The sequence below is a fragment of the Dermacentor variabilis genome, chromosome 7, assembly GCF_050947875.1.
Source record: "Dermacentor variabilis isolate Ectoservices chromosome 7, ASM5094787v1, whole genome shotgun sequence".
NCBI classification, from domain to species: domain Eukaryota; kingdom Metazoa; phylum Arthropoda; class Arachnida; order Ixodida; family Ixodidae; genus Dermacentor; species Dermacentor variabilis.
This window is the reverse complement of record NC_134574.1, coordinates 90,630,754-90,919,111: the sequence shown is the minus strand read 5'-3', so window position 1 is coordinate 90,919,111 and position 288,358 is coordinate 90,630,754. Positions and strand designations below refer to the sequence as shown.

The following is a 288,358-nucleotide window of genomic DNA, read 5'->3' as shown; positions in this document are numbered from 1 at the left end:
CGACTCCCGGGTGGCCGATTCGACTCGTGCTAATGAAAAAGTAGGTAGATAGAAAAAAAAAATTACCTGAGGGTTCCTGCAGCCAGCTAGCTTGGAATCGTCTGTAGTATCCTTGCATTTCAGTGCTGCTACGTGCAGGTGTGTCAGTGCTCGTTCCCTTGGCGCTATGTGACCAGCAATGACCATCGCTTAACCTAGAGAAAACCAGGAAGCAACGCTCAATGCGAATGAGCACTCATATCATCACATTTCGGTAGTTCTTTTTTGTTGTCTGTTTTTCTACTTACCTTTCACCCTCATTGTTATTAGGTACTTTTCGAATAGCAGGCAAAAATGGCGGCTGTGGAAGCTTGGAAGTTGATGTTACGCGGATTAGTAGTATTCGTGTTCTTTTTCTTGCATTGTGTTAATGGGAAGCCAGTCAAATGTTTACAGATTGTTCATATCCCAAAATTCAGCTTAACAGGGTTCTACTAAACTAAAGTCTATTGTATCCATTGTAGTTAAACTCAAATAAATACAACTGAATTTATTATTTTTAGAAAAAATAACATTTACAGAGGAGGTGGCGACAATAAGGCATTATGTTGCCCTTATAGCCCCCGCCCCACTTTATGCAGTATCAGCAACATATCGCAAAAAACGTTTTCGTAGCTTTCGCAATTGTCTTTTGAATGCAATAAAAGAAAAATAAAAGAAGAAAACAGCTGTTACCTAGTGCATCATCATCTTTGTGTGATCGTATTTCTTCATGTGTGTCGTTACAAACATGCGGCGCAACTTTACATTCACGTCTTCACATTCATGTCTGGTTCTGCACGGCCGTGTGGAGATCGCTACTTACCTTGCTGACATTGCTAATGTAATAAGATTGCTATCGCCTAAGCTATAGGTCCATGACGCCGAGTGTTTTCGAAGAAAAAGAGAGTGTGTGGGAAGCTAAACTATACCTAGAGTTTGAAGAGCAGAGGTATGACAATCTGAAAGTACTGCATTGTAACAGCGCAAAACTTAAATAAAGGAAAAAAAAAAAGAAAACATTACTTGGGAGTTGGCCATCTGCGATGTAGTAAAGACTATCGCTCGTCGCTTTGCGAAGCACTGGAAAAGATGTCAGATGCTCGCCGTAAATGATCACTTCTAAACTCACGCATATTGTATGCTTCAATAAGAGATATTACACGTGCTATACATTACCTATGCTTGAGTGCCACTTGTGGAGTTAGTAATATGTATTTGTGTTGGTACAGTCGTCGTCGAGGAAGCTTGTCAATACTTGTTCTCGAACTCTCTTTTCGCACTTTGCTTTTGATGGTTTAGCGCAATTCTAATGCCTGTGTGTGTTGACTGCTGTGATTCCCTTTGGTATCTTTCAGTATTTTCTGTAGCTTTAGTTACTTATTCGCTTTGTGACCAAGAAAAACCTGTGGCATCTGTTAGTACCAACATTATGATGCCACATAGTATGAAAACAAACAAGGGCACTGTGGCCGAGGCGTATCACTGTAGAGTTGGGACAGCTGAGATTTTACTTGAGCTGTCGGGAGACTGCAACTGTGAATGTCTTGAAGTTCTTTAGACTTGTATGATATTTGCATGTCTTAAGTGCCACTTCGATGTCGTCTGATTGTACTCACAAATCTCTGCCATTTAGCGGCTGTGGCGTATCTGTGCACAAGGCCGCAAACTTAATTTTTGGCCATTGCTCGCGCAAGACGGAGACGTATTGCAATTGAAAACGCTGCTAATTGGAGATTTCAGCCGTCCTCTGAAGTGCGCAGGTGGGCATATAATAGGGTAGCCCTTGGATTGTTGGCATTAGCTACTCAAAATGACTGATTGCGATACTGAAAGCCGTCAATCAGTACATCTGCTTAACCTGATAACATAACGTAACACATCCGATCTTAACAGGACAAGTATTGTAACGGGGACATTTACTTCGGCTTTCTTGGTAGCTTCTCGAGACACGTACTACTGATGTGCCGATGATGTTATGGGTTTCCTCCAGACCAAATGTTTCGTCATTACATGTTCGGGAGCTCTCAGAAAAGTGCATTGACAAAATTGGGAACAAGGTATGAAAATGTGCGTATTTTAAATGTATTTTACGTTGTCCTTTTCTACAGTGGCGAGTTCCATCTGGGTTACCAAAAGTCCAGCCTTCAGAGCATCTCCTGGTATGAGCTGGTACACTGGGAGCACCTGAGGGAAGCACAGTCAAAGCACCGCCTCAGTGAGTATCGTGTTTTGACATGCCAGTACGAAGGTATTCAAAATACCATTAGGTACTAAACAAGTAATAACATCGGATGGCGATTCGTACACAGCCAGTAATAAATAGACTGATATCGACCCATTGTCGGTGAGAGGCCATTGCTTAGAACGGGTAGGAGTCGCTCTTTCATAACGCTGTCATTGGTTGATTACACGGAGAATGTCGATATGTACCCGCTGTCTAGAATTTGACTCGCAGTGTTTCTATTTAATCAAGGATGTAATTGGGAACGGGTTGCGGTCGTTATTGATGCAGCATGTCGACAAGAGCTTACGGTTTACAATTTGACTTACATGTCCTGTTTCATCACGGATGTAATTAAGCTCACGTACTTTCGTGAAAGCAAATAAATATGCACATGTAGGTTTGAAGCTGCCTCAAGAGCCTCAAAGCAAATAGGCACATCAATCCGCCTGGCAGCAACATCGAGATACGAAATTGCCAGGGAGGGAGAAGAGAGACGGGAGGCTAAATTAAACACTCGGACTCGACCAGCTACAAGACGAATCTGGCTCTGGCAGCAGCAGAGACAGGCTCAAAGAAAACAACAGAAAAACAGTGCCAAGGACCGCGCATCTCGTAAGATCCGCCCTGGAGATCCGCCCGCCTCCTTCTTTTAAAAGAGGAGGGCAGGGGGGTTCCTTATTAAGTGACCATAGTGGCCAGCCGAACGCCTCTCCTATTGGCCACACCGGTCGACCCCGACGAGAACGAAGGGCTCGTCCAGCAGGGCTCACTCTCTTGCACGCGCAAGCACGCCGCGTGCAAATTTAGGCGAGGAAAATCGGGGGGAAGGATAAACGAAGCGGCTACCAAAGCAACGAGACTGCAGGAAAAGCAGGAACAAGAGGACCGGAGAAGCAAAAACGTAAAGATAAAAGAAAGACACAGACAGGAATACACACGAAGGGGGTGCACGTTGGCTAAGAGAAGAAGAAGCCATGGGCGTGACGCGATCTAAGCGAGAAATTATACGCACGATCCCAATCTTTCCCACCCTCGCTCTCCTCGGTATTTTCTCCGCTTCTCTCTCTCTCTCTCTCTCTCTCTCTCTCTCTCTCCGTTTCTGGTTCTGAACGAACGACTGTTCCTCCCCGCCCTCCACGGTGCATAGAGCCCCGTGCGCGGAGCAATCTTTAGGCCGAGCTATGTATCCGTACAGCCAAAAGCCAGCCATTTGCCTCGCTGCTATATAGCAAGCGGTGGCGAACTTGCTGCGGCAAGCACAGACAAACGGCAATATGCACGAGTAACCGGTTTCCTTCTTTCCCACGTTCAGGCTTCCCAGCCTTTTCCTTCTCTTTTTTTTTTTTTTGCTTGCTTTCTTTGATTTCCCCCTTCTCATCTCAGGGAGCTGGCCTCTTAGATGCAGGGCCGTATCACGAATCCGGCGCGATGCGAGAAAGAGACCAAGAAAAAGAGGTTGCCGCCTCGGAGGCAGGAACTCGGTGTACGTACGCGCTGGCGCTGCCGCTGTGTGGAAGTAGGCGTACGAAGGCGCACGCGAGGAGCAGACCTACAAAAAGAAGGAACACGCGGAGAGGAAGGTGGTGAGGGAGTGGGTGGTCGCACGTGCTGCTGTTGCCTTAGCATAGTAAAGAAAAAAAAGAAAAAAAAGAAAGGGGTCCTTATGGGGGGCGTCTTATGCGCGCATAAGTAGTCGCTGCCTCGCCCCGCGGTTTGCGTGCGAGTGCTCGGGTCAACAGCAGCAGCGGGTCAACTGTGACTGCCAACGCAAGCCCGCTGGTGGGGCGGCCGACACGTGCAAAGCGATGCGGCATCACGTTATAGTTCTCGTGGCGCGCGCTGCTCTGCTCAGACCACCAGATGTTTCAGCTAAACACGAGAACTCGCAATGAAATGTTGCTTGGACAGAGAATTTGGCAGTAGGTATTGTCCTATAGTACTTGTAGATGGAACGATTGTCCCCGAGCGCTTATCGGACTCATGAATACGTTTCGCTGCAGCATATGAAACCAGCGAGCATGCGCTCGGACCTTACGTAGAATGTAGAGCATTCTCTTCAAGCTGCTACTACCGCCCTTGATCGTGCCACTTTCTTTATGTGCACGTATGCCAAGTAATGATGAGTTCAATCATTTTTAGTCGTTTTGCAAATGAACTAGAAGTACACATATTTCAGATGGGTGTTAGGTTCGCGAATGAGACCTATCCTTCCTCCGTAGGCTAAGAGGTGGACATCGGGCGGAGTAGATTTAACGGCGCACTGCTTAATAATGCGTTGACTGTGTCGTAGACATCAGCGGCTTTGTACGTTGCCATCGAAGTAAAACGCCGAAAGTTGGCTTTGCTTAAACCACCTATGTTCTCTTGGACAATTGCAGTAACACAGTCGGAGCAAGAACGATCGTGCATCCTGCTGGTGCGGCTGCAGACGAGTCGTTCGGGCTGGCTGTGGGTGCACGCCGTGCTACAGGTGAAGGATGGCTCCGACAGCTCCCAGCAGCCCGTCATCGTGTGTACCAACCAAGTTCTTAGGTGAGATATCAAACTATTCCCGCTAGTGTTCCTTCACTAGCTCGTGCGTACAGCATTGTGACATTACTGTGCCCCCGAAAAAGAATAAAGAAAGGGACCTTAAGTGTTCGTCGTCAAGCTCATACTTGTGAAGAAAAAGAAGGCACTTGATGTACGCATCTCTTGTCTTAGGGTGCTCGACCATCTCTAAGACTGGCGAGCTTGGTTAAATGAAGGCAACACCGCACGTCTTGATAAAAAACAGCTTCTTGCTATACTGCCGCAGTGAAAATTCGTACCATACCACACACACAGGTTTCACGGAATTGATGCGTACTGAAAAATGAATGCATGTAACAAAAACACCACGTCAGGGTTAATGTGAGTAGTGATTGCAACTAAACGTCGCACTTAACAAAATGAAATGCTTGCAACAAACCATGATGCCTTACAAGACCTCTTCGGCAAGAACAACAGGCTGAATTGAAAAATAAGAGTGGGAACAAGACTTGAGCGAAACGCTAATTCACAAAGTGCTCTGCTGTTAGGTGTTTAGTCTGTAACTGAAATATAATAGCCGCCTTCCTTCTTGCAGCGAACGGGAAGCAGCCGTGATGCGGGCGAACTCTTGGCTCTACCAGTACTACTCCCTGCACTCGAAGATGCACTACGGCCTTGCGTACGAAGCCACGCGCCTGCCGGCCTACTACCCTACGCCGGTGATGCCCTACCCACCGCCTCCGCCACCTCCGCCACCGCGGGAAGTGCCGCAAGCACCGTTGCCTCACTCACCTTACGCTTTGCCCCACCACCTCAACGGAGCGCCGGTGCCTCATCATCCCCAGCACCACCCCGGTGTGCTCCAGTACGGCGGCCCCTCACACCACAGTGGTCTTCCTTACAGCAGCGTTGCAACTAGTGCTGCAGCCGCGACAGCTTCCGCAAGCGCAAGCACCAACAGTCCGATCCCTTCGCCCGATCACCGGAAGTGGATGTCACCGTCTTCCTCGTCTTCCGGTGGACTCAAAAGACCGGCGTCTCCCGGTCACAGCATCAGCGTAAGCAGTGGCGGAAGCGTGAGCGGCAGCAGCAGTGTCAGCACCAACAGTCCGACCCTCCCCAAGGCCCCAAGGCCAAGCTACGGCGCGTTCACGGAACTTGCTCCGCTGCTTCCTTCCGGTTACTACGGTGGTCCCGGACAGGTCCTGGCAGCGACGGCTCCCGTTCCCGCGGCCTTTCGTGCCCCCACCAAGCTACCCGACGACAGGCTGGCCGACGTGGAACAGTCACTGACGCCCACCAACACGGAAGACGTGTCCCAACTGATCTCTGGCGGCGGATCCGGTTACCTGCGGCCTACGTACATGTCCTTGGACGACCCCGAGGTGGCGAAGGCCGCTCGGAGCGTGGCACAGTACCCGACGCCTCTCGAACCGCCTGCATACTATCCTCGTTACCTGGAGCTAAGCCTAACGCTCGAACTCGCCGACGGCAAGGAACCGTACGCAGCGGCGGCCGCGGCAGCTGCGGCAGCGGCTGCAGCGCAGAGCTCGGCGGACCTCAGAGAAGGATTCCTTTACCACCGGGGCGCCTTCGCTCCACCGCGGTTATCGGCGCCGTGCGGAGCTGGCAGCGAAGAGGAAGCTGCGGCCGCTCTCGACGCATCGGCTGCGGCGCACGCTGCAGCTGTTGCGGCCGCGGCTCATCACCACCATCCGCATCCCTACTGGCACCGGCCGGTGGGCGGCGCCGGCCCCCCTGGTTTAGGTGGGACGGGCGGCGGCATTGACGCGGCAACTGGAGCGTGCCTTCCGCAGCCCCAGCCGGGACACCGGGCAATTCCTGAGGAACCTGCTTCCGTCGAGTCCTGACCGGGTGAGGCGCCCTTTGCTGCTGACAGATAATTGAAGCTCTTTAACACTGAGCTCGAGTGAGCGGGTATATGTAGGCGTTACGTATAGCCACAAGTAATTTGTTTCGTTCTGCACGCCATCTTTCAAACGTTCTTTAATTTTGTAAATGATTGTCAGCCACCTGACTATTGGCGTATGCTCTCTGGTGAGTTCATTTCTGCGGCATGTGTGAGTCGCCAGCTCTCCTTGCTGCTTAGTTCGCGGCATGATCGGGCGGCACAAGCTGGTTTGTTGCAGCTTTTGCCTATCTTCCTTACCACGTCTTGTATTTTACAACCCTGTAATGCGCATACAAACGGGAACTTCCAGAAAAATTGCAACAAATTGTGACCCTGTTTCTCCTCGACATGGCTAGTACAACTGCACAAAAATAATGGAATTTGATCAGTCAAAGCCTCATTTCTACCGTAATTACCAAGTACAATTTCGGTTGTTCACTTATGCATAGTTTACATTTCACTCCAGTTTATTGCAAACTCAACTATGCGTTTTGCGCTGTTTCCCATGCTGATATTACCATTTTGATGTAACTCAGCGTAATATATGTGATACGTTGGGCCTTTGAAATATATCTTCTGAAAAATAGCGTAACCCATAATTTACATGTCATGTCAGTGCACATAAGGAAATGGAATGGCAGTTGAATTCATAATCCATAATGATGAAGGAGCGGTACGTGTACATTTCCTATGACAACCTTTGGTTGGCCGAATGTTTCCAACACGGGACAGGCTCAACAGTAAGCCGAAATTGTACTCTTTGATTGCGCTTGGATCTCACAACAGTGATGACGCTATCTGCGATTCTGAGGAATATATTTTTGCTTAGTTCTTTTTCCACTGAAAAATAGAGTGTACCATGCAGAGCAGCAGGTGCTCATTCGGAAGAAACTGATCCGTGTTAGTAAAGTAAGTGCAGGTGTGACTCGTGTAGACAACGGGTAAACAACATAAGGTGCACCAAGAGAGTGTAGTTGTTTTAGAGGGTCAGACATATTTATACTTCAAAATGCATAATTAGCAAGCCAGTGGTGTAGTCTGTCTCGGTCACGCTGTGACGACATTTACTATTGCTAACAGCAGTCAGTTTTGTACGTTGTCTGTTCTAGTGATAACGATGACCGCGGTCTTCTCAGTTAAGGCAGTTGCCCTTGAAGCGGCTACAATGCTTCTTGGGGAAAGTTCTGACACTGTCTCAACAACACATTTATCAACAAAAATATTCTGCAAGTTTTACAATGCCAGAAACATGAAAATTAGGGAACATGAAGTAGAACATGTTAAAATACGATCGTAGAGATACAAAAACAACAGAATGGGAACGAAGGTATAGACGATATCTTTTATAGAAATGAGGCAGGCATGGGTACACTAGGGCTGTAATGCGTAGAGATAACATCCTGTTGTCTATTTCAGGAACCTGAAATACCTGACATAGCAAGAATAAAGAAGGCAAAGCAGCCGAGGTTGTGATGGAGAAACTTGCGCGCACAGGGGAGTAGTGGGTTGACCGACGACAACTGGCGCAGAAAATTAGATGTCTTGAGGGAGGCCTTCGTCCGCAGAGCGTACAGTTAGCAGACTAAATATAGAGGAAAAGCTCGGCAATAGAAGTGGCAGCCGCAGGGGCGTCGACATATTGCTACCTCTCATTATTGTAACGCTGAAAGATATTCAAAACGTGATGCGAAAACAATCATTTAAACGTAGAACGCACGTATGGAGAATCTGTGCACACATGTATGCTTGAGAATGTGAAGGAACGCAGTTTATGTCATGTTGGTGTTTTTTTTTTCACTGCAGTGCTTGGTGCCGGCCAGGTCACGGTTGTGTGACACCCGCAACACCTTCTCCGTCCAGCTTCGGCTTTCCACGCCCGAGGCAGAGAGAGAGAGAGATAGCCACCGTATGGCATATTGCCAATACAGAGAGCACGAGTACCCGGCTTGGATGAAGGAGCTCTGGACTATTACGCTCCTGCAGCACACACGGCAAACTAAAGCCACCTGCACTACCAACCGTGGCAGCGCACCAGCTACATAGGCCATTGCTTTCGAGAAGAACTGTGGGACGCCGTCTTCCTTCGGAAACGATCGAGAGCCGAGGACAGCTCGCCACGAAGCCTGTGTTTGCATTATTTATTTCGAACATTCGATTGGGCAGTGTAAGGAATGGTGCATGTGCTTTCGTGCGTATCCTAGCGGTTAATGGCGCGTAGTGATCGCAGCCGCAGATGACGACACCTAGAACTGGCAGTTTCGACAAGCAATGCCTCGAGAAGCCGGCATCACCTTTCCAAGCACCGGTATGCGACGAGAAAAAGAGCAGTGACAAGAGGTGCTCCTCCTTCACCGCAACACCAAAGAGTGGAAAACTGGACTCAATTCGAAATGTTTTTTTTTTTTACAACTGATAAGTACCACGTCCTGGTTACATCATATTGCCCATAAGTGTCGTAGCAACGCCATGACGTGATTGCGTGGGTGATGTTGACGTTGATCGTTACGAACGTTCACATGACTACCTTGGTCAGTGGGCAAAAATATACAATAATTGTGTTGCTGCTCTAAAGAATGTATGTACAAAGAGCGAGCAGGGCAGTTAAACAATAATAGACAGCGGGGCCTTAAAAAAGTTTAGTGAGTGCGATGAATGCAATTAACTGTTGTGCCTTACACTTACGGTATTCGTTTTGATCTTGACTGAGACGTTCGTGAAAACGAGTTATATTGTGCACCACTCACGATTCGCTGAAGGCCGCGAGCCTTACAGAAAACTGTGCGGCCATTCCGCGCTCCTTACCTTTTAGGAGAGCCGATATAGTGAACAATTTCATTTCACAAGGTGTCTTAATTCTCAAGTTTGTTTATAACTTCTTGTGAGAAGCCATGGATGTTAAAACTTGGTAGAACCTGGAGAACTAGCAAATGACTTGCATGCATCGTTTTCTGTAGTACACGAAGTCACTTATTCAATGTGTACATGCAAACCTGGAACGGCTGTGCTGCTCCTGAAGTACACTATCGAGTGGCCTATGGCTTGTTTTTCTTCTTTTTGTTTTTGTTTGCAATGTGCGCTGAGGTTAAGGTGTCTGGATTACTCAATCGACTTCAAGCATGCAAAGTGTCTAAGTGTCCAAAAACGAATGTCATAGCACGGCTGAAAACTACAACGATGTATGAAGAGTGTTGGCCCTCCGTACATTAGGGTAGGCATTGCGCTGTGACGTATCTCAGTTTCCTCGTCTGTCAAAAACACCTCTACCTAAATGAACAAGTGGCAAGCACGTGAATATCAAACACATCAGAGTATGCATTTTACCATCATTCAGTGTAATGTGCGCAGTGGCCTGGATGTCTGTCAGTCACCTGTATTACAAGATGCCAACTTTGACGGCTATTACGAGCGTATAGCCTGCCTATTTGGTGCGACGGTTATCAGCTTGCATGTGCGGTATTGATGAGGCAAATATTACTCTTTTCGCCACTCGGCAACGATCTCCATCACGAGCATCTTGCATGCATGTTTGATACACATGACAGCTGTCACTTATATTGAGTGGTGAACTCATACCACGGCATTCTTTTTATTATAGCTGCAGCAGTGCTTTAACAAAATGAGTCAACTTACCTTGAAATGGATAAATTTAAAGTAGACTATCTGCCACCAAAAGCACCTTATGCCACATTTCTGCAGAAATGATCAAAGCGAAGTGTTTCGTGCCTGTTTAGGGCTGATGTGAGCCAGTGTTTTGTAGAACTACATGAGAGCTCACTTAAAGAACGCTTTCATCCTCGGATACAAGTAAGGTCGTAGCAGGAAGTTGTGCCACTAAGTGCCTGAGGGAGCCGGCGTTGCTTTTCCTCGTAGGACTTATTGACGACTCACCAATTTAATTGAGGTCGGATGAGTTCAACCCAAGGCGCCTCTCCGTGGAGGGTATTTTTGTAATCATGATATCTAAAACAATATTTGCGTGATTATTGCTGCAATCATGTGCAAGATTTACACTTGCTTTGAACAGCAGGATCTTGAGCAGCACATAAGCGGCAAGATATTATATATTCTCACCTAATACGCACTACGCACAGTCAAGGTGACTCCCGCAAATCTGATTAGCACAAAAGGCATGAGGCACCCTGTATTGATGTAACGCGATTTTCCGTCCAACCGATTGCTTCTGACAGGTGTGGCGGTTTCATTAAACGCGCTCACTGTTTTTGTACAAAACTAATGTTTTGGGCACACGGAATGACTGTCAACACCTCCTTGAAATTGACTCAGGATGCCAATTGAAAAAAAGCGCGCATTTCGATATCAAATTGAACTTGCCTGTTTGTTCTGGCTTGAGAATTGCTTTTCCATGGTAATAAGTCGGTCCGTCATTTGAGAAGATGTGTGCTGCTTTATAGTAAACAGTTTTGCTCTCTAGCGCCTACCAAAACAAATCGAATTTATCCGTGGCTTATCCTATAATAAGCGGGTGCTCCCTGACGAAGTTCAGGCCCCTTTTTTTGCAAGCAAGCTGAGACGGCCCGAAAGTCATGTTCTCCGTCTACCGATCGAATGCCACGTTTGATAAGCTTAGATCGAAAGCACCGCTTTACACCTATGACACACAAAGTATTTACGATGCATGTTCATCGCTGCTCCCCAGTGCCTTATTTACAGACCATGATGTCATTTCATGTCATGTGTTTTTGAGGAACGTTAGTCCTTGTAAATACAAGTGTATGGTTTCTGTTTCTTCAACCTTAAGATATCGAGTGAGCTGTCATACCATAGTTATTCCTGTCGCGAAACCTTCTTGATCAAAGATATAATTACCATATTTCACTCAAGTATATGTAAATAAATGGAGAAAGATGTGTGCACACTCTGCAATCTTTAGGTGAGAACAAATGTTCATCTTGCTTCTTTCGAACATGCTCTATTGTGCCACGAAGCATCCGCTTATGTGGAGTGTTTGTTTCCTTTGTGATTTCTTCCGAAAAGTAGGAAGGAAGGAACACATTTTATTGTTCTTACTGGTGTGCGTGTGTTTTCTGTTCTTATTGTGTTGTGAATGTGCAAAATGCACGCCTATACAGATCTCACCGCTACGGATAATCCCTGTGAATTTTATTTACCATCTCTCCCGCTTTCTTTTCCATAACTTTCTTTTCATAGTGGAAGACGTACACTACTCGGGACAGTACATATTTATTTCAAACTGCTTCGCACGACGCTCTGCCTCTGAGAGTGCGTTGTTGCCTGCACTTTTGTCCTGTTGCGAATGCCGGCTTGGGTCATACCTGGCTTCAAATTTTGGACTGCTGCCGCATCCACAGCACTGCTTATCCCTAAGGAGGTGAAATCGCACTAGTCTGAATAAGCAGCCTCATAAAACGGTGGCTTGTCCATCTCCATGGAAACCATGAAAAGGTTCATGCGTTTGCTGAAAGTAAAAATTATTAAGCCGATACCGCCAAAAATGTGTGTCGAACCGAAGCATTCTTGATGGTCGGTGTGGGGCAGAGGAAATTGTTCTCTGGATTATTTAAATCAATGACGAAGGGGCCTCGAAAATTCATTCGAAATGCTACCTTAGGAAACAATTTTTAGTATCGTTTGAGAAATTCTGAATAAGGTCATCGGCCAGATGTATTACAGATGGTATGCTCACTTGAAATTTATACAAAGTTTAGGTTGTAAAGATAGTGAGGCGCATATATAAAACATTGTGCTACAAGCCCACAGGGTTAGCGTGTGTGCGAACAACGGTACTGAACTATCGTATTTTCTTTCACCTACGTCATCATAAACTCCGGAAGATTGTTTTCGCTGCGTTTGCTGAAAATCTGAATTCATCGCTAACTCGACACAGAGCTGCAGCAGCGCCTCGTACGCCTGAAGGGTGCGCTGTGCCTGCAATAGTTCCGTTGCACTTTCCGATCTATTCCTTGCTTTTCTCTCTCCTTTTTTGCTGTTTTCTTTTTGTTTTTACGAGCGGTGTGGACATTACGCGTGTACGAGTCCTTGCTTTGTTTGGAGCACTGTCACGTTGCGTTTCCTGTGTCACGTCACCGCGCTTGAGTGAGCGCAAAAACACTGTGTACAGAGACTTGTCTATTATGTGGCAATGGATGCAATTAAAGAAACAAAAGAAGTTATTGTTTCGTAGAAGAAAAATATGCTTGTCATTGCGTCCTTCCTTTAGACGATGCAGGCGCGAACACAAGGGGCCTCCTTTAAGAAAAGCCCGTCGGTGGAGAACACTGTCGTCGTGTACAATAAGGAATCGAGTATTTCCCATTGGGACCCATCGTTCCGGCGCAGTTGAAATAACACGCAGAAATGCGAATGCAATGGAACCAGGCGACGTCTCGTGACTTTTGTACGTGCTCTCTTTCGCCCTGGAAACATGGATGCATGCAAAGAAACTCACACATGTATTTGAACACGGGCCACTTAGGTGCTGTAAGGATCTGTGTTTGGTCTTCATAGTGGGAGGACGCCAAGCATCGGTGAGACCCTCGATACTGTGAAGTGGTCGGTGTCCAACGGGGCGCTGCTAGTCGTATTGTCGTATTGAAGACATAGGGAAAGGGAAGCGTCATCACCTGTCAGGGAAGCGTTGCGGTAGGGTTGACGTCAATAAAACATCAACATTTCCCGTTACGCGGTCAGCCCGAAGAGAGCTAGCTGGTTCATTTGTAATATAACATAAAACAGCGGAACTTACGAAAGATCCCCAAAAAGCGAACATGTTGGACAAGACAGCGCTTGTCCGTTGTGTTCGTCTCTTTCACCTTCTTTAGTTCCCGTATTTTAGCTTACCCAGAACAATTATCACATTTTTTTCTAAACAGTGTATATATCGATGAAATGTCGGGGATAGCTATCGGGTCACATTGAGTTATATAATTTTTAGGAATTTATTGTGGAACACTTAGTGTTTCCCACCACCCATAGGCAATGCTACACATGAGCAATTGCACCCGCAACAAAAGGAGGAGAGCTTGAAATCACAGAAACTGCCGCAACACCCTGGCACGTCTGGCAAATAGGTTTCACGCTTGTGAACACACTTATAAGCATAGAACATCTGGCCGTGTGTTTCATAGCAATGACCTCTTAACTTACGACACCGAACCTACCCCAGAAGCAGGGGTATATTGTGAAGCGAAAACGAAAGCTTACGCAAAGTTAAGACTCGGACAAACGCATTTCATTTACAAAGAACACCATCCGTTGAATGTATTATTTGTAGTGAAAGATCTACAAGACGGTTGACGGCCATTACTTGTCTATGAACGGCCTGGGCGCGATCGGGGATCGTTGTTCGGGGCGCGCATTCGGTTGCGCCGCGCGCGATTGGCCCAGGCTGCGCCGACTTGGTCAGCCGCACCAAGTGGGCACGGCATAGCCAATCGTGCGCTCTGAACAACGACCCCGATCGCGCCCCCGGTTCTTGCTGTGAATTGTTACGTAGTGCGATGACGAACAGGTTTATGCGCAAACGAAATTCAAAATTACGAGCACTAAATAATGTACCGTGTACAAGGTGTCTAGCAATTACGCACTCAAGATGGCAAAAGTAAAAGGAGTAGCACAATAAAGCCTCAGCTGGAAAGTGTTCAATCTAAGAAGCTTCCCAAGCAGTCGTGAAATAATAACGAGAAATATCCGTGTACTTAGTGGCACTGACACCTCGCACCGCATCTATAAAGGATAAAGAAATAATGCCATATATATATATATATATATATATATATATATATATATATATAGCAGTTTCATATTGTCAGACCACCATCATAGCATCCAGTGTTTCTTTGCCCAGAAAAAGGTAAAGTAACGGCGTCGCTCTCCAAAAGGACTGTCGCTTGCGGCCTCTGCTTCTGTTAGGAGGATAAAAAGACGTGCTTTCGCCGAAGTACACACATTTGTATTACTCGGCACCTGTCATTAAGCTGCGTTGCTGGATTCGATCTGACGCCTAAGTGCCTCTCGATTGGGACGCCATGGATAAAAGGAGTTCTCAGTGCACTTCACCAACATAGCCACTGTTTTGTTTTCTTTTTCATTCGTACAGAGGAATGACGCTTGATCACACAAAATTAAGCTTGAAAATGGAGCTGTGAAACTGCTCTCGTTCTGTCGCTGTTTCGCTCGAAACCTACACCTTCAGATTCAATATTTTTCTTGGGCAGTAGCTTCAATGTTTTCTGATTAGGCTGTCTAAAGGGGTGAACATCAATCGCAACTAAAAGGCGGTGAACAGAGCTGTGCATGGAGGCAATGACTGAATATGAGTCACTCCGACTTACACCTACTCAGGCACAGGTAGGCTCACTCAGACAGATAACTTCGGCGACATACCTACAATCAATGTGATATTTCTTAGCACTCAAACTGGCTCAAAGATGCTCGGATTAACACTTAATCTAGCACTTACTAACGCCTTTTATTGCAACCATTGACTCACGCGGATTGCGCCAGTCACGCCTATAATTATGTAAAATCTCTCAGACTCAAATCCAGGAGGACTATCACAGGCTCACTGAGGCTCACACTCGCACTGATTTGGACTCACTGAAACTCAGCCCCACTCAGAATCACGGTCCGGTTTATGTATGATTACTCACCTTCCTATGGATAGCTAGCTTGTAAACGGAAGAGAGGGAGGTTTTCTTTGGTCAACGGAATAGCCTTTTTTTATGTGTGTGTTTGCTTGCCTAATGGGTATGTTCTCGAGACAAGCCGTCGCGGTTAATGAGTCCTCGCTTCGTAAAGAGCGGATATTCCCTCTTCAACAAGGTAAACGCATGTAGCGTGCGATGAAAAAGAATGATTTGAATAGATTTGTAGGCTGTCGTTGGAAAATTGAGAAGAGTTGGACGGTGGTGCCACTGGCATCGATGCGGGAAACCGCGCATAGATCTCAAAAGGGTCCAAAAGGAAAAGTGACCGATGAGGAAAGAGGAAATGTGCAAATTTCTTTCCTAACTTTAGGAGTTATTAGTGCTTGTGAGCATTTAGGAATCAATTGAGAACGTTGTCGAATAGGTGAAAGAGACTATGCTATGAATATGCACCTATGTATTTCGTATCAAACAGCATCTTTCGTTTGACTGACCGCTTGTGAGCGTTTCTGTCCTGCACTCTTTCCAATGGTCTGCAGTGTGTGCACTCTTTGCGATTTGCTTCGGCAACTTGTTTTCTTTGCTGCCTAAAACGACGCGCAAAGCATCCCGTAGAGCACGACGGACGCAAGATAACGAGACCTTGGTAAAAGCAAGATATTTCAATCTGCTTTCGTTCCAATCTCCCGTCGTCCAATTTACATGACCCCTGACGCAAGCATCGGGCGGTAACCTGCAGCGTTGTTTGAACCGCCCAATCAATGGGTCTCTTTGCTCACAGGAGACGAAAAGCACGCAGAAGTGGAGAGGGATTTAGTGAAGTCCAGCTGGCGCAGTGATAGTACATAACCGGTTATGCGGGTCGTACCGACGTCTGGGATTGATTCGTTTCCCCTTGCGTAGTTTGCTGTTGCTCATCGAAAATCGCGACGGTTTGCAATGGAAGGTTAAAAATGCCGCCAAAACAGAACTTCAGTGAAAAAGAGGTGGCAGAGTGATATCTCATACGTGCCGAAAGGGCTCGAAAACGTTATAGTTCCACATGAATTTTTTGTTATGCGTAAATAAATTCGTTCTACCATGCACCTCCAAGTAGCCAGTGCCAGAGCAATCGGAAGGCAGACGTCTTCTATTCCTTTTGGAACGGGGCAAACTGCGGCTATTCAAAAATTAAGTTCAGCTTTGTTCGGCATAATAATGCATCTTTAATGCTTACACGACACTTTTACGAGGTGTCTTTTCGCGGTTTTGTGACGTCGCGTGACAGAAAAGCGAAGTGGGCACCGCCCGAGAACCCTTGACTAATAGCGGAGAGCTTAAGGCAATGAAGGTCTCTAGTCAGAAATAGGTATATTTCTTTGGTTCAGTCTAGTCATGCATAGGAACTGGTGTCCCTCATAAATGGACTGATTGAGAACGTTTTTACCCTGATGACGTCACATGCATGACTCCGTAGGAACCACGAAGTGCGAGGGAGGGAACGAAAGGGCCCAGAGAGAAGCGCATTAATGTCTTAATGCGAAGCATTCCTTGCCTCATTATATGCACTTTGCGTTAGGTCGGTAGTTAGCTAGGTGTATTTTCTGTGTCGCCACACGTAGGACCTCTGTAATGAAAGTAAACCTGACCGACAGTGGAATTGAACCTCTGCCTTTCAGAACAGGAGCCCAATTGTCTGACCACTAGGCCACACCGGCACGAATTTTCTTCGCCTGGCAAAGCTGACGAGCTCTTTGGTAGGTTTGACGCGTGTTTGGCGTGTCAGTTCCTCGTGTTCTATTTACGTGACAGTGCGCGCTTTGGGAAAATCTGTTAGAATGTACTATCTCCGAGACGGGGCCGCATTCCCCAAATCGTTCCTCGTAGCAGCTAACGCTACGTAGAAATTGTGCGACGCTGTACCACCTTCAGGATCGGCTCAGGTCGAACATAAGCTTGATAAAGAAGCGACAAAAGGCGAAATTTTCTAACTCCGAAAATCAGATACCGTCGGCTAAACTATTGAAGTCAATAAGCAAGAATAAAATAAGTGATATTGAGATTATAACATAGAAAATATCGAGGAAAGATTTAAAAAATGAGAGCAGTATTATATCAGCAAAAAGGAAACTTGGCATTAAAAGGAAGATTCGCACGACGGAAGAGTAACATCATCATCAACAATCTTTATATTTTTAATTAAGAGCAGCGAATTCCACAGTAAGTGGCCACGCAACAGGAAATCGTGACAAACAGAAAACATATTTCCGTGAGTAACTATGTTGAGGTTAGAATGACTACGCAAAACATGTCCTGAAGGAAAGCGGAAGGAGAGGACGAAATGACATTCGATTTCACCAAAGATGGAGTAGACATTATGCTGACAAAGCTTGTGGTCCTTTATACGCAAAGCCTCACGACTTGAAGTGTGCCAGAGTGTTGGAAGAATGCCACCATTATACCGATCAACAGCAAGGGCGACACCGATGAATTTAATATTTACAGACTCTTCGGCTTGCTTTCGATGTCGTACAAAATATTCACCAAGTTTTTTTTCTATTAAACTCAGGGTCGCACATTGCTTCAGTCAGCCCACTGAACTGGCTGACTTCAAGAAGGGGCACTTAGCAATTTATCACATCTACGTCATTATTGAGGTGGTTTAGAAATTTACGGAGTAGAACCAACATTTCTTTGATGGATCTCATAGATTTCGAAAAAGCGTTTGTCAGTAGAGATAAGAGCAATCATTGATGTATTACGTCGGCAAGGAGCGCAGAAAGCATGCGTAAATATCTACAAATATCATGAAGTTTTCACAGCTGCTACAATTCTTCACAGGAAAAGAGCAAGAATAACGGTCAATAAGAGGGCCAGAAAAGAAGGCATAGTCTCTCCAATGATATACATAGCATGTTTAGAAGAATTATTCAAGTTTAGACTAGGTAAGTTTAGGATGAAGGATCGACTGGAAACATCTCAGAAATCAGTGTTTTCCAGATTACAATGTCCTATTCAGCAATGATGGGGATGACTTGCAATAACTGGTTGAGGTCCTTTGCCGAATAGTGTGAGTAGACCTGAAGATTACTACGCAGAAGACAAATGTAATGTTCACTAGCTTGGCAAGCGAACAACAATTCATGTTTGGCTGTCAGCATATGAAATCTGTGCAAAAGTACGTTTATCTAGCCTATTAGAAATCAGATACTAGAGGAAAGAACTTTACAGAATGGGCGGAGCGACAACTGATGCGGAAGAAGGACGACAGATCCTTGAAGACGACCTTCAATAGGCTTAACTCTGCCATTCGACGCCATACGAACAAGCTCTGTAGGTCACAGTCGGCGTCCTTCTGCGCTAGCTTGACGGTTTTCTCACCGATGACGAGAATTTGGCGAGTCATTGGCAGTCTTGCTGGAGATTCTCGTCCTAGTAAACATTTCGAAACGCTTGCACTGCGCAAGCAGAAACCTCTCGTGTGCTTGGCAGAGGAATTTGCAGATGCATTTGTAAGTGTAAGTTCAGGAATTCATCCCTGCGCTCTGCCTGCAACATCTACGTCTGTGGTGGACGCCCCGTTTACACTTCGAGAGCTACAGACAGCACTCAGCAGCCTGCGGCGTCGATGTGCACCAGGTCCTGACGGCATCACCAACCAGATGATGCAGAACCTACCTCTGGAACACCGGAAGATGCTCCTAAGCTATCTCAATCGAGTGTGGGAGACTGGCGACGTTCCTCCTTCATGGAAGGTGGCTCACGTTGTCCCAGTGCTGAAGCCCGGCAAAGAAATGACAGACTTGGCCTCGTATCGTCCTGTATCACTGACGTCGTGCGTGGCTAAGCTCATGGAGAAGCTGGCAAGTAAGCGTTTATCTTGGTGGCTCGAAGATAGAAGGGCTCTGCCAACATGCATGACTGGATTCCGAACAGGTTTAAGCGCGCAAGATAGCGTCTTGGACTTGATAAGCCATATTGAACACCGTAGAGCTTTCGGCCTTTCAACACTAGTTATTTTCCTAGACGTATCAAAGGCTTATGATAAGGTCCTGCAGGCATGTCCATATGTCGATATACGCGGACGACATTTGTCTTTGGTTAACCGGATATCAACACAAGCGTTTAGCTCTGATAGCTCGACAGGCATTACTTTCAGTTCAAAATTACCTTCAAGGTGTTGGGTAGGTGTTGGGTTGGGTCTCTCGGTAGAAAAATCTGGCTTCATCATGTTTCCAGGTAGAGGAAGAAGGTATGCGCGGCTGAAGATAGACCTTAATCAATCTTGTCTTCGACAATTGAAACACAAGCGCTTTTTGGGCGTCATTATTGCCTACCGCCTACAGTGGCGACGAGCTGTGGACTCGGTTGTGACATCGATATCTTCGCGTCTCAATGTGATCCGTAGAGTTGCAAGTGAGCAATGGGGAAATCACCCTTCTTGAATGATCAGGTTTCACCATGAACTAGTGACGAGTCGAATAATGTATCAGCTCCCTTTAATTTCGCCATCGATATCACAGCTGGAACGACTTGAGGTTCTGCACAGAAAGGGCCTAAGAAGGGCTCTTGGCGTTCCGCAGACTGCTCCTAACAATGCAGTACTTTACGAATCTCTATCGAGACCTCTTACCTTAGTCGCTTCACAAAGGTTATTGATGCAAATTGGCCGCCTCAAACAGACGGCAGCCGGCCGAGCCCTTCTACAGCGCCTTCGAAAGAGATCCGAGTCCCGAGCGTACTTGGCCCTTCATACTCTTGGTTACCTGGGTCTTGACGCTAGAGGTCGAACTAAGAGGTTGAAACCACCTTGGTCTTTTGTGAGCCTCGATTGTTCGTTGGCAGTTCCTCACGTTCGTGCTAAGCGGAGTTCTCCTTTGGCGGCAACGCGTTCGCTCGTACTGGAACAGCTTGAAACTGAAGATGCACGTCATCTTCAAATTTTTACTGATGGCTCTGTGGACAAGGTCAGAGGATCTAGTGCAGCTGCTTTTCACATTCCCTCTTTGAAGTATGATTGGTCCGTTCGCTTCACTGCAGTCGTGTCCTCCACAACGGCAGAAAGCGTTGCCATTGAGGCAGCTCTCAAAAAGCTATGGTTTTGTACGCCTTAACCTGTTGTCATTCTTACAGATTCGAAATCCGCCCTTCAAAAGTTAGAGCACGGGTTCGCTACTGATGCCTTATCTCTAAGCTCCCTACGTTCGGTGCAAAATCTCCGTGTCAAAGGCTTCTCCATACGATTCCAATGGTTGCCATCACACATAGGTATCATAGGCCACGAGATGGCGGACAGCCTCGCCCATAGAGCGCTGTCTGGGAATCCTTTGAGAAAAGTGCCTCAAGAAGATAAGAGACTCTTCAGAGAAGCGGTGTCGTGCCACTTCAGTTCTTTGTGGAGCTCACCTCACAAGCCATGTGTGATCAAGGGTCTCAAAAGAAACCAAGCCACCTTACTGCTCCGCATTCGCACGGGCTCTGCTCGTACCCCTGCGTGGAAGTATAAGACTGGCCTGGCGTTATCACCGTTATGTTCAACGTGTGGTGTGTGCAGTGACATAGAACATTACCTAATGTGCTGTATTGTGTATAACGCGGAAAGGAGGGTGTTCTTCGGGTCCCTCAAGAACACAGGACTTTCTCACAGCTCTCTTCAGGACATTGTTTTCCCGCGCGGGAACCGATTGTGTAGGAAGGAGGTTTCTCGCCTTCTGTTAAATTACCTACAGGACACTGATTTGGCTTCCACATGGTGAACTGAGGAGTGACCATTTGTAATTGGGAGGTCTGTGTCTGATTATGTGATTTATTTATTTTAAGTGTCGCTACGGTGGAGCAATCGCCGGCAGCAACTGCAAGGCTAATCCCACCAGTAGCCTACAACAACTCAACTCAACTCAACTCAACTTTACAGAATGAAAGAAAAAATGGATTGAGGCGGACACGGCAAGCATTATGGACTCGTGCCCTGCAGCCTACCCGTAAGTGAAAAGAAAAGTGCACAGTCATTGCATTCTACCGGTGCTAACAAAGGGGGCAGGAACTTGGACGTGAACAACGAAGCTTGAAAAGGCGTTACGCAATACACAACGATCGATGGAACAAAAAATATAGGCAGAACATTAAGAAAAACGAAGACAATTGTGCGGACTAGAGAGAAAACCGGCGTAGCCGATATGACGTATGCTAGCTGTCATTAGCAGAAAGAGGTGTAGTTGGTCAGCGCATGCATGTATTATTTATGGTGTGTAACCGGTGATCTATAGAGTTAATTATTGGGTGTCCAGAGAAGGCAAGAACAAGGTGGTGTGATGAAATTGGCAGATTTGCAGGCATACGATGATGCAAGCTTGCACAAGGCAGCGGTAATTGGGGATCGCTGGTAGAAGGCTTCATCCTGCAGTACTTATAAAATAAGCTGCTGCTGATAATTGAATAATTAGAAATTAGGAAACGTAGTTTCAAGAACGGTGCAGTCAAGTTCCAGATCTCGTGCGCCTTTGGCATGGATGACTTTTTTTACCTGCTATCGTTCTACATGGGCAGCACTTTAGCTTGACACCAGGATAACTTGTACATCCAGCGGCAACGCGTTTGCATTGGCTCATGCCTCGCACTTATACTCAGCGATATACTTTTAGCAAGGTATGACCGGAGCCCAATGCCTAACCTTGTTGATTTGCCAGTGACAAGGGTTTATCGCTATGTAGAACGTTTCGCAGTGATATTTTAGGCACGACCAAAATGACGGACATTCATTGCTTGACAAATTTTTAGAAGTTTTTTCGCGCAGAATTTATTTCCGACTCCAACTAAATGCTCGCCTCCTAGTGGCCGCACCGAGAACCAGCCGATCCAGGTTCAGAAGCAGCTTCTCACATTACAGCGTGTGCTGCAACGTTTTCTCGTTGTTCTCAAATCGTCATGATGACTCCGTGCCCAAGCCGCCCCCCCCCCAAAGAAAATTAATGAATGTCGAAGAAATTTTGCTGTGTACCATCATGGGCGTGTCATCGCGGTCGAAATACAACAATTCGTCATTTCATCGTTTCCCGAAAGTAGTAGACGACGCGCAACGCAGAGCGACAAGGATAAGAAACTTGCGCATAGCGAGGAAGTCGCCGGTGCAACCGAAAGGCAAATCACTGATTGCGATAGCACATTATTGTACACCTAAAAGAAGTAAGGATAGTAATTTTATCCACCGTATAAGCTTGTAAACATTAGATTACTACCTATATCAAAATGCGTGATGTCCTGCGCGCACAAGCCAACATCTCACTCGATCACCGCTGACACTGGCTGTCAAAACGCTGGCGGGAAGAAGCGCGGCAGCAGTAGCGAGTAAATTGATCTGCGTGCTGTCTCTCGCTTCAGCGCGAACTAAGCGGCGAGAACACAGGGCACCGGTGGCGTAGCCAGAAATTTCCTTCGTGGGGGGAGGGGGGAGGGGGGGGAGGCTGACGTTGAAGCTCGGCCTCCTCCTTATGGAATTTGTCAAGGGATCAAGTACATTAATAACAACTGCATTGCCATTGCCAAATAAGCTGCAAACGAATTCTTGAACGCTACGCCTGTCAAGACTAATACATGGTGTATTTTTTCATAAAATAATATACTCGTATGCCTCCAAAATTGTCCCCAAAATAATTTATTTGTTTCTGTCTATTCAATGAGTAAAGAAAATATCACACGAACTTTACAACTATATCACTTTCAAACCAGCAAAGAAGTTCATGCCGCTTGAAGGCCATGAAATGAACAAGTTGAGGATAAATATTTTAATGAAACTTTGTCATTCAAGAACTTTGTTTACAATCTTGTACATATGCAACGACCAGGGAAAAATCTCAGTGACGCTGTCCTTTGTTACAATATATTGCACAGGAGCAGCTGTCACCGGTCGTGTATTGTGAGTAATCGCACCGAAATTATAGTATCAAAACAGAGCCCTTATAAAAAGTAGGAGTGCTGCAGAATATACGAGGGCGAATCAAATGAAAGTGAGCTAATGCGAATATATGAAAAATGGGGTATTAAAAATAGTCTTCATGATCATTTAGACATTTGTCCCACTGACTAATGAGTCGCGTGATTCCCGTCTCATGAAACTTTTTGGGTTGCTGCTTCAAAAAGTCTGTAACTGAATCTTTCACGACATCGTCCGACACGAATCTCTTTCCCTTGAGCTGTTTATTCAAAGGCTCCAAAATGTGGAAGTCGCAAGGCGACAGTTCTGTGCTGTATGGCGGACGTTGCAGCATCTCTCACTTGAACTTTGCCAGTTTTCTAGTAACCACGTCAGCAACGTGGGGACAGGCATGGTCGTGGAGCAAGATGACCCCATTCCTCAATTTTCCACGTCGTTTATTCTTGATTGCGACACGCAGCCGATCCAGCGCTTCACAATATCGGAAACGATTGATAGTCTCTCCAGGTTTAGCGAATTCGATCAATAACGGCCCCTGACGATCGAAAAAAAAAGTCTACAACACCTTTCCGGCAGAAATGACGGCCTTTGCCCTCTTTTGGAGTAGTGAATTCAAATGTATCCACTGTAAGTTTTGCCGTCCTGTTTCAGGCTCGTAGTAGTGGCACCATGATTCGTCCCCGGTCATAATAGCAGACAGAAAGTCGTTACCCTCATTGTGATACAGATTAGATGAGCCAAGGCAGCGCCGAACCGCTCCGTTTTCTGGCGGTGGCTCAAAATCTTGGACATCCATTGCGCGCACAAGATCCCATAGGCGAGATGTTCATGAATTATGGGTGTGACCGGAAATGTGACTGATGTTCACATGCCCTGCCAATTCATCGATGCTTATCCTTCCGTTCTTGTCTAATGAGCCCATCAGTCTTTGCAATTGTGTTAGGGGTGATTGCACGGTGGCTTTGGCGCGGTCTTGGATCGCTTTTGCAACTTTCGCGTCCTTCTTTGTACCGTTTGCTCCAACGCTTCACATTGACCAATGAAATGCAAGGTTCAACGTACACGGCAGCCTTACGGCGACCAGTTTATTTTTGGGAAACTCCTTCAGGGGTCAAAGACCACAAGACAGTACGCTGTTCCACATTTGTAGTGTCCATTATGTCACGCAGCCACGTTCAACCCAGTGAATGAGAGCATTAAAGAACCTTTATCCTTACACCTCCTGTCACTTTTGTAAATGAGAGATGCCTGTGTGCTACGCGCATGCCTCGCGCATAACGAACCGAACCATTATTGCGCGGGGTGGGTTAGCTCACTTCCATTTGACTCGCCCTCGTACATTAGAAATGCGAACATTAGACATGTGGAATATACAAACGCGAAAGTACAGCTTGATAAAGGGCAAAAAAGTGTAATTGGAAACAAAGTTCACTGCACGTATACAAAGAACCTAGCAACAAGATATTTAACTATACGTATAAGTCTCGAATAAATCTACGTAACTAAGAAAAACTCACTGCATATAATGCGCCAAACAAGGCAAATAAACATATTGCGCAACCACAGTGTCACAGATCACAGCCCCCTTCCCCCTCCCTCCACTCTCCCTAATGCATCGCGCGCCACAGGAGGCAGCGCGCTTGCTCCCCGCTTTTCTCCCTTGCGCACACAAGACTGTGTCACTATCGTCGGTTCAACCATGTGGGGCGTCGTGGGGCGGGGGGGGGGGGGGCACCGTTATGAAAAAAAGAAACACGCAAAAGAAAGTATGTTGGCCACAATCGAATGCATACTTCGGGCACCTAATGCGGCTATCGAAGGAATATAAAAGAAAAACGTGAGAAGGTTAGTCCACAAAGATCCATATGCATGCTGCTCGTTATCTTACACTGGCGAGACAAAAGACTTTCCGGACATGTTGCGATAACATCGAAATGAAGGTGATGCCCTCAAGCCAACACATTGCAATCCGTCGAGTCCCCAGAGTGGTGGCAGCGAGCGACCATTGATCCTTTTTCTCGTCCGCTAGCCAGAAAGCGCCCAAAACTCTGAGAACGAAATCTCCTTGGCCAGAGAAAAACGAACGCGCACCGAAGTGCGCCGCGCGGTTGTTAGGGCAACACGTGAAAAACGCATGACCTCTAGCTGGCTCTGGCAGACCGCGGGATAGTGAGAACAAGAAAATCGAAGAGGCTCAATGCGTCCTCTCGAATAAACGTCCAAGTAGAAAAGAATGAATAAGAACGTAGTTACCTTAGTCTCTTGACATGGATGCTTTGGAGCAGGCGAAAAATAATGTTATATTTTTTTTCTGTGACATGACGGCGCAAATGAAGCACCACAACACTTCGCCTCATCGGACCTGGCTGCGTGCTTTGTCAACTTGTGTGATAGTGTGTTGATTTGGCCTGTCTCGTTGTATGGTCTGATGTAAGGCTTTGGAAAAGTCAACGCCCCTTTGGCGTGAAATGTTTATAACAACATTAAACTCACAAAGTTCTGGAATTGAAAATCTAAAGAACGAATTTGGATAAGTCGATGCACATTTCGCATCAAAAGTATATGAGAACTTTATACACACAAAGTTTCGGAATTGAAATCTATGTGCTCCGTACATTCCGCGGTCTCCGCGAGATGCCGCGACGAGCCCGCTCGCCATCAAAACGCCTTTGAAACTTCGTGCTCGGATGCGGCTCCTTGCGTTTTGCGACTCCAGGTGCATAGGCGTTGCCGCGAAATCCAGCCACATTGCTCTATGTTCGCGCTGAAATGTCGTTTCGAGCGCGAAAAAGACATTCTAGACAAAATCCAGCATGATTTCCGGCGTCGAGGGGTTGTTTGGTTGGCGGCGCATGACAGCACGAAAAAATTTCGAGGGGGGGATGAAGCTCCATAAGCCCCCCTCCCCTGGCTACGCCCCTGCAGCGCACACGAAGCTATCAGCACTGCGCACTATGTCCCCATCGTGCCTCGCTTTAAACCTAGGGCCCGCACCGCTGCGCTCGACCGCGCCATACGCAGCAACCACAAGAGTTGCTTATCACGCGGATTAGGTAACTATAAAGCGAAAGGTGCCGCCCGACGCACAAACGGAGCTCTAATTTCTTTTTATCCCAGGACACACTGGCCAGGTAACTTAAGTGGTGAGTTTTCTTATATCCGTGCTCAATATCCTTATGTATCTCTTAAAGATACGACAGAAGTTACTGCCTATATTGCGCGCGAAGACTTACGCAGTCGCCATCTATCGGAAGCACCTCCTTTGCGTAATATGAGGGATAACGCGGCGCGCTCCTCATGGGTTTGGTTGTCGGCGCCCAATAAAAAGGCCACGCGGGAGCCCTCCTGGACGATTCTGTAAATACTATCGAAAGAAAGGAAGTTTTACAGTTAAAATAATAATCTTGGGCAAATAGAAAGCACAGAATGGTTTACAAACACTACATCTTTGCCGAATACGTAAAGTGAACGCCCGCTGCACGCGGTCGCCGCGATGGAGTCCCCTGAACCGACTTCTTGCGCGTCGCACTGTTTATCGGTCTTCCCAGCGAGCGATCACCCGCCGTTTCTTTTCCTTAATCCAGTACATTAGTCATTGTTTGGATTTACACGAGCACATGCGGTTGCCTTCATTTTATGTGTTTTTTACCGTTCCCTTTCCATTGCAGGGAACTTGCCAGCATCTAACACCGATTAGTTCACAGACCAAATGTTCGTGACATTAGCGGGGCAGCGCGCGCGGGCGAGCGTCACAGTGCGCGCTTTCTGCTATTCAGAGAACTTCGCAACCCCCACGGCGTATCAGAAATCTTCCTCGCGGAAGCGCTTGGTGCGCACGCGCGTTGTAGCAGATGACTATTTGCCGGATCTAAGTTTCGCGATCCAAGCGTCGTGCAGCTTCATGCCCTGTGGATATGTGTGAAGGCTGACGCCAGGCTCTGTTGTGTACGTCCAGCATTGCGGCACCGAGCACCTATCGTATTGGAGGCCTTCAAAGGCAGCCACGGCCTATTATAGTAATTTTCAGTGTTAGGCACGCGCCCAAATCGGGAAAACCTCCCCACCGAATCAGAACCGTAGTGCGGGTGGGACTTAAAGCTTTCGTTTCCCGCTCGCTTCTGTGCTTCCGAAGCAGCCGACGCGGCCGCTGTGTCCACCTGATCCCTCATATCACGTCACAGCGACGGTGGCGCCAGATTTTTTAGTGGTAGAACTCGCCTCCAATGTTGCGGTATGCTATGTGATATACTTCAACACGGGTTACAGTGCGGAGTTCCCTACGAAGATCGTAAACAGTCAAGTATCGTACCTCTAGTTATGAAACAACCCCGCCAAGTGGTTGCACCTTTCGGAGGCGCGCTACGGACAGATTTCCCTTTTCTAAACTTCGGCTCGCTTGAAAGCCTCTTTGTCTTTAAAAACAACTTATGCCGCTCGCTAGGCAGGCCGGACGTTCGCATGCACCGCGTAACGATTTCCGCGGTTTCGTCGCTAAAATCCTTGAGACCGATCAAACTAAGGAAATCAGCAGCAAATACCCTTTCGGCATCGACGAAACGCCTTCATTCTACGCCACCAAAAGAAATTTGAGTACAGCTACAAGCGAAAAAGCTGCCTTCAACCTGGACATCGTAGCCATGTTTGTTTATTTGGACAATGTCGCCAGCACAATTTAACTGAATCTAGTTGTATAGTACAAGAATTAAAATACGAGATTCATGTGCATAATATGCTGAGATTTTAAATGCGTGCGCATTTCTATGCCTACAAAGTAAATTAATTCACACCCATAAAGGTGAAAAAGGCTGTAAATGCGTCTTTAACTCACACCTTAGGGTGCGATTTATGCAACTGATATGCTAAGGGTGTGAATTATAGACACATTTAGACCATTTTTCGCTTTTATGGGCGTAAATTATTTTACAGCGTACCCAACGAGGAAACCAATCCGTCCGTGCGTCTGCCACGTAAAACGATCGTTTTCAAAACAGGGCCTGCAGCAGCCAGCGAATGAACCTTCGTGCTTCCTCTCGCTTTAACACGAACCAAGCGGCGAACACACGGCACGCACGAAGCTATCAGCAGACGACGCACTCCGGCTCCAACGCAGATCGCTTTCAACGATAGGGCCTACGTGGCCGCGCCATGCGCAGGCTCCGCCGGAGCACGGTTGAGAGAGAGAGAGTGTGATTTTGAAGAGGAAGTGGCGCTATTTGAGTACTGTTGAACGCGGTTGATATGGGTTCGCATCGAGAGGAGGCAGCCTCATCGACCGCGTCTAGATACGAGGTCTACCAAACGTGACGCTGTTAAATTACGTCATGCACTACAGCACTCATCTCATCATCAGCACTCATCAGTGCTCATCTTCCACGAAGGGGCGGCCCCATCCAAACGCCCCATCGTATAACATGAGTGAACATTGCTACTACTCACCTCTTTTTCGTCGTCTCACGCTGGTATTGTTTAACATTTCGGTGTCGCAACCGGGCTTCTCCTTTTCGCTATTCTTTCGCGGTGTTTTCTCGCAATTATACCAAACACAGCAGCGTACAACGACGAAACCGCCGGTGATTAGTAGCGAATGCTTGCGCATTAGCCGTGGTTGAGATGTACTCGTGTGTTTACGTGCTAAGCGCCGTCATCGTGCAAAAAAAGAAGGACGTTCCACATCATCCTACCATCGCTTTGCGGGACGCTTGCTAACACTCCACGGCTAGACCTAGTAAACATATATACCTAAGTTAGTGGACGGATTCATAGCCGGCGCTGTGGCACAATTGGTAGTGCAAGGAACGCGTAATGAGGAGGTTGAGGGTTCGTTTCGCACCGGCGACAATTTATCTTGTCGTCCACTTTCGTTTCCGTTTTCATTATTGTTTTCTACGTTCCCATTATAACAAAAGCTAATTTCCTGATGCTTTCCTTGGCTACATTCTCTGCTGGCATTATACGGTCAAGATCACATAATCGAGCACATCTTCTCTCGTGTATATATATATATATATATATATATATATATCAGCAACATCACAGCAAGGTTGACGACGGAACTTCGCCTGCAATGTCCATATAATTGCTTTCGTAATTAAAGCTACTCAGAGGTAACTTCAAGCTTGATTCAAAATCAGCTCTACAGTATACTACATCACAATTTGCGGGTTGCATGGGCACGCTGTATGGTGCTTCTGACGCATGTATAAATGGTTTGGTAGGTGGCTGGACACCAGTTGCAGATGGATATGATATTCCAACAGTCAAGTGTTGTTTCAATAAGGCTTCTTTTCAGCGTTATTTCTTCCGCACAGAAGTGACAAACTCGAGGTGTGGCAAACTCAACTTAGGTTGCAACGCGCAGCAAACTTTAACTGACCGTTCTAGGCGTAGCAAACTCGAACTCAACCGCTAGAATCTGTAAATTGCAATGTGTGTTGTAGAGTAATACACCAAAGAACATTATTGCAAGAATTTCATTATTTGACGAGTGATGTTGGCCTTTTCGAGTAGTCCAACTGAATGACTGACATTGTGCTGCCTCCCACAGGGAATTTGTACGCAGGAAATTTGTACAAAATATCTACATCATAAAAAAAGAAAGAAAAGGCATTTCATATGTTTAAGCTATACCACGTTGTTTAGATAAAGTTGCTTTCCTGATGTGGTTCGCAGTATTTTCACGCACACAAGTGACATTCTAGGCGTTGCATAGTACATTCCTATCTTATATGCGCGCGCAATGCAAGCTCCACCTACAACCGATATTAGGATACGTGTGTCTTAAAGCTGCATTTGTTATCCCATATTTAGATGTTCTACAAGTTTGCCTATTTTTATCTCATAGGTGAAAGTGCTCGTTGAACAATTTAAGCGACAATGTTAAGCCGCGCTTTTGCATCGATTTTTAGATGGTACAGGTATTGCGTTTTTCTTTCTTTTAGCAACCGTTGTTTCCAGTAGCTTCTACGACAGCAAATCGTATCGGTCAACAAGACCATTGCGCAAGAGACCAAGGACAGCTCTGATTACGCCAGCCTATAGACCTCAGCAACGGTCCCACACAAATCATTCGATCTGCGACACGACCAGCAGCCGTGTGCGAAGACCGCGTCATCAGGGGGCCCCCCAAAAAAGTGCGCGCATTACGCGGCAGAGGTCGCTCGGCTACACTCGGCGGTACGTAGGAGAACGAGAGACGCACACAGACACACACACACCGCGGCTTATTAGAGGTGTCAAAACGTGTAATCAGCCGAGGGCTTTGCACACCGCGTGTGAGTCTGTGCTGGAATTGGCACCTGCGGAACAAGCGCTTAATTTTCTCTCCTCCTCCTCCTCCTCCTCCTCCTCTTCTCGCCCACACCCTCTCCCTTCCGGCGCGGACATCGAGGTCCCTAACGACGGCGTACTTCCTGGCGCCGCTTTCCGCACGGGTTGCCTTTGGCATTCCTACACCATTGTGGCGCCGCCGGCCGTCTACATTATTTCTGGAGACATCGCCATCGCGGACTACGGCGATGGCGATGTCTCTTCAAAGTAGAGGTTACTTTAAAGCAGTGCACAGTATTGTCACTTAGCGAGAAACTCGCCAAATTTAGCCATTTTTTTTTGTCACCTTAACGACTAACATTGCCGTTAATGGAGTCTTCACGATATTTTAAAGGCATAAACAGCCATCATATTGTCCTCGAAAAACAAGTGTCAAGCAAATTTGCCTAATTTTAATACCCGGACCGCATTTTGTCCCAACGAGTGTAAGCGCACGTATATTAGTCGCTATTACTTAAATACACACAGAATAGCATATTAGAGCGCCATGGGGGCTGGGTGCTCCAAAGCCATTTTTATTCGTAAAGCACAACATTGAGATATGATACTGTTTGATAAAATCGAAGATAATTTTTCTGTTTTTCGCACATGTGCCTTTGATTCAACAACGCTGGTTGTAATTTAAGGTTATACCTGTAAAAGTGTTAACAAAGGCAAGTTGAAAAAATTCCGGGCAAGTCAACATCATTATGAGTATTTGGCAATCTTTCTCATAAGGTTGAGTGTTTCCATCCCTAACCCGGAGACCTTCATAAAAAAAAAAAGTGCTACTGGCACTGTTTTTCCACCACGGTCCTCTGTTGCCCGGGAGAAAATAAATCACGACGACTCGCAAAATGGGCTTAAGCGTTATAAAACAGTCAGAGCCACTCTAAATCCAAGTCAACGTCTTAGAATCTGGTTCCTATATTTCAACCACCGCAGCAGTGTCGTTAACCTCGTCATTCATCAAGCTCCTGGCCTAAACTACGTCAGGCACCACGAACATTCGGCTGCATAAAAAGAAATCAAAATGTTTTTTTTGTTTGCGCTTCCACCACACTGAATACTTAATATTCAATGAGTTTAGCGTTGAAAACTTAGCTAACGAAAAGTCGGGTCCCTCGGCTCGTTCTTTCCCTTCTTTTGGTTCCGCGCACATGGCGAGCGCGTCGAGTATGAAAGACTGCAGCCTTCAGGTATAGCCTTATGGCTTAAGTGGTCGGTTGAGCGCACCTAAGGTCAGATAATACGCCATGCTTGCGGGTTAAAATGATGTACCATCAGCCACTGCGGTCTAAGACCTCGAGGACTAGATATAGTAAACCTACAAAAAATATCAACGCTAGAGGGCGGGAGAACAGCCGTCACTGTAGATCAATTGATCTACAGCAATTGATATAACGCAAGCTTGACGCGGAGGATGTCGGTTCGCCACCCACCGGCTGCAATTTGCTTTTTCGTCCTCTTTCTTTAAAAAAAAAAAGCCCTTTCGTCCACGTATTTTTCTTTTTGGGGGTGCCTAAAGAAAAAAAAATCAATCTTCTTGGTTGGGCCTTGTTTTGTTTCCTTTCAATATAGACTGATATTTTAGTGAATCAAGTTCAATCTGTCCCATCGGTGCTACACCATATACGCAACCTAGCACTCACTGGAGATACGGCTTTAATGTGGCGAGCCGTCGAAGCTGCCCGCGTTCGGTCTCTCACAGAACAAGTGAGCGGTTCAGCGAAGCGAGGAAACACCAACCGTGAATATGCTTCTTCGGGTATCTGGAGGGGGGGGAGGGGGATGTTTAAGCTTTCTCAGAGACGCAGAACATGGACCTGTCCAGTAATGCAACCACATTGTAATGGAGCCCGTTTGTCGACCATGCACAGGAGAAAGGGCACCAAATGGTTGCGCCAAAGCTGTGAACAGAGACAGCACAGAAGATTTTGCTTTAGCTGCTGTTAAGAGCTGACGCTGTAAAACTATAGCGTCCCATAAAGTGCTTGCGTGTGGAGGCTGTACTCTAAGATGGTAAATTTCTTTTTATATAAAAGTGCATATCCTTACATTTTTTTTTTGCGTACGCTACAGACTGCAATGTATATAACGGCAAGAACTGATCAGGCTAGACTATCCGGATTAATTCGGTTTGATAATAGCATCTCTGTTATTTAAAATTATAATGGGAGAAATGTACGGAATGTTCCCTCCGTCAGATGTTGTAGATTCTACGACTGCAGTAGTCTATCAACCTATGGAAGCAAAATACAACCTGAGCATTCTGAGATGTATCTGCATATTTTTCTTTTTTGCAGAGAACGTAAAATGCAACGAGAACATGCTGGATTATAGCTCGTCGCGAGTTAACGACTGCGAATAGACATGTGCGAATGGACATGAGACAAGTGCGAGTGAACTAGGGGAGCTCATATTTTTCAGTTGTCAGGGCTCACAGTCTCTCCAACGGAGCAATAACACAAATTGTAATGCACTAGCGCCAAACGCGATACGCACGGGAGAACCGAAGCGCCCATGTCATCAGGGTCTAATCATTAACTAACGATTACGATAGGCAAGCTATAAAAGACGTTGGTAGGCGATAAGACCCAATTTTCCTGAAATAAAAGAATGATATTGACACGCTAGCAATGTACGTCGACGTCGAGCTCAAGATGTGGGACGCGGTCCTGCCGTATGTAACCTTCGCTTACAACACGGCAGTGCAAGAAACAACACAGATCACGCCGTTTAAGCTGGTTTACGGCAGGATCCCGACAACGACGCTCGACGCCATGCTGCCCCACGTCACTGACGAAGAGAATGTCGACGTCGCTAGCTATCTGCAGCGCGCCGTAGAAGCCCGACAGCTCGCCCGCCTACGGATCAGGAACCAACAGAGGACCGACAGCCGACACTACAACCTCCGACGACACTTCGTCGAGTACCAGCCCGGCGACCGTGTTTGGGTTTGGACACCGATACGCCGACGAGGTCTGAGTGAGAATCTATTGCGCCGCTATTTCGGACCCTACAAAGTCATTCGACGTATTGGCGCACTGGACTATGAGGTCGTGCCAGACGGAATTTCGCATTCACAGTGGCGCCGCGCACGATCTGAAGTGGTCCACGTGGTGCGTCTGAAACCCTTTTACGGACGCTGACGAACTTCCTTATTTTATTGTTTTCTTTGCTACGGGTGTTTTTCTTTATTACTTTCGTTTGTATGCAGCATCGGGTCGATGCTTTTTAAGAGGGGGGTATTGACACGTGTGCTTATCTTTATCGGGCGACCACGTTTCGCCGCTTGACAACTGTAATCGCACAGCGACGGACGCGCCTGCATGTATCCGACGTTTCTGGAAAGTTATCGATGCTTCTACCCGGCTGTCTGTTGTCGCCGAACCTTGTGTTATCTGATTTCATCGCGTAACGCGAATGGTGTAGAACTTTGTGGAAGGCACGCGGGTCCAAACGATTAGTCTGGAACATTCGACGACTGCTCTATAAAAGCCGACGCGCTTGACCCGCTGATCAGTTTTCCGACGATCGCCGACCGTGTTCGCCGCTATCGTTGTGCTATAAGTGTAGCCTGTTTTTGTGGGCACAGGTTCGCCCAATAAAAGCTAGTTTTGTATTCCACCGTATTGCTTCTTTCTTCACCGTCACTACCACGTGACAATATACAGGTAGGCGTTTCCTTGCAACCCAGGCGTATTGTTAGATTTCGTGGGTGGAATAGTACAGGGTGGCCGTTCAGCGCTGTTTGACCTCATTGGAGTGGAAGCCGTCCCTCAAATAATGCATGTGTAATAATACAAAGGTAAGTTAAGGGCCACGATGGCGCTTCGTTGTGAGCGCTGGAGCTGCACTTCATGTCAACGCAAAAAAAAAAAGAAGAAGAAACCAAAATCATCAATGTGGTGCTCGAGTGCCGCAATAAAAATTGAAATGTGCATTTTAATGGAAACTAGGTGATGGGGTGGCACCATTTCTCACTAGAAGGTATCAGTTAAGGGCCCAGTAAGAGAGCCCATATATGAGATGATGGTAGGCGCCTGCGAATGCCTTACGTTTACGCAATAAAAGAATGCACCGTTTCCGATCACACAGAAAAGCGCTTACTGGGTAGCCAACCCACGTCCTCCGCACCAAGCTCACTTCGAGTTCCTCTCAACAAATCATCTCCGGGAAGCTGCATGCCGCAGTCGGCGTAACGAAACGCGCACATTAATGCGCCCGTCGCTCGACAGCGCACAGGGCCGCCGCGAGAGATCTGAGGGAAGGAGAAGCAGGGGGACCCCCCGAAGACAGACAGACGACAACGAAACGCTTCGGCTCGTTCGCAGATGTAAACACGCAATCAAGAAACGGCGTTAGCCTCTCCCGAAGAAGAATTGGCGTTTAGCCGTTGCGGGGCGCCCCGCTTCATCGCTCCACAGCGGCCGGGCGGAGGGACAAACGCGAGGGAGTCGCACTGGCCCGGCCAAGCGGCGCACTTGGCCACCGGGGGCAACTTGAAGTAGCCGCGTCTTTTACCGCCGCCACCGCCACCAAAGAGCTTCTGCTTCCACGGCTGATCGGAGGCTCCGGAGCCGGACAACGAGACGGCCGGGAGCTGCTCAACTCGGCGCGTACGCAAGGCGAGAGACCACAGCTGGAAAGCCAGGTAGCGCGAGCGGGAGGAGGAAGAAAACACAGCGAGAGAAAGTGCGGGCGTCTGTGCGTTAGTGCACGGTGAGAACGTAAGTTTGGGGGGGGGGGGAGGGTTGATGCGCGGCTTGTATAGTAACTCCCCGCGTGGGCTCGCGGGAAAGCGTCCCCCTCTTCTTTTGCCAGCCGGCTACAACAACCGATTATTGACCCCTCGTTGTCGAAAGACGCGCATCCATGTACGAGGGAAGTGTGTGTGTATGTTGGAGCGGGGTGGCTTGGACGAGGGAACACCGGTGAGGGTTGGCTGGAGGGGGGGGGGGGGGGGTTACGACAACGTCGATGAGGCGCGATGCTGGCGGCGGCGGGCGTCTTTGGCGCCGCAGTTCCGGGGAGTCAAGGACGTTGTGTGTTGCCGTAGCTGCAGGGCCCCAGCGGCGGATTGGGCAGGGAGGTCGGTCGGTGCTGCCGCGGCAGAGGCGAGCAAGGCAGTAGCTAGTCGGTGAGCGCGTCGTCGCCGCGGACAAGATCCGGGTCGTCGGTGGCGCGCGTCTCTTTCCTCCTCTGGAAAGAGCCACCACCACCGCCGGAGACGCTGCCGCTGCGGTGTCCGCCTCGGGCGTTCCGGAGGGCTCGACGTCGCCGCCGTCGATGCCACTACTGGCACCAGTCGGTGAGGGTAAGGGGTGTGTGTGTGGTACGCGCCGCGAAGTGGTCGCGATGTTTTGGTCTGCCTGTGGCTGGCATGGGAGAGGACGCCGAGAGACGTCGGCTTGGACGAAGAAGCTACCGTGCCCCCTGCTTTCCACCTTCTTCATCTGACTCCGGAGAACGGCTGCTGGTTAATTGTTCCTGCTGTCCTTCTCCCTCGCCGAGTCGACTTGCGTAACGACAGCGGGCCCTCATCTCTCGAGGGAAAGTTTGGGGCGGCTGCTAGCGGCGAAAGTGTAGCCGTGAGCTTCGGATCGACTCACAAAAGAAGCGACGGGATGCCACGCGAAGAGCTGTGCGCAATGACGACACTGTCGCTGCACGAAATGAAGTGAGACGAATCACACTGTTGGAAGCGGCAGTGATTAACGGGCGTTTCTAATGTGCAGTCAGTTTTCATTGTTGACCGGCATGTTGTAAACGCGAAATACCAACTTTTTGTTTAGATATCATGGTCGGATGAAGATGTCAGCTATTTCATGCACGTGCGGCAAAACACTTCGTCACATGCTTAAAAAGACTCATGTTCGCCTCTTGTTCTTGGCCTTAAACATCGCTTTTCCTTGTTTAATATCACATGTTGAATCGGCGGCACCTAACTAAGTACAAGGAAACAGAAAAATAATTTTTCTCGGGAACTAGTTTTTATGACGTATGTTTCATTAAAAAAAATTACCGAGAATAGAAACTATAGTTTTGTACAAGCCTTCAATGTTTAAAGAAATATTGTTGACAATTGCAAAATTTTAATAAGGTCATCATTACGTTTAAAATTGTCTAACTCAGCAATGAGAAATGATATCATAATTATGCAAGCTGCACTGAATAATAAGTCTAAAGGAAACAAAATTGATTTATTTTTCAGCGCTCTAAGATATATTTATTACTTTATGCTTTATGCTCAGTTACAAATTTGTAAGCTTCATGCTTCTTTCCTTTAAATAAAAAGAAAAGCTTTGAGCTTTATTGCAATAGAAAAAAAGAAATTTCGAGGTCAACCTTTCATCGCAAAATGAGTGGTGCAGTAAAAAGCGGATGCTATAATGCGATGTTTGATCGCTGAGAAAAGCAGATGTATAACATAATGTTTCGGAAAGCCGTTTCCGCAAAAACACACACACGTGTAATGTATATCCACCAAAGTTACGTTTTTTTTTTCATCGAACAACGGGAACATAAGTGATTAGCGAAGTAAACCTGCTCTTTCCTTTTATGCTTTGTTCGTATTAGCTGGTGATCTTGTACAGCCAACGGCCACGCAGGTTCAGGAGTCATGGTGTTCTGCTGCGATATTATATGGAGTGGTAGATTTGACGCCATCGCCACGGTGGCCGCTTTCTGATTAGGTTCGCATCGACGCACAAAAGACAAAAGGAACATCTAAAATTATGAGCTCAATCAAGACCCTTTTAAAGAGAGTTTAAAAGTTTAAAAGAGAGAGAGAGGGACCAAAAAGTTACAGCAATCTGCAAGCGCCCGCAAACTGCACACGTGCTATATGGGACTCGGGAAGCGAGTTTCGTTGCAGGACGCCGCAGCCTCTCAGGCAAGTGTTACGAGTCATCGCACGCCCCACGGGCACTGAAAACATGCGCCACCCGTTTGATGATAATCCGAACGCATGTAGAGAGAACGTTATCCGCTGGTGCTAGAGCATCAACATATGCAGTTGCATGCTCCTCAAAATACACGAGTTTAGGCTTCTTATAGCGCTTCCGAATCACGATAAAAGCTGATACAGCGGGCTGTGCCGACTGTAAACAGAGACTTTCGCTCGCAGGGAATAGCCGCATTACCATTCTATCGAAATCCACCTCAAATTCGCAGCGCTGCAAGCTTCACCTCTGGCTCTGCGAAGTTGAGATTTGTAACGCAGGGTTTCAACCGTGGCGCCAACACTCCGACGACCCCATGATGTGAAAATGCGCGTGTAATGAGATTGCAGTACAAGCTAGATAACCACAGCTGCTGGAAACTGCGTCCGCTTTGTTTCAATACTCTTCTCGATTGCAGTAAACGCGCGTACAATAGGAAGTTTGAAAATGGCTGCACCCACGCCGAGGGAGCCCCAAGCAGTCACTGTTTTGCGTTCCCGCGTTAACAAGCGGCCGCAGAGGGTGGGACTCTGGAAATTAGGACCACCTCGGGGTTCTCTAATGTGCACCTAAATCTAATTACACTGGTGTTTTCGCATTTCGCCCCCCGCCTGAAAACATGCCAGCCTGAAACCTGCGGCTTCATTAAGCCTGCGAGCTGCCTGTTGACTAACCATCTCGAACACAACGGCCATGTATCGTTCAATCTTCTTAATCAAGGTGAGATGCCTGAAAAGGATATCGTTTATCAGTGATTGTTTTTCACGAAGCCTGCGAGGTATTGAGAAATAATTTTATGTTTAGTGCTAGGCGGCAGCTGTTGCTTCGATTGGTGATCCATGTTTGTTTGCGCAACTTTAGGGACAGCTGAGTGTAAATCTATACACAATAAAGTGGTTAACGTTCAGTGCATGTACAGTGGGGAAACCCTCTTTGTTAGGTGCACTCTATAGTTACGCGACAACATTTTGTGACAATGAAGGAAAAGCTGCGGAGGCAGAATGAGTGAGTGAGTAAAAACTTTATGCAAAACAAGGTAATGACGGGTGACCTTGTGGTTGGGCAGCCTCGAGCCCCTGGGCTCAGCCGGCTTCTTCAGCTCTCTCTCGATGACCTTGGCGTGCACGTCAGGTTCGGAGCTGGTCAATACGGCCTCCCAGTGCTCAGTATTAGTTATTTCATGATTCGGGTGATATTCAGCTCGGCACTACCACGCAATATAGAACAGACCAGCTTTTTTCTTACAATGGCTACATGTATTAGGGTATTGGTCTGGGTAGTAGTAGTGATAGGCTACGGGGTTAGGGCAGGTGTTTGTCTGAGGCCGCCTCCAAGCCACTTCTTGCCGCTTGGTAAGTGATTTCTGTGCTGGCGACCGGAGGCAAAAAGGTGCTGGAGGCGAAAAAAGAAAACTGCACGTGTTTATAAATTATTCTAAATTCGAAGTTATTCCTTCACTCAACTGAGTTGAGACGAGGACCACGCCTTGGCTGAACATGATGTGCACCTCTAAACAATTTGCACAGAGTGTCAATAAAGCCTGAAAAATTATGTGTTCTTACGTGCCAAAACCACGATCTCATTATGAGGCATGCCGTAGTGGGGGACTCGGGAATTTTCGACCACCTGGGCTTCTCTAGCGCCCACTGTTAGATACGGGACCGTTTCCTGAGCCTACTTCGAGTTCACCAGACCACATCGAATCGTACCACAGCTAATTAAGGAGCGCAGAAGCACGGATACCACATTCCTGAGGCGCGGCATGTGCAAACAAGTTGGCGGCCCCCCCTTCGTGTGCCGCCGGAGGAGCTATTCACTGCTTGACTCTTCCTGAAAGTGAAGCGAGAGCCTGGCACTGTTGCGGGTAAAGTGGGTCCCGAAGCAAGACGGCTGTAATGCAGCGTGAAAACATGGCATCGTCGCCCCCCATCCGCCTATTGTGACCGCGCATTGCAAATCAGCAAGGCAAGACCGCAGGGAGAAGTAAGCCCTCGGACAATTGAGGACCAAACAGCGACCCTCTCCGCCGGGTGTGACACCATCGCACGGGCGCCTACCATTGGCCGAAAATGGCGTCCCCTGAGCGGGCTCGCCCATTGGCCGAACGTGACGTGTCTTCGAGACACCGAAGGGCTTAAAAGACGCAGACCGGGAGCAGCAGAGGAGCATTCCTAGAGCATTCCTTGATTCATCTCTTTCGAGCTTCTTGCTACGGGCCGCAGCGTCCGAGTTGCTGCCTGCCCGTAATGATTTGAATACTGTTAATTGACGCTCACTGTACATAATGTAAATAAACCTCCCAAGTGTTTCATCTCAAAGTCCTCCTCAACTCTTACAACACCTAAATCTCAGTACACGGGTGTTCTCGCATTTCGCACCCATCGAAATGCAATAAAGCGTTGTGAGTCGGATGGCGGCGCTGCGACGAACTTCCTTGTGTCGAGGAGGAGTCCTGGAGGGAAGTTCTATAGTACAAAGGGGGAAATTGTGCCCCTTTAGCAGCGCTCCTCAAAAACGCTCCATATTTTCATCCGCGTTCGCTGCAGCTGTGGAAGGGGGAATCATGAACATCCTATATACTGTAAAGAAAAAAAGGAGGAAAGAAAGAAGAAAAGAAACAGGCAGAAAACAACAACAACAACAAAATTAGACAACTAAATTTTATGTGCCACTTATTGCTATCCGGTCACTCCAGGCACATTCGTGCCAACGGCACCACCTTCACCGCTACGCTGAGAGCGCTATTCCCGGCTCACGCGTGGAAGTTTAGAGGATCTCCAGGGACGCTGAGTGCGTTTGGCTGCGATAACAACGAAGCGAAGCGGGCGCAATGTGAACGCTATAGGCTCAGTCGCCTCAGTTATAATCGAGCAAGGGCAACCTTCTTCCTTTCGCCGTTGGCATTAGCGGTGTGCGTACAAAGACTGGGAGCGCCCTAGCGTTGCTGACGAGCATGTGCATGCATGCATGCTCCGGTCTGAGCAGTAAACACTAGGCTACCGCCACGTTCAATTTCGCGCGGTGCTGCCTAACGCTGACCGTTTTACGCCGGTCTCACTCGTGCATAATCGAAGTGCGGCCCACGCAGTGAATCTTTTTTATTGTCAATATAGCGATGAAAGCCAGAGAAATGGCATAGTATTACGTCGCACCTGTTGGGGGTCGCGGGTCCGTGATGTAAACCGTTTTCAATACGTTACAAAGATTTGTTCAGGAGCTCACTCGACAGACGTCCTGCTCTTTTGTCGAGGGAAGTGCAACTGACCGCGGTCCGGAGCAGACCCCCTTGAACCACCATCCATTCCATGCACTATTGCGCGCGCGCGCGCGCGCGCGCACACACACACACACACACACACACACACACACACACACACACACACACACACACACACACACACACACACACACACACACACACACACACACACACACACACACACACACACACACACACACACACACACACACACACACACACACACACACACACACACACACACACACACACACACACACACACACACACACACACACACACACACACGCACACACGCACGCGCACGCACTCTTATAGGCTTTCCTATCTCACCTCTGCTACGTAACGGGCTTCCCACACTTAACACAGATATTTTTTTCAACTTTGACACTCCTAAAGCGGACGTCTTAATATCTTAGCGCTCATCACACCAGTGGGCGGTTCGTTCTCCCCAGCAGGATTTGGAAACGTTGCGTTAACATGTCACATCGTGTAGAGTAAGAACAATGCATCCGAGAATTTCACGGGCAACGCTATATCTTGCTGCCGATGTCAGTGCAATTCGTCCTTTGGATGAAACTGCTGATTGTCTCTTTTTGTCTTGCGCGTTTGGGCAAACGGCAAGTTTTGTAGAACAGCGTTGCTCTAACATCTGTTCTAACAAACCAAAGCGCTTTCGAGCACTACCGTAATAGTTCGGGCACACAAGCAGAAGCACCGCCTTAGCTTTCCTTTTTTTTTTTAATAAGTCTTTATTTCTGCGTTTAATAGGCCAAGCCTTACGGCAGAAAAGGGGTGCTCTCTGGGGGAGGGGGAGGGGGACCCGTGCTCTCTTCTTCCTCGAGGTGGAGTGGTCCCGAGGTCGGCTCTGCAAAGAGGCGGCCAGGCCCTTCCTTGTCACTGAAAAAGTCCAAAAAAGCACTCCAAAGGTGGACTAAGTCCTTGAGCCCGATGTGCGATGGCGGGTCGAGCCACTCCTGCAGGGCGCCAGGTCGGTTCCCGCCCAGGGAGCGTAGTGCCCTTTCTCGGACCGTGTCAAAGTCAGAGCAGCTCCACAGAAGATGTTCGGCCGTACCTCTGGCCGGGCATGCCGGGCACTTAGGGCTCGGGTATGAGTGCGGGTTGATGAGGTGTAGCCTTGCTGGTGACAGAAGCTGGCCGGTCTGGGCTCGGCGAAGAAGAACCGCCTCTATCCTGCGTAATGTGCTGGTTGGGCGGCGATATAGTTTCTCAGGGTTGGCCAAATACTGGAGAATGTTGCGGCGGTAGCTCTGTGCGCGGTGCCATGTCTCGGCCCTATCCATAGGGGGCGACGTCGGGTGTGTAAAGGCGGCAGGGGCCCAGGAAGCGGAAACGACAGTGGGTCCAGGCAAAAGTGTGGAAAGAGCTGCAGCGCGCGCGGCCTGGTGTGCCTTTTCGTTTCCAGTGATTCCTTCATGTGCAGGAATCCATTTGATAATTGTCGTGTAGCCTTCCCCTCGCAGGCGACGGACTTCAGCACGAATGGCCTTAAGGACGGCATAGTCTGCTCCCCCTGAGCGACAGGCGGTGTAGGCTGCTTGCGAGTCAGTATAAACATAATAGGTACAAGGAGCCGGATCCTGTCTTTCTACTATGCGAATGATGGCAAGGCGTATGGCTATGAGTTCAAGATTAGTGACAGTATGTTCCTCGGGAAGGCGTTGGACTGCGGTGGTATCCAACTCGGAATCATGACAAGCCACGCCGGCACCATTTGGAGACTGAGTGGCGTCTGTGTAAAGTTGCATGGTCCCATCTTGGGCTAGCTCGCATGACATCTTCGCGTGGCGTTTTGCGGCAGCTTTACGCTTTTGTGGATTAGCGAAACTCATGTTTTTTGGTAGTGGCATACCATCTACAAGATCGATAAGTTCCCATGGTGGGGCAAGAGATGAGAGCGGCTCTAGATTATCGACATTGTAGCCTAATGTCCGTAGGATCTGACGGCCAGCCGCCGTTGTGGATAGACGGACACGCTGGGCGTGCAATTGCTGTTCGGCCAGATCCTGCAGGGCATTGATTATACTACATACGTGTAGGTCGGCAATAGGGGAGTACTGTGGCAAGCCGGTAACCAGGCTCATCGCCTTGCGGTTGATGCGCTCAAGCTGAAGGCATTGGGTCGCGTGAAGTCGCATGTAAGGACATGCGTATAGTACTTTGGGTGCCCAAAATCTCCAACTATCGCTGTTACACGATACAGAGTCTTCTGCAGATATCTCAAGGCTAGTGATCTGAAAACGACTTCCTCTATTGCGGACACTGTTTCTATGTATAGTTACATTACCTGCATACTCTTTCTCGGCATCTCGAGTAGGCTTTACTGTATATACTGTTAAAGTAAAAAGATAACCAGGCACTTTCTTCAGAAGTGAAACCGCTTCTGAAAGCTGCCAATAGTCTTTAATTTAAATTTGGGACTTACTTTATATTACGTCAATTTTCTTACAAATATTGGTCCAGATTTTAGAAAGAAACTAACGTGCTGTAGTCGCCCACAATTCTCAGAAGGACGCTTCATTCGGAAGTTAGAGCGAACAGAACAAAGCTGTGGACACTGAACGGCAGTGAAGGGAAAGTACGGGGGGCGTAGCTTCTGCACATGTGTGGGCGTGTGCCATGTGTGGGCGCACATGGGAGTAGCTTCTGCACATCGCCAAGTACTCCGGCAGCATTTAGCGCCTTTTGGCGCAGCACTTCGGGTTTCTCGGAACGGACGCTGGAACCGACGCAGCTCCCACGGGCGACGGTTTCACGTTTGCGCATACGCGGAAGGGAAAAGCCGCAAAATTACCTCATGCGCTCAGTCGTGTATTCTCTCTTATGAACCTGTTGTAAATGAGGTGTTTATGTTTTCCTTTCCCCACCTTAAGCTAACGCGGATGAAAGTGCGGGAGGCACTGTTTTCAGAAGTGCTCCCGCTTGTGCGTGGTCTGCCTGACGCAGCTTCCTCTTCATTGCCACGGAAAGTTGTCCGCGAGTACATATCGCCAATTCAAGAGCGGCTTTCAGTCAGAGGCGGTGATTCCGTGTGACGGCGCGGTCGGTATGGAACGCCGGCCAGAGAAGACCCAGTTACGTGGCCTGCGTCACAGCCCTCAAGCGACCGCATGATCAAGGTGTCAGTGAAGGAAGTTCAGTGTTTGACGGAAGCCCGTTTGGTTGGGATGAAACATGGTGAAAAGCTGAACGGCGGGAACTATTAGCCTGTAGTTACCCGTGTTTTCCGTAAATAAAGAACGGTTATTTCCGCAGAACGGACAGCCGTAGAAGAGACACTGTAATACAAAATACGACTGCTTTCTTATACAGAAAACGGAAGAGTGTGTGCTGAATTGGTACTGTAACCGTTTAAGTACAGGTGCTTCTCGTATTCAGAAAACGGAACACACGGTATCCTGAATCGGTACTATATCCGTTAAAGGACAGGTGCTTTCCGTATTTCGTCTTACAGAGCATATTCATTGTTTGGAGAATGTACTATCCGTCACAAAATTATCCGAGACGCGCAAGCGCTGACCGAACTTTATTGGTGCGCCATCTGCTGGGATCCGCTGCGCTAACATCTGCGCTCAGAATGTGCATACGTGACCCACTGTTTCCAGCAGTCTTGAACGTCGAGATGCACTATTGTCGACGCTCGCACTTCCAGGGTACTTTTGTCCATGACAATACATATCATTTAAAGCAAATGTCATTACGAGAGCTCATGGCCTAAGCAGCAGGTCACCATTGAGAAAATTGTCTTGCCAACACACAGACATAGCTGAAAAGATAAAACATTTTGCACTTTGTGATATGAATGCATTGCAAAGCATATATACAAATAGGTGCAGCATTTCAGTCCTCAAGTTCTTTAGATCACAGAAGCAACTTTATTTTCTTCAATCACTCGTCTTGCACTCTTTCCTGATGAAAGTTGTTCTTGACTCCAAACGCCTTGCAACGATAAACTTGCTGCTGTTAGGAGAAACAAATAGTATTCGTGAATTTCCATCCTGAAGAAAGCGGCATAAAATGATAATCACAGAACAAAATAAAGCAGCAACTTATGCGTTAGAAAAACATCTACGTAGACCAAAAGTGTTGGGACAAGCGATGTTGCTGTAGCCGACATTTCAGCAAAGGTGCTTGTCATCAGGGTAACAACTGTTTTCCTTTGCATCGTTCTTTTATGCATAGTTCACTGGCTCCTAGCCTTATTGGGGGAGGAGGATTTGATGCATATTATAGGGCGAGAGAAGCCGAAATGTTAAAGGCAGGAAGGGTGTGCAGCAGTGGTGATCGGGATGGAGCGGCAGAACACTGCTGTCAGTTCTTGAAAAGAGTAGGGGTGACAAAAACAGAAAACGATGTACTTATGAAACAAATCATTAAACCAGTAGACTTAGTCTTCCCAGAAGTCAAAATAAGAATTACGATAAACTGCTTGCACATTTGGAAAGAAAGCAACGAAGAATTAAGCAAAATAAATTTTGTATCAAGATGCATCTGGTTAAGATCAGAGAGAGAGAGAGAGAGAGAGAGAGGAATATAGGAAGGCAGGGATGTTAACCAGGCAAGGGCCTGGTTGTCTATCCTACACGGGGGGAAGGGAGAAGGGGGTTAAGGTCAGTGTAAATGGTAAATGAAGGCACATTATGAATACGCATTTTGTTGAGAGCCGAAGACGAAAAAAATAATAATGAATAAGGACATAATAATAATGAATAAGGACATAAAGATTTCACCGGGTATGACCATAAAACAGTCAAGAAAAGCCTGTAAAGAAAAAAAAATTGGATGGGCAATATTGTAGCAGTCTTCAATGAAGCACACTAAACAAACTGGTTTACTGTGGGCGAACTTGTGCCCGAAAACTCAATACTAAGCATTCACACAATTTAAATGAAGAGTTAACACGAGCCTATTCCACAGTCAACCGCGTCTCCACGCCGAACACACTTTTCACGCGCCCCGAAGGCCAGGAGCCGCGCCGTGGCTTTTCATTGGACGGGAGACTAGTGCGCTGCTGTGTGCGCGTGCACGGGAGACACGCGCAGTAGCGCCATGCGCGAGGCGTTGCTGGCGCTCTTCTAATGGCGATGCGATGAGTAATGCCACACGAGAGTGCTCGTAGCTGGCATGTGGAGAGCTCTCTGCGGTGGTGGTGGTGATAACTTACTTGCACCCAGGGGAGTTGCAGACACGCAGGTCCTTGGGCCCCCGCACGGCCCCACTGCACTGAAACGTTCATGTCCCGGAGGCTCATGACGGGACATGAACGTTTGAGTGCAGTGGGGCTCTGCGGCAATATGATAACCAGGTTCAAGATTGCGAAACGTTGAGCACTGTTTGTATTCATGCCACTGTTGATGGCTTCAAGATTCAGTCTTCCTGTGGAACCCTTGTGTTACTTGAACAAGGAAACGGGTAATTTTAAACAAGTCTTAAGTTCAAACGCTGTTCAAAGCTTTAGCGTTATTATAGTGGAATAAAATGTTATGGGCAGTCCTCCTGGTTGGGCATTCATTGAGCAGTAATAGCCACAGGTGTAAGCTCAAAATTTGATGGTCTAAATGGATCTTAGCTCCTAGCAAACCGTTAGCTGGCCTTTTTTAAACACAGATGCCTATATATTATGTGTGTTGGCAGGACCGCTAGCAAACTACATTACACTCGTTGCCACAACCAAAGTGAAGTTTGGTAACAATGAGTGAAAGAAACAAACAGTATTCCACAATGCTGATTCAAGCCTTCCTGAAAGGTTGCTAAAATTATTGTACTACCCCACAACATACACAGTATTATAGAACACACTGAATCTCATAGTGTTGATCATTCTATTATAACACTATGCATCAGTGGGGAGAATCAGGGAATCAGAGGGCACAATTTTTTTTGTGAGAACATCAAATGTGCTTCACATTTATTTTGCGCAACGAAACAACGTTTCAAGCGTCCACGAATGTAATGGCATGGAACGGCCGGCCCGGACTCAGCAGGCGCTGCCGCCAGTTACGTTGATTTAATATGGTCCGCCGTGTTTTGTTTTGGGTTGCGCAAATATTTCACCAAGTGAAACAAAATCTGAGCAAATATGCTGCGTTTTCATGTGCACAAACAGTTACTGAAACATGACTGAACTTGGTTTGGCCATTCACTGTAATCGTTTTTCATCGCGACCTCCCCAGATAGAACGGTGGAAATACTGAGTACGCGCGGTCTCTAGGCAACAGCACGTACGGTGCTCGGCAATTGAAACGCGATACTCGAAGCGCATGGTCGCCGGCACTTTTTGCACCGACTGTAAGCGCTGGGGACGCCGAGCTGATGCATCTTGGTATAAAGTGAAAGCGCAAACCATTGTGGCGCATTGTGACTGCATTTGGTCCCACGGCGATCCCCTAGTGCTCACCTGTGGCGCAAAAAAAGAAATAAAGAATGCGGCGGCAGCCGCACGCTTCGCGTATTGCATTTCCATCGCAGAGCAAGTACATTTCCGACGCCGCTTTGCTATGGTCTAGTAGTTCTAACACGACTAAGGGACCCGTTCATACGCGATAGCTTCGTGTCCCATGGGAATTGCCCGTCTTCGCCTGCGTAGCTGCAACCGCTCCGGAGCTTGGGCCACGAAGGCGAACACTCAGGTTTGTAATCACCATTTTGTCGTCTTATCAGTGCATCAGTCTTCCTTTCAGGGCATATTTTCCTTCCTCGCGCTTCCCAATTCTAGTTGCGTCCGGCATATGACTGTTTGCTGTGCATCGACGGCGAGCTCAAACTCACCGGCGTGCTTGCACTTGCAGCACCGACGGCTCTGGTCGCGCTATGCTGTGTGAAATGAATCATGACTGAAGATGGGGATTGTTTCTAAGACATTAAGAATGGCGAAGTACTGCAAAGATAAAGGTACTTACAATGTACAGAGAACGTGAACTGCCCGACACACTGGCCACCGGCCGAGCAGCTCAAGAGACAAAAAGAAACAGATACCAATGCCTCCTTTTTTTTCCATCTTAGAGTGCGGCTCTTAGGCGTAAGCGAGCGAATGAGCCCAGCGAATGATGAAAGGGCGAACGTGGAGTGCAGCGGGGCATAAAGATGGCGGTAGCTAAGAGAGCGCTAGGAGGAAAGCGGAGAAGGGCATGGCGAAAGCGTGAGAAGAAAAGCGTAGTGGCGCGCAAGACAGGCTCTGCGGCGGCGACCGCTATGAGAGGGCGCCATAGTAGCGCACATCGTCTGTTCACCGACACTCGGACAGCAGGTCTATTGATACCATATGTGGAAACAAAGCGCTGAATAAGCGGAGGTCTGTCTGCGGCGGCTGCTGTGAATCTCCGCTACGGGCCACCCACGTGGTGCCTCTCGCGATATACCGATTAGCGAGGTAGTTGCGCCACATTTCGCTCCCTTTGCAACGTGTCACCCGAGACACATTGTCTGTGCCAGCCAATATATCGCGAAATGCAAACACGTACAGATTTCGGATTACGAAGTATTGTAATCGTCGTTAAATTTTTTACTCCAGAAAGAAACGGTACAACCTGGGTCAAGTCAGAAGGCGGTAGAATGTCTCACAGCGCCTTGCAGTGTTCTGCTACTACTAAAGGACTGGAGAATGAGAGCCCAGCCCGAAGGTGGGGTAACACAGCCTCCTAAAGCGTTAGCTGCCACGAGACAGGAATGGGACAACCTGACATGCTCCCACTTGTTACGCAAGGAAGAAAGCCATTAATTCTTGTGGCGGAATAGAAGCTAGAGCGCACACCAGTGCTTTAGCTCGCGCTATATGAAGCGTACGTGTCCGCGGTGCCAAAGAAATGTAGCACAGTCGAACACATTTATGACGAAGTGCTTGAGGGCTCCGGAGTCCTTCGTTATACAGGTTCCTTCATTGTATCGCGGAGCTTGCACAAGGACAGGGACAGAGTTATATTTTCGTTATACAGGCCATTCCATTCTAGAAGCGTCCGCTGCAGAGGGGCTCGACTTCACTGCGCACGGTTTGAACCATAGAGTTTCACACAATAATTACTAGCGGGAACTCTGGCGCTAGTGCCTACGGGAGCTGCAATGATAGCTGTTGTACCAGCATGGGAATTACGGGAAGTACATGAATTTGCCTAAACTTCGTTTTTTTTGGCTTCAAACAGCTTTGTGACTTTGTAAACTCGTCATTTTCAACAATGTACTGCGTCATAAATAAATAAACATCATTAAGATTGTCCGACGGCAGGATTCGAATACAGGAACTCTAGCGCAGAAGCCTTATATTGAAAGGGAATACATCTACTTAGGACAGGTATTGACTGCGGATCCGGATCATGAGACAGAAATAATCAGAAGAATAAGAATGAGCTGGGGTGCGTTTGGCAGGCATTCTCAGATCATGAACAGTAGGTTGCCATTATCCCTCAAGAGAAAAGTTTATAACAGTTGTGTCTTACCCGTACTCACGTACGGGGCAGAAACCTGGAGGCTTACGAAAAGGGTTCTTCTTAAACTAAGGACGACGCAACGAGCTACGGAAAGAATAATGATAGGTGTAACGTTAAGGGATAAGAAAAGAACAGATTGGGTGAGGGAACAAACGCGAGTTAATGATGTCTTAGTTGAAATCAAGAAAAAGAAATGGGGCATGGGCAGGACACGTAATGAGGAGGCAAGATAACCGATTGTCATTAAGAGTTACGGAATGGATTCCAAGGGAAGGGAAGCATAGCAGAGGGCGGCAGAAGGTTAGGTGGGCGGATGAGATTAAGAAGTTTGCGGGGACAACATGGCCACAATTAGTACATGACCGGGGTAGTTGGAGAAGTGTGGGAGAGGCCTTTGCCCTGCAGTGGGCGTAACCTGGCTGATGACGTTGATGATGAAACCGTTAAGCCACGGACGCTTTTTTTCTTCTTTATTACCTTCATTACAACACCACTCAAACGGCTACAAAGTATGTCACTTTGTGCAGAAAAATTATATCACATCATTTCGAGAGACTGTACATATTTAAAAGGCCCTCAAAGAGGATATCACAGACACCAAAGTGTCAAGCTCCTGTCGACAAGCGAATGAAACTCCCTTATGAATTTCTCGCGGGCATGACAGTGCCTTGAGACGCTTGGCGCGTTTCGATTTGGCCACCCTGAACAAGCTCAATAATTGCAATTAATAGCAATTGTGCGTGTTCGCGGCGTCTTCTGCACTTCGAAGAGCATAGATTGCGCTGAAATTTACGACACTAAGATTTATATGGCGTAATATACAAAGCCACAAGAACGTTTGAATCCACAAGGACGAAGATCAGGCAAATCCATGTACTTCCCACCATTCCCAGGGTGGTACAAAGACTGCAGCGCCAGGATTTCCTCTAGTACGTATTGTAGGAAACTGTACAGTTACGATCCCATCGTCAATCTACAGAAAACTTCTCGGTGATACATTGGTATTGGAGCCGAATATTAAACGCAGAAACATATTGTTATCGTTCATAGCCACTGAAGTCGCTCTGGTAATCTTTGCAGTCTTCTGACAAACACTTCGTCATTGGATGATTAACGAGAAAATTGGAATAGTTTTCAAAACTGCTTCAGTCGCAGCGAAAGCCTCTTAGCTCAATATCTCCCATGCAAAGCCCTTAAAGAGCACATATGCGATGTTGAAGGCCATCTTTGGCAAGAACGTGCTTTTATGAAAACCGAAAAAAGAAATTGGAGGACGCTTAAGCTTCGCCTTCAAGAGTGGAACGCGATAGCGTTATCGCACCCCGTACGCACCGCCCACTCATTCGCTCGGCATGCTCTTGACGAGACGAAGGGAAGAAGCAGGCGAGTGGCGCGCCACTTGTCGGGGCAGCGCCGTACATTGCGAGGAGGGAGTCTTCTGTGTTTGCCGCAAGATGGCTCTGCGTGTGCGCCAAGCGCAGAAGAAATGTAGCGCAAACGTACTTCGCTATGCGTTTAACTGCGACTTCTGTAATTTACATGCTCATAATAACGGATATACACCGCAGCATAATTCTCTACGGCACGTTTGTAAGGCAACATCGCATTTACTAGAGGCGCTTTTGTCGCGCTTTGAACCATCGAACTTATGGCTGAGTGGTAGCTCTCCGTCTCACACTCCAGAGACCCTGGTTCGATTCCCACCCAGCCAATCTTGCAAGTTGTTGTTATTTATGAATTGTCCTCCAGGCGGTGTCGTCGGCCAACGCCGACGACACCGGCTTTTCTGCGGCACGAGCTCCTTAGCGCTATCGCGTTAAAAACAAGCAATGTCGACGCCGACCCTCATTCGCAAGGAAAATCGCATTCTGCAAATATCGCCGTGTAGGTGTGATGTTGTTTATACTTTCAGCGAGCCAAAATGACGTGAAAGAAAGGTTTATCGAAGAATGGCAGATGCCTTTGGGACACATACCCAGTGGCACACACCCAGCAGCCACATGGCTGCATACCAAGGCATGAATTTTATACATTTTTCCTACATCGTCAGTGATTTGTCTTGCTCTTCCCCTATTTACACGATTAAGTACGCGAAAATGTTAAGGTGCACAGAAAAGTGATATCTAATATAAACGCTGGTGCTAAAGTTATCTTACCGCGGTGAGCTCTGTTGAAGGGGTGCGTTTGCATCGCAATTTGCACTGATTTTCTGCTTTATACATTATACTGGTGCCGTAAATGTGGCCCGCCTCGTACAAGTGGCGACTTTTCTCAAAAGCAAACACACGCAAATGCCTTTCCCGGTGCGGCAGGCCTTAAAACCCGCAGTGCGAAATCACTGGAAGCACCGTGAACGCCTTCGCCCGTCGTCTGCTTGACATGCCAGTGCTCTGACTTCTGCCGTTCGCGGCGCTGTTCACCAGCCCGTCGCTGTGCAGTTGGCGCCTTACGACGGGTCGGTTCCCCTAGTCCAGGGCTCCACTGAGGGTAGCTGACCTGCGTGCACGCCTTACTAGTCCTAGTTGGACTTTCAGGATGTCGCTGGATAGTATCCTCTCCCACTGTTCCGCACTCGGGTTTTTTATTATGACTAGCCCTTCTGTTTTCTGGCAAGCCCATGTGGTATGGTATAGGGTTGGTTTGTCTCCGCACCATGGGCAGTTGCTCTCGTACTGCGTGGGGTAGATCTTGCTTAGCATGTTTAGGCACGGGAATGTTCCCGTTTGTAGCTGTCGCCATGCTACGGCGTCTTCTCTATTTAGTTGTTTGTGAGGGGGCGGGTATTTTCGTCTGATGCCTCTGTAGTAGTTCAGTATCTCTGAATAGCTTTGGGCTACTGGCTCGGTTTCCTCAGCGGGGTCGGGATTGTTGGATGCTCGGTTTGTTGCGTGCCCTCGAGCTATCCTATCGGCCTCCTGATTTACCGTAATGTCGGTATGTCCCGGCCCCCTAACTATTGTGTGTTTCACCTAGGAACGCTGAGAAACGCCAGGAAAGTAACATCAGCAGTTGTCTTGAGCCAAGTACAAACCAGGCCAAAAAAAAAGGAAATAAACATCGAAAGGCAGGAGAGGCGCACAAAAAAAAAAGCTACTCAAATAACGCAACCATCCCGAGACCATAATCATCCTACTCTCTAAATATTGCTTCGGTCTTGAACCCTCGATAAGACCATATAACCAACTACTCGACATAAAAACAAAGTAATATGTAAGTGGAATATAAAAAAAATGATATATAAGGAAACTAAGGATAGCTCTTTGACAGAGATACGTCATCTTTACTAAGTCATCGCTAAACCTACTGATGTCGCGAGTCGTTTTGCTCGCTTCGTTTACCGATTGCGCGGCTTTGATCAAATCGTACTTTACGCGGACAGGTGTTTCTATAGCGCGACGCCTGTCGGGTCGCACGACCTTATCGCACACGTAATGGAGCAGAAGCACCGCGCGTACGTACACACTGATGCCGGATCTCGGTCCGGCGGCGTCTCCTTGTCTGCATGCTCAGCCGATCGGGGGGGGGGGGGAGTAGGCGAGGAGGAGGGCGCAACAGATTCGCCAGAAAACGAGCTGCCGGCGACCGAGCGACCCGGCGGCGGAGGTAGCCAGTTGCGGCGCTGGGGCTGATTGGATGATTAGGCGGGCCCTGATTGCCCCGACGGGCGCCCGGATGACTCGATGCCTCCGCGGCGACGATGCTTCTTTCCTTCTTTCTTTCTTTCTTTCGTTCGCGTTCACTTCCTTCGCGCTGGAGGAAGGCGCTGGTATTACGCCCCAGTGCCAGCCCGCCAGCGCAGTGAGGATACCGTCGCCCAAAAGACTACCGTGGTGGATTAGCGGAAGAAAAAAAAAAAAAAGCTTCTGTGCGGTGGGTGGTTGGCTGCGCAAGCTATAATTGGGTTTTGGTAGAAACAGAAACCACAGGCTTTTTCTTTCGAGGTAAACGTATGGTTAAGTGCTGTGCTATAGACTAAGCAGAACCTGATGACGAGTTTTTTTGAAACAACCAGCAAACAATGCACAATGTACACGCGCTCGTTGAAGGGGAAACGTGACTTGCGAGTCTTGACGTTTCATGTCGAAGCCGCTCCCGCTTAGTGTAAACCAGAGAAAAGCGCCGCAAACCTTCGTATATAGGAACGCATTTTCGTTAAGGAATCGACACTTTTTCGAGTGCAACGCTGTGTTGTTTGCAAGCTTTAAGGGAGTTCCATGTATTTTCCGAAGCTAACAAAATGTATATTCGTACAAAGCTTGCCGTATGCCCCACTATGCTGAAGTGTTGTGTCGCATGATCTTAAAGATTTCGCAATAAAAGCAAATTTAGCATTGACGAGACATCTTAGGGGAGTTGCGAAATTTTGACAAGAATGTGTAACTTAGAAAACAATCACGCCAAGAAGAAGTTTGCGCCTTCTTGGCGTTGTGAGGCACATAAGTCGGTTGGGAAGTGGATGAGGCCCATGCAGCGATGTCTTGGGAACGATTGAGGTGTTAAGGAGCTCCTTTCGATTCAGCACAGCTTATTTTCGTCTAAGCACAAAACAATATACGAAGAGGCAAACTGATCAATGTGCCGAAGTTGACACAGTTGACGCAGTTGACGCATCTTATGTCGGAAGATTGAAAGGGTGTGTACTGGGGGGGGGGGGGAGTGAACAGAACTAAAAGAGCATGCCCCCCGGATGTAGATTGATTTAGAAATATTCATGGCTTCGTTTTGTCCAATTATTAGTGTATCGTATTTCCACTCTTATCAAAGACGAACACGAGCGGTAAGCTTTGAATTCCGAATGGCCAAGTGCGCCTTTGAAGTCAGATTGCACGCTCGACGGGATGAATATGACAGATTGCATCATGGACACGCCGGTCAAGTTTCGATCGAGCATTTGTTACATGGCAGCATATAAGGACTGTGTTTGATTCGACTATGGTATGCTTTGCAATGAGCATCCCCTTGCCCTATGTGTTGAACGACCACTGCTTCATGCTGTGGTAATTGAATATGAAGTGAGCCCTACACGGTATGACTTAGACGCTTCATGCATCTAAGTTTTCGAACTTTTCCAGCAGAATAATTCTGCGCCGTCCTTAACTGTGTTTTCCTTGCTTTCATAGCTTTTCTGCTTACTGAATACACTACTGATTACCTAATCTGCACATTTGTTTCACGCTTGTTGCTTTGTGTTGTTATATGTGTTCAGCGATTGATGGGGGCAAGCAGACCGCTCCGGCTACTTCTTCTAATTAAGAGGTGGTCAGAAAACAGTCCGTACACCTTAAGCAATAACAGAATAAACAAAAAGTAGTGACAACATATCTAAGGTTCACATAAACATTGAGCACATGGTCATACACAAGCGCCAAACTAGTCTTCCTGAGCAGTTAATCTTATAGGAATATTCTCTTGCAATTATTGTCCCTCGTTTTGTTAGCGTTCTAATTGCAGCAGTGATATCCGCAAACATTTGAAAGAGAACACAGAAACACAAATAAGTGCCATTTAAAAAATCAATAACATTACATCCTCGAACATGATGTTTCAGCGTAATGAAAGTTGGACTATTATTTAGTAAGCTATAGTTATTCCGTATTCAGGTTGCATATTTTATGTCTACTGCAGGACCTAGGCCTCCACTATTGATATTAAATTAATTCTCTCTTGCGTCAGCTGACATCACGCTACGTGTGCAATTTTTTAAAATCTCATCACGCTACGTGGCTCTCCGCCTTCTTCGACTACGTTTCCCTTTACTTGGTACCCATGTTCGCTGATGTCAGCGATGATTGCACAGTTTCAGTTTCAAAGACAGCATTAAGGGGCCGGCCTTCCGTATGTCATTGAACCCATTTTTCTTGTGGATTTTTTATCATCATCTGGCTCCCCTGCGACTAATCGACCCAAGAGACAAATCTCTGAGACATAACGCAGATCACGAATTATCGGTTTCTAGCTTGGCTATAAAGCATTGCTTAGTTTTCTGCACGTTAATCAGAAGACTTCTAATACGTTTTATCAGCTAACGTGTTCAATCGTTTCATTGAATATCATCGGTAGCATTGTTTCCAACGACAGCGAAACCTAGGCGAGATGTGCCCCATCGATCCTCGCTCAGAATGTTTCCCAGTCAAGCAACCTGAGTATTTCTTCTAAGCATGTAATTAATTTGAGTGCAGAGCTTGTGTCCCTTTGATAATGGTCCTTAAACAGTGATAGCGTAGGAATGTAGCCTACCGCTGAAGAAGATAAGTTGCCGGACGTTTATGCCATAACGACGAGTGGCAGCTGTCACTGAAGCTACTTCCATCTCTATTGCCGATCCACGAACGGGTTATTTTTTTGCCATCCGCATGTGTTTTATTTCTTCCTTGCAACGTTTACCTGTAATCAGGATAACCGCCCGATTCATCTCATGAAACGTTTATAGCAAATTGAATGCCCTCCCTTGTCAGTATCCTTCACGTACGAAACCACTTCACCACGCGTAGGAAACAACGTTAGGGATTCGCTCTGTTTTCTTTTAATAGTTGCGCGCTCCCTCGCAGCCGAAGCAGAAGCAGTAGCAGGACTACCGCTTCGTTCTTGCGGTCATAGCAAGCGAACGGACTACTGAGAACGCCCGCCGGTAATTTTCGGTAATGGAGATCTGGGTGGGACAGCTGCCGTGGCGCCTGTGTCGGTAGCCGCCGCGAACATGCGGCTGTCGCCGGCGCCACTCCTGCCCGCTCCGCCTCTCCCCCCTCCGTCATCCTTTTATCTCCTCCGGCATATCGGTCTCCTCCAAAACAGAACGTTTTTTCGGTACCTGCTTACATGTTGTTGCCATTTAAGTAAACTTGCGCTGATGTTTTTCGCGCCAACCAGGATTTCACTCCTCCCACTATTTTTTCGTTTGTTCTTTCCTTTGTTCTTTCAAGTGTGACGTTTAAGTGATACTCCTTTCCTTCATTCCTTTGTTCATTCCCTTTTGCTCTTTCTGGCTTAATTTTCCTCTCCTCTCCCTTCTTTCACATTCGTCTTTTGTCCTTGTTCTCTCCCGTCTCTCTTCGCAAGCTTTCGTCTATTCGCTTCGTCATAATTAATTTGTCTTTTACTGTTTGTATTCCTACGCATTATTCGATTTGGGCGAATTTCGTCACTCCCTCTGGTTCGTTTTCTTTTTGTCGTCTATTATGTGTCTGTGCTGTGATAACTTCTAGCTCACACGAGATTGCGAGCTTCCTGGTAGCGGCCTCCGGCCAGAGTCCAGGAGGAGGTTGGCGCCTAGAAGACCCGGGAGTTGGCGAAAAAGAAAGATAGGGGAGCGATCCGCTTTTTTTTCCCAGTAGCGGTTTATGTTTGCCCGCTGACCTCGCCACCGCGTCCCTCCTGCTTCAGAAACTGGAGCCCGGGCCAGAGGGACAGGCCATAGCGCGAAGCGAGCGAGCGAGCGAGATGAACCGTAACGCCCCCCTGTTGTCCGCCTCTGGAGTGCAGCCATTAAAGAAAACGCGCAAACGAAAGGCGAGAAGAAAGCTGTTCGCGATGGCCGCAGGCAAAGCAATCTCGGCTTTCACCTCCCAGTCTGCTGTCTCACCGGCAAGAAGTGCACCGTCCCCCATTTTGGCGCCAGGAGTGAGTATCGGCCAGATGGGGTGTATGTAACGCAGCGGTGAAAAATTAGACGTCATATGACCACCTACAAGCGCCGAGCGCAAGAGGGAGTCCATGTCAGTGGCTCTTGCGTTTCGCCGCCTTAATTGCGGTAGCTCCTGTCTTGCTGCTGCATAAAGCCGCAGCCACTAAACGCACAGTGCACGCAGTATCAGTGTCAAGGACTTCGGCTGGTGGTGTATCATTTGTGATCAGCGCCTAAATGACCCTGTTTTGACCGGGATTGGGCGAAATATACATTGCGCGGCGATCCTTGGTGACAGGTGTTTTATCCCCCAGATGAAACACTAGACAACACTGGAGACAAAAAAGAAACGGGAAACGCCACGATATGAGCGGTAAGTAAATAATTAGTTGAATGGAATGAATAAGTCATTAGGTGTCCCGCCAACAATAGCTGTTCTTATTGTGAACGCAAAACTCGTAGCCTATGTGGGTTATGACGAGCTACTTTATTTTAGTTAAGTTTTGGGATTTTACGCGCCCAAACCACAATATAGTTTTGATGAACGCGTTGTCCTGGGGAACTTCGGAAGAATTTTATCAATGTGGAGTATTTTATAAAGTGAACCTAAATTTTGGTACAGGAGCATTTTTAAAATTTTGCTCCCTTCGAAATGTGGACGCCGCATCCGGGAATCGAACCCGTAACCTTGCATTTACCAGCGTAACAGCATCGCCGCTAAGCAACCGCGGTGAGTTATGAAGACCTGGAGTAGTAATTAGAGAGGAACATCGAAAGAATTGGCACCACCTCTTTCTCTGGTGTTAGGCTGCTGAGTACGTGGTCGCGGGATCGAATCCCGGCCACGGCGGCCGCATTTCGATGGGGGCGAAATGCGAAAACACCCGCGTACTTAGATTTAGGTGCACGTTAAAGAACCCTAGGTGGTCGAAATTTCCGGAGTCCTCCACTACGGCGTGCCTCATAATCAGAAAGTGGTTTTTGCACGTAAAACACCATGATTTAATTTTTTTAACCACTTTCTCACAATGAAGAAAAATCGTGGCATTCTGCCCACAAACAGCACCGTGACTCCCACAGTACGTTCAGCCTTTGTGCTCCGGGTAGGGAAGCTCAGTAATATAAGAACATACAATGATGGTACAAGAAATATGTCATTGCGCATGTATATCACTTGGCAAATTTCTTGCTCTCTTTCACATCAGCGTCCAGCAGTTATGATGCCTCAGTGTCCGAAAAAAAATTTGAATAGATATGCAGTGCACAACACCTTGATTTAAGGGTAAGATTGAAGAGCAAAGAAGAATGTTTCAAAAACGGAAATACAATCAGAGGTACAATTCTAAGCGGAAGTAGAGAGAATTTCAGTGGCATGAAGATTCAAATTCGTTTGGTTACACCAGTCGGGCAAGCCAGCGAGGAAGTCCCGCTTTCCGGCTGTCGCTCCATTGGAAAGTGCCGCTGTCATGACAATTCATCCAAGGCCAGTTACTGTTCTTTGTAAAAGCGTCGTCACACTCAATGACCAATCAGTAGGCGCGATTGGTCAACGCCACTGTGGATGCGGACTATAGTAGCTGAAGCGGCCAATGCTAATTGAGCTACGCCAATACGTCATGAACACACTTACACCCGCTGCGCTACACACTAAACATTTTAACACCCTTAAGGGTGTAAATCAGTTTGTCGCCAGACGAACACCCTAAGGGTGCTGTTGTTTACACCCTACAGTTGGGGTGCAATTATAGCACCCTAGTAGAAGGGTGTCCAGCAAAATAAATTTAGGGTGTAAGGGTGTAAGTCCACATTAACACCCATCTATGTGAATGTTGGAAAGGTGTATACCCTTTTATTTCTAGTGTATATGGAAGGAAGGTTCGGCAGCACACGCCTTCAATTACTACTATGTACAGCGATCCACACGTAACTCTCGCGTGTGCCAAAAGGTTCAAGTTCGGCTACCAAACGCGCCGTCGAACAGCCCGCGTTGAAGCTTCGATGGGCATACACAACACCTATACGTGTGGATCACAATACATATTAGTAATGCAAGGTGTATATTGCAAAACCTGTCTTCGCTGCACAAATACAACCTAGCAAATGACACCTTTGAGCATATATATCAACACAAACGGTTATCACGATTTCCAGATCCACATAACATGCAACACAGACTGGTAAGATATATGCTGCATTTTCAAGAAAAATGTAAATATATTTATTGCATGCTGCAATACAGAGTACAAGATATACATAGATCACATGAAGTATAAACATGCACAATCACGAAACACATCCGTAAGTATAAGAACATGTACATTTCCCACAAAGGTATCTAAAATATATGTATTAATCAAATCTGTTATTAGAGAAGAAACTATGTATAGCGGCACCGAAAGAGCCTAAGTTGACCTCGCAGTGCTTTGGGCCACATAAAGGAATAAATTTTCAGTATTAGGCTTCAATGAACGAAAATTCATTTTCGTTCATGAAGCCTAATATGAAAATACAATTCAATTCAGGAGGATTATTGCTAATTTTCTCTTTCCAACAAGATTACTTGAGCACGAAAAATATGTAGGATTTCTTAGTGCCTACATAGTTCGTCTCTTTTGTGAAACGAGAGTTCTCTGGGCTAAAGGTGCTGTGTAGCAGATTTTCTAACTACATTCCTGTTTCTATAAATTTTTGTTTTGTAACCCGAAGCCACTGGTACATATACAATATGTAGTTTGAAAATAAGTGCGTTTCTTACTATAAACCAAGAGTGAATATTCCACATTTACTACTCTGTGGGTGCAAAGTGCAGTAAGAGGCCTGATAAAAGCAAACCATTGTTGATTAAACGATTTTGCTGAGCACAAAAGCTGGACAATGTTTTAAAATACATATTAAATTTCTAAATTATTTGCACTTAAATGCACTAATATAAGATCAGGGCTTGCTGTAGCATGTGAGTATGCAAATTAGCAAATATGGTTTAATAAATTAGCCATACTATGGTTACTAAATGAACACAGGCACAGGCAGTCATGCAAAACTTCAAGTTAAATATCACACTGTTAACATTTGCCAGCAAATGGTAGTATCAAACATCATAAATATACTGAACAAAGGTGCTCTCTTGGGATAGTTGGCAATTAATGAGAAAAAATGGCGTACAGCGTGAATGACCAGGACTGCGAGACGACATAGACTGCGCTGACTTCCAACAATATTTTATTGCGTTGCCACATCGTGTGTATATATACAAGAGCGGGCATGCGCAGAAAATGAGTCACAAGAAACGTCTAACAGCAAGTCATTGTATTAAGAACGTGGTCCCTTGAAAATAAAAAAAACTATTCCTATCTGTTGAGATACAAGACTTCACTAGGGGTCAGCGCGATAGAGGGGGCACTAACGCACACACTACCCAGTTTTTTGGCGAAATTTGCTTCTACAATTTCCCGGATGACCTGTGAGCTGTGTCTCGCTAAAACTTCCGTATTTTCAAAGAGGGGCACGCAGCCGCAGTCCCGGCAATGGATGCCCAGGTGGCCTTGAACACTTATGGACGTTGCTATAGTGCTCTCTTAAACGATCGTTTAGGCACCTGCCTGTCTGTCCAACAAAATTACTGCCGCGAAACAGTTTGATGAACCACATTCTTTGCACATATCGCAAAACGTTTTCTGTTCCCGACAGAGCAACAACACTGACGTGATTTAGGCGCGTTTACACGCTTACAAAGCCTTGCCTCCTTTTCCGGTGCTGAGAAAACGACTGATTCCTGCAGGTTGCCTAATCTTTTTTATCCTATGGGAGACATCATGCACATACGGTAGCACTGCGAATCTGTCTTCCAACCGGCTGGTTGCTTGACTGAGCGGGCTCATCACGCTTTGTGCACCTCAGAAGCTGTTCCGCTATTGTTGAAATTAAGGGCAAAGGGTCGCCAACCCAAGAAAGGCGATCAACCTGTGCAGCAAGACTATGTTGCATCTCGTGTGAGCAAGATTTATTGAGGCTGTCAACGAGGCAAAGCCTTTAATACCTCATTTAGCGAGCTTTGAGTGAGCAGAGTTAAAGGGCAAGAATGACTGAAGCACCAGCCTGAGATCTACAAAGCTCAAGGAATTATCAATGGGGACCTCATGCGTTAGTTCTAGAGGCTTTCTTAAAGATCTCCAAGCCTGCCGAAGCAGCAGGCTCGAAAGCGTGATCAGTGCAATCAATAAATACGAGGTAGTCATCCACAAACCTACACACTTTGACAGGAGACGCATCTAGGTGACCTTCAATATTGCAATCATGATGAGCTAGATAAATATCACTTAGTGGCGGCGCCAGGCATGACCCTATACAAACAGCATTCCTTTGTATATTGTATAGGATCATGCCTGCCGTTGCCACTAAGTGATATTTATCTAGCTAATCATGATTGCAATATTCAGGGTCATCTAGACGCGTCTCCCGTTGTCAAAGTGTACAGGTTTGTGGACGACTACCTGGTATTTATTGATTGCACTGATCACGCTTTTGAGCCTGCTGATTTGGGAGTCTTGGAGATCTTTAATAGCTGCAGTCTCTAGAACTAACAATTGAGGTCCCCATTGATGATTCTTTGCGCTTTCTAGATCTCCAGGCAGTGCCTTGCAAACAAACAGGTGTGCTAGTGTTTCGAACCGAGAAGTCACTCTTGCCCTTTAACTCTGCACATTCAAAGCTTGTTAAACGAGGTATTGTAAAGTTTTGCCTCCTTAACAGCCTGAATAAATCTTGCTCACATGAAATGCAAGACAGTCTTGCTGCACAGGTTGACCGCCTTTCCTGGATTGGCTACCCTTTGGCCTTAATTTCAGCCATAGCGGAACAGCTTCTGAAAGTCACAGGTTAGCAAAGACACGCAGTGCTACCGTATGTGCATGATGTCTCCCATAGGCTAAATAAGATTAGGCAACCTGCAGGAATCACAGTCCCTTTCTCAGCCCCAGAAAAGCTGGCAAAGCTCTGTATGCGTGTAAACGCGCCTAAATCGCGTCAGAGTTGTTGCTCTGTCGAGCACAGAAAACGTTTTGCGATATGTGCAACGAATGTGGTTTACCATATTTCCCTGTTTTGTGGCAGTAAATATGTTGGACGGACAGGCAGGTGCCTAAATGATCGTTTAAGAGAGCACTATAACCACGTCCATAACACTGTTCAAGGCCACTTGGGCATTCATTTCCGGGACTGCCGCTGCATGCCCCTCTTCGAAGATACGGAAGTTTTAGCGAGACACAGCTCACCCGGTAAATTATTGAAGCTGATTTTTCCAGAAAACTGGGTAGTGTGTGCGTTAGTGCCCCCTCTATCAGGCTGACCCCTAGTGAAGTCTTTTATCTCAACAGATATAAACTGTGATGTTTGTTTTGTCAAGTGACCATGTTATTAGAACAATAACTTGCTATTAGAACACCCCTTGAGACTGCCTCTCATTTTCTGCGCATGACCCCGCTTGTGTATATACACACGATGTGGCAACGTAATAAAAATATTGTTGGAAGTCAGCGCAGTGCATGTCGTCTCTCGCAGTCCTTGTCCTTCACGCTGTACGTCATTTTTTATACTGAAAAGTGAATATTAATTGATTCAAAATTAGAAAAAATATAGTACACATTTGAGCTGTAAAAATGCAATTGATGCAGCAAGTGGCGTTTAGCTTTAGCTTTCACGGTTAACCGCTATATGCAGGGACTCCATTCTCTAAGCATCTTGACCAATAAATGCAGCGCATGGCATTGCTGGAATCTTGCATCCTGCATAAGCAAAATAAGAAGAGAATCATGAGAGTTCAGTCTGTGCAATTACACATGTACACTGCGGAAAATTTGATAAGGCAACAAGCTCCTGAAAGTAACAAACCTAATTAATGTGACTGGGCACAATGCACAGCTCAGGCATCCTTGCAAGACAAGTGAAAGGTAGGAGAAATTTCCATTTTGAAAATTTAGGAATTGCGTGTTACTGTGAACACTAAACCACTATGTCACTGTGAATACAACAAGGCACATGCAGCAGCAAAAGCAAATAAATTTACAGTAGCCTTTTAACCATAGAAAATAAGAGTGAATAAAATTTACAGACACTACCAATGACATCTCTCAACAACAGACATTTGTCCAAGAGTGTGTATGTGACCTTAACATAAAATTGACGTTATGAAATCTGCAATATATCTCTGCATTACACTTTACAAGTACTGCAGATGAGAACCTTACGGGATATGGCACATTAAGACTGAGATGCAAAAGACATTAAGAAATGACTGTTTTTAGACAACATTACTACACAAGGAGACAAAGAGTACTGTTTCACAGAAATTTCACACAATATGAAAATGAGGGAACCCCCACTGGCATTCTCATTTGCCCTGCAATACATGCATCCAGCCCAACAATCTCCAACTCTCCAATGCTGTTTATTAGACCCTTTCTGTATCCTAAAATTTATTGTGTATTTCTTACTAATTTAGTAAGAATTGGCATTTCGACATACTTTCTTCGAAAATTTAGCATGTGTTGACAACTATTTTCCTTAGAGCACGCCCCCTTCTTTCAATGGGTTAGCTTGGCAATACGCTGACAAGTAGGATTCCCTTATTTAAACTTAAGATCCTTCCTCATGCTCCCACTTTCTACTTCATGCACTAAACTGTGATGCCGCTCCTACGCAGTTTATATTAATCTTCGACAATTTACATGGTCCTTCTTTCTGTAGCCTCTCAACTAAAGCGTAAATTTCTTGTCTCCTAAAACAATCATCTTTACCGCCCAAAACATATTGCACAGTTACCCCTCACTGGGAGGGGGGATTGTATATAAGTGTTCACATATTCAATGAACCTCAGAGTCACAACCATTTCTCATCCTGTGTTGCCACTACCCGCATGAGTCGCAATGGTAATTTGGCTACCCGCCCTGTCCCGCTTAAAAGTACATTTTGCCACATGGAAAATGACCACAAGCATTGCATTTTATTGAATGGGTGCTCCTGTGCATGTTTTTTTCTCGTCTCGTAATGGCTAGGTTCAACATGGTCAAGTTGTCCGAAAACTGTCAAGCCTCAACCAATACTTTGTGTAGTTTCAAATTTATGAAACATTCACTTTTCAAGACTTGTCCCAAATTAAGCATGATCAAGATTTTCATGATGCAAATGAGGAAAGGTTGTGCTCAGAGACAATGATAGGCCTGCTATATCCTGCAACGCTGTGTGAAATGAAATATGCTTGCAATTTTCATGAGCAGCTAGCTCAGTACAAGAAATAGGCACATTGCCCGCGGAAACGTTTCTTTAACGCCCCCGAAAGGTCCTGGTTTCTTGTAAGTTCTTCAAATCCCTTGCCGTCTAGATTGCAATCCGGCGCATTTTGATTTTGATATTGTATTCAAAATAAAAACAGCTCAAATTTTAAGGTTCTGAGAATTATATGGGAATAAATGAAAGGTAGAAGAGTGTAATGCAACGAGCAAATAACAAGCTCATTGGAGAGAGTAAACAAATATTCCTTTCCTGCAAATAAATTGGTAGCAGGAAGGTGACACAAAATTAGCAGTGAATGCACAATAAGGAATATGAGGCTGGAATGCCACATTCTGTGAATATTCTTGCACAAAGAAAATCCTCATTATTAAAGGCCATCAAGAAAATGCAAGTGTATACTTTGGATCAGGAGTCATACCTGCAGTATGCACTGTACCATCGGCAATATTTACAACCACACATAACTGCACATGGTATCAAGCTTAGGCGGCCAAGGAGCCTCAGAGTTTTAAATTATAACTTGACTTATTATATTACACTACACACCTATATCTACTTACAATGTTGTCTTCCCAACTGCTTTCAAGAAGACACCATCTGCCTGAAGGCGAACGCAAGTGGCTTGCTTTTGATGGAGGGCACCAAGGCTGGACATTGTGAAACTGCTGCTATCATCTGCATGACCTGCGAGAAACGACGCTCTAAGTGCACGATAAACAAATGCTATTAGAACAAAAGACAAAATCACTGGCAATGAGCCTCGTCTTGGTTTGCACGAGAAAAGCCAAAAATATGGACTTTGTGCTGCTTACTGAAGAAGCAAGCCTCCTTCCAGACGTTGCAGTCATGCATTAAGATTGTCACACAGCTGCATGTTTGTATGCTCATAGGCTGCTGTCACTACTGTGCCAGCATGCTTTGCGTAGTTCATTATTTCAATTTATATTGATTATTGTGGTTTCTTGACAATTCTTGGCAAACAGCACCAGCAAGGAAGCAGCTCATTTACAAACATACTCCCTTTTGAGGAGCGAATTCACACACACACACACACACACACACACACACACACACACACACACACACACACACACACACACACACACACACACACACACACACACACACACACACACACACACACGCACGCACCCACGTACACACGCACACAAGCTTCTACCACATGAGCAGCTTCCCACGCTTGACACACTGCACTTCTTTTTATCCTTTGACACTCCTACTGCTAAGGCATTAAAAAGCCTTTGTGTGACCAACCCCAAACTTCTCAACCTACACTTCCAGCTTAAACACTTCCTCGAGAGCCAGGACAAGCCTTCTAGCTTCCACAGTGTTCTAAACTGTAGTTGCGAATTTCAATAGGGCTATAGCCGACAGCTCTCGAAGGGCATGCAAACTACCCGGAGAGACTTAAAGCTTGTACATGATACCTCTAAAGCACAACACTTCAAATTTTCAAATTTCATTAAAGCTCCTGAAGACAATTGCTATATACGTAGAACGTCTCGAATACCTACCATTCACAATTTCAGCGGTTGTCTGCATCAACGGAAATGTGGGCTAATGGAAAATCCACGTCTTTAAGACCAGAATTAGTGTAATGGCGAAACACGCTACCTGATTTCTTAATCATTTATTTATGCTCTGGATGTAACGTTCCTTTCACAATAGCAATCAATGATATAGATTCATTAGGGCAGAGGAGGGAAAAAGGAGAAAGCGTATACCTGACAATTTCCCACTGGTCCTCCCGAGAAACGGCGCCTCATACAGCAGTTGTCCAGGTTGGCTTGAAACCAAACTCGGCTTTCTGGCGGGAACACTCGCTGCATCAAATTTGAAGAGTTTTATTGCAAGTAAAGCTCTACCGACCTTACGCAATACATACGCACGCGCACAAAACGCACTCGCACACAAATGTATGCACTCTCAAAGCGCAGACACAAAAGCGCGCACGCGCACATTGACAAACACAAACAAGCACACATACATGCAGGCAGACAGGCTAACACGTACACGCACACACACGACTCACACAGAAACATGCGCGCGCACGCACGTATACACAAACACGCTCACAAAACATGTAGTACGCAGTAGACACTCAAACACGCCAGCACATACAAACCGGCATGTACGCGCGTGCGTGCGCGCGCGCACACACACACAACACACACACACACACACACACACACACACAGCAAGCCGAGCGCGCGCGCACACACACACAAAGGGAGCCGACAACATGCTGAAGGCGTCCGGCAAGCAGCAACAGCAGCACGGGACCGCGTCAGGGGAACCAATACCGCGCCGATTCATTCGAAACGTGGCAAAGGCAGTCGTCCTTTTTCTACGCGACGGTACAATGGCCGACCACATTTCACTTAAGTGTGAACGACCGTATTACAAGCCGCGCTGAACATACAAGAGAATCACATCTACGAACGTTCAAGCGCTGAGAAGCAAAGCGGAACTATGAAGGCGCACCACGCCCGTTGTAGGTTTGACAAACATTAGTCACACGGGGCGTGACCGAGGTAAGCTTGCCCTACTACGAGCGCAGCTGCTCTTGCCCTCACATTAGTGAATTATGCTACGAGATCACAGTAAGGTACTTCTAGAGCGAACAAAAACACGTAACCCACCAAAGCAATACCAAATAAATGGGCACTTGCCTGAAAATTTCCATTATGGCAGTACTAACGACTGCCGACACCGGGCACGTTGGAACTACTTATCTCGGCTTTCGTGGATCCATCTTCCAGTGCGTACGAACGCTTTGCTTTGAAGTGGGGCACGAGTAACACACAAAACACGGGCCACATTTTTTTTACACCGCATACAAAACTAATCACACGTTTAGAATTATTTCGCACAGCGCGAGACGCGAACACAGGCGAAATAGAGACAATGCATTTAATGTAGCAACTAGCAATAGCAGCGATTGCAATGGCGCAGCTTCCGCCTTCCCGTCCTGCCGCGCGCCTGTAGCTGTCCGTGACGCTACAGCGCCGTCGCGTCACCTCTTCCGGTCGCTTTTCATTGGGCCGGGGCCGGCCGCGTAGATTGCGCTGCGCTGAAGTCAGTCGAATTATAAAAAAAAAAAACGCCTGCTGAGAGGTTTCGTCGTTCGCATGGCCGCCTGTTTGCTGCTGTTTCGTTGTGGTCGCTAACTAGGACGGTGAGCTGGTAGTCGCTACTACGTTTCGTTCCGAGCATTCCTTGGGGGGGGGGGGGGAGGAGGGCGCTGTGGGTACAGCACACAAATCGTGACCGTGAGGGAGACGATCGGCGCTCTTCTCTGCTGGTGGGATTAGATTACTCGCTGCGTCCGAACCAAGCAACCTTGCGAGGACACAGCGTAGTTTCAGCGTGATTGTAGCTCGATAAAGGCGCTCACAACTTGGTCGTGCGACGGCGAAGTGTAAGCATTCATTAGGCGACTGAAGAATGCGTTTGTAAGAGCGTATGCTGTGTATAAGCAATTACAGCTTTCACGACACCAGCCCCTAATATATAGGCTGAGCCTTACAAACTGCGTCCGAGGTTGCGCTTAGAAAGCAGATCAGTAGCTTTGGAAAACTCTGAATAGCTTAGGCAAGGTACGTGGAGATTCGGGTTTGAGAACTTCCAGCGTCATCTCGGCGCTATAAATGTCTTCGTTGTGACTTCACCAAGCAAATTGTACGTTGATGCCATTGTACAGCAGAGGCTCGTCTAACAGCACGTCCCTGTTCGTTCAGAATTGTATCCAGACAGCTTCTTTAATTTCGCCACGTTTTGTTAGGCTTTTAAGGGCACCGAAATATTCGTGCAAAATTGTGCAAGTTGCTCGCTCGTTTTCATTCTGCTACTGCAGTTCGTCGTAGAAGTGTTTAATTGCATGATAATATTACTGTGAGCACAAAATGTAGTGATAATTAAATTGTAAGGGAAAGTGCGTACTTTTCTCGTTGATACATTTTGGAGTGGCCGTCACGCCAGTAACATCAGAATCCTAGAAAAAGATCGACAGTCATTTAGGAATGCGAAAACTTAATGACTTCACGGATGTACACTTGCAATTATCACGTGACCGTGATACGTCAGTGCATACATTGTCACGTGTCCTTCACTATTCCACCTTCATCTGCCATAATCCATCTTGGTACAGTTTGTACGAACCTTAATCCAATTTATTCCACCCTAATTCACATTATTTCACATTATTTACCCAAAATTGCTCATAATTAACGTTGTTCTATTTACTACCTTCTGTATCCCTACTGACGTCATACAAGACGCTGATGATGTCACATTTTATTGATTCATTATACATAATTTCAAGGCCTAGTAGGCACAACAGAAAGAATGGGTGAAAGTAGACAATATTTGCAGTGTAGGGCAAGAATAGAAAATCAAATTGTAAGACACTTTGAACAGCGATCTTGAATTAGTGGTGTCACAAATTGAGACTGTGGAGGTGGCAAGGCGGTTCCATTCAGTGGCTGTTCTTGGCAAAAAGGAAGAATGGCACATCAATGTTGCGGTGATGGTCGATGCGAGACGAGATATAACTTGGTGTGGTGAAAATATTTTCTTTAAGAGGAGGGTTAAAGTATAATATACTATGAAAAATACAGACGAAAGTACCTACGACATGACCAAAGGACAGGTTGACCTAGTGTTCTTTTCATGGACGTGACGCTAGAATGACGTGAATAATTTGAGAGAATAAAACGGGCGGCGCGGTTCTGAATGCTTTCTGAATGCTTTCAGAATGCTTTCAAGGGCAATGACAAGATTCCCATGAGCAGGGTCTCGTATGGATTGTTGTTGCGGAGAACGCCAGCTTTCCTACCTGAGAGACCATAAAATGCTTTCGCTATAAAAATGCAATAAATACACACATTTCTCAATGCGTGGACGTGTACACGTTACTCAGATTTATGCATCAATGAGTTCAACACCCTTCAGTCGTTTCTTTAACACCCTTTCTCGAGTAAAGTCACACCTTATGTGTAGTATACACCCTTGTGATTGGGTGTTTTGGCCGTAAAGGTTGGTAAATGGTGTGGGCATGGGTTTAAATGCAGAAAGCACCCATTTTAACACCCATAAGGGTGTAAAATGTTTAGTGTGTACATACAAATTACCTACAAGGCTGGTATCTGCACAAGTAGCGTGATGTTCAAAATGTGAATGATCAAGAAAATTCTGTGCCATTGCTCTCTGTGAAGGCGGATGACCAGCGAAGCTGTGTGTCTTGAGCCCTTAATGGCGAACTGTCCATTGCCGTGCCCCAATCGCCACGTGCACATAAATGGAAGGCGAGGCGCGATCAGTCGCGCTCCTCCGCGATGTTGAGCCTCGGGAAATGATGAGGCACGGTCGGGGCATACATACCCATGTATTGTTGTAAAACGCGGCACGACACCTTTTACCAACGAATCCTGGCACGTCGAAGAGACACGCACCTCACCGCACTCTGAGGGCACACACTGCTTCACCGTACAGCAAAGACGATCGTGTGTTGGTCGACGTCGCGCAGTGCAGTAATGGTTGTGAGGGCACTCGAAAACCACAAGCGGTCACACACAACACAGGCAACACAAAATTGGTTCCCTTCAAACTCTGCCTGAAACTTGGCCGTTGCTCCGGTGATACGCTCCAAGTTTGCGTGATCGGGATACTTAGACGATTCGCATTTCATTCGGGCTCGCGGTCCTAGTGGGCAGCTGGCTTACGAGACCACAATTTCGGGAGCACGGAAGGAAAAAAGATACGCAAGCGCTTGGAACGCCGACAAAGAGAGGGCGGTGCGAACGTAGACATGGCCGACGTGGGTCAAAGTGTAGTATCTGTTATCAGCTTAATATCTGATGCCGATTGCATTTGTACAAATGATATTAAGCTTATTTTTGCAAGTTGGCAGAGTGCTTAAAGCCTGCTTCACCTTCGCCGCCAGTCGGCCCGGTATTGCACCATCTTCGGGATCGGCTCACGTATGGATGAGAAATTCTCGATCTACACTGCTCGATAAACGCACGATATTTTTTCCAGAACCTAGCCATATACAACTTCGTTGTAAAGCAGTCGGCGGGCTATACCGATCGGCCGCCGGAGTGATAGCCCAACAATGGAGTTTAATTTTGATAGAAGTAGTTGAATATTAACGAATATATTGTCACACTTTAGAGGCATTGCTGCGGATGATTGGACGTGACCTGTAGTGCAGAGGAGCAGAATTCTTAGCTACTGACTTTTTTGCTACATATACTTGTTTGCGTTCCGCGTTTCAGCTACAACCATCTAGACTAAGGGGCGTCCAGCCAATTGTTAGAAATCCATTCGACGGCAAAATAAAGGTAATGAAAGAATTACCGATATTGCTAGCACATCTGCTTCTTCTGGCTTATCGTCGCGATTTCCGATGCACGAGACATAATTACGGGAACTGATAGAACTGATAACGGCAAAAGAGTCACAGGCATGCGTGGTACACGCTGCGCAGTCAGACCGTAAGCTGGAGGCGCGGCCCCATTGGAGCTCCATTTTTTTTCGGCACCACGCACTACAGAGCCCTCGCAGCGAAGTCTCTTCGTCTCGTTCTTACGAGGAGAATGTGAACAGGCCGCCCTGCGTCGACGGTGAACTGCGGCTTGTGCTGCTGCTTGTCAAGCTGTCTGCACAGCGGTCTGTTGAGCCCGATGTTGCCTGCTTGCAGCCGCGCGCGTAGCTCGACGATTCACTTCTTCAGCTGTCGTTCGTACGTTGCGTGGAGGCGCCATAACGTGTACCGGAGAGTAAACACAGCTATCGAGACTAAGCGGCGCACGTGTCACATCTCTTGACCCGTCGCGCTATATAATGCTGTTGTTGGTATTATTGTTGATGATGATGGTGATTCATTGGCATCGCCTTGGAAGTTGGGCGGTGACAAAAAGTCAGCTATAGCGCGTTTGATTTACTCAGGTTAACTATAGCCCGCTTGATTTATTCAGGTATGGTATACGTGTTTTTCATTACAGCATTTTTTGTATAACCACCTTAACATTCTTTTAGCCCTCAAGACTTCTCTGTCTTCCTTGTACCGCTACCTATGCAACTGCTGCGTGACGTGCCATCTTGTGTGATATTATGTAATTGCAATGCAAAGTGCGCGCGCATCGAAGCTACGCGGCGGGCATCTCACATCGCGTGACAGGTGTCACGATACGATGTTAATGATGATGATTATTATTGATATCGCCTTTGAAACGGGGTACTGACGAATAGTCACCGAGCCAGCTTAACTTATTAGGGTATACTAATGTAGTTTTTCATTCTAGCATTATTGTTATGCATCCCCTTAATGTCCTTTCTTTTCTTCCCAAGCTTAATCTTTCTACTTCGTACCGCTACATATAAAGTGCTATGAGGTGTGCAACCAGGTGTAATAATATGCAACTTGCGCTTCCGTGCCTAGCAGTAAAAAAAACACATTTTTGCACTATTAGCAACGTAACAAATAATGTCACGTACTACTTCTCGCGCAAGAACAAAGAAGCTTTGTGGCCTCGTATCTTTTATGGGCGTTGTTGCCTGTAATCTCTCAAATTACTAGCCATCGTGCAAACCAAAGTAAAAATAATCTTACACCGTTTCTCCTGTTGTAGGTGAGCGCAATCATTTGACAAGAAAGCACGCAAGGGATATTACAATTGTGGTCTTCAAGGAGAATGGTGCTGTCGCAGCAAAACTGTTCAATGACGCAGAGATCGCTGAAGTCTGCGGCCTTTTACCACCTTCGCTGGCCTAATAACGTGCACCATTGTTTAACGCGCCTCTCCCACCACCTTCCGCTTTCCCGCCAGCGTGAGAAAAAACGCGGCGTGCTTTTCTAATCGCCGTGGACTTGCGGTACGCGGCAGTTTGCGACGTGGCCCTACTTGGCCTTCTACCATTTATCCTTAGTCAAGCATGTTGTGGCTAAATAAAAAAAAATGTTTAAAGCTTATCTTTTAACTCAGTATTAAGGGGTTCACTAGAACTAAGGAGTTAATAACCTTAAACCATTAGCTAAAGGTTCTGGACTTAACTGTAATTAAAGCTTGCCGTCTTCAAGTGGAGTTTAACGTTCTAACAAAGAAATGTTTCCCGGTCATCAGAAGGCTATATATGATGTGTAGAACGTAGTGTTGCTTTTAATTGCCCTGGCAAGGGCGGCAATGTCAATTATAGGTAGACAAAAGAGCTCTATTGAGTAAAAATAAGAAAAATATTATTTTGACCAACTCTCTATAAGTATAGTTGCCAAATTCACCAGTCTCGTTCGTTCACCTAAATTCACCACTTAGAGCAATGGTATTTTATTTCTATTCTCTTTAAGCTCCGTTTCGGTATCTTGGGCTCCAATTTTATTCTCACTCCATCTGCCAGGCTGGTACCGTGATTTCATTCCTATTTTATTCCATGTGCCTGGAAATGTGGAATGATTCCGGAATAATCCTAACACTGGAGATTCAATGCAATGCATGTCAACCAACCAAGTACAGTTATAACCTTTGGTATAAGGTTGCCACGATGACATACGCCTGCGTTTGCGCACATGCAACTTAGAATATTCTGGAAAAATATACGTCCTAAATATGCCACCATAGTAGAGCATGCTGCTGTCTGCGGTGTGGACAGGGCAGACTTGACTCGTAACGCCCGTCATACCCATTCGATAAGAGCAACTGTCCTCCGTAAAAATCAACACAAAACTTGCACTTCGTAGAAAAGGCACAGAAACTTGTTTCACTGTCGAGAACATTTAAGTTGATATTCTCGTTCCTCATTTGATTTGTGTGATATTTTGTACGTTTCTCTATGTCTATGCATGCCGCTTCTGCTGGAGCCAATTAATTGTCCTGCAGTTTGTATAATTAAATAAGTAAGTCGATCAATAAATAATAGTTCAATCATAAATTGACATGAAAAATGATCTTGATGCTCAGAACTATGACAATGTCGCTTTTAAGGACTATAATAAAGAAAAGGTGCCAATATTGTTCCTAATTTTACGGATGAGATGAATTATTAAGAAACTTAAAATTCGAATTTCTTTGCAACGTTGATTAAAGTAAATATATAACAACAAACGCTCGTGTTTCGGTAACCTAGTGCCAACAGAAATTGTGGAGTAGCATCTCCAATGTTAGAATGATTCCGGTATCATTTCACATTTCCAAGCACATGGAATAAAATACGAAGGAAATCATTGTACCAGCCTGGCAGATGGAGTGAGAATAGAACTGGAACCCAAGATACCGAATCGGAGCTGAAAGAGAATAGGAATAAAATACCTTAGCTCTAAGTGGTGAGTTTAGGTGAAAGAACGAGACTGGCGAATTTGGAAACTATACTTAATGAGAGTAGGTCCAAATATTATTTTTCTTGTGTTTACTCCATACGGTTCTTTAAACGTCTACCTATGATTGATATTACCGCCCTTGCCGGGGCAGTTATGAACAACACTACGTTCTACACATTGTACCTTTCTGATGAGACGCAAACATTTCCTCGTTACAACATTATGTTCCAGTTGAAGCCAGCAAGTATCATTCACAATTATTTCCTGAACCTTTAGTTAATGGTTTAAGGTTATTAACTCCTTAGTTCTAGTGAACCCCTTAATACTGAGTTAAAAGGTAAGCTTTAAAATTTTTTTTTTATTTAGCCAGAACAAGCTTGACTAACGACGAATAGTAGAAGGCCAAGTACGGCCATGTCACAAACTACCACGTGCGCAAGTCCACGGTGATCAGAAAGGCGTTCGTGTTGTCCACTTCTCTAGTCTTGTGTCCTGTCTGCACGCCTCACCTCTTTTTTTGCACTACGAATCCTTAACAACTAGCTCAGCTTTCTGTCGTTCTAGAAAAGCACGCCTTGTTTTTTCTCAGGCTGGCGGGAATGTAGAAGGCGGTGAGAGAGGCGTGCTGAAAAATGGTGCACGTTATCGGGCCAGCGAATGCGGTAAAAGGCCGCTGACTTCGGTGATCTCTTTGTCACTGAATTGTTCTGCTGCGACAGCACCATTCTCCTTGAAGACCACAATTTTAATATTGCTTGCGTGCTTTCTTGTCAAATACTTGCGCTCACCTACCGAAGCACGGACGGTGTAAAGTTATTTTCTACTTTTGTTTGCTGGATGGCTAGTAATTGGAGCGATTACTGACAACAGCGCCCTTAAGAGTTACGAGGCCACGAAGCTTGTTTGTTCTTGCGCGAGAAATAGTACGTGACATCATTGGTTACGTTGTTAATGCTGTAAAAATATGTTTTTGCTACTGCTAGGCACACAAGCACAAGTGAAAAGAACTATTCCTTTAGCATAGTTGAAAGAGCGGAGTGGACCAGCTCAGCCATTCCAGGAGTAGGAATGGCCCTGCTCTCACCACTGAGAGGAGTTGAAAGGAGTGGAATTACGAGGATTTCAGATCTCCGGAATGGAGCTGGAATGGAGTGGGACACTCCATTCCGCGACTTTGCGGCCAACACTCGATCAGAGTATCACAAAGAGTATCTCAGTATCAGAGTATCAGAGTATCACAAAAAGAGTAAGGCCACGCCTAGGGCAGCGTGAACCACCCGATTTTGATTCCTGGTTTCACATGCCTGTGGCACACGTGGCTTTCTTTCTGTCCGTCGCATTTCGACTTACTCCTCCTGGTCGTTGTTTTATTTTTAATCAAATTTTATCAGGGATGCGTGTTTTCGGTGCACGTTTCTTTGTTTTTCTCATTTCCTTCTATTCGGCCACCTTCGGCATATTGTGTCCTTGCTTGTTCTATGCCCATCGCAGTCACCAAATGAGATGGTTCGGAATCTCACAGTGCCAAGATGAGTGATAAAGAACGAAGGTCTTGCTGACACTTCCTCTTGGGTTATAGGCCACTGTCTTCTTTCTCAAGGCTGGTAAGAAGAGGAGGCAGAACCCTGTGGACAGTAGTAGTGCAGCAGTTTTAGTTGATAACTAGTGGCTATGCGGATCTCTGGGGACAAAATAATGCTTCGGTTTCTCAAGTTCACTGAAGACACTCTGTAGGTAAATGTGTCTTTCGGCGTCATGTCCCCTGGAACTTTTGGGTCGTCAGAGTTGGTTGAGTGAAGTTATAACCTTTGGTAGACGGTTGCCACGATGACATACGCTTGCGTTTGCGCGCATGCAACCTTCGAGTTTTCTGTAAAACTATACGTCTGAGATACGACCCCGTAAATGAGCATATTGCTGTCTGCAGTGTGGACAGTCCAGACTTGACTCGTAACGCCCGTCATATACATTCGATAAGAGCAACTGTTCTCCGCAAAAATCAACACAGAGCGTGCACTTAGTAGAAAAGGCACAGAAACTAGTTTCACTGTCGCAAACATATAAGTTGATATTGTTGTTCCTTTTTTGTTTTTTATTAGTTCTTACTTTATTTCTTTCAAGCTTCCAAGAAGAGGACGTCAGCTATGCACTGCAGGCCTTCGTATCACCGTGCATGAAGGTGACGCACGAACTGCTCTTTGCTTTGCTCAAGATCATTCTGCTTGCCGAGCGCCCGATCTACGCATATGTAGTCAGTGCTTTTGAATAGCAACATCCACTTAATTCAGTCATTCACCCATCCCTTCATGAGCTTGCTGCCGTCAGTAATTTTGCGCACGTGTACATCACTTCTTCTAAGGTTCCCATTATCTTCTGTTGTGCGTATGAAAAGAGCATTTCGTGTATAAGGATGGCACTTTTGAGAGATGTTGCGCTCCGACAAACGGCCATACCCTTCTTGAACGTAGCCTACTTAAACAGCTTCCTTCGCTTAATTTCAAGCAGTAACAGAGGAGGTGAGAACGAAATAAAGCGGAGGGTCACAAATAACGAAAACTGAAAACAACATTTTCATTAAAAATGAACAAAAAAAAAACGAGCAGCAAAATTTGTAAATTTTGACTTGGAAGATGCCTCCTGAGAGACAAAGACGCTGGGAATTATTAACAAATGAATAAACGTAGTCGACGCTGTTGTATTCGCTTTAGCTTATTTTGCTTTTATATTGACACCGACAGAAACCAAACTTTTACAGGAATTAGCGTTAGAATTAGATGAAAGTATGAGCGTGCTATAAGGACACTTGAATTATCCAAAATAACATATTGGGCTCCACATTACAATTATAATGGTCCATAAAGCGTTAAAAGTTGGCGCGTGGTCACTCATGTTTGAACTATATAGGTGAAGTGCGTTGAACATTGTTGTTGCTCGCAATTATTACATAAAAGCATATCATTATTGTAAAAATATACCATTTTCGCGGAAAAATAGAATCGCCCTAAAGTATACTACAACGTTGCTAGTACAGTTCACATTCCGGCAAGGAAGAGAATTCTAAAATTCTCACGTCACCCAACACTGCATGTTCTGTTGGCCCTAGAATGCGCATAATATTACAATGAATAATTATGGTGCCTTACATTCTTTACTTTCCCGAGGCTTGGACCTTTGCACATCGTACCCATATGTGAAGTTTGCGCCATAACTTGGGTTATACGTATTTAGTTGAATGCTTTGACAATGCACTGCTTCTTGTGGCCTTCGAAATACATGCATAGAGACCAAACTCTCAGAGTCTTGACGGAGCTTAAAACTTCTGCTAAAAAACTATAAGCCAGCGAAAACGAATATCAAGGCCTGAAATCTGTCTTTCGTATAGGATGAAGGTTACAGGGCACATTGAACATATTTCCGCTGTCCAGGTTGTCTGACGGACATTTTGATCGCAAAATGTTACTTGAGAATTTCGGCACGTCGCCAGCAATGACAGACTGCATCTGTTCCTGATACGATAGAATATCACATCCATCATTTTGAAATTTTCTGTTAGCGCGAAGGATGACCGAAAAGCATGCACGGAGAGAACATTTTCAAATTGTTTGAAGACGAACCAGGACTAACTATTCCTAATTTCAGTCCTTTTGTCGCCTGAATGGTCTTTTTATTTTAACTTATCAATGCGGAAAAGTTTGAACTAATGTGTACAGTAGATGACATCTTATGTCGAATGTTATGTCACGCGAAAACAAAAGAGGTCTGCTGACCGGACGTTTAGTAAACACAATATAAACGCACTATAAGCATAAAATCGTACTCCAGACTTATTAGCTTTTGATACGCTGTTAAATGCTACTGCTATATGAGTATGCTGAAAAACAATAAGAAATGGCTGAGCTGACTGGAGGTTTCTTTCACTTATCTAGGTGCTAAGGGAATCCATATTCTTTTCATGCATGAGAGATAATATTCGCTAATGATCACCAGCTTGTTCCCCAAGGGAGTATTTCGTATAAAAGCGGATGGCTTAATTCATGGAATTACCGTATCAAAACGCCAGTTCCTTTGCAATGTTTCCGGGTAATTGTAGAAAGGTACGAAAAATTGACGGTTTTTCTAATAGCAGGTAACACAGTTTTAAATAGAATTCGCGGCATTCTAACAAATTTTCGAAGTGATATGGACTGACGCCCAAAGGGCACCGCTCGAAAGCGCAAGCGACATTTAGTTCGCGAGGGTACACTAGATAATTAGGAACGTCCTGTATCGCCTCTTCCACAAATTCCTTTGTGACGCAGAGCTGCAGTGGCAATGGTGAACGGCGTCGAACGACGTAGGCTGCATGACGTGGAGCCCCTGTTGCGCCTACGGTTTATATCCGTCCTCGCCGCTTGTCTTCCCTTGTGTTACCCGATACCGCTGTGTTCCAGAAGGCATGTCCAGAAGGCAGCTTACCGCACTTAAGAACTGTTGCTCTAGTGAAACAACTCCATCAGCGTTACTAAAGCTATGTCCACTTAAAGCAACCAATAAGCACAACAAGCGCACATAAATCTGTAGCCCTGTTCATCGATAGAAAAGTCGCTTATACGATGAATTACCTTGCCATCTAAGAAGAGGCTATCGGATTCTGTAGCCGTATGTTTCTCCAGTTGCGGAGCTGCTTGAGCTTTGAGTGGCTCATGAGTGTCCGGGCGCAGTCCGTGGTGGACGCAAGCGGTGATCACCGGCGACGGGAGCAAGGAGAGGAGGCGCCATGCCGGTTGCGCTGTGGGAGTGGGCGCGTGGGAGAGCGCGGATATGCGCGCTCTCCCACGCTCACATAGGCGACAAACTTTGCAGCCCTATGGCTGTGATTGCATCCCATACTCGCGGCCACGGCGGCGTCCGTTCGCAGAACAGTTCATACAACAGCAACAGAGGCAGTCATATATAGGCTTTCGCCTAACGCAGTTTAGCTCACCAAAGTGCACATAGACTTTTGCTCATTAAGCTACCCAATCCCCGCATGATAACGCGCAATCTTTCCTCATACAGTCATGAGGAATAGACGCAGCGAAGAAAATTTTCTTTTTCTTGACAGCTCGCACTATCGAGCAATGTGTACGAGCGCACAATCTGCGGGCCTGGCCCACATTGCACAGTACTTTTGTCCCAGCAGCCCACGCCTCGTAGAAACTGTGCACTGTTGTACAGACTTCACGATCGGCCATGTTAATGAAGATTTAAATGCACCGGCTACGCTCGGAATATGTATTTGGATTACGATGAAAATGAGAAGATTTTTCGTGATACCGACGGATACGAGCGTGCTTTTATCCCTTCAAAATGCCATTATATTCTTAATTTTGCTTTGAAACTGGTGCACGATTAACCTGTAGGGACGCTCGACGGTGAAACGAAATCTTGGGTTTTACGGGACAAAACTACGATACGATTATAAGTCCCTCCAAGGGGGTTTGGGAGGATTAATTAATCTGGATTAGTTTCGATCACATGAGGGTCTTTAATGGGCACCTAATGCACGGTACTCGGACATTTTTGCATATCACCGCCCATGATGTGCGGCCGCCAAGGCAGGGATTCGATCTTTCAACCTCTTGCTTAGGAGCGCAACTCAAGCCACTAGGCAGCCACGGCAGGTCCCAACGGTGAAACAGCGTAATCAACACGTTTGTCGTTATGAAACCAAAAAGCCATCCTATAAGGGTTAGTTTACTTTGGTACAATATAATATTGCAGAAAATTGTATTTTGTACACTTTTGCTAACTTCTATTTGCCGGAGGAAATAATGTATTTCATGTCTCTAGCAAGCGCATTGGAATGTGGCGCCGCCTTGTGCAATTCAACGAAGTCACGGTGAGCGGAGTGGTGCATTGGTGTATCGCTTCCGAGATGGGCATTGTATCCAGCAATCAGTGTTGTCCGTCTCTTTACACAGCTTTTCACAGCCGATCTACAAAGGCTGTTTCAAAATGTATTCTCGCTTTTCAGAAAATCACTGCGCCTTTAGACACTTCCAATGGCGGGCTGACAATTGCGCTACAAAATTGAAGGTTCATTATAAACGGTGCACAGTACCATTTGCATTTCTTCACCCAAGTACAAATGCCCTCGTCGTTTGAACATACACCACATGGTATAGCCATATGCACGCACGATTGTATAACTAGTGATCACTGATGACATCAGAATAGATGTTTTTCTAGCTTACGCTCGTCCAGTACCTGTGTATAACACAGCCATACTTCGGCTCGCATTGAACGGCTGGCATAGAAATCATGGCATTACCGTCATACGATCGTCTGCAGCGTGGATGTCGTCTTGCTGCTGGCGTCACAGACACGTACGCTCTACAAAAAACACACACAACTACTTGGGACACGTTGTGTCCACCTGGTGTCGTTTAGCGGAGCCCTAAACAATTCGTGGTAGCCACGTGCCTGCAAGATACTTCGCTTCGCGTAACAATGACTCGCACAGTGAGTGGTATCTGCGAAAATGTTCTCGATTTCTTCGTTCTGCTTGTGGTTTTCATGAGGTGCATTCAAACTGCAAATTACTATATAACGCGGTGGTCCCCTTTGGCTGTGGAGTAAAAAAATATATATATACGGATACCACATTTGTTGGTTGATGTAAAGAAGTCAAAGATCACTTTAGAAGCGCAAATAAACCAAATGGACTATACAAATCACAACTTCACGTGATTTGTCATCTGCGCCTGGCACAGTGAACGACAACATGATTGGAGCTAATGGAGTGGGGTTATCACAAAACGAGTGAAAAGTAGAAAGTAGGAATTCAAGTCAGTTAGTAAGATGTCTTAGCGCTCTGAGTATTTGTTTGCCAATTACCTTGTGCCCTCTTTACCTTTCTTTCGTCCCGAAATGTCATATTTTTATGTTCTTCCCCTGACTCGATTTTCGTTGATGAACGATTATACGAATGGTATGCAGGCGGAAGTTTCCCGCAAGATTGAAGTCCATCGTTCCTCGTAAGGATATGTTTCGTATGTTCATGGAGTAAGTTCAACATGAACCAAAAGCTCAGGCACATTAGTAATGGATGCCCATGCTTCCATGCATAGCGAGTCTGAAGCGTCGCATAGTATAACAGTACTTGCGATAGTACTGAAGTCATGCCTCTTTGATGGGTGTCAGATATGGTGGCATGATGACTAAAAGCGGTAATCGAATAATTGACGATGGTGACAATGGTTGCGGTCGTTGTCGGCGTAAAGGAAACGACGGATGGACGAAGGAAGCTATTCCAACCTTAGCTTTCATCTGCAGTCAGAATAAGAGGAGCCCATTGGCTTTGCATTCCTAACTATGCTATAAACACAGAGTTTACAGCTCTCGGAGTTGTATGGATCCCATATAGAGTACTTAACGCGGAAAAAATCAATATCTGAAAGTATATTAAGTGAAAGTGTTACAATCTCTACGAAATATTCGCAAAATTCTACTAAAAGAAGAATCGTATGTACATTTCAGAGCTACGCACCGCCGTGGCTTAGCGGCTGTGGTGTTCCAGTGCTGAGCACGACGTCGCGGGATAAGATCGCAGCCGTGGCGGCCGCCTTTAGATGGGTGTAAAGAAGAAAAACATCTGCGTCCATTGTATTGGGAGAAAGTTAAATGTCCCCTGGTGTACAGCAAAATTAATTCGAAGTCCCCTACTACGACGAGCCTCATAATTATACGGTGGTTTTGGCACGTAAAACTACACAATTCAATTCAACATTTCAGAGTTAGGCATTATACATCAACTTTGTACGTTTTAGATGTGTTGTGAACTGCATTTTACCGAATCTGGGATGTTCAATACTGAGTGCGCACTTAAAAAGTTGTGCAGTTTATGCGTCAGTATATTATTTTGCATGTTTGCAATATTCCAGGATTTTGGCTGAACAATTTACAGCCTAGCTCAATATTTCTTTCATTGAAGTCAGTAGATTTAACTTTTTCTTTTTATTGACAGCTAACACTCTCAAATTTAGTGCAATTGATGCCGACCAAATCGATTTTCAGTTGCGATGTATATAAATATGACATCCTTAAATAATCGTTATCTCCATATATATGTGACGTTCGTGATTGACACAGATATAAAAGAAGTTGTGGGGGTGAATATCACCTGTGGACGCTCGTCGCGGCAATGAGGGAGAGCCTTTGATGCCGCAAAGGCAGCTTGCCTGCTTTTACGTGTTGTCATGTAGTAGTGACGGTGAATATTACAGCGGCAAATCTGTGAATGACGAAACTAACTTTTATGGGGCGAACTTGTGCCCACAAGAGCAAGTTACACTCAAAGCACAGCGATAGCGGCGAACGCGATCGGCAATCGTCGAAATCTGATGTGCGGTGCAAGCACGTGGGCTTTCATACGTGATTCATCGAAGGATGCAGAATAATCGCTGGCGCCCACGTGTATTCCAGAAATTTCTACACAATTCGCGTCTTGCATACGAGCAATGAGATTACGCAAGGTTCAGGGACAACAGGCAGCGGATAGAACCCTCGATAACATTCCAGAAACTTCCAATACACGCAGACGCGTCCTGCACTGAGTGATAACATTTCTTAGACGGAGAAACTCGTTCACCTAATAAAGATAAACAAGTACACGTGTCAATGCCCCCCTTTAAAAAAAACATCGCTTATTAAGGAAGAAATTAACAAAACTACAAAGGCAGAAAGTCCAAAGTAATAAAGTCTAAAAAAAGAAAGAAAGAAAGAAAGAAAGTCCGAAGTTCAGTTATGCAAAGTCCAAAAGTTCGTTAGCGCGGGTAGAACGGCTTAAGTTGCACAACACGGACTACTGCAAGTCGCGAACGGCTGCGCAGTGATTTCGAAATACCGTCTGGCACGACCTCATGGTACAGTGCGGCAGTGCGTCGGATAATGTTGTAGGGTGCGAAATAGCGTCGCAATAGTTTTTCACTAAGTCCTCGTTGGCGTATTTAGGTCGTAACCCAAACACGGTCGTCGGGGTGGTGTTTCACGTAGCGTCATCGAAGATTGCAGTTCCGGCAGTCAGTCCTCTGCTCGTTCTTGATGCGCAGGTGGGCCAGCTGTCGAGCTTCTTCGGCGCGCTGGCGATACGCGGCGACGTCGACATTTTCTTCGTCGGTGACGTGTGGCAGCATGACGTCGAGTCGTCGTCAGATTGCTCCCGTAAGCAAGATTGAACGGCGTGATCTGTGCTGTTTCTTCGACTGCCCTGTTTTAAGCAAATATGACAGACGGGACCACGGTATCCCACGTCTTGTGTTTGATGTGGGATGCCAAAGCGCTCATCAAAGCCAAAGCTTTGATAAGTGCGAACATAATCAGAACACAAAAGATGATTAGGGTCAAGTATATTGATGTTAATGTCACCGCATATGATGATATATTTATTTTCAAAAACAAGTAGGTTTAAGATGGATTCAAGTTGTGAGCAAAAATAAGTAATCAATGATGAGGGCGAGCGGTAGATCAACGCAATGATCGTGCTTCTGCTGTTGAACGAAAAAAACCTTCATGTCAAATTCTAGCCGCGCCGGTTCGCAGTTCAAGTTATTGAAGACATGGTCGGGACGGCGCCTATATGATGGCGATGAATCGGTAAAGATGGCGGAACCGCCACCATGTGTGGAGTCAGGGTTACAGATTTCGGAAGCATAATTAGGTAAGCCGTATAAATTTCCATTATTCTCCATTAACCATGTTTCGGAGAGCCATATGACGGAAAACGTGTGATCGATCACAGATAGGAAGTGTGCAAGGTCGTCATGATGCTTTCTTAGGCAACGTACGTTAAACTGAATCAGCGATAAAGCTGATGTGTTACCTTCAGAAAAGTTTCATTCTCCTGATAGGAAAGAACAGATCAATCCATAGTTATGTATCAAAGCTTTGCTAGCGGCAACAACCTATTAAAACATAGACAGGTTGCCTGCAACACATATACGATGCACGCGGCTGTCATCACTTTTCCTGGCCTTTATTATGTAGTTATCTCTCCAGAGATACTTCCAATTCTTAGCCTTCTTTAGTTTCAAAGCCTGAAAAAAGGGCCTCTTTTTCTCTGGCATTAAATGATCATTGACAAATACGAAGCTGTCCGTCCCATTATGAAAGCCAATGGCTACAGTCGTGAAGCGTGCTTTCCGTGCCTCGGAAGCAACCTCGGCTTGCTTTCCTCTAGAGCAAAGTCGCGTGACAATGTTCGATCCGATGTTCTTAAGCTCAACGAGACATCCAACCTTCACACCGATTACCTGCACCACGGCGAGACAACTCTCATCTTCTGCGTTAGGAATGCCTTTTATCTGGACAGTGTTCAAGCGCGAGTATTGCTCCAGGGCAGCTAGTCAATGACCTAGTTTTCTATGCTCGTCCTTGAGCGTTTTGTTTCCTTTTGACAGTCCTTCATTTCTGCTCTTAACGGACTCGTAGACATAGGTATGCGTTTGTAAGCTCTCCCTAATTTCCGTGAGATCAGCGCGAAGTAGCTCGACTTCTTTAGACAACTCGGTCGTTGTCTGCATGATGCAATATTGAAGTACAGTGCAAAAATCACTAAAACACTAAAGCAACTGGCAGCGGTGGAAGCGACAAGGATTACAAGAAAGAAAAATAAATAAAGCACCAACCTGAGTGGCGCAAAACAGAATCAGTACGTTGTCCATTAGTCACAACCACTGCTGCGAAGTGATGAGTCTGGACTGGAAGGATGTTCACGACTGAACATGAGTCTCCCATGTTGGTATCCAAGGGGTTCATTGAAGAGTTGCACATACTCAGCGGAACGTGACCCAAGTTCACCTAAATTCACGTGACGCAGTGACCAAAGTTGGTGTGAAAGAGGGTCATTGAAGACCGGCACAGACCTGCAGGGACCCAATTTAGTCCAGCGGTTTGTTTCGAACCCCGTTTCATAAGCACGCAAGTCTGATTCTCTACCCCTTTGTGACATCGTTCTCTCGTGGACAATAAAATGTATTTGCATTTACTACTTCTTCGTTTATTTTGGCTCTATTACGCTCAGTATAAGCTACAACGCGCCCTCGCATTGCTACACGGTTTCGCATTGTAGCTGGCAGTGAGCACGACGGTACATCACGCGATATTTGACATTTTAGCAAGGCCTTCAGTAGAGGAATAATTGCATTTAGTGAATATGTGGTGGTCTATTCTGTTGAATTCTTCTCATACTATTTTATTGACATGAAACGGATCAGACGATGCAGTATTTGTCCATGACAAAGGCTTGTCACACTACAGATCCCGTGCCTCACTAAAAAAAAGGCTGTGTACCTGTTCATTTTACTATATGCCTGAGATCATGGAAAATTCGTCCATACGAAAGGTGTTAGATGATGCAGTATTTGGCGAAGGCAAAAGCATTGGGTCAGGCTCCTGTGTTCAGCCCGCAAAATAAAAAGAAGTTGCGATGTCGTCAGACATGCGGCCCCCGCTACTTCGTGAAGCCTCCTACAATGTAACATTTGGGACATGTAGAAATAATATTAACATTACACCTTTCACATTTACTTCATGATGGACGTGTTCACTGCCGTCGTCACAGTTTCATTTTGAAAGGCGCACTTGAAGCAAGGCTCATTGCGATGACAAAGAAAAGTTCATTACGAAATAGCACATAAAAGTGCTGGAACGTGGCTCGTTTGCCGAAAGATATTAAGGTGCGCAGTGAGCATCTTCACAGCTTTCTCGCTAAGAATCCACAAATACGAACCCTAGAAAAATGCGAACCCTGTTCGTAATTTTTGTTTTAATGGTGAGCATTATTTTTGCGCGTGGAAATAACGATGAAGATGACATGCAACAAAGGCGCGTCGAATGGGAGTCACCCTTCGCCAACCCAAGGGTCCGCCGCCACCCCCGTGTAAGTGGTCTACTTATTTACTTGCGCGAATCTTCGTTAAAATGCTAAGTAGAGGATCGGACACTGACAGTTTTGTCGTGGCTTATCGCGTTTTTTTTATACATTCGTTGCCATTGTTTGCAACCATATCGAATAGGTCCAGCTACGTTATCTAACTAATATACATTTTTTCCCTCCGAGTGGTACTTGAACACTGTTTTCTCTAGGGGATAATTGCATATCAAATCGGCGCTCTCTTGTCATCATTAAGTTCTCCGGCGCTTCATTCCATTCAGTTTTCCTTGCAATTTTCCTGAATGCTACTGGAAGAGTGCTTACCACGATTGTTCTTGTAGTTGAAATATAGGGTTGAATTCGCCGTTTATCCTAACCTTCGCATGGTGACAGAGGGATGGGAACGTCAGTTGTGGTTTATGTGCACGCGCTTCTAGTTTAGACATGGTATTGCTTTGTTCTAAATAACGCCGGAAAGAACAATATTCGTGTGAATTATTCATTGCTGCTTGTGGAATACTTACAACTGCACAAGAACGAAAGTATTATGGGGACTAAATCGCCGATCATAGCAGTACATACGTGATGTATACGTGTACTACATATATTGTATTGGTATTGTAAAGGCTACATTTATGTTAACTTTTCATGCCGATTGCACTTCAGTGCACGCCACAATTGGCAGAAAATTCACGTGAAATACAGTATAGAATCAGCTGCTCTTTTTTTTTCGTTCTAAACAAAGGTACTATAATAATTACACAAATAAAATGTGAGCGCTAAAATTATCAATTGAATATTTTATGAGTTATATTGCAAAATATATTTTATACACTCGGGCACTCAAGCACACTGCTATCACAGTTGAGAATGTTCACTGGCTCCTGAAGCATTATGTAATCCATGAGGTGAAACATTCTTAAACATATATTCTTTTCAATAGTATGCAGTGCCACAAAAATAGTAACTTTTTTCTGACGGAACACATATTGGTTAGGCCTACTTTTGCTTACGCCTGTTTTATGTTTCTCAAACTTACATCGCGAGCGAAATGACTACTCTGCCGTCCGTTGTTGCTTTGCGTATTACCCTTTTTCGCCAAATAATATGTTGTGAGGCTTAGGGAGCAACGTCCTCCCAACTCCCAGTGAACACGGTTATACGCAAAATGACTGCCACACTGCCCTGCAGGAGGAAACGGAGCAATGTGTTGTAGATATTTATGAAATTTGATTAAAGGAGGAATTAAAAATATCCAGAGATTCCTACATCACTTGTTATTATTTGCTTCCAACATTGAACGATGACATTTCCTGTTCTAGGCACGCGCACATTACTTTTGTGCTCAATGTGCTTATTTTTAATATTAAATTGTGTTTTAGAGGTTTTAGGATGAAAAGTTACAGTCGGCTTGCCAGTGCTGTTGTGCTGTTCTTTCGTTGTAAGAAAGTCGCACAGTTTCTTCGCGCTGAGAAGGAAAATAAAGAAATTATTGAATTATTTGATTCCCTGCTCCTACTAGCCGAAAGTTTTGCAGAAAACGTTAACAGCGATTGTTGCGCAATAATGCCGATGTGTGCAGATACGGCTCTCTTGTGCCCATCGCTGGGCTCAGATGGTTGAAAATGAGTTCGAGTCTCACTGCTGGCGGTGCGAAGTTTTGTTTCAGACGCGTAACAGGGTTATTGGGTATATCAGCACGGCTTGCCAATTTTCGTAGGAATTGACCAAAGCACTCTAACAAATTAGATGTTAGACCTTCATAACGAAGCAGTCTGTTATTATGCGCTCTTCTGTTAACATGTATGTACACATAGAGATGTCGTTGAGCCGACTTCATATATACAGGTAATGTACTTGACACGTGTGCAGTGTTTGTTTTTCCGTTAATCGCTTACCATTAAGGAACGACTATTACTAGCTATTCCTCGGTGCAAAGCACATATTGCATATTCATGTATCAGAACTTTCTAGAGTGTTATTGCTGATTCTGTAGGGAGATGCGTGTGTATGTGATAACTTTATTTGGAATCCAGCGATTGGGAGGCCCGGGCCTGGGGCCGCCTAGATGGTCACTGGGAGCTGCTGCTCCCGTGTGGCTTCCTTGGCTCGCTGCACGGCCCAAAGTTGGTCTTGGAGTTCTGAGATGAGCAGCACGGCCGACCACTGGCCTGTAGATTTTGTGGGGAGACTGCCATTTTATTTTGGCATATTTCACATCCCCACAACATTTGTTGAAGGGTGGCTCTGACAGGCTTGCATAGCTTGCACACGAGTCTTCCTACATTGCAGCACCACCCCTAGCGCTCACGCAGATTCTAGTATGTACACCACTATTTGCGTCGCGCATGCAATCTGAATACAGACAAGATTCTCTACCAATCTTGTCTGTATTCAGATTGCATGCGCGACGCAAATAGTGGTGCACATACTAGAATCTGCGCGAGCGCTAGCGATTGTGCTGCAATGTAGGAAGACTCGTGCATAAATATCCTGATGTTATTTCGACGACCAAGGAGTGTGCCCGTCGCTATTGTTTTGCTCCCAGTGTTACTTGTTTTGCTGGCCACAAGTTCGCCCAATGATTAGTTTCGTGACTCTCAGTGTTGCCACTGTCCAATTCTTCACCGCCACTACAACGTGAACATATCGGTATTTACTGTTTTATAACACTCAAGACAGGAGCGCTCAATGGCGCTTTTTTGTGGCTCAGAATGCCGATCCGGTTAACTGCTTAATTCAGCGTATGCGGCGTCGGCAATGCAATGGTGGTGTTGCAGGAGTTTAGTTTTTTATCGTCATTAACGAAGCTGAAGATACCGATGATGGGCGGGCCGAACGACGAAGTAAGAAACACCACTACTTAGCGATGACGACGATGGCCATCAAGGTCCTCATCGGATTGACGGAAAGGACCAACAAATAAAACAAGCACAGTTTCAGCCTGTTAAATGTTGCGTGAATTAATCTAGCATTGAATAGGATGTTTTACAGCTTTTAGTTGTGGTGACAACAAACTTTGCAGCAGAAAATAGAAGAGCGAAGCACTCATACAAAAGTTACCGTGGGAAGTGTTCAGCTACATTCGAGCGCCGTGTACTGCGCGGCTCTGTTGTGGATAATATAACAGGAGAGCACAGTGTTACCAACACTAATTGGACGGGTCAAGAAAGACAGCACGCCCGGAAGACATTCCTTTTAATAGTGCTTTATTGGGCGACAAGAAAACGTTACACACTTCCCAGTATAACTGCGGCTATAACACAACCTCAGCGAATCAGAATCAGATGTCACTGGGATGCTCTTGGCTTTTGTAAAGGCTTTGCCATCGTCACCTCAATGTTGCCTGCTTGTAATTTAACGCGTAGTTTAACATGTGCGGCATGGAGGAAAGAAGTAAAATAGGGGAAACCCCGACGTCACGTGCCATGTGACGTCAAATGTAGCCATATTGGTGTGTCATCTCCCTTTTCGCCTCCATACAGCCCTCCGGTGCAGATGGGCGCGAGCTTTGAACTTGCCCTGTTACCAGCCGCCGGCAGTGTGTGCTGCCGTTGCAGGTCATAACAAGGCCTACGAAACTTCTGTAACAGTTTTACTTAAAGGGACACTAATATGAAAAATGATTTCATCTGTATCTCTAAATTACCGCTCTACAACACCAAAAATACCACTCTTACAACGATAAGACGTTTGGTAAGCCAGAAAAAGCGCAAGAACGAAATATGGGTGGCGGCGCCTACTTAAGTTTCCGCCCCTGGGGGTTGTGACGTCTCGAATTTTGATGGCATCTTCAAGGGCCTACTAACTACATATAGCGGTACACATCGACTACATTGTGTTCTAAAGGAACCAGATATTAAACATGGCAAGTTTTGCGAACATTTACTCAGCCAATGCGGCCCAAATGCGAAAACTTACTTTGGAATCCCCGACGTCACGCTGACGTACCGGCGTTCGGGTTTCGGCGCGAAATTCAAATACTGATACTTGGACCTTCATTTCCTCATCTAATAATCAAACTATTTTTTTAATGACTGCCTGCAGGGTTCTCAAACAATGCTTCATTAGTCTTAACTGATTTATTGTTTCGCTTTAGTGTCCATTTAAACAGACGTGCTCCTTGCTTTTCCGTGACGCGTTGAAGAAGACGGCGAATACCTACGCCGTAATTACTTGAGTGTGTCTGTTGCTGGCTGACACTCACACTCCATAGACCTTAAACACAACTTTCAAGCTTACACACCACGCTCGAAAGTCAGCTTGTCTCGTGAAGAGAATGTGCTGCGAAAATGACACGGGCTGGAAAATCTTCCCTCACTTTTCAGACGCCGACAGCAGCAGCGAGAGCTTCAGGAGCGCGGTTGCTATGGCAACGTTGACGTTTGGGGTACCAGTCCCAGTGCTCCTTTGTGAAAAACAGCACGTGACTTTTGCCACGATTTCTCCAACACTTTCTGGGAGGGCTTCTACTACGCTTTCCTTCTTCCATGATATACAGCTTAATACTTTCAAAGGAAGCCCAGCTCACATGGAAGATCACATTTTGGGGTTCTCAGAAACAGAATGAAGAGAAATATTGCTGCAGGTAAGGTATTGAACCTGCAACGTCTAAATTCAAAATTGCACGTTTTAATGCACCGTGCACAGTACTTTTTAGCGCATTCATTTAGCGTATTCAAGAAGAGAGAGATCAAAGTAAAGCTGGGAAGTCAACCAGACGTGCGTCCGGTTTGTAGGCTACAGAGAGGGAAAAGGCTTAAGGAATGAAAAGAGAAAACAGAGAGAGAACACCGAGAGTGCTGCTTCATCTGGAGATGCTAGCTGCCACGGCAGTTGCTAAAATCTGTAGACGTCAAGAGCTGTAGTAATTCGCATCACTATATTTCACTTTGACATATTGGTTCTCCTGATAGGAGGGACCGACATACTCAAGAGTAGCTGCTCAAAACAAAGAACCAACAAACAGGAGACGTAGGAAAGGAAACAAACACAGCGCAAACCTCAAATCAGCCACAGCAAACATCAAAACTCTGCTTCACCGAAGAATGACCATACTCAAACTGAAACTCACTCATGAAATTGAGTTTACAATTTTTGATCTCGCTCACAAACTTTCAGAACTGGCAAACCTAACTTCAACCTCTCCTCATTTCTTGACCTTGACGTCGACTTAAAGATCTGAAAAACACAGGATGTTATCCTGTCTTAGTTTTGTGTTCCCGGGCCAGTATGTACTTACCTTTGTGGTTTGAAATGCAGGAAGGTGGCGTTGGAGACCCTTGTCGAGACAGCAATGACTGCAAAGTTAGGATGTGCTGCAGACAGGAGAAGGGCGGAGCCAGCTGTCAAACACTTTCTTATCCTGGACAGCAATGTTCCAATTACCAGGTTAAAGGAGGACAATACATAGGACACTGCCCTTGTGTGCACGGAGAGGGTAAGGCTGCGCTTCAGGCCCATTTCATTATATTGCGTATTCTGGCACTGCCCTTTCGGGAAACAGTCGCACTACTTAACGACAACTCTATAGATGCCCGAATAATTCAGCGAAATTGCTCTACCGACAACATCATAGCGCGATAAGATTAATCTACAATATATATTACCGTTACACTTCTCCATCCGGACTTCTAGCTAAGGCTAGAAACCCAACGATCAGTAAAGGTGTTAAATCCTGACGCCTCAAATTTATCTTTCTGGTGTTAAATAACCTAGTGAATATAGATCGCCACAAATATGTATCAGCCGCACAAGCTAGATTAACTAGAAATAAATACAACAAGCGCTTGACAGTGGGCAGATTCCACACAAACCTTCATACGCACTGTTCTCGTCATTGTGTTCAACTCTGCAGCGCTGCTTTTTAAATGTAAGTATGATATTCCAACTAGCCCCAACGCAAGCCTTAATCCACATAAACACTTAGGGCTGTCCTTTGTTTTCCTGCACAAACCGAGGCTGAAACCTTTCGCCATAGGAGATCGCCGACTGCATGGGTTGTGAATTGTGTTCAAGAAAGTGGTCCGAGTTTGTTTTGTAATCTAGAAGCAGCGGCAGCCTAGTGTACACTACCTGCCTTTATGATACCTATGTATTTACAATTGTGAATATCTTTTGTGAGTATTCTTGGGTGCTGCATGCAATTATTTTTAAATTTGTTTACAAATACTGCCATTGCCTCAGAACGTGAGGCTAGCGGTACATGTAAATAAATAAATAAATAAATAAATAAATAAATAAATAAATAAATAAATAAATAAATAAATAAATAAACGTGCTTACAATTTGCAGTGGTGCTAAGCGCTATGTGCCGCACATATAATGTGTAATTGCAGGCTTCCGCGTTTTAGGTTTCTACACTGGCAAAAACAAGTTTACTTTCTGACTTTCTTTCCAACATGAAGATATTTTACTTGCTTTGGCAAAAATATAAGCCGAAATGAATTGTTACTATCATGTTTGGTGGTTATGTTTCTCTGTCGGGCATTTCAGAATTCCCTATCTGCTTTTTTTCAATGAGTATCTCGTCCAGTAACATTGTTGCCCCTGAAGTGTGCATTGTCCTGGCTTCCACGCAGGAAGCTCCGATAGTTCAACGCAAAAAAGGCCAAATGAATGTTGTGCGGAGTCCTATCGAGAAACTGTCAATAAGTGACGGACATCATCTTAGGTAAAGAAAAAGTCGCAGTTTGGCCTGAAAGGCGAAACACCGCTTGTGATAGCAAATTAGTGGCTAGCTGTGTGAAGTAAGGATAGTTGCTATAGCGGCCGTATACACTTGTAGCCATTCGCTTACTAGCTAAATTAATAGTGATGGACAGAATATGTAAGCGTGTTTGAACGGGGACGTAAAAAGAAACAGACACACAAAGACAGGACTGTCTTTGTGTGTCTGCTTATTTGTACGTCCCCGTTCAGTCGCGCTTACACATTCTATCATAGATTCAAATAATTAACCCGCCAACGTGTTTTAACTAAATTTACAAGCACAGTGTCACGTGCGCACAAGTAAACGTAAGCACATCTCGCTCGATGACAGCGGAAACTGTCTGTAAAAATGCTGGGGTGAGGAATTGCAGCAGCAACAAGCGAATTGACCGACGTGCATCGCTTGCTTCAACGCGAACGAAACGTCGAAAGCACAGCGCATATGAAGCTACCGGTACTACGCGCACTCTGGAAACATCGCAGATCGCTTCGAAGATGACGCCTGTGCGGGCGCGCACTTGGGCACGTCGCAGATCACTTTCGAGACACACGAGCGTCGGCAACACGTCCCTATGGCGTCCGCCAAAGGCGTCTACTACGGCGGCCGCCAATTGCGTGCTCAACGCCCTAGTAGAGGCCGCGGTTGCCTCCACTCTGTACGGAGTGGTAGGCGAGGAGGATTAGAAGCACACTGGCAGCTGCCGGAGAAGAACGCCCCTCCTCCATCGCCTGACCCCCCTGAGAGGGCACGCTTCCAGACCGCGTTCCTCGCTCACGCTCGCGAGATCGAAGCGGATTCGCTGGCTCACCCTCGCACGCTTTCACTCGCACACACAGCATACGTCGGGGACATCGATTTTATCAACCTCGGATTTTATACGAAACCTCACGGCGACGCCGACGGCGAAAGTACACCTAGTTGTCCATATAATTGCTATCGCAATAAAAATAATACCCAACTGAATCCTAGGAAGAAAAGCGAGTGAGAAACGCTATCCTTGATGTACGCAATAATCGCCGGGAGCAATTCGCGCGTCGTAGAAAGAACACTATAGCTGTTATCGTTACCACTCGGCTGAGTAACGAGAACACGCTGCTTTGAAATAGAAGGATTAGCGACGCTGCTATCCCGTGTACGCGGGTGCTCCGTTACGTGTAATTTTTCATACTTCGCTGAACTCTTCCGCGCACCGCAAAACTAATGTCCTCTGGGCCATGCCGGATACACTTCATTCTGGCCTTTCTTATTCTTTACAACTGCCTAATTTACATCTTTGCAATGAAAGCTGCAATCAAGTTTATCCAATTGCTTTTAATTAGGTGTCGGCGACTGAAATTTCGGGAACTTCGTTAAAACACGCACTTGATCTTATTCGCGCTGAATGATCCGTGTTTTACGAAACTTGTGCGTAATGACTCCAACACTCTGTATATGACTGTAGATTCCTGTTCTCAACACTGCAGAAGCATGCAATAGACATAATAACATATTTACAGCAAATAGTCTAGCAAGGGAGCACTGCCGTACGGCGATGTCTCTATGCAGAAATTAAGAGAGGGCACTAGATAAACACGAATAAAATGACAACCGGCGGTAGAAATATCTAATGAATAGTTCTGAAACATAATCAAGTCCGCCTTACTATCAGCGAACGTAATCATTTTTTTTTCAGTGCATTGACCGCTACAGTAGGGATGCTAGATGCCCAGCCATTCAATGTGCACTACCCCCTCTCCCCTCTTGCTTTCGCGCAACCAAGGGCACAGCGCACACAAATGAAAAAAAAATTGAAACAAAATTGCAAGCACTACTTGGGCTATGAATGACGCGTAGGCTTGACATGGCCAGGCTGTTTGCGTCAGAGTGCATGTGGGCTTCCAGCATCCTACCCATCCGAACTCTATGGCACATTTGCCCCCTGACAGCCCCAAACACGTGGTACTTGTGGCTGTGAATCAAGAATCGCATTGATAGGCCATGCATCTACTGGATGTATCGCTTGGCTTCATGTTATTCCCCAGGCTGCGAAAAGAAAAAAAAACAATAGAAACATCTTTAGAATACAACAGAAGCACAACGTGGTTGAGTGGCCTATGGTTGAGTAAAATACTGACTGTTAAAAAGGCGGCACACATTAACAAAGCAATTTACAAGAAATTTACAAAGTAATTGATTTAGCAGTTTGCTTAATAAGATAATAAAGGCTGGCACGTGAATTAATTTCACAATTGATGGTCGCACCTTGTTTCCTCGATCGACGTAAGGAGACAGACGACACTGACTGAAATTGGCGCCCGGTATGTGCTCCACGCTCATGTATTTTGATGGATTAACCAAACTTCTACGTCGTGCAAGGTGCCAACCATCACGCACGACGTTGCAGTATACCAAACTGCTCTGGACTGTATTCACCTGAACTTGAAGGCATTCACAACATGCACAATTCTTTCTCTTTCACCAGATCAGTGCGTAAGGGGTTATTGCAAGAAAAACGAATGGTGGCGGACGTACGGATGATCATGTGGGCAATCTTCCTCAGCATCCTGTTCTCGGAAAATTTGGTTTCCAGCGTGTGTACATCAGTCAGTGCCCTATTCAATAAACTGTACATTCTGTATATCAAATGAAAATTATTGGCCCATAAAAAATCATATTTGGACGTGCTGTGTCTGTGTTGAAGTTCTTTATTTTTGGTAGGTTTCCTCTTATATTATGTTAGAATTCTTAGCAGAGCCGTTACTGTTCTGAATTACGAGTACCATGCCACAAATGGTGCGAAGGATCTAAACGCTCACTGCTGATTTGACCTCAGCGAATTTCGTTTTTGAATGTGTACTGTTTATTGCATATTGAAATGAAAGTGCTTTCAGGAGTAGCTTACCGACTTATAGTGGTTAGAATCAATGATGTAAAATCATGAAGATCAAATAAGTTTTGAAGCCTCTTTATCAAAGCTCCATTTATAGTAGTTAATCAATTGTCCCACAGATAAACTAATCAAGAAATACCTTCCATGTCCGACTCGACTCGCAACTTCTTTAGTCGTACCAGGCACACCTCTACTGAACACTCAAGGATCACTTAAATCGATCTCAGTAACAGACGGCTTACGTAGAATAGAACTACACGTACACAAGTGTACATAAGGGTTGTTCCACATCCTTTATACGTCCTTACAAGCGTGTGAGAGCAGTCTGTTTGCCGCATGACGCCTATCTCAGCGTTCGCACGCACCGATACGCCGTGTATCTTGGAGGCCACGCGAAATGGTGCCGAGCGCTCGCCGCGAGGCGTATTTCCAACTGCTCGTAGGTACAGCGGGGCGTGGAACTTGCGGAGACGACAGACGTTTGCGCGCATGCGCGAGTGAGAGCGGGTGCGAGAGAGGAAATACGGGGAGTTTTGCTCCTTGAAAATACGACTCTGCCTAGGTACTACGGAGGAGTTCCTTGGTGCGCGGTGTCTGCGCTTGTCATTAGGCGTGCCGGCAGAAGTCGCGGGGCGCGGTTGTGCTGAACTTAGCATCGCAAGTTGGCGGCTCGACGCAATCATATTTAATCGATCATGTTTTTACTAATGAAAACAACGCGTCATTATTTTGCATTATTGGCGGCGCCTCCAGGACACCAAAGCGGCAACGGGGATATCAAAGCTAGAAGCCGGACTCGTCCGTGGGTTGGGGCTCGCAGAGGCCTGCGCGTGGCAGGAAAGTATAAAATCGGCTGTCCGCTATCGCGGACAGCCAATGCTTTATGCGAACACTCCCAGGCACGCTTAGGCCTCTGCAGCCCCAACCCACGGGCCGCCCGGCTTCCAGCTTTGATCCCCCCGCTACCGCTTGGGTGCCCCGGAGATCCTGCGCCGCCTGCTTTAATATAACCTCAGGTGCTCTCCTGAGGCCTCCGTTTGCCGGTTACATGTGCCCTCCTGCAGCAGTGCTTGTAAAAAGTCTATCTATCGTCGCGATGAAAAAAGCGGCCCGCGACTTATAAAACACCAGTCAGAACATTGTCCCTTCAGACACAGCGATCACCAAGCGGCGTCCGCGCCCACTGCCTCACCGCGCGGGCAGCCAGCGGCGGAGCGTACAAACCAGACTCGACCGAACTCCGCAATGCCGGCATGTCTAGGGGACAAACGAATACAACGCGCTCTAAGAAACCTCCTCCGTAGTGCCGAGGCTGAGTCATATATTCAAGGAGCAAAAGCCCCCAGATTTTCTCTCTCGCGCCCGCTCTTACTCGCGCCTGCGCAGAAACGTCGAGCTCCGTCAAAAGTGCCACGCCCCGCTGTATCTACGAGCAATTCTAAATACGCCTCCGTAAGGCGCGAAAGAAGACTCACGGTAAAGTATACGCGTCATATGTAACTCGTTTCGACTGTGGCAATACGTTGTGCCGGTAAATTAGAGAGCTTTAGCAGTGCCAAGTTACCGTACGGTAAGTGCGGTAACACCGTACTGGCCGAGGACTGCGCATCCGCGAAAGTTACCGCACGGGAAGACTTCCCGTACGGCATACTAGGCGGTAAGGAGTCGGTAAGGCTCGGCTCGCACCAAGCCAAAACACAGCGAGCAAGTGGTGCGGCCACCGAGTCCATGCCGTGCATGTCCGCGCCTCGCGTGCGTTTTTCACCATGGTAGAACCAAGGCACGAGTTAACTTTTAATTCACCTTCTGAAACGCGACGAAATAACTGCGTGCGTGACAGCCCTTTTTACAAGAAGCATAGCCACTGAAGTTGCGCTTTTCGTAGCAGTCGAGTAACAGCTCGAATGAGAAAAGAAAGACTATAGAATAAAAGCGAAAATCAAGTAAAACAAAAACAGAAAATAGAACGTGGAAAAGAATGAAACACTTAGGGTTGGTGGCGCCATCTATTGGCGCAGTGTTTATTTAGAGGGGACGCAGAGTTTATTACAGTGATTAAGTGTGTTCTACTTGCCTGATGGTGTAAAGTGTCGGCAGCGGCGCTATTTACAATCGTCTTTTTTTCCATATTGCTTAAGACAAAGAGCCGGCTGATCGCACGGCTTGTGGGAATCGATGTTATGCGAAATAGTGTGCGGCGAGACTACCAAGTTAAACAAATGACCATGACAGCACCAACACGTAGGCGGCTGTTTCATGGCCTACATGGCACATATGTCTTGACATTCACGTTATGACATATCATTTATGTTCGTCGTACGCTATGTAACAACCTATGTAGCCTATGTAACAAAAAGATTAATGTGGTGCATGAAAAAGTGTCACAAGATGCTGCTACTGGCTTTCTGACAGCCATCCACGTTTGCCGTAACCAGGCAGTTTCGTAAATAATGATGTGCATGGACAAGCTAAAGCGTTCTAGTATTCGCAAAATGAATATTTCGCGCTTAGCGCCGCACAAAGTTCTTGTATTCTGCAAAGCTCGAGTGTTACACCCTGTCATCATTATTACGTTACTGTAGGCATCGAGCCATACAGACAGCTAAGACGTCTTCGATCGCAGGTTAGTACAGAACGGTAATACCATACCGCATACCGCACTTTCCGTACGGTAACTTGGCACTGCTAATAGGGACTTTTAACGGTGCTACGGAAAGTACGGTATACGGTACGGTAAGTGCGTAATACCGTACCGGTCGAGCACTGCGCATGCGCGAACTTTACCGTACGGAATGACTTTCCGTACGGCATACTAGGCGGTAAGGAGTCGGTGAGGCTCGGCTAGCACCGTGTGTCGCGAGCCGAGCTGCACCAAGCCAAAACAGTGAGAAGCTGATGTCGGCCACAGAGTCCACGTCTCGCGTGCTTTTTTTACCATGATAATACCAAGGCAAGAGGTTACTTTAAACCACCTTCAGCGGGGCGACGAAGTGGCAACAAGTAAACAGTGGCATAAAAAAAAACCAGGTAGGTGGCGCCATCTAGTGACGAAGAGTTTACTTAGAGGGGAGGCAGAGTTTTTATTGCAGTAACTAACTATATTTTACTTATCTGCTGGTGTAAATTGTCAGAAGCGGTGCAATTTACAAGAAACAAATCCTTTTTTATGTATTGATTAGATAAGAACACCTATGTAACAAAAGGTTTCACGTGTTGCAGGACGAAGTGTCACAAGATGTCGCTACCGGCCCTGCGAAATGAATATTTCGCGCTCAGCGCATAGTTATTGTATTCTGCAAAGCCCCAATGTTAGCCGCTATCATCATTATCGGATTGCCGCACGCATCGAGCGGCACACACAGCTAAAACGTCTTCGGTCATCGCGGTAAGTTAGTACGGAACGGTAATACCGTACCGTATACCGCACTTACCGTACCGTAATACGGCACTGCTAAAACTCTCTATTACTCTCTATTTAGTTAAGGCTAACGCATTACGGTCGAAAGTTATCGTGAGATAGGTTGTTCTACGATTGTTTCAGAATTTCAGTTTGTTTGAGCCTATATGGCCTATCTACAGCTTGCCTAATATTTCATAGAAATATGATGCATTAGCGTCTTAACAATTGAGTGCAACAGAAGGGTAAAAAATGCCGCTAAAATAGATCCTCAGCGAAGAAAATTTGGCATAGCGATGTCGTGTACGTGCCGAAATGGCTCGACAACGTAATAGTGCCACGCGAAAAAATGTTAATATACGCAAATAAGTATAATATTAGCCAGTGCCAGTTTAATAAGAAGTAGCCAGTGCCAGAGCGATCGGCGGGCTGCCATTTTCAATTCATTTCGGAACGGGCCAGTTTCCGGCTATTCTAAAAAAAAATGTTACCATTCACCGGCAGGCGTTAGAAATATGGAGCTGCTGACTACAATGAGACGAGAAAGCCGGAACATACGCTCGTGAAGTGGGAGAGCCAAAGAGGCAGATCGCTTGGCGGAGTGCGAGTTACACGAGAGTCAAAAACCATGAAACTAAAGGGAGCTCGACCACGTGGGCTCCGAAAGGTCCACATTGGCAGCCGCATGTAAGGATCTGCAGAGTGTTCCGCGGAAACCCGAGTGCTTGATCTTGATATGACAAGGAGCTTGGGTAGTCATTTTTCTTGTGAGTGGATAACGCACCAGTCATAGTTTGAGATCTGAGAGGGCTATTGCGCTGTTGCCTGGCCACATATATGGAATTTATAACACGGCGCTATAGCTTGCTTTGAAGAGTCAGTAGATTCCGAAAGGTTATCTTTTTGGTTGGTTATCGCTGGTCGTAAGCCGGATATGGGTAGTAGGGGCGGAGCGTTTCTGGTCGTGGCCTAATATACTCATGGGCCGAGGTCATAAATCGGGCTTTTGTAGTAGATACGTGGCTGTTGTCGCCGCACTACTCAATGATCCTCAATCCTAGTCACAGGACACGTCGAAAATGACGAAGCAGGAAGGTCAACAACGTATGGCAGGCGGGAGTGACACGTATCCGAGCATATCGCACTACAGCTTGCAGGTTGAACTCATCCCGAACCATTTGCCGGATTGTTGATGAGAGATCGAGCGACTGGTTACCGTCAATGCTTGCTACGGTCGTCACGTTGGCTAGTTTGCGAAACGTTCGCGCAAAGCGCCTCGTTTTAAACTATTCAAACTTTCGATAATGTCGGATGACGTCGGTGACAGAGATTAAGTTCTTTTTTGGGATGAAGTAGCTATAAACGTCCTCGGCAGTTTCCTTCTGGACGTGCCCAACTTGGTCTTTATTATTTCCTCGATGTGAGCCTTTCCGCCTAGCACTTGCGCGTGTTGTAAAAGCGCACTCATGATGGTCCAAGCACATGAGCGCAGTATCCATTAGAAGGAACACGACATTCTTAAGCTGAGAAGCGCTGTTGCAGTGTTTGTAGCTGCTCATTCGTTTGTGATCAGTTAGCTACTCATCGACGTCTTCGCCCACTTTTCCTGCGAAGGCACATGAATTGTTGTCGCACTGTGCTAGTAGGCGCCGCATTGGGAACGGGCCGTTGTTTTTCACCGTCGTGGAACATCTACGACTACGGCAGATTCGGCGGAAGTCCAGCAAGGCGAGGACTCCGTCGAAGAACTGGTGGGTCAACGTATGTCTTGGGGTGTTGAGTGTGCGTACCGCGCAACTCCACGAAAACTTCCGACGAAAGGATTCATTTACAGACGATAGACGACAGGGTGAACGCACAGTCCGGCAGCCCGAGCTCCCCCCCCCCCCCCCCTTCAATGCCTTTATAGTACGCTCACTGCAATGTAACGTATATTCCGCGCCTTCAAAATTAAAATGTTTTGGATTAAAAATTAATAATACTGCTGCGGTTCTTCGTGTTTTGTAATAGAGCGCGACGACAAACGTAGCCGCACAAAGCTGCACATGAAGACCGGGGACCCTGGTTTCCTGATGGCCACATGTGTAGACGCAACGCAAATTGTGAAGGGAAAAAAGTACTTTTTTCACGTCTTCCCTATAAATTCGGCATAACAATGATCCTTGTGTATTGCTCCTGTATGGAAAATAATATTTCAATAAAATAAAGGGCGAATACGACATGACAAGTCGGAAGAAAGATCCCGTAGATGCCCAGTCGAGTTCCTCGAAGAGGACGCCATCTGACTTTAATCGTTGCGCTGCCGTCAGTACAGTTTGTGCCATACATTAGCTATATTTTGAAGCATCAAACTGTCGGGAAAAGCGAAAGTGGTTTTTGTAAGTTCGGCGACACGCACGAGATTGGCGGCGTTTTTATACATTATGGCAACATATGTTGGCACAGAGCGTTAGCAAAATATGCAATTTTGTTACACTGGGTTGCCGTAGCGAGTCGCAAATGGTATCGGACGGTGGGTCTCACTCGAGACGAGAAACGAGAATTAGTTGTAGATTTGGTAAAATTAATGGTATTGGCGTATTTTGCGCCAATATGGCCGAGCAAAACCATATTGCACCAAAAACTGAGCAGTCATCCTGATCGGCCCACCTGGTATCTTGATCAAAAAAGACAGAAAGGCGTTTCCACTAGCGTCGACACGGAAAAGGACAACGTCGACGCATATATACGCGTTAGATTAAGCAGATAAAAAAATTCGATATGAATAAAAGGAATAGTGGGTCGCGGAGAAATTAAACATTTGTTAAGCACACGAAGAAAACCAAGCGAAATATTGCGTGCAATTAAGCGACAATGCTTCAACGTTGATGCTTCTGATTTACGCACATATAAATACACATACTATGTACCTCTACCTTGTATTCTTTCACGTCGAAATTCGCCAACACGCCTTTTTTCCTTATATGAACCAGTCAGGCGCTCAACCTATGCCCGTAACGTCCTTTTACATACCGCATATACTAGTGTAAGAGCCGCACCCCCCCATTGGAGGGCAAAAAACAAAAACAAAAATTCAGAACGTGCCACCGGAAAGCGAAATGAGTTCCGCTGCCGCTAGATGACACTAGCTGAATTTCGTTCGACGTCACTCAGGCCGCCGCCATCACTCCATTATTTCATTGTCTGCGCGTCATCTCTGCTGCGTTGACAGTGTTTCCAGTCATTGGTTGGATTTTGTCTCTAGAGAAGGGAGCTTTGTTTGGATCAGCACTTGTCATGGATGATTGGCCGTAATCCGAGGTCGTTTATTGCAGCGTTATGCCATTTGCGCCTCTTTTACCCTCTGTTATAATTGCGGAAACATAACGAACTTTTAGCGGATCGTCATTGGCCTGACTTGTGCAAGGGATGCACCCAGCCAATTTTCTAGAAAAAGAATTGCGGTCCTTGCGCGAGTATGTATGGTAGTTCCCACTTAATAACATTATTTGCAAATAAGTTATCCATAATTTGTGGAATGGGGAACGAGGTTAGATATGTAGGATTTCCGTTTATAATTGGAGAGAGTAGCATCTACTTGCGCCATTTATTGTGGCAATCGCTTTTTATTAGGGAGGGGGGGGCGGGTGACGGGGAGGAGGAAAAGTGCGGAGATGAAATTACAGCGGCGAGAGAATCCTTCGCGCTGACATATTGTCTACGGCATGGCAAGAGATCACAAGTTCGCAGCCGGAATTCCTGCAAAGGCGGAATGAAAGAAAAAAGAGACACTCGTGCATCGTGCCTTGGGTGCCCATTAGGAAACATATTGTCCATATCTGATTATGAGGCACGCCCCCAGTACACTGCGCCTCATAATCAGATCGTCGATTTGGCACGTAAAACTCCATAATTTAATATATTTTAATTTTTTCTTTATTTTAATATAATGTCTCCCTTCTGGCTCAATTACACCTAGCTCTGACATCTTATTTATTTCAGCGACCATGAACTCATGTTGAAACACGATAAGCTTTCAAACAAACTGGGTCTAAGGAGGTTAACTCGAAATCGGGAACGATGGCAGTGCTCCTGCCTGGTGTGTTTGACAATCGGTCTTTAAATTCGAATACGATGAATTCTATTATTTCATCAATGATTTCTTGAATATTTTTCGCCATTGTCATTGCTGCCAACACAGGGAAGTCGACCGGTTGGTTAAGCGACATGTTCACGATGCCTTACCTCGGCCGGTAGTGTTCAAGTAGATTGCTGTGATAAACTTATGTCCTTCGTTTTCTTAGTACCCCGATTAGGTAGCTTGTGTCAGATAACTTCTGAACTACGTCCACCGGTGCTTCCTAATGAACATGTAGCTTATTTTTCAATGACGGTTTCACGATCACTACCTCATCCCCGAATTCGAAGCGTCGCGTCCGAGGCGTCCGGTCGTAGTAATACTTAGCGTTATTTTGGGCCTTGCGCATTTCCTGCCCTGTCAATTCTTCAGATGTGTACAGTCGGTCTAAAAGCTTTAACACGTATGACACAATGGACGGGTCGCAAGCCCGGCCCTCCAAGGCTTCCCGAACAATGTGTAGAGGGGACCGAATGCAACGGCTGTAAACAAGCTCCGAAGGTGAAAAATCTGTTGACTCGTGCGATGCAATTCCAAGCGCGAACATTTCTGCAGGCAAGCAGACCTCCGAATACACTTTGTCCTCATGACACAGGGCTCGCAAAAGCCATTTCATGACAGAGTGAACTTTCTCTACAGCATTTGACGGTGGGTGGCACACTGAGATATGAATAATTTTAATACCAAAGCTTTCCAGAAACGTGAGAGGTCAGTGCACTCGTAAAGGCTGAGCCCTGATTTGACTTGATTTAGGCGGGGAACACCGATCGCACGAAGATGGACAAAAGCGGGTTGACGAGTTCTACCTAGCTTAGTTCTTTTAGGGGAACCGCTACCGGGAATTTCGTGGCTGGACATAGTATAGCCAGAATATCCCGATAGACAGACGGCGTTGCGGGAAGCGGTCCCACCGTGTCTATAGTGAGCCTGCAAAAGAGCTCTCTGATTATGGGGAGAAGTTTCATTGGCGCTTTAGCTTTATCTCCGGGCTTGCCAATGCGCTGGCATGTGTCACAGCTTCTCACGAATGCTTCCACTTCCCGGAAGCAGCCGGGCCAGCAAAATTTTTGCAGTAAGCGGTCCTTGGTTTTCGTAATGCCAAGATGCATTGACCAAACGCCCCCGTGGACGAGATGCAGGGGCAGCTTACGGCAGGTAGTAGGGAGAAGGGTTGAAATCCGGGCCAGTTGGTACATAATTGAAGGAAAAGACAAATCACAAAACTCAAAGCACAAGAAGAGAGGTTCACACCACAACGACTGGTCACCACAACGACTGACCACACCAGTCGTGGTGTGAACCTCTCTTCTTGTCCTTAGTCTTTTGTGACTGGTTATTTCCTTAATTACGGTAGGGATGCGGCACCACGAGTTGGTGGAACTGAGCCCCTTTTAGACTAGCGTACTTTCTATAGAAGGCGCCTTACTTTACGTTGACCACACCTTCATTCGCGTCGGACATCAGGTCCGCAGAGTGGCATCTTTTCTCCTGTTCAGCCATCAAAGCGGAAGGGCTTACATTCAAAGGCTTTCTTCCGCACTATGCTTCTGGAGATATTGCAGGCTTAACCGGTTTGCTGACCGCTTCATTACTTAGTGTGCTTTGCACCATATCCCCAAGAGGGCTGTCCTGTTTGTTGCTGGCTGACGAATCCTCCGTCAAACCCGTTTCTTCCACCACTCGACATTCATATACTGCCTTGGCCGCGAGCTCCCGTGCCTTGGAACGAGTTAGGGCTTGTGATATTATTCCCTGACTAAACCCGATGCCCCTACGTCACAGCCAATCCTCCGATTTGTTAGAAAATAAATATGGATATGTATAACGGCTCCACAGCCACTGTAGTCCTCCATAAAGAAAGCAACGAAATCCCAATAAAGAAAGGAGTCAGGCAGGGAGACACGATCGCTCCAATGCTATTCTCAACGTGTTTATGGGAGGTATTCAGAGACCTGGATTGGGAAGAATTGGGGATAAGCGTTAATCGAGAATACCTTAGTAACTTGCGATTCGCTGATGATATTGCCTCGCTTAGCAACTCAGGGGACCAATTGCAATGCATGCTCACTGACCTGGAGAGGCAAAGCAGAAGGGTGGGCATAAAAATTATTCTGCAGAAAACTAAAGTAATGTTTAACGGTCTCGGAAGAGAACAGCAGTTTACGATAGGTAGCGAGGCACTGGAAGTGGTAAGGGAATACATCTACTTAGGACAGGCAGTGACCGCGGATCCGGATCATGAGACTGAAATAATCAGAAGAATAACAATGGGCCGGGGTTCGTTTGGCAGGCATTCCCAGATCATGAACAGCAGGTTGCCATTATCCCGCAAGAGAAAAGTGTATAACACAGCTGTGTCTTACCAATACTCACGTACGGGGCAGGAAGCTGGAGGCTTACGAAAAGGGTTCTACTCACTTTTGAGGACGACGCAACGAGCTATGGGACGAAGAATGATCGGTGTAACGTTAAGGGATAAGAAAAGAGCAGATTGGGTAAGGGAACAAACGCGAGTTAATGACATCTTAGTTGAAATCAAGAAAAAGAAATCGGCATGGGCAGGGCATGTATAGAGGAGGGAAGATAACCGATGGTCATTAAGGGTTACGGACTGGATTCCAATGGAAGGGAGGCGTAGCAGGGGGCGGGAGAAAGTTAGGTGAGCGGATGAGATTAAGAAGTTTGCAGGGACAACATGGCCACAATTAATAGATGACCGGGGTAGTTGGAGAAGTATGGGAGAGGCCTTTGCCCTGCAGTGGGCGTAACCAGGCTGCTGCTGCTGATGAAATATGGATACTTTGGCGGGAGATGTGCCGAGACGGCGGCTTAAGTGTCCAGTACTCCAAAAGGCCCTTCCATGTGAATCATTGCTACTGGGAGATAAACACTAGAAGCCTCTACGGCTTGCCTTATCCAAGCCCACTTAGTAACTTCAACACTTGTTTGGGATTTTTGAATTACACGAGATATGCCACGTTTGATGGCAGTTGTAGGAAACTGCTTATTTCTTTGCCCGGAAAGGTTTCTTTTGCCCTCTGTTCGGGTGACTCCTCCTTTCCTTTATTTATTTATTTATTTATTAATACCTCAAGGGTCCAAAATAGGACATTACATGAGAGGTGGGCATGGAAAAGGCGGGATTGATGATGTGGAAATTAGAAAGATGAGTCGGAACACTCAATGGCAGATCTAAAGCGTGCTGTATCGCGGATGAGTGCAGTTTGTCTGGGAAGGCCATTCCAGTCTCGGGCGGTTCGGACGAAGAATGACCGCAGGAACGTAGTGATGCGTGCTTGTGGTGGGATTACGGAGTTCGGATGGCCTGTTCGACGAACACGATGAGCCAGCTGGACCAGCTGGCTGTCACGAGGTATGGAATAAAAAAAAAACCTGTGATAGAGGCATAGGCGAGAGATGCGACGACGAGATGCAAGAGGCGATAGGTCTAGTTTAGATTTTAGTGATGAAACGGTAGTGTGATATGAGTAATCTGAAAGAATAAATCTAACAGCACGGTTTTGAACGCTTTCAAGGGCTTTAGTGAGATTAGTTTGGTAAGGGTCAAAGATAGCACATGCATATTCAAGTTTTGGTCGCTCAAGCGTTTTATAGGCAACTGATTTCACGGGTGGTTGTGCCATGAAGATATTACGGCGAAGATAACCAAGAATTTTGTTAGCTGAATTAATTATGTGGCTTACGTGATTTGTCCAAGACAAATCTTTGGATAGGTGAATTCCTAAGTACTTGAAGGAGTTGGTAGTAGATATAGTGCAGTTGTTAATCTTGTAGGCAGGGGGAATGTAGTTAGGTCGACGATGGAATGAAATATGCACAGTCTTACTAACGTTTAGGGACATGAGCCATGTAGCACACCAGTCTTAAATATGAAAGAGGTCCTCCTGAAGAGCAGAGACGTCTGCGACGGTATTGATAGAGCGGTATAGGACACAATCATCAGCGAAAAGACGTATTGCAGAGGTTGCAGTGAATGGCAGGTCATTAATGTAGATTAGAAATAGGAGTGGCCCAAGAACAGTGCCCTGAGGTACACCAGATAGAACGGAGGAAACGGAAGACGTAAGGTTGTTAGCATATACAAACTGTTTTCGGTTAGTTAAGAACACTGGATCCAGCTAAGAACAAGTGGGTGGCTGTTTAGGCGTGATAATTTTAGTAGAAGGCGAGAGTGTGAAACCTTATCGAAAGCCTTTTCGAAATCTAAAAACAGGGCGTCAGTTGGAATGTTAGAGTCGAGGTTTAAATGAATATCATGAATAAATAAAGCTAACTGCGTTTCGCATGAGTGATCTTTCCTGAAGCCATGTTGATTAGGGTGAAAGAACTACACTGAAGTTAGGAAGCTAGCAACATGAGAGTAAATGACATGTTCCATGATTTTGGAGCATACGCTGGTGAGTGAAATGGGGCGGTAGTAACCTGGGGAAGACCGATCCCCTTTCTTGAAGACTGGAATGACCTTCCCTGTTTTCCAGCCTCTTGGAACAATGCCTGTGTCAAGTGATTGCTGAAAGATGATACAGAGGATCGAACTACAGACATACCGTACTTTGTATTTTTTAACACTTTGGCATTAATGCCACCGGTTCCACAGGATAATGAGCACTTCAGGACATCTATTACCTTAATGATGGCTTCCGGCCTAAAATTAATACCTTCCATTGGTGTAAAATCGAAAAATGGTAAATCTGGTAGTTCATTGGCAGGCTCTTTTGTAAACATTGAACAATATGCAAGGTTCAAGGCATCAGGACCATTTGAGTCAGAAATGGGTGAGCCAGAATTATCACAGAGAAATAGAGCTTTTAGTTTCGGGTTTTATCGTTTTCCAAAAACACCGCGGGTTAGAGTGCAACATATTTGAGATGGTAGTAGAAAAGAAATTACGTTTTGTGTGTGCTTTTAACGAGTTATATTCTTTAGTAGCTTTGTTATATTTTTCCCAGGCAGAAGAAGAACCTGAGCATTTGGCTACACGAAATAATAGTTTTTTCTTATTGTTTAAGCGCTTTAAAGTAGTGTTGAACCAGGGGGAACGCGCTCTTTCATTTATCGTGATAGTTGGAATGTAAATACCTATTAAAAGCAGCATTTCTGTTTTGAAAAGTTCCCAGTTACTCTCAGTTGACCGCTGCTGATACGTAAGGGCAAGTTGCTCATGAAAGATAGAAAGTTCACGATTAATGCTTGGATAATCGGCTTTATCATATAGTGTTAGTACTTTCTTTGATATTTTACTTTTGAGTATATTGCAAGGAAACGTGGCATGAATGACGGTGTGATCGCTAAGACCACTGACGTACGTAAGAGGAGGCATCTTATCGGGGTGCGAGGCTAAGACGAGATCTAGATATTTGATGAGTGTTGAGTTATTCGCGTAGGTTTAGTAACAAGCTGCGATAGACCGAACAGCAAGCAAATGTTTATAAATTCGCTAGCCATGTTTGTTTGTGTTAGACATGACGCAACGTTACTCCAATATATAGTCGGAAAGTTGAAGTCCCCGAGTAACAATATGGGTGTGTTAGGACAAGCCGTGGTTAGTTCAAACAGCGCATCGTGAAAAAACGAGAGAAATTAGCTATCAGTGCAGGGTGGACGATAGCAACAGCCGATGAGCGTGCGCGGTGAAGTGGCGTGGCAGTACGTCCAAATCATTTCTATAGGCGTTCTTATATTTACAAAAGAGCACTTAAGTTGGCGGCGAGTAGCAATAGCCACACCGCCGCCACGGCTTCCATCGCACCTGTCTTTGCGAAAAATATCAAATTCTGGTAGATCTGGAAGAATTTTGCAATCAAGTATTGTGGAATTTAACCATGTTTCCATTAGTGCAACAATGTTACTGGATGACGAGGAAATGAGGCCGCATAACGAATCCCGCTTGGGTATCAGGCTGTGGATGTTAGTGTAGAGCAACGATAGATTGTGCTTAACACGCTGAGTCGGCATCAGTGGCTTTTGCACTTGTTGCTAGGATTGACGTTCGACGACCGACTGTTTAGCGTGATCGCAAACGTATGTTTTTCGGCCACAGATAAGTTTGTCGTAACGGAGCTTGAATGAAGATTGCTGCGCTTTTCCAAAGTCGATTAGACGTCTCCTGGCCAGACGAGTTTCTGGGGAGAAGTCTTCGCTAATGCCGTATTCGGTGCCTTTCAGCTTAGCGCTTGAGAAAAGGATGCCTTCTTTATCTTTAAAGTGGGCGAATTTTACTATTATTGGCCTCCCTTTGCCCTCCTGGAAAGTGCCGAGTCTGTGGGCACGTTCTATATCACGACTTTGAATAGTTACGCCCAGGTTTTTGTGGCAGTGTTCAATTATTGATTCCTCAGAATCACGCCACGACTCATTTCGCGCATCTCTGACACCGTAAAAAACGAGGTTACATCTCCGGGATCTGTTTTAGATCTCATTAAAGCGGTCAGTCAGCACAGTTACCTGAGCAGCGCTGCTATTAGCGACGCTTTCTATGTTATTTACTTGGGACTTTATATTCGAAAGTGACAACAGGTCGGATTCAATCTTGGTCAACCGTGTGCCGAGTTTGCTGAATGTTTTTTCATGATCAGCAAGGGTTGACCTAATTGAATATAGCTGCTCAAGCATGGCCGACTGCCCGATTTGCAATGCCTTCAGAACATCCAGCATATCAGCAGGGAGTACAGTTGGATCATTTCTAGGTCCAGGATTAGTTTCAATATCTCTAGCCAACAAAAGTAATTTCAATAGCATGCGAGCACAGTCAAATACTATACAAAGAGAGCGCCATGGGCTTGGCAGCACGAGTAATGTTCGGTAACCAGTGCGTTTACCGAAAAGGCAATAGCAATTTGTTACCTGCGTAGCGAAGAAGTGAAGTCGGTTAGGATGGCCCATCACTGACGTTCCGCCAAGCCCACTGAGCGTTGCGATGGTTTGTCTTGGTTTTATACCGGGGATCGAAGGGAAGATGGCGCTGTCAATCGAAGATAGTGTGCCAGGAAGCCAGGGCGTCAGCCGATGACACTGCAGCGACAGAAGTGGCGTAATCTGTGATGCGCAATCCGATGTTCCGTAGAGGTAGGTCCGGCGCAGCTCGCCATGGCAATGCGGGGCGTCCTCATCGGCAGGCAGTGGAATCCAGGCAGGCTGTTCAGAGTACGGTGTTAGCTTCAGATTCCAGGACAGCACCAAGAACTGCGTAGCGAAGAAGTGAAGTCGGTTGGGATGGCCCATCACTGACGTGCCGCCAAGCCCACTTTCCCTTTGCTTTTTTCGTCACCAGTTTTCACCAAATCAGACTTCTCCTTTGATCTATACTAACTCGACTTTGCCATCACTGTGGTTTGTAGGGTCTGTATTTATTTCTTTCCTTCTTAGAAGCTTCTTTGCCTTCGAGGGCACGGCGACTTACGTACTCCTCAGCGAGCGCGGCCGATATCGTGATAGTGTCAACGGGGGACCTATGCTGAACCCAATACCTGATGTTTGGAGGTACTCGGCAGCAGAATTGTTCGAATGCAAAGCGCTCCATTTTGTTTTCCGCGCCGCCGAGTGCGCCCTCTTTTGTAAGCCACTGCTGCATGTTTGCCCCGAAAGTGTATGCGAGTTCTGTGTATGACTCACTCTTGGTCTTTTCGACCTCCCGGAATTTTCGCCTGTATGCTTTTACTGATAGCTTGCACTTTTTAGACAGACTCGCTTTGACTTCATCGTAGTCCTCTGCTTTTTCTTTTCCCTTGCGGGCTATGGTGCCAGCTACCTCACATGACAGCAACGTGAAGAAGCGTTGTAGCGACATGTTTCTGGCAAATGTTTCCTTCTGATACGTGAGCTCAAACCGCACCAGAAAAAACCTATGCCCCTCCTAGTGCGTTGGATGCCATCAAGTCTGGCATTCTGCGCTCGCTTCCTCGTGCCACTGCGCTAGGTCGTTTAGTATTTTGAGCCCTTCAGTGACTCAATTGAGAGGCGCTTCATTTCGGGTGCGTCAGCTGCTAAACGCCCGCGCTCTTTTTCCTCAATGCTCTATAGATGTTGCTCAAGTTCCTCGTCATCTGCCATGATCACTTCGATCGTTATCTTTGGCTTTCTCTTTGATCTGGAAAGCTGGAGGCCCGACTCTTCGGCCAAGTTTCACAATTCCGCCTTCATTATTTCCTTCAAGTTCATGGCTACCCTTAGTGCTGCTAACTCTTCCCTGCACAACAACCTTGACGTACTCCAAATGCTTCTATCAGCGGTTACAGAAAAACACTGCTTTGTACTTGGCCCTAAAAATAGGCAAAGCCAGGTGATAACGGAGAGAAGCCCTTCACTCACCATATGCAGTCATGAAGCCTGACACTTTGCTCCAGAAGTTGCTATCCAGAGACTTTGGTTCTTGCCGGGTAGATCGCATCAGCTGCCAACCAGTCGCGATTCTGGCGTGCGAGCGGTCGTTACATTTCCGTGGCTAGTGACGTGCCAGCTGTTGGGTGATCAAGAGGTTCGGGGCGACGTCCAAGAGATGGGTAAAAGGGTTTATTTACCTATTTACATGGCTTTGGTTAACATGTATGAGCACCAGCGCCAGTACGAGCTTGAGTACGAGCGAGAGCGCCAGTACGAGATGGAGCACACGCACGAGTCGCAGCACGCCCCCCAAACCCTCAATATGCACTATTTAAGCCCAGCTTTTTCTCCTTTCCCTCGTAGGAGAAATTCACTGTTGTTCTCGGCCAACCACAATCGTTGAACCGTTCGCAAGATCCCGCACGTGATGTCGCATCATTCCGCCGGAGTCCGCCCCCTATATTGGACGATTGCGCCATCATACGAAGCAACGTCGTAGCGAACTGGGAACTTCATGTCGAAGTTGTTCCCGCGGAAGTTCTCGACGTTGACCCCTTTTAGCAGTTAGTAGGCCACTCGTGGTGGTCCGCTTGTCAGGGTCAGGTTCCGGTAGAGTGGTATTTGCGGGAGTCATTGCTTGCACGAAGGCCGGCGGCTGTTGTCGCCTCAACGTCGGCGCCTTTTTTCGCGTGTCACCGTCCATGTCCGGTCCAGTCTCGTCCAGGCAGGCACTCGTCACACCCGTCAGCTTTGGTTATGCTGATTTAGTTGCCAGTTCTCTGGTCCCGAGAAAACGATGATGCAGCTGGAGGGGCTTTTCAAGGCTGCAAGCTCGCCGGTGAAGCATTAATCGCCGAGAAGTGATGCCGGGTGATGCTAAAGAGATGCTAAACGCTAATTGTAACAATGAACGCGCGGGAGCAGGAAAAGGCAGATAGATGGCGTTCCTGCCCCTGCCACCGCCCCCGGCCCCCTCCAGCTTGTGCTTGATCACATGACCCCGTGTTCACCCTCTCCCCATGCCTTTTGCTCAGTAGAAATCGTCAGCTCTCGTGTTTCTCCGCGTTGTTTACCAACGCGACAAATGGCGTGTCGGTGTTTCCTGCCTACCGCGTACCAGCGCGCGCGCTGTGACAGCGGTTTTGCTGCTCAAACTTTTCATGCAGAAGGACTGCTGAAGTAAATTTTGCTTCGGCGGACATAGCATTTTAGTAGATAGATTTACTAGCCATATAGGCTGCAAGCATGTGATTGAAATGGCGAAAAACTTTGTTAAATTGAAACTGTCACAGAAGCTACTTCATTAAATCGTGAAAAATAAATACACGGTTTTCAACGCAACTGAGATTGGGTAACGAAAACAGTTTGTTACATCGCAAATTTTGTTGAATAGATGCACCGGATATCGTAGACGGCATATATATATATATATATATATATATATATATATATATATATATATATATATATATATATATATATATATATATATACTTTTGGGTTTGTCACTTTCCAATAAAATATGATTGCCTAAATTTCCTACTGTTCAACTTTCAGGACAGGAACGGAAACTTCAGTGGTTAATGTTTACCTTGGCACAAGCAGAAGCCCCATGGGAAATATTTAAATAATGGCGGACAAACAGCTCGCTGGTGTAATATGCTTGGTTTATCTTAAAATCCCGCTTCCATGCAATTGGCTAATATGAAGCTCTGTTAAACAAGTAGTTTCGACATATATTAGTGCAATGACTAATAAGTGCCTACCATTCCTACACTTCGTAGAAAGAGATGAAACAAGGGTGTTTTGATAAATGAAAGTTTCTGCTTCCAGCTTCCATAAAATCAATTTGCATTGATATGTTGAAAGCGGGTACCCGTACCTAGCTTTTGTTATTCATAATGCTCGCTTTTAGTTAGATTATAATAAACGTAACCTGAAAACCGTATAATAATTCCGCCAGGGGAAGGGAAGAAAGGGCGGATACTTATTTAACACAAACACTGCTCTCACAGATGGTGTGGCAAATGTGTAACTTAGAAACTCACACACACGTTCGCTCAGTAAATCTGTTATTTTAGCAGTAGTGTGACATAGGAGCTTATTTTCTAGTGAGAAGATTGCTGATCATGTTGTGTTCTGTACTATTGTCTAGACAGATGCATATAAACATCGCACATACACAATGATTTGGTAGCAAATTTTGCCTATTACCAAACTAACAAGACTGTGTGGAATAATAATCTTTCAACAAAGGCTGAAATAATATTTGTGTTTTTTAACTACTTGTACGCAGCAACTATATATATTCACTGTACAACATATAGTGCTCTTGAATTCATCTCAGAACATTGCAACCAATACTGTTGACTAATATCTGAATATCTTTTTAACTCGGAAGGGTAGCAGTGCACCCATATTAATTTTGTACTTGGAAGAAATGACGCGAAGAAATGATATTCACTACTTCAGATGAGTATAGAATTGCATTTGCCTTTAGGATAGTGCAACACCTTCAGCACTGATAACATGCCGAGATACTCGCACATCATAGTCAGATTCACGTACTGTAACAAGTTTAGATGTCTTGCTTTATAGCTCGATGTGCAGAGTTGGATTGATAAGACCTTGTAAAATTACCACTCGCTCCAATTCTCAAGGAAGAAGCGACAGCCACTTTTGCATACGCCAAAGTGGGGGGAGGCGAAAGCCTGCATGCTCAAGAGACATTCAGTAAATTACTTGACATTCTCATTCGAATGCGTCGTTACTTCGTATTGTTTTTACAAGCAAAGGACGCGGGCTGGAGTGCCTTAATCGAAGTTACCTTAATTACATGTGTCTTAATTAACTTCACCCTAATTAACGCCCTAGGTAGAGGGTTCAACTCGAACTGATAGTCGTGGGTTCGAGTGCGTGAATTACCTTGATCTTAATTAACACGATGACGACGGTGAGCTGCGCACATCAAAATTGTTGCGTAAGCGATGCCTGCTTGACCCGCGCATATACATCAAAACTGTTGCGTAAGTGTTGCTTGCTTATTCATAGAAGACGATGACGACGCTGACCTGCCCATCATCAAAATTGTTGTGTGTGCGTTTGAATATAGATAGGATACCATGCCGCTGAGGTCACGTGACTTTTCCGGCCATTCGGGTTGACGGACAACTACAACCGCCCCTTTTCGCGTGGATGAGACATATAAGGCTTTCGCCTTAATATAGGGCCGGATTATTGCAACCCCATTAGAGACATTTATAGTATCAATCAAGAACCCCTTCTTAAGGAGGCTAACTGAAGAAGGCGAACAAGGCACAAAATTGCACAATCAGAATGCAACGTCATGGAAACGCTTTGTGATTCTACCGCAGATGCAGGTAAATCACAAAGATAATGAAGAAACACCAAAGAAAACTGCGTGTGAGCGGCTGTCTAGTCGCTGGAGTGCACCGCAAAGCTTGGCTGCAAACACATGGTACACCGCCATGCACTTGTGGTACACAACACATGGGAAACATGCAAGCTGCAGAGACATGTTTGCGTGTGTGTTTTTAGGGATAGAAGGCACTGATGATAGAAGCACAACCCGCGCACATTCAACACAGCGACGCGAAAGCAAATGCGAACGACACAAGTTCAATCTGCGCCACACGAGTGATCAACACCCGTAGATTTGATGATTTCCGACTCAAACGGTTACAACGCGCACAGAAACGTCGCACACTGCACATGTCTAGCTCCAACATCATGTCAAGAATTCCTGAGCTACATTTGATGTTGACGACAGCAGCAAGTTATTTAAAACGAAGTGACAGCGTAGGTCGCACAGACAGGAGTACAAAACGTCTTCGAAGGGCTTCAAGACAGCTGACCAAAGTCCAAATCGTTCATATAAAGACAGCATAACCAGATCTCGAACTCGAAGGTCATGCTTTTGCTAGCTGCATGCGGCAGAAGCTATTCGGAAATGTAAAATACGTCATAGAATTTCTTTCTTAGCTCAACTATAGGGGACAGTATTGACTGTTCGATGGTTTTTGTATCGCAACATCTATATGTAGTTCGGTGCAACAAGGCACAAAACGAGAGTGCACTGGTTAATATTGCAGGAATCAAGGAGGCCACAACAACCTCAAAAGTCTACAAATGGCGATGGCCCTATGCGACCTGTTGGGGCGGCCACGCACTGGCCCACTTCAACGGGGCGATCATGGCATCCAGCCATCCATCCTGATATTCCTCCGTTTTCACCGTTCCGGTCGGTTGTGCCAGCTGCTACAATATGTGCGTCTTACCACGTGTTTATTACTGCGAGGGCATTATACGCCCCATTACGCGAAAACCTGGCGTTGTCGTCGTCGGCGTGACCTAACGGTGGCATCGAAAATGGTCGACAGCGCAAAGAGTAAAAACACGTCAAACTCATTGGCGTCAGATTTCTGAGGGAGGTTAAACTTCCTGTAAGCAAAGAAAATTAACGGCTTAGAAAAGAAAATTTGGTACATTGCGGCCTGGGTGGCAACTGAACCCGGGCCCCCGAGGTGGGAGACGAGCACGCTTCCCCAATGCCAGAGCTGCGTTCTTTTTGTTTTTCTTTATTACCTCGCGCGACGCCACGGCGGCTCCACGGTTCTGGCTTAGTAAAGATGCTCCTAGTGGGTGCGTCATTGCACATGTCATTTGGCTAACAAAAGGTGTGGCTTAGACCATGCGTCATTGAGCACGTGACGGCGCAGCCAATTAGGTGGCGCCACGTCATGAGTGTATAAAAGGAACGCACTGCCTTCGAATCGAAGACATCGATCGGAAACATCTGACCTAAGGGACTGTAATGCTTTCGCTTTCTTACACGCAAGCTTTCTTAAGTGTCTTAGCATATATGTTTGTGTGTTTGATGTGATGAAATGCGACTTAATTCGCGTGCAGAAATTTGCCAGAAGGTAGCTTGTGTCTTACTGCATATGCTTGTGTCTCACCGTATGCGTGGTGCACCAGGCAAATGTGGACCAACGATATTCATGCCGTGGAGTACGTTCCCTTTGTATCTGTTTTTGAAAAGTTGGGTGGACGTCGCAAAAAAAAAATAATGCGTATTATTAGCGTGGCTCAGCTTGGTCCCCTACACAACGGCATGTATGCTGGGAGCAAGTTTTCAGCGCCGGCAAATGGGAGGGCACTTTTCGACCGCGTCGCCCCATTTAAAAGGTAAGTAATCGTGCTTGCTAACTGCGCGTGTATTGTGCGTGCTTCTCGTGTGTGCACAGAGCACCTTGCGAGCGTAGGAAATAGAATTCGCGCGACGATAGTGAAACTAGTGCCGATGTTTTCTGAGCCCTGGTTGTCGGAATTTAGTTACGTAAATTTATTGCCTCAATGCGAAATTGAAAACCTTGAGAATGTTTTCTAACGACGAGAAAAATTACTTTCGGGAATAATCGTGTTCATTATTTGGGCCTGTGCGTGAGCGCCCACGTCCTTGCTGAAGTTGCGTAACTACGATTCCTCTCCCTCTTCGCAGATTTTTATTTTAATGAAGTTTCCTCGCCTATAAGTGCTTCAACGCAGTAAATAATCGCTGCTTATGAAGTTTTCGGTTTCCGAGCAACCATAGGGGAAAAATGTAAGCAATTACAGCTTGCTATTAGTATAGCTTACTTTTGAAGACAAGCTATGTTGACATAACTTGGACCTAACTAAATATGACAGGGGAAGTTGCCTATACTAAATAATGAACAAAATGAATAGTTCTCTAAACGAGACATTTCTTTGCAAGTGCTGCTGCGGCGTGTGTGTTAAAAATTTTACTTTGATTAAGGGGTCTCATTAGCATGACATTCATCAGTGACTTCGACTTTGTGTTCTGTTGGCCCCTTGCACTAGTATAGACATTGTTTTTGTTACTATTTTACGTGCTCCTTACATGTGTTCGCAATGTGAGAGCGTTATTTTGCCACTGCTATGAGTTAACACGGAACTTATCTTATAATGGCGAGGCCCTGATCCACAACAGTGTCCACGTCTGGAAGGAGCCCCAGGAATGCAGGGACCTCGTGGCTATGTCTGAAACAGCACGGCCTGTAATCTGGATGGTCGGGTCAGGTATGACTGAAGTGTACGTGTTGCCAAAATTAGGATCTCGGGATCATTCGTGAATAAGGTTATGAACATATTTCTTAACACAACTTTCTAAATAGGCAAAATATTTATGAAACCTTTTTCAATTGCTCTTTATCTGTGTTAGTAGACGTTATGCACATATTATAGTGCTTTATATAAACATAGATTGTTCGATGGTTTTTGTATCGAAACATCTATATGTAGTTCGGTGCAACAGGGCACAAAACGAGAGTGCACTGGTTAATATTGCAGGAATGAAGGAGTCCACAACAACCTCAAAAGCCTACAAATGGCGCTGGCACTATGCGACCTGTTGGGGGCGCCACGCACTGGCCCACTTCAAAGGGGACGATCATAGCATCCAGCCATCCATTCTGATATTTCTTCGTTTTCAACGTTCCGGTCGGTTGTGCCAGCTGCTACAACATGTGTGTCTTACTACGTGTAAGACATCTGACCAAAGGGACTGTAATGCTTTCGCTTTCTCACACGCAAACCTCCTAGAGTTGCGCTAGGTGTGCGCCGCTCTACAATGAACCACTGGCCAACTTGGGTCACTGGCTATGTGCCACTGAGTGAACGGGAAGCGGGGTAACTATTCTCAGCTTTTTTAGGAACCGGCGCGCACCTCATTCTCTTTGCCACTGGATGGCACAGCGTTTCCAGAAATAGGCGCAATAGAGGAGCCCGGTAGCTAGATGACGCGTTTCTCAGGCACAGTGAATTTGGGAAGCCACGTGCAGGGTGCGCAGTGGCGGCGCTAGATGGCGCTGACTGTTATTAGGGAAGCGGTAAAGGGGAGTCGCTAACATAATCCTACTCCATAAGAAAGGGGACGCCAAAGACTTGGAAAATTATAGACCGATCAGCTTACTGTCCGTTGCCTACAAAGTATTTACTAAGGTAATTGCAAATAGAATCAGGAACACCTTAGACTTCTGTCAACCAAACGACCAGGCAGGATTCCGTAAAGGCTACTCAACAATAGACCATATTCACACTATCAATCAAGTGATTGAGAAATGGGCAGAATATAACCAACCCTTATATATAGCTTTCATTGATTACGAGAAAGCGTTTGATTCAGTCGAAACCTCAGCAGTCATGGAGGCATTACGGAATCAGGGTGTAGATGAGCCATATGTAAAAATACTGGAAAATATCTATGGCGGCTCCACAGCCACCGTAGTCCTCCATAAAGCAAGCAACAAAATCCCAATAAAGAAAGGCGTCAGGCAGGGAGATACGATATCTCCAATGCTATTCACAGCGTGTTTAAGGAGGTATTCAGAGACCTGGATTGGGAAGAATTGGGGATAAAAGTTAATGGAGAATACCTTAGTAACTTGCGATTCGCTGATGATATTGCCTTGCTTAGTACCTCAGGGGACCAATTGCAATGCATGCTCACTGACCTGGAGAGGCAAAGCAGAAGAGTGGGTCTAAAAATTAATATGCAGAAAACTAAAGTAATGCTTAACAGTCTCGGGAGAGAACAGCAATTTACAATAGCAGCGAGGCACTGGAAGTCGTAAGGGAATACATCTACTTAGGGCAGGTAGTGACGGCGGATCCGGATCATGAGACGGAAATAATCAGAAGAATAAGAATGGGCTGGAGTGCGTTTGGCAGGCAGTCCCAAATCATGAACAGCAGGGTGCCGTTATCCCTCAAGAGAAAAGTATATAATAGCTGTGTCTTACCAGTACTCACCTACGGGGCAGAAACCTCGAGGCTTACGAAAAGGGTTCTACTCAAATTGAGGACGACACAACGAGCTATGGAAAGAACAATGATAGGTGTAACGTTAAGGGATAAGAAAAGAGCAGATTGGGTGAGGGAACAAACGCGAGTTAATGACATCTTAGTTGAAATCAAGAAAAAGAAATGGGCATGGGCAGGACATGTGATGAGGAGGGAAGATAACCGATGGTCATTAAGGGTTACGCACTGGATCCCAAGGGAAGGGAAGCGCAGCAGGGGGCGGCAGAAAGTTAGGTGGGCGGATGAGATTAAGAAGTTTGCAGGGACGGCATGGCCACAATTAGTACATGACCGGGGTTGTTGGAGAAGTATGGGAGAGGCCTTTGCCCTGCAGTGGGCGTAACCAGGCTGCTGCTGCTGATGATGATGAAAGGGGAGTCCCACTCCAGTGCACGCCTGCTAAATAGCTCGTTTTAAGGTACCAACACGTTGTGCCGCTATATTAATTTGAAGCAAACGCGTCACCGTCGAGAGTTATCGTGAGGTAGGCTCTGCAGAAAGTTTTTCGGTTCGAAACTGCTGTATGTGATTTGCAAGATTTGATCGAGGACCTTAGCTCACAAATGTGAAGTTAGGTTCGAAGGATACTACGCAGAAGACTAAAGGGATGTTAAATAGGCGAGCTAAAAATGGAGAATGAGTGAATGGTGGTCAGGGGCTAGATTCGGTGGAAGGGTAGATTAATCAGTCACAAGGCAAGCAAATAACGAGAATGACATTGACAGTAGAATAAAATTGATAGTCACTTTAGAACACGCTAAAAAGGATGAAGGATGAAGTCACTCGTTAAAGAAATTTGACATTCTCATTCGAAAGCGTTGTTACTTCCTATCGTTTTCTCTTTAGTTGTTCTCTATGTCGGTCGCCTAGACATCGCCACTGATTCTGCGTGGTTAATGGCACCTTAGAATGGTCGTGGCAAGTCTATAAAACCAATTAAGACGCATACGCAAATTCACTGAATGATTAAAAAGAAATTTTAGCCCTTCAGTCGACGAGGGTTGCTACATGCACTTGCTCATGGTGCCATCTATCTTAAAGCGCAGGTAGAATGAGAGGGACACGGAACGGTAAATTTGACAAACAAAGAGCGCTAACTTCCGACAACAATTTGTTTCCAGTTCTGGCAGGCTTACTTATACTTCTCAAAATGTGATAATACACTTGCACACGTTGCAGTCTCCCTTGCAAACAAGGCTGGGAAGACGCCACGGAGACACTTTTGTGGCCACACTGATCATTTAGAAGGACGTCCATTCAATACGAAGAGAGATAATCGAGCTCTTCCACTAATAAAGAAATTGATGACTTACAGGCCCATGCGCTTGAATCTAGGCGCCATAACACCCAACGGTCGTCGGATTTTTCGACGCATGAGCCATCTAAGGCTTTCGCCTTAAAAAAAATGTGTTCAGGCGAACATTGCAGGCATCATGAAGTCATCACGAGCAGCTCACCACTGTTCCAGAAAAGAAAAGCGAATAAATATTGTAGCATTGCAATATCTCTATGCCGATCAATGGTATCGGTAGTAACATATTGGGGAGAAAGTTGGAGGTCAACAAACAAAGCGGAGAAAGAGCTAAGGACCGCAGAATGAGCGCTGTAACGAAAAAATGATAGCGGTAAAGCTAGGAGATCGGAACAAAGCGATATGTAATGAAGAGAAAATGAACGTTGCCAATATTCTTGTTTAGATTAGGAGTGCGAAATGAATTCGCGAAAAAAGATGCGCAGCACAGAAAACCAATGGTCTATTAGAGAATAGGTGCCAAGGGAATTGAAGCGCAACAGAGGACGGTAGAAAACAAGAATGTGCGATGAAATTAAGAAATTTGCAGGCTTAAGGTAGCGTGAGCTGGCGCGAGGCAGGTATAATTGAAAATCACTGCCAGAGGCCTTTGTCCTTCGGTGGACTTACTATTAGGCTCACGATGACGATGGTGATGATATAAAACCCCCTTTGATTTAGTACGCACGACCGTATCTTTATGTAATGGCTTGCCGAATTGATCGTAAAACTTGCCGATGATAATTGGCACACGGCGTCAGTCAAACTTTAGGAGATGAGTGCGAAAGCTCATGTGTATATAATTTGAGGAATATGCGCTTGCAAAAGCTGCTCTGATGGCGGTAGCTGTTATACCGCGTTTTCTTGGAACCGTACAGTGCTTTAGAATGTCGCCTCTACCTTGATCCTATTTCTTGCGCAAAATTACTCAGAATCGAGCATTACCTGCACGCGAAGTCATAATTAATTTTAATAATTTAAAAGTGGAGCAATTAGCGTTTAAGCAATTACGTTGCAGCACATATAAGAAGTTATGGACTGTAGCAGATGAGATTGTTGGGCGTAACCAATTGAAATAAATTTTCAGGATTAGGTCAGTTTTGAGATATTCATTCCCAACGTGTGCAACGAAATATATGGGAGATACGGTTACTTTAGTGCTTCAGTGCATGGAACCGCGGTTTGTTAATTAACTAAGTATAACGGTACTGTTTTTGATGTAAGGTTCATCGAGCTCATCTTGATCGCGGTACCATCCTGATGATTCGATCCAAGTAAATATGCGCTGCAAGGTGACCGTTAGGAATTCTTGAATTTATTTAACTGCCACAAACTAGTGTTTCAATTGTTATTATTATTTCTTTAATTTGACGAATACGCATTTTGATTTTTTATGGAAATTATAGCCGCCGCTTCGAATACACTCAAGTCACGGTGCAGAATAACGCTATCTGCCAAACGTGGTCTTTAACCATTCCTCGCCTTTTGTCACGATTTCGCCACATACTGAATCCGAGCTCATAAATCCGAACGGGACCATTCGGTGACAGAAATCCAGATTCTGACTTTCATGTACTGTAATCAACTAAAAAATCATGAGTCATTACATTCTGCAAATATGGATGACCAGCGAAGCTGTGTAGCACACGACAAAGAGGTGACACAGAATTTCATTCGAACATACGTATACGAACACAATTATTGTCTTGCTCGGTAGTCATAGTCGCGAAAGGCACGCGCACGCATTTATTTTTACACATCCGCGTTTATTCTTGCTACACATTCGTCATATACCCTCGTGTTTTTATTTCGCGATGTATTGAGGGAAAGAAATGGAGACCGACTGGCAGCGGGCCAGTGCCCTCAGTGGCTTCGCAGAAGGAGGGGCAGCCTGGGAACGCCAGCGTGAGGAGGGGCAACGGAGCCAGCTGTAGAAGAAAGCAACGACACCGAACCCGCGACCAGCGCGTGTTCGCGCGGTTACGCCAAGAGGCGCCAACGAAGCAGCTGTTGTAGAAGACGACCAAGAAAGCGCGATCAGTGGCACGAGCCATTGCTGATGATGATAGTTTTTGCTGACGGATCTGTCGACGGACACGAAAAATGCACGGAACCGTAGCCATAGACAGTTTCGCTGTAAAAAAAATGCGGCGGCGTGTCGCGACATCTAACTCGGAAAAAAAAGCCGCGTACATAGACCTTCCGAGGAGGGTGAAAAGCCCATAAACTCGTGCGGCTACATTCATTGAGGTGCTTCTATACTGATGTCGTCATCTCTGCCATGGCGACTGCTTTGCAGAATGTCATAACGTGCGGGTCGGTTCACCTGACAAGCTTGAGTTTTCTCAATGCGAAAATATGCGAGTATAAATAGATATACTTTGGTGCTGGATGCCTGTTTAGGTTTTGTCTGCACGAGTCTATAAATCTCAGGCGGGGCATCCGCTGGTTGTACGAGCAATTTGCAATTGTGCTTGCATCTGATACAAGTAGGTTTAGCTGCAATGCGATTTTTTTTCTGTAGGCAAAATAAATCAGGCTACAATAAGTTGAAATTGCTCGATGTTAACAAAATCAGCCTGCAGCATCGGAGTCATAGTCCAGGTTGCAGCAGCTTTCAAATAACGATGACGGACCGCGCTGACCAGCATTTATTTATAGATTTTATATTTCATATATATGCGTATTTACCAACTGATCTACCGTTCTTGACGGTTTCCCTACATTTTGTTTACAACATAATCTACCATACGCTTGGACACCCTCTCGAAATAGCCACCTAGAGGTAAGAGCACATAGGCAGCTATGCTCAAAGAGATGTTTAATGCCGGACTGGGTGACGCATTCCTCAATAGAATTGTAGGCAGACTTCAGCGGTATTGACGGCATCTGACGGAAATCTCGAGGTGTGGAGACATAACGGGAGCGCGTGAATGTGTGCGCGAATTAGCAAAATAGCTACGATGTCTACAGAGACGTCACTTTGACCAATTTAAGTGCGCCCTCGACGAACGCGCGCGTTATTGTCGAGTAATTAGATCCAAAGCGCGCTATTATACGCTTACAGGGCTATTGGTGCTTAGCTATAAGCCGTAGTCGTGTTTGCGCAGCTTTCCCCTCACCCAGCCTTTGCGCGATTTACCTCCCTTCCGCTCTTTCACCAACGGCTTCTTTCACAACCCGCCGCAGTGGGTAAGCGCCTTGGTGCGAGGAGCAAGAGCGTGCGCACGGCGCGTGTCGGGTGCTGGCGTGGAATAGGACAAGAAGGGCTCGCTACCGGAACCCGCATCGCAGATCCTCAGGAACCACCCACAATCACGATCACAAATGACAGCGGATCCGATTGGCAAGTAAGTGAACCTATCGGGGGCAAGCATTAATTGTCCCGGGCCTGCGGACTCGTAACGGGTGCCACAGGGTTCACTTCCGATCGTGCTCGAACACAATCGGCGCTGAACTTCTCGGTTGCTACTGATGACATTTGCGCAAACTACGGGACGCGTCCATGGGGAGTGGCGAAATTTCCGCCCCATCAGGCTCGAATGCCGTCAGAAGGCTCCGCGTGGCGACCGCATAGGGGTTTCAGCTCGCATTTAGGGTGAAATTCCAACACGGCGAGTGAATGGCTGCCTTACGAGTCGAGTCTTTGCCAGTGGCTGATCAGCTATGAACACAAGGATCTATCGCTTACTCAGAATGCACCATTGAATGCGTGACGGCGGAAATGCCTTATTCGTGTTGAATGCGATATCGCTTCTCTGTTGTGTTCGTGATTTGGTAGAAGTTGCTGCAAAATTTCGAATAATACGCTGGTGCGCTTGTAGGTGAATAATTTCTGATAGTTACGCAGACGTAACCCACTGGACAGAATGGCAGAAGGACAATTTGACAGGTACTTCAAGGTGCCCTGATAGAGTTGTTGGGTCTTAGAGCCTATGTTTATGCTGCGTAACTGCAAAAAGCGCTATTAGAAAACCCGATAATCGCGATTAATTCGGTGCCCCGAGAGCGAAGGTTAGCACAAGTAGTTATTGATGTTCGTGCATTCGGCTTGAGTAATTCTTCCTAAGTTATTTATTGCGCTCATTTCTTTGGAAATTTCCAAGCGCTAATAGTATTCGAGATATGGCAGGATAATTATTCTGTCTGTACATGCGTGATAATTGGTAATAGTTCCATATAGAACGCGACGCGCCGTTGCTGAAGCAGATTTGTGCGATTTTACGTGCTAGAACCGGCCATCTGATTATGAGGCACGCGGTGTTGGAAACTATGAAATGTGTTTTACCACCTGGTGTTGCTCCAACGTTAACCTAAATATCTACGAGTGCGCGGTGGTCCTTTAGGAACGGGAACACGCGAGCGTGGGACAGTGCGCTGCGAAGACTGTTTAGAGGGCCAGGAAGTGGCAGCAAGGGGAAGCATGTGCGCGTGTGGCCCCATCTAGTGGTCAGGTTATAGTATTGCAAATGATCGGAAACAATGGACGCGACTGTTTGACGCTAGAAAGACGACGTCAAGAAAAATTCATGTAGTGGGCTATCATGCCCGGGTTGGCTGATCCACAAGACAGAGCTCCAGTAGACACTAACCCCGGAGTTCCTTACAGCAATGATTCTTTAGAAACGCTTATACCTGACTTGGCCTGGGTAGCCCATTGGGAATATATTCCTGAAGCACACGCGACGCAGAAAACGCACTGTAATGATGGAACTATCGCGTACGGCGTGCTTTATCTTATGCACCTTCATCAGGCCGAAAGCTAAGCTCAGGGTCATAATCGCTTTTCGAGTGAGTCGTTATTACCGACTGGCCCGTTAATAATGTGATAAATCCCATATACTGTTTATTAAAATGTGCCGCCTCAGATGATGAAGGCTGCGTCTCCGTGAACTTTGTAAATCTAAACGTCTTCTCTCGTGCATTCCTTGTCGTGAAAACCACTATTCTGATACAGACATGATTTGGCAGAAACGTCACTTGCATCTTGGTGGTGCGAATTTCATATTTATGTAAATTAGCGGTGCTTAAACCAAATTTTACAAGAATCTTTAGTTGTGCTTGGCCATAAAATTGTCTAGATCATGATACTGTGAACTGGAGAGCTAACCATCACGGACTGTTTAGAGAACTTCTGCAGTTCGGCATTCCCAGTACTTTCTATCCCGTGTGAATAGTTTACTCTATCACTTCCGGGTGTATTTCGAGCAAAATACTAAAGCCAATGTATGGTATGATGTAAAAACAGCTCTGCGATATTCCACAAGATGGAGGAAGGTTCATGAAAGGAAAAATTGACATCCACACATATGTGGCGAAGCTCAGAAGGTGGATCGACCGCTCGGGAAAGTCGTTGGCGGCGAGTTCGAATCCCGGACCGGGACAAATTTTGCTTCAACTACGAAGCTTTGTTTCTGAGAAAGCTGTGTGGGTTTTCTTTGTGGCTTGGTGTTGCATACGGGTAGATGTCAATTTTTTTTTTCATGAACCTTCTTGCACCACGCGGGATGCAGCAGAACTGATTTGCCATATTCATTGTCTTTGTGCTTCGAGTTATGGGTTAATCCTGCTTCGCATTGCGATCTGCTAACCTCCTGGTTAGTTCAGATGGTATGGTGACCACCGCGGCGTGGCGTCGGTCCCGGGTTCGAATCCCCGACCAGTAGGAATTTTTCTTCAACTGCAAAGCTTTGTTTCTGAGAAACCTGTGCGGGCTCCTTTGTAGCTTCTTGCTACATGTGGGTACATGTGAACCTTTCCTTTCACTAACCTTCCTCCATCTGGCGGGATATCACATGACTGATTTGCCACATTCACTGTCTTTGGGCTTCGAGTTGTCCATTAATTCTCCCCTGTCTTATATAATAGCCCCGTGTGGGGTGTTTAAGGAAATAAAGAAAGGTAGAATTCTGCGTCACACTGCGATCTGCTAGCCTCCTGGTTAGTACAGATGGTACGGCGACCATCCCGGAAAGGCCACAGGGTGGGGTTCGAATCCCCGACCAGGACAAATTTTTCTTCAACTGCGGAGCTTTGTTTCTGAGAAACATGGCTGGGCTTCCTTTGCAGTTTTACATGTGTGGGCGTGAACTTTTCTTCTCTTCCATTCATGTGCTGTGACATACAAGTGGTAGCCCAAGCATGAAGCAATTGTGGGAGATCTCAAGCGCCACGTCGACATTTCTCAGGAATTGCAGAGTAGCTTTCTGCGAAAGGTTATGAATAGCTCGGACGAAAAATGGGATAATTCGTATCATTAGCATCACAAGTTTCCAGGGCGACGTACTGAAAACATTTATCGCTACACTGTAAATCGTTCTGTGAAAAAATAAATAGAGTGATCTGCATTATTGGTTGTCGTATCTTATTTCACTCACTTAATACATCACCCGCCGCGGTTGCTCAGTGGCTATGGTGTTAGGCTGCTGAGCACGAGGTCGCGGGATCGAATCCCGGCCACGGCGGCCTCATTTACATGGTGGCGAAATGCGAAAACACCTGTGTACTTATATTTAGGTGCACGTTAAAGAACCCCAGGTGGTCGAAATTTCCGGAGTCCTCCACTACGGCGTGTCTCATAATCAGAAAGTGGTTTTGGCACGTAAGACCCCATACATTTTTTTTCACTTAATACATTTGTTTCTTTATTATACTATAAAGATAAGTCTGTCACACGAATTAAAAATTATCTTTCTGCCTAAACTGGAAAGTTTTTTAGAGTAACGTTCAGTTCAAAGAAATCTTTCGTTATAAAATTAATATTTGGGTCATCTTTTCCTCATTTGTATTGATAGTGTTTCCCGCCACATTGCAAACAAACAAACAAAAAAAACTTCGCGAAGTTTCGTCACTTCGGGGAGTAACTTTGCTTCCTTTGGAACGACACCTTTCATGCAGTGTGAAGGTGTCGAATGCGGCGATGCCCCTGTAACAAATGAATAAGCGGTGCAACTTATACGTAGGGACAAAACATCCGTACAAAATATGTCCGCCGCTACGTGACCTCCACATTCCAGCTCTACCACTGCATGTATGAAATCATGCATGGAATGCCGTGGTTGGTCTGGGCGACTGGTGCGTTTTTTATAGAAATTACGACCTACTGGCTCGCAAATAGGAGACTTGCTTGCCTACACTTACGTGGCTGATTAAGAAGCGTAGACTATTAGGCCAGTTGGAGCATCACGTGGTGCCGTTGAGGGGAAATACGGGCGGGAAGAAACGGAGGGGTCAGGACAGACGCTCGAGCTGCCCCCGAGAGGTAACGGTAGATAGTAGGACAACGAACAACTTTCATTTTCTTGAATTCATTTTTCGTTTTAATTTAGACGAATAAATCTGGGGCAACAAAGCGGAAGCATATTGGTCAGCGCAAACTGAACGAAACATTTTTGAATGAAAGAGTGCTCTTCTTCCAAAAAATCTGCGCCGTAAAATGTTTACTTTTGCGTTTCTTCGTTTTTGGTAAACGTTTCCAGTGCGCCTCGCGGTGGTTGTGACATGCCCTTTATTTATTTATTTTTTTCAGTGACCGTCAATCCAACCCTCCCGACCCCGAAGCCCGCCCGGCAGCTGATGTGCAGCAAGGGGGTGCAAAGCCGGCCGGTGGGAGTAACATGGCCGTTTACCTGGTCGCGGCTTGCTGTTGCTGTTGCTGCTTATTTGTTGGCGTTGCCCTGTTCTCTTTCGCTCAGACCTTTGAACTAGGTAAGCGCCTCGTGGAATCACTGACACCAGAAAAGTACGAGTTCGAAGCCTGGGCGACGGTGTCGGACGTCCGCGAGTGCTCGTCTGTCGTCAGGTGGGTCGTCAGAGCTCGACTGTCTCACCCGCCGTGGTTGCTCAGTGGCTATGGTGTTGGGCTGCTGAGCACGAGGTCGCGGGATCGAATCCCGGCCACGGCGGCCGCATTTCGATTGGGGCGAAAACACCCGTGTGCTTAGATTGAGGTGCACGTTAAAGAACCCCAGGTGGTCAAAATTTCCGGAGTCCTCCACTACGGCGTGCCTCATAATCAGAAAGTGGTTTTGGCACGTAAAACCCCAAATATTGTTATTATTATTGTCTGTGAAGGAGAAGGAAGCTGAGAAAACTTGGGGCAGGTTTTGATGGGCGTGAGGAGGAAGCCTCCGTTGGGAAGATCATGTGTAATACACGGGAGCGCACAGATAAGTTTATCTTGTACACCAATGCGCCTGCTTTCATGAGTTTTGTTGGATTTAAATGGAAAATGTGAAACTCTTACGAATAGATGTAGGGGATTTTCAATTTACGCCGACAACGTTATAAGAGCATTCTCTTCAATGCAATATTTCAAAAAAGAATCAAGCAATAAGTTTACAACTATCAAAATTATGTGAGAATGCTCCGAAATCTGCGCACAATAACTTCAAGAGGAAATAAAATTTATTTTTACGTGCTCCATTGAATTGTACCGCGATCCTATATCGGGATTTCCGCTGTACCCTCGTAAATGTTGTAACAGCTTTACTTAAGGTGCAAATAAATACAAAAATACTGCTGGTTGACATGACCTAGAAAACGCGCTTTACCGCAGTTTGGTACCTACTTTCGGCTCAGAATACGGCTTTGGAAACTTCGTGTTTCTTTATTATGTGATAGTGACTGGCTATCATTGTGTCTCTGTGATCCCTTCTTTCTTCCTCTCCCTAGTTTTCTCTCTCTTTACCTTCCTGCCCTTCTCTCCGCAGCGTAGGGTAACAAACCTGATTTCCCTCTCTGGTTAACATTCTACCTTCCACTTTCTCCTGGCTCTCTTTTTGTCTTCTTCAAGCTAGTCAAGCGTAGGAAATTGGAAAATAGCTAGACTAAAAGAAAATGTTTCTTCCTGGCATTTGAAGTATTCGCTTTCCCTTACGTCAAAGTACTTTGGCTGACTTATAATGCTATATGTTTCTGCTACTTCTGTTGCTTATATTAGGATAAGAAAGTTATAGTTCATTACGAGCAAATGCTTCCTCTTAAATATCGTACACAATTCTTGCAAAACCAGCGATGAGAACTTTGCGATGATAGCAACGCAATCAAGAACAATGCAGTGTACTTTGCTGGCGCAAATAGGCAGGCAGCTCAGTGGCCTGTCATGGATCTCCACGGTAAGTTGACGGGCGCACGAGAAATAATAAGCAAGTTTTCTCTCGCACCTAATGTATTAGCCAAGTTTTCTTCTTGGGGTGGCATGCGCAAATTGTTTAACTATGGGGTTATCGCTTCTCTTTGATAGCCATTATTTTTGGTCTACGCCACCAAGACGTTTTCAATGTGTATGAAAAAAACTTATGCTCGAAGCTGTCTGCTATACCATCAAAGTAGGCTGTAATTTCCGTTCCCTTGAATTGCAACACGAGGGCTATGGGTAGTGTGGAACGTGTCACAGTGTGTAAAACGCGTCGTGTTGAGACGTATTGATGAGCTCAAGGTGACTAGTGAGGGAAACATTACAGACTTTATATCTCCGTGAATATCGGCTCCTAGAAACAAGCTTTCTTGTATTTTAGAAAAGATATCGTACACTTCCAGCGCATCACTCTTGTTTCAAGAAAATGGGTTTCAGTGCTCCATTAAAGCGTGCCAGCTTGGGGACGTATTGTATTTGCTCTTTGTATGGTGTGTGCTTTGATTTGCTCAATTTGACAAATAAGTTACTCAATTTGACACATAACTGAGTAAAAAGCAGATAGAAAAAAGACAGATGTACCTTAAGAATTTAATGCATACTTTGAAATTTCAAAAGATTTGGCATATTTGAGAACCCCTCTCTAGTTTCGTAAATTGCAAACGTACAACGAACCCTTTGATAAGTGCCAAGCTGGATGTTCTGCGAAGTATTTTGCCCAAACAATGGCGGCCCATTTTCAATATATATGCTTGATAATAGGCTATTAGTGTATCGTTGTGTCTTTCTTGCATTCCTTCCCATCGTAGTTTCAGCAGCAAAGCAAAAGTAAAGAAACGTATGTCCAGTGACTGCTGCTTTTGCGTATGGTTGGCCGCCATGTCATGGGAAACTGTGCATTGAGGGAAAGCGAGCCTCGCCCTTTGGTGGAAAAAACTATTTATTGCGATCGTAAGCCACACGGTCGCGAACATGTGTTCAAAGTATTACACTGGCGTACACCGCAAAAAAAGGTTGAAATTCGGACACTTTATTGTCTAAGCAGGCGTGTGAATGACGTAATGCGTGTTGTCACCAAGAGTAGCGACGGTCGCCCATAGAATCCATGAGACGCAGTGCGGACATCACCTCTTCTTTGAACGTGGCAGGCAGCAACAATGGAACGAGAATGCTATCCAGAGACAATTCAAGCTGTCTACGCAAAAAAAAAAGGAATATAATTCTGAGGTCGCTGAATAATCCCTACAATAATAAAAACACGAAGGGCGTAGAAACAGAAACGCACCTCACACGAGTGCGTGTGGTGTGCGTTTCTTTTTCTCCGTCCTTTTTTTTTTTGGCACTCAAAGTTTTTACTATAATTCATTACCAACTAGCCCACCTATCCATCCTTTTGCAATCCGTACATCATTGTGCATCACTAACTGCATTGTTCGAAGGAACAAGAATATAAATGTGGCACGCTTAATACTTTATTCATGTTTCGACTATGAAAACCAGATGCAGTGTTGTGTAATGTTTGTGGGCGAGGAAACATTTCTAGTTGGTCAACAAAATTCACTTCCTTAGTGTTCCGATGTTATCAAAAGACACAAATTCCCTTGGAGTGCTTGCGCTTTAGTTTTCGTTCCTGCTGAAAACACACAGCACCCCTTTTTTACGGAGGCACGCACTGACGGCGTTGCAGAATGGACACAGAATGGAAAGCTATCCCTGTTGTGAGTGCTTCCGTAATCAGAGAAGTTGCTAGTTTACAAATCTCTTTCTGACGCCTACATGTATTACTGCCCCTTAGTCCGGGGGTAACCACAACGCAAACGAAACTACCCCGACTGCCAGATGCTCAGAGAAAAATTTACACTTCATTTCCAACGTTGTGTTCGCTGAACACGCGTCATTAGTGTTCTAAAAGTACCGTGGTATAAAAGCAAAACATGTACTGCTACAGGTTAGCGAGAGAGCAAAGAAAAAAAGCTTCCTTTAGATTGACATGGCGAATTGAGCGTGCAAAAATTTATTCTGTCAAACACGAGAAAGAGCAAACTAGAAGGTTCCGATGTGTCGTTCAACTTACGCTCTCAACTCGTAAGAAAATAGCCTACTAATAATGTTTCTGACAGGGCAGGCCCCAACCTTATTTTTAAAGCTAACCTCGCTAAAATTGAACCCGCCCTTCTGATACAGATTGAGCATTTTCTTTCTAATGTTTCAATTGAGTAACGGCTACTGGTATAACTGCTTTACTCACTGGTAAGGGATGAGCGTATATTCGAAACTTTCGATAAATTTGTACTATTCGATTCTGTATTCGAATCGAATAGAGAATATGTTTCGGAAGCTTTTCGAGTATTTCATCATGTCAAACGCGCGCAATTAAACATAATATTGAAATAAATTTCCACGTTTAAATTTCACCACCCTGGGCATTGTGCAGACATAAACCGTGAGAACTTGCGTGGTGCAGCAAGCTACTTAGCGTAGGTAGCCTTGCCTTAATGGCTATGCATTGATCATTCGCACTCTGTGAAGAGGGCTGTGCACTCGAAGAAACTAATTGTTTACTCCGAATTGTCGATTGGAACTCTTAATAAACAACGCTCCATAACATACTATGTCGTGACAGAAGCTTCATGACTTTTAGAATACTAGGATATTAACGTCATTTTATATTAATTGTCATAACGGCTAATAATTTTTACAAAAGTAATTGAAGCCTATTCAATATTCTATTCGATTCGAATCGCTTATGGCACTATTCCATTCGTATTCGATTCCATCTCAGAAATCGCTACTCGCAAACCATAATCACTGATGTTCAATCAGGCGTACGTCCAGCATCTTTGCTGGGACCCCTTAAATGTCGTACTCATATTTTGGGCCTGTACATGACGAATAACATAACACAGTCTACTCGCACTGGGAACATTCTCAACAATGAAAATCGCAGCTTGGGGCACGACGTTTCCAAAGCACCGTGCACATTTAAGGTACACCTCTACAACATACTAGTGCACTCCAAACCTGGTAATTTTCACTTGCGCCTTCGTTTACAGGTCAGGATTCGAAGGAGACAAAAAAATGGTCGTTCAGAAAAGTCGTCCACCTTCCAGAAATTGACCAGGGTCACGATTCACACGTATCTGGGGTTCGGTGGGTAAACGCTGGTGCTGCTGGTCAACAATCGTCCGGCAGCACACCCCGTCGCTGCGCGCGCTCACGAGGTGGTGGTGCGCGGTGGGGTTGGTCACAGGTTAGCCGATATTCGTGGCAACTTTCGTTTATCGAGTCATGCGGTGAAGTGGGCGCTGAGAAAGTTTGCGACGCGTGCCCGGCCTCGCGCCAAAGCGGCGAATGCACCACTATGCCCACTTCCTAGAGGCCCTGCCCTTCGAAGTCACATAGGTGGGTTTTGCCGGGCCAGTATTTGTCAAAAGCTATGGAGCTGTGAAAGTGTATATTGTACTCTCTGCTTGCGCATTTGTGATAGCCATAAGGGGTGAGCATGTACCGGTCCTAAGGAGGGATGCTTGCATAATGGCTGTTAAGGCGTTCTCTGCTAGACGGGGAACACCGCGAATTATGTACTCGGATAACGCCACCGCACTGCACGAAAACGTCACGCGAAATAGCTCACATACGCCAATTGTTAAGAAGAGACCAATTGATGGAGTACTGCACGAGTTAACAGTGGTGCCGTGCCTTCTTCGTGTTCTTTTAACCACGTAATACCGCTGTCATTGCGCCCATCAGCCCGATGGGCTGACCATACGGTCACACTCGCACGTAGGCTTATATCGTGCGAACGCCAATTACATCTTGAAGCCGATCATCGGGTGTGTCGCTTTGCGTAGCACGAATGCAAGAGAACTCTTGCGATGCATCGCCGTTTCCTTTACGTTAAAGACGCAGCAATAGATGGGCAAATGTATAGCATTTGATTAGGTGCTTCACGAATGCTTCGCTTGAGATAGACCCCAAAAAGTGCGTTTCATCAGCCTATTTTGATCAAGCAGTTACGTCTGAAAGCAAATACTTAAAACTACAAAAGAGTGTTTAACTGAGCTGGTTGCTTCATTCTCCGCGGATGGTAGCAGGAGAAATTGTACAGCACGGACACAGAAAAGAACGAACACACGTGGACGCAGCTACGCCCACGTCTGTTCCTCCTTTTCTGTGTTCAACAATTTCTGTTCACACAATCCTCGAAGAACTGAAAACTACGACGTACGTTGCATTGCCGGCTGTTGGGCTACCGAGCACGCCGCCGTATACGACTGCGAACCGCCACATAACAGTACGCTGTCAGCGGTTGTGGCTGCAATTATAAGTCGGAAATGTATTTCCGGAATTCCTTTTTTAAGAACACTTGGTTGGAATACTGGAACTGGAGTCTTTCTCTGTTGCGTCTACCATAGCGAACTTGGCTATTTTAGGAGTCATTCTTCCGTCAATCAATAATTTAGTCTCATGTGTGCCAATGTTTGTCCGCTCGTTTTCCCACAGGGAGGTCTTCTCGAATAAGGGAAACCTCGGCGACGCCGCTGTCTCCGCTCTTCTCTGCATGGGTGTCGCGGCACCGCACCTGATGGGCCTCGGCGGGGGATTCCTGGCGCTCTACTATGACGAGTGAGAGCATAGGCTGCGCTTGCCAAATGACTCGAGCATCTCGCGAAATGCAAAGCCTCGGACATTGGCTACGAGTTCATGCGCTGTCTTGACTCGCACTCATAGCAAATTGAAACTTTTATTGGAAAGGATAGCCTTTAGCCTAAGAGGGGGGGGAGGTATCAGGTGAAACAAAGCATGCCTGCCTCATTAGCATAGTCAAGCAAGACTTAAATGTTGCGGTGCTGCCTCCTTACGGTGCCACCCTCTTGTCGTACCACGCGAACCATAGAGGCCGGTTGTGCTCGTCCCTGAGGCTCGCTGTGGCAGGGCAAAATCAGATGACGTGTTTGAAATCGACGTTGATCGCAGCTCAGTTAGGGTATCCCGCTTGTGTACCCCTCCACTTGCTCAACAGCCGGTGCAGTGGATGGCCTTGGTCTTAAGTTGTGGTTAAGGACCGTGGCTGCTCTGGGAATAAAAAGGATGCGAGCAATCGACTCCCATAAAAGAAGCATCCTCTCATGCTCCAGTGGGGCAATCCGCTGGTCTAATGCAGTGACGGATGACGTGGTGCCATAGCTATGGTCCACCAATAGTTGACTCATGTCAAAACACTATAGTTGCACGCAGTAATTACTTGAGCAAACTCTGCAGCTAGTGTCAGCGGGATCTGCAAGTGGGGTGATTTAGCCAGAGTGGGAATTGTGGTTAGTGCATGAATTTGGCTCAACTTCGTTTCTCTGTTTTTAAGTGGTTCCGCGACTGTGCAAACTGGTCATTTTCAACAAAGCACTGTGTTGTAAGTATTTAGGTGAGCATTATTAAACTGTCCGCCAGCAGGATTAAAACCCAGGACCTCTACCTCACAAGGGCGATATTGAAGCCATTAGAGCACCGACGCATGCATGGTCAAGCGGCATACAGCACCAATAAGAATTGCTAGCGGGCAAGCCAGCGCGTTTACACACTTGGCGTTTTTCGACCTGGACCACTGGAACCGCTGTAATTTTTAGCGTTTGTGCGTGTTTGCAGGGTCTACTGTAGTTCGAAAAGTCTAAATTGCTTACAAATTGAACATAGTGAAAGGAGCTAAAGCATTTCAAACAAAGCCACTTGAGCGATTGAAGTTGCAAGCACGAATATCAGACAAATATATTTACTAACCGTCATTATCATAGTGGCAGCACGATGGCAGCACCAGACTATATGAACACTCGATAGGAAACTCTATGTGTTATACAATAACATTTCTGCACATTCTTAGGGTCACTCCAAGCACTTTCAGGTCGGCGGAATTTTAGGTTCCTGTGTGCCGTCATTTCAGCCTCTTCCACTAAACATATTGAAAAGTATGACATTGAGATGAAACCGCGCTTTGCAATTATGGGCATAGGTGGGGATAACGGTGCAACAGATATTTCTCAAACGTGGCTTAAAGCGCTCATTTAGGCACAAATAATGACCTCTTACGATGAAACCTTGATAGAGACTGTTTTACCTCGATACAACTATCGGTATTGTTTACAAACAAGAAGCGCATACAAGGAAAAGAACTAGTACAGACCACTAAAATTGGCCCAAAGTTACGTCAACTAGGTAATTTAGCTTGTAGCTTATATTGCGGTAACTATTGATTACATGGCTTAACAATCCATAATATGATTTTATGCAATTAGAAGTTAAAATTGGCATTTGACACGCCATTTCAGTAATGTATAAACCACTGTGGCAGACTGAACACTGCTAACCAGACGCTTCTGCATAGTCTCTTGGCTCTGGAAACGCCTTAAGCCAGCAACGCCGTACTGTGGTCGACTGCGCAACACAGATCCAGGAATTTAAGCACTTGGCCTTTCGGCTATCTGCTGAACTTCAGTGTGGCAGCGTCAGTCAAGGTTCAGTGTTTCCACAAACTTCACCAACGAAATTTTAGTACGGCCTTGAAATAATACTCGTATTTACGGCAGTTTGTCCTAATGTCATTGCTGTGTTATAGTAGAATCTTGGTCATGCATAAAAGACTGCTATAACGCTGCAACAGACAGACAGACAGACAGACAGACAGACAGACAGACGGACGGACGGACGGACGGACGGACGGACGGACGGACGGACGGACGGACGGACGGACAGACAGACAGACAGACAGACAGACAGACAGACAGACAGACAGACAGACAGACAGACAGACAGACAGACAGACAGACAGACAGACAGACAGACAGACAGACAGACAGACAGACAGACAGACAGACAGACAGACAGACAGACAGACAGACAGACAGACAGACAGACAGACAGACAGACAGACAGACAGACAGACAGACAGACAGACAGACAGACAGACAGACGGACGGACGGACGGACGGACCGACAGAGACAGACAGAGACAGACGGACGGACAGGACACACAAGACAGACGGACGGACGGAGGACAGACAGACAGACGTGATCTTCTGCCCTGTCGGAGGCCCTTTGGACAGCCCGAAGCTGGACTTGAAGGTTGTCGCTCTTGACGGCTTCATCACAGTCTTCTTGCCTGTTGAAAGGCAAGTGGCGCAGCGCAGAACATTGCCACAGCATGTGGTTCAAGGTGGACCGTTCCTCGTCGCAGTCTGGGCAGCGGGGATCCACACCCGGAGTGTAGTGACTCAGCCTTGAGCGAGACGGAAAGGAGCCCGTCTGCAGCATTCTCAGCACCGAGCCCTGGGGTCTCCCTAGCTTCAGGTGAGGAGCCGGAAACTGCCTGCGTCCCAGCTGGTAGTGAGCAGTTCTCTTGGAAAGTAAGCATCGGGTCCGTGGTTCGGTCGATCCCCTGCGAAGCCGGGCCCCTCGGACCGGCACGTTTGATGAGACCTCGCGCCTGCTCGTGGGCCAGCTCATTCGGATTGATCGAGCCGAGGGAGACGTTCCGGCCCATGTGAGCCGGGAACCAAGTGATGACGTGAAGGGCCGTGCCTGTCTTGCGGGCCCTCATCACTGCCGCTGCCTCGGCCGAGACCGAGCCGGCGAGAAAGGCCATCGCCGCCGACCTGGTGTCCGTGAAAATCTGCGTGCGCCCGGGTTCGCACAGAGCCAGCGCCACTGCGACATGCTCTGCGATGGACGCCGTCGAGCGTTGGATAGACGCCGCATTCAAGATCTTGCCCTGGGGGTCAACCACCGTGGCCAAGTAGGAGTTTGATCCGGGATACCGCGCCGCGTCGACAAAGGACGCGAGCTCTGGGTTCTGCAGCGTAGTCTTGATGAGTGCTCGGGCTCTGGCTGCACGCCGGGCCTCGTTGCGTTGTGGATGAACGTTCCTCGGGAAGGGGAAGACTCGAAAGGCGTCCCTTTCACCCTCGTAGAGCGGAACTGCGCACGACTCCTCGGCCATGGCTGCCAGACGCACCATCTCGAGTATTCGGCGGCCGGCCTTGGTGGTAGAGAGGCGAATGATCTGTGCCGTTTTTGTGCTTCGACCACTTCGCTCAGGGTGTTGTGGACCCCGAGTTGCATCAACTTCTCCATGCTGGTCGTCACGGGGATGCCGAGGATTTGTTTAATGCTCTTCCTCATGAGTGCGTCGATCTTGTTCTTCTCCGACCGCGACCAGCTTAGCGCAGAAGCCACGTAGTTGATATGGCTCATGCAAAGTTATGAACAAGTGCCGTAAATACGCGCAGTATTATAAAGGCATACCCTCTGGACGTCGCCAATAGACAGTTTGACTAAATTCAGAGCGCGAACTACTGGGACACAAGCTAAAGCACAAGACAGGACACGGCTCTTTCTTTTGCCTTAGCCTGCGTACCAGTAGTTTCTTATGAACATTTCTGATCAACTCAAAGTTGTTGAAATACGGAAGCCCTATTGACATATAATTTCTGGAAAGCACATTGAGTTTCGCGGGTGCATTGTGACAAAGTTCGGCAAATGGCCGCCGGCGCAATGATCCGATACCCGCTTATGACCACATTTAAATATAAAGTAAGATTGGCCCGCATGGGACGCCGCGGACGCGCGGGAGAAGTGCCTTCCGCCTGTCCCCTCCGTGCCGTACTACCAAAGACGCAGGATAAGAAAATAGGAGCCAGCATGACGTAGGGCAGCTATCCTCGCTAAGGAAAACGATATCTGATGCCACCTACAATTGCTTTCGGGACATGACTCTGCGTTGACCGTTGGGAAACAGGACCCACGCGGTTGACCAACTTTTGGAGCTTTTGTATGGTTTGTATTAGATCTCAAGCGCTCGTCGGAATTGACCTTAGCCACATGTGTTCTGCTGTACTATCCCCAATACTTTCGCTGCGCTCCACAGCTAATACATACCGATTGCCTATACCTGTCGGAAGGCCTATTTCACAAGATACTTCTTAGCATCTATTCATTATTAGGCTTCAGTTGTTCTTTCGGTGCTTTGTACGATACGTTTTCCTTCATCCACGGCATGTAGTTAGGCTCTGTTATGACGAACTAGCTCGAGTCGAGAAGAAGGAGAACAGAGGGAGCATTTTGCTGCTAGGCACCACCATTTGAGGCTAACTCATAATGAAGCGAAGGAAAGCTTAGGGAAAGTATAAGTAGGTTTTTAAACTGAAGTCTACGAGAGATAAGTGAAATTAAAGTGGATGCATAAACAACTTGCCTTTGGTAGAATTGAAAGCCACAACCTCGGGATTAGAAGGTCCTTGCCCTACCGATCGGGCTGCAGCGGCGGCTGTTCTCTCGCTCACATTATTGGGCATCTTGAAAAGAGAACTGTGGCCTTTCGGGTCGCGAAGCTTCTTTGCATCTACTAACGGAGCTGCCTAGTGCACCTGAAAGGACAACTTATCGTCCAAGTGTGTGTTTGTGTTTACATAACTCCGCGTCTATTTTGATTCGAAGCTGGAAGGCGAAGGTACGAGAAATGTAAATATCATTTTACATTCCTGAGACTAAATTTTGGGCAACTTACGGTTCGAGTTTAGTCTTCTTTATTTGTTGCCTTCCCTCCTAATCCCCATCAGCGGCCTAGAGCCATCTCCTTCCTTAAAATAAAAGCTTTATTCCTTCGTTCATTTATACGAATGAACTCCGAACTGCAACAAAAGCCAGGTTTGTGCATTTTGCACATCCGAGCAATATTCTATTTTGTCTACGTAACCTTAAGTACCCAGTAGTCCAATTTCTTCAATACAGACAAGTCAACATTTGTGAACAATATTTAGCCCAATTTTAAAACTATTTTAAGCCACCAGTCCTCGAGAAAGATTTGCGTAGAAAAAAAAAAGAGTGGTTGTCAAAGAGTCTCAGTGTGTCGCCTTTTGATTTGTGCTACACGCAGCAAAAGCGATAAAGTCGAAGCTTTGAATGCCCTTGGAATATCGCCAGCTGACGTGACCAACGTGGATAAGAACACAGTCAAGCGAGGTACATTTTTGTTGGTTTATTCATCTTTGAGCGCGTTCAAGTGCGAATGATCAACACAACGGAAAATTACAGCAGTAACATGAATAACTGGGCCAGAAGCCTAAATAAATTAAACAAATAAGTTTGCCACTTAAAAGTCGGAAAGAAAGAAGAATGTCGGAATTTTGCCCGCAAGGCCAAGCATCGTTTGCAATAGAATATTATTAGAGGGATATATAAGTAAAGGTAGTAGTTTTCTCGGCCGTATACGCTTTTATACATTCGGTAACTGGACAAATTAACAAGCGTGGTGTCACGTGCACACAGGCAAACGTGAACACATCTGACTCTATGACCGTGGACACTCCCTCCGAAAACACCTGCTTGAAAAAGAGCGGCAGCAGCGGCGAGGGAATTGGCATTCGCGCTGCCTCTTGCTTTATTGTGAACTAAGTGGTGAGAATGGAGCACAGACTTAGCTCTGAGTACGCGTAGGCTTTGTACTCACAGCACATCGCCTTGAAGGAGGGGCCCGCGCGGTCGCTCTCGGAAGCGCCATGCCTAGCCACTGCTGTAGCTGAATGCTCGCCCTATTCTCTCCTACCCCTTGCTCCCTTCGTACTCCTTCTTCTCCCACCCCCTCCTCCATGCGGCTTTGCGTGCGACGGAAACCCGCCCAATTTTTCCCTGGCTTCGTGTCTTGCACGCGCGCGATCGGGAAAACAAGCTTCTCGGTTCAGCCTCGCAAGGTTTCGCTCGCGCCTTAAGCATTCGCTGCGCGGCAGCGATATTATGTCGCTTGCATTTAGTACAGAACATCAAGTCGACGATCGGCGCTGATGCCAGCGTCTAGGTCGGATATCTGCCTCGAGCACTAGTCTCTATATATACTCTAATGTAAAAAAACTTTACACAGTCAATGACCACTTTGTTGCTATGTGAGCTGCACTTTATTTGATGGGAAATTAAGTAGACCCGGGGATCGATTTGCTTTGACGCTGCCGAAGATATGAAAAGCGTTACATTCGACTAATAGTGAAAGTGTTGTTAAAATACATAATCGCATCATAATCGTTTATTCACACTGCGGGAGGAAGGCCTATTCCGGCGTTCTCCAGTTACCCCTGTCTAGCGTCGTGCCTAACATTTACCTAATTTGGATACACGACTTATTTCTCTGTTGTTAACGGCTACACTTCGTTTATGTTTACACCCATTAACTCTAGCATGTCACTGTGTGCAGTGCTACACGTTACATGGCCTGCTCATGTAAGGGGCTACTGATGTACTGCCCATGCAAGGCCTTTGCATGGCTCTCCCATGTGTGGCCATGGCCTGCGTTTTAGAAAGGTTTGGAAATATATAGCACTGATATTAGAAGGATATTCGGAGATATGCGTCTATGGAACTGTTCGTACGAACTCGTACCACAGCCTCCAAGTTCGACGAGGTTAAACGCATATAGATAAGAATATGCGAATATTAGAAACTATGAATAAAGAATCGAAACCTGTCCTATGCGATTGCGCCTTCTATTCGAACAGTAACTATTGATCAATGCGAATATTTTATTACAATAACAATCACAGGAAAATTCCGTGCGAATTTTCTCCCATCGGCGCCGCCGTGATGTTGCGCACAAAGTTCAAGGGCGATAACAACGCCGCGAAGTCGCGTATGCTCTAGGTGCCGGTGAAAGCACGCGAGCGGAGCCGACTTTCCTTGCCTTATCTAGTACACAAAACGCTGTGGAAAGGAGGACGGCAGAAGGTGGTGTTTTCGTGCTGCAAGTGCGTACATCGAGAAAGAGCGCAAGGGGAACCGACGATGGCTGCTCCTTCTTGTGCACCTGAAGGGAGGAAAACGGCGAGGAAGCGCGCCATCTTTCGTCGCGCGCACGGAACCGGAGGGAGGGGAGCAGCGAGGCGCGGGGGGGGGGGGGGGGGGGGGGGGGGCGGGGTTGGGGGCACTGTACTTCGGTAGCAAGCTGCGGCCGCGTGTGATTGCGAGGGCTTTATCTACACGGCTATGTACTTTGCAGGCAGAGTTTAGTTGGGCGGGCGGCACATTGCTGTGTGGTGCTGTTTTCTTGCTTCTCAGTTCGTATTGAAGCGAAAGACAGCACAAAGGTGACTTCGCTCGCTGCTCTTGCCGCGCTTCCCTACGCTAGCGTTTTGAAAACGAGGATCCGCGGTCATCGAGTGCGATCTGCTCACGTTTCTCCGTGTGTGCTGACCTTATGCTTGGTAGTTTAGTTTATTAGCGAGTGTTTCCATGTTTTTACGGGCGGTAAAGCTACCGTCATTACTTCGTATAGCTGCATACGAATTTGCTATTGCAATCGAAGCTTCACCTTTCGGAGAAATTGGAAATTCTTCGTATCGCTGGTGTATATATCAGTATCGGCAACTGAGCTAAATCAAATATAAGATAAGAGCAAAAAAAAAATAAGGAAGACACTGAATTCCCGCGACTAAGCAGGCATAAAACATAAACTCGGGGAACAATATTTTGCCGGCAAAGGCGCGATGATTATCTAAGTAGATCATTCTCTAAGACACGATCATTCTACTTAGCCCAAAACTAATATAACCACTGGCTAGATCGGTAGCCACCGTGTTAGAGAATTTCGAAGATGCGCAGCACACTCCGGCAATCTCAGCGGGGCATATCTGCATGTTTGCTTTCCTACTAACGGCGCCCAGAAAATGAATTTTCATTGTTTACGCGTGACATACTTGTAAGACCATTTGTCGTCTGGAAAAAGATAATTGCTCTATGACGAGCTTGAGCTGGGGAGGTATTCTGCACGAGTCCGCCTAGTGGACATCTCCATTTGGTCTGCAGTTGAAATTCTGATTGGCTGGGCTCGGCTGCGCGTCCGCAGCAACCAGCTCCCACAGCCAATCAGCACTTACGGGCAGACCAAATGGACATGTCCACTAGGTGTACTCTTACAGAATACCTCCCCTGGATTGCAAACGTTGTTGGTCGCAGCGCCCATCGAGCTATGTCCACGGGCCCTATCGACAGCTGTAAGTGGAGGCGTAACTTCGTGGCACGCCATGTTTGTCGCTCGTGTATGTTGTACGCTCACGTAGGCAATGTTAGTGCAAGATGAAGCGACACTGTCGCAGAATATTTGTTTTTATCCTATTGATGACGATGAGAACCTTTACCATCGCACATGCGAGACGTCGGTTCTAGGCGTATTACAGCCGCTCCCAAGTTCGCACACCCCTCACATGTGTCCTGAGACATTTCTAGCAGGAAAGCGACACAAAGAAGTTGCGCATCGCGAAATGTTCACCACCACCCATGCCGCTTCGAACGCGCCGAGGCGCAGGCTACGCGAGCCAGCGGATGATGGGTGGTGATGTCGATGGGAAAGAAAAGAGGGCAGCAGCGTGTCCTCCGAGATTGCTTCAGTGACACAGAATGATCTCGGAAGTCTCGGCAGCAGAATCTGTCGGCATTAGCGTCACATACTATCTATCACGACGTGGCCGTTTGCTGCTGTAGTTTATGAGAAAATCAATAAATTTAGTATTTTTCGTATTTAAATTTTTAATTTTTCGTATCAATAAATTTAGTATTTTTCGGAGAACAGCTTGCCCTTAGCCATTTTGGCACCCCAGCTTTCACTCGGGTCAAAAAGCTTGGAGGCAAAATTTTTATTCGCTATCCCTTAAACAAATGCCCATTTTTTGGGCATGTGCGTATTCATTTCTTTTTGCTGGCATTCTGTGTGGCCGCCGTGGCAGCAATCGAACGCCAGCACCAAGAGAAACAGTGCCGGGCCGTGCCATCTAGGCCACGACGGGCAACGCTAGCGATTTTACACATCCTCTTTCATTTGCTGAATAAAAAAGAAAGCAGTTTTCACGAAAAGGAGTACAAGGACATTGTTACTCTTTCATCTTGTATGCGAAAATCGTACGGTCGCATTATCGCTTCCCATAAGTTCCAGAAGTATCTGGAACTAACTTCTTTCTAAGTAAGTGTTCTTATTTCTAAACAGAACTTAAGTACATTTTGCTCATGAACGTTCCTTCGGTGACTGCATGGGGCATTTCATTAAAAAAAAATGCGTGTTCATGAAAGTCGAAGAGGAGAAAGACGACGTTGAGGTACGCGCTATATGTAGTTGTATGTACTGGAATTCGGGGAAGTGGCATTATAGATATTGTAATATTACAAGATTGCGCAAAATTTTAGCATAATTTCTCCTATTTTATTCGTTCCATGGTCGGAGGTGAAACGTTTTTTGTCAACCGTCTGTTTATTTTATTCTTGTAAGCTTTCTCATTCGCTTTGTTTCGCGCTTGCAGTAAGTCAACGTTCTTTTCTTTCAGATCGAGTTTGGTGACGTTGGCTGGGACAACCTTTTTTTTTTACCAAAGGCCAGGCAGGCGGCTTCCCGTATAACGCAGTCTATAGTAGAGTAGCGTCGTCAAATTTGCATCATATTAACGCTGATTACACCGGTGACAGTAACTTTGCAGTTTCAGCAAATATTAAGGTCTCTCATCTGAGACCCTTTGATACCTCTTGCGTTCGGCAACGGCATCCTGAAGTAACTAAATTGCCAATTTCGGCATAGGTTACAAACACAGACAGGCAGAGCTGTGGTACGCCGAACGCGTATAAAGTGAGCAAAGAAAACTCTCTTCACAATGCTTTTTTTTTTAAATATTCGTAACATACCAACCGGCAGCAAGAACCGGCTTTGAAAGCAACCCCGTCCGTGATATCTCTGGGTTTCGGGAGAACAAATGAATCAGCAGTCATGACACGTTTGCTCATCTTGGTGCCTCGCAGGAGCGAAGGCGTCGATTGTGCCTGGAGCCGTACGCGGTTACAAGGAACTTCATGAAAAGCTCAGAGGAAACATGAAATGGGAAGATCTCTTCACCCCTGCTATTAAGTTGGCCAAGGAGGGCTTTCCCATCAAGAAGCACTTTGCAAAAGTTCTCGCCAAGCACGCAGCTGAATTATCCAATACGGACATCAAGTACGCATCATAGATATTCTCCACATTTTCCCCATCGTCATTGGCCTATCGCTGTAAATTGGATTTCTCGCCCTCATACTTACAGCGCAAGTGAATCCACATACCGCTTGTTGGCAATTTTCTCACTTTCCGCGAATAATTATGGGATGATTGGTTTAGTTTCGGAACTATAGAGAGGGCTAAGGAGAGAGAAAACAAATTGCCAGGCAAATATAAGATGTAGACAACTATGACGGACAGGGAGAAATTGTGCCACTCGTTGATTTCCCTCTACCTCTCTCTCTGTATCTCGACCTCCCTTGCCTGTTCTTTTCTTCTCATTTCTGGGAGTCCTGTCTGTAGGGGTTCAGAAGGTTTGCTGAGGTCTTTCGTTGCAGTTGTTGTCTTTGTTTCTCTTGTTGTTGTTGCCCTCGTGGCTGTCGTTTTGAATCTTGTTTTGCTTGTTTTAAATTGTAGCGAAATCACGATGTGGTGAAAGCCGTACGTTTGATTGCTCCAGGAATATCTTTGATGGCGTCAGCAAAGAAGGCGACAAGCTTGTGCAACCGGATCTGGCAAAACTTCTGGAGGACATTTCGAAGAAAGGCGCAGAACATTTCTACACTGAAGTCGGCAAAGAAATTATCAGCGGCCTTGGAACAGGTAAAAGCTGTGTAGTCTTTGGGTAAACCGCTATTAGCATTGGGGACCTAAAAGCACACTCATGCTACGCTGCTGCGTCCATTAAAGCTTTAGAGGCATCCGAACGGGAAACACCCAATTTGACAAAGTCCATATATAGAAACGTAGGCAAGCCTTTTCTGAGGCACTTTGTGCCTGCTTATGTCACTTCATTACACAATCAGTAAAGAAATCTTTGAGTACTGTTTTCACAAAATTCGCAGCAAGGAGGTTAGTTATTCGAAGACAAACATCAAGGTCATGTCCAACTTTATTCCCCTGAACTTCGCATAGAATCCACAGTGCCCTGGTAAGTAAGTGTGATGTTACGGATTTCTAATCTAATCAAAATGTTTAGTTCTATGCACAATTAACATGCACAAGAACTTGACAAAAACTGACCGAAACCATCTAAGATGATCGTCAGTGTCAGCTACAGCTGTCTTCCGCGACCTTCTGGAAATCGCCATGTCATTAGGGAGGATACATGCAATCGTCACATGCCATCGGTGAATTGTGAAACCTCATAGGCACACCGGGAAACACACGAAGTGGCACACACGCTGCTAACCACAACGGCAAATGATGCCATGACGAAGCATATCTTAGACACTGTAGCCGCCTCTCATTATGACAATAGTACTCTCTTTTGGTATTGTAGAAATGCAATGTTCTTATAAGCACCGAGACATTTTTTACTTGAGAAATAACGCGACTTCGCGTTTTTTTTCGCAGGGAAGCTAACCGCCTGCATTTGCTTTATGCTGTGCTCAACCCTTCTTGGGAACATTTAAGAGGAACCCCGGAGTGGGACTCCACCAGTCCACATACTTGAAAAACAAAACTTCTATCATTACCAACAGCTTCCAGCGAAAATTAAAGGAACGTGCTCTGGAAGCACGAATGTTCGGTTACCATGTCAAGAATAGGAAGTACTTTGTTTTGTTTAAACTTCTTTATGGCGGCCTTGGCTGGTTTCGTAACCTTATTGGGGTTTATATTCCTTTATTTCCAAAGAGTCCATATTTCTTGAAAGCGCAAACAATAGCTTGCGAGAATCGTTGCATGTAGAATTCAATGTCCCTGAGCCGTTTTAAGCCAAAAGGATGAAGTTCAGTCAAATCGGCTTATTAACCATGTCAATATAAGCTGCTCTACTTGCACAAATTGTAGACACGGGAGCCAGAGTTCTCTCAGGTAGTTTCTTGTAGCAAACTCCACGCAATTCAATGACATTTCCAATTTGCAAAGAACAAGGATTCCACAATATATGTAAGAATTTTGCAATTGCCGTATTTACTCGCAGAGAGCTCGCACTTCTTTTTTTTTGCCGTAAGTATATGCTAGCTTGGCGTGTGTGTCATAGGTATTCCACGAAAATTTGCTTTAGAAATGTCTTGGCCCTAAGTACAACAACGAAAACAAAAGTCCATGCATATCCTGCCCATGTGTTAAAATCTAAGAAGCTAAGCTGTCTTGAAGCGTTAAAAATTGATTTTATTCTGCACAGTGTATCGCACCATAGCGCTTGCCTACCTGCTAAGGAAGGTAGCAATAGGTGGAATCTCAACCACGTGACCTATGCCATCGCACATTTTGCTGTCTACGAGAATGAACCCTGGTTCCATGGGGCTGTAGCCAGGGTCAATACGCTTACTCGAGCTTCCCTATTCTGGAGATAGTGCAATAAGTGTCGGTACTTCACTCTTGTATTTTTTACTAAAAGCACGCGGAGACAATACCTCAACGTAGAGTCAATAGATGAATAAAATAAGTGGCTCTTAAGCGATCTAGTCAGAGTAGGTGTCAGGCATTGGAAAAAGCAGACGACTTTTGCAGGTGCAATGTCCAATGGCCTGTGTGTGAGATGCGAGAATTTCACGAATGCATATGGACTAGCACTCACACTGCCTGAATATTGTTTCTATTCTAAAGATTTTGTTCGTAATGTAATTGAGTGAGAGAAATATATTGATATAAAGGCGAAGAGGGCAGCGTCGACAACTGTTGAAGCCTGCTACTCACCGCTGACACATCACATAGCCAGCAATGTGGGGCATGAATCGCACGAGAAGCTTTAGAACGTAATTCACTTTGAGTTAATTACTGACTTGGCACCGCTGTTCAACACTCGAACCTCTCCAAAATACGTAATTATCAATGTTGGCTCCTTTGATTTTTGAAAAAGGCCCAATTACGGACTTTGGACTATTCCAGCTCACAGTTAATGAAGTTATTGCTTCCGGTGTAGACTTTCATGTCAATGAGACCACGAGGAAATAATCAGACTGCCCAGCGACTCAGAGCTTTATTACGAGAGTGCTCAATCTTTCCAAACATATTTTCCGAAACACCAATTTCAAATATAAAAAAAGCCTTGTTGATAACTTTAGTTTCAGGAGAGATTCGATATTGGTAACAGCGTTGCCACGTTGGTGCCCTGACGTAGACTAGACCCATGTCAAAACGTTGGCTCAAGCGTCATCGTTTTGCTCAACCACAGTGACGAATGTTGCCTACCAGAACAACATACGAAAAACAACATTCCAGAAAATTCGTTTTTCATGCTGAGTTTCGGTATTGAACATGAATATTACGGTTAATTGTCTTCAAGGACAACGCCGAATGACAGGCATCAACCGTCCTTTGATGGAACACAGGTAGGCCACGCGACTCGCATTTTTTTGGAAGCACGTGTATAGCAGACCAACCGATGCGAGATATTCGGCTGCGGTGGTTTCACACATGGGATGTAAAGTAAATTAAATGTCCATTTATGGTTCGCATATATCGAGAGCTCTCTGTACAAACTCGAAACACACATCGGTGGCTCGGGTTGAAGGGCACTGGGCTTTCGTCTCGGTGCTTCCCTGCTGTTGCTGGAAAAAGCATGAAAAGCATGAAACAATATAGGATGAAAAGAGTCCTAAATTATTCCAATAATGAGGTGCATCTGCCGGCTTATCAAATGGCCTTTCGGCAGTCTGAGATTTCAGGGAGAAAATATGAATTACACTTTGCTGTATTTATTGACCAATGCCATCAGTGTAATCGATGCAGGTAAATGTTTTCCCCTGTATTGCCCTATACATACAGTGACAGTGCACACCATCTGTTATGCCGCCTTTATACGGAAAACTTAACTATTGCCAAGAATTCCGCCCATTTCAGAATTTGTGCCTCCGAGTTGACTGGACACTATGGTGCTGTAATATCGGCTAGAATGCTCAACAGTATGTCGGTGTGTTCTGGTTGCACGTCGCTACTTTCTGAGTCATTATGACACTTACATGCTTCTACTGTGATAGGAAACCAAAATGTTGTCGAAAAAAATCTGTTAGAGTAATTCATTTAGAAAACTGGGCGGTTGACCGTATCCTCACTGTGGTCTCCAAGTGTAACACCATTTTGTAAAGCGGTAAACGGGGATAGCTGACAATGCCCTCGATGGCACTGCGCGGAGTTTTAACGCAGAAAAAAATGAGACGGGACGTATTCACTGACAAGATAGAAGAGTTGGTAGTTCGCGCTTCGTCTGTGCCTCTTGTGGTCTTTCATTCTTTCAGCGTTAAAGCTCAGCGTAAGAAACCTTCACCTACTAGCTTTACTAACTTCAAGGGTGAAAAAAAGCTCGAATAATATATTTACGAAAACTGCAACGGCAACTAAATTTGCATCGCGTGAAGTGCCTATTGTGCTAAGGAAAGTAGATGGAGAGTAAACTCCCAGGAGACTTTTCACTTTGAAATAAGAGTTCACGCCTCCGGGAAAAAAGTCCCGCAGAACGTGACGCTTTCAAAGTAGCAAACTGAACCCTGAAAAGCGGCGCATCTCTGCATAACCTATTGGACTTCGGCCGCGGCAGGACGTGGAACATCTGTTGGGTTTGATGTCACGTATGCTAACCACTGGGTGCACGCGGGCTCTGCTTCAATGCCATTTAAAGGCTGGTGATGAAACATCCATAGAATTAGAACTGCCAAGCTTCGCCAAGATTGCTTCAGTGTTGTACACTACTAATTTATAATTTTGCCAAAATCAAGTCTCGTCAGAGTTGGCTAGAGAACTTGCCAGCAATAGACGCCAATACAGAGAGAAGTGCACCTTTGGTAAGGGCAGCCTGCGCTGTGTACGCCCGCTGTATCTGCAACGTACAGTATTGTAACGTAGATTGAAGACGGAGTCTTACAAAATAGACGTTTTTCTTTAATGGCGGGCCAGAAGAAGAGCGTACGGCTTACGCACTTCATCGTCTTTCGTGGCTCCGACCTTCGCACGCGCCGTCCTGCGGTGCGGCAGCCCCACATCCTTGTGTCAATTGCCCCCCGTGCGAGAAGCGACCGTCTCGGTCGTGTCAAAGAGTTCTTTCAGCGACATAAGAAATGGAGCTCCTCAGGTGCGTCTCGGCGTTCACGTACGCGCACAGTATGGTTTCATGCGCACTACTTGAACAACTTCAGCGCGAGGACGACGACGGAGTGAACCGGGGTGAGAAGTGCAGGGGACGACTTCGTAGGCCACGTCAATGAGGCGGCGTGTAACCTTGTAGGGACCAAAATACCGGCGGATCAACTGTTCCGAGAGTCCACGGCGACGGACGGGTGTCCAGACCCTGACACAGGCGCCGGTATTGTAATGGACGTCGTGTGCATCCTGGTTGTATCGAAGGGTGTCAGTATGCTGTTGGCTCCGGAAACGATGCCAAGCAAGCTGGCGTGCCTCTTCGGCTCTTTGTACGAACTCTTCCACGTGTTCGCTTTTCGGGCTATTATCAGCCAGAGGTAGCATGGCGTCAAGTATTGACGTGACGTGGCGCCCGTATGCAAGTTCGAACGGCGTAAACTGTGTAGTCTCCTGTACAGCAGTGTTATACGCGAAAGTCACTTGGTGTAAGATCTCGTCCGACGTCTTATGCTCTACGCCGACGTACATGGAGAGCATATCAGCCAACGTTCTATTCAGACGTTCCGTTAATCCATTGGTTTGAGGGAGATACGCAATGCTCTTGCGGTGAGAGCTATGCGCCAGCTTGAGAACGTCCTGCATGAGTTCCGCTGTAAATGCTGTACCGCGGTCGGTGATAAGAACAGACTGTGCACAATGTCGTAGGACGATGTGGCGTACAAAGAACTTGGCCACTTCATACGAATTTGTTTGCAGAATAGCTTCGGTTTCGGCTTACCGGGTTAAGTAGTCGGTAGCGACGACTATCCACCTGTTGCGCGAAGAGGTCACTGGGAATGGCCCAAGTAGATCCATTCCTAGTTGTTGGAACGGTGCTTGAGGAGGGTCCACAGGATAGAGGAAGTCAGCCGGTTTACCTGGTGGTTTCTTGCGGCGCTGACAATCGCGGCAGGTCTTCACGTACCGTTGCACAGAACAATAAAGCCGGGGCCAGTAATACTTCTGTCGTATCCTTGCTAATGTCTTAGCGAGTCCCAGGTGTCCCGCGCATGGCTCATCATGGCAGGCTTGCTAAATGTCTTGGCGTAGCGCCGACGGCACGACAAGGAGGTACGTATAGGGACCGCTCCCGCAGTTTTTCCTGTAAAGGACTTTGTTGTGCAAGTAGTATGATGATAAGCAGCGCACGAGCGAGCGGGGTAAAACACCTTCAACTCCTTGGAGGTGCTCGATCAGCGGCAGCAGCTCAGCGGCAGCACGTTGGTGCTCAGCCACCTTTGTGGCGTCGATAACGCCGACAAAGGGTGAGTCATGGTCAGGGTCCGATGACGTCGTAGTAAGTGGTGCGCGTGACAGTCAGCGTCACTGTGCTTCCTTCCAAATTGGTAGGTAACTGTAATACCGCACTCTTGTAGGCGCAGGCTCCAACGGGCTAGTCTGCCTGAAGGATCCTTAGGTTGGCAAGCCTGCACAAGGCATGGTTGATCGCTGACAGCCCTAAAGGGTCTACCATTCAAGTAGGGTCGGAATTTACCAATTGCCCACATAACCGCTAAGCATTCTTTTTCAGTGGTTGAGTAGTTTTTCTCAGCCTTGGTGAGGCTGTGGATCGCATAAGCAACGGTGCGTTTGGCAGCAGCTTGTCACTGCACAAGAACTGCGCAGAGACCCGCAGTGCTGGCGTCAGTATGAATTTTAGTGACAGCGTCTTCGTCGAAATGAGCAAGTAGACGGGCCTCTTGCAAACGCTTGCGCAATTCATTCAACGACTGCTGCTGCTCGTCCGCCCAAATGAAAGGCACATCGTCACGTGTAAGCCGTATCAGAGGCTCAGCAATTCTCGAGAACCCCTCGACGAAGCGCCTATAATACGCGCACAAACCAAGGAAGCGTTGGACAGCCTTCTTGTCTGGGGATGGTGAAAACTCGGCCACGGCAGCTAACTTGTCGGGGTCTTGTCGGACGCCTTGAGGACCAATGACATGGCCAAGAAATTCGAGCTCTTGGAACCCGAAGTAGCATTTTTCAGGCTTGATGGTGAGGCCGGCAGTATGGATCGCAGCGAGGACACTCTCGAGTCGTGTGAGATATTAGTCAACCGTGCTCGAGAACATGACGACGTCGTCCAAGTATACGAGGCAGGTTTGCATTTGAGTTCAGGAAGCACGGTACCCATCAACCGTTGAAAGGTGGCAGGTGTGGAATAGAGACGGAAGGGGATAACTTTGAGCTCATAAAGCCCGTCAGGTGTCAGAAACGCTGTTTTTTCACGGTCCTGTTCATAAACTTCGATTTTCCACTACCCTGGTTTAAGATCCAACGAAGAAAAAAACTTGGCATGTTGTAGACGATCCAATGCGTCGTCGATGCGTGGCAATGGATAAATGTGGCGCTTGGTGACACGGCTCAACTTTCTGTAATATACAAAGAAGCATAGTGTGTTGTCTTTCTTTCTGACTAACACTACAGATGAGGCCCACGGGCTGGTGGACGGCTGGATCACGTCGTCTTGGATCATCTCTTTCACCTAATGCTTGATTGCTTCCCTTTCTACTGGAGACACTCTGTAAGGATGCTGGCGAAGAGGACGTGCGGACTCGTCCGTAATAATGCGGTGCTTTGTGATATACGTGCGCCGCACTTTATATGACGTTGAAAAACAGTCCGCAAATTCATTCACGAGACTCAGTAGACGGTCTTTATGATGGTCTGGCAGAGCGGCGTTAACGTGAATCCGTTCTTTTAGGCTGGGTAACTCATATTGCTGAGACGATGCCGTTTCCAACGTGGCAATGTCAGTAACATCAGTGATTTCGCGAAGAAATGCGATTGTCGGTCCGCGCGGTACATGCCGATACTCGTTGCTAAAGTTTGTTAGCAAAACGACTGAACATTTGTTTCGCCCCTGAAGAAGCCCTCTGGCTATACAAATGTGGCGTTCAAGAAGCAGGGGCATGTTTGCCTCAGCAATTCCTTCGGAGTGGTCCTCCATGTCGCATCGGACAAGGGTAAGCACGCTGCTCTTGGGTGGCAACGTGACGTGATCGTCCGCTACGCGAGGCGCAATGTCATGGTCACTGTCATTACTATTCGCTATGGCTTGCGCAGTAGCGAAGCTGACTTTATACTCCTGCACGTCGATGATGGCGCCGTTTGCCTGAAGGAAATCCATGCCGAGTATAAGGTCCTTTGAACATTCAGGAAGAATGACGAAGTCGCCAATGTACGTGAAGCCCAGAATGTTGACTCGTACCGTGCACCGGCCCATTGGAGTTATGAGATGCCCTCCTGCTGTACCAATCTGAGTTCCGGTCCATTGCGTGGAAACTTTGTGCAGTATACGCGCGAGATTCTGGCTCATAACAGACGTGTCCGCACCCGTGTCGATTAACGCCGTGACTTTGTGGTCATCTATGGTAACTGGTACGTCACAGGATACTGACACGGAACTACACCGCTTTCTCTCTGTGTAAATTACGTCATATTGCGGTAGTCGTAGTGGAGGATCTTCAGCGCTCGCCACGTCAGCGACCTCACCTCCGCAGGTTGCTGGACTCAGTTTTCCCGGGAGTATGGGCTGGGTGAGCGACGCCTCGTTGCTTTCGGCGTGAATAGGGGGCTGGAAGACGTGTTTCGGGCGGGTGAAGGTGACCGGGGTTCACAGAATCGTAGGGCAAAGGAGGTCCTGGTGTCTGCGAGGTATGCTTCAATCTCCAGGGGGCGTTCACCATTGAGCGGGCACGGCGCATTCATTGAAGATCCACGGAGCCCAGCCCGGCAGTAAGGACACGCCTTGTAGAGGTGATCGGCTTCACCGCAATGAAAACACAAGGGCCTTCGGTCTGTGGTGCGCCATACGTCCCTCTTGCGGTGTGGTCGTGTTTCAGCCATGAATGGCGTGCGGGGAGTCCTGAAGTGGCCAGTTGCTTGTTCAACGGCGCGTACATCGTGAAAGTCCAGGACGTCGCGCGCATCGTGAAAAGTCGGAGACAAAGAACTTCGCGCAGCTTCCGCAAACGACATGCGAGGCTGTGGCTGCCGTAACTCGTGCTGTGGTGTGTCGCTTCGCTCTGGGACTTGTAATGCCTGCCTGATTTCTTCCCGGACGACCTCAGCCAGAGCGAGTCGCGGTAGCGATGCCGGAGCCACCTGAAGCTTTTGGAGCTCTTCTCGAACAACAAGCCTAATGAGCTGCCGCAAGGCGTCGGTATTGTCCAAAGGTATAGCGAGAGGGTCACGCGATAGGGTCGAGATGTCGCGGTTATACTGCCTTGTTCGTTGCTGCGGTGGCTTTTTCATAGATATGGCTTCGGCGAGAAACTCTGGAACGGTCTTTGGTGGGTTGCGTATTAGGCCACCGAATAACTCTTGCTTGACACCGCGCATCAAGTTCCCGACCTTCTTTTCTTCCGGCATGGAAGGATCCGCGCGTCGGAAAAGTCGGCACATATCTTCCACAAACATTGCGACGCTTTCGTTCTGCCGCTGTACACTCGCCTGAATTTCAGATTCAGCTCGCTCCTTGCGATCGAGGCTGGCGTGTGCTGATTATCTGCCGTCGGAATTCCTCCCACGTCCATAAGGCCGCCTCATGGCTCTCAAACCATGTCCGCGCATAGTCCTCGAGGGCAAAGTAGGCGTTGCGTAGCTTGCGCTCTGGAGTCCAGCCACTGAATTCTGCGACACGCTCAATGTGATCGAGCCAGTCCTCAACATCCTCGAAGGTGTCCCCATGGAAAGATGTGAGGATTAAGGTTAAGAAAGACCTCGGTCGGTGCCGTTGAGGAAGAAGACGGAACCGATGTACTCATCCTTCTGACTGTATTCGGTAGAGGCTCGTGCTCAGCTGGTAGTCCTTGAAGTCGAAGGCTTGTCCGTACGTGAACAGGAGTACGATCGACCGGACTTCGTACTGGGCTTATTGTAGGCGGCGTTCGATCTGGTTGTGGTCGCATGTACCCAGCACCTCCCCCAGAAAAATGTAACGTAGATTGAAGACGGAGTTTTACAAAATAGATGTTTCTCTTTAATGGCGGGCCAGAAGAATACCGTGCAGCATACGCACTTCATCGTCTTTCGTGGCGCCGACCTTCGCGCGCACTGTCCTGCGGTGCGGGAGCCCCACATCTTTGTGTCAATATAAAGAAAAAAAATAAATTACGGGGTTTTACGTGCCAAAACCACTTTCAGATTATGAGGCACGCAGTAGTGGAGGACTCCGGAAATTTCGACCACCTGGGGTTCCTTAACGTGCACCTAAATCTAAGTACACGGGTGTTCTCGCATTTCGCCCCCATCGAAATGCGGCCGCCGTGGCCAGGATTCAATCCCGCGACCTCCTGCTCAGCAGCCTAACACCATAGCCACTGAGCAAACACGGCGGGTGCCAATATAAAGAAAACGCTAACATGTGGTGGTTTGTTTTGCAGATGCCGTGTTGACCGAGGACGACTTCAAAAAGTACAAACCTACCTGGTCTGCGCCAGTGACGAACGACTTTTTAGCCTACACGTTTTACACTCCACCTTTTCCATCCAGCGGCATGTTGCTACTCCCAGTGATTCCATCAGGAGCGCTCAAGTAAGTGCCCCTACTCCCCCCCCCCCTCCACAAAAAAATGCTACAGAATGCGGCTTGCCCAGGCGCGACACGCAATACCCAAACTTTTCCACTAACCTGCGCTCCAGTTTCCACTAATATTCTAGAAAATGTTGGCATTTAGATGTGGATGTAATTGAAAGCTTTACCATATGCGGTTTTTCAGTAGGCGCAATGCTATTATTCACGTATAACAACCCGGTTTATCGGACACTCCCAGCTCCATCAGCAGGTGCTTAGTCTTTTCTATACCTTGTTGACACGTTTTTGTGTTGCAGGAGATTTCTTGCGGAAAAAAAGAAGCATTATTCATTGTGGCGGTTGGATCAGAGACCTAGTGGGAGCGGGGTACGTGAAACGTCTTCTGCATGCTACTAATGGGTAGCTGCAGTAGGTGCAGAATCAGACATAACAAAATGCAGAAGTCACTTTTCTGTAGTTTTAATATGCACCAGCTTCCTGGCGCAGTTTTTCAGTCAACAGCTATTTACGTATTATACGCCAGGGACATGTATTACTTACGTTACCGCTGGTGGGCGTGTTACGGGCTTATTTTGCAATCGTCTTCTCTCCATCACCATCGCCATCATCACTCTATGTTAAGTCCACTGCAGGACGAAGGCCTCTCTCCCTCCGATCTCCAATTACCACTGTGCTGCGCCAGCCGATTCCAACTTGCGCCTGCGAATGTCTTAATTTCATCACCTCACCCAGTCTTCTGCCGCCCTCGACTGCGTTTCCGTTTTCTTGACACCCGTTATGCAGCTCTAACGGCCCACCGGTTATCTAGCCTACGGATTACATGATTTGCCAACCTCCATTTCTTTCTCTGAATGTCAGTTAGAACATCGGCTATGTCCGTTTGCTCTCTGATTCACACCATACTATTCTTGTCCCTTAATGTTACGCCTATCATTCTTTGTTTCGTCGCTCTTTGTGTGGTCCTTAACTTGTTTTCGAGTTTCTTCGGCCGTCTCCAAGTTTCTGTCCCAGATGTTAGCACCGGTAATTCTGCCGGTGCGTTGATTGTACACATTTCTTTTTAGTGATAATCGTAAGCTTCCGATAAAGATCTGAGTATGTCTGCCCGATTTTATTATTCTGCAAGTTTCCTTCTCCTGATCAGGGTACCCTGTGAGTAATTGTCGTAGCTAAGCGCATTCATTACGTAAGCAATTGTAACGCCGACAAAGATGAGGATGTGGGCGTAACTGACCCGAGTCAAAGTGTAGTATCCATTCTTATCAACTTAGCATCTGATGTCGGTTACATTTGTGCCGAAGATATTAGACTAATCTTTGCAAGTTGGCGGAATACTTGAAACCTACTTTCCCTCCGGTGCGGGTCGGCCCGGTATTGCACAATCTCCGGGATCGGCCCAAGGTTCTTGCGAACGCAGAACAAAAATGCGCGGAACCCTAGCCATAAAGAGCTTAGCCGTAAGGCTTCATGGTGAACAGCCGCGTATTTATTTGTTCTTTATTACTTATTTATCTCTCGCTCTTCGAACTGCTATAAAACACTTGAAACAATATGAAAGTGGGCAAACACTTCGTTTTTACAAACAGTAGCAAACAGAACGAACAAGAAAAACATGGACAACTATGCTAAAGTTCCAGATAAAAGATAGTGGCCGACCTCACCTCACATGACTGTCGACAATAATACGAAAAGCAACCGAGCGATTTAGTGAGACCATATTCCGGAAGCACCGTTTATTAACACTTGTTATGGTAATTCTAAGACTCATAGACTCAGGTATAGGCTACACACTCTGATATCGTCCGACTTTGCTATGGCACTCGCTTGTCGAGGTCACCCATGAGCATGGAGGTGTGAGGGCAACTGTATGACGCAGCAACGAACGGATTATGGACAAGCAATGTCATCAGTGGAAGGACAACGGCGCGTAATGACGACGGCATGATGACTATGATTTACAACTGTATGACACAACCGGATGAGCAGGCGAGAATGACGACGATAGCACGACCGCAATGACAATACATTGACAGTATGACAACGGATGCATGAGAGCGTCTGTGTGACGACGATCCAGTGCCAACGATGGCATGGCAGCGACAGCATTATCCTGATTTAATGAGGGTACTTATGATTACGCGAGAATAAAGAACAAGCAATGACGTCGATGGATCGGCGAAGTTGCCATCTTGCTCGAGTTGCTCTAGAGGTATGTGCTCTTGGTCGAGATGCCATTGTCGTCATCCCATTATCGTTATTGCGGCCTCGTGATCTTACTCGTCATGTCATCGTCGTCGCGCCATCTGACCCGAGCGAGTCGCCTAAGTTTTCTAATCTCTCTAGCCAACAGCTATGGGCTCATCGACGCAATGCCGTCGTGGTCATTGCATCACCGTCATTGTAGCTTTGTCACCCAATACTCCTGATACCGTCGTGGTAAGGCCATCATCATCGTACAGCCATCATGCATTCCTTTGTCATACCGCCAAAGTATTGCCTTCGTGGTCATTCAATGGTCGTCATTCACGCTTCGTGGTTCGACTCTGGTATGCCGTGTCGTCACGCCCCCGTCTGCAACCAAGTGGTCCAATAAGCTTGAGTAACTGGGTGTGTGTTCGAAGTCGTAATGCCGTCGCGATCATCGCATAAGTGTCATTTCAGCTTTATCATCCGACTTTCTTCATGCCGTCGTCATAAGCTCATCGGGGTCACAGAGCCGTCTTAATGACGCCATCGCCAAGCTATTTCATCATTGCCATCAATTAAGTAACGTCACCCCATTGTCACCATGACATCATTGCCACCCGCCTTCGTCATTCGATCTATGTCAATCTTTCTTCTGTGTATTGCAATCATACTGCCGGCATTCAATCGGGACTAAGCTGCTCTTGTGGTGGCGCCATCGTTGACCAGTCGGTGTCATGCCTCCATCTGACCCTCGTCGTAATGCCGTCGTTGACGTGCCATCATCGTCAATCAGGTTTCATCCTCCGACTCATTGTCATACTGTCGTCGTCAACCCATCGAACACATGCAGGTTTCATCCTAAAGTCAACGTCACGCTCATGTCATCATCCCTTTGTCCTGCCATCGTCGTCACAGCATCATCATCATACAGTCATCGTCATGCATTCGTCGTCATACGCTTGTCATTGTGCATCGTTGTCGAACTGTGGTTTCACCATCGTCAGCATGTCAGTATAGTGTTGTAACTTGGGGTAGCATTCAGGCCGGGCGTCTTCCAGGTACAGGGATGAGGAAAGAGGAGTAGGAGTCAGTAGGAGATGAGTAGGAGTGAAAGGTAAAGGGCTTATTTTACATTATACGCATCGACTCTAGATACAGAAGCGTGCTCCATGTAGGACCCCTTTAAATGTCTCCGCTCACTACATGTCTGAGCAAACATCAGGGCAGGCCAGGAGACACATGCCACTAGACGTCAGGACACACCACTGCATGCAAGTCGTCCGCTTTCAAAGCAGATACTTTGGAATGCTCACTCACCTAAGCTCCTGAACTATGTTATGGTGAGGGCTGGTGAGGGTGAGAGCGCCCAAACGAGGGCGCGCATTGACGGGGACGCACATAAGATCCCTATAAAAACCAGTTTCAATTAGGAAGCCGCCGTCTTCCTAATCCTAGCACTCCCTCGCTATACATATTCCTTGATTTGCTTGGAACTGGCACATTGAATTTTCAGGTCGCCGTACAATTCATGGGTCCTCCTAAAATTCCCAGTCATTTTGACGGAGCATGGCTTGTGCCAACAAACTCACAAATAAGGATTTACTACAGGGGATACAGTTCTAACGCGGCTATTGATAATAAATTGAATTCTGCAAAAGCGAAAAGCTACTTGCTTTTGCAATTGTGTTGAGAAGTTCGGAATCAGTGGGGGCGCTAGCGGCGGTCCACGTATGAGGGCGGTTACACGAATAATGTAGCGGGAAAATGGGAATGACCCCACATGGAAACTTGTTATTGCGCAAACGTTCTATATCTACTTCCCTCGGAAATATGCCCGTCCATCCGGCCGTCCATCCACCCGTCCGTCCACCCGTCCGTTGGTCAGTCTGTGTCTAACGCCTGGCACGACGCGCTGCTCTCCATAGGTGTACATGAGCTGCTCGGGGTCTATATATGAGAATGCTTGCGACTACATATGACGACAGAGATTCATGATTATCATTATATAAAGAGAGTACTGTGGAGACATTGGGAGCAGGGAAGGTTACTAAAACACGAGTAAATGAATTATCGTGAAAGTATTTATAGCTGCATCAGACTCCTTCCGACTAGCGAAGGGTAAGGAAGCCTAGTACGTAATTGCCAATTATGATTACCTAGTTAAAATTGACTAAGACGCTAACAAAATTATATCGTTGCGGAAGGATGAGCGAAGAGAGGAAGACGAAGATCGCGAGACCCTGGCTGATGTAGGTTGTTGATCAGCCATCTAAACTACTCAGACTAATTTTGTATATATATAGTAAATATAATCTTCTATACTCCCAACGTCCCTCTAACACATTGCTGAGAAGTGCGGGGTACCACGGCTGGAAACGGAGCTCCGCAGTGGACGTCGCATCACCGTCTGCACCATGAATGACGGTGAGCACTCGGGATCAGCGTCGTTGCCGCCTCCTACCTCACCGTCGCATGCTACGTCGCTGCGTCGCAGCCCAAGGATCCTGGCACTTTCTGCGGGATTGATGGCGCCGACGTTGAAGAGTCAACAGATGGGACCATACACTTAAGTTAGCTAACCTGTTGTTCTACCTAAGAGGCACGGCAAAGGTGCGGTACGAAAGCCATGAAGAGGAGCTAACCAGCTGGGACAAATGTAAAGAGAAATTGAGAGTTGTTTGGCAAACCAACCTGCATTAAAATTGCCGCAGAGCAGGAACTGGCCTCCCGTGCTCAATCTCCCACACAGTCCTATTTCTCGTACTTCCAGGACGTGCTGGCACTTCGTCGTAAGGCCGATCCCGACAGGACAGAAGCTGAGAAGGTCGGGAACGTGCTTAAGGGCATTACTGACTACGCGTTTAATCTGCTCGTGCGCAAGTTGATGCAATCGTTAAAGACTGCCGACAATTCGAGCAGGCCAAAAGCCGACGCGTCTTGTAACCGTTCGCCAGACTTACCAATACTGCCGCAACGTCGACGTGTGAGGATCAACCCGCACAGTAGCATGCGTCGGCATCAGATGGCGTGGTGCGAATCATTAGACGTGAACTGCATGCGAGGGTGCCCGCAGCTTTCTGTTGGCGTAGCCCTGATGCTACCACATTTTCAGTTCCTCTCGTACAAGCCATCGTTCGCCAGGAACCTGAAAACATTGGTTTACATTCTTTGTGTGCTGTTACTCATGCCAGAGCTAACGAATGCCCTTCTACTGTTTTCGCTCCACCCAGACGCTTCTCTCCGCGTTATCGCAACCCGACTGAGTGGAGAACTGCGGATGACCAGGGGATATGTTTCACCTGTTGCCGCATTGGACACGTCGCTCTATACTGTCGCAACTCGTGGCCCTCAACACCTCGCACGTCGACCAACCTGAGCCGTTTTGACCGAAATCCCCGCAATGTTTCGCCCACCGCTGAGTCTAACAGCGCCGACTACTCTGCTAGGAACACGTGGTACAGCCGCTCACCATCACCACGCGGACACCAGTCTCGTTCACCGCAAACATGTCGCCCATCTTCCTCTTCGCCGCAGCAACGTCGGCTTTCGTCCCTTGTGGCGTTTGACCACACCCTTTCGGAAAACTAAGAAATGCAGCCCTCGGAGGTGGTGCTGCATTGCCTACTACTGCAGCAAATCCTTTATCTGTGCCCACGAGAAGTTTAATCGACGTTAAAATAGATAGTGTACTTGTCCAAGCACTCGTGGACACTGGAGCCCATGTATCTGTGATGAGTGCTATCATCCGTAGATGTTTAAAGAAGGTCCTCACCCCAGCAGCTGCCCGAGTGCTTCATGTGGCCGAAGGTGCCGTGCTGGTTGTTCTCAGAATGTGCACTGCGCGTTTAATTATAGCCGGCCACCCTACTTCGGTTCTCTTTGCTGTGATCGACAACTGCCCTCACCACGTTATCCTTAGATTGCACTTTTTATCCACTCATTCTGCTCTCATCGAGTGCGCGACTGGTGTTCTTCAGTTGGAACTGCCTCAACTCGCCGATGCTCCGAGCACCGCCCCACCGCACTTGCGCGTGCTTCATGATGTGCGTCTGTCACCCTAGGCAGTTACTTACGTCACTTTGACCGCCCAGCCACAGGTTCCTGACGGTGAATATGTGCTTCGCCCCATCATCGACGTGCTTTGGAATCGGAACGTTGTTGTTCCGCATACGTTGGTCAGGGTTACTAACAACGAGGTAGTTCTACCGCTTCTCAATTTCAGCCTGTGCCTTCAAGTGATGCCGGCCGGCATGCTCTTGGCCAGCGTTTCTAGTGGTTCCGAATTTGACACTGAGAGTCTGAATGCTGAGAGTGGCATATTAGCGCCGCTTGCAGCTCACAGCTCTGACTTCGCGAAAATGATTGCACTTTACCTGACCTCTGCGCAGGCCACGGACATACCGTCACTTGCTTGAAGCGTACAGTGACATCTTTGATTTCGGCGACAGGCCTTTAGGCTAAACATCTGCTGTTTACCACCGTATAAACACTGGAGACAAGAATCCTATTCGTCGGGGTCCTTATCAGGTATCGCATGTAGAACGTCGAGTTATTCAATCAGAAGTGGACAAAATGCTCCGCAAAGGGGTCATCGAGCCTTCAGCCAGCCCTTGGGCTTCGCTTGTCGTCCTTGTGAAAAACAGAGATGGTACCCGGCGTTCTTGTACCGATTGTTGCCAGTTAAACAAGCTCACCCGCAAAGACGTCTACCCACAACCACGAATCGATGACGCCTTGGACTGCTTGCACGGAGCTAAATACTTCTCGTCCATCGATCTACGATCCGGCTACTGGCAGATTTCAGTTGATGAAACGGACCGCGAGAAGACAGCCTTTAATCACGCCGGATGGCTTATATCAGTTCAAAGTCATGCCCTTTGTCCTATGCAGTGCTTCTGCGAAATTTGAACTCATGATGGACTTTCTTCTGCGAGGCTACAAATGGAGTACCTGTCGTTGTTACATTGACGACGTTATTGTTTTTTTCTCCCACGTTCGGCAGCCACCTTACCCCACTCGCTGCAATTCTTGCGGTTTTCCGAAAAGCCGGCCTTCAACTGAACTCCACGAAGTGTCAATTCGGGCGCCGTCACATTACAGTGGTGGGACACCTCGTTGACGCATCCAGTGTCCAACCAGATCCGGAAGAAGTTCGCGCAGTACGCAGTTGCCATGTGTCACGTTCGGCTTCTGACTTTCGCGGCTTTGTCGGCCTGTGTTCTTACTTTCGCCCTTTCTTCAAAAAATTCGCCGACGTTTCTCAGCCTTTGGCAGATCTTCTAAAGAAGAACACGCCATTCTGATGGGGCCCGCAGCAGGCTCACGCGTTCCCCTCTCTCAACTGGTTTCTGACCACTCCTCCCTTACTTCCCCACTTTGATTCATCTGCACCGACCGAAGTCCACACCGACGCAAGTGGCCACAGCATCGGCGCTGTTCTCACCCAACTGCTGAATGGTACCGAGTTCGTCATAGCTCACGCCAGCCGCCTGCTGTCCCTCGCCGAGAGAAATGACTCCATCACCGAGCGGGAGTGCTTGGTTTTAGTTTGAGCTGTCGCTAAGTTCCGGCCATATTTGTACGGCGGCACATTCTCGATTGTTGCAGACCACCACGCCCTCTGCTGGCTGTCTTCCCTCCGGGACGCCACAGCATAGCTTGGTCGCTGGGCTTTGCGGCTCCAGGAACTTTTATTTGTTGCCAACTATAAGTCTGGAGTTTTGCACAAGGACGCTGTCTGCTTCTCGCGTTACCACGTGGATCCCCTTGATCCTGTTGCGCATGATTCGGTGACCTGCGTTATGGCTTTAACTGACATGCGCACTGAACAACAACGCGACGCATCCTTGCAGTCCATCATCGCCAGAGTGCAATTTGGCAGCACCGACGGCACGTGCCGCATGCTCGTGCTGCATGACGGCATCCTCTACCGCTGCAATATCAATCCTGACGGCCCCGAGTTGGTCGTTGTCCTTTTTCGTCATCTGCAATCCGTCGTTCTCGAACAACTTCAGGATGCACCGACGGCGGGGCACCTTGGAGTTTAGCGTGCATACGACCGCGTACGACGCCGGTTCTTCTGGCCGCGTCTCTACCGCTCTGTGCGTTGTTATGTCCCAACTTGCGAGTTCTGTCAGCGCCGGAAGAAACCTCCCCTGCCACTTGTCGGACGACTCCACTCAATTGAAGTTCCCTCTGAACCGTTCTTTCGTGTAGGCCTTGACCTGCTTGGCCCTTTTCCGACGATGACTACGGGGAAGAAGTGGATCACCGTCGCTATTGATTACGCGACACGCTACGCGATAACAGAGGCGTTGCCGACTAGTTGCGCAACAGACGTCACGGAGTTTCTCCTTCATGACGTCATTCTCCAGCACGGTGCACCTCGACAGTTACTTACAGACCGCGGCCGCTCGTTCTTGTCTCGAGTTGTGGACGACCTCCTCCGCTCTTGCGCCACTGAGCACAAGCTGTCGACCGGCTACCACCCACAGACGAACGGTCTTACGGAACGTCTCAACCGGACACTCAGAGATACGCTGTCAATGTATGTTTCTAACGATCACCGCGACTGGGTCGCCACGCTCGCCTACGTGATATTCGCGTATAGCTTGTCCTGACTCGACACCGCAGGATATTCACCCATTTGGTCGCGACCCCACATTGCCCTTTGACACCATCCTGGCTTCTGTTCTCCGCGTTGGCACTGAGTACGCTCGTGAAATCATCGATCGCGCTCACATGGCGCGTCAAATCGCCAGATCTCGCTTATTAGCCTCGCAGAATCTGCAGAAAGAGCGTTACGACCGGTGCCATCGCGATGTTCGTCGTAGGTGCTTGGGTGCTGCTTTGGTGACCATGTCGTCGGGTCGGCTTCTCCCAGAAACTTTTCTGTGGCTACACAGGGCGTTATGAAGTCCTACGTCAAGTTAACGAGGTCAATTACGAGATTGCGCCGTTACAGTTTGATCCACCTCAAGTACACCGACTGTTGACGTCGTGCACGTTTCGCGGCTGAAGCCATACTTCGCTCGCAGTTCTTCTCCTACCATGCGCCGAGACGGCGCTTCACCACCCGGGGGTCCTGTTACGGAAGGATGAACGAAGAGAGGAAGAAGATTGCGAGACGCTGGCTGCTGCGGGTTGTTGGTAGTCAGCCATCTTAACTACTCAGACTCATTTTGTATATATATTGTAAATATAATCTTCTATACTCCCAACATCCCCGTAACAATATTTAGGCTGAATAAGCCTAATTAGGAGTAGTAAAGGTTACTAAAGAATTTAATCTAACTTCATTTGATTAAAATTGTTTGATTAATAGTAAGGAGATTAATGTAGGGGAATTAAGATGACTTAGGTCTAATTACGATTACATGCGTTGAAATTATTAAGCGTAAGTAAAACTCCTTAACATTAAATTGAGTAAGGAAGCCTAATGGATAATGATTACAGTGAAGTTACTTAAGCTTAATGACAATTTTTGAGAGTGCATAGTTATAATGATGCATATTAAAATAGTTTGGTCTAAATTTTTAGAATAAAAAAATCTTATATGAATAATTTATTCAGGCTTATTCAAGGTTAAGTAAAGGGTACTTGAGATTACTAAAGTGTAATTTCGGTGGAAAAGCGGTAAACTCAATACAGTTTATCAGGGTTAAATGAGCATATTTACGATTAGTTTAGCCTAATCGAGAATATTAGGAGTAAGGAAGGTTCTTTCACATTAAATTACTCACCTAATCTAGGATAACTACAATTACATAACTTACCCAATTAAAATTATTTCACTATAAGTCGATTCAGCAATGAGGTAACGGCAGCAGGTCTTACTTGAGACACACTGCGTCATCCTCGACGACACACTGAGCCATGGTTCCAGCAGCTCGGTCACTGAATCATTCGTTGCATGAAGTCCAGATGAGTGATTGGCCATTATGCTTACGCAGTATCTGAAAAATCTCACCAGGGATTTTCTGCAGTAATCATTTATCTACGGTGTTTAGATGCGCGGGTCTTTCGGTGGCATTTCTCGTGTTCAGAACAGAAGGTTGTGTTCCGCTACGGTCACACACTCGCAAAGGCATTCTACATGGGGATGAGCATTAGGTAGATATGATAGAAAAACGCAAAAATAGAGCTGAATAAATAAACGAATTAGTAAAATTTCTAATATATAGATTTAGGGGAACATTAGGACACCCAGGTAGTAGAAACTATCACGGAATCACATATTGCAACGCCTCTCATAGCGTGGCGTCGGATGGCGATTTAAAGCTTAGCAGTGTCTGAATAACAAGTTTTCAAACCGAATCGAATGAGAATTGAATAGCTCCAAAAGCTAACCGATTCGAATATCGTTTGCTGTTCAAATATTTCTAGAATAATGAAGTGGCGTTCTCACGTTTGATACAAAAGGATCTTCATAGCCTAGTATATTAACAAAATGAACAAGCTTCTGTCAATACATTACACGTTACGAAGTGTTCCACAATAAAGCATAACTGGGGCATTGAAATAATTCGAGAACCTAATTTGATCTCTCACGAAAGGCTGGTGATTGCGAAAGTAGGCGTGTAACTGGAATAGTATTGCGCACTAAGGGATGTTGCGTGCTCCCGCCTTCTTGTCTTTTGTGTCTACTGCAGTCGCTGTGATGTAGGTTATGGTATTTTTTCTCAGACTCCACGAATGGGCGAGCAGTTTTGGTGATATATTATGTTCGAAAGCGATTTGAAGACTATTATTATATATAAATAGACAATTTGATTTGAAGATTGAATTCAGTGGAGCCATAGTTGATTCGGTATTCGCAAGTTTCGAATATCGACATGGCTCTAGTTACGCAGCATGCATAAATAAATCATCGCCATAAAGTTTATACAAGTAATGAAGATATTACTCCGTCTCTTGTCCTGGGGGATGTATTCGAACAGGAAAAGGGGAGATGACTCACAATGTCTTGTATTAACAATTTAATACTTTTGTTTACCTTCGCTGCTTCACTTGATAAGTTTTTTTTTCCGAACTGCAGACTTTCAGAGACGCTGAAGCAAGGTGGACCTGGACTTTCTAATGAGGAAGAACTACTTGTTTTTGTGAACGTAGACTCCACCAGGTATGAGGTTTTCTTTATTCTTTGGAACTTTTTGTGGCAAGTAAATATGACAAAAGCTGGCACAGAAAATGCAAAAAATGCATGCAGCAACCTTTTCATAGCTATCGCTGTGAAATTCTAGGGACGAATGGTTCGGTGGCCGGTTATAATAATTACATAAATTTCTACTCCAGTTTCTCCTATCGGACGTATAGTTTGAAGGCGCTGTCGTGCCCAATAAAATTGGTTACTACGTTAAAGGGACACTAGAGCGCAACAATAAATCAGTTTAGACTAATGAAGCATTGTTTGAGAACCCTGCAGGCAGTCATTTAAAAAAATAGTTCCATTATTAAATGAGAAAATGAAGGTCCAAGTATCAGTATCTGAATTTGTCGCCGAAACCTCAGCGCCGACACGTCAGCGTGACGTCAGGTATTCCAAAGTATCTTTCCGCATTTGGGCCTCGTTGGCTGAATAACGGTTCCGGAAACTTGCCATGTTTAATATTTGGTTCCTTTAGAACACAATGTAGTCAATCTGTACCACTATATATATTTAGTAGGCCCTAGAAGATGCCATCAAAATCCACGACGTCACAGCCCCCAGGTGCGGGCACTTAAGTAGGCGTCGCCACCCGTATTTCGTTCTGTCGCTTTTTCTAGATTACCAAACGTCTTATCGTTGTAAGAGTGGTGTTTTTGGTGTTCTAGAAAGATAATTTACTGATGCAGAAGAAATAATTTTTCACTTTAGTGTCCCTTTAACCTCTCGCGTCCAGTGCCCACATTTGTAGACAAACATGGGCGCTCTAAACTGAAGTGGACCTCATCAAATGTTTTGATGAAACGAAATCCCTCAATTATTCACTTTGCGAAATAGTTTACCCAACTTCCGGAGAAGGACACCATATGTCCGCTGAGGCGGCCCTTAAAAAGGTAGTTGTCAGGAGCTCAGGCGACATTTTCTGATGTCGCGTTTTGATTTTTAGACGTGGTATTTTTACTTCCGAACGTTTTTTTGTATATATATAATGTTATTTATTTTTCTGTGAGCTCCTGAAACACTGTGATATCTGCTTTCAGACATAGTTACTCATTGGATTGCCTACATTTTTTCCCGTTATGAAGAGGTTAAAGGAGCGCTGACGAACAATTTAGAAGCCTATATAATGGCGAGATTCATTTCTGGGGACACACACAGAACAGAATATCCATAAGAGAGTGGAGCTTGGAACTAATATAAGTTCATTCTAAGGTAGGTGCGGGGAGTCGACTGCAACGTGCAGCAGTCGGCGTCGTCGACCTCAACATGTGATGCATCGTAAACATTTGCGGCCAAACAACAACGTTATGCGGCTACTTTTTAGTGCAGGTCTGCATACCGTCAGCCTAGCAGGGCATACTGCTTCGATTTTTGAAGATTCCTGAACCGTGACTGCGGTGCTATGCCGTTATGCAGGCTGCGCTTCCAATTTTCCTCAGCTGTTGCTTTTGGCGGAACACGGTCCCAGCATGTCGTGCTCAAGGGTTTTACACTTAACAGCAAATAAAACAAATTCCGACTACCGCTGCTTTGTGCTTACTAAAATTTAGCAGTAAGATCGCATTCATTGTGCAGATAGCTAATTATAACACTTGAGATCCTTACTTTCCTGGATTTAACAAGAAACAAAACTAGCTGATGCCAACGCGATACTACCATATATCTTGCATATACTTGGGTCGCCTCCTATCGGTAGCTGCAGAAGCTGAAGCAGCTATTAAAGCGTGGTGACCACGTAGGAAAGGTGAGTGGTTTGATGATGCTTAGGCAAGAAAGTGATCATCAGCCACGCCTAGTACAGCGGCAACTAGCGTCAGCATAGCTTCGTCGTCATTGGATGACGAAATGTGGACGTCCATAACATCGCACGCGGCAATCGTGCTCGTGATGGAGCAAGAGAATCTGCAAAAAAGATGTCGTGCGTTGGCATCCTCGTCACGGTTTTGTGCGATCACGTGGCGGGCTGTGTTTACAGAGCCTCACATGCAGTTATGCACCTCTTTTTGTTCTCCTAAATCTAAACTTGCACTGGTTACTATAAATAAAGCTTCGAAAATTATTCGTTCTCTGAAATCGAAACTTGGAATGGTCACTATACTTAAAGCTTCGAAAATTACCCGTCCCGCGCCATTTCTGGGACATAAACCGGTTTCAAAAGATGCATAGTTGCTTGTGTTAGCCAAACGCTCATGCATTTATCAAACTACTTCCGCCCGGTTATGAGTTTCTTGAAGTTACCTGTCGTGTCTCGAAAAATCAGGTTGTCTCGATTGGCGAGGTTTTTAAATCTTTAATCTGTATTTGTGTATTTCATGTGCTTGTACTCACCGTGACATTCAACTTCAGGCAATATCTTACCCTATGTGGCACGCAAAATCTGAATCGCATGCGTCGTAAGCTTTCATTCCTTAAAAATTGCAAGAACTGTGTGTGTATGTCCAGATATGATAATTAATGTCCACGGTTTTCCTTCTTTGCTCAGTACCTAGTTATTAGAAGTACTGAGCTTACTAGAATAAGTAGAGTACTTATTAGAAGTAATGAAGTATTAGATTATGGTACTCCATGGCGTACATATTTTTACTGAACAAGTCGTCCATTGTTAAAAACAGCGGTAAGTGAACAAGGATTGACAGAACACACGAACGAGGGCTGACTCGCAATGCCGCTTGACAAAAATCATGTGAACCTATATGGATATATTTAAAGAGAAGCCCGATGAAAAACAAGTAAAGAAAACAAACAGCACTGCTACGATGAACCGCTATAAACACAGTTACTGTACAAAGACGCTCAGAGGCTCAAATCTTATGGCGCCTGGTGAACAGCCATGGTCTGCACCTATGTCCACGTGGTTCATTGTAGGGCGCAGTTTTCTTTCATTCTTTCTTTATGAGCGGCGTTCTTGATAAATTTCTGTATATAGGATGACGCGATTTCTCCCGTGTTCAATATAGGCACTTTTTCACCGTGAACGAAAACCAACTTGCCGAACTTTTGAGTCCTGTTACATCATCGCAGTCAAATATTTACGGCAGATAACAGCTCCACGGGCTTTTGCGCTATGTATGGAAGTAGTGCCACAGGTGGAAGTTATTTTCATCAAACCTGCTTTGTGTTAACATACATACTCAAATTTGGAGGCTTTTACAGGAGACAGAGAGAGAAAGAAAGTATGGGACGCGAGAGGCACAGGGTTACTGCCGCCGGTAATTGCTGGCAATTAAATAATGCGCCCTTGTCGGCCGGCACTATTTTGGCCCATCCTACTGCTTTCTTTTTGCAGTTTGAAGCAGAGACTGAGCAGCGTGCTTGCAAAGTTACCAGAGCTCGATGGAGAAGCACCCAACAAAGTAAGAGACCGGCATTACATAGTGTAAACTAGTGGACAAGATAAATTGGGCATCGCTCTACCGACTGACTTTTTAAATTCTTTTACAGCCTCTCATTTTCTTGGAACATAAAAGTGCTGCATGCTTATAAAAATGAAATAAAAGGACGGGCAGAACACATCTAGCGACGAATGTCGACGTAAATGCCATTCAAATTGTAGCAACGCAGTGACATGTGCTTCAAGGCCGAAACGTGTATGCAGTTGGGATGCCCTCTACCACTCGATGGTGCTGATGATTGATTGGCACCTCCTTTGAAACGGGGCAGAGACAAATCTTTACCTAACCTGCTTAAGTTATTCAAATGTGCTATCAATGCGTTTCCCGCCAGCCGGCATTCTTGTATACACCTCTTTAATCTTCCCTATTTACCTTCTATTGCTGCCTATGCCTGTAATAGATTCCGTTTTATTAGTCTCTTCCCTGCTAATTTTCCACCAATACTCTAAACTTCTCTTGCTTATCTCGACTGCTGACTGGTTGATACCCTTCCCTCTAGTTTAAATCAAGCACTTCTCGAAGTTGTATGTTACGTACGGGTCTAGCTAGGTGAATTCACTCGCATTCTATCAGGATGTGCTGAGTGGCCTGCGGATTTTGGTTGCAGCTGACGCATGCTTCACTTAATTCTGAATGTTTGCTCCAGTAAGTTATTGTCCTTTGGAAACCAGCTCGAACCTCAATTAGCCAGGCACTTCTGTTCGTGTTCGTACACATTTTCTCTTCTAATTTCTTTTTTCTCACTCTTCTAAATGTACATTGTCTGTTTTGTTTCCAGTCTTGGGATCCAATTCGCAGTCCCTGTCTCTTGCAGTTTCTGATTACTGATTGTTGTCTGTCTACACTTCCAATTACGCTGTACTTGGATGCCAACCTTCTTGCCCTCTTCCTTCATTCTTTGTCCACGCTTTTTAGATAGAGGCACTTGTGCATTTCAGACACCGATTAATTTTGATCCGTGTTCCTGATACTTTCATCAGAAATAATTTTGCTATGCGCTTCACTGACTTCCAATGAGGCCCAACCCATGTACCCTTGCCCTGCTTCATGTGGGGTCTTGCCATGGGCTCCCAAGGACAACCGGCTTCCCATTTGGTCTTTGATCATGCGGCCTCCCAACCCCATCTTTGGTTAACTTCCTACGGCGACCATACATACAATTTTTACAAACTAAATGGCATTTGTGATTATCAGCGCAGGCGCCATGACTTCTTTCCAGATTTCACGCACCGCCTCATATTTATTGTGGCCCTAAAGTGCCCTACGTTTTGTTATTGCTGCATTCCGCATCCCTTATATTTTCAGATTATCTTGGAGGGTGTCTGAGTACGCGTTCCCTTCATATATATATATACGCCGAGGTATTTATATTGCTTGGTTATACTTATGACTTGCTGTTGAGTTGACACCGCGTAGTTACTCCTTTCTTCATTAGAGATCATAATCTTCGATTCCTCTGTACTAAATTTGAGACCTAGTTTTATCGTTGCGCTCTCTTGTATTGTGAGGTAGTCGCACTATGTTGACCGCATACATCTCTGTGGGATGCTTCTTTTACACCATTTCACCATTACGCGTGTGCAATAAATCAAATCTTAATTGACTGTTCTCCAGCTGTTGGCCTTCAATGCCTGTAACGTAAAGCGTGAAAAACAATGGACATATAGGGCACCCTTGCTTCACTCCTTTGTGAATTTTCGCAATTTCGTTACAAGTACGGCCTTCCAATACAATGTTTACTCGGTTGGGTATATACATTGTTACGGCGTAGAAAGGGTGGCGCCAGTCAGAAGACGAGGATTTGACGCGTAGAGGTGCAATCCGTCTCGACAGCCATCTTGTTTATGCGTCGTTCTCTGTCTTGTATATATCGCAAATATATCTTGATATGTGACTTCTCCAATGTAACAAATTGGCCAGAGGTCCGAGGTACGCACTAGAGACAACGAAGCTCCGCTGTGGTCATCACCTCGGTCTGGACAACATGACCGACGAAACAGGACCCGACATGGCGCGGCCTACATCATCGCCTACAACCCCCACGGTTGTGCTGGCCCAGCCGCGGGATCCACGAACACTTTGCGCATGGAAGGCTGGATCACATGGAACACATGGAAGGCTGGATCACCATGTATGAGTGAGTGTGTAAGTGCTCACAAGAAAAGGGATCCGATGATTATGTTGACTAACTTTGTCTTCTACCTGCAAGGACAACCACGAGGAAGAGCTTAATGACTGGGATACGTGCAAACAGAAGCTGAGGAATTGTTCGGCCGTCCCGCGGACGGACGAGCACCGCTAAAAATAACTAGCGACCCGCGCCCAGATCTCCACAGAATCATACGACTCACATTCATGACGTGCTGGCTCGGTGCGGTAAGGCCGACAGCGATATGGCTAAGTAGTACAAGCTTGGGCATGTATTGACGGGATCGCTGACGATGCCTTCCACCTGCTCATGTGGAACAATTAGGAAGCAGTACAGGACATCATAAAAGAGTGTCAATGCTTTGAGCAGGCCAAGAGCCGCCATATTGCAACTCCGTTTGCACGTCCGCCGAACACAGATGCGACATCCTCTTCTGACAGACACGCTGCGTGTGCAGCGACCATCATCACCAGATAACCTGACGTGGTTAATGTGGCAAGAATTTGAAGCTCCTGCAGGCATTTTCTCCCGCCCCAGTAAGCCGTAGAACTTGCCTACAGCACCCTTTCTGCCAGAAATCATCTACAAAGAACTCGTTTATCTTGAAGTTCCTTCTGTATGTGATGTTGCCGCTTCACAGCTGTCTTGTGCTCCAGGTTCATCGACTAGTCCGCGGTATCCTGCACCCTACCTAAATCCACCCGAGTGGCGAATCGCAGACGATCGGCTAATCTGTTTTGCCTGCTGGCTTATTTATTTATTTTGTCTAACCCACTCCGGCGATAGCCCCTATATGGGGCTATCGCAGGAGTGGGTTAGACAAAAAAAAGTCATACAAGGAGAACAACTAAACAATAACATTAAAAATTCACAAGAAATAAGGCGGATGACACAAATGAAACTCAAAATAGCAGCAACACTGAAAATCAGTACAAAAACGAGAATGAATAAATACACTGTAACAACAAGAAAATACATAAAATCGGGTGTGGTTAACTTTTAACCGGAAATCGTTTCATGGCAGCGACCTAATTGTTCCGGGAATTAAGTTCCAGAATTCGATAGTACGCGGGAAAAAGCTGTATTTAAATTTATTAGATCGAGCAAAGTAAGGCTTAATATTAAGGTTATGGTGACTACTACTTGACCGAGGAATGTCTGAAGGAATATATATGGGATGTGAGACACGATAAGAAAAATTGACGATGCCATGCAGAAACTTCAATGACTCAATGTCACGGCGTATGGATAAAGGTGTTAGGTTCAAAGAAGATAAGGCACGAGAGGGTGAAAAATAGTGATCATAGCGACGATATATGAACCTAATAGATTTTCGTTGTATGCTCTCAATGGAGTTGATGTCGCACTGCTTATGAGGGTTCCAGACAGGAGAAGCATAATCTAGGATTGGGCGAATTAAAGTTTTATACATTAGTAACTTAGTTTCCTTTGGAGAATTGTTAAAATTGGTCACATTGCTCGCCATTGTAGCAGCCATGCTGTCTCCTGCCCTCTACGACTGCCGTTCACCAGTTATTATCGCCCCGAATAAACCAAGTGCCGTTACCAGCCTCCTTTGGCACCGCAACAGCCAAACAATGACGCTCGTGTGCCTTGAAAAAGACCCTACTCGTCGTTCTGACGTCACCAGTCGCGTTCGCCACCAGCTCGTTGACCATCGTCCCTATCGGTACAGGCTCGACGTCCGCCGTCCCCGATGCAGCCACTAACGCCCGTCTCTCGAAAACTCAGTGATGCAGCTCCCGGAGTTGACGCTGCATCGACGACTAGACCGCAAAACCTTCTGATCACTTTGTCGACCAAACAGAACTTGATGGACGTTTTAGTCGATGGTGTCAGAGTGCCAGCACTTATTGTCACTGGCGCGCTTGTGTCCAAGATGAGTGCCCAAGTGCGCCGACGCCTGAACAAAATTCTCACACGCGCTGCATCACGCACCCTCCCCGCTACGGACGGATGAATACCTATCGTCCATGGTATATGCACCGGTCGCATTGGCATCGCGGGGCACCTAATAATTGTTTTTTCATCGTTTTGAGCAACACCTTATGATGTTATACTCACCTTAGAGATGCATCGATCTATTCAGCCCTCTAGGATTGCGCGTCAAGTGTCATTCAGCTTGAACTGCCCGACGGCTGCTATAGTCCACCAGTCACACAACCACGGTTATGCTCTGCCGCAGACATCCGCCTGTATCCTCAAGCCACTGCCTACGTCACTGTCGTTTACATCTGTTCCCGACGGCGTCTACGTACTATGTCCCACCGCTGACATACTGTGTGAAAGAAATTTGACCGTTCCGCATACCGTGCTCACTGTTGCAGGCAATGAGACTTAGCTCCATCTCCTCAATTTTAACTGCTCGACTTAAATTCTTCCTAGTGACATGTCCTTGGGTGACATCTCGCCTTTGAACGACTGCGAAAATTCGGCTATTGACGAAATCCTGTCGCCCTCTACAGGAACCTGCGATTCACCGACGCTCACAGACGAACTTAGCAAGATGATTGCAGCTTATCTTCTTCCGGCCCAAACTGCTGACTTCAGCCGTCTTTCGAAAACGTACCGCAATCTTTCTGACCTTGACGGCTGGTCTTTAGCCCAGACATCCGTTGTCACCCATCGTATTTACACCGGAGACGCCAATCCGATACATCGTCGGCCATAACGTGTTTCACATGCTGAACAAGTGATACAGAAAGAAGTCTATAAGATCTTGACTAAAGGCGTTATCGACCATTTTGCAGCCCGTGGACGTCCCCTGTTGGCCTTGTCAAGAAAAAGGACGGCAGTTAACGCTTTCGTGGGGATTACAGACACCTACAAAATCACACGCAAGGATATCTACCCCTTCCAACGTATTGATGCCTTGGACTGCTTGCACGGAGCCAAGTATTTGCATCGACGGACCTTCGATCAGGCTATTGGTAAACATCGGTGGAGGACATGTACCATGCGAAAACTGCCTTCGTAACACCTGATGGCCTTTACCAATTCAAGGTTATGCCGTTTGACCTTTTTAATACCCCGACAGCCTTCAAAAGAATAAGAAACTTCTTAGTTCGCGGCTATTAATGGTCCACATGCATGTGTTCTCTAGACAATGTCATAGTCTTTTCACTATCTTCACGAGTCATTTAACGCGTCTTTCGGCTACTCTTGCTGTTTTCTAACGCGCTGGCCTGCAATTGAACTTATCGAAGTGGCACTTCGGACGTCGTCAAATTACCATTCCTGGCGATCTCGCCAGTGCCGCCGGCGTTCAACCCGACCCTGACAAGCTTCGTGCTGTCCAGAACTTTCCTGTTCCGTCTTCCGCCCAAGATATAAGACGCTTCGTTGGGCTATGCTTGTTTTTCCGTGGTTTTATCAAGAATTTCACCGAAACGGCTGGCCCGCTCACCGACTTACTTAAGCAGGACGTTGCTTTAACATGGGGCCTTGCTCAAAAAAAACCAGAGCCTTCTCCACCCTCGCACGCTTACTGACGACTCGCCCATTGCTGGGTGATTAGGATCCATGGGCTGTCACTGAACTTTGCACGGATGCCAATAGCCATGGAATAGGGGTTGTATTTCTTCAATGGCAACGTAACCTAAACCGCGTAATTGCATACGACAGCCGTCTCCTGTCACCTGCCAAGATGAATTTTTCAATTACCGAACCGGAGTGCCTGTCGTTAGCTTGGGAACTTGCCAAATTGTGCCCCTACTTGATATGTGACTTGATATGCCCCTACTTGACATGGAACATTGTCCTTGGTCACCGATCACCACGCATTGTGCTGGCTTTCCTCACTTCAGGACCCCACTGGACGATTGGGTAGACGATTGCGTACGGCTCCAAGAATATTCATTGCCGTTTTTATACAAGTCAGGCCGTTTGCACAAGGACGTCGACTGCCTCTCTCGTCATCCTGTCGACCACTCAGTATGATGCGCATGACATTGACGCTTGCGTCCTGGCCATTGTTGACCTGCACGACATCCGCACTGTTCAACGGCGTGTGTTCTCATCGATCGTCTCATTTCAGGACAGTCAGAGCGCCATACTGCGCATGTTCGTGCTCCGCGACGACGTTCTCTACCATCGCAGCTTACGCCCTGAAGGATCCGAACTTTTACTTGTACCAGGCCATCTCCGCACATCAGTTCTTGAGCAGTTGTATGACACTCATACTGCAGGCCAGTTTAGCGTTTCGCGTATTTACGACCGCGTACGGCGCCGCTACTACTGGCCAGGTTTGTACCGCTATGTGCAGCTCTACGTTGCAGCCTGTGCGCTCTGTCAGCTGCACAAGGAACCTGCTGTGCTGCCCGCTGGACGCCATCACCCCATCGATGGGGCATCAGAATCATTCCATTGTGTCGTTCTCGATCTTCTAGGCTTTTTTCCTACGTTGAAATCTGGCAATAAATGGGTCGTTGTCGAAAGTGGTTACCTAACGCGGTACGCGATCATCCAAGCTTTGCGCACAAGCTGTACAACTGAGGAGGCAGATTTCGTTTTACATGATGTCATCCTCCATACGGCGCACGCCGGCGGCTCCTCACTGATCGCGGTCACACCTTCTTGTTCTCAGTAGTTAAAGACCTACTTCGCTCCTGTTCTGTCGAACACACGGTTTTCATTGCCGACCACCAGGGTTGCCAGATTTGGCTACTTTGCGCCAAATTGGCTACTTTTTGAGGCTGTTGGCGGGGAAAAAATGCCTTGGCTACTTGGCTACTTTTTTGGCTACTTTTGAAATAGCTTCACTATTGTAAAAATTGGATAGAAACTTGTGTAGCTCATATTATGCAGCAACATTAGCAAATATTTATGCCAACCCGCAACAACGACACTTCGAATCTTAAGATTGTCCATTATCATTGTCAATCTGACTCTGGCGCTTTCATTTCATGCAAAGGATTTCGCACTGGTGACGTCACAGCGTGTTCCATCTTCGCATTGACGTTCCGCGTCAGGCCTTCCATCTTCCACACATAGGGCTTCTTCGATTTTCGGAGTTCTGGCAGCCCGCTGGCAGCCAGACGGCAGCCAGCTAGTGCCGGTCCTGATGGGAAGGCAACGTGAGGTGGGATCCTAAGACAACCCTAAGCTGCCCGAAGTTTGCAAAATCGAACACTTGGACAGCTGGTCACGGGATAAACGTAAACATGCTACCAGCATGTCAGCGGCCGGTCTGGCCGGCGCGCTCTCGGCGTAGTCGGTCCATGTATGTGTTCCGAGCTTGAAAATATACAGCTCTATTTTGGAATACAATCACTTTTGCGAGATTTCGCGCGACTGGGCATCTCACTATGCAGAGCGTAACAAACGGCCTGCGACACGTCCGATGCCAAGACGCCAAATCGCACGTAAATAATCGCGAAAGCGATCGCTCGAGGATGCCTTGAGCTTTGACCTTCTTCGAGAAATGTGCGCCGAGATTAACTCAAACATATACACCTGAACTGGAGTTGTGATTCTGATTTGTGATGATATTCTAGTCATATTACATGCTGATCAAAGCGCTCTTAGCTGTAGTCATTTATACACGTTTCATAATATTTTTGTATGTTCTTACATTTACTAAAAGCAGCTTTAAGTGTCGGCCGTGATAATGTCTTCAGAGTTGCATAATAAATGAAAATGCAACGTTTTTCCATAGCGTGGCTACTTTTTTGGCTACATTTCTGTATGAAGCCAAAGTTGGCTACTTTTCTGGCTACTTTCCGAGATTTTTTGGCTACTTTTCACATTTTGGACCTGGCAACCCTGCCTACCACCCGCAAACGAACGGACTGACGGAGCGGCTCAATCGCACATTGATGGAACTGCTGTCTATTTACGTTTCTGACGACCACATTGAATGGGACAGCACTTACCTTTCGTGACCTTCCATTATAAATGGTCTAGTTCCGAGACCGCTGGCTTTTTCATCCTTTTACATTTTGTTTCGTCGCCACCCTTCTTTTCCTTTTGACTCACTGCTTCCTTCCTCGAGGAACACTCCTACTGAATATGCTCAAGACGTCTTCGCACGGGCTTCCACGACACCCCAGAATGCCGGCACCCGCCTCACTATCAGGCCGCGCAGAAGATCCAGTATAACAGCCGACATCGGGACATCCGATTTCTTGCTGGATCCGTTGTCCTCATACGGACACCTGATCCGTTGTCCCCCTATGGACACCGTGTCGCCGCGTTGGTTTCTCTGTAAAACTGCTGCCACGTTACACAGGGCTCTACAGAATATTGCGTCAGCTCGGCGATGAGAACTACGACATCGTTCCGCTGGACTCGCATGTGTCGCTGCTGAAGCCTAACTTTGCCGCGAGTTCACCTCGCTCATAATTAGAGCTGAGACGGCGATTTTACAGGCGGGGGTTATGTTACGGCGCTGAAATGGTGGCGACATTCAGAAGACGACGATCCCACGTGTAGAGGTGGATCGATCTCGACAACCATCGTGTTAATGCATCGGTGCCCCTCTTGCATATATTGTAAATGCATCTTTATATGTGACTTCGGCAACGTAACAATATCTCACTCAGCAGCTCCACGATATCGTCATCTATGTCTTCGTGCTTGAGAATATGCTTTAACAACTCCTCGTAAAAGTTGTTGTAATATCTAGAAATACTATTCTCAGCTACTGAAATCTCCATGCACGGAAGTAGAACAAAAATATTATTTTTTAGCCATGTGCCTGGTTTCAACCCATTCTGCAGTTCCGCCAGTACATGATTTCTTTTCACCGATTTCGACGGTTCTAATTTTATGGCTTCGGCAGTGCCATTCTACATCGCTCCGACGTTACTGTAACTGGCCTTTATGAGCTCATCCTATCCTTATCACCTTTGCTCTTGTAGGTGAGGTTGATCTTGTTTTAACGCAATCCAACTGAAATTTTCTTCGTTTTAATTACTTGTTTAATGGTATTAGTGAGCAGTACCTTGCTCTCTCTACGTGAGTTTTTCATTGGCTGTATTGGAATTTGATTGGGTCCTGCGGCAGGGTTATTCCGGACATATTATTCTGCTTTTTTTGAAAGAGACGCTTTATATGGTAACTTATGCTCTCTCAGGCTTCTATGTTGATGCTGAATCTGTTTGGGTCGGAACTGTGTTTTCTTTTATGCCGAATTTAGCCCTAATGGTGGCTGTGATGTAGCGCACCGCATCGCCTCTTTGAAAAATGTTACTTTATAGCCGTGTGGAAAATTTTAGTTGCAGGTCCGAGTGCTCTTACATGGTTCGAGAAGCTTTTTGGTGCGCGTTTGTCTATATTGCAAATGTTATGCATCCAATGTTCACTTGTGTGTTCAATTTGTTCTTGGACGAGCTCAGACTCCACTCGTCTTTTTTTCACGGTGTTCCTTTTAAGGAGCTCCTCTTCTTCGTGTAATCCCAAATTTTTGGCTTCCCAATGATGCCTAGACGCTTGCTTGCGCTCTTCTATAACTTGCTTTAATTTTATTGTTCCACAACTTACACAGCCTTCTATTTCCAATCGAACAATTGTTTTTTTTGTCTGTCTTATCTCCTGTTGCACAACGTCTACTAGTTGCCTGTATTCTCCAGCTGTTCCAGGAAACACTTCCATTTTCTTCTCTATTTTTTTGGAATGACTGCTATTTGCTTTTGATTCATATTTAGAAATTTCGATGCTACTGGTTTGTGTTTTGGGATAGTATATCTCCGTGATTTTAAGGTTAAACATTTATGATCGCAACCAAGCCTATCTTTCTTGTGTTCATATATCATTGGTTGGTCTAAACATAAAACCCAAGAAAGTGGATGGGGAAACGGCGCCGCGGTAGCTTGATTCGTAGGGCTTCGCAGGCGAAATGCGAAGGTTGTCGGATCGTTCCCCACCTGCGGCAAGTTCTTTTTTTCATCCCCTTTCATTTCCATTAATTTAAGGTTTCTTTATTTCATTTACTAAGCACAAGTAATTTCCCCTATGCTGTCTTTGGTGTCAGTGTTGGTTGCCTTCTTATGATATGACTAATAAATATCGGGTCCCTAGGTTAACCCCCTTTCTTCTAGTTCATCAGTCGGTATAGCCATTTGTAGACCGTTGCTAAAGCGGAGGCGCAATCGATACATGATTGCTTATTTCCTGTTTCCAAACTGCTACGTTACCTGTGCGTCACACTTATTCTCGCTATTATGTACTACATGGCTCCGTTCATCACACAGATCCAACTCTAGAGACCCGTTGTAATCAGTATATGCTCCTAAATCATCCGTGCGCGCGATCATACTCACACTGATGTCTTTGTTCCGATTTTCTGAGCTCAATAAATCAATTGTTCACTCGCCGCGGTTGTTTAGTGGTTACGTTGTTGCGTAGGCTAAGCACGAGGTTGCGGGATCGAATCCCAGCCGCGGCGGCCGGATTTCGATGGGGGCGAAATGCGAGTACACCCCGTGGCATCCACTACGGTATGCCTCATAATCAGAAAGCGGTTTCGCCACATTAAACATGCTAATTTAAATGAATTCCTCTATTTTATCTCTGCTCGCATCTGCCCATAGGTAAACTACTCCCAGCCCCGTCTTCGTGCCTTGCAATGTGCCGCTAATTCAAGAACGCTCCACTCCGTTTGCCGCCTTAGACCTCGCCTAATTAGCATGCCTATGCCTCCACCTTTCCTTGACACAGTCATTCTGTTGCAACCCTCCCACACAAAGTTGGGATTAACAGGCAGCTGCTCCAACTATTGATGTGTTTAGGTCAACACGTAAACGCTGAGCAGCCTTTCATTATCTTGGCTTGTAGCGCGAAGTGAACACGGAAATAGAAAGGAGCAGACAGGACGAGCGCCCGTCCTGTCTGCTCCTTTCTGTGTCCGTGTTCACTTCGCGCTACAAGCCAAGATCATGTTACCGTACCAACTCGCCCAACTGTCTATACTTTTGCAGCCTTTCATTTTCCAGCCATTCTTCCTGCTTGTGGTCACCCTGCACGTTTATGCAAAATAGTTTACCTTTTCTATGCTTATTCTTGATGCGTCCCTCCTTTATTTACTCCATGTGTTCTACTTAGATCTGCTGTTCGCTTTGAGGGCCGCTGCACTCAATACTTAATCTTTCTTCCTGATTGCCTGGGGCCCGCCTGAAAGAGCTTGCAGCACACGCTTCGCCATCTGGTGGCGCCACCATGAATTGGTTTCGTCACACTAAGCATCGGGAAAAAAATTAAAAGAATAATTTTGATTGGTCTAGAGGAGCACGCACTGAGTGCCGCATAACCAGTGACCCAAATTACCTTGTTCCCGCAGCACAGCAGCTCAATGCGCTGCCACGCCTACGATGGGTATATATATATATATATATATATATATATATATATATATATATATATATATATATATATATATATATATATATATATATATATATATATATATATATATTATCTTCCCAGAGAGAAGAGAGGATTAAAACATGTTTACAGGGTGTTTAGAAGACGTCCATGGGCATGCAATGCATACAAGGTGGACGGCTCTCCGCGCGACATCAGCGAGTGTCGTGTGCTCGTCTGTACTGCCCTGAGCTTCTTCTCTAGCTGTGCTTTGTAACCTGACCCCCGGGGCGAATGCACCGTCCCAGTGTTTGCTTGATCGTCCGAATGCTATCGCTTGAGGCGGCTGACGTGGATGAAATCAGTGGAAGTTGGAGACATAGTGTACTCGAGAGGCGTGATCTCATAGGTTACCTCGGTCGCTTGGCGCAAGACGCGGTACGGGCCAGGGTAAGGCGATATCAACTTCTTGCAGAGGCCAATGGCCATGATGGTGTCCAAAGAAGGATCATATCATCATGGTTCAAGCGGGAATCGTGGTGGCGGGCATCACATAGAAGCGTCATTGATTTTCCTGCAAAGTGTTGACGCGCAGGCGTACAATCTCGCGCACCTCTGCAGCTCATCGCCTGACGGGCGCATTGCGACGACGTGTCAAGAACGGCGGGAAGGAGCGTGTCAAATGGAAGCATTGGATTTCTTTTGTACAAGAGATAAGACGTAGTAAACAGGCAGAGTCATGCCGGGAGGAATTATAGGCAAGTGTTACAAGCGCTATGTGGCGTCTCAGTAATGATGGTCGGCAGAAACATATATAGCAAGCATGGTTTTGATAGTTCTATTAGAATGGTTTTTGATGGTGTTGGTGTGAGGGTGATACACCGTTGTCCACATGTGTTTTGTAGCGCCGGAGTGTAAGTGGTATTGGACAATTTTCGATACGAAATAGCGGCCCTGGTCTGCGAGGGGGCTGTCGAGGAGCCCAGTGGTGAAGTATAACGTCTTGGAGAAGGAAGTCTGCCACATCGGTTGCACAGAAGGTTGGGAGAGACCGAGTTATCGCGTACCAGGTGGTGTAGTGGGTAGCGGCTGCTATCTACTGATTTCCGTAGGCAGATAGCGGAAATGGACCACGAAGGTCGAAACCAACCCTAGAGAATGACTCCGGTGGCTCGTGAAGAGCTTGAAGGTGGCCTGCTTGTAGTACTGCTGGTTTCTTGTGGCGCTGCAATTGCTCACAGGATGCGGTGTAGTGGCAGAGGGAACCGTAAAAACCGGGCCAGAAGCAGGGGTGCGGAACACGTTCATACGTCCTAGAGTGTCCAAGGCGATGCGCGATACAAACATCGCGTTGCTCTGCGAGGACAGTTTGATTCATATGTATGGGAACAACGAATAGCAATTCAGGACCGTCAGTGTGCATGCTGCAGCGGTACAAGACGCCATCCTACAGTACAAACCTACGCAGAGAAGGGGAAGGTGTCTCAGATATTAGCCGGACAATGATGTCTCGCAAGTATCAGGTCACGGCATTGCTCATCTCTGATGTTCTGAAACGCAGTAAGCGACAGCACGCACATAGACTCGCAGCTTTCGGGAAGCCCCGGTGGGTCTACTGGATGGCGTAGCATCCAGTCTGCATCTTCATGCAATCAGCCATTCTTAGGAACGAATGCGTTTGAGTATTGGAGTCGTAGAGCTCATTGTCCGAGAGTTCCAGTAGGATCCTCGAGGGATGGAAGCCAGCCGAAGCCATGATGGTCGGTGATAACTGGGAATTGCCCGCCGTACAAGGAAGGGCGAAATTTAACCGCTGCCCAAACGATGCAAGTCACTCGCATTCAGCAGCAGATTAAGTGCGGTGCGCTTGTGACAGCCTTCTGATGTGAATTGTGCGCGCAAATTGCGCTTTACTAGGTCGAACAAAATAAGAAATATTATTTAGAAGACTGCTAAAATACGCAATAACACGCTCGAAATCTCGCTTCCGCAGAGCCAAAACTGCCGATTCCGTGACCGGTGGCATTGGTTCAAACTTCCGTTCGAGAAGTGATGTCCGAATGGGCCCGGATTCGTGGTGAAGTTACTTGTATGGCAAGCTCAGTGAACACAGTAGCTTGTTCCGGACTCCACACAAAAACCGCGTCTTTCTTGAGACGTTCTGTTAAAGGACGCTCAACGTTAGTGAAATTGCATACGAAACGGCGAAAATATGAGCGGGGACCCAGAAAGCTTCGAACATTGTTGGAAAAAGTCGACACGGAGAAATTCTTGATGGCGCGAACTTTCTCAGGATTGATGCCGACGCTGGAAGAATCGATGAGGAGGAGAGCACAGTAACTTGCCGGCTGCAGAAGTGACATTTGGACGAATTGAGTTGAAATTGGGGAAAACGAGGAATTGCCGAAAGGCGATCGAGGGGCGCGGCAAAACTTGGAGAAAATTTATTAACGTCACCAAAGTAGCACTGGCAGATGAACTAATTCAAAACCCTGAAGTAGAGCGTCTACCATATGTTCAAATGTAGCCGGGGCATTACATAACCTGAACGGCAACACTTTAAACTGTTAGAGGCCATCATGTGTAATAAGAGCGGTCTTTTCAAGATCCATGTCGTCAAATGCAATCTCCCAGTACTCGGTGCGAATGACTATCGAAGAAAAGTAATTGCCCCACGTAAACAAACGAGGCCCTCAGCTATGCGCGGCAGCGGATGCACGTCCCTTTTGTTTCTTTGTGGAGATGACAATAGTCGACACACAAGTGCCAGCTCTCATCCTTGTTTCTGACGAGCACGAGCGGAGAAGCCGGAGGGCAACAAGAAGGTTGAATGATATCTCGGGCAAGTATCTTGTCGACTTCATTCAGTAGGACTTGGCGGTCGGTAGAAGAGACGCGGTAGGGTTGTCAGTCAAGTGGGCTGGTGTCGTTGGTTTTTATCCGATGTTTCACAAGTGACATTTGAACGAGCGACCTGTCATGAGATCGAAAATATCCTGGTAAAGAGGTGACGGCAATGAAGTGTGTCCGCATGGAGGCTGGATGGTCAGGAACGATCATTGTCCTGAAAGGTTCTAATACTCGGGTCCCGGATGTATTGCTACACTTCCAATTACCCTGTACTTGATTGTCAAATATCTTGCCTGCTTTATTAAAGTGTATATACACTTGTTACCTATGGAGGCTTTAGGCAGCTAAGTCCTCGTAGTTATAATAAAAAGATCGATGACGTGTGAGAAAAAAAATGAGTGCTGCATGAAAAATGCACATCTTTGAATAAAGATATCTCCTGAGCGACAAGCACCATAAAAATTCAACCTTGTGGAGCACACCCTGTTAAGATGTCGCAGTGTTAGCGTAATGGTACAGATTTCTAAGGGAAATTGTTATGAGCGTGATGCTCAGAGTGAGGAGCCTTTCCAAATATGCATTTTATTTTGATACAATTACTTCTTCATCAGGAACACTTCAGATAGTATTCGTAGATGTCCAAGTTCCATTGTCCTGATGACCATTCGACCTTAATTTGATAGTCGTACCTGGAAGGAATAAGACATTTCACTTGCTGTTGGACAATGCAAGACGCTGTTTCACTTAGGCCCTGGTAGGGCTATGTTCAGTAGTTAGTGAAAGCCGATACAAAAATAGTTTTGCGGGAAACCTGCCTCCTTGTTTATCGTAAACTTCTGATGGAGTCAGAACAGGATCCGAGATCTTTAATGTGACTGCCATTATTTTGGTGCACCTAGCAAACCACTCTCCAAGGCGCTATATTTGCGGCATGTTGAAGAGAACCATTGTCCAGACTGTCCGCAACAACCTCACATTGCTTGGCCACTTCACATGTGCGAAGTTGCTTTAGTACACTGGATCTTGTTGCTATGCGCATATTTCTTTTCCTTTTTTTATACCTCGGCTCACCCACTGAATATGTGAGTGTGTCTGGTCGTTAAAGTTAAAGCGTTCAACTTAAATTTCACTTGCATTAATAACGACCAAATGTATTCCTACTTGATCTGAAATAAAGGACCCCATACCTACTGTAAACAAAGTAATAAGCAATGCCAATATGGAGGAACAGATTTCATGCTATGAGCAATTTACAAAAAAGGAGTCAAATACGTTCAGTTATGTTTTCCACATACCGTATACATAAAATAGGTTTCCCATAAAGCTGATCCCTCTAAATTCTTATCCCCGCGCATAGCCTTATGTTTTTCAGGCATATTTGTCAACATATGCAAGCAATCACTAATCGGCTCATCGGGTCAGCTGGCGCTCGTGCGCACTAATTTCTTCCTCCTTACACGAACTGGCATTCAACGCCACTTTCTTTCATTCACACTCACCTATACTAAATCAATGACTATGAACTCTTGAGAAATAAATCCAAGTGAGTGAAATGGCTCTCGAATATTTCCGTACCTGTGGGGATATTACAGCACATCTACCTTCCTAATTGTTATCACCACGTGAGCAATCTTGCAAACACGTCGTTTGCTCAGCTCCACCCCACTTATGTACTTCAAATTATCAGCTTTTTCTTCTTGTGGTTCACCATAGGCATGCGATCTTTGCTCCCTGCAATGAACATCAATTCCGGGCCTTATCTTCGCTTTACAGTGCTCTGAGCCACTCTAAACATTCACTGGAGAGCAGGGGGTTCTGCTTTCTCTGGTGGAGTTGTTACAACTGCAGCCCTGTGGCACATTAGTCCTGCATACAAAAATATTCAGATGACAATGACAAAAGTGTGAAATTTGACAATTTCTGAAACCCAGGCCCTTTAGAGATGTCTTTTTAAGGTATACGTTTGGTATAGTTGATATCCCATAGCCAAAAATCAACATTACATATTTTCACAAAATGCAAAATGTCCGCTTTGTTGATATTTTTCTCTCATTTGACAATACTACTTTTTGCTATGCAGCGCAGTTTTTAGGCAACAATACGAGAGAACGCATGCGCTGCAAACCATATGTTTTTCAGTTTGCCATGGAAGTTGAAACCACCCGCCGTGGTTGCTCAGTGGCTATGGTGTTGGGCTGCCGAGCGCGAGGTCGCGGGATCAAATCCCGGCCACGGCGGCCGTATTTCGATGGCGGCGAAATGCGAAAACACCCGTGTGCTTAGATTTAGGTGCACGTTAAAGAAACCCAGGTGGTCGAAATTTCCGGAATCCTACACTACGGCGTACCCCATAATCAGAAAGTGGTTTTGGCACGTAAAACCCCATAATTTAATTTTTTAAATTTGAAACTGCTACACTGCACGTTAGATATCACACTTTCAGAATTTTGCCAGTGGCATAAAACTTCGCCTCTTTTACGTGTAACGAGTGTACAGCTCATCTCCGAGACATGCGTGGGTGATTATGCTTGTAGGGCAAACCGGCACTTCGGAGCTGCTGCTTCATGGGAGGTGAATGATCATTTGCGCGTGAAGCATGCACGGAGCCAATTACGCTATGAATTTTAGTTAACCGGATGTACTGTAGAAGAAAGCAAGAAATCTTCGAAAATCTACACACTACACGGAATAAATTACGTAACACACTAAGAAATCTTTCAAAACGTTACCGTCCTTTGATAAACTTCAAGTACAAAATGCAATGAACTCCTTTCTCGATGCGCAAATTCCTGATAAAAACAGAATATTTCTTGCATAAAACCGTACATGGACTTACGCTCTAAATCAGCGTTCTAAATGCAGGGGCAAATACACATTCGCGCATGAAATTTTGACGATTAGGTTATTAGGCTACAAAAGGAAAAAAGATTGCGAAAATAATACAATTGTAGATAACAGAAACGGACCTAAGCTTGGGGGGGGGGGCAGTTAAGGCAAGTTGACACAGCAAATCTTTGATGGGCGTGTTCGTATACGGGTGTCCGTAGTAGGTGTAAAGACTTTTGAATTGACGACATCCGTTATCTGTCGGCTCAAAATGATGCGATGCCAGAAATGAAGCATTTAGCAAGCATAGCGTATGGGAAGCGATAATCGACTTGCTGATTCGACGCGGCTTCACTGTGGTACAGCGCGCACACCTTCACCCGCCTAATCCGGCGCACATGTCTTCCGGCCGCCACTGAGCACCTTTGTGTGGCTGCAGCGCATACAAAGGTTGTAGAGGTTGCACTGGCTTGAAATTTTACAGTAACATTACTGAGATCACTGAGAACCTTCATCGACGCGGCCAGATGATTCCTTAACACGAACACAGTAGCATAAGATTGTCGGCTCATCGAAATGGCAACAATTACCAGTGACAGCAGTGAACTCTTCAGCCAGTTCACGCAATGATTTTCATCCTTCTCCAATGGTGCATTCTTTTCTCCTTTCTGCCAATCCGATACTCTAACTCTTTGAGACGCCGCTCGCTATTTTCTACAAAAATATTTTTTCTCTTTATAGTATATATATTTGACCAAATAAGATGAATTATAAGGCTACTGACGAAAATACAAGAGCAGTTTATTTTTTACAGTCGTGCACGCAATTGTGTAGATAGTGTCATAGAGGTCAAGAATAAGGAACAATATTTCAAGTGTGAAATTTGTAGTAACAGCTACGGTCCTTCATCATACAAAGTGGGACTTCACATTTCTTGCAAAAAACTTTTGATCGCCCTTTGCAACCTTCATACTTGCACCTAGAAGGAAGGGTTTGGTCCCGGGCTTCTGGCCAATGGTCCACGCCATCATAGCGTGCATCCGGGCAAGGTCGTCGAATGCGGGCGTTCCTCTGGTGAGGAACATCTGTCGGAACGTCTTCGCAGAACGGCCTCCCACGCTTCCTTGTATCAGGCACACTGCTGATGAGGGCCTCCGCAATTTGCAGGTGGAACTGGAGGACATGAAGGAGCTTTGACCGCCGTGTGCGTGCGTTGTCATGTATATACAGGGGCACATAGGCGACTACTTGTTCCTTAGTGTATCTGGTCTCTCCACCTTTTCCCTTTCTTTCGCTTTTGAGAATGCTCTCCTAAAGGCAGTTAGCATCACCATCTCCGCTCCTTGCCGCTTTTGCTTCTCTGCATTCTCTCAACGCGTTGGCGCACATTTCTTGGCACCAATTTGGCAGGGCCACATACAAACGCCCCGTTCGCCCATCGTCCGCATACAGCCATGACGAGCAGGTAACCTGCGTTTTGTCTTGTATTAACGGCCTTGAAAGGACGTTTATATGCGGTGCCCGCAGCATTGAGTACAGCTTTTATAGAAGACAGTACGCAAGACTTGACTAAGAGTTTGAAAGCCCTATCCTCAAGTTGTTGGAATATCGAAGCTGTGTATAATGCATAAGTGTTTCCCGCATTTGACATAATGTCGCGTGGACACTACAATTTTGTCATCTTATTTTAGGTTGCTTTTTCTACTTGTGTTAATGAAAATTTTGCACCTTTCTAGAATATTAAGAAATGTATATCTTAGAAAATGTACTCACTGCAGTCACTGAACCTGGACGTTTCTTTTTAGAAATGCCGCCAAAATCAGTAATGTGGTCCTCCCCATCCCCTCCACCAAAAAATTCTCCATTATCGTGTACTTATATGAAAATGTTACAGAAATATCTCCCTGTCATTTTCAAATCAATTCACTTCCACCAATATCGTGTGTAAATATTTATAATAAATTAGGCCGAACTGTTTTATTGGTAACTGCTACAGGAAGAGATGCTATGTTGCTTTGTATGAAGGGGAGGGCCAATACACTGATGATGTTATAAAGACACAGACATGTTTTCAACACGGGGCAAGATATTCTTGAGATCCACCAGACTGCGGAGCGATGCATAATGTAGACAGCAACATTGTGCTCATTTGCTGTGATATGAAAACATTGCTACGGAACAATATGTGCGATCACGAAAAGGCGAGCAGTGCGAAGACGACGACGATGATGAGAAGCTAGCGCAGGCTGTTACCTCTTGGCCAAGCGCAGCGTATTTTCTTGTAAATATACTTGTACATAGCTTTGGCTTGACGACACAAGTGCTGCCACGCGAGATGTCTCTGGCCCAGCTTTTCGCGGACCACTCAGTAGCATCCATTGCAGTAGACGACACTTCATCCGATGCTCCTCTACCATCGCAGTCGGCAAATTGTACCATCGCTGACTTACAGAAAATGATTGCGCCCGACTTGCCGTCCGAGCACGCTCGTGAACTCTACCGCGTTCTGTTTTCCTACCACGATATTTTTGACTTTAACGATCGTCCTTTGGCCCAAACTACAGCTGTCAAACATCGCATTAATACCGCCGATGCCCCTCCTATTCATCGCCGCCCGTATCGAGTGTCACCAGCTGAGCGTCAAGTTATTCACGCAGAAGTTCGCAAAATGCTTGCCAAGAACATTATTGAACCATCATATAGTCCATGGGCGTCACCTGTTGTACTGGTCAAAAAGAAGGATGGCTTATGGCGCTTTTACGTGGACTATCGGCACCTTAACAGGGTTACCAAAAAGGACGTGTATCCCCTACCTCGGATTGATGACGCCCTTGACTGCCTCCACGGGGCTCGCTATTTCTCCTGTATTGACCTTCGCTCCGGCTACTGGCAGATTGCCGTGGACGATCTCGACGGCGAGAAGACTGCTTTTGTAACACCCGACGGTCTTTATCACTTCAAAGTGATGCCGTTCGGTCTATGTAACGCCCCTGCCGCTTTTGAACACATGATGGACTCCCTTCTTCACGGTTTCAAATGGTCCGCGTGCCTGTGCTACTTGGATGACGTTATCATATTCTCCCCAACGTTCGCTACGCACCTCGAGCGCCTCTCAGCAGTCCTGGACGTTTTTCGTCGAGCCGGTCTGCAACTCAACGCATCGAAGTGTCAATTCGGCCGTCGCCAGATTACCGTCCTTGGACATCTCGTTGACGCGAACGGAGTGCAACCGGACCCAGGCAAGATCCATGCTGTTGCGCACTTCCCTGTTCCGAAGTGTGTCAAGGATATGAGCAGCTTCAACGGCCTTTGTTCGTACTTCCGCCATTTCGTGAGAAATTTCGCCGCCGTAGCACGACCACTAACCGAGCTTTTGAAAAAAGGCGCCCCTTTCCAGTGGGGCGATAACGAGGCCTCTGCATGCTCACATCTAATCGAAATTTTCACAACGCCTCCCGTTCTGGCCCATTTCGATCCTTCTGCGCCTACCGAAGTCCGTACTGATGCCAGCGGTCACGAAATTGGCGCAGTACTGCACAACGCCAGCATGGCCACGACCGTGTTATCGCTTACGCCAGCAGGCTCCTCTCACCCACGGAGCGCAACTATTCCATCACTGAGCGTGAGTGTCTGGCCCTAGTTTGGGCGGTTGCGAAATTCCAACCATACTTATATGGCCGACCCTTTTCCGTTGTCACAGACCATCACGCGGTTTGCTGGTTATGCTCACTGAAAGATCCTCCAGGAAGACTTCGTCACTGGGCCTTACGCCTCCAAGAATATTCGTATTCTGTCACCTATAAATCTGGCCGTCTACACAAGGACGCTGACTGCCTGTCTCGCTACCCGGTCGACGAGCCTGACGACGCCGACAGTAGTAGTGCCAACGGCATTTTCTCTGTGTCTGCCTTCGCTAACATCGCCGATGAACAGTACCGAGACCTATCTCTGCGAGCACTTATCGAGCGTCTGCGCTCAACGCCTACCGAATCCGTTCGCCGATATGTCCTCCAGGGCGGCATTCTGTATCGAAGGAACTTCCTTCCTGACGGCTCTGATCTTCTTCTTGTCGTGCCAAAACAGCTACGACAGACTGTGCTCTTTGAGATGCATGACGCACCCACTGCAGGACATGTTGGGGTAACCCGCACGTACGACCGCGTCCGCCGCCGCTTCTATTGGCCTGGTCTCGCTCGCTCCGTTCGACGCTATGTTGCGGCCTGTGATCCCTGCCAGCGTCGGAAAACACCTCAGGTGCTACCTGCCGGTCATCTCCAGCCGATCACCGTCCCTGTAGAACCGTTTTTTCGTGTTGGATTAGACCTGCTCGGTCCCTTTCCCACGTCATCCTCTGGGAGCAAATGGGTAGCCGTCGTGACTGATTACGCCACCAGATACGCTATCACTCGGGCTCTCCCTACCAGTTGCGCCACTGACGTCGCGGACTTTCTCTTGCGTGACATTATCTTGCTTCATGGCGCCCCGCGACAGCTGCTTATTGACCGTGGTCGAAACTTCCTCTCGAAAGTTATCGCTGACATTGTGCGTTCCTGCTCCATTCAACACAAACTGACTACAGTGCTTCCGAGTCCTATCTTTAGTCGCTCCGGGACGGCGCTTTTCCAGCCAGGGGTAGTGCTACGGAACAATATGTGCCATCACGAAAAGGCGAGCAGTGCGAAGACGACGACGACGATGAGAAACTAGTGCGGGCTGTTGCCTCTTGGCCAAGCGCAGCGTATTTTCTTGTAAATATACTCGTACATAGCTTTTCGTCTGCGTCTTCCTACGTAACAATATTGAACTTATAACTATGTACAAATATGCATTGACAGTCGTTTTGAACAGATTCTTAAAAAAAGGTTTCTAGAAGCGCAGATAATAGATACTCCGTTTTAGGTTGATTACTTGCAGTATTTCAGGACACAATTCCTTCATTAGGTTTACATGAAGAGGTGCAATCGCATCATTTGACAAAATCAGTTTTCGTAATATGTGAATTTCAAAGAATATAACAAGAAACGCAAGTGGCCACTTCAGAAAATAAGAGATCCCGACGCAAACAGGTTCGCGTATTCAGCGTCTATGAACACTCAATCACACCGCGTGTTTTTCTTCTGTAACAAACTTCAACTAACGCACCTTGCAGGGCTTTCCGGAACTTGTGAAAGAAATAGAGGAGAGCATTTTATCAGGAGAGACAGCCAAGAACTCACAGCACAAGATTGTTCCAGACTACGGTGGTGTCCACCTGTCCATAATCAAGGGTTTCGAAGCCGTGACTATCATATCGGGCATCAACGAACCGTAAGTTTGCAAAAAATTACATAGGTGCTGAACCGGCCGGAAGTCTGGAAGATTGTTTTTCTCTGATTATTTCATAAGAAGCACGCTTAAAAATACCGTTGTACCTATTACTTATGATACACTATTGTCACGTAGTAGTGACGGTGAAGAAAGCAGCAAAACTGGGAGTGAAGAAACTAGCCTTTTGTGGGGCAAACTTGTGCCCTCAAAAACAGGCAGCACTCAAAGAGCGGCGACAACGGTGAACACAGTCGGCGATCGTAAAAAAAATCTGAGCTGCCGGTCGAGCGCGTCAGCTGTTATACACGAGCCATCGAAGGTTCCAGAGTAATCGGTGGTGCCCGCGTGTCTTCTCGAAACTTCTACACAATTCGCATCACACATGAAATAAGAATACACAAGCTTCGGTGACAGCAGAACCATCGATAACATTCGAGAAACTTCCGATACATGTGGGTGCGTCCCGCGCTGAGCGATAACATTCGTTGGACGATCAAAAGCATTCCCCCGTAAAAGATAAAGAAGTCCATGTGTCACTATTTACTAGTTGGTACCGCTGCAGTAGGTAAGAGTAGAGTTAGTAATACAAACAATTTAGCCATAACGCATACCGACTGCTTATCTTTGAGTTCTACAATATGTTTACAAATCACGTGTTGCAGAAAGCAAACTTCTTGACCGTGAGCTGGAATATTCGAAGCGGTGGTCAATACTACCATGAGAAATCAAAACGTATAATGAACAGCTTAAAAAAATCCACTAATAATGTCTTCGCGTGAAACAAATTTTCGGGATGACAACAGTTTTGAGACATTTCTGAAATTGTGGAACGAAGTACATGAACATTCAAGATACGTCTCTGCTTCACTGCATAAAAGAAACGTTTCCACTAAGTATTGAGGAGGACAGTGTATTTTTATACTGAATTTACTCTCAATTCGACACGCTAACACATTTTGCCTCGTTTCCGCATCCTCACGCCTCACACCCTCTCCCCTTTAGAAGAACCCCACCTATACATAGTGTGGCGAGGAAAACATACGTCGCCTTGAAGAAGACAAATCCACTTGTCGAAACGTTGGCTCCTGCATTCACCTTGTTCACGTTTCGCTCATCGTCATGAATTTTCATCTATCGCATTCCCCGTCTTTATGCTGAATTTGGTGGCACATATATCCCAACTGGTGTCATATTGGAATTCCAAGTAGATACGCGTCAGGAACTCACCGGCTGCAATTTGTAAATTGCAAGATTACCTGTATAGTAATATTTCTGACGGTGATTAGTGAATTTTGGGTAATTTCCTTTGTATGTGCTGTTACTCCAAGGTATATGAAATGTGAGTTAGATAAAAGCTGTAACTAGTGTGACCATGAAGTACTAACTACGATGACCAACTTTTTTAATATGTGTTAGTTACTCAAGTATGTGAACACCGGGTTAGATAAAGATAGTAACTAGTGTAACAACAAAGTAGTTACCATGACGACCTTTTTTTAGGGTCAATACCTGAATGAATGAGTGAAGGAATAAGAACAACGTTTTTTACACATGGAGACATCTTTTTGGACTGAAGGCTCCTCTCTTTCTGTTTTGTTTATATGCTTAAATAATCGTAACTTTCGAAAAAAAAATTGCATTACAAACCTGCTCTCAATATATCTAGATTATACAGATGTCCTGGCCCTGGGTATATTAAGCAAAGCCATATCTCCATTTCCATGTATTCACTTATGGGCTCTGCTGGTACTCTTAAACATATTCCAGTCAGGTTTCAGGAATACGTAAAACATGTCTGCGAATATTTTAGGCTTGATATGGATATACGTTCAACAATAAATCATGAAATACAAGAGATGCAGAATAAAACAGATTTTTAAGTTTCTTTTTTAAGTTATAGTAACGAAAAATTTCTCTGCTATGTTCCAATTTCCGTGAAATTGCTGCAGCTAATGGACATCTTGTAACTCAAAGACGTACCGCTTATGTTGCTCAATGGTTTCCGTATTTTGTATTCTTGCGCGGCGCGTAAGTGAAAGAATCTAATTATCTGGTTGATCTTCGAGTCACCAAGGTTCACATACAAAATTTGTACATGTGTCCCACGTATTCGAACTCCGGCTAACTTACAAGTGTGTGGAAGATTGTTCAAACGAATAGGTGCAGTTCATGAAAGTTGTGTGACACGTGTTGACTTTGTCTGTCTTCATGTAGTCCCACTTTCAATATCTGAAATATAGTGCGAACTTTGCGCCCGTCCCGTCGATGTACCCTTCTTCGTCATTTTTTTCCGCCCTTCGCTGTTACGTGCTCAAAAACAGGTACAGATATCTGTAAAATGGCTGCAGAAAAGAGCTAACGTTTTACAGGACCATAATTTCACCTGTTAATTTTATATGACACATAGCGAACGCAGAATCTTGTGTTTTGTGATTTTGCCCGAAGATCCTTTCATAAGTAAGCGGTAACAATATGTTTTTTTTTTCACTTTGAGCTAAAATGTAAGTGGAACGAGATTAAGAGGGATTGGCCTTCCACTCAAAGTGCGCAGCGAAGCACGAAGAAAGACGGTAGAACGCACGTTTTGGTGTGCGTGCAGGTTTGGAAGCAAGAAGGCTTCAGTACCAGGCCTTATCATGAACAACTACATGAGCGCGTTCGCAACGACACCCGATGTGCCAAATGGCCTTAAAGGCGGCAAGCAGCCCAGGACATCCATGGTCGCCGTGTTCGCCAAGCGCTCCGACCAGCGAGTCCTCCGCTTGCAGGCGGGAGCCGGAGGAGGAATTCCTGGAATGTGGGCTTTGGCTGAGGTAAGCGGCGTGCACAAAGATAACGAAAAGCAGACGTGGCAAACGCGGCTGCCATTACACATTTTCATATATTGCTGTTTCGGTCCGATATGTAAGTGCAAACTTTTCGTAAATGTTTCAGACTTAGACCGGAAAAACCTTTTGTGTAAATTAATAAAATATGTGCATCGGCGAATAATATGTTTCAAGTGGCAAGATACATAATGTATAGTTCAGTGTTTGTCTATGAATATCGTTTTCTTCAAATGGCCAGTACGCCATGAAACGGGACACTATTTCTTCGAAAGCTAACACACAGTAGATCAAAAAAATTCTTCAGCTGCATTCCCGAGGGAGATATTTGGTCGAATGCAGCTGTTTGGTACTTGCTTATGAAATCTAGCAGAACACCGGTTTTGTGATACTAATGATAGAAACGAACGAAAATGTTTTTACACTGCAGACACGACGAAGAATCGCACTATGAATACTCCAAACCACAAGCACCTTCGTCACAAAGACGACAGTGGCTTCTCTGCCAAATACAAGTTCTGAAGCAACTGACCGATTGCCTTCCTGACCCAGCTAGCGAATTTGCGACAAACTTTAAAGATTTTATTCGGGTACTTTGAGGGACTTTGGTTTAGAAATGTTAGCTCCGTTCCATGTTCTGCATTTCGTTATGTAGAGCTGCCGTTCGGTTTTTGTCGTGCTCGGTGCACTATCGCCAGTAACGAGAATCAATACGAAACTTTAGCTCTTGTGTGTCGTTGAAGAAGTGAAAGATAGCTCAGTCTGTGGTAGTATCTATCATGCGATGGAGTAGATCCGTCAACAAAGTTAGCCAAAGGACATGTGTTTGACACCTTCTTACTGCGAGATTTGACGTTTTAGGCCATGCACTTTTATCAGCAGGACAACCTTAAATTTACACGCTCGCAAAAAGGTAGAGTTTCGAGCTCACAAACTAACGTTTTTCCAGCAATGTGTTTGCCATCTGCCAAATAAGGTATTTTTTTTGCACGAAACGTCCTTTGGAATGTGCAGTTTACGCTCCCTATATGTTGTCAATAAAATGTCCACTAAAGCATGTTTCCCGGGAAATCAGGAATTCCGTAGAGCGCAGTACGTCTGGTGCCCAGCACGAAAAGCATGCCCGAACTCTTAACTGGCAGCTTAAATGACGACCTCTGGTAATGTTGGATGTCGCTTAGGGTGATGATCAACTTTGAGGCACAAGCAATGGCGCCATGAAGGTAGACCAAAGAGGTCTGCCATTTCAAGCTGGTCAATACCATGGCCGCTATAACGTGAAATTATTGCAAACTTTTCTATTCCAATTCTGCAATGAGCCATCCGCGATTGGTGAAAAACTTTTTTCGACCATCCCCACTTCACCTGTCTCTCACGCGAAGTCATGAAAACCGCGATAGCTTCCCATGATGATGTATGCACACTCATTATGCATGATTTCACCGAACAAGAGAAAAATACTTATTTCTGATTCGACGTCTTTTAGCCATTAGCCCTCAGCCATGGGCTAATGGCTAATGGCCCGCATTAATGCCCATCGACGAAACATACTTCCGCTGAAGAGCCGGTCCAACGCGTCGCCTATTTTTGGTGGGCGGGAGGTGTACGTTCTTCTTGATATTGTTTGGATGATGATAATTGACGCACAAAAGCAGAGTTGCATCCTTTTTCTTCGCAGAGACTACAGGAGACGCCCATGAGCTTTCCAATGGCTGCATGATGTCGTCATGCAGGATTTGGTCGACTTGTTGCGTTATAACTTCAAGCTCTTGCGTCGAAACTTGGCATGGGTTCCAGCAGAGTGGTCGAGTTCGTTCTTTGGTTAATATGCAATGCCTAGCAACTGGTGTTTGTGTGATGTTTAGGGGCTGTAGCGTAAAGTTATTCCAAAGTTTTCGATTCCATTTGTGCAGTGAGCCATCCCTGTTCGTTCAAAACGTTTTTGGGCCACCACAACTTCGCCTGTCGGTCAGGCGAGTTCGCGGAAACAGCGATAACTTTCCATGTAATATTATGTATGCGCATTGATTAGGCATGATTAGATCGAACGGAAGAGAAATAATTGTTTCTGATACGACGCCTTGTCTCCATTTGCCCGCTGCTATTGGTCAATTGTCTTTCGTGTGCGTCCACTTCACCTATCTGTCTCGCAACGTCATAGAACTGCGAAAACTCACCTCGTCAAAATGACGTGTACGCGTTAAAGACGCATTAGCATGCCGAACAAAATTGAAATTTCTTTCTCAATAGTCAGAAACTGCCACGTTCCGAAAGGAACACAAGATTGCATCCTGCTGATCGCTCCGGCGCTTGCTACTCACAGCTGCTGGGGAGCTTGGATTTATTTGCATATGATACAAAGCTTTCCGTGTCAGTACAACGTTATCGAGCCATTTCTGCTCATATACGGCATAGCCCTGCCAACTTTTCTTAGCTGAGAATCGGTGCTGGCGGCATTTTGAATTTACATTGCATGCTGCCGTGATTTTCGACCAACCACAGCAAGTTAAGGAAAGGGAAGCGGACCAGTCGCAGACGCCGGCACCACCGTGTCCATCCAGTTATCTAGTTTGTGCTGGCATAGCCCCCATCGAGTTTCTCTCCACTTCAGCAGGCTTCTCGCGTTTCGCTAACCAATTCAATAAGAAATATGCTCAATGTACGTAATTCTATTTGCTTAGAAAGCAAAGAAAAATTACCTCATATAAACGAGGTGAGCGTTTGATAGGCTTTTCCACGGCGGTCGCATTTCGACGGGGGCTAAATGCGAAAACAGTCGTGTACTTAGATTTAGGTGCACGTTGAAGAACCCCAGGTGGTCGAAATTTCTGGAGTCATCCACTACGGCGTGCCTCATAATCAGAAAGTGGTTTTGGCACGAAAAATCCAATTATTAAATTTTTATAGGCTTTTTAAACAACGTTGAGGGTTAGCGTCCGATGCTTGTGTAGGTGGTTGCATTAATTTCGTGTCAGGAGATTCGAAAAAAAGGATATTGTAATAGTTTCACGCTATAGGGCCCCTTGATGACGACGACAAACAGCTCTTGTATTGCTTGAGGCGACCTTTGAGCTCTTGCTTATTCCTGGGGAGAGTCGGACTAATATCGAAAGCTTGCTAAGTAACGCAGGCCTACGTTGCAGGCTCGGCTGAATCCGAGAAGACAAGCGTATCGCTGACAGCTGTAACTGACAGGTGGTTCCCTGGGTTCCTGCAGTACGATAGTTGTAGGTTATGCTTGGTCAGTCATGGTGCTGGTTGACTTGGTCGTGATCTTTCTGGTCGTGTCAGGTAGAAGTCCGTGCTCCAGCAGCCATTGTATTAGCGTCCGGCTAACTCGCTGGTCCATAGTAACGTGGATTATGTCCTAGAAATTCGGGATCGGATCACTGATTTCGGGGGTTGTCCAGTACATTAACGGAGAAGAACCCACGCCAGCTGTCACGTTATCGTGCGTGACGGCATAGAGCAGCAGAGTACCAAAAGCGGGACTTCAAAATCTTTATTGGGCGAACCTGGGTCAAGCAAAACAAGTGGCACTCAAAATTCAACGAAAACGGCGAGCACAGTCCCTGATCGGCGAAATCTGATCCGCGAGTCAAGGGCGTATGATTTTATACGTAACCCGTCGAAGGTTCCAGTGGCATCGCTGGTGCGCGTGTGCCTTGAAGAAATAATTACACCGTTCGTGTCGTGCACACACTATGATTACTGAAAGTCCGGCGAGAATATACAGAACAGTTAGAATAAAGGATAAGACCCGAGTAAGTTACAAACCATGCCCCTTGCTCGAGTGATTACTTAGCTGGAGGGTAAAATACAGTCCCCAGGAAAAGTATACATAAGTATACGTATCATCATCATCATCATAGTTACGCCCACTGCAGGGCAAAGGCCTCTCCTATACTTCTCCAACTACATCAGTCGTGTACTAATTGTGGCCATGTTGTCCTTGCAAACTTCTTAATCTCATCCGCCCACCTAACTTTCTGCCACCGCCTGCTACGTTTCCTTCCCTTGGAATCCATTCCGTAACCCTTAATGACCATCGGTTATCTTCCCTCCTCATTACATGTTCTGCCAATGCCCATTTCTTTTTCTTGATTTCAACGAAGATTTAATTAACTCGCGTTTGTTCCCCCACCCACTTTGCTCTTTTGTTATCGGCAAGGTACGCCAATAAGAAAAGTCATTGCATACGTGTCAATGAAACCCAATTTCACAAGGTCACGAAGACGAAGACAATGCGTGATCCTTCTCAAAGTCAGAATGCTGATGACAGGTGAATGCATCGAGAAGTACGACAGACATTTAATTTCAATAATGTACTTTGCACAGCTTGTGTCAAGGGGGCACATAGCCACTCTATGGATTAGAATAGATTTTGCTGCGGCAGTCCCGTACATCAAATCGGCAAAGAAAAATATAGTATTTTAAAAAGAGCAATTCAAAAGCATATGCTTACATTAAGAGGTCTGTGTGCTATAGAGAGTGCGAACCGATTGTTTGTGTAGGCACTTTGTCATGATTACTTGTTTATATGCACAAAACCAAGCTGCGTAAACTGGCGCTACATTGTTGGTAAACATATACAGGACTAACTAAGCTTTCCGCCACATTCAGTTGGTGACGGATTTCGCGGGCAGATGTAACACGCAGTGCACAAGATGGCGAGAATAGTTACTGAAGTTAGGCCAGCGCCACGATTCCGTCCATGCCCACCGTGGCTGCTATTTTGTGGCCGCACTGGCTGTGGTGGTTCGACAAGTTTCTTTCCGCTAGTGTCTTTGGTGTGCTATTCCCGGAGCGGTACCGAATGCTCGACAACCGGTGAAGCCATTAAAGGCAAGAATACTATGACTCACGTGCAGAAGGCTGTCACAACAGCGTCGGCAGCTGCTTCACTGCTGCCAGAACTGTACATGTATAAGCACACGCCTTTCACTTGACACTCTAGTGGTCATATAAAATGGAAACATGTTTTGTTTTATCCAAACAAAAACTGAATTATCGAGTCCTGTAATATCACCGACCCAGGTGGCAAAAATAGTTCAACCGGTTAATGATAGGCATCGCATGTCCACACTTATATGAGAGAGCCTACTTCTTGAAGGCGGAAAGTTGACATTTTTCAGATGAACGTGCTTTCGTTGCTTTAGTAATAAGTTGCTCGCGAGTCAGCGTCTCTCGTTAAGTTAATACAAAACGTCACGTCGCAGCAGCCAACTTCTGTGGGCCGCTGCTAGTCACACATCCCGCAAAGGAAATTGCGCATACTATCGCGATAGTTCTACCGTGCGTTGGGCATCGTCGCACTCGTGCTCTTTCTGCCCATCTCCAATGTTGAACGATATCAGCACCGTCGTGTACTTTGGGAAATCACCAGCGTGGGATAAATGGGATGGAGCTTGTAAGGAATGAGCTCGGTTGCGTTTATCCGCATTGACGCCGTGCGCGCCCCGTACCCAGTGCTGAAAGATGAAGATGCAGAATGTACGATGATAGTTTTGTCAGTGCAAGCTGAGGTCACCCCAGCTCTTGCAGACAATATTGTTGCAAGGCGTGACGCGTTCATTAAGAATGTTCGGCGCGTAAGCACTGCATGGGACGGGGCCGCTAGACCAAGAAACTCTCATCCTCTTGCTTCTCTTCCACCACTCCTTCCCTGCTGCCTCACACGTCGAAACGCGCCGTTACACTGCTTCTCGTGTAGACGAAGCCCGCCGGGTGAGTCAGGAGACTTTGCGCTGAGTAGATAGCTTGAGCCTGGCGACATGCTTTGCTTGTGTCCGGGCAGAACGTCGGCTGTTACAAGTGAGGCGCACTGTGCTATAGTTCACCTCGCGGAGGCGGTCGAGTATCACAAAAGGGCCATCATACTGTGCCAAAAGCTTTGTGCTTTGCCTTGCGTATTGTGCTCCACAACCACACCAAGTCGTCAACAGCATAAGTAACGGCGCGGTAGCGGCTGTCGTAGCTGGCCTTTGATCTATCCTGCGAAGCTAGCGCACATAGACGAGCAAGCCTACTAGCCTCTTCGGCACGACAGAGTGTCTCAGCTATAGAACTGTCAGCAGCAGTCGGCAAAGGGAAGATGGAGTCTAGAGTACAACGGGGTGGGCGTGCATAGAGCAGCAAGAATGGGCTGTAGCAAGTCGGCTCGTGTCCCTTAGTGTTGAATGCGTACGTCATAAACGGTAGAATCTCATCCAAATTCTTATGATCTGACGGGACAGACATAGCGATAATGTTGGTAAGCGCTCGGTTGGCATGCTCTGTAAGGCCATTGGTTTGGGGATGGTATGGCATCGAAAGTCAGAAGGTAGAAGTACAGAAGCTTTGTAGTTCTTCCACAACACCTGGGGTGAACTAGCGGCACGGTCGCTGATTATTATTCGAGGTGGCCCATGCCGGAGCATGATGGAGTGAATCATGAAAAGGGAAACCGCTGCAGCAGTGGCGGAGGGTATGCCTGCCGTCTCGCAGTAACGGGTATGGTAGTCGACACACAAGACTATCAAGCGGCTAACCGCGGAGGATCGTGGAAAAGAGCCCAGAAGACCGATGCCAACTTGGTCAAGAAGGGAGCTTGGAGGCAGCACAGGCGGAAGTTGACCGGCGGGAGCTTTATTGGGGCGTTTATGACGCTGATGTGTCGTGCAGCTGGCAACGTATAGTTAGATGGTCTGATGCATTTTCGACCAATAATAGCGTTCTTTAGCCTGGTACAGAGTCCGCACTGATCCGACTTGGCCTGAGGTGGGGTCATCGTGCATGATAATAATAATAATAATAATAATAATAATAATAATAATAATAATAATAATAATAATAATAATAATAATAATAATAATAATAATAATAATAATAATAATAATAATAATAATAATAATATATTATTATTATTAGTACGCAGCAAAGCTGAACGAAGGCTCTCCGAAAACACTAACAGTAGGATTGCACCAGTTATAGTGTAGTTTCTGTTCTAGAGTGAGTCATCGAACACAAAAATGGCGTGCTAGTGTAGCAGTGCGCGTCAAGGAAAAGCACGGCAGCAAACTGGAATCCTTCGTCTGCTCAGGCTTGAATGCGTCACTGTAGGGAACGGCAGATGCCAGGGAAGCGGGTAGTGGTCGATGTTGTCAGCGTCGTAGTCCATGGAACCAAGTGGCATCCATGAAAGGCAGTCCGCATGAGCATGGCGCAGGCCGCTCTTGTACGACGGAGTGAAATAATAGACTTGAAGGCTAAGAGCTCAGTTCGCAAGTGAAGCAGATGGATCACGTAATTTCACAAGCCAAGAAAGTGAGTGACGTTCCAGCACAACTGTGAAGTGTCAGGGGTACAAGTACGAACGAAATCTCTGAACTGCAAATATTACGGCAAGGTATTTGTATTCGCTCACGGTGTAATTACTCTCTGGTTTGATTAGCGAGCGGCTGGCGTAAAAAAATAACGTGTTTTCTGCCATCGACGCTTTAGGCCAGTGCAGCACCAATGCCTACGCCCCTAGCATCCGTATGAGTTTCAGTTGATATGGACGGGTCAAAGTGTCGGAGAATAGGTTGTGACGTCAAAAGAAACTTAAGCTGTCGAAAAGAGGCGTCACACTCGGCAGTTCAATCTAAGGGTACGTGCTTTCATAGAAGATATATCAACTGATAAGCAACGTCAGCAAACTGATGAATAAAGCGGCGAAATTACGAAGACAGTTCCAAGAAAGTGCGCAGCTCCTTCACAGACCGTGGTGCTTGAAACACTTCTACGGCTTCTGTCTTCTTTTGAATCAGGTCGGAAGCCCCGCTTATCCAGAAAATGACCTAATATTGATGCTTCTCGTTCACCCAAATGACACTTCTTTGAGTTCAGAATGATGCCATCGTTCTCGATATAGCTGAGGAATACGTCAAGGCGCTTATTGTATTCACTTAATGTGCGACCAAAAATTGCAACGTCACCGAGGTAGCATATGCAAATCTCATAGTCTAGGCTCCACAGAAGTGTATCTATAAAGTGTTGAAAGTTTGCAGGGGTGTTGCACAGCGCTAACGGCATTACACTGAACTTGTTGAGTCCCTCTTGTGTCCCAAATACCGTTTTCTCTTTGTCAGCCGGTTCCGTTGGTACCTGCCGATAGTCGGAGCGCAAGCCTACAGAGGAACAGTATGAGGCTGCATGGAGGCAATCAGTAGCAGCGTCAATCCACAAAAGTGGATAAACGTCCTTTTTAATGACCGAATTTAGGCGTCCATAATCCAGGCAAAATCTCCATGTTGCTTCTTTCTTTTTAACGAATATCACTGTGACGAGTATCTTTGTACGCCGGGCCTATCGGTATCTGCCAATAGTCTGAGCGCAAGCCAACAGGGGAAAAGTATGAGGCTTCATGGAGGCAGTCAGTAGCATCATCAATCCACGGAAGTGGATAGACGTTCTTTTTTATGACCGAATTTAGGCGTCGATAATACAGGCAAAATCTCCATGTTCGGTCTTTCTTTTTAGCGAGTATCACTGGAACAGCCCAAGGACTGCACGACTCCTGAGCTGTTCCCTTTTGAAGCATTTTGCGAACTTGTTCATTGATTATCCTGCGTTCTGCTGGGGTGACAGGCTTTAAGTCTGATCGGATGCCCCGTACCTGTGTTGATCCTATGACGTGTGCGAGACGCAGGGATAGAAGGCGCTTTGGCACACTGGAAATAGGCATACACAGGCAGGTGTCTTGACAGAACATTGGCCAAGGCACGGCGCTCACTGATACTGAGTGAATCCTTCACCATGCGAAGAACACAGAAGTCCATAGATCCAAAGTTTCCCATCACGCCTGGTCAATCTGCATCCGCCAGTGAAGCCACTGGCAAAAGCGCGTCTTTTCGGAAGGCGGCGAGTTTAAAGCCGTCAGGAAGTTTAGCAGGCTCCATAGAGTAATTCACAATCCACAAACCAGTACGCACATACACCACTAGCACTAGGCAGTGCGGGATGACAATATTCTGTTTTGCATGAACTGACCGAATGGGCTCCACAGTGGCATCAAACATAGCGCGCGTAGTGCTGAAACAAGCGACTGGAACGCAGAAAACTGACAAGGCTGGCACTATAGTATCTCCAGAGACAGAAAATGTAACTTCCGTGGCAGAAGCTGCAGTCCTCCAGAAGACCGGGCGTAGTGTTGCCGTGCATTCACAACTCTTCAGTTCGACAGTTAACTGTAGCATCACATTGCTTCAAAAAGTCAATGCTTAAATTTACGCCATGCGTGCAGTGGGATACAATTGCAAATTCGGTAGTAAAAAGTCGACCGCCTAAGGATACATCGACAGTACACACTAACAGGACGCAATGATGCGCCACCCACTTCAAAGAACATCCCTGCGAGATCCCACCGAAACATCACTGTTGCATAGCACTCTCTTAAAGACAAGACTCATTAATGAAATCCGGCGGTGGCAACGGTGAGCGCGGCCGTGGAGATGGGGAACGGCGTGCCAGAGGTGCTGGTGGTGGTGTCAGACTCCGGTCAGCGGCCGGTGAAAAATTTATGAAACCTCGTGATAGAAATCATTGCACGATGTCGTGTGGGTAGGCAGCCGAGGTCTGAGGGGCCCACCAATGCAGCATTGTGCGACAGGCAGGTATTTGCGGAACTTGGTGGGGATGAAGGAACTTCGCTCCGGAGCAGCTTTCACGCACGATTTGGCGTATCGTTGAGGCCAACTCTGACGACAAGCTCACGTGCGCTTGTCACCATAGTTACGTTGGCCAAACGACCGAACTTCGTCGTTATTCGTTACATCTTCAAGGTTTCAAAGATGCAGCAATGTCGAATGACACAGTTCAACATGTTCCTATTGGTGGGCAGCGCAACCCGGACGAAGGACGAGAGGAAGTACACAATACGAGCGCAGACTGAGCTCGTATTGTGTACTTCCTCTCGTCCTTCGTCCGGGTTGCGCTGCCCACCCATAGGAACATGTTCAATCACCAGCTCGCCCAGCTTGCCGTGTTAACACAGTTCAAGTAATCCTTACCAATGAGCAAATTATACGCGTCCTCTGCAATCCCCTTATGTAGATGGCCAACTTCGTCTTCCGACATACTTGGGTTCATCTGCTTACACAACATAAGGTTCTCCTGAATACATGTGGTGCAAGTCTTATCAGCAAGTTGCGACCTTTGGCCGAGAGTCAGCTCAGCACGCTTTTTTTGGCAGTGGTGCCATCGAGACAGGGTTTGATTTCTTCAACGGAAGTGTTCCAGGTTGTCAGGGGGTGATCATCACTCTGGTACCAAAGGAGCGCGGTGTCAGCAAGCGAGAACACGACATTTATAAGTTGTGACTTCGAGTCCCATTTCTTGCTCTTGCTCACCCTTTCGTAATGTGTCAGCGATGCATCGAGGCCTTCCCGAATTTTTCGTGCGTAGGAACGTGGATCCCTATGTGGACGGTAAGGGATAAGAGTTGTGGACGTCGAAGCACCTGCATTAGTGGTCATGGCTGGTGGCGATGGTGGACGGCCGCCAAGCCGACAACTGCCACGAAGACTTGGAGGGAAAGGTTTCGTGGTCGGATTAGGTAGCTAGTACTTACACCAAAAATTTCACAAGGGGTGATACGTTTATTCAGAAGGCCCGATGCGAAAGCACTTGATGGGGCAAGGCCTCCAGACCGAAAAACAGTCCTCGTCTTGCTTCTCTTCCAGCGCTCCTTTCCTTCTGCTACGTACGTACAAACCCGCCGTTACAATATTCACAGCACATCTGCCCAACACCCAGGAATTCATTTTTATCGCGATTCTGAACTAAAGACGTCTGTATTCGGAGAAAAACACTGTGGATTGTTTTTTTTAAACAAATTGCACCTCAGGTTTGCGTCTAACAGGCTGCTTGATCAAGCCGGTAGATGATGTTGCATGGCTCATTCAGTGCTAACATGAGTTCAAACAAGTAGGCTTCCGTCCAAGTTGAACAGCAGCTCCCTTTCAGTAAATGACGAGAATTATCCGTTCAGGCTGCAAAGGGGCCCTGTAGTACATTCACATCAGGGTTCTGAAAACCAAGCAACAGTACGCATATATCCTCAAAGGATTTCTTTATCGCGTCGCGAAAGCAGTTTTGAAGCTGCGTGTAGCGTTCTCATTCAATGTCATTGTCGTTTCATTCCCTGGGCATATCAGTGGTGAAGGCATAGAACCACTTCGAACCAAGACAAATACAATCGTCCTCATGAATACAACCTCAGATGCCGGCTTGTTGTGCTCTGTTTGGCGCCTGGTTTTCAATTACTCACGCATTCACGCATTACTCACGCATTCCAGGGGAAATAGGTGCAATGCTTTCCTTTCTTTGCATGTAGAGGGCTTTGGTTAAAAAAGTAGCTGCTGCAACTAGTTTTGCTCAAGCGAAGGAACAACTCGCTTGCCAAGAGGTCTTGCGCATGTTCGAACATCACATACCGGCGGTCGCAGCTACCGACTCTTCCACTTAAGCATTCCGTGCAGTACTATCGCTAGTTGAGACACCTTGCACGGAGCACGTTTGCATTTGCATCGCGGACAGCGAACGCCGCTCAGTGGATATACTCGGACGGTAAGCGTGAGACGAGCCTTTGAGTTCGCAAAAACTTGCATGTGTACTTGTTGGGACGCCTCCTCACGCCCTAAACGGATTGTCTGAAGCACTCTAGTGAGCCTGCTGTGTTCTCGCAGCACCGGACACAGTATTATCCGTATGGCAAAGTGGGAAGCACAGTTTATGTGTTCTAACTTTCTAGTGCAGTCCCACCGAATCTTGAAAATAAGATTTATCTTCAATAATTAAGAAGGCTGAGCGGCCGTTTTAGATGACTGCATGATTTTGCTAATGTAATCATAACATAGGAATGACTTCAAACTTTGTGATTTATTTATTTGCACATACTGTAGCCCGATTGAGCTATCGCAGGAGTGGGTTTGTACATTCCATATGTAATAAGATTAATTATTATAAGGCACTAGGCACAGTCTAGTCGCACTGGCAGTAGGCGAACGCTGATCGCGCGCACAGCCGACACAAGAGCGCCTTCTTCGTCTTCCTCTTCACCACAATGGCCCCCGGGAGAGAAGAGGAGCCATCCTGGCGACTTACGGCGTAGGTAGGATGAGGGGGTCATAATACGGCTTAAGTCGGTTGACATGAACCGTGTCACCTCCGCGATGCCTATGGTCGGGTGAAGGTGTCACAGGTTCTACAACATAGGTGACAGCAGAAGTACGGTCTATGACGCGGTAGGGGCCATCATAGCGTGCAAGGAGTTTGGTCGAAAGGCCAGGGCTGTGAGGCGGGACCCACAACCAAACAAGGGAACCAGTCGGGAAAACTGGTGTAAGCGCGCCACTGTCACGCCGAAGCTTTTGACGACCTTGAGCAGCGGTCGTAAGGGTTCGCGCGAGCTGCCTACAGTCCTCGGCGTATTTGGCGGCTTCAGACACAGGCGTGCATTCGGAAGCGTCGGGTCGGTATGGGAGCATTGTGTCCATAGTACACGAGGGCTCTCGTCCATACAGCAGAAAAAAGGGCGAAAAGCCAGTGGTAGCTTGTGTGGCCGTATTATAGGCATACGTGACGAACGGCAAAACAATGTCCCAGTTACTGTGATCCGAGGCGACGTACATAGTCAACATGTCACCGAGTGTGCGGTAGAACCTCTCTGTCAAGCCGTTCGTTTGCAGGTGGTAGGCTGTAGACTTGCGGTGAACGATGCTGCATGCAGCGAGAAGGGCTTGGATGACTTCGGACAAAAAGACACGTCCCCTGTCGCTGAGCAGTTCGCGTGGTGCGCCATGTCGAAGAACGAAGTTCCGCAAGATGAAGAACGCAACTTCGCGCGCAGAGGCCGCCGGGAGTGCGGCAGTCTCGGCGTAGCGCGTCAAGTGGTCGACACCTACAATTATCCATCGGTTACCCGAGGAGCTGCAGGGAAGTGGCCCATATAGGTCTATGCCGACGCGATCGAAGGGCCGAGCCGGGCAGGGCAGCGGCTGTAGCTCACCAGGAGGGCGCTGTGGGATTTTACGCCGTTGGCACGCCGTGCAAGCGCGTACGTACTGGCGCACGAAGTGATACATGCCGTGCAAGTAGAAACGCTGCCTTAGCCGAGTATACGTTGTCAGAACACCGGCGTGACCATTATGAGGAGCAGCATAAAAATAGGCACATATGTCAGAACGCATGTGTCGTGGTATCACCAGGAGCCATTTGCGACCATCAGGCAAATAATTTCTGCGGTAAAGAACGTTGTCGCGGACAGTAAAGTGAGCGGCTTGGCGACGAAGTGGTCGAGAAGAGGGTGTGGCGGATGGGTCGTGGAGGAAATTCAGCATAGTTGAAAGCAGGGGATCCTTACGCTGCTCGTCCGGCATATCAGCGACGTTGAAGGCTGACATGGATGCGAAGAGCGGAGACACTGAAGCCACATCACAAGGTAGCGGCGATCGGGAAAGAGCATCGGCGTCAGAGTGCTTTCTGCCCGATCGGTAGACAACGCTGATATCATATTCTTGTAAGCGGAGTGCCCATCGGCCTAGGCGACCTGACGGATCCTTCAACGAGGACAGCCAGCAAAGTGAATGGTGGTCGGTGACAATGTCAAAAAGGGCGACCATATAGGTATGGACGAAATTTGACGAGCGCCCAAATAATGGCCAAGCACTCCTTTTCTGTTACTGAGCAGAGTGGCTTCTGCATTCTTTAAAGTGCGGCTCGCATATGCGACGACGTACTCGTCATAGCCGTCTTTCCGTTGTGCGAGGAATGCACCAAGTCCGATACCGCTGGCGTCCGTATGCACCTCTGTAGGCGCTGTGGGATCGTAGTGTCGAAGAATCGGTGGCGAAGTAAGTAGGCGACGTAGTTGCTGGAAGGCTTCGTCACAGGAAGTTGACCACGCGGAGATGCCGTTGGTAGCGGTAAGCAAATTGGTCAGTGGTGCGATGATAGTCGCAAAATTGCGCACAAAACGCCGAAAGTAAGAGCAGAGCCCTATAAAGCTGCGGAGCGCCTTAAGAGTAGTGGGCGTCGGAAACTCTGCGACCGCGGGAAGCTTGGCGGGGTCAGGAAGCACACCGTCCTTGGATACAACGTGACCCAATATTGTTAACGTGCGAGCAGCAAAACGGCACTTTTTGATGTTAAGTTGGAGGCCAGCAGAGGTAAGGCAGATCAGTATCTCACGCAAGCGAACGAGGTGCGTCGGGAAATCTGGCGAAAACACCACGATATCATCAAGGTAGCACAGACATATTTTCCACTTGTAGTTGCGAAGGATGGTGTCCATCATACGTTCGAAAGTAGCGGGCGCGTTGCAGAGCCCGAATGGCATTACGGTAAATTCGTACAAGCCATCGGGCGTGATGAATGCTGTCTTCTCACAGTCACCATCTGCCATCGGCACTTGCCAATAGCCGGAGCGAAGATCCAAAGATGAGAAGTACTCCGCGCCTTGCAAGGAGTCGAGGGCGTCATCTATCCGAGGCAGCGGATAGACATCTTTACGAGTGATCTTATTGAGTCGACGGTAATCCACACAGAAGCGTATCGACCCGTCCTTCTGGCGTACTAATACTACAGGAGACGCCCTAGGACTGTGGGAAGGGCGAATGACGCCACGGTGCAGCATGTCGTCGACCTGCTCGTTGATGATCTGTCGCTCGGCTGCCGACACGCGGTATGGTCGCTGGCGGAAAGGAGGATGGGAACCAGTGTGTACGCTGTGAGTGACGGTTGCCGTACGCCCCAGAGATAGTTGGTCACAGTCAAACGACGAGCGAAAATTCTGAAGAAGCGCGAGGACTTGCTGGCGATATGGAGGCGGCATATCGGCGTCTATGACAGATTCAAGAACGTCTGACGGCGGCGACGACGAGAGGTACGGGGATTGATACCCCGCACCTCCACCAAATGTAATAAGATTATTTATTATAAGGCACTAGGCACAATCTAGTCGCACTGGCAGTAGGCGAACGCTGATCGCGCGCACAGCCGACACAAGAGCGCCTTCTTCGTCTTCCTCTTCACCACACATATAACAAAACATTCTTCTGCACAAATTAGCTTCGATACCATTGGAATCAGGACAACTTCAAAATAAAAGATATAGCGAGTAATAATAAACGCAGCCTGAATCAAGTTAAGCAAAATTCCTCTAAAGGCAGTGACGTAGTTTCACCTGGTATTTAGTTCCATTTTTCAATCGTACGAGAAAAGAAGCTATGCCTATATATGTAAGTACGCGGCGGAAATAGTGTAAGGTCAAGTTTGTGGCTATTTCTTGCAGGTTTCAATTTATCAGGAGACAGATAGCTGTTCGTTATCGATTAGCGTGGGGCGTTAACCAGATTATGCAATACTTCATGCCATTGACGATCACACCACTGGGTCACCTAGATGACCCAGCTGGGTAGATCTAGTGCAACAAGGTGTGATGAGGCTGAGAAGTGCCACTCATCACGGAGGTATATGAAACGAATCGCTTTATTTTGAACTGATTTGAGAGTGTTAATGTCAGATATTTTATAAGGGTTCCAGATGGAGGAACCATATTCGAGAATGGGTCGGATGAGCGATCTATATGATGCCGATTTTGTTTCACGCAATGTACGATTTAAATAGCTAGTTTTCCTTTTTCTTTGTTGAATGTTAAAATGCTGAAGACTGTTCCACTCAGATAGTTCTCAATTGTGTTCGCGCATCATCAATAGTCTGAGGCAGACTGTTGACTGACGAGAAATTATACTACGAAGTTTGAGAACACTTGACCGCAGCTGAAAGGTTGTTCATGCGTGCAGAAAGCATCGTCACTACAGGAATCCTAGCGCCTCCATATTGAGAACTTGCTGACGATGTTCACCCACAGATTGTAAAGGTCTAGCAACGTCTTCGAGAGAAGTCCTTGTGGCGAGCACACAACAAACAAGTTCAATGTATTACCCTTCTTTTCTAGAGCCATTTGTACAACATCAAAACTTCAGAAACTCCAATGTAGCCGATTCAGTTTATTGGCACACAAAGACGAAATACGGGATTGACGTACTTGGACCATTTGAGCACCCGTGAAAGCACGAGCAACTGCTGTAACGTTGGAACAAAAGGGTCTAAAAGGTGTGATAACTCGCTTACATCTTCGCTGTCTTGGATGTTTTATATTGATATACTAGCATACATCTATAAAAGTTCATTTCTAACCTAGAGAAGCTATTTACACAGCTGTCTCTTCGCAGGTCCTAAACTGCATCTATGATCACAATGTTTCTACCTGCGTCCGGTCGGAGACTAGAACACTTCCCACACCTGCCGTGGCTTTAGACAAGGATCCCGACATTGAGGTTGGTGTTATTCTTTCGCGATACACGCGCTCATTGGAGAGTTATTGTGATTTTCGTCATACTATGGGCGCTGCAACGTGAAGCTATTCCAAACTTTTCTATTCCAATTCTGCAATCAGCCCTGCGCGATTGTTAAACTTTTTTGAACCACCCACACTTCGCCTGTGTGTCACGCGACATCCCGAAGACCGCGATAGCTCCCAATCTGATATGACGCCTACAGACTGATTATGCGTAATCGAACCCAAGAAAAGAAAGAAGTTATTTCCTATTGGATACCTTTTCGGCATTAGCCCTCGGCTACTGGTTAAAAGCTTTCCGGCTGCACTTACCTGCCTGTCATGCGGCATCACAAGACCACAAAAGCTCACCGCGTCAAAGTGACCTGCACGCGTTAAGGACGCATTATATGATTTTTTTCTGAAAAGCCGCAGGCTGCCCCGTTCTGAAAGGAATCACGTACATTTACAAAATTTCACATAGAAAAATTTTATAGCACAGTTTTAACTAACTGAGCAAAATAGCTCTTACGCAATTCTTCTGAATTTATGCTGCTACATTATATCCTAGAAGTGGCTTCCTTTCTCTTCCACTATCTTACGTTCCACAAAAAAATATGTTATTGCCCGACTTGGGGGCCGAAAACCGCACAGACACATAAATTGAATCTGAATATAAGTAAAGCTACTTGTACAAATACTGCGAATGGGCCGGTTGGAGGATGCGTTCACCACAAAATTACACAATAAAATACATCACGTAAATATCATAACTACAGTAAATATGTGCCTTCAAGCGCGTGATTTCGCTATTAAACTCAGGCTATTTTTAGTTCATTTTGCCGTTTTACTACGAAACAGCTTTCGTGTGCTCTTTCGCCAGTTTCCCTGCAGGAACAAGCGTGTTCGTAGCTTAACTAGAATTAACATTTCTACAAACAAGTGCCGCCGCGTTAGAACTTTCGAGTCTAAAGGTCAGTACGTTGGGGTTTTTAGGGTAACTGCGTCTCGTTATTCCGCTACTAAATAATCCTTGGCCCTCTCTCCCGCGCTGTCGAAATGTACGGCCCCTGTCATGGCGGTCTAGTGTCGGAGGGGTGCGCTTCTGAGAAGTTTGGCGCCACCTTCTGACGTCGAGCTGCAACGACATAATTGATTTTGCGCGTGCGCTCAAACGGGACCAGTTCTTCGACCCTCACGGTCATAGACAGACCCCTCGTGCATCTGCTTCTTTCTGACGATTCGTACAGGCGACAGGAACCACACTTGGGGCCCTATAACGTAAAACTATTCCAACATGTTTCTATTCCAACCTCCTGACGTCGAATTTGCGTAACCACTGACGCAAGCACCGGGCGGTCACCCACAGGGTTGTCTGTACAGAGCAATCAAACACTCTCCTCGTTCATAGGAGGTCACTTTTGTTTGCTTGAAAAACGAATAACATTGCCTACACTGAGCGGCTTGTCGTATCTAATTGGCTGACAAGAGGCTAGGAGAACACTCAAGTGGAGAGGGATCCGTTGGGGCAGAGCCAGTGCACTGAAAATCGATAACCGGATGAAGATGGTGGTGCCGGCGTCCGCGATTGGTCGGCTTTCCCATACTTAGCTTGTGGTGGCTGGTCGAAAATCGCGGCGGCATGCAACGGAAGCTTAAGAATGACGCTAAAACTGACCCTCAGCAAAGAAGAGTTGGTAAAATGAGGTGGTTAACGTGCCGAAAGTGCTCGAAAACGTTAGGCGGCCACGCAAGAAGTTTTATTATACGCAAATACACCCATGCTCTCCGGCAGGTGCGAGTAGCCAGCGTCTCAGCGATCGGCGGCAGCCACCTTTTATTCCTTTCGGAACGGGGCAGCCTGCGGCTATTCCGAAGAAAATTCAGTTTTGTTCGGCATATTAATGCATCTTTATCGCGTACACGTCACTTTGACGCAGTGAGTTTGTGCGGTTTTGTGACGTCGCGTGACAGGCAGGTAAAGTGGGTGCTGCCCGAAAGCTTTTTACCAATAGCCGCGGGCTAATCGCGAAAAGGGGTCGAATCAGAAATAAATGTTTTTTTTTCTGTCAAATCATGCATAATCAGTACGTACACATCATATCAGATGGGGAGCTATCGCGGTTTTCGTTACGTCACGTGACAGACAGGTGAAGTGGGGTGGTCGAAAAAAGTTTTTCACCAATCGTGGAGGGCTTATAGCAGAATTGGAATAGAAAAGTTTGGAATAGTTTTACGTTATACTGCCCTTGCTCTGTTTTTGGTGCCCGATGGATGGCTGCGTTGTCATGCCAAAAACAGCCTTCTGTGACAACGATTCCACGTGAACAAACTCGGGAAACTGCTGGTGACCTCTCTGACTGTGGCCCATGATGAAGTTAATTTGCGGAGTAGGAGCTGGGTCTACGGATAGTGAGGACGGGAGGCGGAACGCGCAAATGTGTCCTGCTGTCGGCGGTCGGGCAGCAAGAAACGATCAGATGCCAGGCGTTGTGCCAACGAAGCAAGCTGGTCCAAGGGTAAAGAATGTGCACGTTCCCCTTGTGTTTGCTTGTTGTATGTGGGTGTCACGCGGTGAACACTGGACCACGATTTCGCCCAAGGCTGATCGAAGATCTCACTGATTGTGCTAAGTGCGGGAGGGACCTAGTTGCTGCTGATAATTTTATCCGGATGGGGTTCGAGCACGTTCCAAAGTGCGCCGTATGACAACAGTTCTCAATATTGTTCTAGATGCATTGTACAAAAAATTGCCTCGTTACCCTTGTCACCATTGACTATCCGGAATCGGCTAAATGCGGTACCCCGTGGAAGCAACTAACATACAGATCAAACTGAATACTTTCTGCTGCCTTGCACGCATCCAGGCTTTCTATGTCAGTGGATAGAATTATCGGAAAGGGAAGCTGTGGAAACACAGGCACATGATATCGAGTGATGAGCATTGTCCGCGTGAAAGTGCATCCCGAGAAGCAAGTATGCCATCCCAACTTCCTTTGGTAGGGGGCACTGCATGTATTAGAAGCGCACCCGTCCCGCACCCTACACAGTCGCGACGTGGCCTGTACTGGTCTTCAGATAGCGTTAACGTAGATGTGGTAATTCGCAGTTCAGTTTCCTGAGACAGGCGAATTCACTTCTGACTACTTTCACCACCCCTATGGCAGCCAGCAGCCGCAGCTTTTGCAGTAAGCTAGTCAAGTTCTGTAATCAAAAAAATTAAATTATGGGATTTTACGTGCCATAACCACTTTCTGATTATGAGGCACGCCGTAGTGGAGGACTCCGGAAATTTCGACCACCTGGCGTTCTTTAACGTGCACCTAAATCTAAGTACACCGGTGTTTTCGCATTTCGCCCCCATCGAAATGCGGCCGCCGTGGCCGGGATTCGATCCCACGACCTCGTGCTCAGCAGCCCAACACCATAGCCACTGAGCAACCACGGCGAGTAGTTCTGTAATCAAGTTTTGTTTGAGTAATCTCTTTTCATTCGCTTGCAGCCACTCGTGAAGTTCGACCTGCTCCCGTTGATAACGTGAAGAGGCGTATGTTATTTCCACAAGAAAGTGCAATGCAGCAGAAAGATTCACCAAATATATTTTGATGTTACACAGTTGAGGGCTTATTTTGGAAGCGAGGGTGGAACAGATGTCCGGCTGAGGGAAAGCTTCAGAAGCATCAAGGAGAAGAATGGAGACAAGTTGAGTGGGCACACAGCAAATGACAGTGGTACCTTGCAGTAGAATAATGTCTGCGGTTGTATTCACAACTGTGATGAACGCACAATGCTCTTTTGAACGCACCAGGCTTCAAGCAATGACAACCCCAGACAGCGGCCTTTCGAAGCGACATACACACCGCCATTGGTAACGTTGGTGGACAAGAGGGTAACAGGTGCTCGTGACAGGCAGGGAGCATACTATAGGCAGCTATGAAGACAGGTAATTGCCGTACGTAAACACTAGTAGTTTCATCGGTATCGATCGGTTGTACGACGCGCTGATGAGAGAAAATTAAACCGGACGCCAACTAGCCAAACTACCATCCTAAATTGAGATCGTGAGAGGACGGGAATAAAATGGTAGACTGAATGGGGTGACGGAAACTGTCAATGATGATGTACGCAGTACATTGTGCGGATGGGCAAATAACCGTTCAAACTTTTTTTTTCATGGGATCGCAGAAGTCTGAATGCACCCTGAACACAAATAGTAGTTCCCCCGTTAACCAAAGCCAATAACCGCACGCCTTCCACAGACACCAATAACATGCTTGACGGTCGCTATCGACGAATCGCAACGGTTCGCGAATGTGCAGGTTCCCCTACAAAAACTGCACCGAATAGTTTTCCGCGTCGAAAGGGATCTGAGAGGCTGGGCGTATCGGGGAAACAGAGCGTCGGAATGATCTCGGGGAGCGACGCCTCGAGGTACGTGAACAAGCGGTCGTGTTGGAGAAACCGGCCGGAGGTGGAGGTCGGTGAGGGAACGGAGGTCGGCTGTATGGCAGAAGATGACGCATCGCGCTCAAAGGCAACGTAGCCGCATCGTTCGTCGTGCGGGCGGCGTCTGCAAAACTAGTAGATATGTTCCGGTATGCTGCAGCAGTAGCATGTCGGTGATATGTATATATATAGATATGACGTGAATATCGTACTCCTAGATGTGTAGTGCCCAACGGGCTAGGCGGCCAGTGGGATCTTTCAAGTTGGCGAGCCAACAAAGCGCGTGGTGATCTGTGACCAAGTCGAATGGGTGCCCGTACAGGTATGGTCGGAACTTGGCAAGGGCCCATACTCTTTTTCAGTCACGCTGTAATTGACCTCAGGCTTCGTCAGCGTGCGACTCGCATAGGCGACTACGCATTCGGGGTAGCTGAGCTTTCGTTGGGCAAGGACGTCGCTGAGACCAACCCCGCTGGCATCTGTATGTACTTCAGTTGCACCTGAGGGGTCGAAATGGCGAAGAATAGGTGGGGAGGTCAGAAGACGACGCAGCGTAGCAAAGGCGGAGTCATATGCAGGGAACCAGCAGGAGAGGGCGGCGTCACCGCGTAGAAGCTGAGTCAATGGCGCCATGATCGATGCGAAATTCCGAACAAAGCGCGCCGGAAATATGAGCATAGGCCCACAAAGCTTCGAAGTTCTTTCATAGTCTGAGGCTTCGGAAACTCAGCGACTGCTCGAGGTTTTGCAGGATCGGGTAGAACGCCGTGCTTGGACACAACGTGGCCTAAAATGGTAAGCTCTCGCGCGGCGAAGCGGCACTTCTTGAGGTTGAGTTGAAGGCCAGCGTTCGTTAGACAGGTCAAAACGTGTCTGAGGCTGAGCAGGTGAGTAGGAAAATCAGGGGAGAAAACCACGACATCGTCGAGGTAACCCAGACATATAGACCACTTGAGGCCACGCAGCGTGTTGTCCATGAGTCGTTCAAAGGTGGCAGGGGCGTTACAAAGCCTGAAAGGCATCACCTTAAATTCATATAAGCCGTCGGGCGCAACAAATGCGGTTTTCTGGCGATCGGCCGCAGCCATCGGGACCTGCCAGTACCCCGAACGCAAGTCAAGGGACGAGAAGAATTCTGCTCCCTCAAGACTGTCGAGGGCGTCGTCGATGTGCGGTAAAGGATAGACGTCTTTGCGCGTTACCTTATTTAACCGACGGTAGTCGACGCAAAAGCGAATAGATCCGTCTTTCTTGCGAACGAGAATGACAGGAGATGCCCAGGGACTGTGCGAAGGTTGAATAACATCACGGCGCAGCATATATTCGACTTGGGTGGTAATGACACGACGCTCTTCGGCCGAGACGCGGTACGGTCATTGACGTAACGGCGGATGTGAACCGGTGTCAATGTAGTGCTGCACTTCCGACGTGCGGCCCAGGTGAGGTTGTGAAACGTCGAATGAGCTTCTAAATTTGTGCAGTAGATCAAGAAGGTCGGCGCGTTCGGCAGGTGGGAAAGTATCGGCGATCGCATTCGAGAACGCATCCCTGGACGTTTCCTCACGCGCGGTAACCGAAGAAGGTTGGCCGGAGTCGACATCAAAAGAGTCTCCAGGGGCGTCAACAAAGGTCGAAGAGTCGATGAGCTCCACGGAGCCGAGGCATTCACCAGCGAGCAACGTAATAGGCGCACAGAGGGGATTGTAAAAGTATATATTGCTGCAGCCGCCAGCCATGTCAAGCGTCGCGAAGGGTAGCGGAGCAGATTTACGGCTCATGAAGACGTCGGACGGCGTGAAGAGGACCGTTACATCAGCGACGGCATCGCAAGAGACGGGTACGAGGGCGAAGGAACCAGGTGGAATATATGCGTCCTCGCGCACGGCAAGTTTAGAAGGGCGGTCACAATCTGCGTCCAAGGGTGCGTCACAAGGGGAAAATTCAACTTCTGCGCGTGCGCAGTCGATCACGGCTTTATGACGGGATAAGAAGTCCCATCCAAGGGTGACGTCATGCGAGCAGGTGAGAAGAACAATACATTCGACAATGTAAACAATGCAGTGAATAAGCACACGTACAGTACAGGCTGCGTGCGGAGTGACGTGCTGCGCGCTTGCCGTACGAAGCGACAGTCCAGAAAGCGGCGTGGTCACCTTGCGCAGCGAACGGCACAGTTTGGCGGCTATCACAGGAACAGCTGCGCCGGTGTCAACAAGAGCGAATGCAGCAACACGTTCTACACAAATTTCGACCACGTTAGCAGGAGAGGCGCGAGGACATAGAGAGTTCGAATGGGGCGCAGTTCTCGCCTCTTGAACTGCGACGTTCAGTTTTCCTGGTCAGGTGGTGCGGGTCGCCGACGCATTGGGGAGAGCGAGCGTCGGCGAGGGGATGGCGAGCGACGCGAAGGAAAGTCTGGGATGTCAGCACGAGCGTACGGCTGGGGGGAAGGAGCGGCGTATTGGCGAAATTGCTAGCTGCCGTACTGGAAGGGCCGCGAGGCGTCGCCCAACGGTCGAGGGCGACGGCGGCAATATCGGGCGACGTGTCCGGGAGTGCAGCAAGAATAACACATTTTCAGGTGTCCTCCAAGGGTTAGCTCGCGGTGCGGTCCAAGATGGCAGCATGAGCTTCCGGTGGCACCGGTTGGGACTGGGTCGCGAAAGACGCCGGCGGAGGCCTGCGTACTGCCTGCGCGTACGTTAGAGGCGCGGCCACAGGCAGGACTGGCTGCGCATAGGTGAGAGGCGTGGCGACAGGCGGCACTGCCAGCGCAGAGTTGAGATTCGCGGCTGCAGGTGGCTGATGGTGTGCGGAAGGGAAAACTTGAGCGACCTCTTCGGAAATGAGGGTGCGGAGCGTGTTTGGAAGACGGGAGGTGGGCTCCTGAGTGAAGGGGACTAAAGAAAGTTGGCGGGCAACTTCCTCACGCACGAAGTCCTTGACCCGCTGAAAGAATGAGGATGGGTTGTACATGTTCTCAAGTCTCGCCAACAAGTCGTCACTTCCGAGAGCACGCCGAGTCGAAGTGCGTTGCTTCCTTAACTCATCGTAACTTTGGCATAGGCTGACGACTTCAGGCACAGTGCGCGGATGCCTGGCTAGGAGCATCTGGAATGCGCCGTCATCGATGCCTTTCTGTATATGTTTAATTCGCTCAGCTTCGAGCATTGCGGCGTTGACTTGTTTACAAAGGTCCACGACGTCTTAAATGTAGCTTGTGAACGTTTCTGCCGTCTGCTGTGCTTCGGCGCGCAAGCGTTGTTCAGCGCGCAGCTTGCGAACTGCGGGTCGCTCGAAGACTTCCGTAAAGGTTGTCTTGAAGACTGACCATTTGGGTACGTAACTTTCGTGGTTGTGGAACCAGAGTTGGGCAACACCAGCCAGATAAAAGATGGCGTGAGTTAACTTGGCTCGATCATCCCACTTGTTATGCGCGCTCATCCGTTCATATGACGCAAACCAGTCTTCTACGTCTTCGTCGTCCACACAGCTGAAGTTCTCGGGGTCCCGTTGTCATGGAACGCCGGTGCAGGTGACGGACTGTGGCGTCGGCGCCGTCTGGGATGAGCTGTCGGTCATGGCGGGTGGTATTGTTCTTGATCGCAGCTCCAGGGTTTCAAGCGACAGGGTTTGAGTACCCCACAGCTCCACCATTTGAGAAGAGGTTTATTGGCGGCACCTAATGCGAAGGCACATCGACAGGGAACGGCGACGCAGCTCGAAGCACTGTCCAAAAAAGACGCCAGCAATCAACAGCGCGAGCCTAGCCGCGCGTTGGCGATGCGGCTGTGTCGCGAGGCGCGTCTTCTTCTTCACAAATATATATATATATATATATATATATATATATATATATATATATATATATATATATATATATATATATATATATATATATATATATATATATATATATATATATATATATATATATATATATACACATACATACAGTGAAGTAGACGCGCGTATGAAGCGGTTTATTGACGTGTCGGCCGGGGTCCGGCCTTCGTCAGAATACATTGCATGGTGTCAGTACAGTTAATATACCTGTGCCTATCAACCAAATGAAGAAACGTTTACCATAGGTAGACGTATCGGTAAACGTATAGGTAAACGATATATATATATATATATATATATATATATATATATATATATATATACATATATCGCATCGCCAAGGCTCTGCTTAGCTCGGCTCGCGCTGCTGATTGCTGGCGTCTTTTGGAACGGTGCTTCGGGCTGCTGTTACGTCGGCGTGGCCACCATGAACGCCACGCTGGTCACGTTGGGCACGCCGCGACGGCGGCCGTAGGGAGGCACAGAGATGCAGAAGGGAACCGAGGCAGACAGAGTTTATTGCAGTGCGCGCGCCTTAAATAGGCTGGGCGTGGGTACGTAAGCGCCCCCCGAGGGCGGCTGACATACGATTTCGATTTCTAAACCCCGATAGAACAGCTGCCTCGCCATTTCCGGTTGCTGCGTCTTTGCATAAGGTGCCGCAAATAAACCTCTTCTCAATTGGTAGAGTTGCTGGGCTTCAAACCCCGTCGCTTGAAGCCGTGGAGCTGCGATCAAGAACGCTACCGCCCGCCATGACCGACAGCTCATCCCCAATGGCGCCGGTGCCACAGTCCGTCCCGTGCACTGTTATTTCACGATGACGGGGCCCCAAGATCTTCAGCGGTGCAGACGACGAAGAAGTGGAAGACTGGCTTACGTCATACGAATGGGTGAGGAACAAGTGGGATGAGGCAGCCAAGTTAACCCACGCCGTGCTTTATCTGGCTGGCGTGGCCCAACTCTGGTTTCACAACCACGAAAGTGACGTACCCAGCTGGTCCGTCTTTGAGACAGCCTTTGCGGAAGTGTTCGGCTGAACCGCTGTTCACAAGCTGCGCGCTGAACAACGCTTGCGCACCCGAGCACAGCATATGGGAGAAACGTTCACCAGCTACATTGAAGACGTCGTGGACCTTTGTAAATCAGTGAACGCCGCCGTGCCCGAAGCTGAGAGAATTCACCACATACACCACACCTCACCACATACACCACACCACATACGCATTGACAACGGCGCATCCTTGATGCTCCTAGCCAGGAGTCAGCGCGCTGTTTCCGAAGTCATCAGCCTATGCCAAAGTTATCATGACTTAAGCAAGTAACGCGCTTCGACTCGGCGTCCTCCGTGAAGCGACGACTCGTTGGCGAGCCTTGACAGCATGTACGACGAATCCTCATTCTTTCAGCAGGTCAAGGACTTCGTGCGTGAGGAAGTTTCCCGTCAACGTTCATTAGTTCCCTTCTCTCAGGAGCGCACCTCCCGTCTTTCAGACGCGCTCCGCACCTTCATTTCCGAAGAGGTCGCTCATGTTATCCATTCTGCACACCACCAGCCGCCTTACGCCGCGGGTCTCAACTCTGCGCTGGCAGTGCAGCCTGTCGTCGTGCCTCTCACCTATGCGCAGCCATCCCTGCCTGCGGCCGCGCCTCTTACGGATGCGCAGGCAGTTCGCAGGCCTCCGCCGGCGCCTTTCTCGTCCCAGTCCCAACCGGTGCCACCGGAAGCCCATGCTGCATCTTGGACCGCACCGAGAGCTAATTCTTGGAGGACGCCTGACAAATGTCCCATCTGCTATTCCTACTGCACTCTCAGACACGTCCCCTGACATTGCTGCCGTCGTCCTCAAGCATTTGGCGAGGCCTCTCGGCCGTTCTAGTACGGCAGCCATCACCTCCGCAAGTACGCCGCTCCTTCCCCCCAACCGTATCCTCATGCTGACCTCCCAGAACTTCGGTCACGTCTCTCGCCATCCCCTCGTGGACGCTCATTCTTCCCAATGCGTCGGCGACCCGCACCATCCGACCAGCAAAACTGAACGTCGCAGTTGAAGAGGCAAAAACTGTGTCCCGTTCGAAGTCTCTTAAGTTCTCGCGCCTGTCCTGCCAACGTGGTGGAAATTTCTGTAGAAGGTGTTCCTGCATTCGTCCGTGTGGATACCGGCGCAGCCATTTCTGTGATAGCCGCCAAACTGCCGCTCACATCGCAAGGTGACCACGCTGCTTCTGGACTGTCGCTTCCAACGCAAGTGCGCAGAACGTCATCCCACACGCAGCCTGTACTGTACGTGCGCTTATTCACGGCATTGTTTATATCGTAGAGTGTATTGTTCTTCTTGCCTTCTCGCATAACGTCCTTTTCGGATGCGTCTTCTTATCCCGTCATAAAGCGGTAATCAACTGCGCACGCGCTGAAGTTGCATTTTGCCTTCTTTTTGACGCACCATTGCGCGAAGATCGTGACTGCCCTTCTAAACTTACCGTGCGCGAGGACACAGATATTCCGCCTGGCTCCTTCGCCCTCGTACCCATATTCTGCGATGTCATTACTGATGCAACGTTCCTCTTGACATCGTGCGGCGTCTTCATGAGTCGTAAAGCTCTCCCAGTAGCCTTCGCAACGCTTGACATCACCGGCGGCTGTAGCAATATATACTTCTACAATCTCCTCTGTCCGCCTATTACGTTGCTCGTTGGTGAATGCCTTGGCTTCGTGGAACAGCTCGACTCTGCGTCTTTGGTTGAAGTCTCCGTAGACTCTTTTGATGTCGACTCCGACTAACCATCTGAGATACGGTTTGTTTCTAGAAATAAAGACGAACGTAATATTGATTTCATTGTTTTCCTTCTATTGGACACAAAATAATTTCGTAAAATCCTCGTCGACAACGGACTTCCGAGTGAGGGAGCCAAACCGATCAAATAAACGGTTACAAATGATTCGCCGCATAGGAATGAACAGGATATTCTCTATAAACAACTAAAATTAGTACATATTAGTAAACTATACTATAATGTGTTGTATGCACATCATGCCATAGAATAAGGGAAACAATAAATGCAGAAACGAAAAGAAAACTGTGGCCTTTCATGAAGTAATTCGTAGGCCGAGGATTAATGCTATATATATTGTTACACGGGTGGGGTATTTGATGGCTTGAACGAGGCGCCTGGGCGCCATCACTCGAAAAAACAGGAGGAAGAACATTCGCTGGCTCTCGAGCTGTTGGCTCAACCAGCCAGTGCTGCATTATCCCTTCTAATATATTTTGTAAATAGTCTCCAGTTTTAATACTTCGTTCGGGTAACGTTTTGGTGGAGGGTGCCGTTCATAGTCCTCGCCACGGAGCTCCACAGAGGCCGCACCGTCCTGCTCTCTGCCATGCCTCTCGTTGTCGACACCTCGTTTCCTTTCACTCTTGCGACCCTAACAACAACGTACGTTACGGTATAGCAATCCCCGCGATTCTGGCATATTCTCCGGCTAAGATAATGTAAACGTCGAAGACTGGCTCCGCCTGTATGAGCGCGTTAGCCGAAACAACCGCTGGGACCCTGCCATTATGCTAGCGAATGTTCTATTCTACTTGGGCGGACCTCCTCGTGTCTGGTTCCGAAACAACCGATGGGACCCTACAATTGTGCTAGCGAATGTCTTACTGTACTTGGTCGGAACTCCTTGTGTCAGGATCTCGTCCTCGTGTCGACGCACGAGGACGAGTTCTCCAGCTGGGAGGCTTTCAAGGAGAAGCTCAGCGACCTCTTTGGAAATTCCGCCGGTTGGCAGCTGGCTGCTACAAAACAGCTTGCTACCACAGTTAAGTATTCTACTGAATCGTATATCTCGTACATACAAGACGTGCTCGCTCTTTGCCGGACGGTTGACGAGAAAATGGCCGAAGTTGACAAAGTCGACCACGTACTCAAAGGCACCGCGGACGACGCGTTTAACTTATTGGTATTCAGCAATGTGTCCATCAGCAACACTGTCAAGAAATGCCGCCGCTTTAAGCTCGCGAAAAGCCGTCGCGTCATTCCACAGTTCTCTCGGCTCCCTAACATGCTTGCGACGTCGTCTTGCGTCGACCTTACCGCTTCACCACTGTTAAATGAGCACGTCACACGTATTGTTTGCCGCGAGCTCGAGGCCACAAGTTCTTCGCCGTTCCATTAACACCCCCTTGACCCCACCATCGACCAACCAGCCCCAGCGATCTCTCTCATTCAGGCAGTCGTTCTGCAGGAATTTTCAAACCTAGGTTTTCCTGCTGCCTGCTCGGTCTACCGACATGACGCGCAACCGGTGTCGACTGCTACGCCTCACGGCAATCTGTATTCCCCTCCCAGATACCGTAACCCTACCGAATGGAGAACTCCGGACGACAAGCCCATTTGCTTCCGTTGCCTCCGCATTGGCCACATCGCTCGCCACTGCCGCGCCTCCTGGACATCGCCGTATTCAAGCTAATTTTTCCCGTCTCCTCACCCATATGCCAACCCGCACCGTTACTCGCCCTGCCGTATGCCTCCTACCTCTGACGTATCCATCAGTGTCAGTCGTCCTGCTCGCTCACCGTCACCTCAGCGCCGCCGGTCCCCGTCGCCCCAGCCACGCCGCTATTCGTCGCCGAGCAATTATGGAGCCTCCCAGACGAAAAACTAGGTCATGCAGCTCTTGAAGATAGTGCTGCATCACGTTCGTCCTGTCCAAATCCTTCCTCCCTTGATGCTCTTCACCAACACGAACCTAATTGAAGTAGACGTAGATGGTGTTCCGTTGACGGCATTAATTTATACTGGAGCCCAAGTGTCCATGGTGAGCGCTAACCTATGTCGGCGCCTCGAAAACGTTCTTACGCCTGCTATCACTCGTACTCCGTACGCGTCGCCAATGGCGCCACTGTTGCCGTCAGGGGTATGCGCACTGCTTGCATAGGAATTGCTAGCCGCGAAGACCCGGCCCTGTTTACCATGCTCACCAGTTGCCCTCATGACCTAACCTTCGGCTCGACTTTCTGACGAAGCATTCTGCCCTCATCGACTGTGCCACCGGTACGCTGTGCCTCGAGCTTCCTCTTCTTTCAGACGTTCACCCCGAACAACCGAACACCCTCTGCACAATAGCGTTTGTTCTCTTACCTACAAATGCACTAACCTTCGTCGAATTGACCTCAATGGCAACCGTGCCTGGTGACGACTGTGTCATCGCACCTATTCGTGATGTCCTGGCGCGCGACATCTCTGTGCCACACTCCATCGTAAAGCTTGCCGCTAATTGGACGTGCCTCCCCGTTATCAATTTTGCCTTGACGAAACAATTGTTACGTGAAGGCATAGCGGTGGCTACGCTCCGGTGAGTGACAGCCGACCACGTCACTGCTTTTGCAACCGACGCGTCTCGAGATCCTACTGATTACCCGCAGGATGCCTTGAACCTCTACGGCCCATTAGGTACCATGGTCGCTCCGGGTCGCTCACTAGAATGGACCCACGGTATCGTGTGGTGCCCCGGGCACGAAGGCATACGGGGAAACGAAAAGGCGGACTGCGCACCTCGAGGTCTCACTAGCCGAGCGGCAGACCACACTGTTCTTCAGACCCCGACAGACCGACGAGCGACCCACGAGTTATTAACGACAGGTCAACAAACACTACTGGACCAACGAGTCCGAAGAACACCATACGCTCCCCCACACAAAGCTCTCAATAAACTCCAGGCAAGGGACTGGCGCCGCCTGCAAACTAACACATATCCACAATCCACACTTGTCTCGTCTACACGCAATCTCCCCAGACATTTATACGTCCCGGACATGTCCCTGGTATAGCAACCACATAGCGACACTCGCGCACATAACACACGAATGTACCGACCGTCCGGACGACGCAATTTCGCCACGAGCCACAACACACACACTAACTACGTGGTCTTGGGAGGCGAGACTCTCAGAACTGGACTTGGGAAGCCAACTGGCGACCCTCGACCAGGCCCGGCGACCGCGATCGCCAGTAGAGCCCTGTCAGAGGGAACCACCAAGGAATAAACCGCGCAACAGTTTCTGTAATAATAAAGTTCCTCCTCCTCCTCCTCCTTGCCTTTCGCTTTCTTACCGCGACGTATTTGACAGTGACAATCGACCACTTGGTCAGACGTCACTTCTTAAGCCTCGGATAAACACTGGTGATGCCGTTTCCATCCACAGCCAACCGTATCGCGTGTCCACGGTAGAACGGCAAGTTATTCAACAGGAAGTAAACAAGATGCTAGCCAGAGGTATTGTTGAGCCCTCGTCGACACCTTGGGCGTCGCCGGTCGTGCTAGTCAAAAAGAAAGATGGCACGTGGTGCTTCTGCGTTGATTACCGTCACATAAACCGAATTACTAAAAAGGACGTTTGCCTTTTACCACGAATCGACGACGCTCGTGATTGTCTTCATGGTGTCAAATGCATTTGAAACGCACCTTGAGCGCATCGCAGCTATCCTTGACGTCGTCCGCAAGTCTGGGCTCCAATTAAACTCATCGAAGTGCCATTTCGGGCGCCAACAGAATACTGTGCTAGGACGTCTCGTCGATGCTTCCGTAGTACAACCTGACCCGGACAAGGTTCGAGCAGTAACGGATTTTCCTGTACCTCAGTCTCTCAAAGATGTGCGTAGTTTTATGGGGCTCTGCACTTACTTCCGACGGTTCGTGAAAGATTTAGCAGGAATCGCTCGATACTTCACAGAACATCTGAAGAAAGACGTGCCGTTTAGGTGGGGTTCCCCTCAGGCTGCCGCGTTTTCACGCCTTATCACGATTCTCTCCAATCCACCATTCTTGACCCACCTAGACCCGTCCGCACCTACAGAAGTCCGAACCGATGCCCGTGGTTATGAGATCGACGTCGTCTTATCGCAATGCCAACACGGACACGACCACGTTATAGCCTACGCTAGCCGGCTCCTGACAACTGCATAGCGCAACTATTCAATTACCGAGCGCGAATGTCTTGCTCTCGTCTGGGCTATTTCAATGTTCCGCCTATACTTATATGGCAAGCCCTTCTCAGTAATCGCAGGTCATCATGCGCTCTGTTGGCTTTTGTTGCTCAAGTATCCTACTGGCCGGCTCGGTTGTTGGGCCCTCCAACTAAAAGAATACCCCTACACAGTGACTCACAAGTCGGGGCGCCAACACCAGGACGCAGATTGCCTCTGTCGTACCCAGTCGAAGGCGCGACCTCTACGTGTGATATTGACACCGACGCTTGTGTTCTCTGTTTTCCCACTGCTCCATGTCGCCGACAAGCAGCGCCATGACCCGTCCTTGCGTGCCATCATTGAACGCCTGGAATCTTCACTTGCCGACAATTCCCTTCGCTTATTCACACTTCAAGATGGATGTACTCTACCGCCACAACGTTCACTCCGACAGCCCTGCATTGCTCCTCGTGATCCCTAAACACCGTCGCTCGGCTGTTCTCCACGAACTTCACGACCTCCACAGGGCCGGTCACCTGGGTCTGTCACGTACCTACGACCGGATCCGCCGACTCTTCTTTTGGCCAGGGCTTGCTCGCTCCGTTCGAAGATACGTAGCTGCGTGTGAGAAATGCCAGCGACGCAAGACACCATCGACGCTCCTTGCTGGGGACCTCCAACCACTCGACATTCGCGCGGAACAATGCTTTCGGGTTGGTTTGGACTTACTTGGCCTTTTTCGTCTTTGTGCCTCTGGAAACAGGTGGATCGCTGTGTCCACGCATTGCGCCACACGCTACGCCATCACTCGAGCGCTTGCCACAAGCTGCGCCACAGATGTCGCCGATTTTCTTCTACGCGACGTGATTTTATTACATGGAGCTCCGCTACAACTTCTCACAAACCGTGGCTGGAAATTCATATCAAAAGTTATCGCGGACATCCTGCGGTCGTGTGCCACGAGGCCCAAACTATCCACGTCTACTATCCGCAAACAAATGGCCTCACGGAGCGTCTCAATCGTACTCTCACAGGTATGCTCGCCAAATATCTCTCTTCAGACCACACTGACTGGTACCTCGCTCTACCGTTTGTCACCATTTCTTATAATTCCTCGCGCCCCGACACAGCCGGTTATTCCCCATTTTTTCATCTGTTCGGCCGAGAACCAGCACGGCCCCTCGACACAGCCCTCCCTGTTCACGCGGCACCGCCCAGTGAATATGCCCTTGACGCCATCGCCCGCTGTGCCCACGCTAGGGAAATTGCCCGTGACCGCCTTCTGAAATCCCAAGAGAGTCAAAGGCGTTTGTACGACCAGTGACACTGAGAGTACACTTCCCGCCTGGTTCTTTGGTGCTTCTATGGTCTCTGTCACGTCAGGTCGGCCTGTCAGAAAAACTGCTGTCTCGTTACACCGGCCCATACAGAGTGCTTCATGCTGTGATTCCTGTCACCTACGAAATCGCCCGTGACGCTCCATCTGCTTCCCAGTCCAGTGATATTGTGCATGTTACACGAATGAAGCAGTATCACCCTCCCATTGATGACATTTAGACGCTTCGGGACGTCGCATCTGCCGCCGGGGGATTATGCTACACGCGTGTGGTATTTGATTGTTTGAACGAGGCTCGTGGGCGTCACCACTCGAGAAAAGAGGAGGAAGAACGCTCACTGGCTCTCGAGCTGTCGGCTGAACTGGCCAGTGCTGCATTTTCCCTTGTAAATATATTTTGTAAATAGTCTCCAGTTTTAATCCTTCGTTCGCGTTACAATATTGTTGTTGAGATCTATGAGAAGGAAGAAATTAGGCATACACGATTTCCTTAGAAAATATATGTTCATATGTGTTCTGAAGTGCTGTGTTACTTTTGACGACATTTGCAAGATTTTCCTTAATTTTAGCGCCACCAAAAGTTACCAAACGGCGCTCTTATACATTGCTGAGCTTTGTTGAATTTATTATGAAGTACTTTTAATTTTGCCTGAGAACAGTGATTAAGATGGAACAATGAATTGTGTGCAGATGCACTGATGCAGCATCCTGTATTTTTATGCCTCTTATTGTTATCAAAACGTGCTTCACTGGTTTCTCGGCGCCTGAGCCTACAGAACAGAATAGGCCAAATTTGTGAGAGATATAATTTTCATACGTTGACTGCAATAACGTCAATAAACTCAAGAACGTCAAGAACTTTCAAGCAGCTCCTCATTCTCCTGACTTTATACTGTCGATGAATATACAGTGTCACGTTTCAATGACGGCGGATGATCAGACGGCACAACTGCGTATCGCAAAACCAGCTCTTTAGTTGGTGAACGTTTGCCCAGAAAAGCAAGTAACGCTCAAGCGCTACGATAGCAGTGAATTGAGTTGTCAATCATCGAAATCTGATCCCAGGGCTGAGAGCCTCTGCGGTTCAAACATGACTCCTAGCACATTACACTACCATCACTGGTGCTCAGGTGTCTTGCAGAATGTGCAACACAAGGTTTGGCGACCGCATAAACAATAGAACAAATCGGCAACAACATTTCGGAGACTTCGTTTACAGGAAGAAGCTTCTTGCGCTGAGCAACGACTCTCTAATTTGTTTAAGCCTGTGAAAAGGGTCACCGTAAAAAGAAACAGGTAATTGTGTGAACGTACCCCTTTTAAAAGGCATCGTCTCGATGTTGGAAACAGCACACGGAGGCGAAAATAATCAAACGTACAACAAATAAAATTAAGCTAACAAAGGTGTAAATTCCCAGAGTTTGTTAGCGCGCGTCGATTGCATTAAGAGGCACCACGCGAACGACTTCCGGTCGGGCGTGGTGTCACTGCGATTGCGTTGTGCCTTATGGCCAGACGTCAGATCCGGTGTGCTTATACGTAGAACTCGGTAAGGACCGAAATAATGTCTAAGTGGCTTTTCAGTGAGTCCACGTCGGCATACTTTGGTTCGGGGTCAACGTGCTCGCCGGCGCTGGTGTGCCACGTGGCTTCGTCGAAGACTGTAGCTTTGGCTGTCGGTCCCTTGCTGGTTCTTGATGCGCAGGGCGTGTTCAGACGTACAAAGTATTTTTTTAGATAGAGCTGGGGAAATTTCGAGCAGGAAAACATAATGTACAAAACGTGCAGAGTGTTTTTGGGACTTGCAGAAGTTTCTAATTAATAAAATGCTTGACGCGAAAATAAAACGTCGTACACCACCAAATTTTTTTTGTATGTTTCGAACCATTAAAACTACTGGCTCACCGAAACTTGGGCTGATCTGGAACAAAGTGTACTTTGAAAATTTGCGAACTTTGCTTCTTCAGCATGCGTCTCTCACTGATAACTAGTAGGCGCCTTGGTGGGGTAATTTAGCTAAAGCGACAAGGCTTAAAAATTTTCCGGGAAATCAGCAGTCAGGTTGTTGAAAAATAAGATAAACCATGAGGAGCTACATTACTCATATTTTTCGTATTAAAATCCCAAAGGCGCCAAATTTGCAAGAAGAACAACTAATTGGCCAACTTTAGGAGAATTTAAGAACAAATCATCGCCGATTTAGTAAACTTTTACAGAATATTCTCGCTAATTGATAAATCTTGCACTTCGAAAAGCTCTCGCGTTATCTATTTTAAGAGAAACATTCTGCCTAGTTTTATAATCCTTTATGGTTATCTCTGTGCTCTTGGCAGTTCTAATAAAATTGAAAGTGCATTCATGTAGTATTCCGAGCTTGTTTTCGTTTTAGTTAAGAAAAGTGGCTGATAATCCTTGCCTCTTTTGAGCAACGGAATTCGCTCAGCCCGGGTTTTCAGGGCTTCTGTCCCCGTATTTTAACTACAGTACGTTAATGCAGCAAGTACGCTAGAGCGTTCATAGAAAGCTGTTTATGGCAGGTCTGGGGAAGATGTTTTTGGCACTACTCTCAAATTAGACAGGTTATCTGAAACAATAATTGTTCATATGAGCAATGCACCAGCCTAGTGGGGGAGTGCCATGACGCCACTGCAGTGGATGAGTAAGTTGGGTGTGATCAGATAAGGGCAGTTGCGAAACAAATTCCAAATAATTTGTATTTCACTAAAACGTTTACATTAGGAAAAGGAGCCCTTCCTCGCAATGGAGTCGATATTGCGTTATCGATGTACGTGTTTGCTTGACACATAAATAATCTTACCATATGCAGACCAGAAATCTCGTTATCAAGTCACAAAATGTCGGTACTCGAAAAGCGTCTGGTATAGATAATAGCGTTATTTAAACATAAGTGGTTTACTCTATGTCTATGAACCCTCTCACCGAATTAAGCTGAATTAGGTTTAACCTCGTAGCGCGGCGCGGACGTAAACAGCGGAACCTTTTTTTCCAGTGACAAGGCAAGAATTGCGTTGAAGGCTTGTGCGAGGAGTGCACTCTTTCTACATGTGGTGTAATGTAAAATTTGGCCAAGAAATTTACTTGTAGTACACTGCGTGGTTAACGAGCCCAGATCTGAAGAAGTTGTAGATGCACAGTTTTACGCATCATTCGTCCCTGACTGATTAGTTCGCTGTGCGCAAATGAGGCAAGGAATTACACTTGCAAATTCTAAACATGATGTAGACGGTTCTTGCACTTTAACACTCTTGCACCTATCCCAATCAGCCAAGCACCCAATCAATACATCAGTATTTTAATTCAAGTCTTAAAGCAGCGTTTAACGAACTGCCCCCTTTGGGATTGCAGGCCACGGCCAGTGGAATATTTGCCAAGCAGCCCCTCGTGTCGTGGCTCGCCCCGAACGACAACGTGCACTGCGATGGCACCAGTGACGGCAGGAAAACGACTATGTTGAATAAGTTGAACGCCATGCGTGCGGAAGACACCTGCAAGAGGACAAAATATTGCAACGGAGAGAGGAAGTTAGAAAAATAACGTGCTACCAAGGAGCCAAAATAAAAAAGAGACAGAGAGAGAAAGAGAGAGCAACATTGGAAGACCAACTGATCCTGTTTGTCGTTTTTGTCAGTTTTACCGGTAAGGTGTTAGTGCGGCTGAAGCGCTCAATAATATTCTGGGCTGTTTCCGTGGTTTTCCGACACAACTAGCGCAAAGAAGTTTGCGTATTAAAGAAATGTGGGATATGTAGGGGTGGATGGCAGGCAAACTTTCAGGTGTGTGAATTTTAAGGAATAATTGTTCATTGATAAAATTTCGTTCTCCGCTTGTTTGGAAACCTAATTGCAGAGCTGCCATGGCCTAGCGCCTTCCTCTAAACTGCAACAAATGTATCATTCGTCAAGCAGGCACCTGAATAAATGTTAGGTGAAGAGAACTCGGCAACTAAGTAGACCGGTATAAGCCAGATGGTTTCTCTGTAAGTCACTTATAGGAATGACAAATGTTCGCCCTCATCAATGATAGGGCCCTTATGTGCAAACTTAGGCCCGGGCTATCCTTTCAGATAGTTGAACGTAGGACAGAGGAGGGGGGGCTATTCTGCAAATGTGCACGTAGAGACTTGTCAACTTCAGCTTCTTCTGAAGTGCATATTGGCGGGGCTGGTGTGCCAGCTAGAAACAGGCGCGCCCAGCAAGTTCGGTTCTCGCCCGTAGAGCTTCAGCCAATCAGAGTCGGTCGACATGGAGAGCCATAATATAGTCAATTACGGAATACCTCGCCTGATATAATGTTTTGGAGCGGAGTGTATCAAGAAACCTGCAGGAATTTAGTGAAAAAGAAGCGAATTGTTTAGCGCTAACCGCGCTTTCAACACTTGATGGGCATTTATGAACCAGTTTTTTTTTATTCACAGCATTTAGCACCTGATTGCTACGTCTATGGTATAAGCGTAACTGCCTAGTGCCCCAGAATGAACAATATTATGTGCTTAATGCGGCGTGATTATGCGTGTGTCTTCGTTTAACCGTGTTTCTGCTGCGCTTCCGGAACTCTTCGCGTCGCCATGCCAACATGCCCACATTGACACTCCCACTATAAGCGAAGGCCATTACCAGCGCTTTCACTATAAGGTGGACACAGAGAGCTTACCTGATTGAGCTAATCAGTATTACGTGCTCATGCATAGCAGTGTAGCATATTGCCTATGCCTCGCCTTTTATTTCAGCACACGCCCCATCTCTAAGCTGTATAATGACCTACGACGGTAATGACTCAGTTTCTCACGATCTCATACCTGAGCGAGAAGTGCAGGCAAAGCGCCGGTGGAAGCAAGCCAACCCCACTTTCAAGCGAAGCCAATCCGAGCCAAGCGCCAGCAGCGCAAGCTAACCCTAAGAGGAGGAGGCCGAGCAGAGACGTCGACGCAGAGAGATTCCGCTCACGCAGGCTGTCGATGGATGGTTGAAGAGAGAATTCCTCCAATTTGAGTGCGGCCACAACTACAAGGTCTGCCATAGACTGCGGTTTGGTGACAACCTCGAACAATTGAAGAGTGTGCGCAACCCGGAACAGAAGGTCGCATCTAGCAAAACGACGACAATGACAAAGATTTTCATGAAAATTGCGCTAATCACGAGTTCAAACTTGAGAAAACGGCCACAAACTTCCATGTTTAGAGAGTTTTCACTGCGTGGAACTGGTTTACTTTTTTTATTTCAACCCAATAAATATCTCTGGCTTTAATCTTGGGAAGTTAGCGTTTCTATCTGATTAGAATTTGTAGCTTCTGGATGGTGGCCGTTACTAGAGCGTCTCACTGGAAAATTATCTTGGTATTTCATGCTGGCGTGATGACGTGCTGAGTCATTTCCTGATTTCTAAACGCACGCACGCACGCACGCACGCACGCACGCACGCACGCACATACGTTGATGTAAAACGGAAGAAATGACCAGGCCCATCTTACAAATAACGGCAGTACCCAAGTGACACCACTTGCGTTAGCGCAAAAACAATATAATAATATCGAGTTGTAATAGTGCAAACCCAAAAGCGATAACAGGGAAATATTTTGAAGAGTGGTTTTCTGTGTAACTTACTTTTTCCCCTACGCGGACATAATGTTCCTTGAATTGGAAAAGAAAAAAAAGTACTACACCCGTGTTTTTCTTTGCTAAGGTACAGTAAGAGCCGCCTCTTTCCACGTGTCACTTAAACTTTACACAGAATGCCTTGGACCATGCAATGCATAATGTTCGCGTGTGCTCGAAGGCGCAACTTAGGTCCTTTAATGGCTTTAGTGGCTTCAAACTCTAGCCCGGCCCGGGCCCGCTGCTTAAAACCTGGGTAGAACCCGGGCCCGCCGAAGAACGCTTCGGAGGGCCCGGCCCTAACCGCGGGCCAGGCCGGGCCCGTGCAGTGCTCTACCGTAACCACACGTGCGGAAATTATCAGTACCCGCCAGCTGTCACAACGAGCTTAAGCGTGAGTGTTAACCAACGTGTTAACAGTCGTCTTGGCATCCTTTTCTTGCAGCTATCAGTCAACCTGCCTGATCGTTTTTCACTCTTTTTTTCTTTTTTACGTATTAGCATTTACTGTTGTGATAGTGGAAGAAGGAACCATTGTCGCTTTCCACGGCTAAGGGTGGCCACTCCCTTCTCATGCATTCAAGGCAACTGTTACACCTGCTTGCCATAGCTCCGTAGCGACTACGTAATCAAGTAAAGCGGCCGGGAAGGAAGATGAACCCAGTGGTGGGGGAAGGGCTGTGGTGCGCTGCAAAGGATCAGTCTGAGCTTAGGCGTCTTCTTGAAGCCATCATAGAAACGAAACTTTTTATGCTGGCGCTTCTGGAAAGGCACATTCCGTACATTTGCAGCTGACTGGATAGTTTGACATTACATTAAATTGTGCTAAGTTGTTTCCAGACTTTTGCTTCAGAACAAATTGGCCTCATATTTTTGTGAATATTTTCAGCCATGTCCTCTTCTCAAGCTGCCAGTTGTAGACTTAAATGGAGCAAGGAACTGCCCCTTGCGTTATGTGCACACTTTAGTCCCTGATTTCTTACTTCACAATTTACATGGAACTTTTAGAGAGATAACTCTACTCTCTAGGCACAAACCCAGAAAACTGCTGGTTCCGTAAATCCCACTTTGAATCTGAGCCAAGGTCAAACTGAGACTTAGTCTGCCACTACCGGCGGCTGCAGCGTACGCCGCGTGGGTGCCCATATCTTAGAACTGATCTGCGATGTGGACAAAGTGTGCCATCTGCTGGTAGTTTCGTATACGCTGTGCTTTGGGCACTTAGTTCGCGCTGAATGAATGAATAGAATTTATTGATAGGAAAGACAGAGAGGTCGACCTGAGCTAGTGCGCTCTAGTCTGCTACTCTGCACTGGGGAAGAGGGAAGGGGAGTGAATGTATTGGAATGGATGATGATGATAAGAGAAGTGGTGAGTGCTTATGTACATGAGACAGTTGCCTCGCTAGAGCCGCTCGTCGAGCTTGGTGTCCTGCAGAAACTCCAACAATACTTTTGTTGCACGCATTGAAATTGCAGTGTCAGGCCATGGGCCGAGGATAGCTTCCTCCGACAGTAGTTGCCTGCCAACACTGGCTAAGAAACTGTCTAACGTCCTTCGCTCAAGCATATATGCTGGGCAGTCGCACAGTACGTGTTGCAGTGTTTCGGGCATCTGGCAGTGTACACAATCAGGGCTGTTCGATTGGCCGATGAGGTGTGCGTAGCGACGGGTGAAAGCAACGCCGAGCCGAATCCTGTGTAGCAATGATGTTTTGCTCCGTGTAAGCTTCGGAGGCAAACAGAATTTACCGTCTGGGTCAATCATATGTAGACGTCTGTGAATGTTATCAGAGTGGGCTCTGTAAGCCTTTGTAAGGTCATGCATGAGTGGCTTGATCATGGAGTTGGTGTCAGGTTGCGAGTAGGCAATCCGTACTTCATCAGAGGAAGAGGAGGCCGATCTTGCCTCACTGTCAGCAAGTTCATTACCAAAAACACCACAATGGTTAGGCACCCATTGAAAGGTGATCACGTGGCCACTTAACTCGGCACTGTGATAAAGTTCGACGATTTCCAGCACGAGCAGATAGTATGGTCCTTTGTTTAAAAAGTATTTTAGCGCCTGTAGCGCTGATTTGGCATCACACAATATTGTCCATTTATGGGGTGTCAGCGTTCTCATAAAACGGACAGCCTCCCGTATTCCCGCAAGTTCCGCAGCCGTAGATGTCGATTTGTGGTCTAATCGAAATCGTTGAGTAATTCCAAGTTGTGGGATGACAAATGCGGCCGTTGTGGCAGATGGCGTGACCGAACCATCGGTATATACTTGTACAGTCCCACTATATAAAGTAAATATATGGGACAGGGTGAGCTGCTTCAAGCCAATGGAGGAAACGTGAGATTTCTTCCTAATTCCGGGTATCTGAAGCCTCACTGGTGGTCTTGGCAATGTCCATGGAGGTGTCGCGGGGATGTCAGTCGCCTGGAATCTTGCAGGTACAATGCTTGCGTGACATGCAATAGCTTTAGAAAAAGCACAGTCAAGGTTGATGCTTGGAAGCGTTGACACTGGATGGTGTGAGTGTCTGGTTAGCAGGCGAAGATAGGTTCGCACAGGTTCACAAGACCTGTATGTGTCGATAGGACAAGCCCGTGCTTCCGCTATTGTGCCCTTAGTTGACGTGCAGCGTGGCAAGCCAAGACATATCCGTAGTGCTTGAGCCTGAAGGCTCTCCAGCGTGCGTATACAAGATGACCCCATGTTAGATAACACAGGCATGCTGTAGCGTATGTAGCCCAAAAAAAGAGCCTGGTACACTTGGAGCAAACTTCGCTCAGAGGGGCCCCATCTCAGTCCTGATATTACACGAAGAACGTGTATGAAGTTAGTCAGTTTAGCCTTAAGCGCAGTAACATGTTTGGTCCAAGAAAGACTGCGGTCTATTATCACGCCAAGAAATCTGTGGCGGGTGACTAAAGGAAGCGCCGTTCCGTCGACAAAGATTGGATAATTTGACATCGATTTGCGCGTAAATGCCATGACTGCACACTTAGTTGCTGAGAGTTGCAGGCCTCTACGGCGCAAGTACTTCGCCGTTATGGTAACCGCACGTTGAGTTCGCGCTGAAGCGAGACGCAGCATGAAGGTCGATTACCTCGCTGTTGCTGCCGCGCCGAGCAGAGTTTGTGTGTTTTCTTGTGGTGGAATTGCAGATGAGGCAGTTGCTGACAGCTCCTAGCAGCGACTGTGTCCTTTCCCAAAGGAAGCAAAACTGTGCTATCGTTTGACCAACTCGCTTACCGCGTTCAACCATGGCAATTCTCTTGCTCCTATTTTGTCCACACAATTTATAAATCTGTCTCTCTTAGATAATACGCATTTCTTTGGCCCATTACTCAATTCTTTGCCTGCGCCTTCGCGGTAGAAACATTTAAACGCTTAAGCCATGCATTTATTTTGATCCATTGTTCTGAGTCTTCACCCAAAACTAATTTTTGCCCTCGGACTTCAGAAGAGGCGCAACGCGTGTCTCCCTTGACTGCCTCATGTTGAGACTATAATGCGAATTGGCCCGCTGACCTTGGTACAACTTCCAACGCCGAAAAGATCTATCATTTTAAGAGCATAATTGCACATTGATGGCGGGCGCTGGACTAATACTTCTTTCGAAAATCTTCGCGGTCACTCATTTTTCTCGCAGCGAAATTTTGCTATGTTTATTTACAGCTGCCTACCGCTTGCCCTTCAATCTCGTATTTTCTTGATGGAAGTTCCAAGAAGAGTTTCCTGCCAGGCACCTAAAAGAAACATTTCGTCTCTATCTTTCATCGTAATACTGCTCTTAACGCCTTAATTACAACGTCACTGAAAAGGCCCTCACGTAGCCATAGCGACATGACAATGAGCTTGAAGAGAAAATTAGTGCCCTCCACTCCGCGCTCTCAAATGAAAAACTCAGCTGCTCTCCAAATTAAAATCATACAAACAAATCACTGCACATGCAGTGCCAAGTAAGACAACAAGGCCCAATACTTACTTGAAAAAGGACAGCGCGACCGAAAACAGTGTGAAACACACGACTGCCCAAACGAGCACAATTGTGGAACTATACACACACCGCTTTCACACGGCAGCCACAGCGGCAGCCGCGGCAGTCTTCGCTACAAGCTTGGTCATGTGACCAATGTGACGACGGTATCGTATCGCCACCTTGCGTAAGGTTGGATTGTGTTGACGGTGGTTGACGGTATTTAGTTGACGGGCTGTTGAAGCGCCGCGGTGTGAGCGCTTGGTGTGCGCGTTGGCGTGTCGCGCGCATTGTGCGCTTCTGTGTATCGACTGTGAAGAATGTAGCGCAGAGCCAGACGCCGCCCTCTCTTATACGTTCTTTCGCGCGCTGGCTCGCTTGCTCGATATGCCGCTCCGACTCAAACGAGAGCAGGGAGTTGGCCGTTTCCGTTGCGTATTTCGCAGGCCTTTCCTGCGAAAGTGCCGCATCATTGTGATTAGACGATCGGCGCGTCTGGCCATGCCTGATCACACCAAGTTATGCGCCCAAACGTGTCGAGACCATACGATTGAGTCCCGTGAATATTAAACAGAATAGCTCACTGTCTCCGGCTATTTTTATGCTTGTTAAGAGGTCAGTGGGCGGTCGTAAGTACTGTTGATGTGAAAGGAACACGTTCGTTCGTTCTTTTGCTCTCTCGCCAACTATATATCACCCGCTCTCTCTCGTTTTTTCGTTCGCTCGCTCATTCGGGCTATTCACTTGTACTGACATTCATCGACGGTGGTTTCTGCACATTATTTTTGTATGCATTGTGGTCACAGTAGAATTCACCGCAATACTTTCTGTAGAGCACTGTTCCTACAGTAACGGATGTACCGATGCATTCCTTCGGTGCCATCGAAAGTAATTTCCGCTTTTTAACTCGATCCCTTTATTCGTGCGTAATATAGAATAAGCCTTATAAATACACGGCATGAGAATGCTTACAAAATGAAACAGGGGAAAGATTAATATGCCATCGATAAAATACAACTCATTGTGTAAGAAACTGTGAAAAAAAAAACGCGTAAAAAGAAAAGAAATCAATGAGGTCGGGCACTCCGCTCAGTGTGTAGCAGCTCTTTGAATTTTGCCGCGTATCCTTCAGTGTTCCATTCTAAGATAGTGCGCGGCATGAATACATTTGCAAAACGATGAGAGTGACATATCGATCCTTTCACGTTTGCACTAGTGGTAATGACAAAAAAATTACTGCAGGGCACTGAAAGAAATCGTCAGAAAGAATTGAATGGTGATAAAGTTTATGAAAAAGCCAAAGCCATTGAAGAAGAGGATGCGCTGTCAGAACCAGCACTAACACCCGCATGGTCTACTGATTGGCAGCGCTCCTCCGAAGTTGATGTGGTGCCGTTGTCCGTGTCACAAAGAGCGGATTCAATGTTACTGCACTCGCGCACCATTCCTTCATGGCCTGTTGCGGTGTCAACTTCGTTTGCAATCGTCCGTCTTTTCTGACCTGAGGTCAACACCACAAAAGGCTTCTTTTTCCTAGCCGAACTCATGCTCATGTAGGGCGAATACAGCAGCAATTGACACCAGTGCCACTTGATAAATGGAGAATTCTCCCGCCAATAACGGCGCCGTCGAATACCCATCACGCTAACTGAACAGATACAGCCATACTCATGAAAACGTTTTCGAAACGTATTCACCCCTGGTCTTTAAGCTATCCTGTTTGCGACGTTTTTAATGCGTCGAGTTTGGTCAAAAAGCTGTTTGAGACGTTGAATCCATTAATACGACGTTTTGAAGACTTTGTGTGCTACCTGGGAGAGGGTGACAGCAGGAGCACGAGCACACCAGGCGAGTACGCTACGTCTTGGTGGTGGCGTGGTACTGACGCTGCTAAGTAGTTAGCGAGGCTGTCGGTCTAGTACGTGCAAGCTGGCGTGCATGGTCGGGCACGGCGATGGCGTCGCGCGCATACTCCCTTGTTGGGGTCACAGCAGCAAGAAGTGCGGTATCAAGGGGCAAGGTTGATTTTCAACTATGAAATACATAAAATTGAGAAAATTCCAGGATCTCGTGGTGAGAAGAAGGCAAATGTGACGTAAGGAAGGGCAATGTTCCAATCATGGTGGTCCTTCGAAACGTACATTGACAGCATTTCTCTGAAGGTACGGTTCAACCGCTCAGTCAGTCCATTGGTCTGAGGATAGTAGGAGGTGGTCAAGTTGTGTTCAGTGGAGCAGGAACGTACAATGTCTATGATAAGTTTCCACAAAAAGTTATGACCGCGGTCAGTAGGCAGCTATCGCGCGGCGCCGTGAAGCAAAATGATGTCGTGGAAGAGAAAGTCTGCGGCGTGAGTAGCGCAACTCGTCGGGAGAGCCCGTGTGATGGCCTATCGGGTGGCGTAATCAGTTGCAACGGCTACCAATTTGTTGCCCGAGGATGATGGGCGAAAGGGGCTAGGGACATCTAATCTGACTCGGAATAAAGGTTGCACAACGACGGTGACCGGCTGGAGATGACCGGCAGGCCACCGGCGCTGGCAGGAATCACAGGCATCAACATAGCGTCGAATGGAGTGAGCTTGACCGGGCCAGTAGAAGCGGCGGTGAACGTGGTCGTACGTGAGAGATATTCCAAGGTGTCCTGCAGTGGGTGCTTCATGGAGCTCAAATAACACAGTCCGTCGTAAATTTTGGGCACGACAAGAAGATCAGATCTGTCAGGGAGGAAGTTCCTGCGGTACAGAATGCAAGTCCTGGAGGATATATCCGTGAAGAAAGGCGTCGTTAGGTGAAGAGAGCACATGCTCGATGAGCGCTCGCAGCGATGGGTCCCGGTACTGCTCATCGGCGATGTTAGCAAAGGCGGATATAAAGAAAATGCCGTTGGCGGTGCTACTGTCGGCGGCGCCAGGCTGGGCGACTCGATAACGGGACAGATAATGAGCGTCCTCATGGAGATGGCCAGATCTATGTACGATTGAATACGAATATTCTTTTAAGTGTACCACCAAGCGACTAAGTCGTCCTCTAGGATCTTTTAGAGATCACAACCAGCAAAGCGTGTGATGGTCTGTGACGACGGAAAATGATAGGTCATATAAGTATGTCCGGAACTCCGCGACCGCCTACACTAGGGCCAGACACTCACGCTCATTGATGGAATAGTTGCACTCAGAGCTTGAGAGGAGCCTGCTGGGGTAAGCCATAACACAGTCGTTGCCGCGCTGACGTGGTGCTAGTACTGCGCCGATTCTGTGGTCGATGACATAGGTAGGAACTTCGGCAGGCGCGGAAGGATCAAAATGAGCTAGAACGGGCGCCTTGGTAAGAAGGTGTATTAGATGCGCGAACGCAGAGGCCTCGTTATTGCCCCACTTGGAAGTGTTGTCTTTCTTCAAAAGATCGGTGAGCGGTCGTGCGATGGCCGCGAAATTTTTCACGAAGCGGCGAAAGTACGAGCATAGGCGGAAAAAGCTGCGGCCATCCTTGGCAGACTTCGTAACGGAGAAGTTTGCAACAGCATGAATTTTGGTCTGGTCCAGTTGCACTCCGTTCTAATGAACGAGATGGCCAAGTACGTTAATCTGACGAAGGCCAAAGTTGCCCTCTGATGCCTTTAGTTGCAGGCCGGCTCGACGTGAAACGTGTACGACTGCTGAGAGGTGCTCCAGGTGCGTGGCAAATGTCGTCCAAACAGTAACGTCGTCTAAGTAGCAAAGGCATGTGGACAATTTGAAACCATGAAGATGAGAGTCCATCATGCATTCAAATCGGGCCCGAGTGTCATATAGACCGAACGGCATCACTTTGAATTGATAAAGACTATAGGGTGTTACAAAGGCTGCCAATTCGCGGTCTAGACCGGCCACGGCAAGCTGTCAGTAGCCGGAGCGAAGGTCATTAGAAGAGAAATAGCGAGCACCGTGGCGGCAGTCAAGGGCATCATCAGTGCGAGGTAGGGGATACACGTTCTTTTTTGTAAGCCTGTTAATGTGCCGATAATCTACGCAAAATCGCCATGAGCCGTCTTTCTTTTTAACCAAGACAACAGGTGACACCGAAGGACAACACGGTGATACAATAGTGTTCTTGGCAAGCCTTCTGCGAACTCCTTCGTGGATAGCTTGACACTGAGCCGGCGATACTCGGTACGGGCGACTATGAACAGGAGGGGCATTGCCGATGTTTATGCGACGTGGTACAGCTGTTGTCGGTGCCGAAGGGAAATCAATAAAGTAAAAAAATACCCCGGTATTAAAACAGAAGGCATTAAAGCTTATCAGCGTGCTCGGACGACAAGTCGGGCGCAATAATTTTTCTCTAGGTCGGCTAGAGTACAAATGGCAGACTGCGATGGTAGAGTAGCGTCGGTCGAACTGTCGTCGTCTACAACAGATGCTATTCTGTAATCCTCTAAGGTGCTGGCTTTATAAATGTGGGCCCACTGCGAACACGCAAGCTGTTTTCGAGCAATTAGATAAACGAAGCTACCACATACTTAGAGAGGCAGTGGTGCTTACTTCCGCCCAAGTTATATTTTTACAATTTCCCTCTTGCCTAGCTTTTGTAAGCTTTAACGCGAGACCGTTAAGAACCCCATGTTGCAGCAAATTCGGTGTCGGTGCCGCAGTCGGCGGGAGGTGTTCTATTACCGTAAATTTCCGTATACATTTAGGTATATTTATGTGCCATGCCTTGCTCTACGGCATGCGGTATATGCGGGTTATAGTGCCACACCATTTCGTACTAAAGTTGCTCATACCTTGTAATACTTTCTTGACAAATTTATTACTCGGAATTTAGAGAATGACAGCCCACAAACAAATGTCATGAAAGAAAAGATCAACAGCGCATGCCTTTTGTGTTAAATCTTCTTAGACATAAAGAGTAAACGTGCGAAACAATAACAGAAACCTGAAACTTATTTTTTTTTTAGCGCGGCTGTCGCTTTTGACCGCAACCAGCCCACGGAAGAGGCGGAGTTTATACCAGAAAGCTCGATTTCGTGCGCAACATTCACCGCAAGCGTTTGTCGGTAAACATTACGATCGCATAAGCTTTATTTGCGGGGAAGTGTGACAGCTGTCAGGGATCTTTGAATGCGATCGCGTTGCGCTCATAAAGGCGGAGCTTCAGCGTCCTCGAATTTTTTTTTTATCTGTCTTCAAGTCATGGACCACAAGCTTCTTTGACACTCCCCCGTAGTGGGTAAACGCCATGGCGTAAAAAGCAGGAGCGTGGTCCGCGTGTCGCGTGTTGAGCTCGAACAGAACAAGAAGGGATCGCTACTGGGTCACGCATCGCCGATTCTCAGGAGTAACCAACAACCACGATCGGAAATGACAGAGGCCGCGGCAGATGATGGGTAAGTGAACATGTCTGTGGCAAGCACTGTCCTGGGTACGGAAACAGATACGGGTCTCACAGTGTGCACTTCCGATCGCGATGGAACACGATCGGCATAAAATTTCTTGAATGCTACGGGACCATTTGCGTAAATACTCCGGGAGGGATCCAATGACGCTAGTGAAATTTCCTGCCGATCAGGCTCAATGGCAGCCAAACTTGCCCGTGCGCGAACCGTATAGGAGTTGCCGCTCGCATTTTGGGAAAACTCTAATATAGCGAGTTATAGACTACCCTTAAAAGTTGAGTATTTAATAGCGGCTATGAGCTATAAACTCGAAAAAGTATCGCTTACTTAGAATTCATGTCTGAAAGCGTGAGGGTGGAAACGCTTTATTCGCATTGAATACGATATCGCTCCGCTGTGGTGTTCGGGATATTGTAGAAGTCACTGCGAAAATCCCAATAATATGTTGGGGGGCTAGAAGCTGCCTATTCCTTACGGAGTTGCGCATACGTAGACACACTGCACAGAACGACATAAGACAACGTTTGCAGTCACTTCAAAGTGCCTTTATGGATTTCCGGGGTTTTAGCTCTTACGTTTATGCTATGTAACTGCAAAAATCATTAGAGGAAAGTCTGACGCGCGCGATTGTTTCGGTCTCATGTGAACGAAGGCTAGTGCATGAAGTTGTCTGGCCTTCGTGCATGCGGCTTGAACCATTTTCCGAACGTATTTATCGCGCTGCATTCTTTCTAGATTTCCAAGCAATAATGCGATTCGTGACACTGCAAGACAATTATCTCTGTACATGCGTAACAACGGGGAATGGTTCGAATGACAAAGCGTGGTCTCGTTAGTGAAAAAGAAAATTTAGGATGTTCACTGCTAAAACCGCTGTCTAATTATATAAGGCACGTAGCAGAGAGGGACTTCATAATATCTTTTACCAAGTGGGGTTCTTCAACGTTAACCTGAATACGGATAACGTGCACGTGAGTTCACACGCGCAGTTATTCACCGTGATGGCTTTCTAAAATGACACGTAGTATGCTGTCGGTGTATCATCTTCACTGCCACGGGCAACGTGTGCATACACGAGGAAGGAAAGCTTAGGACGCCCCCGCCCCACTTGGCTGTGTTCACGATTGTCGTGGTCGCTTGAGACGCTAATGCACTCCGCATCTCACCGTGCTAGTTCTTCACAATGCTGCCGAGGATGACCTCAGCTCAGTTATCTAAGAGCACATGAGCGGATTTCAATTTAACCCCCATCTAACAAAGTGTGAATGATCGAAAACAAACAAAGCAACTCTTCCAGGCTAGGAAGGCGACGGCAAGAAAAATCAATGCAGTAGGCTTTCACGCGGGACTGGCTGATCCACAATACATAAACCTCCCGTACACACACGCTAACGCCAGAATTCTTTACAACAGTTATTTCGTAGAAACGTTTATGCATGACTAGGCTGAGCTTGATCGACTGGAATATATTCTTGGAGTTTCGGTAAAACTTCATTTGGGCCTAGTTGGTACATAATTATGAACTTAAACTTACAGCGCCAACACCTAAGACGAACCACAAAAGGAAGATACGACACACACTGGCGCTGAGTGCACAGCGCAAGTGAAGTTTTTATTCGTGGAGCACGCGCGACGCAGAAAACGTACAGCAATGATGGAACTATTGCTTACAGCGTGATTTATGTTGTTTTATTTTTTATTTTGAAAGAGCTCAAAGGCCTACGAAGAGGTGTGGAGTGAGGGGGTCATATGGTACAGTTTATCACAAGATACGATCGGTACAAAGATATCGATGCATAAAGATAAAATGGTAAACATTAGCCCAAAACGATGAAATTTACATATGTACAGAAAGAAGTAAAAAAAAAACATTTCCGACATCTTCCTTAGGAACGAAGGTAAGGACAGGGTCATAATCGCTTTTCAGGTGAGTCCTTATTACCGACTGACCTGTTAAGTGTGTGATAAACGCCATTTACTGTTTATGAACGTAATGAAAGTAATCGTCTTCTCAAGCGCATTCCTTGTGGCCAAAACCACTCTCCTCACAGAAACATGACTTGGCATCCCCTAAGTGCACCTTTGAGGTCGGTACTTAATCTTTATGTAAATTAGTGGTATTCAAAGCACGTTTTTCCAGTGCCTTTCGTTGTCTGGGACGACAAAATGGTCTATACCAATGCCTCCTTTACTAGATGCCAGCCGCGTTGCTCGCTTTCCCATTGCGGCGGCTGTTCCCTTAGTTGAAGTTAGTTCAGCACGTATTCCGTGAGGCGGCGCTCGTTGCCTTTTCAACTTCCGGCGGATGTGGCAGCAGCGGCTAAATGCTCCGCCGGCGCTTTATATGCGCGGGCGTCTGTTAGCGAGCGTTATTGCGGGCCTCCGAGATGGCAACAGACGCCATGGTAATCTCAGAGGCCGAAGCACGTGATCAAGGTTGCAGACGTCCGCCACAAACGGCGCTCGTTGCCTTTTCGCGGAGGAGAGAAAAGGGAGAGGGCCAGGAACCGAGTTTACGGACAACGCGGCTGGCATCTAGTAAAGGAGGCATTGTCTATACTATGAAGCAGCCAACATTACGCTGAGCTTAAGGCCACCTTATAGCTCGATGCAGCGTGCGCGTCGTGCGCGTCAGCCAGCGTTAGCTGAGATTGGTCATGCCAGGTTCGCCCGGCGCCGCCAAGACGCAAGCTCATTTTGTGCGAAACTGGGAGCTTGAAGATAAGAAAATGCGAGCTTGCTGCAATGTGCAGGGGAACGCGCCGCCACGAACGACGAGACGCCGACGATTCGCGTAGGATTCACTGGCGTGTCGTCGTCGTGCATTCGGGCACGCGCGTCAACGCTACGTCGGACTCTAAAGGACGCCCCACATTTAGCGTTCTCCCGGCGTCGCTCAACGTCGACGCTGAGGGCGGCGCGCGCAAGAGACGCCAGACCTCGCGCCACCGCCGGAGGCGGCTCGATGAGCGCAGACCAATCAGTGCTGGTCCGCGTGCCGCTCGTGTGGCTGGATACTCTGTCTGGCACGCGTTCATGAGAGGACACTGAGAGACGCAACGCCGGAGAAGGCCGGCGAAAACGCTGAATGTGTGGCGGCCTTTAAAGGGCACCCGTTCCTAGGGCGAGCGTCGGGGTTGGCGCAATCGAGCGAACGAGCGCAGCAATGGATAAGAGAGGGAACGCGCAGCGCAGCGGGGGATAAAAGACGCGAGGAGAAAAGCAGACGAGGCAGGTGCAGCGGAAGCGTGGAGGCGGAAAGTGGGATGGGGTCATGGCGAAAGCGTGGTGCGGCTCGTGCAACGACGATGGCTACGCCATGGAGCCAATGTTGCACGCGTCGTCTGAGAGGTCCGTCTGCGGTGCGGCTGTGAATCGCGCCCACACGTGACCTACGTGCTGCCTCTCGCGATGTCCAGATTGGAGACGCAGTCGAGCCACACTTCGCTCCGTTAGCAACGTGTCGCGCGAGGTAGGTTGTCCGTGCCAGCCAATGTATCGCGCAATGAAAACAGAGAGCTGCGGTGAAATTTTGCAATACGGTGTTTCGCAATCGCCGGCGAATTAATTAAGTTTCGTGAGCATTCCGCCGTAGTGCGAAGCTTTGTTTCTGAGAAGCAAGTGTGCATTTCTTTTGTGGGTGCGTGGTACGTACGGGCAGGTGTCAATTTTCCCGTTCTTAAAGGTTCCTCCACCTCGGGAGATTCCGCAGAACTTATTTGCCATATTAACACGACAGCGTTAAAGAGCCCGTGTCACAGAAAATTTGGCGTCGGCGCTGGACGTCGCTTACGCAAAAATAATTGCGAACGAAATTATGAACCACGCATACCCAACCACTTCCCTACCACCAAAGTTGCCCATACCTTGCCTTTCATTCTTTACGAAGTTATTCCTCGGAATGTTGAGAATGGCAGCCCACAAATAAATGTAATGAAAAAAAAAACACCGACAGGGCATATATTCTATGCTAGCTCTTCTCAGGCTGTAATATTAAAAGTGCAAAACAATAAGACGATATCTACCCACACAAGAGGCCGAGTTTCTACCAGAAAGCTCACCTTCGTGCATAGCGTTCGCAGCCAGCGTTTCCCGGTAAACGTTACGGTTACTTAAGCAGCAGTTGCCATAAAAGCATGAAAAGCAATAAGGGGCCCTTCAACGCTATGACGCTTCACTCGTAGAGGCGAAGCTTAAGCGTCCTCCAAATTTTTATTGTTTCTGTGCTTCGAGTCGCCGATCTACTCGCCCTCCTTGTTAGTTCAGATGGTAGAGCGACATATCTTCCTTTAAATACGAAGCCTTGTTTACCTGTGTTTGTGTTTTCTTTTTTGGCTTCATGTTGAACAAGGGTGGGTGACATTTCTTTAATTTTTTTATTTACATAATACTGCAGGCCTCATGTGGTCCAAGCAGGAAGGGCAGATAACAAGGCATATTTACAAAGGCCATAAAGTTATTAGATAGACAAAAGGTTTGACACGTGACACAAATGAGCGAAACAAGCCAAAGGAAATACATTGCACATCGATCGGCACATCAAAATTCATTGCTAAGATTTGTTTCAAAACTGTCACTTGAGACAATCTGTTCAGGCAGTGCATTCCAATCGTTTATTGTGCGCGGAAGGTATGAGTATTTAAACAAGTTTGTTTTCGCAAAATATGGTGTTAGGGCATGGGTATGTTAGTGACGGGTTTTTTCGTGTAGTTGAAGGTGTTACATAAGGTGAAGAAGAAATTCCAAACTTTCCCTGGATGAGTGAACGAAGAAACGTTAATCGAGCAATTTTCCGTCTTATATGAAGAGGTTTAATTTCGTTGGAGGCCATTAAAGCAGATGCGGAATCAGTCCTCTTGAATTTATTGTAAATGAAGCGCACAGCGCGTCTTTGCACGTTTTCTATTTTTGCTGTATCTTTTTTGGTGTACGGGTCCCACACTATAGCCGCATACTCAAGTTTGGGCCGAATAAGAGAGTTATAGGCTAATAGCTTGACGTGACTGGGTGCTCCTTTGAGCTTGTGTTTCAAAAATCTAAGTTTTTTTAACGCAGATGAACAGATGTAATCAACATGGTCGCTCCAGTTAAGCTGTGAATTTATTAAAACGCCTAAATATTTGTATTTTTCAACTTCCGAGATAGTAGTGCCGTGAGCAGAGTAACTAAAGTGGGTAGGACGTGTCTTTCTTGTCATGCGCATAAGCACAGTCTTATCAGAATTGAAGACCATTCCTGATCTGTCACACCACGCCACAATTTCGCGGAAAGCATCATTCAGTAATATTTGGTCAGCCACCGAACTTATTGGGGTGTGCAGCATGCAGTCATCGGCAAATAAACCAATTTTAATATTTCTATCAATGGAACACACAATATCGTTTATATAAACCAAAAATAACAGTGGACCTAGTACACTTCCTTGGGGCACGCGAGATGTCACTGGAAGTAACGTGGAAGAGATGCCACCAATATCCACAAACTGTATTCGATTTTGTAGGTAGGAAGCAATCCAGTTTACTAAGGTCAAGGGCACGCCTATTAATTTCAGTTTTTCAAGAAGTTTATTATGTGGAACTTTATCAAACGCTTTGCTGAAGTCTAAAAAAATGATGTCCAGTTGTCCAGATTTATCTAATACGGAACTAAAGTTATGGATAGCAGTAACCAACTGCGTGACAGTTGAAAAACCTTTTCTGAAGCCATGTTGAAATGGAGACAAGCATCCTTTAGAGTTTAATATTTCAAGTATGTGGTTAGCCATAATGTGTTCGATTAGTTTGCAGCAGGTACTCGTCAAAGAAATCGGACAGTAATTGCTTAAACACGCGCGGTCCCCTTTTTTATGCACAGGCACAACTCTGGTTGTTAGCCAGTCGGGGGGCAATGTAAAAGACGATAAGGATAAACAGAAAATTTTTGTTAAGAAATGAGCTAATGATTCAGCATAATGGCGTAATCAGGCGTTTCGTATGTTATCTCGACCATGCGAAGTTTTGGTATCTAACCGGAGTAGGGATTCAACAACGCCTTCGTAGGATACAGTGATTGATTCTTCAGGTGTAAGGTCAAACACAGGTTCGTTGGCGCTTTCTTCAGAAAATACAGAATGAATGTAGGCATTGAAATGCGTAGCAATTGATTGAGGACACGTAATCACGTTGTTATGCACAGTTATTTGATTTATTTGCTTGTGGGAAGTTCGAAGGTGATCCCAAAATTTATGGGGATCATTTCGTATAAATTGTGGAAGACTCTCTGTAATGTTTTTTTGCTGATATATTGCTAGAAGAAAGCTCTTCTGCTAAAACAGTTGACTGACTAGAAGTGGCGTTCTAGCTTTTTTCAGCCGTTTAAGCCTTCGTTTTAGGTGAATAATGTGCAGATTTCTCCAGGGATTTGCTTTCTTTAAGCACTTCTTCTTATCGGGTATGAAGCTATTGATACAATATTTACAGTGTTCCTTGAACGGGTTCCATAACTGTGTGACACTGGTTCCCTCAAAGCTTTCATAAGCCAATTCCAAGTAATCAAGGGTGGATTCATCCAGTGCTTTTGAATAATCTTTTACGTTCTTATGCTAAGGTTTTATGAACCTTGCTCCATCGTGGGGAGTTCTGAAGAACAAATTTGCCCCATCCATTGTCCCTGTGCTTCGGACTGTCGATTAATTCTGGTCGCAAGGATTCCACTTCCGGCCGCTGATGAGTACGGTCACGCGATGTCGAGCTCTGCTCGTCTACACGTTGCGGACTATGAAGGCCACGGTAACACGGCTATTCAAGAAACGACGCAGCCCTATCAGATTATTTTGCCGCGACTTCGATCAAGTGATGCAGCACTGCATACAGTTTTTTTTTCAGGCGGACGTCAAGGCGCGCCCATATCATGTCGAAGCTTTGGAGGAGGCACTTATTTGTTTGGCTATGCTTCCCGAGGTGGTTGCCTTGGGGGCTTACCAAATGTATCACGTCTGGGCAGTTCCAGTGAAGAATGCGGGTGGCTCGCTGTTGGCGATATAGCAGTCAAGAATCGCCGTTCATGGTACTCGACCCCTGTGACCAGGATACGCGACCGAAGATTCATTCGCTGTGGCACAGCGTCCATGAAGACGTCGTGACAGTGGCCTTGACACCCTACTGCAAGATGAATACAGAGCGGTGGCGAGTGCAAGGCTTACGGACAAGGGTTCTTCAACACGTACGATGAGCCTCAAGCTTAAACCGGACGTCACAGTGGACGACCTCCAACATGAACTACGGATTGCCGGAGACGACACCCTTGTTGTCGTGCCGGCGAGAGCACCGTTATGTCTACGTTGCAACGGAGCAGGTCTCATCCGGAGAGAACGCCGTGTTCTACGTTGCGCTGTGTGTCGGCGCTTTGGACACGACGAGAGTGGATACTCGAGGACATATGCAACGTTGCAGGGCCTGTGGAGAGCGAGCACGTATCCGAGCACCTCATGGACGAAGTGGAGGCCGAGGAGGTTCCTAGCGGACGACGGGATGAACCAGCGCCCACACTGTGCCCAGCAAGCATTGCACCAACTGGCAACCAAGACAAGAAAGCCGCTTTTCCTGAAGCGCGAGCTTCGGCATCTGACACCGACGTTGAAGACATTGAGAAGCCTGAGAAAAAAATGAAGTGACACGGGTAAACAGGAGGAAAGCCGGGAGACCGACAAGTCGTCTAGGAGCAGCAAGAGGACACGGGAGGAGACGCAAGGCACAGAGGCGACAACGACGAAGACAACGGGAGAGAAACCAACGAAGTTGCACAGCGGGCACCGCAATTTGTGCAATCCAAAGCCAAATATCTCAAGTGACCGTCGCAGTGCCGACGTGCAAACACAACAGCAGCAGCTAACGCCGTCACTGCTGTCCTCCCGACCGCAACAGCCACAGCCGCCCCTCCCCTCCCCCCCCCCCCCCGCCCCCAAGCAGCAGCAGCAGCAGCCACTGACACCACATCCACGGCAGCAGCAGCGGCAGCTGTGGCGGCAGCAGTGGAGGCGCCACCGCCACCGCCGCCGTTGACCACCCCACAGTAGCAACAGGAACACCCTCCGTAGGACGGAGACTCGGATCGAAGGAGCATAAGAGGCAACATGTATCGATGAAAACGTATGTGACTCACAAGTGATGTGCACCCAAAGTGGTGCACGCAGTGGTCACGCCACTTTGCCCTCATGGCTAAGAGACCGGTGTTCTATGAACTAACGCGAAACCGCCACCACGCTGAGGATGAACGAGAACCAGTGGTGAGGACCCTGCGGTGCGTCTGGCCCTCTTTTTACATAGATGACTATGGATGTTGACGCACAACTACGTGCAGCAACAATCCACGTTAGAGGCCTTTCTGCTAGGCGGCGTCAGTACCAACTGCGCCGCATAATGTTGGAGCACATCTGAATATTATTGCCATCCAAGAGACGAAAGGTGAAAGTCAGAATCAGACCGACCGCGTGGTGATTCCGTTCAAAACATGGTACAATGTACGCGGGTCTCATGCTGTTCGGCCAGTGGGTTGTGCACTATTTCTCAGGAATTCTATTCCTAAAGCAGAAGAGGCGGTAACTGTGTTTAGGTCAGGCCGGTTCATAGTGTGAAATTTTTTTATACCGTGAGAGGCACTAGCGTGTTCTCTGTGTGTACGCGCCCAACAAAGTGTGCGAGCGCAAATATTTTTATGGTACCTTCATTCTTATAATACCCGTGACAGGACTATCATTCTACTTGGTGATCTTAATTGGGTTTGTAAAGCTCAAGACAGAGCGAAAAGATTACCTTAAAAGAGATCAGAGTGCCAATCTTACAAGACTGCAATCTCGAATATGGTGAATTACTGTCCAAACAGACAAAATTTGCGCCCTAATAACGGGAAAGCCACACAAGGCTCGATAGAGCGCGCGTTTCAATAGATCTAACGCGCATTTGCTCGAGTTATGAAGTTATAAATGTATCGTTTATTGATCATAGTTTTGTGATATTTATTGTAGGGTGTAAAGAGAAAAGGCCGCGCTTTAACTGGTATGTCTGGAAGCTAAACGATAAACTATTAAAGGATTTTCGACATAGAAAACGAATGTTATTTCCAGTGCACCAGCGTCTGAGTGCCACAAGTTTGTTTACACTGACACGTACGCCCACGGCTCCGCGTTCATTCAAACATATATGCTGGATTATTAACTACAAAGCGCTTAATTTGAGAATATTTCAAACACACGCATACATTTGCGCATACGATCAGAGTTACAAGGCCAGTATGAACGGCAAACTGCAACTGGAATAGAGGATGCATATATACATATTTATACGAACTGTTATCGCAGCTTTTGGTCGAGGGCTATAGCTATCACATTTTGTACGTATCTTCATAATGCGTACCGTTTGCATGGTCAATAAAATATTGTCAGATGAAGCTGTGCGAGTAGAAGCGCTGGTTCAGACAGCGTGTACAGTTTTCCTCGCAAAAAATACAAATGTTCGCCTAACAAAAATACGAAATTCTGTCTGTGTCGTGCAAAACAGTGTAACCACTGTATTATTACAGTGAAATGTCAGTCAAAATTAAAACGAGGAGCACTTCCGTTTATTAATGGAAGTTTTCGCCGTATTTTTAAAATACGACATACTTTCCGAATTTTTACCTGGAGTTCCCTTTGTAATGACGGAAATCCTCCGTTTAACGACGGAAGTTAATTGCAGTGCAGTGTGGAACATTGTGGAGAATAAATATAACAAGAGTATATGAGTTTTAGTGATCTAACTATTTGTTGTCTTATCTCAAATGGCTCACTGTATTCGTTACGTTTTTTTTGGTTTAATATAGTATAAAGAACAATCTGTTATAAGAATCAAAAATTGATTTTCCGACTAAAGTGGTAAATATGTGTATAGAATAAAGTAACTTTATCTTTTGCTTGAAAGAAATCTTCTGTTATAAAGTTATTATTCGTTTCATTTATCCCTTATTTCAATCAATGGTGTTTTCCATCGCTTTGAAAAAAAAATATCGCAAAGTTTTCTGACTTGTCAGAGTAGCTTTGCGTCTTTTGCAACGGCTCGTTTACTGCAATATGAAGGTGTCGAATGCTGCGATGCCTCTGTAACATATCAACCAGCGTCAGAGCTTACACATAGTGAAAAGGCAACCGTACACAGGATACCCTCCGCTACGTACAGATGGTGGTTAAATGAAAAAAAACTGCTGGAGTGCAGGGAGCGCCCGTCAAGTGAAGCAGCCATGTCGCCATCTTGCGAGGGGCAAAAGAATGCCAGTCGACGCAGCTTGTGTATTTGGGTTCGTCGTATCTCGCCGTGCGGGGTGCCATGCGGATACCAAAATGTGCTCGCACGCTGGGGTGTTTTCAATAACGTTGTCGTACAAGCAGTTGACATGTTAGCGTTATCCTTCTCGTTTAAATAAGGATTCAGAGTAGCATTGCCTTGCTCGAGAATAAAGGAAAGTTTTATTTTTACGGCTACGAGGAAACGGCTACCACAAAAGTTCCGAGGCCCTCGATGCAATGAGGATGCTGAAGCTGGGGCAAGACTTGATGGTAGTGGAGATGATAATGCATTCTTAAGTTTATTGCATGTACACTGCTACTTCTCGTGCTACATTTTCTTCTGGCACCTTTCATTCTGAATCAATTTCTACATCGCAATAAATAAGGTGAATAAACGCTAATTATTGCGCGATTTTTTTTCCTATTTTGCGGTAGCTGCATATTGATGTCCGTCAAATTAAAAAGAAAAAAACGCCCCAGTACTTGGATGACTGCGATCGGTAGACCTCCAGTATGGTTCGCCTCATAGCCTACAGTGTTGTGTTAGAGCTTTAAAATAAGTTAAACCTTTGAAAACCACTGGAAACGTCGGCGAACAGAGCTGCGTGGTTCTTGGCAGGCCACTTGTTGCAAGGTGGCCGCCGCCGGCTTCAGCCGAGCCCAGCGGTTTTTCTTTAACCTCCTTGGGCAGATCCAAAGGGTGGCTCTACGACTATGCGTATATAACCATGCTTGGAATGCCATGCCTTGCCCGTTAGACTGATGCATTGTCTATTGAAATTGGGACTCACTGGCTTACCCATAGATTTTTCTGCCTACGTTAAAGTGACTGATTAAGCTACTCACGTAAGGTAATAACAGATAGCGGGACAACAAGCAAATCTCATTTCATTGAATTTAATTTTCAGCCTAATTTAGACTAATCAATCTGTTCCAACAGAAAGGAATTGTTCTGCAGCACAAATAGAATTTTTTTTTTGAATCAGTGTTTCCGTATTACAACATTTCTGTAATATGTTTTCTTGGATTTTTCCTTGTTTCAGTGGAAGTTTTCAGTGCGTGCGGCTGGTTACTGCGACATGTCCTCTATTATTACTTTTTCTCTGCCAGCGACTCGAGCGCCACGCAGGAGGAAACAGGGACGGCCCAGAAGGGAGGAGATGCCAATGTGGCCGCAGGGAGCAGGGCGGGTAGTTTCATGACCGCCTGGTGCCTCGGATGCTGCTGCTGTTGCTGTTGCCTGTTTGTCGTTCTTCCGTTGCTCTTCGTCTATTTACTGTCCCTGTCAGTTGCTGGTCGCCTCTGGGAACTGCTGGCACCGGAGGAGTACGAGTTCGCCCAGTGGGCCACAGTGTCCGACCTCCACGAGTGTTCGTCTGTCGTCAGGTGCGTTCTCAGAGTGTCTGTGAAAGAGAACAAAGCTGATAAACTTTTGGGCAGGTTTCGATGCTCGTGAGGAGGAACGTTGGGGAGGAGATCGCACGTAACATACGGGAACTTGCAAATCATTTTGTCTCGGATACCAGTGCACCGATATTCTTGAATTTTGTTGGATTTAAATGGCATATAAAAAAAATACCGTGAATAGATTTAGCGGATTTTCAATTTAGGCCAGCAACGTTACAAAAACATTCCCTGAACCACAATTTAAAAAAAAAAAACAATCAAGTATTAGGTCTAAAACTCTGAAACTCCGTAATGAAAAAAAAAACATTTAGCAATTGTCTAATCTGTGCACAATAATTCTAAAAGGAAGTAAAATTTATTTACGCGCACCACATTGAACTATAGCAAGATGCTATATCCGGACTTCCTCTGAACCGTCGCAAACATTGTAAAATCTTTACTTAACCTGTAAATACATAAAAGTGTGTCTGCTTGAGGTGCGCTAGCAGGTGCTGTTTACTGTATTGTGATACCTCCTTTTGGTGCAGAAGTAGGCATTAGAAACTTGGTGTTTATTTATTGTTCAGCGATAGTGACCGGCTGTGACAGTGAGTCGGTGCTCACTTTCTTTCTTTCTCTCCCATTTCCTATCTCTTTACCTGCCGGCCTCTTTCTCCACAGCGAAGGCTAAAATTCTGGATTTCCTTATCTGGTTAACCTTGTTTGCTTTGCCCTTTCTACTTTCTTTCTCTGTCTACGTTCATGAAACCAACCAAACAGAGGCAATTTGAAATAAACATTACCTAAAGAAAATTCGGGTTTCTGGCATTTCATGAATTAACTTCTCTAACGTGAAATAAGTTTCACTAGAATATTTCCAGTGAATGAATTATGAAAACATTTCTGCAATTTGCATGAATTAGAATAGGAAAAATGCATTTTATTCGGGGAAGTGGTTCTTTACGAATATCGTTCTTTTTCTTGCAAACCCTGTAAAGAAGACAACTTCGCCTTGACAGCATTGCAATCGAAAACAATGCTGCGTACTTTGCTGGGTCAAAGAAGGCCGAGGGTAGTTTTGCACCAAACCTCGGAAGAATGTTGTCTAGCGCTGAATACCTAATGCGCTAGCTTTCTATCACACATAAAGTATAGGTCGCCTTTTGTTTCTCTTAGATTGGAATGTGCAAATTCTTAAAATATAGGGTTATATAATGCCTTTCATAGCCATTAACTTTGTTCAGCTCCATAAAGACGCTTCCTTGCGGATGAAATTAGTTTGGGCTCGAATCTGTCTTCTATACCGTGAAAGTATACTGCTTTCTCTGCTGCACATTATTGGAGCAGGAGGGCTATACATAGCGTTACCTCATCACGCTACCTAAATTGTGGATAATGGGCTATTAGTGTAGCGCTGTCTCCTTCAACGGTAAGGAATGCCTTACCATAGTACTTCAGCAGAAAAAACAAAAGTAAAGAAACGTACGCCCAATAATTGCCGTTTTAGCGGGTGGTTGGCCGCCATGTCTTGGGAAATTGTACATCAAGGGGAAAGCCAGCCTCGACGTTTTACATAAAAAAAAAGATTGATTGCTGTCGTAGGCTCCGCGGTAGCGAACGTCTCTGCAAAGTATTAAACAGATGGAAACCACGAAAAAAAAGGGGGGGGGGGGTTCATATTCGAATAGTTTATTGTCTAAGGAAGCACCTGCGTGCCGTACGAATGATTAAATGCGCGTTGCGACCAGGAGCAGCGATGGTAGCTCCGAGATTACATAAAACGCAACGCGGGCATGGCCTCTTTTTAAACGCACCGGGCAGCAACAATGCAGCAACAATGTAATAATTCAGGCTGTTTACCATGAAAACAGAATTGATTCTGAGGTATCTGAATAATCCGTGCAACATTGCCCATCACTAAATGCACTTTACGAACTATATCAAAGAAAGATGGAATGGAGTGCATTGTTCGTGGGCAAGCAGGCATTCCTAGCGGTTCAACCGAACATTCGTTTCTCTGGTTGGTCCTCTTTGGTAATGCGTTACTTCTTATCAAAAAGCATACATTTCCACTAGACTGCTTACGCTTTTGCTTTCGCTTCTGTTGAACACACACACAAAATGGAAAGCTATCATTCTTGTTGTTAGCCCTTCCGTAGTCAGAGCAGTTGCTTGTTTACAAATCTCTTTCTGATGCCAACGTGTATTACTGCCGCTTAGTCTGGGGGTAACCGCAGCACGAACGAACCTACTCTTAATACTGAAGGCTGAAACAAAAATTTGCACTTTATTCAATTGAATTCAATGTTATTGGTAAGTAAATTTGTACAATGACAGTTGTATACAGGAAGGGTACCCGAAGTAAGAACTGCAGGAGACACCCCTTAAGGTGAATTGTAAATCGAGAGAACCTAATAAAGCATAGTGCTTGCTGAACCCGTGTCATTCGTGTTCTAAAAGTACAGTATATCAAAACCAAACTTTTGTTGCTACAGGTTAGCTATAGAGGGAAAATTTCCTTTTGAATGACATGGCGACTGGAGAACGAAACAATTTTGTCAACAAAACACGAAAGTCAGCATACTAGAAGGTTCCGGTGTTCCTTTGAACTTGCGCCCTCTACTTGTAAGAAAATAGCCTACCTCGTTTGTTGAACGAGTATTATGTATCAGGTTTTTAAATTTATTGCATAGAAATGGACTAAGCTCATCTTTTGATTTAGTAAGGCCTTTCTGTGTCGACTATACAGTTCTCTTCGTCGTTATTCTTGTCGCTGCGTTGCGGCTACTTTTCTGGGTACACTGTTTTGTGACCTCTCTTTTTAGACAACAGGTGCTACTTTATGGATGTTTATATTGAATTTCTCCATCTCACTAGTTTCTATTTTTCCTTTTGGACATCCTAGAAAGTGGATTCTCGTTTATATATGATGTCTCTCATTTAATTTAGGCCCTGCATTATCTTTCTAGCAATTCATGCGTCGATTAATTTTATACCTGTTTTGTACCTTTGGTTTTATGCATGATCGCCGCGTTCTCTTGCTATGCACTGTTCTTGCTCATGCACCTAACCGCGGCTTTCTGTCAACGCCCTCAATTTATTTGGTCTAAATGAAAAACAAATGTTGTTTGATTTGATTTGATACGAGCACGCGCACACATTCTGCTAGATAAGTGAAAACACTTCTCACCCTCTTAAAAAAGCTATTCGCATTAAAACAACAACGAAGGTGGTAACTGCGACAAAAGTGTAAGGGGCTGGCGCGCGTTCCAAATAAAGGTGAAGGCAAGTGAGGGCAGCTCGACTGTTCCCACAACTGCCTCACGGCTATTCTTTGCTTGCACTTCGGCTAGCACCAAAGCATATCGAAAGCTCCCTGCGGTCGAACGCGCCGCAGTGCAGACACAGATAACGCTGCGAATTTGCTTAGCAGTCGTGACAAGCGCAGAAGAAATGTATCCATGGCCGCGCTACTCCCTGCAGCACCAGGTCTTGCGCCCACTTCGTAAGTCACGACGCGTAGCTGCGGACGAAGAAAGTCGGGGCGGCCATGGACGGAGAAGACAAGAGCCTCTGCGTGGTCTTTGCATGCAAGAAGACGTCTGCGAAATGGGAAGTCTACCGCAGAATATCAATCGCGGTGAGAAAGCAAGTGTGGCGAAGATAGCGGCACGCTATGTTGAGTTCTATCAGTGGAGGACAAAGGTAGAGCTATATCCCTCCCACCTCGAAAAACGTCGACAACGCGGGGTTCCGCTACGTTGCCGACAAACGCGGCATTCTAATAGTAGGCGAGAGAGCGAAGTCATGGCGGCAGAACTTCTAGAAGATTTCGACTGGAGAGTTTGCGCTTCCACCGCTCCGCCAACATCTCCCGTTGCCGTTTCCGTTCCGTTCACCACCACAGTAGAGGTGGATGCATGAGGCGATGAAGAGTATGAAGCGCGACAAAGCAGCAGGACCCTATCACATCGCGGCGAAGCTCTGGAGACCCAGTGGCTGAAATCCTATTCCTTGGCTCTCCGAGATTTCCAACGGCATTGTCGAAGAGCAAGAAGTGTCTGGCTCCTAGCAGCAAAACTTCAGGGTTTCATTCTGGAAGCGGTGATGAGCCGACCAGTACAGCGGCAGGCTGTACAGCCCAATGGGCTCACCATATGGTCACACTCGCATGTATGCTTCTATCGTGCGAACGCCAATTAGATCTTGAAGCCAATCGTCAGGTGTGTCGTATTGCGTAGCATGGGTGTGAGAGAGCTCGTGCGTGCGTCCCAGATTCCTTTACGTTTAAGACGCAGGACCAAATGAGCAAACGTATAGCATTTGATTACCTGCTTCACGAATGCTTCGGTTCAGATCGATCAAACAGTTCCCTTTCAAAGCAAATATTCAAAACAACGACGTATGCTGGATTGCCGGCAGTTGTGTTACCGTGGAACCGTCCTTTAACATGAGCGCCGTCAACAGCCCTGGCCGCCATAATAAGCCGGAAGTGTATTCCTTGAATACTCTTTTAAGAGCGATTCGTTGCAATAATGGAACTAGAGTCTGGTTTGTTGTGTCCTTCAAAGCTCCTTAGTTATTTCAGGGGGCTTCCTTCTATGAATCCCTAATTAAGACTCACGTGTGCCAACGATTTTCCGCTCGTTTTCTTGCAGGGATGTCTTCTCGAAGAATGGAAACCTAGGCGACGCTGCTGTCTCCGCGCTTCTCTGCATGGGTGTCGCGGCACCGCACCTGATGGGCCTCGGCGGGGGATTCCTGGCGCTCTACTACGACGAGTGAGAGCATAAGCCCCGCTTGCCAAATGACTCGAGCATCTCGCGAAATGCAAAGCCTCGGACATTGGCTACGAGGTCGTGCGCTGTCTTGATTCGCGCTCACAGAAAATTGAAACTTTTATTGGAAAGGATAGCCTTTAGCCTAAGGTGGGGGTGAGGTATTAGGTGAAACAAAGCATGCCTGCCTCATTAGCATAGTCAAGCAAGACTTAAATGTTGTGGTGCTGCCTCCTTGCAGTGCCACCCGCTTGTCGTACCACGCCAACCATAGAGGCCGGTTGTGCTCGTCCCTGAGGCTGGCTGTGGCGGGACAAGACAAGATGACGTGTTTGAAATCGACGTTGATTGCAGCTCAGTTAGGGTATCCCAGTTGTGTTACCCTCCACTTGCTCAACAGCTGGTGTAGTGGATGGCCTAGGTCTTGTCTTATGGTTAAGGACCGTGGTTGCTCTGGGAACGAGAAGGATGCTCGCAATCGACTCCCATGAAAGAGGCATTCTATCATGCTCCAGTGGGGCAATCCGGGGATGTAATGCAGTGACGGATGACGTGGTGCCGTGGTGTCCACCAATAGTTGACTCACGTCAAAACGCTATAGTTACACACAGTAATTACTTGAGCAAACTCTGGGGCAAGTGTCAGCGGGATCTGCAAGTGGGCGGATTCAGCCAGCATGGGAACTGAGGTTAGTGCATGAATTTGCCTCAACTTCGTTTCTCTCTTTTGAACGGCATCGCCGCCATGTAGATTCAACACTCTCAACAAACTACCGTGTTTTAAGTAATAAAATAAAGATTATCTAAATTTTCCGAGAGCAAGGTTATAGCACAGGAACTCTAGCGCAGAAGCACGATATTGGAACAATCAGAACACGGACGCATGCATTAACAAGCGGCATACAACAACATTAAGAATTTAGGCGGGCAAGCCAGTGAGTTGAGATACTTGGCGCCTTTCGATTTGCTGACCTCGAGCGGTGGAACTGCTGTAATTTGTAGCGTTTATGCGTGTTAGAAGGGTGTTCTGCATTTAGAACAGCCTAAATTGCTTTTAAACTGAGGACAGTGCAGGTACATAAAGCACATTGTACAAAGCGATGGAAGTTGCAAGCACGAATATCAGACAAATCTATGTACTAACCGTCACTCTCCTAGTGGCAGCACAATGGCAGCACCAGATTCTATGAAAACTCGATAGGAAACTCTATGTGTTATACAATAACATTTCCTCGCAGTCTTAGGTTCACTCCAAGCACATTAAGGCCGGCGGATTCTTAGGTTCCTGTGTGCCACCGTTTCAGCCTCTTCCATTCAACACATTTAAAAGTACGACGTTCAAATGACACTGCGCTTGGTCATTGTGGGCATAGGGGGAAATAAAGGTGCGACATATATTTCTCGACGTGGCTTAAACCGCGGAGTTTGGCACAAATAATACACTTTTATGATGAAACCTTCGTATGAAGTGTGTTTTACTTTAATAAAGCCATCGGTATTCCTTACAAAGAAGAAACACATACAAAGAAAGGTACCAAGTTCGGACGTCTAAAACTGACCCAAAGTTACGCCAACCAGGCATTTTGTTTTTCTAGAATATATAGTGGTAACGCTGGATGACATTGTGCAAGACAGCATGGTTTAACTGTTAATAAATGATTTTATGGAATAAGAAGAAAAAAGTGACATATGACACGCTATTTCAATATTGTGTGAACCATTCTGACAGAGGAAACTCTGCTGGCCAGAATGTTCTGCATGGTCTCTTCGCTTTAAATCGCCTGAAGCCAGCCACGCCAGACTGTGGTAGACCATGTGACACATCTCCTGTACTTTTGGCCATTACCTTTTCGGCTATCTGCTGAACTTCAGCGTGACAGCGTCCATCATTGTGTAAGGTTTCCACTAAAACATGTTCCAGAAGCCGAACCAAATTTCAGCGCGCCCTTTAGATGATATGCGTATCTACTTTATTTTGTCGTAACTTCATTGCTGTGTTATAGTAGAATTTCGGTCATAATTAAAACATTGCTATAAAGCAGTAGCAAAGTTGCGAATAAGTGCCGTAAGTACTCATAGCAATATAAAGACATACCCTCTGGACGTTGCTAACTGAAAGTTGTTGAAATTCGGGAAGCGTCCTGAAATATATTTCTTTAGCTTGTGCATTGTAAAATAGACAGATGGCCGCCGGCGCAATGCTCCAATTACTTCTCAGGACGAAATTCGAAGATAAAGTGATTTTGGCCCAGATGGGACGCAGCGAACGCACGGGCAAAGTGCCTTCCCTCCTGTCCCCTCTGTGCCCTGCTACCAAAGACGAAGGATAAGAAAATAGGAGCCAGCATGACGTATAAGGCCGCCAGCCTCGCCAAGGAAAACGACATCTGACGCCACCTACCGTTTTTTTTTTCGGGGACTGTCTGCGCGTTGACCGTTGGCAAATAGGACCCACACGATTGACTGACCGTTAAAGCGCTTTTCGTAGACCTCAAGCGCTTGTCGGAATTAACCTTAGCCACATATTTTCTACTGTACTATCCCCAATAGGCTCGCTGCGCTCGACAGCTATGAGATACCACTCGCCGGTACCTGTGGGAAGGTCTATTATACACGATACTTCTAAGCGTCTATTTATTATTTCATTCAAGTCTTCCAGTAGTGCTTTACACCATTCTTTTTCCTTCATCCATGGCATGTAGTTCTGTTATGTTGTGACCAACTAGCTCGAGTTGAGAAGAAGGGGAACAACGGGCGCATTTTGCTGCTACGCACGACCATCCGAAGGTAACTCATAATGAAGCGATGGAAAACTTAGGGGAAATTATAAGTAGCTTTTTAAACGAAGTCTACGAATTACAAGCGAAATGAAAGCGCATAAATAAACGACTTGCGTTTGGTAGGATTGAAAGCCACAACGTCGGGATTAGAAGGCCCTTGCGCTACCAATCGGGCTGCGGCGGCGGCTCTTCTCTCGTACACATTATTGGGCACTTTGAAAAGAGAAGTGTAGCCTTCTGCGTCACCATGCTTCCTTGTATCTACGAACGGAGCTGCCGAATGCATCTGAAAGGATAACTTTCAGTCCAAGCGCGTGTTGACGTTTGCATAACTTCGAATCTATATCGATTCGAAGCCGGAAGGTGAAGGGACGAGAAATGTAAATATATGACTTTATATTCCTGAGACTAAATATTGGGCAACTTACCGTTTGCGTTTAGTCTTCTTTATTTATACAAATTGACTCTGAGCTACAACCAAAGCCGTAGGTTTGTGCCTTGTGCCCATCCGAGCAATAATATATTTCGGCTCCGGAATCCGAAGTGCACAGTAGACCGATTTCATCAATGCAAACAAGTCAATATTTGTGAATAATATTTAGCCTAACTTTAAAATTATCTCAAGCCACGACTCGTCGCGAGAAATTTGTGTAGAAAAAAATAGTGGTTGTTGAAGAGTCTCAATATGTCGCCTTTTGATTTGTGCCACACGCAGGAAAAGCGATAAAGTCGAAGCTTTGAATGCCCTTGGAATATCGCCAGCTGACGTGAGCAACGTGGATGAGAACGCAGTCAAGCGAGGTACACTTTTTATTCGCTGATTCATCTTTGAGTTCCTTCAAGTGCCAATAATCAACACAACGGAAAACTATAGCAGTAACGTGAATAACTGGGCCAGAAACCTAAATAAATTGAAAAAAAAAGTTCGCCACGTAGAAGTCGGAAATAAAAAAAAAATGTCGCAATTTCGCCCGCACAGCAAAGCATCGATTGCCATAGAAAATTATTAGCGGGATATACTAGTAAAGGTAGTAGATTTATCGGCCGTATACGCTTTTATACATTCGGTAACTGAACAAAAAATTATTAGAGGGATATACAAGTAAAGGTAGTAGATTTATCGGCCGTATACGCTTTTATACATTCGGTAACTGAACAAAAAAATTATTAGAGGGATATACAAGTAAACGTAGTAGATTTATCGGCCGTATACGCTTTTATACATTCGGTAACTGAACAAAAAATTATTAGAGGGATATACAAGTAAAGGTAGTAGATTTATCGGCCGTATACGCTTTTATACATTCGGTAACTGAACAAAAAAATTAGAGGGGTATACAAGTAAAGGTAGTAGATTTATCGGCCGTATACGCTTTTATACATTCGGTAACTGAACAAATTAACCAGCGTGATGTCACGTGGGCACAGGCAAACGTGAACACATCTGACTCTATGACCGTGGACACTCCCTCTGAAAACACCTGTTTGAAAAAGAGCGGCAGCAGCGACGAGCGAATTGCCATTCGCGCTGCCTCTTGCTTCGATGTGAACTAAGCGGCGAGAATGGAGCAGAGGCTTAGCCCTGAGTACGCGTAGGCTTTGTACCCACCGCAGATGGTCTTGAAGGAGGGGCCCGCGCGGTCGCTCTCGGAAGTGCTATTCGCAACCACTGCTGGAGCTGAATGCTCGCCACATCCTCTCCTAACCCTTGCTCCCTTCCTACTCTTTCTTCTCCCACCCCATCCCCCGTGCGGCTTTGCGTGCGTCGGAAACCCGCCCAATTTTCCCCGGCCTTCCTTCCCCATGCCAACCGCTACGTCGGATGTTTGCCTCGAGTCTTTATATGTTGCAAGATAACGCTGTGCAGTCGATAACCACTTCGCTGCTATCTGAGCTGGCTTTCATTGGATGGGAAATACAGTGGACCAGGGCATCATATACTTTGACGCTGGCGAATATATCAACAGCATTCCACTGGACTAATTGTCCAATTGTTGTAAAAATTTATAATCACATCATAATCGTTTATGTACGCTGCAGGAGGAAGGCCTATGCCGGCGTTCTCCAGTTACCCCTGTCTAGCGCCTTGCCTAACACTTACCCGATTTCGATGCACGACTTAGGTCTCTGTTGTACTCGGCTACACTTCGTTTATCTTTGAACCTATTGACTATAACATGTCACTGTCTACAGCGCTACACCTTACATGGCTTGCTCATGTAACAGGCTACTCATGTAGTGCTCATGGCCTGTGCATGGCTCTGCTATGTGTGGCGATAGCCTGCGTTTCGAAGATTATTCGGAGCTATGCGTATCTGGAAGTGTTCGTACGAGCTCGTACTATAGCCTACAAGTTCTATGACGTTAAACGCATCAAGCATAGGAATATGCGAAAATTCAAAACTATGAATAAAGAATCGAAACCTGTGCTATGCGATGGCGTCTTCGATTGGAACAGTATCTAGTCACCAACGTGAATGTTTTATTGCAATAGCGATTATCTGCACATTCTGTGCAAATTTTCTCCCGGCGGCGTCGCCGTAATGTGCCGCCCGAAGTTCAAGGGCGATAACACCGCCGCGGCGCGCCGTATTCTCTAGGCGCCGTTGAAAGCACGCGAGCAGAGCCAACTTTCCTGGCTTAATATGGTGCACGAAACGCCATGGAAAGGAGGGAGGAGGGCAGCGTTCTCCTGCTGCAAGTGCGTATTTCGAGACTGAACGCAAGGGGAACCGACGATCGCGGCTCATTCTTGTGCGCTGATAAGAGGAAAATGGGGACGAAGCGCGCCGTCTTGCGTCGCGCGCACGGAACCAGGGAGAAGCGAGGCAGGGAGGCAGGGGGCGTGGCGCATTGTACTTCGGTAGTAATGCGGGGCCGCGTATGATCACATGGGCTTTATCTTTACAGCGATGTACGTTGCGGGCAGTGCCTAGATGGGTCGGCGGCTCGTAGCTTTGTGCTGCTGTTTTTTCTCGCTTCTGAGTTAGTGTTGAAACATTAGACAGCACGAATGTGACTTCGCTCGCTCCTTTTGGCGCGCTTCCTTACGCCAGCATTTTCAAAGCGTGTGTCCGCGGTCACCGTGTGTGATGTGTTCACGAATGTCTGTTCGTGCTGACCCCATGCTTGGGGTCAGCGCGCAGTTTACTAGTTTAATAACGAATGTTTACTAGTTTACTAGCGTTTACTAGATTACTCCAGTTTACTAGCGGATGTTTCCATGCTTCTGGGGCCGATAGAGCTACTATCCTTGCTTCGTGTAGCTGTCAGTTAATTTGCTAGCAATCGATGCTTCGTATTTTTTGGACGAAGCTGTGACTTTTTTTGAATAGATTTCTTTATATATCACTATCGGTAACTGTGCTAAGTGAAATATATAAGAGCAATAATAGAGCACACTCAATAGCCGCGAATAAGCAGGCCTGAAACATCAACTCGGGGAACCACACTTTACTAGCCAAGCCATGACCTTTTCCTACGTAGATAATTCTCTAAGACTCAATCATTCTACTCGGTAGAGCCCAATAATAACATAACCTGTAGCTAGATCAGTTGCCACAGTACGAGACAATTTCCTACTACTACTACTATCCTTATTGCGAGGCGAATTTGCCATCGCAATCCGTGCTTCGCCTTTCGGGCGAAAGTGGAAATTCTTCCGAATGCTTGTGTATATATCACTATCGGCAACTGAGCTAAATCCCATATAAAATAAGAAGAAAAAAAGAAGACGCTCCATTCCGGCGACTAAGCAGGCACAAAACATAGTCTGGCATAACCACAAACGACGATTATCTACGTAGATCATTCATTCTCTAAGACACGGTCATTCTACTAAGCTGAGCCCATTACTAGTATAACCGCTGGCTATAAGCGTAACCGCAGTGCGATAGAATTTCGCGGATGCGCAGCACACACCGCCAGTCTCGGCGAGGGATCTCTGCATGTTTGATTTTGGACCACCAGTGTCGGGAAAATGAACTGCCTTTGTTTACGTGGCGCATACTTGTAAGACCATTATTCGTCTGCAAAAACATAATTGCTCCATGACGAGCTTGAACAAGGGACGTATTCTGTAAGAGTAGAACTAGTGGACATGTCCATTTTGTCTGCTGTTGAAGTTCTGGTTGGCTGGGCTTGGCTGCGCGTCCGCAGCAACCAGGCGCCACAGGCAATCAGCACTTCAGCAGCAGACGAAATTTATGTGTCCACTAGGCGCATTCTTACACAATGCCTCCCCTGGATTGCAAACGCTATTGATCGCAGCGCCCGGCGAGCTATGTCTACCGGCCCTATCGACAGCTGTCCGGGGAGCCTTCACTTCGGGGCACGCCATGTTTGTCGCTCGGGCATGTTGTACGCTTGCGTAGACAATGTTCGCGTAAAATGAAGCGACACTGTCGCAAGATATTTGTTTTTCTCTTACTGACGACGATGTGAGTCCTCACTATCGTGCGCGCGCGACGTCGGTTCTAGGCGTAGTACAAGCCGCTCACACGTTCGCACACTTCTCATGCGCGTCCTGATTCGTTTGCAGTACGATTGCGACACAAAGAAACAGCGCATCACGTATAGTTCACAGCCGCCCATGCCGCTTCGCACGAGCCGAGGCGCAGGCTTCGCGAGCCAGCGGATGATGGCTGTTGGTGTCTATTGGAAGGAAACGAGAGCTGCAGCATTGCCTACGAGATTGCTTCAGTCGCACGGAATGGTCTCGGAACTCTCGGCAGCAGAATCTGTCAGAATTAGCGTCACATAACACTGTCTATCATACACACTGTCATCACGACGTGGCCGCTAAGTGCTGTAGTTTGTGAGAAAATCAATAAATTTAGTATTTTCCCTCTATTTATTTCAAAACAGCGCTCTATTGGCCATTCTTGCAGCCCAGCTTTCCTTTGGGCTAAAAAGCTCGGCGGCAAAACTTTTATTCACTAACCCTTAAACAGGCGCCCAAGGCACGATGCACATGCGTATTAATTTCTTTTTCCTGGCATTCTGACTGTATGGAAATGTGGCCGCCGTGGCAGCAATCGAACGCTTGCACCATGGAGAAAAGTGCAGAGCCGTGGAATCTAGGCCAGGACCGGCAACGCTAGCGATCTTTCAGATTGACCTCTGTCATTTCCTCAATAAAAGAAAAGCAGTTTTCATTGCAAGGAACACAATGACATGGTTGCTTTCTCGAAAGTAAATGGAAGTCTTACGGTTCTATTCTCGCTTTCCATAAGTTCCATAAGCATCCGCAACTAACTCGGAAAAAAGCTTCTTTCTCAGTAGTAACACAAGTAAATGGAGCTCATGAACGTTCGTTCGGTGACTGACAAATAAATTTAAACAAGAATACCTATTCATGAAAGTCAAAGGGAAAGAAGACAACGTTGACCTATACACTGTATGTATAGATGTACTGGAATTAGCGGAGGGAAGATTATAGATATAGCAATAATACAAGGTTGCACAATATTTTAGCATAATTTGCCTTATGTTATTCGTTCCTTGGTCGGAGCTCAAATGTTTTTTGTCAACCGTTTGTACATTTTATTCATGTAAGCTTTCTCGTTCGCTTTTTTTCGCGCTTGTCGTAAGTCAACGTTGTTTTCTTTCACATCTAGTTTGATGACTTTGGTTGAGAAATTTTTTTTTACCAGAAGGCCAGGCAGGCCACTTCCGGGGTGGCACAGTCTGCAATAGAGTAACGTCGTTAGATTTGCATCATATTAACGCTGATTACACCGGTGCCAGTAACATTGAAATTTCTGCAATTATGCCTAATTGTTCTCATTTGAGACCCTTTGATACCTCTTGTGCCTCACTACTGTATTCTGAAGTAACTAACTTACCCATTTCGGAACAAGGTTAAAAACAGAGATAGCCAGATCTCAGTTACACGGAATCCGTAGGAAGGGAGCAAAGAAAACTCTCTTCACAATGTTTTTTTAAATATTGTTAACATACCAACCGGCAGCAAGAACCGGCTTTGAAAGCAACCCCGTCCGTGATATCTCTGGGTTTCTGGACAACAAATGAATCAGCAGTCATGACACATTTGCTCATCTTGGTGCGTCGCAGGAGCGAAGGCGTCGATTGTGCCGGGAGCCGTACGAGGATACAAGGAACTTCACGAAAGACTCAAAGGAACCATGAAATGGGAAGATCTCTTCGCCCCCGCTATTAAGTTGGCCAAGGAAGGCTTTCCCATCAAGAAGCACTTTGCAACAGTTCTCGCCAAGCATGCAACTGAATTATCCAATACGGACCTCAAGTACGCATCATAGACATTCTCCGCATTTTCCGCATAGTCGCTGACTTGTCTCCGTAAATTAGATTCATTGCCCTCATACATTCAGAACAAGTGAATCCCGATACCGCATTTTTGCAATTTCCCCGATTACCGCGAATTATTATTGGATGGTTGGTTTAGTGCAGTGTGTGCTGAGCGAGAAAAAAACTACCAGACAAAGATGGGACATAGACAATGATAACGGACAGGGAGAAATTATGCCAGTCGTTGTTTTCTCTCTCGCTCTCTGTATTCTCTTTCTGGGAGTCCTTTCGCTAGCGGTTACCAAAGGTTGGCGGAAGCTTTTTGTTGAAGTTGGTGTTGTCCTTGTTTGTCTTGTTGTCGTCGTGCTTGTTGATAACGCTGTTGTTTTGCTTGTTTGAAATTGTAGCGAAATCATGATGTGGTCAATGCCGTACATTTGGTTGCTGTAGGAAAATCTTCGATGGCGTCAGCAAGGAAGGCGACAAGCTTGTGCAGCCGGATCTGGCAAAACTTCTGGAGGACATTTCGAAGAAAGGCGCAGATCATTTCTACACCCATGTCTGCGAAGAAATTGTCAACGGCCTGGGAGCAGGTAAAAGTTATTTAGTCTCTGGGTAAACCGCTCTTAGCCTTGGTGACCTAAAAGCACATTCAGGCTACGTTGCTGTGCCCATTACAGTTTTAGAGGCATGCTAGTGGGAAACACCCAATTCGACCAAGATAAGTCCATCCATCGAGACGTAGGCAAGCCTTTTCTGAGGCACTTTGTGCCTGCTTATGTCACTTCAATGCCCAATCAGTTTAGAAAGAAATCTTTGAGTACTGTTTCCGCAAAAATTCGCAGCAGACAGGTTAGTTATTCGAAGACAAACATCAAGGTCATGTCCAACTTTATTTTCCTGAATTACTCATAGAATCCTCAGTGCCCCGGTAAGTAAGTGTGGCGTTACGTATTTCTAATCTTATCAAAATGTTTACTTCTATGCCCAATTGATATGCAGGCGAGCTTGACAAAAACTTCGAGAAACCATCTCAGATTGTCGCGAGTGTCAGCGACAGCTGTCTTCCGTGACCTGCTGCAAATCGCTATGTAATTAGCGAGCCTACATGCGATTGTTGTGTGCCATCGGTACAACGCGAAACCTAATAGGCACACCAGGAAACACACGAAGTGGCACACACGCTGCTAACCACAACGGCAAATGGTACCATGACGAAGCATATATTGTAATTATGGCACCCCAGTTTAAACACCGTAGCAGTCTCTCATGATGACAATGGTATTCTTTTTTGGTATTGTAGAAATGCAATGTGCTTATACGCACCAAGACATTTTTCACTTGAGGAATAACGCAACTTGGCGTTTTTCCTCGCAGTGAAGCTAACCACCTGCATTTGCTTTATGCTGTGCTCAACCCTTCTCGGTAATATTTAAGAGGAACCGCGGAGTGCGACTCCACCAACTGAAATACTTGAGAAACAATAATTATATGCCTACCATCAGCTTCAAGCGATAATTAAAGGAACGAACTCTGGAAGCACGAACGTTCGGTTACCATGACAACAATAGGAAGTACGCTGATTTATTTATTCCTCGTTGGCGGGGGCCTCGGCCGGCCTCGTAACATTATTGCGATTTATATCCTTTTATTTCCAAGCAATCAAAACGTCTTCAACGCTCAAAGAGCGATAGTTTGCTGCACACGCGTATAATTAAAGAGAATCATTGCATGTAGAAGGCAATGTCACTGAGCCGTGTGAAGCCAAAAGGACGAAGTTCGGTGAAATCCCTTTATTAACCATGTCAATACAAATAGCTCTACTTGCACAAATGGCCGACACGGGAGCCAGAACTGAATCATATAGATTCTTGTAGTAAACTCTACATAATTTAATGCGGCATCCAATATGAAAAAGAAACCTAATGTAAGAAAGAATGTTGCATTATAGTACTCTATTTACTCGCATAGCGCTGCTAGTATTTCTTCTTTTGCTGTAAGTTTACGTGAAGTCGGTGTGTCATATTTATGCTGCGAAAATATCCTTTCGAACTGTATAGATAACAAATATAAAACCTAATAAAAGGAACTATGCATATCCCGTCCATATGTTGAAATCTGAGAAGCGAAGCTTTCGTGCAGTGGTAAAGCAATTATTCTGCGCAATGTATCGCACCACAGCGATTGACTACCTGCCAGGGAAGGCAGCATTACGGGAAACCGCGCCACGTTAACTGCGCGACCGCGCATTATACTGTCTGCGGGTGCGCACCCCGGTGCGATGGCACTGTATCCCGGGTCAATGCGTTTACTAGAGCTCACCGATCCTGGAGACAGTGCAATGGGCGTCGGTACTTGGTAAAAGTCCGAGCAATCAGAGGTGCAAAACCCCAAACCTAGGAAGCCATGAGCAACCAACAAACAACTAAACCAAGGACAACATAGGGGAAATTAGTTGTACTTACTAATTGAATTAAAGCAATGATAAATTAATGGCAATGAAAGTGGATGAAAAAAACAACCTGACGCAGGTGGGCAACGATCACACGTCTTCGCATTGCTCGTGCGATGCTCTACCAGTTGAGCTACAACGGCGCCGTCTTCCTATCCACTTTTCCGGGGTATTTATGTGTTACTACTAGAACTAACCCTGGGAGTGTTAGTCCGCACCACCACCCACAAACCTTGGCGGCGGATGTGGAAGATCCTTTCTGCCACGGGCGTCATGAGTACGATATCGTTTTGGGTGAAGGCAACTGGTCAATGCACACGTGCTACCTGCAGGCATCAATGTTGCCGGATTCGAGACCCTCGTTATGTAATGAACGTGAAAAAAGGGAATTAACCGAGGGTCCCAAATTTTTATTAATAACGTCATAAGAAGCGAACATGTTAACAAAGACACCAAGCACACCACAGGGAAAATGGGTTGTACTTACTAATAGAAATAAAGAAACTATAAATTATTGAAATTGAAAGTGGATGAAAAAACAACTTTCCGCAGGTGGAGAACGATCCCACGGGTCTCGAATCCAGCAACATTGATGCCTTCAGGTAGCACATGTGGGTTTTTCGACCAGTTGCTTTCACCCCAAAACATCACGTACTCATGACCCTTGCCGCAGAAAGGACGTTCCACATCAGTCACCAAGGTTTGTGAGTGGTGGCGCTGGCTAACACTCCCAAGGTTAGTTCCAGTCATCATCATCATCATCATCATCAGCCTAGTTACGCCCACTGCAGGGCAAAGGCCTCTCCCATACTTCTCCAACTACCCCGGTCATGGACTAATTGTGGCCATGTTGTCCCTGCAAACATCTTAATTTCATCCGCCCACCTAACTTTCTGCCGCCCCCTGCTACGCTTCCCTTCCCTTGGAATCCAGTCCGTAACCCTTAATGACCATCGGTTATCTTCCCTCCTCATTACATGTCCTGCCCATGCCCATTTATTTTTCTTGTTTTCAACTAAGATGTCGTTTACCCGCGTTTGTTGCCTCACCCAATCTGCTCTTTTCTTATCCCTTAACGTTACACCCATCATTCTTCTTTCCATAGCTCGTTGCGTCGTCCTCAATTTCAGCAGAGCCCTTTTCGTAAGCCTCCAGGTTTTTGCCCCATATGTGAGTACTGGTAACACACAGCTGTTATACACTTTCCTTTTGAGGGATAGTGGCAACCTGCTGTTCATGATTTGAGAATGCCTGCCAAACGCACCCCAGCCCATTCTTATTCTTCTGGTTATTTCAGTCTCATGATCCGGATCCGTGGTCACTACCTGCCCTAAGTAGATGTATTCCCTTACCACTTCCAGTGCTTCGCTACCTATCGTAAACTGCTGTTCTCTTCCGAGACTGTTAAACAATACTTTAGTTTTCTGCAAATTAATTTTCAGACCCACCCTTTTGCTTTGCCTCTCCAGGTCAGTGAGCATGCATTGCAATTGGTCTCCTGAGTTACTAAGCAAGGCAATATCATCAGCGAATCGCAAGTTGCTAAGGTATTCTCCATCAACTTTTATCCCCAATTCTTCCCACTCCAGGCCTCTGAATACCTCCTGTAAACATGCTGTGAATAGCATTGGAGATATCGTATCTCCCTGTCTGACGCCTTTCTCTATAGGGATTTTGTTACTTTCTTTGTGGAGGACTACGGTGGCTGTGGAGCCGCTATAGATATCTTCCAGTATTTTTACATATGGCTCATCTACACCCTGACTCCGTAATGCCTCCATGACTGCTGAGGTTTCGACTGAATCAAACGCTTTCTCGTAATCAATGAAAGCTATATATAAGGGTTGGTTATATTCTGCACATTTCTCTATCACTTGATTGACAGTGTGAATATGGTCTATTGTTGAGTAGCCTTTACGGAATCCTGCCTGGTCCTTTGGTTGACAGAAGTCTAAGGTGTTCCTGATTCTATTTGCGATTACCTTAGTAAATACTTTGTAGGCAACGGACAGTAGGCTGATCGGTCTATAATTTTTCAAGTCTTTGGCGTCCCCTTTCTTATGGATTAGGATTATGTTAGCGTTCTTCCAAGATTCCGGTACGCTCGAGGTTATGAGGCATTGCGTATACAGGGTGGCCAGTTTCTCTAGAACAGGCTGACCACCATCCTTCAACAAATCTGCTGTTACCTGATCCTCCCCAGCTGCCTTCCCCTTTTGCATAGCTCCTAAGGCTTTCTTTACTTCTTCTGGCGTTACCTGTGGGATTTCGAATTCCTCTAGGCTATTCTCTCTTCCACTATCGTCGTGGGTACCACTGGTAATGTATAAATCTCTATAGAACTCCTCAGCCACTTGAACTATCTCATCCATATTGGTAACGATATTGCCGGCTTTGTCTCTTAACGCACACGTCTGATTCTTGCCTATCCCTAGTTTCTTCTTCACTGTTTTTAGGCTTCCTCCGTTCCTGAGAGCCTGTTCAATTCTATCCATATTATAGTTTCTGATGTACGCTGTCTTACGCTTGTTGTTTAACTTAGAAAGTTCTGCCAGTTCTATTCTAGCTGTAGGGTTAGAGGCTTTCATACATTGGCGTTTCTTGATCAGATCTTTCGTCTCCTGCGATAGCTTACTGGTTTCCTGTATAACGGCGTTACCGCCGACTTCTATTGCGCACTCCTTAATGATGCCCATGAGATTGTCGTGCATTGCTGCAACACTAAGGTCCTCTTCCTGAGTTAAAGCCGAGTACCTGTTCTGTAGCTTGATCCGGAATTCCTCTAGTTTCCCTCTTACCGCTAACTCATTGATTGGCTTCTTGTGTACCAGTTTCTTCCGTGCCCTCCTCAAGTCTAGGCTAATTCGAGTTCTTACCATTCTATGGTCACTGCAGCGTACCTTGCCGAGCACGTCTACATCTTGTATGATGCCAGGGTTCGCGCAGAGTATGAAGTCGATTTCATTTCTAGTCTCACCATTCGGGCTCCTCCACGTCCACTTTCGACTAACCCGCTTGCGGAAAAAGGTGTTCATTATCCGCATATTATTCTGTTCTGCAAACTCTACTAATAATTCTCCTCTGCTATTCCTAGAACCTATGCCATATTCCCCCACTGACTTGTCTCCAGCCTCCTTCTTGCCTACCCTGGCATTGAAGTCGCCCATCAGTATAGTGTATTTTGTTTTGACTTTACCCATCGCCGATTCCACGTCTTCATAAAAGCTTTCGACTTCCTGGTCATCATGACTGCATGTAGGGGCATAGACTTGTACCACCTTCAATTTGTACCTCTTATTAAGCTTCACAACAAGACCTGCCACCCTCTCGTTAATGCTATAGAATTCCTGTATGTTACCAGCTATTTCCTTATTAATCAGGAATCCGACTCCTAGTTCTCGTCTCTCTGCTAAGCCCCGGTAACACAGTACATGCCCGCTTTTTAGCACTGTATATGCTTCTTTTGTCCTCCTAACCTCACTGAGCCCTATTATATCCCATTTACTACCCTCTAATTCCTCCAATAACACTGCTAGACTCGCCTCGCTAGATAGCGTTCTAACGTTAAACGTTGCCAGGTTCAGATTCCATAGTTCCAGTAGTAACACATAAATACCCCTAACGTGGACGGGAAGACGGCGCCGCTGTGGCTCGATTGGTACAGTCATCATCATCATCATCATATTTCATGTCCACTGCAGGACGAAGGCCTCTCCCCGAGATCTCCAATTACCCCTGTCCTGCGCCAGCCGATTAAAACTGGCACCCGCAAATTTCCAGATTTCGTCGCACCACCTAATCTCCTGTCGTCCTCTACAGCGCTTCCCTTCTCTTGGTACCAATTTTGTCACCCTAATGATCCAACGGTTATCTAATGTGCGCACAATGTGACCTGCCCAGCGCGATTTTTTTTCTCTAAACGGCTATTAGAATATCGTCTATACCCGTTTGCTCTGTGATCCAAACCGCTGTCTTTCTGCCTCTTAAAGTGATCTTATTTTATTTTTTATTCAAAGATACCTTAAAGGCCCCTAGAGGCAGTGTGTCAGGGGGGGAGAGTACACTCAAAGGTTATACAATAAAGAGAGCACCATATGTGAATACATATACAAAAAATATAGCGTAAGGAACGCGCTAACATGCAGTAATGTAGTGTTAAAAATTGTGCAAAAGACAAACAGAATGCTTTTGAAGGGAGAGGTCAGTGAACAAGAAATTTTGACAAAGTTGAGTATAACCAATAGAATTACAGAGCGAGCGGGACAATATATGGCTATAAAACAGTATTTGAGGGGTAGTAGCACAATAATAACAGGAAACTCAACAAAAAATAACACGTTAGGTTATGTAGAGTTTGCAAAATGCGTTGCTAGAAGTTGCCGGAATTTTTCCTGGTCACTCTCATAAGCGATGGCGGTAGGAAGATTGTTCCAAAGGTGAATGGCTCCTGGAAGAGTGGACTAGTTAAATGAATTAGTCTTTCCGTAGATTGTACACCCGGTGGGACCTGTAATGAGGGGGTTCAAGACACAGAACTGATGGAGTTGTATTATGGACATATTTAGGAAATGATGATAGCGGGGCTTTATCACGACGATACTGCAAGGGCTGTAGTGAGAGGTCGAGTTTAATTTGTGTTATGCTTTGTTACACTCATAACAACGTGAAATAAAACGCGCAGCCCTATTCTGGACAGATTCGAGTTTTTCGATCAAGTATTTTTCATGCGGAGACCAGACGGATGCGGCGCATTCAAGCTAAGGTAAAACAAATGCTAGATAAGCTAGTTTACGAATGTCTTTAACAGAATTATGCTACTTGAGTCTTATGTACCCTAATGATGTTGAAGCATTAGCGCATGTGTATGCGATGTACGTTGAACACAAGAGACTCGAAGTTAGGTGAACACCAAGATATTTATATTGAGTATCATGCAAAATAGTGATGTTATTTATGTGATAAGGAAACGTAGATTTAGTATGCTTGCGGCTAAAAGAGATAATTTTGCATTTAGAAACGTTAAGCTTAATTAGCCAACTCTTAGACCAAAGACAAATAAGTTCAAGATCTTTTTGGAGGATTTCATGATCATCGGCACATTTGATGGAACGATAAAGAATGCAGTCGTCTGCAAAAATGCGCACCTGTGAGGAAATGTTATTCTTCATTCCATCCCATTCTTCATTCTTCGTTCCATCGCCCTTTGCGCAGTCCCGAATTTGTTCTCAAGTTTCTTTGTCAGTCTCCAAGTGCCTGAACCATATGTCAGAACCGGTAAAATGCAGTGCTTGTATACCTTCATTTTCAATGATAATGGTAAGCTTCCACTCAGGAGCTCACGATGTCTGCCGTATGCGATCGAACTCATTTTTATTCTTCTGAGAATTTCCTTCACATGGTCATGAGAAAAACGCGAACAAGGTGAATGCAGGAGCCAACGTTTCGACAAGTGGACTTGTCTTCTTCAAGGCGACGTACGCTTTCCTCGCCACAGTATATATAGGTGGGGTTCTTCTAAAGGGGGGAGCGTGTGAGGCGGAGGGTGCGGAAACGAGGGAAGGTGTGTTAGCGTGTCGAATTGAGAGTAAAGGAACGCTGTGCACAAGGCCAAAGCCAGGGCCACCCCCCCCCCCCCCCTCCGCACTCCGGTCTATCAGCGCACGCTTGTGAGCCGGCGTGTCAGACTGCCTTGACACGCCGGCTAACACGCGTGCGGGTTGCCGGCGTGTTTCTCGTTCAGACCGGAAATTTGACTGCAAGATGTAGAGTTTAAGTTCATCATAGTTATGACCTGGTTGGTTGAAATGCTCGGCGACCGCTTTAGGAAGCTTTTCAGCTGTGTCCGCGCAATGTCCGTTTAATCTGACGTTCATTAATTGTCCTCTTTCACCGATGTATTGTTTCTTACAGAAGGAACATTCAAGCATATAAATCACATCCGAACTTGTGCAAGTGAAGCTAGATTTGACTTCACGTGCATAACTATTTGCGGTGCTTTTAATTTTAATGCCACTTTGAAGGTGCCAGCAGGTTTTGCACCTAGGGCGACAACATGCTTTTATTACGGGGGAATGCTGTTGGCTGACTTTCTAAACATTCTGACGTGCTGACTGCTGATGTGCTGACTTCCTGACGCTCGGAAGGAGAAAGAAAATACCGAGAATCGTACCTTATCCATAAGTTCAAGACATTGCAACCAATAGGCATAAACGTTTCAAATGGGGCTTTAGAATCTATTGGCTATGCTAAACTTCAAGCTATAGGCAACAACACTCAGTTTAACTTTTTGGCGTATCCCCCCCTTTTTTCCTTTTTTTTCCTTTCCATTCCTGTCTTTTTTCCTTTTTTTTTGCAGCCGGCATGTCAGACGTCCTTGACACGCCGGCTAACACGCGTGTGTTGACAGACCGGGGTGGTGGGGTGGGGGGTCGCCCTGGCTTTGACCTTGTGCACAGCGTTCTTTACTCTCAATTCGACACGCTAACACACCTTCCCTCGTTTTCGCACCCTCCAGCCTCACAACATCTCCCCTTTAGAAGAACCCCACCTATATATACTGTGGCGAGGAAAGCGTACGTCGCCTTGAAGAAGACAAGTCCACTTGTCGAAATGTTGGCTGCTGCATTCACCTTGTTCACGTTTTTCTCATCGTCTTGAATTTCCAACTCCCGCATTCCCCGTGTCTTCCTATGGTCAGTGTTCCCTGTGATTAGTTGACCTAGGTAAACGTACTCCTTCACAGACTCTAGAGGCTGAGTGGCCTCTGAATTCTTGTTCCCTTGCCCGGTTGTTCATCATTACCTTTGTCCTCTGCATATTAACATTCAGTCCTACTCTTAGACTCTCGATGTTAAGGTCTTCAATCATTTGTTGTAACTCGTCTGCAGTGTTGCTGAATAGAACAATGTCATCGGCAAACCGAAGGTTGCTGATGTATTCGCTGTCGATCCTTACTCCCAAACCTTCCTAGTTTAAAAGCTCGAATATTTCTTCCAAGCGCGCAGTGAATAACATTGGAGAAATTGTGTCTGCTTTTCTGACTCCTTTCTTTATAGGTATCTTCCTACTTTTCTTGTGTAGAATTAAGGTGGGTGTGGAGTCTCTGTAGATATTTTCCAAGGTATTTACGTAAGTGGTATATACTCCTTTATTACGCAATGCCTCTATGACTGCTGGTATCTCTACTGAATCAAATGCTTTTTCGTAATCTATGAAAGCCATACAAAGAGGCTTATTATACTCTGCGGATTTCTCGATAACATGATTAATGACATGGATGTGATCCATTGTAGAAAATCCTTTCCTGAAGCCCGCCTGTTCCCTTGGTTGATTAAAGCCCAGTGTTGCCCTTATCCTATTGGAGATTACTTTGGTAAATATTCTATATACTACTGGGGGTAAGCTAATAGGCCTATAGTTTTTTGAGTTCTTAAATGTCTCCCTTTTTGGGTATTAGTATAATGTTTGCATTCTTCCAGTTTTCTGGGACCAGTTGAAGTTGATAGACATTCCGTATAGAGAGCCGCCAGTTTTCCTAGCATTATGTCTCCTCAATCTTTGATTAAATTGACTGTTATTCCATCATCTTCTGACTCTTTTCCCCGTTTGTTGCCTTGCAAGGCCCTTCTGACCTAATCTCTAGTTATAGTAGGAGTTTCTGTATACTGTTCATAATTGTTTCGAACAGAGTACTCCTGAGTCCTCTGGGTACTGTACAGGTCAGTATAGAATATTTCCGCTTCATTTATTATACCTTCGATATTGCCGATGATATCACCCTGCTTATCTTTCAGTGCATACATATTGGTTTGTCCTATACCAAGTTTCCATCTCACTTATTTCAGGCTGCGACCATTCTTTACGGCTTCCTTAGTCTTACTCATTTTATAATTGCGAGTATCACTTATTTTCGCCTTGTTGATCAGTTTTGATAGTTCCGCTAATTCTGTCTTATCTCTTGAGTTGGACACTTTCGTTCTTTGTCATTTCTTTATTAGGTCTTTTGCTATTTGAGAGAGCTTGCCTACAAGCTGCTCTGGTGCCTTGCCTCCCCCTTTAGATGCTGCCTCTGAAGCCTGTCTTGTTACGGTTTCATTCATTAGATTTTTGTCATCATCATCATCTCTCTGTTCTAAGGCTGCAAATTTGTTGGCAAGTACCAGCCCAAATTTGTCTGCTTTTACCCTTACTGCCTCTAAGTTGACTTCTCTCTTCTTGACCAATTTTACTCTTTCTCTTTTCAAATTGAGGTGAACCATAGCCCTCACTAACCTATGATGACTGCCCTTTACCTTACCTATCACTTCACATCTTGCACTATGCTGGGATTGGCACAAAGTACGAAATCTATTTCGTTCCTTGTTTCACCATTAGGGCATTAGGGCTACGCTTCCTGAAAAAGGTGTTCATTATTGTCAATTTATCCTTTTCTGCGAATTCTACCAGCACTTTTCCTCTAGCGTTTCTGGAATCGACGCCGTAGCTGCCAATTGCCTGTTCACCCGCCTGGTTTTTTTCCACTTTTGCATTGAAGTCACTCATCACTATTGTTTATCGAGTTTGCACTTTTCTCATCGCTAATTCAGCTTCTTCATAAAACTAATCTACTTCCTCATTGTCGTGGCTGGATGTTGGAGTGTAGGCTTGTACTACCTTTAATCTATACTTCTTATTATGTTTGATTACGACTACGGCTACCTTCTCATTAATGCTGTAGAATTTGTCAATGTTGCCCGCTATGTCCTTATGGATTGATAATCCTACTCCGTGTTGCTTCTTATCTGACATACCTCTATAGCAGAGGACAGAGCTGTTACTCAGCAACGTATAAGCCTTACCAGTTCTTCTAACCTCACTAAGGCCGATGATATCCCAAACAATGTCTGATAGTTCGTCTAACAGTACTGCTAAGCTAGCCTCACTCGACGGAGTTTGGCAATTAAAGGTTGACAGGGTCTGTTTCCATTGGTGGCCTGTCCGGACCCTGAGACTCTTAGCACCCTCTGCTGCATTACAGGTCTGACCGCCACCTTGGACAGGTGCTCCACAGATGCTGGGACTGAGGGCCGTGAGTTATTGTCGATATCGTTGGGGAGGTTGTGGCCGAATACTGCACCAGGGAGGCCAATTCCTGTTTTGGTGATGGAGTGTGTTCAAGCTTAGTGAGCCTTCCTAATTTGGTTGTACCTGGATTAGTATAGTCCCACTCGCTCTCGGCATCTTTCGCCGGTGTCAGGCTCCACTCCAAGCCTGCAGATGTAGTGCACTGGAGGATGTGATAAGCAGATGCACCATCGTTAATTTAAAATAAAGAGGAAGGGGGGATTTGAACTTCTGACTATTGCAACCGAGCATACGACATAGCACATTAAGATAATCCCGCAGGCGGCAAGGCAACCTTGTCGCCTGGAAAAGCGGCCCAGAGGGTCCTACGTGCCTAAGAGGTCCACTGATTTTTCTGCCGTTTGCGCGTTTTGCTGGTCGTCATAGGTTGCACGACATAGTGTCAATTCTTGGTGGCCCTAATGTCTTGTTTCCCGAATCTCACGCATGCACGCGGTCGTGAGCGTGCCTAGATACACGATATATTTTTGCTGAATTTGAACAGCACTTAACTCGTGTGCGTAAAAATAACAAGTAGAAAATTTTCAGCGCTTACCGAGACGTCCCGAGTTGCGTACAATATAGCACGCGTAATGCGAAGACGTGGGATCGTTCCCCACTAGGGGCAAGTTGTTTTTTCATCGGCTTTCAATTCCATGAATTTATAATTTCTTTATTTCAGTTGGTAAGTACAAGCAATTTCCCCTGGGTTGTCCTTGGTGTCTTTGTTTGTTGGCTTCTTATCATGTGAATTATAAAGGTTGGGCCCGTCGGTAAACTCCTTTTCTTCGCGTTCATTACATGACGAGAGCCTCGAATCCGGCTACATTGATGCCTTCAGGGAGCACGTGTGGGTTTATTGACCAGTTGCCTTCACCCAAAAAGATCACGTGCTCGTGATGCCTGCGGCAGAAAGGATGTTCCACATCCGCCGCCAATGTTTGTGAGTGCTGGATCTGGCTAAGCCTCCTAGGGTTAGCTCTAGTAGTAACACATAAATACCCCAGGAAGTGGATGGGAACACGACGCCGGGATAGCTCATTTGGTACAGCATCGCACGCGTAATGAGTAGACATAGGATCTTTCCCCACCGGCGACAAGTTCTTTTTTCATCCACTTTCAATTCCATTATTTCAAATTTCTTTATTTCAATTAGCAGGCACAAGTAATTTCCTCTGTGTTGTCATTGGTGTATTTGTTGACTTCTTGAGATATGATTAATAACAATCGGGCCCCTCGGTTAACTCCCTCTTTTCTCGTTCATTATATAACGAGGGTCTCGATTCCGGCAACATTGATGCCTTCAGGTAGCAATATGCGCGAGAATACCAAAAAGATGTCGGTGTGTTCTAATAGCTCGTCACTAACTCGTGCGTCATAATAATATGACACTTACATGCCTCTCCTGTGATAAGAAACCAAAATGCCTTCGAAAAAAGAATCTCTTAGAGTAAATCACTCAGAAAGCTCATCAGTTGTGCATATTCTAGCTGTGGTTTCCAACTGTGGCACCATTTAGTAAAACGGTAAACGGGGATAGCTGGCGCACTTCCGCGATTACATTGCGGAGAGTTTTAACGCAGAAAGATAAAAACACGAGGAGACGTGTTCACTGACAAGATTGAAGGGTTGGTATTTGGCGCTTCGTCTACGCCTCTTGTGTTGTTTCATTGTTTCAGTCTTAAAGCTCAGCGCAAGGAATCATGACGTAGCGGCTTTGCTAACCTGAAGGGTGACAAAAAAGCACAGTTGGTATATTTACCAAATCTGCAACTCCAACCAAATTTGTATCGCGTAATGCGCCTATTGCGCTAAGGAAAGTAGGTGGAGAGTAAACGCCGTGGGGACTTTTTCGTCTCAAATAAGAGATCACGCCTCCGGAAAAAGAAGTACCGCATAAAGTGACGCTTTCAAAGCAGCAACTGCAACCATGAAAAGCGGTGCATCTTCTCTGCGTGACCTATTGGACTTCACCCGCGGCAGGATGTGGAACATCTGTCTGGTTTGGTGTCACGTGTGCTGGCCACCGGGTGCATGCGTCCTCTGCTTCAATGCTATTTAAAGGCTGGTAATAGCCTAGAGGAATTTGAAATCCCACAAGTACCGCCGGAAAAAGTAAACAACCCCTTTGGAGCTATGCAAAGGGGGAAGGCAGCTGGGGAGGATTAGGTAACAGCAGATTTGTTGAAGGATGGTGGGAACATTGTTCTAGAAAGACTGGCCAGCCTACATACACAATGCCTCATGACCTCGAGCATACCGGAATCTTGGAAGAACGCTAACATAATCCTAATCCATAACAAAGGGGACGCCAAAGACTTGAAAAATTATAGACCGATCAGCTTACTGTCCCTTGCCTACAAAGTGTTTACTAAGGTGATCGCAAATAGAATCAGGAACACCTTAGACTTCTGTGAACCAAAGGACCAGGCGGGATTCCGTAAAGAGCTACTCAACAATAGACCATATTGACACTACCAATCAGGTGATAGAGAAATGTGCGGAATGTAACCAACCCTTATATATAGCTTTGATTGATTGCGAAAAAGCGTTTGGTTCAGTCAAAACCTCAGCAGTCATGGAGGCATTAAGGAATCAGGGTGTAGACGAGCCATATGTAAAAATACTGAAAGATATGTATAGCGGCTCCACAGCCACCGTAGTCCTCCATAAAGAAAGCAACAAAATCCCAATAAAGAAAGGCGTCAGGCAGGGAGATACGATCTCTCCAAAGCTATTCACAGCGTGCTTACAGGCGGTATCCAGAGACCTGGATTTTGAAGAATTGGAGATAAGAGTTAATGGTGAATACCTTAGTAACTTCCGATTGGCTGATGATATTGCCGTGCTTAGTAACTCAGGGGACCAATTGCAATGCATGCTCACGGACCTGGACAGGCAAAGGAGAAGGGTGGGTCTAAAGATTAATCTTCACAAAACTAATGTTTAACAGTCTCGAAAGAGAACAGATATTTACGATAGGTAGCGAGGCACTGGAAATGGTAAGGGAGTACATCTACTTAGGGCAAGTAGTGACCACGGATCCGGATCATGAGACTGAAATAACCAGAAGAATAAGAATGGGCTGGGGTGCGTTTGGCAGGCATTCTCAGATCATGAACAGCAGGTTGCCATTATCCCTTAGGAGACAAGTTTAAAACAGCTGTGTTTTGCCAGTACTCACGTACGGGGCAAAAACCTGGAGGCTTACGAAAAGGGTTCTACTTAAATTGTGGACGACGCAACGAGCTATGGAAAGAAGAATGGTAAGTGTGACGTTAACGGATAAGAAAAGAGCTGGTTCGGTGAGGGAACAAACGCGAGTTAATGACATCCTAGTTGAAATCAAGAAAAAGAAATGGGCATGGGCAGGACATGTAATGAGGCGGGAAGGTCACTGGTGGTCATTAAGGGCTACGGAATGGATTCCAAGGGAAGGGAAGCGTAGCAGGGGGCGGCCGAAAGTTAGGTGGGCGGATGAGATTAAGAAGTTTGCAGGCACAACATGGCCACAATTAGTACATGACCGGGGTAGTTGGAGAAGTATGGGAGAGGCCTTTGCCCTGCAGTGGGCGTAACCAGGCTGATGATGATGATGATGATGATGATGATGATGATGATGATGATGATGATAAAACATCCATGAAATTGCCACTGCCAAAGCTTCGCCAAGGCTGCTTTAGTGTTGTAGACTACTAATTTATCATCATTTTGCCGAAATCAGGTGTCGTCGGGGTTGGCTAGAGAACTTGCCAGTAATAGACATCAATACAGAGAGAAGTGCACCTTAAGCTAGGGCAGCCTCCGCAGTCTACGCCCGCTCTATCTGCAACCTACAATATAAAGAAAGCACTAACATGTGCTGGTTTGTTTTGCAGATGCCGTGTTGACCAAGGACGACTTCGAGAACTACAAACCTACCTGGTCTCAGCCAGTGAAGACAGAATTTTTCGACTACACATTTTACACTCCTCCTTTTCCATCCAGCGGTGTGTTACTCCTCCCAGTGATTCCGTGGACATCGCTCGCGTAAGTGCGCCTGCTTCCCCCCCCCCCCCGCAAAAAAAAGAAAGCATGCTACAGAATGTGGCGTGCCCAGGAGCGACACGCCGTACCTAAGCTTTTCTATTAACATGCGCTCCAGTTTCTACTGATTTTCTAGAAATTGTTGGCAGATAAGTGTGGATGCGATCGAAAGATTTACGGCATGCGGTCTTTATTGCTAATATTCACGCAAAGCACGCTGGTTTATCGGTCACTTCCAGCTACGTCAGCAGGTGTTTAGTCTAACTTTTGCCTTGTTCACACGTTTTTGTGTTGCAGGAGTGTTCTAGTCAACAACAACAACAAAAAAAAACATTGTGGAGGTTGTATTAGTGGCGTAGCGGCAGCTGGGTACGTGAAACGTGTTCTGCATGCTGCTGATGTTGTAGGTGCAGTAGGTGCAGAATCAGACGTAAAGAAATGCAGAAGTTACATTTCTGCAGTTTTACCATTTACCAACCAACACCCCGCCGCAGTGTTTATTGAATACTTTCGTACTATAGGCCGCGGACATGTATTATGTTACCGCTGGTGGGCGTGTTACGGGCTTATTTTGTAATCGTCTTCGCACTCTTTTCCTAATGGGAACATTTGATGTGCAGAAGGTGTTTGGGTATTAGGGCGGTAATTCAAATGAACTCATTCTGGTGTTTAACAAGCCAAAAAGAGGACACGATTTTAAGGCCCGCCGTAGTGGGGCACTTTTTTATAATTGTGATCACCAGGTGTCCTATAACTATTCCAGACTGTTTATATTTCAATCCTGAAATCAGCCATCCACGATTGGGCAAAATTTTTTCGAGCCATCTCCACTTCGCGAGCCCGTCGCGCAACGCCACGAAAACAACGAAATTTTGCGCTCCGATACGACGTGCAGACACAGATTATGCACGATTAGACCAAAGGAAAAAAACAATTGTTTCTCATTCGTCGCTTTTAATCGCCACTAGCCCTCTGCAATTCGTGAAAAGTTCTCGGGATATGCCAGCTTCGGCTATCTGTCACCCGACATCTCCAAACTGCTGAAACTCACGGCATCAAAGTAACGTGTGCACGTTAAAGATGCAAGAAAATGCTGAGTAAAATTGATCATTTTTTTTCTGAGTAACCAGAGACTGCGCGTTCCGAAAGGAACAGGAGATGGCTGCCTGCCGATCGCTCTGGCACCTGCTACTGGAGGTGCCGGCGAGCACTGATTTATTTGCGTGAAATAATAAAACGAGAAAAAAGAATTCAGCGACGGTTACGACACTCCTTAATGAGAATTTGGATGCAGCTGTTTGGGAATTCGCATTGTATGGTGTCAAAGGATTTGCTTCTGAACGATCGGGTCCTCTCGCGTCTGTCGAACGCGTCGCTCGCGCGGATGGCGTTCTCTAGCTGGAGTGGGGCAGCCGGAGTAGCGCATGCGCAGTGGGCCGGAAGTGCATGCGAGAGCTTTGTTTCCCTACATGATATTGGTGGACGCGCTATCATCATGCCTGGTCGGCGCCGTGAAGCACGTCTCGTGCAGCACTCCGCTTTTCTCTTCACCCTTTCGGCATACCCTCCTCCGCTTTCCTCCTCACGCGCTATTCGCTATGTATAAGTAAAATTGTAGTAGTTAGCAGGCAGAGTGAGCGTCATAGGCAGTGAAGCATCGAGCATGCCTTAGTCTCATAAATGTTCTACGACTGGGCTTAACAAATGACAATAAATGAACATAGAAAAGAAAGCCTGGATAGCGAGCTTCAATATTTAAACCTAAAGTTCGAATGAGATGCTGTCTGAAGACGCGAAGCAATAGCTGCAGACTGCTTAAATATGAACGAAAAGTAAATAGCATAGATCGGATAACCATAGAAAAGAAAATTCAGGCATTACTCTCCGTAGTCTGGGATTGCAAGGAAATGCTCAACGTCATGCATCAGGCGATAAAGGTACTCAGGGCTAGGAATTGTTGAAGTAGAATGAAGCTATGACGCACATGGTGGAACACGAAAATAACGGAAGCTATGGAACAACAAAACAGGCGTAGCGAAGATAGAGAATCATAAAGATTGGATTAACCGAAGTAGAGGTATTTCTTATATGTGAGAAGTGCGGCGAAAAAAAAAGGTAGGGAGTGAGCTCTTGCAAGAAATTTTTTTTCGTAGCAATGAGAGTACGGTGCATGCTAATCGCAAAGCAGATTATGGCGTGCCAAAAAGATTCTGTTACTTCAAGGGCACTAGGAAAACAAACTCAATATTAGCAAACTTTTATTTATTCTGGATGGCAAGATCTGCGAAGTCGATAACATATTCGAAGGAGACGACAGGCATCTGTGAATGAGCGATCCTATATCAGATTACGTCCGCAAGAAATGAAGCGTAACCGACACTGAAGCGCAACCAGCAATAGAGAAACCAGAGACCCTAAAAAGTAGCATGTAACATCTTTTCGAGAAAAAAGCAAAAGAAATTTCCTTCAAGTCGCGTGAAGCAGGACCGGAAGCTTAGTTGAGAAGTACGATGAGCAAGTTAATAAACAAAACGACGACGACAACAACAACAACAACAACGTCAAACTCCGATTGGCGGGGTCTGAAAGCCGAATGTTAGCTATATATAAAGACACAGGTGTTCAGTTTAAGACAAGCTCATATTAAGGCCACTCTCAGTAACATCGGCTATTAATAAATAGTACTGGAATCCGTGAAATTAGAGCCGTCGAAGTGAACGGAGCGATATTCTATACTGGGTCGACTACAGAATGAGCTCACACGAGGCTGACGCTCTGAGAATTGTATCTTTCTACAAACGCAATTTCAATTCCTCCGAATAGACCTTTATGGAGAAGATTTCTAGATATATTGGAGCTTACCGCTACATAGCTGATTATTTCTGTGAGATATATTCAAGCATGAGTCCTTACACTACGATTTTCTGTAAGTGTTCAGGGAGATAAATAGGGACAACACAGCACAAATCGCATGGGAAGGCTGCAAATGCGAAGAAATTGTGGAAGTTAACCTACGACTAATGGAACGATTCCCGCTGCCTCTGTTGCTGTTCACTCCTTTTACTAATATTATAGTACTAAACAGTAAATTAGGTTTTGATTTATTCTACATCTTAAATGGGCGAAAGGTGCAAGAGAAGGTTTCGGCGCAGATGGATGCGGACAGCATAGTGTTGCCTTAGCGCATGCGTAGGATTTACAGAGAACATCCGATACTTATGGTAAGAAGGCAATATATTATGACCCGAATTTTTGCACAGACACATTGAAAATGAGACTCTTGATTGAAAAGACAAGTAATAACGTGGTATCAGTTCAACAGCAAGGTTAAGCTGCAGTCAAGCATCATGCACCAGGGTTTAAATGTAAGCCAAAGAGATACTTTCTCCAGGCTCTACCAAGATAAGCTAAACATAAAGCAGAAGGGGAATGCATAAATAATGGAACGTACAATACTTCGCGAATTAAAAGAAATAGGAGGAGGTGAAGGAATTTGGAAAGGAGTAATGTCGCCAGCGCTAATGTTGGGAAATTACATTCTGTGCGGAAAACCAGGCATCTCCTTCAGGTTAGAAGTCATGCAAAGACCGACAGGTCGGTTGGCTTTGCGAGCTCACAGTAAAGCCACAAATGAGGCAGTGGACAGTTGCAAGCGTTGCGTATCTTTTTAAGTCAAAGAAGTTTAGTAAGTCTAAGGAATATGAACGAAAATAAATGAGCGGTTAAAATGGCGAATGGTGTGTCTTCAACTCCTTCGGCCTCAGCAGGCTCAGGTAGAGCACCACCCGCTTCTGCTCCAGTCACTATCCACCACGCCGGACCAACAAAGCCTCTTTCGGATGTCCAGCCACAAAGAGATGCGCTATTTTGTGGTCCTCAGCCCCTGCACCGGACATGCCGAATTCATCGTCTCAGCCCGCGTAGCCCTGCTCTTTACGGGCACAGGTTGATTGCACGTACCAGTTATCTCCACGGCATTCACTCCCTCGTCGAGGACCCGCGAGAAAGGTGACATCAGACACGCATTGCCGGCTTGAATGCCACATACAAGCTCATATATCTCACAGGCCTTGATGCCTCGCGCTTGCCCAGCGACCAACTCAACACTCCAACCGTCGGTGCTGTTCAATGAGCAGCCCACCGATTTCGCGCCATGCCACGACATATCAGTGACATCGCCCACATATCCGCCATGTTACCAATGGCCAGTACCGTCATCGAGGTCGTCCGCACTGGTCTTTGCGCCGGAGGAGCTGTTCTCGGACCTCCGACATGCTTATGATTTCGAGCATTTATACGCCTCGCAGCTGATACGATTCCGACATGGCCCCCCACCTGCTTCTTACGTCTTACGAAGCCCTCTATTGCTTCGAGGTGCATAGGACGTATATGTCCTGCAGATTGGCGCGCTAGTCGAATCCACCGCCGTTCCTTTTGAGTGTTTGACCCTTGCTACAACCTCTGTGGCACTTCCCGCAGCTCTGACGCCAAGCTTCCGGCTTTGTCCTCTTCCTCGTTTCGGCGGTGCAGCCACATTTACGTTTTGTTGAGCGCCTGCTTGAGATGCACCATGACAAGGCTCCCCCCACCAGCTCATCTTGCCCGTGACATTGCTGGTTATCTCAACGTCCTAGCTCTCGCCTTCTGTGCAAATTGTTTTGTACTTTGTACACGG

General features: G+C 46.6%; 2 protein-coding genes and 2 pseudogenes across 2 annotated transcripts in view; all 4 read left to right on the top strand.

Annotated features, from left to right (window-relative positions):
* The window catches only part of dysf (neuronal PAS domain protein dysfusion), a 164,394-nt gene extending 151,561 nt beyond the window's left edge, over positions 1 to 12,833 (top strand). Inside the window, exons 7-10 of the mRNA XM_075698796.1 lie at positions 2,130 to 2,236; positions 4,624 to 4,777; positions 5,352 to 6,631; positions 8,472 to 12,833. Of these exons, the coding sequence (XP_075554911.1) occupies positions 2,130 to 2,236; positions 4,624 to 4,777; positions 5,352 to 6,627 (1,537 nt within the window). The 3' untranslated portion in view covers positions 6,628 to 6,631; positions 8,472 to 12,833. The remainder of the gene's footprint in view (positions 1 to 2,129; positions 2,237 to 4,623; positions 4,778 to 5,351; positions 6,632 to 8,471) is intronic.
* Positions 12,834 to 69,894: 57,061 nt separating this feature from the next.
* LOC142589169 (U2 spliceosomal RNA) lies at positions 69,895 to 70,071 on the top strand (annotated as a pseudogene).
* Positions 70,072 to 110,946: 40,875 nt separating this feature from the next.
* Positions 110,947 to 231,245, top strand: LOC142588736 (scoloptoxin SSD14-like). Its single transcript, XM_075700553.1, has 12 exons — positions 110,947 to 111,050; positions 127,430 to 127,702; positions 138,957 to 139,042; positions 143,843 to 144,035; positions 144,535 to 144,677; positions 154,529 to 154,679; positions 165,904 to 165,987; positions 169,298 to 169,364; positions 191,699 to 191,856; positions 194,456 to 194,669; positions 210,938 to 211,042; positions 231,002 to 231,245. Exons 1-12 carry the CDS (start codon positions 110,947 to 110,949, stop codon positions 231,188 to 231,190), a joined length of 1,767 nt encoding a protein of 588 aa, XP_075556668.1. The 3' UTR covers positions 231,191 to 231,245.
* LOC142589097 (U2 spliceosomal RNA) lies at positions 155,905 to 156,084 on the top strand (annotated as a pseudogene).
* Positions 231,246 to 288,358: the final 57,113 nt, after the last annotated feature.

Coding starts and splice junctions, on each gene's coding strand:
- LOC142588736 (XM_075700553.1), top strand. CDS start 110,947: ATGTATGAGCACCAGCGCCAGTACGAGCTTGAGTACGAGCGAGAGCGC. Junction 127,703..138,956: donor GAGTGCTCGTCTGTCGTCAG/GTGGGTCGTCAG, acceptor TGCTACACGCAG/CAAAAGCGATAAAGTCGAAG. Junction 169,365..191,698: donor ATGGAGAAGCACCCAACAAA/GTAAGAGACCGG, acceptor CGCACCTTGCAG/GGCTTTCCGGAACTTGTGAA.